Genomic DNA, 275,939 nt, shown 5'->3' with positions numbered 1-275,939 from the left:
GGTTGAACCAGGATTAAAACATTTCAGTGTGAGTAATGGTGTTCAAGTCAAGAGTTCTGTGTAGAGTTCACACATTCATGCCATCCATGACGCCGTTAAATTAATGTGATCAGAGTACTGAATGTTTGGGAGAATATCACTGAAATACAGCTCATTGTTTTCTTTGTTTTTAAGCTTATTGCTGCTACTTTTAGCATTGAATTGGCTAATTTTCAGAGCTAATGACTATAGATTTTCGTTTCGTATGCTGAGTTCTTACCTCTGAGCTGATGTGTGATATGTCAACCTCCACAAAGTGACCTGATCTGAAGGCAGGTTCACAACAAGTCAGACTACATCCACTGTAAATTGTAAATTTACACTGTAAATAGATACAAAACAAAAGCAGACAATATTACAGTATATAACATCTCAAGGAACAAAGCGCAGCACAAACCATGCATCCAGAGATACCAGTTTAAGCGCAGACACCCCAACAAATCGTCTGCGTGTCTTTCCAAACAGATTTAACTAAGCCTGTGCAGAAAGCACACTCACCCTAACATGTGTAATATGAAGTCATATTAATGTGGAACAGGTTTTCCTTCATCTGGCCTCGGAGGCCCCCCTCTGGACCCCTGCCAAACCCCCACCCTCCACTGTTCCCACATCAGACCACCTTACAAACTGGAGGTTGAGGAGGGGGGTTGGAATGTATTTTGCCCTGTGTGATGTGATTGTTTGCAGAGAAATGGGTTGACCTTGCCCTCTAATGCCACACACACACGTACACACTCGCTCTGGCCGAGCTGGAGGTGTGTGAGACAGACCTGCTGAGTGCAGGAGGTCTGGGACCCCGTCACCACTTCCTCCAGACAGAGAACAGAGGATCCAGTCAGCTGAAGCCAGGATGGGACAATAATGAGCCGTCCAGCCACCAGCGCCACCTCATTCCAGGTATTATTGAAACCTTTGCCTCTCACTTTTTTCTTCTTCTCAGGCCACTGAGGGGTAAGTCCACGTGAAGAGTTATAGACCAAAAAGCAAAACCCAGTTTGAAAATTTAATTCTTTACTCAATATTTCAAGAATTAAATGACCAAAAATGATGCTAAATTAATGTTCTCAGGTAAAAGAGACATTGACGAGCACTGTGTACGGTGTGTATAGAGCTTTAATAGTGTCATTGCTACTGAAGCTTTCAAATAGCAAATATTTCATTTTGGAAACTTTGAAAAGTCAGATTTCTGAAGAAAATGATTTCAATGTTTTACGGTTTGTATGATTTCTTAACACTGTATATAATATTTAATATATTCCAGCTGGGGTTTATATGGTAACTAAAGCTGATTAAAAAAAATAGATTAATTGCTTTCATCGTTTTTTTTTTTGTTTTTTGTTTTTTGTTTTTTGTTAGAATTAAGGAGAAGTGATTATAAAAGAGATAATAAGCAAATTATCAAACAGGTCACAATTATGATTCGAAAAGTTTTAAAGTGATGATTTTGTGTTTTTGATTGCCAGAATATAAAATGAGCGTTTATAAAAAACGAAATAATCAGTAGCCTAAATTCAGCTGTGTGGCTTTAAATCGTGAGGAAATTAGACGAATTATATTTAGACTTTTTTTTTTTTTATTGTGCAGTCTAAACCGGTAACGGGGAAAGTTTTACAGAACTTTTCGGAAACTGTGTATTCGATGAAACTGCTTCTCAGGACCGCAAACATGTTTGATTTTCACACTAAATGAACGGACTGCAGCGACTTCTGTTGTGTGACTACAGAATCACACATTTCTGCGAAGTCGTGACTTATTTGTTGAACATCTGGAGGAGCAGCACGTTCACTTCAGGTGTGGTTTCAGAATAATATTTAGTTTTTGAAAAGGAAACCCCAGAAAAGATTTTTATGTGACAGATTTGAGAAGAGTAAACAGTAACTGTCCTGCTGCAGCTCACTGATGGGTGAACGTTTGTCTGTGGACATTTAAAATGTGGAGGTTAATAATTAATATGAGACAACATGTTAGCTTATTTGGGATGTAGCAGTAAAGAAAAGTTTATTCTGAACAATATGCGATCATTAATGGCATTTAATTAAATAAAAAATAGTCTTTCTACCTAGAAAAACTATTTAGAGGTATATTTTGATTTGTTGCCCCAAATTTCTGTTTATTTCTGTTTTGTTGGAAAGTGAAATAATTGACCTCAGGGTGCTAAAAGTTGACCTCCAACGAGCAAACAAATATAATGAGTGTCATAAACATACTTCAGACTAATCCCTCTAAACTGGCAGCAACACGCTAATTCAATATTTTCAGATCGACATTAGTAAAATCAGCTGCTGTATTTTTTTCTTAATTACTTTTAAAAATGATTTAAATAGATTTTATTCTGGGTACTTAATGGTGTACTCAGAAAAAGTCGTTTAAGCAAAGTTAAGATTTGTTGCTTGTCCCTCAAATTTTCCTCTGTAAGCGACAACATACCTATAAACTTTAAATCAATAGAGGAAGAATAAATCATCTATTTTTAACTTAATCAAACTATTACTAGTTGTCAGTTTCACACGCAGAGTGTGTGTGAACTATTTGAAGACGGCACAGGCAGCGAGTCTGCGGGTGAATGACAGGATTATTGGGAGAGTATCAGAGCAGATCGGAAACTTGATGGGTCTGCGCACACACACACACACACACACACACACACACACACACACACACACACACACACACACACACACGGATCCGGTCTCTCCCAGTGGCAGCGCGCTCTCACTGCAGCACCCGCTTGTCGCGCTTTGCGGGAGCGGCTGTGCACCGAGCTGCCGGTAACCGGAGGTCTGTCACCGGGAGATCTGACATTCTATCACGGTAAGAGCTGCAGGTATGGATGCTTTTGGAAACAAAAGCTAGGCGCATCATACAGATGCGCAAAACGGGGCACATTTACGCACATGAAATCCGTAGAGGGTTAGCCTATTTAATTTAATTTTGATACAATGTTTATGTTCATATTTTATATACATGTCGTGCTTCGGTTTTTTTTGTTTATATGTATTCAATTTTAATATATCTGTAGAAGCTACAGTAGTTCCCATATCAGGCTGTTTCAGAGGCTACCTGCTGTCAATCTCGACACATGCCGTCATAATAGAGATATGGTCAACCGCACAGACCTTTCGAGTAAATTAAATAACAATAACCAGAAAATGAAGATAATGATGCATAAATCTGTCCGCAGACACTCCGGATAAGCAGGCTGTGGTCAGGGTGAATGGAGTAGAGGGGAGAGAAAGGACGCAGCTTTAGAAAATCGGTTCAAATGGGTAACGGAAGGATCCGGCATGTTGACCTCCCGGTGACCCCTTCAACTTTCAACTCTGGATGCCTCCAGTGATCAGGATCTGCAGTAATCCAGTCAAAGTGATGCGCGCTCGCGTCGACCCTCTGCTGCTGCTGCTGCTGCTGCTGCTGCTATAGGCCTGCGCCTGAGTCTATAATCCACCATGAGATGATATGCATGTGTCCCTCATGTCAGTTTAGGCCTGTGGGTTTTTTTTTTTTTTTTTTTTAATCATTTTGGAAATGCACAAAGGAAATCCACCTCACATTTGGGTGTTTTGACAGTAAAAGGCTACACTTGTGTTTTATAAGGGCACTGACATGAATCAGCAGCCTGGTACTGATTTTGTTTCGTACCCTGGGCCACAAATAAATCCTGTCATTCGTTATTAGACATCTTATCTCAGAGTGTGTGACTGGAGATTTATAATTAATTAATTATTTTTTTTTCTCCTTTTCATTTCCTTCCTAGTGTGACCCATAGTCGTCCTCCTCTCACATCAGTGCTCAAAAGGTTCAATTAATGTCATATTATGCTGCATATAATGAAGCACAATAGTCTCACTGTCTCTGACTTAAGCAGCAATAACAAGTTTTTCTGATCGATCAGGACAGTTCGATGGATAATTCAGATTTGTATTCAGGTAGAAAAGGAGTCAACAGTTATTTTGGGGGGGTGTGATGTGACCAAACAAAGGATTAATTCCCTCAGTGATGAAGAGACACTGTGAATTAATAAACGTACTTTTGAAAAATAAATCACCCTCACCGTTTGCGCGTGCGTGTGTGTAGGTCCATGCGCGTGTGGCCCTACTTGTGCGTGTGGGTGCGTGTGTGCATGTGTGTGTGTGATTGGCCTGTGTCACAGCCGTGGTTTGGGCTGCGGACACCGATGCACCGTGCAGACCTATGGGAGCGCAGGGAAGGCAGAAGGGGGAGGGCAGAGTGTCTGAGGCGGACTCCATTTGTAATGAAGGATCTGATGAGCGGGGTTCAGATCAGGGCTGCCACCGAGTCCGCGAGGGCAATAAAGAGAGAGGCGATATAAATGAGGAGGGAATTACATCCGCTTTGAACGGATCTCAATCTCCACCCGCGGTGACGGGAGGCAGCGGAGCGGACGAGCCGCGGTCTGCGCGCAGGGAGACGGACAGCGGAGCGAGAAACAACCCGATGATATTCCAGCGCCGCGCAGGGATCGTGGCGGATTTTTGAGAAAAAGACGCCGCAACATCTGGACAGTTGGATTTTTAAATATTAATTTAGCGGAAATCAAAGCAAGCTACAAAAACACACGAGCAGGCTGCAGAGCGCGCAGGAGCAGGATGAGCGTGTTTTCAGCAGGGGGAGCAGAGCAGTGCGTTTGAGGTAAAGGCCCTCGGGGAGACCATCCAATATATATATATTTACACACACACATAACACACACGGGCACATGCCAGACACAAGCTGTGGTCATCTTATTTGATGTCAGAGTATTCAAGAGCCGTTTCCATTTTTAAGCAGCGTGTTGGCTGTAGTTTAACACACCGTTCAGCTGGTAACACACTGTGGAGCTGCATGCTCCAGTTATCATCATGCATTAAGGCTGAGATAAAAAAAAATATGAATATTAATTAATTAAATATGACCACGGTAGTCATAATAAGTCTGAAATCTGGATGCTTAATATCGTGTAAACATGCAGTAGCAAGCTGTATCCTTTATCTTCATAAACAATGTGAAAGTTCAAGTTCAGGCACATTTGATCTCCTTTTGAGTGGAAGACTGTAATTAGGTTATTGGATCAGTTACAGTTTAAGTCTATGTAATGTGATGCACGTCATTATCCGTGTGCTGTTTTGCAAAGAGGGCCGTAATTGTGGTTTTTGAGAACAAGACCAAGTGCCAATAAATCACTGTATCCGCAGACAAAGACAGTTCCTCGACGAGTATCGACTGTCCAGCAGTTTGCGTCGTTTATTGGCCTTCGTGGTTTTTAGATGGAAAATTAGTGTTTTTCCTATCGATTGCAAAAATATAGAATATTTTTTTAGGAGGAGTTTAGTCTGAGACTGACTTTAATTTGCACAAAAAGAGATCCTTTAAATTCTATTCCTTGTAGATAATTAATTAAAATAAGAAATGTTCAGGGAAACCTCGCACTCAGCTCGTCATAGAACAATTTCTTATCAAATGTTTTATTTCAGTGAAAGGGTGTGTGTGTGTGTGTGTGTGTGTGTGTGTGTGTGTGTGTGTGTGAGAGAGAGAGAGAGAGAGAGAGAGAGAGAGAGAGAGAGCTGAGATTTTGGTTTATTTTTGTGCAATAAGCAGTTTACATGCAGTAAGAGAAGGTGCTCGTACATTGCAAACCATCACGCACATAGCAGATCCTCATCATTCCTGTATTCATTTCGTGTGTGTGTGTGTGTGTGTGTGTGTGTGTGTGTGTGTGTGTCAGTGGGATATGGCAAACGGAGGGGACCAGTTCGGTCTCGCAGAGCGTCCGGACTCGGACTGCATGGATTCCCCAAAAGAGTCCAAACAGGAAACTCACAGCTACACCTTAAAGTCTCCAGCTTCACCACAGACGGCGTCCAGCCAGCAGACACCGGCCTGTACCACGGATCAAAATGTAAATATTGATTAATTATTGATTAGAACAAACTACTTTTATTGACGCAAAAATATTCCCCTCACTTTTTAGTAACTGTTAGTTGAATTTACTGTGGATTAGTTTTATATAATAAACCACAAAATTAGTATTTCATATATACAAATCTCTATGTAATTACTATATGTAGATATACTGAATTAATTTCTGATATATATGTGCAGTGTGTTTCATTTGGCGGCCTGTGTTCTACAGTCTCCTCCTCAGCTGCACTGAGCACTGTTTATATTCTGCTGCAGGGGATGGAGGGAATCAAAGTTTTCCTTCATGACAGGGAACTCTGGACGAAGTTTGATGAAGTGGGAACTGAAATGATCATCACCAAGGCTGGAAGGTAGAGAGAAGAAACACTTACCTGTTGACTGACAGTTTTTGACTTTGGGTATATTTACCTTTTTATAAGGCCATGGCTTTGATAAAACGCTGTTGGGGGGTTGGATGATTTTTAAAAAATCTCAGGTCTGGCCTCATAATACTTCACGTCGCCAGAACCTCATGGGGACGTTTTGCGTGTAAGGAGCTCACAGGCTGTTCATTTTATTATGTAACCTGAGGTATTTTATCATTTAAATCCGTCTGTGTTGGAAAGTTAGCGCTGATATTTTTCCTGGCCGTGTTCCCTGCAGGAGGATGTTCCCCAGTTACAAGGTGAAGGTCACGGGACTCAACCCAAAAACCAAGTACATCCTCCTGATGGACATCGTGCCCGGGGATGATCATCGCTACAAATTCGCAGACAATAAATGGTTCGTATGTCCCAACATTTATACATTAACTTAGATTAAGCTCCAAATCTCCAGAGTGGTGGAGGCTGTAAGTATGTGCGCACAGGCCGGCTTTGTCATGATGGACACTATTGTTAATTAAAACATTTGTGGGGGAAAAAATATACATAAAAAGTCTAAATTCCTCATGTGAGCAGCCACATTTTTCCATATGAAATCTCAGGCTAAAACCTCTGTAAACAGACGTCTAAGCCTCGCTGTTGTGGGTTTACCCTCCTCTCCATCCCCGCCTGTGCGCTGTGTAAAGGTCGGGTCCTTCTTGCAGACTGGGATGGCCTAGTTCCCCGTGTCCCCCCCCCCCCCCCCCCCCCCCCGTGAGTGCCCGCCGGTTAAATCAGAATAAGAAGGGTTCACCGGGCGGACACACGGCACAGACCGGGATTAAAGTCTCCCATTCAACTGTGTGTTGTGCTGCGGGGAAAATCCGAGCAGACCGCTGACTCTGCAGTGACTTCCATCGATGCTGTTCCTCCTCTGAGAAAACGGGAAACGGGGGTCCGGAGGAGGCGCTCGGTGTTTAGAGGGATTCATGAAGCCTGAAGCTTAAAGATGGGTGTGGTTGTTTGATCCCCTCAGCAGGCTGCACTTTTACTCCAAAAATATCGCACCATTTTAGTTTTGTTTTGCTTAATTTTAATTAATTTAGGTCTTTTTTCCCTCCAATTTTTGCCAGGTCACGTCATTTGACCTTTACGCATTGCAGACTCAAAACACAGGCCAGACTTCATGCAGCTAGACAGCCGTTTTGAAACAAAACGCAGGCTGTGATCAATATATATCAAGGCCTTATTCTTCTCTCAGAGCCCGAAATGTCTGGTTATATTAATTATTTAGATTACAGCCCCCACTAGTTCTTTTTCGGTCCTAATTAGTTTTATTAGTGACGCGTAAAACGTCAGATGCGAAGCTTGAAGAGGAACTCGCCTGTAGCCTAAACCTTTAACACACTGATTAAAAATTAATGCGCAGAACGAAAATCACCACTCAAACAGGTTGGCCCTATTTTTAGTGTCTTGTCTTGTGTGTTAAAAGTGAGAAAATAGGCCATAGCTCAGAGATTAAGTGGTTATAATTGCCCCTTCTTGGTCGTTTGTGGTCCGTGTTGTTTTAGTTTTTGGTGATTGGACTTTTTCAGCAGAGGTTAACGGCCTCAGACTTCTCAACATTTCTCTGGCAGAAACTAACGAGGCTGCAACACTTCGTGAGGTGGCCGAGTTAATTTGGGTCTGTTAAGCTAAAGTCCAGATGTGGATATCTGTGTAAACTTCAGCAAAACAAGGTGCACTTTGTGTTTGTCTAATTAAAGCAGCGGATCGGCCTGCTACAGCCGGCGGCGGCGCAGGCCTCCAGCGCCGCGGGGCGCTGGGCAGAGCGGTGCGCGGCCGCTCAGACAAACCGCTGCGACCCACTGAGCGTCAACGTCTCAGTCTTTTCTGATCTGCTGCTTTTTCTTGGGCGCATAGGTCGATAACGGGAAAGGCAGAGCCAGCCATGCCCGGGAGGCTCTACGTCCACCCGGACTCTCCAGCCACCGGGGCGCACTGGAGCCGCCAGCTCGTCTCTTTCCAGAAGCTCAAACTCACCAACAACCACCTGGACCCCTTTGGACACGTGAGTCGTAACAGTAGCCTTTTTTACTAATGTGGCGTAGAACAAGAAAAATGTTGGTCTGTTTGCTTGAATGTTAAAAAATATTTTTGCCCTTGAACGTAGACTAGTTGTGTCCCTTTAAAATAACGTCATCTAGCAGACAACACACCAACGTTAAGGACACAGTTTCCCAATGAAAATGCTCTATTGGCCACATCAAATAGCCATAATATGCTTTTTCGATAATTAACCCTGAGTGATGTTTTTAGTCGAAGAAGAACGGTTAAACAAACTGCGGTCACAGCTCCAGTTAGGCAGGCGGGCACAAGCCGACATGTTTGCTCATTCTCCTGAACATAACTCAGCAGCCTTCACAACACAGCACAAATCACCGGGAGGGCAGAGCGGCCGCAGTTTAAACCTCATTCCTGCCATGTCCGGCTTTCACGGCTGCCCTGCAGCAACAGTCTGAGTCCACGCACGCTGTGATCTCGCGGCCACCGCGAGCCCCACGGCGAGCGAGCAGGTGAGCGCGTCTCGTCCTGCGCGCGCGTGGTCGAAACAAACAGGAACAATAATCTTTTCGGGCTTGTTAAATTAGACGTAATGATTTCAGTGACTCTGAAGTCCATTAGCTAATACACGTCGGGCACGTCGCCGCGATTAAACTGAGCTCCCCGGATAAACAAACGTGCTCGCGCCCGTGCACGCGCATACACAGAGAGCCATGATCCAATTAAAAAACACTTGTGGAGTGGCCTGTGTCGTGGGAAATGGTTCAGATTGTGCCCTGGACGCGCAGACTTTGTTATAGTTTTACATTACTGGCATGTCAGAGCCAAATTTACAGACTTCATAATAAATAAAAAAACGCTGGTAAGGGTTGGTCACCAGGTACACCAATCAATTAATTACTTCACTGATCTACGAAGTGACATGGAATTCTATTTAGAAATTTTATTTCCAGTATATGTGACTCTGTGGAGTCTATGGTCTTATATAACTATGTTAGTTGTGGCTGAAAGAAAATGGTCACAGATGCCATATTTGCCCATATTTGATTAATGCAATGAAATTAACAGCATGTCCCAATAATCACTTTGTTTTAAGGTGGCAGCTATCTTTGTGTCCATGCAGGATTTTTGGTAACACTGGAATGAAATTGGGACATTTAAAAAAAAAAATTAAATAGTATAGCTGTAGCTCTGCATAGTTACACAGAGCTGAATTAGACTATATATACATATGTTTATTTGTTATATTAAAGCAGGACGTGATATCAGTATTTTTGAAATCCTGGCTTTCAAAACAAAGGGTTGATTTTCCTCTTGGCTTACATCAGTTTGATCCTAGTAAAATGTAAACTGTGAATATCTGTCTTAAAGATTCATGTCATCCAAGAAATATGGGGACCTTGACATAAATTGGGTTTACCCTCCACCTGGCCTCCAGTCTAGTCCAAATCCCAGCATCTGCCGGTGAGTCTCTGGAAACATGACAGGTCTGTCAGTCTCACCTTCTCAATCTTTCCCCCCGTGCAGATAATACTCAACTCCATGCACAAATACCAGCCTCGTCTCCATATTGTCAAGGCGGACGAGAATAACGGCTTCGGCTCCAAAAACACGGCTTTCTGCACCCACGTCTTCTCTGAGACCGCCTTCATCGCTGTCACGTCCTACCAGAACCATAAGGTACGCTTTACACAAGACACACTGCACCAAAACACAGTCAGAGGTTAGGAACTAAAACGCCACTCTGTGTGTTTTAGAAAGGTGCCAGATGAATCTCTTTTATGGATGAAAAAATGAAATACAAGACAAAAAATATATTTAGATCAGGTGTTCGGATGTGAAGCGTCCCGGCCTCATAATTATTCTAACAATAACAGAAATGGATCTCAAAGTCTCGTATGGAGGTTTGCCTTTGGTCACTGGCCTCATTCAAACTTCTCTCTCTCACATGTGTTCACACACACTCTCACACACACACACACACACACACACACACACACTCACACAGACAGACAGACAGACAGACAGACAGACAGACAGTTTTGTCTTTGTTTGTATGACTGTCTGTCTTTTGTATCCAGAGAGTCAATTTGCATCTTCTTTGTTTATATGTCCTTACTCTGTATTTGTAAACATGTCCAAAAATAAATTATTTGTGTGTGTGTGTGTGTGTGTGTGTGTGTGTGTGTGTGTGTGAGCGCGTGTGAGAGAAAAGTGTGTGAGTGTTGCTCAGTAATGACCTGTTTCTTTCCCTTGATCTTGGCTGATCCAGTTTCCTCGGCCTCTACCACCATGACAGATTGCTGAAGCTTTAAGCCACTTTGCCGGTTAAGTTTTCACAAGATAGCCTCAAACTGATCACATTTCACAACACCACATAAATTACAGAAATTCATAAATCTCAGCTATAACTTTTCTACAGAGTTTTGAAATTGTTCTTTTTATGAATTTTCCACATCATATATACTGGAGGCTGACTTAGTAATAGAGGCCTAAATTAAATAAACACGTAACGGCTCAGAAAATAGATCTACAACGAGCATTTAATCCATCACGGTGCATTCATTTATTTAAAATAGCAGGTGGAGTTTTTAGCATATAAAAACAGATGATACAGTATTGTTTTATTTTTACTGAAAAGCTGAAGTATTGTGTATGAAGTCAATAATAATTGTTATAAGGGTAAATGTAATTATTATAGCTGTATATGTTATCAGAAATGAAATAGATATTTTGTATTTTAAACTTTTTCACTGATTTATATCACTGTTTTTAGTGGTAGTAGTAGAAGTAGGAGGACAAAGTGACCATTGAATTAGTTTTGAGTATTAAATAAAAAAAAAATGTGTAAATAAAATTGGTTATTGTGTAAAAATAAATCTTAAAACTTAATATTCCCATCGCATTCAGTAACAAATACTGGTATCACACCTCTATGTTGATTCCACCGCTGGAAGTATGAAGCTGGTATTTGGTGCAGGCCGTCGGTATTATCAGCACTTCAGGGTTTGTTTGAACCTGAGCTCGTGTCAGAGCTGCAGTCCACTCGCCTGCTGTGTGATGGACACACAGCACAGAGGTTTCCCTCCATGACATCACTGAGAAAAGTTTGAAGACTTAACATCAAAGCTCCAAGCTTTGGACCTCTAAAAGCTTTGGCCTGAAATCCTGAAACCTGGCGACTGTTTGGGTAAACAGTTTATTCTGTGTCAGCTGGCGAGGACACTGTCCGCTCCGTTAGAAACGTCAGCGGCTGAGGAATGTTGGCAGGGCAGAGCTTCAGCGGGCCTGCTTTTAACATCTGCAGGGCCTCTGACAAATAGTAAACTACTGACTTTCAGTCAATGAGAAGAACGGTTAAAAAAAGCAAATGTGCCTGTGTGTGTGTGTGTGTGTGTGTGTGTGTGTGTGTGTGTCTGGGCCTGCGTGTGTTTCTTTGTCCTGTGTGTGTTAAAGATGAAAGAGTTAAAGGTTTTCTGTGTTTTGTGCTCAGATTACACAGCTGAAGATCGAGAATAATCCTTTTGCAAAGGGCTTCAGAGGCAGCGACGACAATGAGCTGCACCGCATGGCCAAGCTGCAAGGGTGAGCACAGCCTCTTTGTGTGTGTGTGTGTGTGTGTGTGTGTGTGTGTGTGTGTGTGTGTGTGTGTGTGTGTGTGTGTTTGCAGTGTCTGCATGCTTGTGACCATTCATTGGAAACAAAATCTATTCTTCTCTCTGAGGCTTGTTATGATTGGGTACATATGGTCTAAGCCTTGTGTCTGTGTGTGTGTGTGTGTGTGTGTGTGTGTGTGTGTGAGTGGAGCCAAGCCGTTTAAAGAGATGTGAGCCATTGTCACCTGAAGGTTGATCTTAGCCTGAAAGTCGTCCAGACCGTGCAGCACAAACACGAGCATTGACAGGCGATATCACATCGCTGCTGGTCGATGAGGCTGTCGCTGCTGATCGGCTGATGGCCCCACATGGTGCCTGTTTGCGTGCTGAACTAATCATCATCCAAGCACTGTTGTGGCAGGCAGTTTAGAGATTTTAATAAGCCAATGGCGGAGGCTGACACAGAGGGGAGGGGGGAGAAAAGAGAAGGGAGGACGAGGAGGAGGAGGAGGAGGAGGAGGAGAAGGGTTGTATTAAATGCAGCACCCCTGTGTTATTGTGCTGCTGTGGTTGGTGGAGACGAGAGGAGGGCAGAGGAGAGGAGAGAGGAGACTCTATCTGAAGTGACACACGGACGGATGTTTATTTTTAGAGCGGCGAATTATCTCACACACAACAGCACTGACTCTGTGTGTGTGTGTGTGTGTGTGTGTGAGTGAGTGCGCGCCAGTGTGTGTCACTATCTCGGCGAGAGTCAGGGAGATGTGGCCCGCTGTCCCCTACATACCATAGAGTTCACCAAGAGGGCAGCGTGCACAGAGAGACATCAGAGCTGAAAGGATCGAGAACGGCTAAGTAGACTTGAAAGAAAAAGGAAAAACAGGAGCACAAACACTACAGGCAGGCGGGATTGAATCCAACAGAAATACCTGTAGAGAGTCAGCAGGGGCAGCTCTCTGCAGCGCACCTGAAGCCGTCACATGCAAACTGTTCCCTCTGCTGTCTTTCTGTTGCAGTAAGGACTTCCCCGTGGTCCCTCGCAGCACTGTCCGTCAGAGAGCCTGCTCCGCCGGGAGTCCGTTCAGCGGGGAGGGCCGGGGTCTGCGGGGCTCCCCCGATGCTGTCCGATCCCCTTACAGCTGTGAGAACAGCTTGAACAGCAGCAGCCCCCAGGAGCTGCTGAGCGCTGCCCCCGCACACTACATCCTGCCCCATCCTCACCTGCAGCACGGCCAACAGCCGCAGGTGTACCACTGCACCAAGAGGAAAGGTAGGAGGAAGGCTGGAAAAACAAACTCCCTGACACCTGAGTGCAGATACGACCCACGTATTTCAGCATTCATCGAATTATTGGAATACTTTTTCTAACTGTGGAAATAATAATGTATTTTTAATCACACCCTCATGTTTCCCTGATGCAAGTAAGAAAATATCACTTGAGCAGCAGAAAACTGGTAATTTGTGGCTTATCCAACATGTGTTTCAGGGCCAAAATATTCATAGTGAGCAGAAAAAAAAAACAATTTTGGGCAAATGTCATAGCAGCTTATTGTATTTTTCAGGTTAATATGTGATGGTTAATCAGGGATTTTACCCGTTTGCCTATTGACTACAAATATACACATATTATTGCAGACTGTTATCTACACTTTACACATTTCAAGATTGATTTCCTAACTTTGATGCAGCCAGAATGAAAATCAAGAGATTTGACCGTGAACAATTCATTATTATTCCTGTCAGCCAAGTCACTGCTTCCTCTTGCTAATGCCACTGCTGCAGGGACAATTTGGAAATTTAGAAATCAGAAGTGGCGCCCAAAAAGCTCTGCATTCGTTAGGTTTAAAATTGTTGATGTTTGTCAGCCAACTGCAGCGATCATGTGACTACTGTACGTAACATGTAAGAAAAAAAAAAAACACCTTTTTTCTTTCTTACCGTGAACGACCTCGAACGTCTCTTCAGGTTGTTGTTTATATCCTGCTGAAATTAATGTAAACCAATGGCTGCCTGGGAAGTAGGAAATTAACCTAAAAACCTGATTTACATTAATTTGTGCTGCGACATTCAGTTTGTGTTTGCAAACTGTGTGTAATTAGCATTAGATTTACCAAGGCAGCAGCTGAATGAATGAATAATTTATTTTCACGTCTGGTCATTTTCACATGCTTGCATGGGTTTATTCAGACATATTAATCAACAGCTAAGAGAAAATCAGCAACAGTGACTCAACTACTTCTGCACTTGGCTGAAGAAAAGACTTTCAGTGTTGCGACTTATTTTAGATCATATAAGAAAAGATAAAAAGTGTAATGAAGCTGAAAATTCTTAATAATTTGATTCCAAAACATTTTCTAAAGCTGGACCTAAACTCAAACTGTGAAAGATTGTTTAGGTGACGCTGAGCTGATCACGGTGCTTTCAGGCAACCTGTACACTTTATAGTTAACGGGGTATCATTTCAAATGTATAACTGCAATACTGATACTACTGCAAACACCTGTTTTACTGTCAAGTCCAAAAGAATATATTTTCGATACCTCACTTTGAGGAAAATAAACTTTTTCCAGCATAACCCTTTTTCTCATGTAACATAAAAAGACAATCTTCTTAAATATGAAATATTTAAGCATAATGAGCAGGTACCTGGTAGTTAAGGGGCTAAAATGTGGTCCTTTGCAGACGAACTGTGCTTGAATCCCGGCATCATATTTGTTTATAAATTAATGTCATATGTGCTCTAAAAGCAGCCGACTTTTAATACAGCTTTCCTTCATGTGTACATTTTGTTCTCGTCTCAGCTTCTTGAACTGTCAAATGTGGGAAGTTGGTAATTCTGAGCTGAAACTTCTCCGGATCTCACTTGTCATTAAGGTGAAATGGAAAATCAACTGAATATTTTCTCTCTGTCTTCCTCTGCAGTGGAGGACAACTGCTCTTCAGGAAACCGCCAGCACCCCTACAAGAAAGCCTTCACTGGCAGCTCACCGAGTGAGGGCGAGTCTTACTATCACCCCTCCTCCTACCCTCCTCCTCCACCCGGCCTCTCCAACAACCCTGCCCTGGGTCTCACTGACTCCCCCTACAGCTCAGACATGGGACAGCGTCAGGCGTGCATGTTTGCCGGCTCAGAGCCCAGACTGGATGAACTCAACTGTACATCCTGGTCATACACCTGCCCGCTCCCCTCTGCCATGACCCCTATGGAACCTTACCCACCTTATACCCCTCATCCTCCCTACAGCTCCAGCCCCCAGGGCTCTCGACTCAGCACTATAGCCCACCAGAGCTCTCCGCCGCTGGGAGAACACATCTCCCATGACCCCTATCAGAGCCAGAGCTCCGGACCTCCATCTCAGAGCTCCCAAAACATTCACAGCAGGCAGCTCAGCCCTCCTCTCAGAGAGTATCCTCGCTACACGCCAAACCTGTCTCCTCCTCTCTACCACACACTAGAGACGCACACACACATCAGGTGTGGAGTCCCAGAATGGAGTGCAGCCTCCTAACTGAACCAGAGGACAAACCCCAAAGACTGATTGGTGGACAGAGATTCCTCCTCTCGAATTCAGTGACCCTTCTTTCTGCTCTTCTGAAAGATGCTGCGCCGCCTACGGACTAAATGTGATATTACCTTTGTAAAATAATTGTGAAAAGTGTGACTTTGTGCTGTGTGAAGAGGTGTCATCTGTTATTCATGTCTCTCCCCTGTGCTGGATGGAGCAGTGGATTGTTAAAGACTGGACTTGGACATCCATGATGCTTCAGATGTTTTAAAAAAAAAAAAAAAAAAAAGTCTGAGCAGCACAATCAAAGTTGTACTTTCTCATCTTTCCAGAACCCAAAGCCTGGTGTCATTTCACTGTTTGCACTGTGAGCCCTGTGAAGGCCAGGCCGTGAACAGCGCTAGGCTGCTTTCCTCTCAATGACTCCCACCCTCTCCATTGTGAAGGATGTAAATTGTGACCCACTGGCAGACAGGCAGTAACATTTACTGACCAAAATAATCTGAGCTCTCACAGCAGAGCCTGAGGGAGGCGTTTTTTTATCTTTAGCGGAGCAAAGCACAGCTCCATGCTCAGTCTCAGTGAAGGAGAAAAGGCACGAGTTCTCTGTGTGTGCGTGTTTGTATGTAAAGCCTATGTCAGCTTAGCTCAAGGATGCCATGAGTTAATTTCCAATGAGACAGGCAGTAGTAGCTGCAGGCGCTGCACCATAGAGATAAACAGTTTGTTTAGACCACGCTACAGGCTGAAAGACCTGTAAACACTGTTTCCAATGCATTCTGGGTAAATGCATTACTCAGCGTCATGCAGCTGTCACTGCTGTCCTCTTAGTCACCCCCAGCTGACCAATCGGCTTTGCCCGTTCGCTGCGAGCCGTCCAATGAGCGCGCGCCTCTCTTTTATCCCGAGCTGACCAGTCAGAGCTGGAGTTCAGCATGTTTTATGTGTGCGTGTGTTGTCCCATTTTTGTTAGTTTCTGAATTATTCATGAGTCCAGTGTTGATCCTTGACATGCAAGGATTGCTCAGCAAACACAAAGAATCACAGTGCTGTAAATGTGATAATGTTAATGCGCCAACTTAAAATATTCTCTTTAGTCTCTTCATTTTCGATCGAAATGCTCCCTGTCACACAGCATTGCTCCATTAATTGCTGTGAGAAGACTGGGTTAAATACATTTCCCTGCAGATTTGGTTCGTATTACTCTCCTCCTTGCAGCTAAATGTAAAGAAGCGTTTGTGGCGTCTGTGCAAAATAGACGCAAGCTGAGATTTTGTTTTATTTTTGTGTCATGCAGCAGTTTTTATATTTCTGTCCAGGTGTTTTACATGCAGTAACATGTGAGAAGGTGCTCGAACATTACAAACCATCAGTATACAGAGAGCAGATCCTCATCCTTCATGTATTCATTTGATGTATTTGATTTGTGTGTGCGTGAGTGTGTGTGAGTGTGTGTGTGTGTGTGTGTGTGTGTGTGTGTGTGTGTGTGTGTGTGTGTGTGTGTGTGCGCGTGTTACAATGAGATTTTTATAACCTTTTTCCTGCTAATAGTATTTATTACTCTAGATTTGTAAAGATTAGTTTGTTGTTAACTTGTGCAACAAGACGGTATTGTTCAGAGATACTCGCTTCTCTTTGAAGGTTTGTTTCTGGTTTCACCCTCCATCTCCAAGTGGTGACAAATAGTTGTGATAAGCAAACAATATTTTCTGTTCTACGGAAATAAAGACAGATTTATATACAGAAACAGAATAAATTTTTGAGAATTTTTGCGTAAGTCAAGCGATGGTAGTGTTCTTCTTTGCGATTAGATAACTAACACAGCAGAGACAAGACATTAACATTCCCAGAGGGTTATTTAAAGTACGTTCAGCACCTTGGGAGTGGAAACTCTTTTAAGTGCGGTGCCGTTTATCAGTTTCAATGAATGTATCAATATGAAGGACCTGATGACAACAGTAGCCTGCACCTTTTCCCAAATGCATGCTCCAAAAGTGTCCAACGATGGCATTCAACAACGTAGAGAGCATTGTTTAAAGTGTAGCAGTGTGTACTCTGCTGTGTTATCACGTATGAGGGACCCCGCTGTCTCTACCTCCTGCACTCAGAGTGCTGTGGGGTGCTGTGGGGTGCTGTGCATACCTTGTCTGCCTCTTCTTATCTCTGACAGGTTGTTTGGCATCTCCAGTCTCCACCAGCTGGACCCCCTCACTGACAACCTGCTGCCCAGAGAGGGGTGGGGTCTGCCGGGATGCAGGACAAAGAAAGGTGGGGGTGTGTTGGTGGTCCCCCCCTTTCGCTGAGACCCCCCCTCCAAACAGCCACTCTCCCTCGGTCCTCTCTCATGTTTCTGTGTCTCTTGCAGCAAAGTTAACCTCTTACACCTGCTCAGAGTTTACAACACCCTTATTTTGAAAGAACAAATGGACGTAACGTGCAGAGATTTATTTGGAAAGGTTGTTAAATCATTACACTTCCAGCCCAGAGTATTTACATTTAATTGTGTAGTTATATGTCAGTTGTCAGGCCTCCCTCTCTCCCCTTCTCTTTTGCTCTTTCTTCCTTTCTCTCTCTCTTTCATACACCAGGAGGTCAGAGGTTAAGCAGGCAGCTCTTCAGAGGGTCTGTTCCTCCTTAACCCCTCGTCTCCAGACAAACCCAGGCCAGGGTGAGGGGAGGGAGGGAGGAGGGGGAGGAGGGGGAGAAAGAGTGAGGTCCCATGCGGGGGCCTCCGACTCTGAAGATGGATTGCATCGCTTCATGCTTGCTTGTACAGTAACAGAGCTCTGTGATCACCTCTGTATGGCTGGAAGTTAGCTGGGAGAATAAAGCTTTGGCTAAAGTGGTAAAGTAATATTAAACACAGAGGGTGTGTGTGTGTGTGTGTGTGTGTGTGTGTGTGTGTGTGTGTGTTTATGAAAGACCTTAATCCATCTGTGGAGAACTTTCTCAGACACACCAGTCAGACAGTAGATTGATGAACCTTTGTGATCAAAGAGCCTAAGTGGTGCTTATCGTTATTTCCCCAACGCCCCCCACCCCTCTCCAACACACACACACACACACGCACACACACACACACACACACACACACACACACACACACACACACACACACACACACACACACACCAGTAACCCCTCCGCCTGCCCTCTACATATTCTCCTTTTCTCATTCTCATCCAAACTCTCCAGTCCATGTTGGTTTCTAACAGACACAGTGCACACAGGAACACATTCACACACATCTTTTTTGTCGTGTGCACAGACGAGACACCGCTTGTTAAAACAAAAAAAGACTGACATTTTTAAATGTCACTCTTCTGGCCTGCAGACCTACTTTTCTATGGCAACTAAAGCGGGAGGGCTGCTTCGGACGGCTTATGTTCCTGCTGGATTGTATGTGAAGGTTTCTTCCCAGCTACAGAGCAATTTCTCTTGCAAAGGAAGCCTTTTTAAAAGGCATCAAAGACTTATTTAAAGCTGATTTCATTACAGTCTGAACTATTGGTTTGAATATATAAATGTGTATTTGGAGTCTCTTGCAGGAGACTGAGAGGCATTTGTGCGATGTCTTGCATTAGTGATGCCATTTTGTGAGGAATAAGTGGCCTGAGATGGAGTGTAATTGGTAAAGTTGATTATGGTTGGTCTCTGCGGGTCTGATGGTGCTCCGTCTCCGTGGCAGTAAAGGGCGACCGCGTGGCACAAGTGAAACAGCTGTTACACTGGAATGCCACAGAAAATAGAGAAAGATTGGGTTTATGCAAAAGTTTGGAAGCACATATTAGAAATTCATGGATGTGAGCCTGAAGCATTTCATTTCTTTATCTAGAAAAATCTCACCAAAGCTTCTTCAAACAAGTGTTTTTCTGCTTTTAAAGCTTCAAGGATTGGAAAGCTGAGAGGGCATTGTAGTTAAATGGGTTGATGGGTGCATAAAACCATTTTTTCTCAGCACATGTTAATACAAACCATAAGTATCTGTAATTAGAGTCAGTAAGCACTGAATAGCACTGAGAGGACAGCACAATGGCAGTACAATAATGTAAAACAATGAATGCTTGGCCATTACACATGGTGCAACAAAGTAGGCTGGTGGAGATTTATTTGAATGATACTATCCATCCTTGTTGTTATTTAAAAGCCACAAGAATGGTCTAATGCTGTTAAGCTCGGTATAGTTACAAGACTGAGACCCAAGCTAATTTCCCCCTAAATGAGAGTTTATGGCTGAAACAGCCCTGAAATCACTGAAGTAGATCTTAATATGAACATAAGAGCTGTCAAGGATAAGAGGCCAAGGAGCAGTGTGTGTGTGTGTGTGTGTGTGTGTGTGTGTGTGTGTGTGTTGGGGGGTGGGGGGGTTGTGCTTGGATTGTGATTGTCCTGTGTGTTGGTCTGAGAGACAAAGCGAGAGGTTAAGGGTCAAACTAACAGCAGACAGGCCAGTCCAGGGTCAGAGAGCTCAGACTAACCTGATCAGTGATGGTTGTTTATCTGACGGCCCTCGAACTGTCACTCCTTATCTTCCCGTCTCATCCTGGATTCTCACTTTTAGATCAGCTTCGAAGAATAGCTGATCCCACTGAAAGAAATACACATGCACGCATCATGAAAAAGCAGATGCTATTGGCCTTGTGGTCTGCATCACATGACCTGCGGCCGTCACGTCCCTGGATCCAGTCCAAATGAAGATCTTTGTGTCCCTGATTTTCCTGTCACTCTCTCCAGTGGAGGCAAGGTTTTTTAAAAAGGACCCTGTGATGTGAGCAAGAATAATTGTTTTAACTCCTAACATACCGCCAAGGTCCTAAGACCAGCAGCCAAATACACATGACAGGGTGAAAGGGATAGAGGCGCTCCCGCAGTGGGTGGTGGTGGGGGCTGTGGGACGTCATGGAGCCAATGTCCTGTCTGATTACGGCCAGAGGACTGGAGAGGCACGCTAATCCTCCACACACACACATGCACACAAACATAGATAGACAAAAAGACTCTCTTTGAGACAAAGACACACAACCAGCAAGCCAGGAAGACAGATACACACACATACTGACACACACAAACCTATTCAATCAAGAGATTACACCCCATGCCCCCTGACCGCACTCCGGTCCCCTTGTCCAGACGGGACACACAGCATAATGATATCACTACCAGCAGGACTTCACTGCACTGCCTGTTCGCTCACTGTACAGAGCGGCTGCAGCCCCTCAGTCTCTCAGCTCTGAATAGAGGAACGTTGTCAGGTGGTTATTGTGCATGTGCACAGGGCTGTAGCCAGGATTTTTAAAAATGCTCAGATCAGGACTTTTTGCAATGCATCCCCCTCTCAGAAATTTGGACCAGACGTAAGAACGAAAAACTCAAATTAAAGCACACACACACATATATATATATTCTTATTTACTAATTCATAAAAAAAATCTATTTTCAGTTTGTATGCCCCTAAAGTGCTATAATTAATATTTTTCTAGTAATGAGGTATCAAATGAAACATGTGACAGGAAAACGGTCGCTCGTAATTATAAACCTACAGAGAATTATCACCCAGATTTGAAGCTCTCCTTGGCTTTATTTCGCTTGATACTGAGTAGCAGTGGTTCACTCTCACTGCTCTCATAGTGTCGTTTTTGGCTGCAGTGGACAGTTGTTACCAGCAAAATGTTCAAAAAATGACAGATGGACACAGTTAGCGACTAGCTGGTTAACACAGTGGAGCATTTAGCAGCTAACGAGCCAGATATTTCCCTCAGGAGCGGGTAGAGACCAAAAACTGAGCCAAAACAGAGCAGATATCTGACCAGGTGACCAGAAACATGACTGATGAATGCTGCTCCATATCTGCTAGATGTGTGGAAAATCTCACTGCAGATAGAGGTAGTCCAAAAATACTAGAAAACGGCCATAAAACAGCCATCAAAATGCCCAGATTTCCAGAAAAACCAGGCTAAGAGTCCACAGATATGCTAGCGGCTACACGGGAAGTCAAGAGATGACACGTTAGGATAATCCATCCTCAGGGGGGACATGAATGTGTGCCAAACGTTATGACAAGCGATCCAATAGTTCAGTCTGGCCCGAAGTGCTGGACCGACGGACAGACCGACTTTGCCACCCCCAGAGTGGCACTGCTGGCGAAAAGCTGAGGCCGTGACCTTGATGTCTGGAACTGCTGCTGTGCTCCTATATGTGCCTTATTGTTATGCGTACCTCAACGCATGCTTTGGCCTCATCGTGTGGATGTAAGTTGTGAGCAGCTCGACCATAAACGTGATTTTCCCTCTTGGATTGTGTCGTCTGAGGGATGTTTAGTGGCCTGAAGAGTATTTTGCGGGAAAAAAGCAAAAAATTTGATAGAATCATAGAAACGGACATGATTTTGTGTGACAGATGTTTCTGGTAAACTTGACCCCAGGTTGGGAGCCACTGTCTTATTTGATTAGATGAACAGATGTCCCAGCTAGAATTATTAAAGAAAAATACTCTTGAAATCTGCGAAATATCTAATACACACAGTGGTGTTGTATTCAGAGACTGTAAATTCTACTCTTTAATTTGCCTCTTGTAGAGGTCCCGTGTGCTTCAGCGTGCCCAAGCAGGCTTCCCCCTCTCCCTGCATTTCAGCGGCCCGCGCTTCCCTGCAGGCTTGTTGCCACTCGTGTACAAGCATGTTTGCAAACAGGCCAGACAAGACCACTGCTGTGAGACAAACACAAACATCAATAAACAAACAAATCCATTCATACACTCCACTCCCTCCACACACTGCATGCACAGCAGCCTAATTCCAAAGCACTCACTCAGCCTGCTGTCAGATCCCATTGTTTGCCAGGAGCAGCATTGTTTGGTTCATGCCCAGTGCATCTCTGCGATCTTGTCTCATTATTAATAGATGGTGTCAGAGAGTTGCTGGCCCCTCTGTCTGACAAGGCATTAGCATAAACACAGACTTCCTCTCAATATCTGTTTGCACCACACTGTTGACCTTTAATTATGGATGTCTAAATGTTTGTTACCTGTCCACTCAAGTGTGGGAGGCTGCGTGTGTGTGTGCCTGCGCGCGTGTGTGTGTGTGTGAGGGTGTGTGCGAGCTACAGTGAGAGTCAATGCTTTTAGCGGTTATAGGTTTGACTGTTCAATCATGCTTTTTATTTTTGCATTTTAAGAATTTAAACAGAGGCGCACAAAACTTCATCTTTTAAAATATCATTTTTACAAGCAAATAAAATAAAATAAAAAAGCAGCATTAAAGCCACATCATCTGCATAAGGTGCTCTAAAAAGAGGAAGTATAAATTACAGCCACAGGAGGACGGTTGAGCAGGAAATGCAGTCAAACAACTTAATAAAGACATAATTAAGAGGCTTTGGGAACTCTGATGAAAGGTGAAAGTAATGTCTTGACATTCCTGGAAAAATGATGATTCTGTATGAAGTTACCCATAGATACAAGTAGCTCCTCACAGGATGCTGATTGGTCCAAACGACTGCGCTTTGACCACAAGCATTGAACGTGAAGCCTGGCGAGATGGATTCTTACACCAAGAGTGGAACCTGTCCAGAAAAATATCATCAAGTCAAAGTTGAAAAAGAGACACACTGCAGAGTTCTTCACTGCACTCTCGTACAACACATCTAAAACACACCTGTTTCACACATATGGTCTGCAGGACTCGACCTATTAAATACCCATTCTAATATACATAACGTGGTGTCGACAGCACAGACCTGAAGCCCTGATAGATGATAAAAACAAGTTCACCTCGTCTTTTTCTATAGCATTAAGAATGTGTGTGTCACAAATGTTGATCATGGTGGTGGATAAGCAGCAGATTTAGGGGAGTTTTTAGGTCTTCATTGGTTTGTATGCTTGGAAGGTCAAGGAGAAGAGGGGGTTTGCTTGTTTCTTCTCACATTATATATCTTTTATGTCCGTTTGAATGACCATGTAATATACGTTCTTCATTGTAATGTGATGTAAGAGTTGAAGATGGACGAGGAAAGAGACACTAAATGACTTCACAAACATTCAGATGTGCAGTCATGCACTGTGACTGTACAGGAACCAGAGAGGAGCTGATTAACTCTATGGTGTATAGGATTGTCTATCTAATAATCGACAGTAATACATTCAGACACTCGTGTAAACATGTGTAGCTTCGTGAACGCCTGAGTCTTGGTCCGGCATTGCTCAAAACAGATGACCGAAAAGACACTTTCTGCTCCTAATCACCAACTAAATATTCTTCACGCTGTTTTTCTTATTCCTGATGGTGATTAACATTCAGCTTCTTCAATGCTTCTTCACTCCATCACTGCATCGTTGCCATGCAGAAAAGCACAAACCCACAAACTTTGATTTCAATTTGACCAAAGATCCAGCGGTCTCCAAAAATCCCAAATGTGAACAATAAACGATGATGTAATGGTGCATTAATCAATAAAACGGATATTTGAATTCAGTATTTCACTCAAGAGAGGGTCATTTAACTTTTGTGACACACTGAAACAACACTAATCATGTGCAACTTAGAAAACTAAAGGGAAAATGGTAAACATTAGGTCATCAGGTTGATAAAAATGAGCTGTTCTCCCAGCGCTCCTCATTGTCCTCATGAGCTTTGTGCCTGCCATTATAAATTCTGACCTATTCCTCTTCTTCTCCTCGTCCTCCTCGGCTGTTAAAAGGTCTGCAGGTGTTTACACGGGTGTGATGTCTCCATCTCCTCAGCCTCACACTGTGCCCATCACCTGACACAACATGCTTTTATTATAATAGCATCGTTCCATTAGTATTAATAAAATACTGTGTGTGTGTGCAGCAAGCCATCCATTCATCAAAAATGGATACAGCCGCATCTCTGCCTGCAGCTATCTGTGTTGTTGTTTTTCCCCTTCACTGCCTTTTGGTCATGCCTTTTCTCTTCCTTTTTCTCCCATTTTCTCAGTTCGTCGTGTGTGTGTGTGTGTGTGTGTGTGTGTGTGTGTGTGTGTGTGTGTGTGTGTGTGTGTGTGTGCGTGACATACATTTAGATCAGATGCATTTTTCTGGTTCTGCTGCTTTCATTGTCAGCATCTCTCTCTTCGCCACACCAGGCAATTATTATGCAAAAATAACAGCACACAGCATTTCCATTAAGTGTTCAAATGTCACCTTCCTCTGTCAGCACGTCGCACTGTGCTCCCATTGTGAACATGTGATGTCGAATTACCATTAACTCAATCTGATATGGCTCTTACTTCAAGGTGCTAACAAGTCTTTGAAGATATTCTAGGTGAGAGCTAAGTCATAAATGTCATCGTGAATGTTACTGGAGGTGGAAGACACTAACTCCTGTCTTTTTTGACTAAACCTCAAGATCAGTTCCCAACAACTGTGTGTCTTCAGGGACTTTTACAAATCATACGGCCAGTTCATATTTTCATTTTTGTTGCCCTGAAATGGATCAAACACTGCAGTCCTGACGTGGATCTCTGCCACAATGCACCAGATAAACAAATCATAATTGAAGTGTAAAATAGAGACACATGCTCTGGGATTACATTTTAAAGCCTCTGAGAACTTAAAATTTGAAATATTTGTTTGTTAAATTAAATATTCACAACTAAAGTGGAGTTAAAAATACCATCTTTGGTTATTATTAAGAGTTTAAGAGTGTGGCACTTTTTTCTCCTCCTTCTAGCAGTGAGAGTAATTACATAAACACTGTTGACATGCAGAATATTGCAAAATACAGAGAGATTCACCTGGCAGTGATAGGCTTAATCAGCACTGTGTAAAATCTTTTGGTAGGAGCTTCAATGCATGGATGTTCATTTATATGCTAAAGTCCCACACTGCAGCTTTGACACCCAAAAACTCTGTGTGGATTGATCCCATTTGATGGACAGTGACCAAACAACCCACCAAATGTCATCACATCCAGATTCAAATTGATTGGTGCATAAAGCAGGTGACACCGCATTTTTCCATCAAAGCTCCAATCAATCAATTAATATACAGAGCCTTCAAGAAGTTGGTGGCACTTAAAACCCCTTAATGTCCAGTTTGACCATTTTGTTTCCTCTGGAGAAGCTTTAGCTTGTTAAAATGATTTATTCCAAACTAGTTAGGAAATACAATCTGTATCAGCTTGAAGCTACATGATGCTGCGCTGAGTGAAATGCACTCTTGTGGTCTAGTGCTCTACGATGTACCACATTGTGCCCTGGTTTGATTACGGCTGTGGACGTTTGTTACATGCCATGCTCCCGGTCCAAATTTCCATGGTCCCGTCAAAAAAAGAGGCAGAAATGCTGATGTTTGGCTGCATAGCAACAGTTTGTAATGACTGATCTGCTGACAGGTCAGCGGGGTTTTATTTCCAAACATGTTTCAGTATGTAAACACCTTGTCAGACTCTAATAATTCCTCTCATAAATTAAACATATTCTGTTCCGAAGTAACTTTAACAACTTCACCAACTGATCTTGTTTTGGACACAACTTACAGCAAAGTGTCTGCGTGTGGCGAGGGACACGGTGTGTAACCACGTGATGGCGTGCACTCTGCCCAGTGTCGTTCAAAGCGTCAGCAGCGGAAAGGTGTGATGCTACGTGTGATTTTTGTGCTTAAAGTGAAAAAAATCACACATCTCTCTGTGGTAACACCTGCCAGTCAAACGTCCGGAGCTCATGTTTCAGGGATCACGTCGCTGAGGGCCACACTGTGCGCAGATCTTCAGCCATACAGGCGTATGCATGGGCAAACTATGAGCGTGCAGATACAAAGGCCCCAGCAGGCAGAGCCATGTTTCTTATAGCAGTTTTGTGTTTTGAGATATGATTTGCTCACACTGGAGAAGAAGAGAGGCTGCCAAAGCTTTGATACCCATCTCTACATACATAAAAATGAAGATCATATTGATAACGGTTAGACATGTGATCAGGTCTTCCTTCTCTCCACCCCTTGACTTTTATACATGTGTACTAAAGACACTTCAAAGCCTACAGGGCAATGGACCAGTGTCTTTTTTCCTGGCACATAATGCATTCATGCTGGTTTATTGATGTGAGAGTTATTTTGATTATTGATTAATTATGCTGATCATTTTCTCAGTTAATAGCATGGTCTATAAAGCTTTGTTCAGTTACAGGCCTTCAGGACTTGTTTTAAAGCTTTTGATGTGCTTTATGATTTACATCTGAATCTCTCCTTTCTACCGATGAACAGCCTGAAAATATCACATTGACTGGGAATAAAAATCTCGTTTTGAATGTAGCTGGTTTGTCTGTTTCCCTGCTGAAAACTGCGGATTGCGCCTTTAAAAGTTCCTGCTTTGTGTTGCCATAGAAGCGAGGGGGGAGGAACGCTGGAGGCGAGGAGAAAGTTTGAAGACGACCGCAGGAGCAGCAGGAGGAGAAAGTAGAACGTGGACGATTGTGCGTCGACGAGTGTGAAAATCTCCAAAGACGTCAGAGTCATGGACGCCAGGACCGAGCGGCACTCACAGTGAGCTTCTGTGTCACACCGAGTGAAGCGCTGCCACGATCGATCCGAGCGATCGATGTTATTAACTTGGTGCCGTGCGTGTGTGTGAACAGGAGCTGGCCTGCGGGGGCGAGCGTTGAGATGGCAGGAGGCCTACGTGACAGGACGGCTGCCCTCTTCGACGTGCACAGGAGGCGCCAGGAGGAGGGAGAGCTTCGCGCGAAGAAGCGGGAGCGCGAAAAGGTGCGCAAACAGCCAACACATACCTGCAGGGAGGTGATCACGTGTTTGGTGTTATCTCAGCTGAACTTCCTGTTAAAGTTGTCAGCTTCCATGAAGGTCCTGATGCATGGAAGTCTGCCAACATGTTGTATACCAGGACCGTAATTATACGATATGTTTGGGGGGCACATCCCCCTTGCTAATCCAAGGTCTGTCTGCTGTGTGTGTTTTTTATGAAGGTGCTGGAGAGTTTGCAACAACGCAGAGACGAGCTACACCAGAAGGTTAGAGAAATAAAGGAGTTCCACGCAGGTTTTGACGTGTTCCTCAAGGTAAAGCAGGGGAACATTTCACACATGACTCCTGTATTAGACTGGATTTCAGCTCAGCGGCAGCCTAACTCAACCCCCCTGCCTCTATCTGTGTAGGATGACGATGCCAATCAAGCTGCTGAGAAAGAGAGGGTGAGGAAGGAGGGGCTTCAAAAGGAGGCAGAGAGGCTGAAGGAGGAGTACGCCGAACTGATGGAGAGGAAACGGGAGCTGCAGCATGAAGTGCAGAGACACACTGTATATCTGGACTTCATGGAGCGGGTGGTCAAGCTGACTCAGGTGCTGCAGGGATTCTTACATGGCGGAGCAACCTGTGCCTTGATCTAAATTAGTTTATCGTAGAGGAACGGTCTGTCATAAAAAGATATTTATACACTGACTAAACCGACTGTCAGCTGAAAGCCCTTTGAACCACCTAACATGCCAACTCCTGCTCCCAGACTTTTACAGATAACTCGTCTTTTTGCTGCTCTAAAAGCGGAAAATGCCCGACAGGTTTCTTCACACACCCCTTCAACGTAATGCAAGTGTCCTGTCATTGAAAACTGCACTGGCTGCACCAACAACTGAGAATTGTTGGTGACAAGCCACCCTGAATCTTGACTCATCTTATCTCTTGTCCTCTGCCTCTTTCTTCCTGCAGGTTAATGTTTTACTTCAAAAAAGTACCTGATATAAGCAGGGATGTTCTTTGTTTTAGGGCTACACCTTTAATGTGTGTGTGTGTGTGTGTGTGTGTGTGTGTGTGTGTGTGTGTGTGTGTGTGTTACAGTTTGAAAATGTGCAGCCCCTCACGGGTCATTTAGAGAGTCTTCTCCACTTCAGAGACCAGCTCTGTCAGAAGGAGAGTGAAGCGCAGGAGCAGCTCGACCAGCAGAGAAAAGCTCTGCTGACACTGGAGGACCAGCATCACTTGCTGCGGCTGCACAGGAACAACCAGCTGTCCCAACTGCAGACCGAGCTGCAGGAGATGTTCTCTGAAGCTCTCACATGGGTACCAAACATAATCCGAGAGTCAAAGTCCAGCATCAGAGCATCAGATTAAATGTTTTTCAAGTCTGAACTGCCATCTTCTGTATGAAATCCAGTTGTCCCTGTCTAAATACAGGAGGGGACGTGGAACCACATCCAGGAAACAGCAGCAAAGAAAACACTCGTACTGGGACAGATTAAGATGGCGACGCTCAACCTCTATGAAATGACTGAAGACAAGGTAGAGGGAGAGGAAGGTGTGGACATGAATGACACAGAGAAACAGCTGGATCAGGTGTGTACCCTGACTGAGCACAGATGAGACAAACAGCCTGAGCAGCTGAAAACCATCTACTTACTGTGTCCTCCTGTCTCCTCCTTAGGTCAAGATGTTCATCCAGGACCACGATAACATAGTGAAAGCGCATCGAACTCCCTCGCAGAGACACAACAATGGACAGGAAAGAAAAGAAGAGAGAAGAGACGGGGCAAAAAAGCGCATCGCAGCTTACTGTAAAAAAGATTAATTTCCAGCTTTAAACCTGAATTCACTGAACTAACATTGAATGTTGATTTTAAAGTTTGTTCATCAGTTTTTAATGTAAAACTCTGTGAGTTAACTGAACTTTAAACTTGAAGACACTCAATCTCAGAACACACTGGCTATCGTCGTTTAGGCATGAGGAGTGCTGATTGGTTAGTGTCAGGGTAAGAATATCAGGGTAAGCCAATCAGAGGCAGAGTAGGGCGGGTCATCCTTTCGCCATGGTAGAATTTGGAAATTTGATTGCGGGCCAAGACTTCCTCTTCTGTCTGCTGGTCATTGTTTGCAGCCTGGTTAGCAACTTGAGATGCAGGACAACAATTTGGTTGATCTCTGTACTCAGATATCTGCATATGAGCACAGATAGATAAATAAAAAAAAATAAATAAAAAGCTAAACTGACACCAGATGACAGTCGATGGGTTCTGAGTTTGCGGCCAATACACACTGTTTACCCGCATGCAACCAAAGCCAGCTCGAACAGGATTGGTCAGTATTGCTTGGACTACAAACATCTTCTCTTGCCTACAGATTCTGCATTCATATGCAGATATCTGTTTATAGAGATTACAGTGAAATTAAATACGTTTAAGATACTGAGTGCAACCAACAACTGATCAATCATTCTGACAAGGATTCCTATCCTGTATATTCACTCTGTCACTAATGATGAAGTATTTGGCTCGTGTGTAAAAGCAGCCACTCTTGTTCCAGAAATGGGCAATTATGGTTTGAGTTGGTTTTATTTTGATTAAAAAGAAAAAGAAAAAAAGATGACTAACCTAAGATACATGAAAGTCTCCTAAATGTACTGTAATGGAAAAGTTACTGTACTGAAACTAAAGAAGGAGTTTTTGGAGAGTTAAGGGAGAGCTGCTGATAAACTACCAGTGTTTCTGAATACATTTAATGAGCTTAGTGAGGGATCAGGAGGACATTTACAGCTCCTCATAATTATCAGGGCTTGATAATATGATCTGAAATGGGTTCAGTAGTGGTTTCATTCTAAGGTGACTTGTAGCAATATCAGGTGTTTTCTACAGCTGGCGGTTCAATCCCAGCCTCCTCCTGTTTGCCTGACTGCCAAATGAACGTGATATAATGTAGACAATTGATCATTCTGAACACAAGGTCCTGTACTGCCACCCTGTGGCCATTGAAAGAAAATAGCAACTTTTACACACAATGAATGAATCCCTGTTACCTTATTTTGGCTCATCTGACAGTTGAGTAAAGCTATGCTTGAAATTTTCTGAGGCGGCTAAAGTCCAATGTACTAACAAGGATTGTAAAAGTGTTCATCCATAACAGATGCAATAAAGTTCACAGAGTCACAGAGAGGTCAATTGGTTTGGTCTGTATGCTCAACGCAGCCACTGCACAAACACTGAGAATGGACTTTACAGTGAAGTCAGAGACATCTTGTGTCCAGCAGTTACAATAAAAAATAGTTGCATGTTCATATTGTTGAATTTTAATGAGGGAGAAGGAGTGGGTGCCATTTTACGGACTTTAATGTGGTAGTTCACAAAAATAAAACAAAAATAAACACTAGTTTAAACCAGAAAATATCAAAGAAACAAGCCATACCTGACAATCACACTGAACATGGGGTACATTGGTATTTACTGGTATATTGAACAGTGTCTGTTTTTTTCTAAAACATTCAAGTGTGTCAGTGAAGCAGCAGAATAATGAAACTGGCAGCAGGTTTACTTGGTCTTCTTGCCTTTGCCTTTTTTGGCCTTCTTGTTTTTGCCTTTGTTCTTTAAGGCCTTGCGAGTACTGTAGCCTCTCCACCAGGCTTGGGCAAAAATAGCAGCTTTGGTCTTCAACTCCAGCTCCCTCATCTTCTCCTTTCTCTTCTCTTCTGCCAGCCGACGCCTCTCCTGGATCTGGTTGCACTCCGCCTCTAGGACAGAAAAGGGTTTCTCCAGCGTCCTCAGGTCCTCCTCCACGCTTTCACCATCCATTTCACTCAGCTCCAGGTCGGCCTGAGACAGGTGGTGGTGGACAGTGATGGGTAGTGAAAAAAAGCGACAGAAAATAATGAAAATTAAATCAGACATGTGACAAAATTTAGATAGGCTCCATTGAGATTTGGTCAGCAGGATAATGCGTATACACATATCCTGAATACAGTTTGACAAAATCCTCTGCGCAGGCTCCATCAGCTGATGGAGACTCTGGAAAAATCTAGTAAATGTGCCCTGTGTTAAGATTATTTTATTAAACTTCTATATCTGAGATCAACAACTTGAATTGTCTTGTAAAACAGCCTATATATATCTCAACAAGCACATGAACTGGAATCCAGAGTACACACACTTAATAATCTTTTCCACTAACATTTGGCACTGTGTGGTTTGCCTGAGTTCGTACCTGGCTTTCTTCGATTTCATCATCAAAATTTTGGAGCAAGAATTCAATTTCTGTCTTCACCTTTTCAATTTTCTGCCAAGGGAAAAAAAACAGTAACAGATGACATTGGTTTAATGAAAACTAAATATATTACAGCCGCTAAAAGGTGACACATGTACAGTGAAAGGCTACATGTACCTCTTGGAGCACTCTCTCCGCCTGTCTGTTTTCAAGGATCAGATTGTGGAGCTTCATGTTCAGTTCAGTTTGCTGCTGCACGCTGGTCTGCTTCACCTTTGATGTTTTGATATGTGACTGGTACTGCTGATCTACAAGAGGCAACATGCCTGCTTCTTGTGTGTTTTTCTCTTGCAGAAGCCTCTGCAACTTTTTGATCTCAAGATCTTGCTCATAAATCTGTTACACCAACAAAAGGAAAGGGGAGGTGAGACAGAAGAAGGTCAAGACCAGAAGATTCATGGACTTAAGTAAGAAATCTGTTATTTTTGTCTTTTCTGGGCACATCTAATCAGATATACACATGGTAAGTCATAAAATGAATGTTTCTTTTTTTACATCCAACTTAATGCCTCACCTTTGCATCTACTTCCTTTAGGTGTGTAGCGACTTCTTCCTCCTGTGAAACCATGTGCTCCAGATTGTGGGCAGGGGATGAAGGCACCTGCTTTTGGAGAACCAGCTGCAGCTCCTCATCCAAACTGGTCAGCAACCTTTCGACCATGTGGCTGTGAAACTTCTCAAGCCCTCTAATGAGCATGTACTCACCCTCCCCTACTTCCATATCTCGCTCAGCTGTCAAACCAAACATGGCGTCAGGATGGGCTCGGACAAGCCGGAACAGATCCCTGACAGATTTCTTGATGTCCATCTCGAGCTGAGCCCTTGCTCTCTTCCTTTGTTCCCCAGCTTCTCCCTCTTCTTCCCCACCTGACTCCTGCTTGAGGCCATCTAGCATCGCTAGCCTTTTATCTAGTTTTTGATGCTCCTGAAGTGCTTTGCTCAACTCCTTGTCCACAACACTGGACACGCTGTTTAACCGGAGGACAGCAGGCAGATGAGCTGCAGTCTCAGCTTGACTGATGCAGTTTTCCAATATGCTTGAGATGTGTTGAGCCTCAAGAGAGAGCAGCCTCTTCTGTGACAGTTCATGGACCTGTAGCACATTTTCCACTCGAGTCTTCGCCTTTGTCTTTGCTGGTGCCGTGACCTTTGCGGATATACTCTGACTGGATGGCAGGGAAAAAGTAAACCATAACAGAAAAATAATGTTGTGATCTCTGTATATTTGGAAGTATGAACACACTTTTGTAGATTCATGTACATATTCACAGATACAAGTAAGCACACATGAATGAGGTACAGTTTCACACTCACTGGCACATAATGTGGTTACAGTAGTCCCCATATTGGGAACCTCTCCAGTGGTTTGGTTATGATATGTAACCTACTGTAGCCTCAAGTCATTGGCCCACAGTAACTATATTAGTATTAGTGGATAATTTAGCTACATTCCTCAACATGACTGGTGTATAGTGGCTCATTACATTTGTCGTTAGTTAGCTATCCACGCCAGTATTAGCATTGAACGTCAGGTTAACTTACATGAGTGAACATTAGCGTGTATTAAATTAACTTATTATTCTTTTTATTTTAAATAAAGTTGTTGATAAACGGTTCCTAGTGTTCTTGTGGAGGTTGACAGGCGTAACCTTTGCTGGTGTTAGTTTGTATATGGCTAAACACGAAGCTAACTAGTTACCTGTTGACATCCATACTCGTACGTTTGCCGCAGGCAGAAAACACTGTTGACATTTTTCCACTGTTGCTAGGATACATATGCGGGTTGCAGTGTAAAATCACTGGCTCATACTGCGGATAGCATAGGATGCAGAAAATAATTGTATGTACATATGAGTATTTTTTGTTTTATTTATGAATGAAAGAATAAATAAATGAATCTGATCTCTTTCATTTGGTTTGTTTTTTGCAGCACTGTCTCAGAACCATTGACTTTTATTTTGTAAATTTGGCCACGGTCACTCAGCCAGCCTGCCGTAAATTGCTTCAGTGTCGCGAATGTTTGTTGACCTAGCTGTCTTACCCACAGCATCTGTAGTGCTTTTGTAGTGTCTTCAGTGTCCGCTATCGTTGTTTGCAGAAAATCTAACCTAGATAAACAACTGTTGTACTGAGTTATCGGTGAAAAGTCATCAGAACACACGTAGCATTTGATATCCAGCGGAAAGCCCAGTGTGCGGTGAAGATGCCATGATGGACACAGACGGACTGTCCGAGCTCGTTAGCCTGAGTGACAGTGAACCAGTTGATTCGGTGACAGATGCCATCTGTGACAGGACAAAGACCAAATCTGCAACCAGCAGGCCTTGCCAGCTTCACGCAAGTTAAAAACCTGTGCTGCATATCTCACCGGAGACATTTGAACTTGCATCGTTAGTCAGCTATCATCTCAGTTAGCACAGCGTTCAAAAGTATTCGGCTTGTTAGCTAACAACTAACGGAGGCGTTAGCTGTGAGCACCCAGGATGTGCCGTCGTGTTACGCTTCGCAGGACAAACCATGCACTTATTTAACCAGCGGGTAGCTTAACGTTAGATTAACTCTAATTCAACGTGAGCAAATCAAGCCTTATCAGCTAGTATGGAGTCTGACGACGATGTGCCTCTCATCTTAACCTGGGACGAAGCGAACAGCGGTCTGCTCAACGAGGAGACTGAAAGGGGAGACGAAAGTAAGTTTTTCTCTGTCATATCTTCAACCTCAGTGGAGTTATTGGACTGTATATGCATGGCCAGGCCCGTGATCGTTGGTTTTTAGGTTGCTTTATCGTTGCATGGCACTAGATTTACAGTTAAAGAAAACATCCTTGATAGAAAGCACACGCTGTTTCCAGGTTATTTGGTGCACAAAGATAAAACCAATGCAGTCCAGTGTCCAGTGTCTTAAAACCAATCGTGCCTTCGTGAAGGTTCAGCTTTTTGAAAGCTGTTTTTTGGTCTTGATTCAGATTAATACCCAGACATCTTTGAGACTGTGGTTTGTGGTGCTGATGCTTTATTTTTCCACTGATGAGTGTGTCTGGTTTGCCCTCAGTATAAATGAGATGGATTAGATCCAACGTACGAACTACAGCTTCCAAAATGACATCCAACTGAGTCACAGCCTCTCTGAGAGAGTTTCAACTAAATTTCTTTAAGTTTGGTGCATCAGATAAACTGGCAGCTTGTACTTTTCAAGCATTTGTAATAATGTATATTGTTTTCGATGAAGGGTATTTAGTATATATTGTAAATGTAATTATAGCAGCACATTTTCTGGTGTGAAATTCATGCTCGCTTACTTACCAGATGTGCACTTGTGCAGCTCGAAGCCATTTAAAGTTGTTGCATACATGCTGCACGTCCAGGCCACACTGTTTTAATGGAGACTGTCCACCAGGCTCTGAGATCACGTGTGTATGTATGTGTGTATGTGTGTGTGTGTGTGCACACACAGTATGTATGGGTATCCATGCATCCACTCAACATAGTAATCCTGCTGCCTTTGTATTCCTCACATTTAACCTACAAAATGACCCATCGGAGGAACTGCTGCCTCAGCAGGCCATGCACCCCTCAGCCCCTCCCTGGTGCTCATGGACAGCATGTGTGTGTTGTGTGTGTGAATGTCTGCAGCCTGTGTGTAAGTGTGTCTGTGTGTGTGAGCTTGCTGGATCATTTTCTCTGGCTCTGGAGGTGCACAGGAAGAGGAGAGGAGTTTTTTCCTCAGGATATGTGGGAGTGGTGGACAAGGAGGTCGTATCATACTGTTCTTTCTGAAAGCTGTCGGAGCTTTCTGGAAAGAGAGGGAGTTTGAAGCCGGACACTGAGAAGAAGGCTGCATTATATCACCTCAGTGACAAATCACATGCTTGGATAGAAGTGTGGAGTTCAGTTTCATTGCTGGTGACCAGGACCCTTCAGAGCGCCACTAAGCTAGATTTTGTTTGTCCTGGGAGAAACTGAACCTGTTTTTTGTTTCTGTGAGCCCGACCCCACCGTGTTATTGACTGAGAGCTCCCAACATGTTATTGTTCCCAAACAAATGAGGGTCTGGAATAGCACACGGCAGACACGGGGTGTACTCCGGTCAGGATAACAGCCAGCCTGCCGCTGGACTGGAATTTGATCTTCACACTTCAGCTGAATCTGCCGCTGCCATGGTGGGAAGGAAATGTCTGTGACTGCATTTCAGAGACTCATATGGTCTCCACTACGTTTTGTTCCAAGGAGTCGTGCCTGAAGCAGAACATGTGATGTACAGTGTGTGGGAAGAGCACTCACACATGATTAAACTGTGCAGCTGCAGACAGACACATGGAGGGATCGTTTATTCAAGGAAGAAACTGTGATTTATATTTATGAGAGATCCTGCTGGAATCTGTAAATCAAGTTTATCAGAGTGCCAGTCTGGATTTCATCTTTCTCAGTTGTACTTTTGAGTTCATTTTGAAGACGGTGCCGGTTTAAGAAAGAGTACTATGTGTCATTTAAAAGTCAAATCTAAATCTGTGTGGCGTCCTACAATAGCATGCAGCTTGCTCGGTGTTATTAGACATCTAGATGTCTTCCGTCTCTTTTGAAGTTAGTTGCAGTTCCTCTGGTAGCGCAGGATTAAGTCGCCCTGTGGTTTATCCGTCTTGTGTCTGTATCCTGTCTGTGGAAGGAAGGAGGCGTAGCAGACAATGTGACATCAGTGCAAACATAGCATTTTCCCACTGACTGGTTGCACTGAGTTCAAAGTTCAAACTCTGCAGCTAAGGCAGGAGGGTAATTTCAGTGTGCAAGTGTTTCAGTCACATTTCACAGTCACTGGTGACAGTATCTCTCATCCAGGTGACGGTAGGAGGCACTTTTTCCTTAAGAAGCGACCGGTCGTTGAAGAAGTACTAAACTTCACAAGCACTGGTATTTGTTTTGAACGGTGTTCTTTCTCCAGTGTCACTTTGATTCTGCTGCTTGGCCGGGAATATTCTGGATCTGTGAGGAGGACTTGCATGCAGACGCCACTTCTGACTGTACTTCTGGACTTTGCATCAGGCCTAGTGGAATGTTTGGCCATCTGTATCTCCAGATGTGTGTGGATGCTGGAATAAGACCAGCGTACTGTGAATAACACACACACACACACACACACACACACACACACACACTTGGGCTGTGGACTTCAGGGACCTTAATACTTTGACAAATACCAACTCATCAATGGAGTGCTTATGCGGGCAGGCAGCTGGTTTCCATGCAGATCCGACGCATAACGAGAGTCCAGTCGTGATCTCCTCCTATGCCTCACAGTTAGAACTAGACTGCATTGGTAGGCAATACCCCTCTATGTACTGTGTATGTGTGTGTGTGTGTGTGTGCGTGTGTGTGTGTGTGTGTGAGACCAATATGTGGTGCTAAAGGAGAAACAAATGTGGAAATTAAAAGATAACTTCATTGGAGTTCCACTTTGTTGTTCTTTTCCTCCTAAATATGGGCTGTATCAATACACTGACACTCAAGTGTTTTCTTCCAGATGGAGGAGGAGGCAATTATGACATAGTGAACAACGCGGTGATCTCAACACCGGGGCCACAAAACCACAGAGCCCAAAATGTGTCCTTGCGGCAAAGCTGGGAGATGAACTACCAAGAGGCAGCCATCTACCTGCAGGTATTCACAAGCCGTGGTTAGTGAGTGAGTGTGCAGGGCGACTGCAACTCACGGTCTCGTGGAGTTCACGCGGTCATATGCTTTTTATAACACCCACTGTATTACTTGTTGATGGTTAAACATTGTGCTCTTCAGTGGGCTATATTTACATCCTGACCGGCTGCTACAAGCAATAAAGTTAAGATAAGAAAAGATACGAAGAAGCAGGGACGCAAACATAAAATCACACAGGCTTTCTCATTACACAGTTCATGTGTAATGATGTTCAAGGTGTGGTCAAACAAAATGTTTCACTGTCAGAGTTTCTCACCGAAATGCTTTGTGTGTATCCTCAAGGCCTGAATACATTTCCTTCCTCATGACATATTTGCAAACCTAGTTTTTAAAATATTGTAAATTTAGCGTTGTTTATATCCACATTTGCAAGCTTGCATTCTTCTTCGTCAGTGCCTGTGTTGGTGCATTACTATGCTTCTTTGCACATTACCGCTACCAACTGGCAATCAGTGGAATAGCATGAAGCTAACAGCAGAAGTGTGTTTGCGCTGTCCCATGCTTGTGTGCCTAAGTGTGCATCCTCATGTGTGCGTGATGGTAGCAAAATAGGCAGTGGAGTACTGAATATATATTCTCAAGTAAAGGCAAGAATAACCATTTGAAAAACCTGTTCAAGTCGAAGAAAAGCACCAGATTAATTCATTATTTAAAGTTACTTTCCAGTCTAGTATTTTTTCAAGTGTGCAGGTCAATGTAAAATAATGAAAAACTTGGATAAACTTGGATAAAAATGATGAAACTTACTTACCTCTACACTCGATTCTCACATTTAGAGCGAACTAGTAGTAAGGAAGGTATAAATGGCAAAAGTAGGAAATTAAATAGTAGATTATGGGCTCAAAAATATACTTGTAAAAAGTAAAAAGTGCAGTTTAAAAAGGAACATGAAAGATACATAAAAAAAACTCTTCTTTTTTTACTTGTCATGTGGAACACACTCTATGTTGCTCTATAGCGCTACTAGTGGTCAAAAACTCCACAGGGGACCTTTAAGAAAACGTACAACTTGTAGATAGATAATGATGATGTCTTTTAGGGTGAGCACGCATGGACATTGTGGAAAGGATGGTGTGTGTTTGGTAGCTTTTTTCCCTTAAATGGTTTTTGTCCAGTAGCTTGTCTCACACATTTTTTTTTTACACCAAGTTCAGAAAGGTGGTGGTTCCCAGACATTTTCTGTCACCCCCTCTTTAGTAAGACAAAATAAAAACTATGATATATTTACATTTAAATGCATTTATGCTAATGTATTGTGTTCCTCAGACCACAGATACCGCTGGGACATTAATTACATCAGCTGGAATAAAAAGGCTTACGCACTGTGGTTTGTGTGTCTGTAAATTTCACATGCAGGAGGGAGAGAACAACGATAAGTTCTTCACCCATCCTCGAAACCCAAAGGCACTGGCAGCGTACCTGTTTGCCCACAACCACCTGTTCTACATGATGGAGCTGCTGACCGGGCTGCTGCTGATGATGCTGTCGCTGTGTGAAGCTCCCGCCGTGCCCTCGCTGCGCCTGGATGTCTACGTGAGTGAACATACGCACAAACACACACACACAAACACAAGCTCATACACACACAGCTGGCTGTAAAAGCGCCCTCGTGTGTGACACCTCTGCAGGTCCATGCCACTCTGGAGCTGCTGGCTTTGGTTATGGTGGCGTTTGAGCTATGCATGAAACTTCGCTGGCTGGGCTTCCACACCTTCATACGACACAAGAGGACAATGGTGAAGGTAAAGGATGCATGATGGGTATTCCTGCTCCACACTGCTGTCTGCAGGCTGCATGTCATCGTTTGAGATTCAGCTTCTGTTATTGTGTGTTGTTCATGTTGTCTCTTCTTCTTCAGACGTGTGTGTTGCTGCTGCAGTTCGTCGAGGCCATCGTGGTTCTGATCAGACAGACGTCTCACGTGCGAGTGACCAGAGCTCTCAGACCGATTTTCCTGGTGGACTGTAGATACTGTGGTGCTGTGCGCAGGTACACAGTGACACACAGACTCAAGCTGACAGGTCAATGTCACGGCCACAAAATGGAAATATCAGCATCCTTAACTGAGACGCGTCCTTTCCCAGGCTTCAAACATAATACTTTTCTCAGGATGAGAAACGGTGATGCGGCTCGGCAAGCTCGCAAAGCCAGACCAGTTAGATTTGTGCTCCATTTGGCTTGAAAACGTTCAGTGAGATGTTTTTGACGGTGTCTGAAATGTTCCTGCGCAGGACTTTAAAACCTAAAATGACATTGACTGCTCACTGACAGTTTTAATGTCACTGCTTTGTGGTTAATGCCCTTTTTTACATGTTGTTTTCCAACTGTTAAACTGTTGAACGCAGTTGTCACTGACAGCGTTTCTTTCATCCAATCAGAAACCTGCGGCAGATCTTCCAGTCCCTCCCGCCTTTTATTGACATCCTCCTGCTGCTGCTCTTCTTCATGGTTATATTCGCTATCTTGGGTGAGAAAACATATTATTTTAAAGGATATTAAACGCTGCTGCTCCAGAGGAAACAGGCTTTTTGTTCCTCTGTGTTTGACTCTCCCGTCGCCTCCTTCCAGGTTTCTGCCTCTTCTCTCCAAACACCTCTGACCCGGTACGTTGAGTCGTCTGGCCTGCCTGGTTTGTTTGAGTTATGTAAGTTTTGGGACTTGGTTTTGTGTCTGTAACGCTCACGTTTCCCTCTCCTCTCACTGCAGTACTTCAGCACTCTGGAGAACAGCCTTGTCAGTCTGTTTGTGCTGCTGACCACAGCAAAGTAAGCAGCACCGCTCACTCATCTTTACACACACGGCATGCAAGCGGCACTTCCTACTTTTCAGCCTCATCGTGAATGTTTTGGCCTCACCAACCTGCAGGACAGCTTTTAGTTCATATCCCATGACTCTTGCATCTCACGCTTCCTTCTCTCTCGTAGTTTCCCTGATGTGATGATGCCAGCATACTCCAAGAACCGCTGGTCCTGTGTTTTCTTCATTGTTTATCTCTCCATAGAGCTCTACTTCATCATGAACCTGGTACAGACTGCCTTGTTTTCACTGCTTCTGAAATGTCTAGCCTGATGTATTTGTGCAGCAGCAGCTTGTACATGATTACTCATCAGCGTCATTTTCTCTGCACCCCCTCCAGCTCTTGGCCGTGGTGTTTGACACGTTCAACGATGTCGAGAAGATGAAGTTCAAATCTCTTTTGCTTCACAAACGCTCCGCTATTGATCACGCCTTTCAGCTGTTAGTCAGCCGGCAGGTACGACCGCACTGTTCAGTGGAGAGTAAATGAATATGTGGTACAAATGATTTGTTTACTGGAGCTCTCACAGCTGCTGTATCTGTGCTGTTTTCCCTCCAGAGGCCGATGGGCGTGTCGCTGAAACAGTTTGATGGCCTGATGCGATTTTACAGACCACGGATGTCTGCAAGAGACCGCTTCCTCACATACAAAGCTCTTAACACCTCAGGGGCTTCTATGCTCAGGTGACTGCCTGACTCACACTTTTTCAGTTAAAATCCTTCTGCATTTAATTGTATTGTTATATTTTCGTATAATGTAATTTAATGGGATTTAATTCTGCAACAGTTTACAGGACTTTTATAAGTTCTATGAGGTCACTGGCCTTAAATGGAAGGTAAGTAGCTTCACGTTTAGGTTTGAAGTCACCCTATTTTGTGTCCTTTGGCCTGTTTTTAATGCATATGTGTGTGTGTTGTTAAGGCACGACGCAGTGGAGAACATTGGTTTGATGACCTCCCTCACACGACCTTCCTCATTTTCAAGGGCAAGTTCTCTGTTTCTGCTGTTCATTTGACGAAACAACTCAGTCTCTCAGTTCCTTATTCTCAGTGCTGTCTTCTCCTTGAACAGGCATCAACCTGCTCGTGAAGTCAAAGGCCTTCCAGTATGCCATGTGTAAGTGTAATCACACTCTCACAGCTGCCCTCAGAGGTGCAGAGGCAGCCTCTCCCATCATTAACCTTTTAATCTTTTCTTTTGGCTGCAGACGTGGTGGTGGCCATCAACGGCGTGTGGATCCTCGTGGAGACGTACACGCTGAATAGTGAGATCTCTCCCCATCACGTAAACACATGTGACTGAAGTGTTTTGCTCTACAGATCTCTCACCTTCGCTCTCCGTCTGCAGGTGGATTTTCTTGGTCCAGATTTGTCCCCTGGAGTTACATTGTTTTCCTGACCAGTGAGTTCGCTGCCTGCTGTCTCCCTCTCACATAGAAAATCATGACAGTGATCCTCTGCTGTAAAGCCGATCATACAAAGTTGTTTACATGCACTTCCACTAATAGTAACTCTGCCTCTGTCCCTCCACTTTTAGTTTATGGTGTAGAGGTGTTACTGAAAATTTCAGGTTTGGGGCCGATGGCTTATTTCAGCTCTGGGTGGAATCTGTGAGTAATAACTTGAACACTGGGTTGATTGATTGACACATGAAATGAGTGCTGAATCCAAAATGTCAGACTTGAACATTTCAGTTTACGCTGAGCAACACAGCGAGTGCAAGACTGCATCAGTCCACAGACCCTGTCCCAGTCTGCACATTTGGATTCAGTTTACTAAAACCTCTGTGATTTAGTTTTTTTTTTTGAAACACAACAACGACATACGTGAACATGAGCCAAACACTGGGTCAGCGTGTCTGTGTTGGTCTCTCCAGGTTTGACTTCTCAGTGACAGTGTTCGCCTTTCTCGGGCTGATTGCTCTCGCCTTCGACATGGAGCCGTTTTATTTTATTGTCGTTCTCCGACCACTTCAGCTGCTGCGGTACACTTTGATTTCTCACCTCAAGATGAACTTGTTGCACTATTTCCTGTTGGCATTATGTTTAAATGTTGGTTTTTCATGTCTCACAGGTTGTTCAAGATAAAGCAGAGGTATCGTAATGTGTTGGACACCATGTTTGAGCTCTTCCCCAGGATGGCCAGTCTGGGGCTGACTTTAATCATCTTCTACTACTCCTTCGCCATCGTGGGGATGGAGTTCTTTGCAGATGTGGTTTACCCCAACTGCTGCAAGTGAGTCAAGCCGGCAGCTCCCAGCAATTAATTTAACACTCATTTGAGGATAAATTGTGTTTACTTCCACTCACTGTTCTTCATTCTGTCTTGTCTCTCAGCACCAGCACAGTGGCAGACTCATACAGGCAGATCAACATCACCTATGGCAACAAAACAGTGTTGGAGGAAGGCTATTATTATCTCAATAACTTCAACAACATTCTCAGCAGCTTTGGTAATTCCCCTTTTTCTTTAAGGGCAAGACTGACAGTATTCTATATTTTTGTTGCTGTCAGCAAATCTCATGAAAAGAGCAAAACCAAAAGTGTTCGTCCATCTCTCTGCATTTTCCGACTTCCCCAGCATGTTTGTGGCTCTCTACCCACAAGCCCATTGGTTCCTTCTGAAGATGCAAATCTGTCAAAACAGGTCACAAATATAGTTTCATTTAAAAAAAGAAAAGCCTGAGTAATTTCCTGAAACTGCTTGACACTTTAGTTTTTAGAATTGTTGCTCAAACAGGAGTAAATACTGCTTTTTTGGGGACTGTGAGTGTGTGTATGTGTGTGTGAATGAGGCATACGTTGTAAAGCGCTTTGAGAGGTCAACATAGACTAGAAAAGCGCCATATCAATGCAATCCATTCACCATTTTATCACCGGATTGTGTGCTTTTTGTGTCCAGCTGTGCACGTGTTCGTGTTATTAATTCATTTGTTTTTTTCTCCAGTGACTCTGTTTGAACTGACTGTGGTCAATAACTGGTACATCACCATGGTAAGATCAAGTCGTTTATCTGTGGCCGCCCGTCAGTCACCTCTGCGTGTCACTGTTTGACTGCTGCTGTGTTCACTCTCTCACAGGAAGGAGTGACGTCCATGACGAGCCACTGGAGCCGGCTCTACTTCATGACCTTTTACATAGTTACCATGGTGAGGCCTGAGAGGCTGTTTGTGATACTTCTAGAAGAACATGCTGCTTTCTGACATGTATCAGTGCATGAATGAGTGCGTCCTGTGTGATATTTTGTCTGTCTCCAGGTGGTGATGACCATCATTGTGGCGTTCATTCTGGATGCATTCGTGTTCCGCATGAACTACAGCCGCAAGAACCGGGAACCACTGGAGAACCCAGAGGGTGAGACCTTGTATGACTCATGTCGTGGGGACTTACCGTGAATCTGTTTACAAAATTATATTGTGGGGACTCCCCTTCCTTTTGGGGAGAAAATGCAAGTCCCTATGATGTAAATCATTAAACTTTAGCTGAAGACTTGGTTTGAGGTCAGGTTCAGTCTCCAGGGACTGAACAGAAACACAGCTGTGTGTTTTGTACTTGAGAACAAAAGCCCTCATGCATTGTTGAATATCCGCAGTACTTCTCACACAGATAATCAGATAAAACACTGAACTGATTAACATTTAGCTGCTGGTTCTGTGTGAGAGGACGGTGTGGCGTGTGAGATAGCGCTCAGTGGGTCATTTTAAGGTCTGTGTGTGTGTGCACTTCAGATGAGAACGGGATAGTGTTTGAAGTAGAGGTGAGTCGTGATGAAGCTCTGGCCACTCTGGAGCTGTACAAACAGACCTGCCCAGGCCTGTCCTCCCTCAGCTCTCTACAGGGAGTCCTACAAGCCATGGACAGGGGTGGGGTAAGAACACACACACACAAATAAACAAACTCTTTGTCCTCTGCTCTTCATATGAAGTCCCACTAACTGGCTCCCCCTCCTGCTTTGGTGCGTGCAGCACTTGTCTCTGGTGTATCTGGGTCGTAGGTCGAGAACAAAGAGCGACCTCAGCATGAAAATGTACGAGGAGGAGATACAGGTGAGAAACTGAAGAAATGATCCTGCGTCAAACGACGGTAGCTCGGTCTGCGCTAACCTGCTAACCTTCTCTACGCCTTGTTTCTCCAGGAGTGGTATGCAGAGTATTCAAGGGAAAACCTGCCACAGCCAGACCAAAGCCTGGAGCGGGATCCGGACAGTCCCGTCTCTGAACCGTCTTCCTTCCCTCAGCCTCAGCTCAACTCACAGACTGAAGCTCATAGCATTAACTAACGCACAGTTTGCAAGCTGCACGCACTGTACTCGCCTCCATCTCAGCGTTTTAAAATGCTAAGGAACCCCATCACTCCAGGTCTTCTCCAGTTCCCTCCGCTCCCCTTGGCCACAGTGGGAAACTAGTCCGGGGCCTTTTGGACAGACTGAGACGAGTTAATGGTGACTCCTTCCTGGAGCCGTCACTGCAGACAGAAAGACAGCAGTACAGGTCTGTCCCTCCACCAGTGAATCGGGAAGCAGCAAATATTACCAGAGAGCCTGTACTACTACAGAATGTTGTGTACTGTATGTATACTACTGTAGGCCTTTTGTGACCTCTTGTGAATCATGTAGTACTTAAACCTGATGCCTTAGTTCAATGGCTCCTATGATCAGTATTAACAGACACCACTTCTACTAAGCTCTCTACAGACCAAAAGTGTAAACAGTAACACTCCTGTTAGCTCAACCCAACAAGTTACAGTGTATCTCCCAACTAACGTCTCAACAGACCCAAACAATTTTACTTTTATATAACTTCTTATTCTGTAATGTATAGTTAATAAGGGATTTTATTAAACTGTTCAAATTGTCATTGATGTATTTTTGCTGTATCATATTGCTGTTAACTGCTTATTATAATAATTTAACACAGAGAGTGAGGTGAGACTTCTGTATCACAGAACAAATACCAAACCAAAATGATTTAATTCCCCAAAAGCAGCTTTGTACAGGGTCATTTTAACATTTTGATTTACAGTACATTTAACCCTTGACCACACCTAAACCGATATTTTTTTAAAACTGATATTTTTCCCCTTTGGAAAAAAAATAAAAAAATAAATTAAAAAAAATAAATCTGTCCACAAGACCTTTGTTTTACAAAATCTGTCTCCACACGGGAACATGAAAACAATTCCAAACATGAATCATGCTTGGCCAGTAGGGGGCGATAGAGTCTACATCAACGACGCGTCAGCTAGAACATTCTGAGTAAGTGTAGTGATCTATTTTCCTTTGGCAGAACTTAAAAACACAAACAATAGTAGCTAATTATTTCTGTATTTGTACTTATTGAACACCTTTCTGACACGCGGCCTGGCACTGCTAACCAAACGTAAACTCCCCGGTAGTTCGCCATCATCACAGTTCCAAATGCACAAAAGGACAACGGGCAAGTGCAAAGGTGAGGTGATGACACACCAATACATGTTAAAAAAAAAAAAAAAAAAAAACTGAGCTAAAGCACCGTATGTGTGCGAACAAGAGGCCCATCCGCAGAGGGAAATGTTCGTTTTGCAAAATATCTGTAATATGTGTGGTCAAGGCCTTACTTCATTCACAATGTTTCAAAGTACAAATTTCTACAACTTGACTTGTGTTTTCCCCTCTGGACTCACAAAGTGCCGCCAGTCAGCACAAACAAGAAGTTGAATAAAGGCGCAGTGTGATGATTAGTATCAGCTCTCCCTGAGCAGAGAAGTCTTAGTTTGTCATCAACATATGAATATATAAATACCTGCTTGGTTTCACAAACCGACCACAGAATGGCTCGGGACAGCAGGCAAGTGCACAAAGTGTAGATTCTTCTATAAATAGTGCATTAATATGTGTAGAAGAGGACGTCATTCGTCTGCAGCCTCTGTTCCAGTGTGTCGTTTTGCATACCGGGAGGACGTCCCCCGTTTCAGACTGACCTCAGGGTCACATCTATACACTGTGGATCTTGCCAAACTCTGTGAGCAGCGCGATGACAAGGAAGACGACGTAGAAGAAGAGGAGAAAGATCCCGTAGGCCCGACTCAAGTGGAACCGGCACAGTGGAATGATGACGAAAGACAGGACCAACGACAAACCCAGAGCTCCTGCAAGAACCCACGTCAGCAAACCCTCCATTTCAAACTGAGGAAGAGAGAGAGACAGAAGATGCATCACGATCCAAAACGGTCTGACCACAATGATAAACTGCCGATCTGTGTGTTTGAGTCGATTACCTGCACATAGGTGTGTGTTTGAAGCACCTGTACCAGGCATCCTAAACCCACTCCAAAGAGCATGTCTGGAGAAAATACAGTCAAGGGTGCAGTCTTTAACAGCCGCTGTTATACATGTAAGTTATGTTTTTATACTGACACACATGGTCTCAAACGAAAATAAGGATACTGAAGATGATGCCTCCAAAACATGCAGATATGGCCATGCGTGGGTAACCCTGCCGGGCGATGGTGATGTCAGAAAAGCAGTCTGAAAAAGAGATAATATTTTAAGCACGAGCATATATTTGTATATGTTTTGAGAAAAACAATTAGATTGACAAAGATCACCTCCTATGCTGTTGCCCCAGGCCAGCAGAGTCAGACCCAGCACAGTGTTGCTGAGACTCAGCACCACACCGAGCATGTGCAGAAGACTGACCACTTCAGAGGCCGCTGCGCTGATCAACACCGCACTCACCACGAAGCCCAACAGAGCAAACAGCTGCAGAGGGAAAGAGAAACACGTGCACACGAGCAACAGAACATGTTTCATCATCACAGAGTGAATAAAACATCACATCACACACCCCCAAAACGGGTTTACAACCTGTATATTTTAGACAATATCTGTTCCTTTTTAATCTTCACATATACTTACTGGGTGATATTTGGGAGGACAGTCATTAGCGGTGGTGCAGAAGACAATAGCAGACAGGAAAAGTCCCAGCAGAAGAGTCAGCAGCCAGACAGGAAACTGCCCTTGGATCATATAATCTCCATCTAGACATTAGTTAAGGGAAGAAAACAGATTATGGCTGCTGCAATATGTCATGCTGCCTTGATCAGGAGAGGTGATGCACTTACATATTCCCGACTGGAAGACGAGCACACACACCAGGGGAGCGGTGATGAGATGAAGGCAGTTCAGTGGACGTCTCCAGTTCCTGTCTTCTTTATCAGGGTCGACTACGGGGATGCAGAGCAGCAGCAGGACCTCCATCGGTGTCTGATGGGTGCAGGACACAAGTGCCAGATCATTTAGATTACAAGAACAACTTCAAATTTTCACAGTTCCAGCTGTTTACACACACACACACACACACACACACACACACCTACCTTCAGTACTTTGAGGACCCTCCACCTCCATGATTTCCTCCTCCACTTCCTGTTGTCCACTGGATTCAGAGAGTTCAGCAGGATCTGACTCGTGGACTCTGAGTAAGGCAGAAGTGGCCTGTACTCGGACTCTGAAACACCCACACCCACACACGCGCGCGTGCATATTATGATCCTGATCATGCAGATAAATCTTGGTGTCCATTAACTTATACTGTGGTTGATAAAAAGGTGCTGTGCTTCCTACCATATTCTTGGCTGGTCCTGTTGGTCAGGCAGGGAATTTCATCATCAGACGAGTCGGATGAGTGAAACTCTGCTGCAGAGACAAAAAATATCATCACTGGTAATTACAGAAGCATATTCCTTTCATCTGCCTGCGTGTATATGTATTTGTGTTTCTAACCTGAGATATGTGCGACGCTCCGGACACTTGAGTTAATTGAATGTTTCTGCCGGTTGTAGATGTACGCACTGATGATAACGGTCAAAACATACACCACATAGAGGCTCAGGTATCCTAGAGGAAGGAAACGAAGCAAAGTGAAGCTCAGAATGTCACAGTGTGTCTGAAAATACTGAGCGCTTGGAGCAAAACTGCTCCAGAAACTCGATATAATGGCTCCATTCACAGTATATACAGTCTCCTGTTTGTGTGGACATCTAAGAAGAGGATATGGTGGGACAATGATGATGACTGTAAGTGGCAGCTTCCCCCGTCCCATGTGCCACCAGTAGGCAAGTAGCTGATTCATAGCAAATTATGGCCGAATGACTCTTTGAAATGCATTCTGGGATTGTTTTCAGACAGGAAATAGCTGAGATTGCAGCCTGACGCTGTAGATGTTGGCAGCAGAACAAGAAAGCACTTAAGAGACACACCACCTCCCTGCTAGGCTGCAAAATCTTCTACATTTTTAAATATATTAAAGAGACGATACGCCTGGCAAGAAAGGATCACTTTTCCAAGATAAGAGAATGCTGGGAACTCTAAAATATTATTCTCCACTACTGAGCAGCTGCTCAGCACCACCCCCACCTGTCCAAGAATGTTCTTCAAAATCAAAATAAGCTCAGTCAGAGCCAGCAAGGCTGCTGATGTGAGCACAGATGACCTCAGCACACCCTGTAAAAAGATGTAATCATAGGAAAATTCACCTGTATTATATTAACTGAGCTCTGCAGGACTGTCAGTCTAACCCGTCCACCTCCTGTGCTGACTCTGAACCTGCAGCATTTTTAAAGCAGGTGTGATAGTGTCTCAAGTCATGTGCTGAAGACTGTAAACACATCTCAGTAAACAGGCATCTTCCCCGAAACTCGACCTAGATCTTAATGCACTCACTAACGACAGGCTGACATCCAACCTTCCATTCATGAGCAAGACACTGGAAAAGATCGTTTCAGTGCAAATTAACGCCTTTCTTAAAGAAAACAACATTCTGGAGGAATTTCAGTCCGGCTTCAGAACAAACCACAGCTCTGAAACTCAAATCTGCGACCTCAGACTAAACTCAGATGAAAATAAGGTCTCAGTTCTTGTTGTTTTAGATGTAAGTGCTGCGTTTGATACGACTGACCATGAAATCTTAATCAATGGTCTTGAACAGCTGGTTGGTTTTTCTGACTGTGTGTTAAACTGGTTTCAAACAAACATCAAAGGCATCACTCTAGGAAATCACGTTTCTGAGAAACGTGACATCTGTTTTGGGGTTGCACGGCGCTGCCTCGGTCCATTACTGTTCTCATTACACGTGCTGCCACTTGGACACCATTACAGAGCACTAATGTATGAGGACGACAAACAACTGAACATCTGTGCTGAACCAAGTGATGCTGCAGCTGCAGACTCCATTACTAACAGTCTTTTGGCAATAAATAATTGGATGAGCACTAATTTCTTGAAGTTAAATGAGAAATGCTATTTAATAATCCGGGGAGATTAAATCTGAGGTTACAAATCTTGGTGTTATTCTAGATTCAAGATCCAAGCATCAAGTCCACATCAACAAGGTGACGAACACCTTAGAAACGGCTAAAGTACGACTATTTATGAACCAAAAAGAAGCTGAAAAATTGATTCGTGGCCTTATTTCAAGCCGACTCAATTACTGTAATGCATTAATTACTGGTCTCTTAAAACCTTTTCTGTTTAGTCTTGAACTAAGTGTGACTTCCTGTGACTTATGTCCGTTCTAACTAACAATCAGATCAAGCTGGCAAAAGATACTGTAGTGTCCAACCATTTGTCTCTGTGTGTGTGTGTGTTTACCAAATGTTTCTGTCAGTGACATGGTTCCTCTGAACAACATGAAGAAAGTCCAAAACACCGCCGCCATGTAGAAGATGACATCACGCAGAAACGGGCGGGAGGCCACAGTGAAAGGCTTGACCAGCGCCACGCTGCCTGCGACGACTGTGGTGACGAACACTCCAGCTCCTGTGGAGGGAGGGAGGAGAACAAGCATGATGAGGCCAATCTCATATTAAAAACCTTGACCTGTTTATTTATCTGTGTGTGTGTATGTGTGACACCGCGCCTACCAAACAAAGCTCCGACAGCCAGCCCAGCAGTGTGTGGGCGGGAGAAGGCTGCAATGGCACTGAAGATGTCTGGAGCTCCGTTACCAAGAGCCAGAAACGTCACCCCCTCAACGCAAACACCAGTCAAGGAAAACATTCCTCACAGAAATATATACATATATTTAGCAACACTGACGGAAATCTAACAAGTAGGAAGCGAAAACCGTGTGAGTGCTTTGCACGTGAGAACCAGAGCAAAGTGAGAACTTGTGAGGGATGCAGAGTTGATGCTGATAAAGGATACAGCCACGTTATGAGTGAGGTGCAGACTGGTGGAGATGGCTGACAGGTTGGGGCAGAAACTGAGGACAAACAGGGGAAATATGTTCACTTCTCAAATTCAAAACATCTTTTGTTAAACGTACAGCAGCTTCTGGACCATTCAGCGACCTGAACGCACTCGTGTTCAGTGTGTGAACTGAGAGCGGGTGGGCCGGAAAAGCAGAATAGACTGTACTTCCTTTGAGGAAATCTCACAATGACAAAAAAAACCTCTCTACAGTCGATAAACATGACCGCACCAAGGGCACGAGTGTGTGTGCGTGTGTGTGTGTAGTCTGTATGTGTGTAAATATGGCAAACAGGTCACAGTTCCCACAGCTAAAGTTAATCAATGAAAATGAATGATTTATGCTGCCCTGACACACATACTGACACTGGAGAGATACTTACAACTTAGATGCTGTGAGGCCAAGAAAGAAGAACAAAAAGAACAACCATATAATCTGTGGAGAAGCAGAACAAGGTAAAGGTCTGGTTGACTGGCAGCAGTTTACTTAACACACACTCAGAGAAAGACATAAGTGCTGCTTGAGTCTGTCGTACTCGAACAAACACAAGAAAGCTGACCCTGATTCATGTGTCCTTGCTGATCCTGCCGTTCCTAATCTTACAGCCCTGCCATTCAGTTTCTGCACAGACAGATCGAAGCCATTCTCAGTGTGGCCGTTTGATTCGTTATGTTGTAAGAAGGGGAGTCCCTCAAGTTCACACATTCTTGTGAAAATCCATGATTTAGCAAAGACAGAAAGGTCAGAGTCCCTTAAATCAGATGTTTGATCATTTCTGGTTCCTCTGCAGCAGAGCCAACTTCCTCAAAAGATCGGCTGGTGCTGAGACCAAGAGTTTCAAGATGCTCTCTCTCTCTCTCTCTCACACACACACACACACACAACCAGGTCTTACACAGAAAGTGATGGTGAGAGGTGTGAGGTTGGGAGGAAGCAGACAGAAGGCCGTATGAAGGTAGTTGATGAAGCCGTCCTCCATGCTGCAGTCTGGTGTGTTCTTCACAAATGCACAGCGGTCTGCAGCACTGAGGTTCATCACACGGTCACACTGAGCACACACACAGAGAAAGAGATCAGTCTTCCTGCAACACACACTGTGACAGCTTAGTAATATTTTGACCCAAAGAAACAATGCAGGGTTTTAATATGCTGGAAATTCATTTGTTGCAATTTGATCAGTCATCAGAGTATTGAGGGATATGCTGCATGTAAGATAGTATCAATCCAGAGTGGGCGCTAAAGATAAAACCCTCTACTACTACTACTACTACTCTATACTGAAGAACTGCTTTCACATTGACAAATTCATACTGTCTCACTATACATACACTCAGTGGCCACTTTATTAGGTACACCCGTAAACTATAATGCAATCCAACACAACAGCTCAGCCGGAAATTCTCCTAATAATTTGCACTGGGCTGCATTATATTGAGAGGTGTTTCTAAGGCTTACACCACACATGACAGAATATCAGAAACGAATTTAAAATTAATAAAGCCCAGAACAACACCACACTATGACCTGAATGAACATGTTACCACCATGTGAACGCCCACATGTCACAGTATAAACACGGCGGTCAAGCTTCATTCACGCCTGGGGTCTCCTACTGATCATGTGACAGCTGGAAAAACCTGCTGACAACCTGACAGCTTCAGATCAAACTGCGCACAAATATCAAGGCAGTAAACAGGCGGCGAAAACACACCTGGTGGGTACATTTCACAACCGAGCACAGTTACAAATCTCACCGACCTCATCGTTGGTGCTGTGAAACATCATGGCTCGTGTGGTGTTTAAGGACCAGCCGGCTAGTCCCACAACGGGTGGGTTCCTGAGGACATGTGAGCCCGAGGCGACCCGCTGGTGACACGATAGCGTCAGAAGAAGTGAGAGGAAAACGGCGAAAGACATGACTGACTTTATCCCGGAGCCGCGTCCATTCTGGTGGTTTACAGGACTGTGGTGGGTTGTTTTAGTCCATCAACCCGGACATGTCGGCCTAAATTAAACCGAGAATAGCGGAGGATAAGTCTGAAAACGCGTGTCTTTCCAGCCGTAGCTTCTCTAGAACATCTAAGATTTGTTTCTTCAAGCACTCTATTGCTGTTTGGTCTGATTCAACGTCCGTGTACTTTGTGTACACCTTCGCCCGAAACCCCACCTACTGTTTTTCCAAGACATGTGCCTCCTTCAAGGACTTCTCGTAAACTCAGGTTTTCAAAGATGCAAAACAAACAAACAAAAAAGGATACTAAGATGTGGCTATAAAAATCTACAGAGAAGTGGACAACATAAACAGATTTATATTTTATATATATATATTTTTTTATTAATTTGCAAAGCCAAAAAAAACCCCCATCACTTAACATTGTTAATGTTTCTCCCTCATTTCGTTTAAAATATGGATTGGCACAATAAAACGCAGTAATACCTTAAACATACAAGATAATTAATCCAGGTACAGATACTCAGGTGTTGGATAAACTGTGCAAACTGTTTTCATTTTTGGAGCTCACGCATGGGCTTTTTCCAACACAACATGAACGCAGCATGTAAGTGAATCTCAGTCTTCGTCAGTCAGGGCTCTTCTTGCCTCTGAACCTGGTCTGCTGATCTTTGTTTACACCAAGTCTAATAACTGTGGGAGAGCTCTGTCAATGTGATAAGCTTGGGGCTGTGTTTTATCCATTCACTTCACACTTTTTAAGCTGTAAAATTCATCTGTATACTGAGAATATATTGCTGATATTCTACAGAACAAGTAAATATCACAACCATAAATAATGCACACAGACTGAACTACATTATATTAAAAACTCCATTTTAGTTCCATTGCTGTGCTTGTAGTGGTTTTTATTCTTTTTCTAAAACATGGTCTCATTCATCTACAAAATTAAATTAAAAATGTGGGATGCAGTAACTAGATCTACCACAGAATTAAAGCGAGGCACAGCGATGGCAGATCAAGTGACAGTTTCATCCGCTATCAGTGAACATTCAGTCTCCGATCGGCTGGTCGTACACCAGTGCAGCATCGAGTGGTGGAGTGCTGGGATCGTAACAGCCTGTCGCCTGTTTAGTCGCCACAGGACACAAGTCGCGCTCACACCACCTGATAAAGAAAGATACAAACATATTTCATAACTGCGTGCAAAATCTGTGTTGTATTGTTTTTTTTAACCTGAAAGAACAGTATTTCTTTTATTTTGTTGTTTCTTTTTTTACCTGAGAGCTGCATAGGTGTCAGATGGAGAGGCTCCTTTCCAACATGCATGGTCAATGAGGAGGGCAGCTGTTAAAATACAGATATTTAAAGGGGAACTCCACCATTTTTACCACATCAAAGTCTGTTTGTTTAAAAAAGTTTGAATCCTTTTCCGTCTCCAGACGTTGATGTGAACAGTCTGGTTAACTGCCTCAAGTGACGTCTTATCAGACCGCTGCTACCCGCTCTCTGCTTTAGCCTAGCAACTCGAGGCTACATGAGCTGCTACTAGAATAACACAGAAATCTCAGTCGGTCGGATTTGTACGTGTTGTTTCTTCATATTGTGAAGCTGCTCGCAAGTGGGAAAAGTTTGCCTTCGGGGCTTTCTGCCAGACCAAACAGACATAACCACAAACCTCTGACTGGACTGTTGGTGGTCGAGTTGCTATAGGCACCAGGTTTAGACAAGCATTGATTGTTTTTTTCTTTTTTTTATGTTTTGGAGTACTCTTTCACAGGAAACGAGTGTACCTACCTGTGTAGATGCGAGCCAGGCTGTACGCCAGGTCTCTGGCTGCTAGCTCCAGGTAGCCGGGTGTTCTGGTAGCCGCTACCTGAACAAAGTCCTCCAGTTCAGAGAGAGCACCATCCACTGCTTTCACTGCTGGAGCCAATGAAGAAACACTTGATGCACTTGCAAGCAGGGACTACGAGAACAACAAAACAAGTACACGTCACATTCCTGTTCAACTCTGTCGTAGAATAGTTACTGAACTTGTTTGGCGGGCCCAATACCTTGACATGGGTGAAGTAAGCATGAAGAACCATTCCTGAGCTACGAGCCACACAGCGCAGCACATCCAGAGACAGGACATTAGTGGTTCCTTCCCAAATACTCAACACCTGAGAGGCAAAGTGACAGGTGAGCTTGAAAATCGCAAAAACTGTAAAATACCATTGATTTTTGTGAATTGGTCTCACCTGTGCATCGCGAAGTAGCCCAGGTAACCCGGTATCCTCGATGTAGCCCTGTCCGCCGAAGCTTTCCAAACCCTCTGACACCACAGCCATCGCCTGAGACAAAACAAAACAGGGATGTTAAAGGTCGGTGTCAAAACATCCGGATGACAGTTTATCACAGTGCGAGCTGAGCACCTGCTTCCCAGTGTACAGCTTGACCACAGGAGTGAGCAGACGCAGCAGGTTTGTATCGAGCTGGGTCGCCATGCCGCTTTCCTCTCGACCCAACAGACGACACACATCCATCACAAGAAGGAAGGCGCCGCGAGTCTCCACCTGTCAATGTCAGAGGGAAGCCTGATTGCGGCATGATGGGAAACACTGTTTGTGTTTGTGGAGTTTGTTCACCCCCTGCCAGTTTACCTCCATCCTAGCGAGAGTCTGTACGTGCAGTGGGTGGTCTTTAAGGAGCTTTCCAAAGGCAGTGCGGCGTGTGGCATAGTCACGAGCTAACTGGACCACCCTGTCAACGCACATGAACACACACAGTATTAATCAGCTTATCTGTAATATGGTTTCAGTAGTGAGTGCAGGATGCAGTGCAGTAGTACGAGTCATATCCTGCCTTCTCATTGCAGCTGCGGCAGATATACTGTTGTGGATCCGGGTTATAGTTAGCATGTTAGCTATGGAGGCCACACCTCTCCCTTCCTCCGAGAGCTGTGAATGTAAAGACGGAATACAGATGAGACAAAAAGTGACAAAATGAATTATACTCAAACCAGACAGTCTACATACTACATGGGGATAATTTTTTGAGTTTGATGTCGATGGATACAAATTTCCCACAATGCAATGCACAAAGACAGGAAATTAGCAATAGAGACCAGAACTGTTTTTGTGTCCGGCAGTGAACGTCTTTATTTCTGCTGTAAAGTTGGGTATGAATATGGGGGTCTATGGGGAGTGACTCGCTTTTGAAGCCAGCCTCAAGTGGCCACTGAAGGAACTGCAGTTTTTTTGGGGGGATTTCCGTGTTGGCTTGATTTTCACTTCAGGTTTGTATTTAGTCATTTCGAGTTAGCATAAAATGGTCAAGTACACTGACTTTGTATACTAACTGCAAAAATATTTAATTGTAACGAGTAGTACGTTTGCTGTATAGAAATAGTATGTAAGATGGATTTGGGGCACATTGATGGAGTATGCGAAGAATAAATAGAACAAAAAAAAATGCAGCTCTCAAGAACTTTCTGCTCATTGTTTTGGTTTGCTGGTCAGTCTGGCTCTCACTGACTCCTCCATACAAAGTCATTGGCAGCCACTCACAACTCATATCCTCAGTTGACAGTATGCTACCTGCCCAGCTGCTAAATGCAGTGAGGCAAAGGGAGCCAAACAATTTCTCAACAGTTGGTGGGTAAAAATAGACATGCTACACAAGTCGCTTTGTGTATTTGCTAACAAATCCACAATGAGAATCTAAAGATGACAGAAAACCAAGGTTTGGTCTTGGTCTACTTCAGCTTTTTGTTTTAGAGGATTGGCAAACAAGATCATTGTGAATGTTCCTTTTGGTGGAATAACACCAGAAATGTTCTGCTTACTCCCACAGCACAAAGCTTTAGTACAGACAAAACGAGCTGTGCCTGACCCAGTGTAGCTTTGCTGTAACACAGACATAAACCAGAGGAGGAATCTGCTGTTCATCATTACTGTAATAACCGATGACGTGTAACTGACCCTGTGTGCCGGCAGGCCGTCCAGCAGCAACTCAGCGGTCGGCATCTGTCTTGTGCCCAGCTTGTCCTTCAGTCTCTGAACCTCTATTCCCTTCAGCCGACCATCCTCATCTCTGCTCACCTCTGCGTAGAACAAAGACAAACCCCTGCTACCCTGTGGGACAGACACAAGCACAAGTAAAGTGCAATGAAATCACTTTGTAGACGAGTGATGGCTGATGTTAGAGGAGCGTGACAAGTCAGCAGTACCGGTGTGGTTGCTCCCGTCCTGTCCTGCACTCTGGCCAGTGTGAGAGTCATGTCTGCGTCTGTAGCGGAGGTGAACCACTTGAAGCCGTGTAGTTTGTAGGAACCGTCCGTCTGGGAAACAGCCACTGTCTCTGTGCCACTGGCTGAGGAAATGCAAGACGGGGAGAAGCAACTCATGATGCATTACAATAGTCTTGTTCTGCACAACAAACCAAAAAACAGCAAGCATGTGAGTATTTAAACACATTTCCTTTACAGATAACTCAAGTAACAACAATTAAGTATCACTGGGACATATGTGGATAGAATAACAGGTAGCAGCATTTTCTATATAATAATAGTTTTTCTGGTTCATGGAAGATGGCTGGAAGCGTCAGTACTGACCCACGTCAGATCCTCCCTGTCGCTCCGTCATCCACTGTCCAGACGTCCAGAAACGTTCAGGCTGACGGGTGGTTAAACGACTGTAGGCGTCATCTACAGGCCATGAAACACCTACAGACTTCAAGCACACAGCCAGAAAATCAGCAGCCGGCTGCTGTTACATGCCATATATCTAAACTGAAGCTGGGATTTTAAATTTGTGAGTGAATTTTAAATACAGCTACAAAGAAGGATCTTTCTCTTCATCCTGGTGCACTGTTACCATGTTACTGCCTCTGTCACACGTGTGTGCACGAAGGAAAAAACACAAAAAACAGCCTTCTTGTTTACATTGCTTGCAAGACATACAGGTTACTGCAGAAAACCAACAACAGTCAGATACGTTGCTCTTCTGACAAACCTGTATGACTTTAGCAGCTCCATCCGTCATAGCCAGAGGACAGGTGTAGAGACCAGAGGAGGGGGAGAAGATGTACAACTTGCTCATTTGGTACACACGACTGGAACACACACACACACACACACACACACACACACACACACACACACACACACGTCTCTTAATTTGTCATTTAGAACAACTTTTATCATTAGAAACTGCCAAAAAATGTGAAGCATGACCTTAACTGAAAAAGGACGTGCAACAGTCTCCTAACCTCCACTCCCCAAGTGGCCTCTCATAGCCAATGGCCACCAGTCCTTCCTGTGCTGACAGGTCTTTCATACGCTTCCAGGCCGGGGAGGTGACGATGTGGTCCGCTCTGCGACCCCAGGGGTCAAAGTGCACCAACCGTGGAGGAGTGACCTCACACTCTCTGCCCCACCCGTCCACCTCACTGGCCACGCGCTCTCCAAATGCACACAAGTCTGAGAAAGCAGCCTGTAAACAAGTACATACACATACATCCACCTGATCTTATTTGCCTGACAATGCGATGCTTTTGATTTAGAAAATGAGCCCTTTGATGATGCAGCAGCTGAAGGCTCCCTCCTCACCTCCTGGGGCAGGTGTCTCCTCAGGTATCCTCTGAGCAAGGCATCCTCTAGAAATGGGTTCTTCAGCACTGGCCTTTCCTGGAAGAAAGGTCCAATCTTGGCTCTGGAGAACGGCAGGAAGCCCGCTGCCTCCCAGAGTTGCTCTTCATCAGATCTTGCGCCCGGCTCAGCTACACTGGCTGACCTGGTGTGGACGAGCTGTCGAGGGACACCGCACAACAGTCTGCAGCTGCTTCCAGCTACGCGGCGGCTCAGGAGGGCTGAACACACCGACATGGCTCAACACCTGCAGTGTGAGGTGAGAAAGGAGAGTGAGCGGTCTGAGACGGAGCGTCCAACTCTGTGAAATCTGCTTTACTCTCAAATTAGACTTATCACAAACACACTGTACCACATTACAGTGAATCCAGGCAGATGAGAATCACAAACCATTTCAGCCATCACTCACAGATGATGCTTTAAGATAAGACTTTATCAATACACCCTAGGGGATATTAGAGTGTTACAGGCAGCAGCAATAGTATCAGGAATACAAAAGGAGACATAGAAGGAAATAAAATACAAAATAGAAAATGTGGGGGGGTTGATTGATGAGCGGCTCGACATTAATATTTACATTTATTAGCTCAACATGATAGTTTATAATGATTTACTATGAGCTCCAACTCTCACTCTCGTTTCACACTTTAACTTTTCAACCTTTTCGACAGCATTTAGTGTATTCAAACCAGGAGTGCTAAAATTCCCACATGAGACATCTTTCAGTGTGTAGGTGTCAAACCAAACCACATTGAGTTTTCTCGATAATTTAGCTAATTCTACCTGGTTCTCTGTATAACTTAAAACATACGAAAGACAGCAGAAAACGAATAATTTGATTTCTTTTGCATTGCAATTAACTGCTTTAAGTGATATGTAGCTATCAAATGAAAGCACATTTTCTCTAATTAATCAACAGTTTGTAAACGTCCAGCCACAGTAAACTGCGGTGACCCTGTAAGCTAACGTTAACGTCCAGACTCATGCGAACCAAAGCGGGCCAAAGTTCATTCCATGTCGACGTCCTGTTTGTGTAGATATTATCGTCCCTTTTGGCTCGGCAACGTTTTACTTGATTTAATTATTGTTTAATGGTTAATACAGGCAACAAGTTGGCACCCTGTTAGCCTAGCCCCCCTCCATCAAACTGTGCTTTACTGTTCACTCTGGGTCTGAAGCGACCTGAGCTCAGTTAGCGAGCTCTCAGTTCAAAGGCTTTTATTTTCTTTGAAATCACTTTAAGCCAGTTTATACTGAAAACTGCTTTGATAACACTGACTCCTCTGCATGTCAAACTTATACATTTCATGGATGGAGGAGAAAAAACAGGAGTCTTACCTGGCGTTTAGCCCAGCAGTGTTTACGTTGACCACAGCCGACGACCCCTCGCCTTCAAAGTAAAAGCACCTTGTTGAGGATCCGTCTCAGGAAACATGTGAGCCAAGTGCCATGAAGACAGTTTTGACTCAGATCTCTCAGATCGTAAGAGATCTCTTTCTCGCAGCACTGGAGCTTTACATACGAAATTAACATTTCTTTCAAGAAATAGTTGCTGTTGCTTTGAATAATCAATTCAACAGACGGCTCTCATAAAAACACAGTGCTGTTCAGTTTTCAATGCTTTCAGAACAAAATTCTGTTTGCCTTCATTTTTTAAATTGATGGCAGAAATCTCAGAAACCCTAAAACTGAACCACTGCAGGAAAATGTGAAAATTAGTTCTTAATGTAGGTGAATTTACCCTTCAAAAGCTGTATTTACTGTGCCTAGATTGATTTTAACTTTTACTTAGGATACTATCTAAAATGTAAATTTCTCCCTAACCAAGATTTCCTTATTTAGCATTTACAAATGCAGACATACATTCATCGAACGTGTTGCTGAACCTGTTTTATTGTTCTAAGGAAAGATTTGTCCAAAATACAGAACAAAAAGACAGAAAGCATGCACCGTTTAATAAAACATTTCCATGATATCTTAAAAACCTTTCGAAAAGGGAGAACCCAGGGACTGAATAATTATGAACACACAACTTTCGCAATTAAATGAGATTTTTTTTCTTCCTTTCAAAAATAAACACAGGAACAGTTATAGCTTAACTTCAGGAGGGATATACGGGAATAATCATACTGATAAAACCCAGTAAGTAGTCTCTGTTTGTAGGTGTGATGCACCACCCAACCGTAAAATATCAACCTGGTTTGCTCTCAGACCAGAATGGAAGAAGGTAATGGGCAACACTGATGTGTTTTTAGTGTAGAAAAATAAAAGTTAAATACAGGTTGCAGTGCTGAGTGCCGCCAACAAATGTAGTCTGCACTTTGTCACAGCATTAGTTGACTATATAAAGGGAGCGTAAATTGTATTAAACCTACACAGGCTAATTGAGAGGTCAATCAGGACAGGATGGCTTAAACACAGATTAACATATATATAAGCAAGTATATAAAAAGGACTAAAGAGAAAACCACAAACCAGAGGGCTACCAACAACGTAGAAACACCAGAGAACCTGCCCAAACTCAAAGAACGCACTGGTGCTGACTAAATGCTGGAACAATCAAAATTAAAGATCAAACTTAAGAGACTCTGATTTAACAAGTGGAGGGATCAACAATGAAAATACCCCCAAATATTCACAGCCAACTCTTCACATCTTCACGAGTCCTTGGGGAGCCGCCAGCACGTTAACGGCTGCAAACTGCCTGACTGTTTCTGTTCATGTCCTCTTCTCTCTTTTGTATTTCTCTCTCTTGTCTTTTTCAGTCACCCTTGGTTAGGAGGTCTTCTATGTAGGCGTCAAGCTCGTCATCTGTGTTTATGTCAATGTCCTAAAAACGTAAAAAAGCAATTTTACCTACTGCACAATTTTTACATGCCAAAGACTCCACGTGGCAGGCAGGTAAGAGGCAGAGCTGTATTTTGAATGACCAATAACTTCAGACGAAGCAGTGAGTCTTACCTCTTGTACTTTCTGCAAGAGTGCCACAATGTTTGTTCGTAGTTTCTGTAACTTCTCGTCCGCCTCCTTCAGTTTGACCTCAGTGCTGTTGCTCTTCTCTTCCACAGCTTTGGCCCGGGCATCAGCTCTGTTCTGGTACGAGTTACACAACGACTGGAGACCTGATTCATACTGCTGGAAATACTCTTTCTAAATAGAGGGGGGAAACACATTAACACTGAGTACTCTGGACAAGATACCACAATAGTGAGAGCAAGTAAAGTAGTATTATTTCAAGGTGTTTCAGTGGAAAACTACATGTTTCTTAGGTTCAATTCCAGTCGAAGGATAGATCTATTAGATCATCTATTATCAATCTTACCAGAGGAAAGGCCACCAACTCTTCAGCCGTCATGCTGTTAACATCGTCCTTTGGAATCCGAAAAGCAGGAGGGAAGAAGTATCGCAGCATTGTCCTGGAAACACGAACACCACAGTGAACACACCATAGCGCTGAGACTTCGAACGATCCTGAAGAACGTGCCCTGGCCGTCATCATTTACAAAGCGCGTGGTAACAACACTAGTTCACTGTAATCAGCTCACCTCAACATGGTGACCAGACTGTCAGTCACCTCTCGGCTGGTTCCTGGTTGAGTAGTGTCTGGCTCCATGGGTGCCGGCCCCTTCTCGGTCTCCTGTTGGGTGTCAGGTGTCTGAGAGATTGGAGACGGTGGCCGCATCAACCGGACTTCATCACTACCCTTGAACACCCTTCGCAGACACACATAGAAGTATAGGATATTCATCATCTGGCATTTTAACGAATGATACCCTGAATGCATCAACACAGACACACTATCTTACCATCTGTCTTTAGGTGTGGATCTCGGTACATAGTCAAACTTCACCTTCCAGCGAACAGTCTGTTTATTCGCCTCCACAGCAATGACTTTCCCCGTGTACCACTCCTTGTTGACACGTACTTCAACCAGCAGACCCTTATCTGTAGAAAATAAATACAAACATAAACAGAAGCAGACATTCCTCCTCGCTTTCAGAGCTTTGGTTTCCCAGTTCTGTGTGTTACATGTTCATAGAGAACAGTCTGTCATCTCACCTTTCTGAGCATTTTTAGTGTCATTCTCTGGTTCCTGCTGTGGGGGCTTCTCTGATGCCTGCGAAAACAAAACAATTACCATCACCGCAGTCAGAGAGACACTGTTTAGTGAAAAGACATTTAAAGGAAATGATGTGCATTCCTGTTAATGTAAGGAGTGAAAGTCCCACAAAGACCTCAGGCGTTGGGTGAGAATGGCATGCTTGACTGCAGAGAGTTAGAGAATAATATGACAACTTCAGTTTCAGAGGACTGTTAGACAAGAGAATGATGATCTGACAATACACCCAGAAAGATTGAAAGTTGTCAAGACTGCTAGAAGCCGTGAGAGCAGATGCAGCTCAGCTTTATTTGAGGGTAGTAGAGAGAAGGGCCGTGTAAAGCTACCTTTGCTTTAGCTCCATGCGGTTGCATGGAAATGGATTTTGGGACAGAGGTTGGTGTGGTTGTTGTCTGCCGTGTAGGAGTAGAAACCTCCTTCTTCTCAGGCTGTGAATGTGTGTTAACCTGCAAAGTCAACAGCAGAGGGGCTCTGATTGGAGGCTCAGTAACCTGCTCAGCCATCCAGGAAAGCCTGCATTTCCTTCTTTTCTTCTCTACATGAGGCCTTTCAGTGTCATCAGCTCACTGTAGGAGGCTAATTAGGCGGCGCCTGCTGAAGTTTACCTCAAAGTCTCCTGATGAATACACTTGTCCAAGGAAACAAGAGTATGTAATCAGAAAACACTTCAGCGACATGGGAAATAAATAAAAATATAAAAAATACAAAAGGCAAAGGGTAGTTACAGCCTATAGATGTACACATGGGGTAGCATGTGCCTTTTATCACTGCACTTTAGGCCAGAATCTGAATGACCTTTTCCTCTGATCAACTGTTAGAGTTAAGTTTTAATGGACACTTCAACAATCAAAAGACACTCCTGTCTCCTCTTGTTCACTTTTGTTCCTTTCATAGAAATTAATCACTCGTGGGAAACAAGTGGTAATGATGGAGGAAAGGCAACAAGCAGCAGAAGAGACAGCAGCACACACCATCACAGGACAGTCCTCACAGCACGTTACACCACAAAACCCCACTGAGACGCAGGCTGATTCACACGACTGAGCTGAACACTTTGGTTTATGCAGCACTGCTAATGCTGCCATTTTGTTCTCTTTGTGTATATTTTGCAGTACTGACATATTACAAGTTGTAGAATTAAAAATTTGAGCCTCTACGTCTCTGACCAGATGCCAGAGAAAGTGCGTTTACCTCGTCTAACTTGCTACGTTTGGGAGGTGTGGCCTTCTCTATCACTTTGCCACGGCTACCGACTGCTGCGGCCATCTTGGATTTCTTCGTCTGTGGCTTTTCCTCTTCACTCTCCTCCTCGCTGTCCTCTTCTTCCTCCTCCTCCTCTTCCTCCTCCTCCTCACTGTCCTCCTGCTCTATGATCCTCTTGCGTTGTGCAGCAGCTGCTGGTTTGGCTGGCGATGCTTTGGCAGGTGTCTGTGTAAGAAGACAGATCACCATATTTAGCTTAAACACTTATACCAACAAACCTTTCACTGGCACTTTGTGGTTTTAGTGGTATACTTTCTAAAACATGTAACGCACCCGTGAGCTGCGGCCAGGTGGGGGTGTTTTGGCAGTAGCTTTGGATACAGGCTTTGCTGCAGGTGGAGGAGGCTTTGCTGCAGCTCTGGACCTGGACGGTTCGACTCTGGGTGGTGGAGGGGCAGGTGTTCGGGTGGGACGCTGAGAAGCTGCGCGGGATGACGGGGCACTCTGGGCATTTTTGAGGTGAGCTGGGAGCGGTGGTGAGCGGGGGCGTGCTGTGGACCTTTCAGAGGACCTAGTTGCCTGAACCGACAGTATGTGAAAAGGAGACAACAAACAAACATTTCAGTGAGATGAAGAATGAAAAACAAAGCAGACACCAACAAGCACAGAATAAAATAAACACATTAAAAGGTGTTGAGTGAATATAAGTAAAATTGGAGCTTCAAAGTTAATCGAACTACAAGAAGCACAGTTTGTACCTGAGAGGGGCTCTCTGTTGGTTTCATGCTGACCTCCAGAGGCAGCTTCTTCACATCTGCTGCAGATTTGACGGTGCTGGTTTTCTGATAGGAATGATAAATGTGATTTATTGCGTCTCGATGTACACAAACCAGCGAGTGACTGAAGGAGAGATAAGGACGACGTACCTGCAAGGCCTCAAGTTTCTCCTGCTGCTGTTTGATTTTCTCTGCCAGCTCTTTCTGTTTGTCTTCAGCTGTCTGCTTGTCTTTCTTCAGAACACCACATGGCAAATTCTGTTTCTGCTCAGGAGCGTCACACCTGAAATATGCAATATATAGGATGTTGAAACAGCACAGACAAAGTGACAGAACTGGTACACAGTAACTATGTCTCTGTGGGTACCTGTCCTGGCTGCTGTCGGGGTTCATGAGACACACCCAACTGTCTGGGTAGCGCTTATCCACAGCGTCCATCTGGAATGGCAGCGTCCTCCACTTTAAACATTTATCTGAAAATAAACCGCAAAATCAGATTCAGTTTGTTGAGACACAGTATGTGTGTAACTGTGTGTGCATGAATGTGTAACTTACCACACTGAATAGTAAGTGGTATCTCCATGGCGCGACGTCGCTTATATCTCGACTCTGATGACGGAGGTGCAGACCAGCTGGCAGACAGATATCCAAACTCATCCCAGAACTTCACTATGCCTTTCTGAGCTGCATAACACACACACACACACACACACATAGACACAGACACAGACACAACATTATTTTATTGTATCTTTGCTGGTATGTTTATGAGAAAACTGCTCAGCTTGAAACCTTTTCTAGCAACAGGTACAAAGTGATTTGAATCCCGTGACACTGACATGTAAGGCTTGTAAGGAAACTCACCAATATTAGAGTCCTTCCAGTACTGAGCTAAATGTTCTCCCATGGATTTCAGTAAGTGCCGATACTCCTTAGCGTCAGCAAAGTCCTGTTTGTTGTGAGTAGGCTCTAGAACTAAATATGGGACATCCACTACTCCAACCACACCTCCACAGGCCCTAAAACACACAAATCCCATAACTAGAGCACTTTTTCTTGATCATTCAAGCACTGTGACTTTTACATCTCCATGTGCATATTACTCACATGCCACCCTCCAGCTGGGGCCCTGTCTTCTCGTACATCTTGATGAGACGAGAGCAGTTGTACACAAACATCCCATCCAGGTCCCTCTGTTCAATGTTTACTCCAAATATAAAATTCAACTCCTTGGGCTCCTTTAATGCTCTGAGGAACAACAAAGTGTTGGAGACTGATATTAAGCATTCTGTCGGGCAGTCTTTTTGAGTTAGTCTTCTCAGCACAGAACATATCACTCGCCTTTTTGGTCAGTAAAAGATCTAATATTAAAAGGTACATTTCATTGAATCACCAAACTATGGGGTGAAACAAAAATTTCATTTTAACTGTAACTAGGAGGAAAGGTTTCCATATTTTGTCTATCATACTTCTGCTTAGCTTCAAGAATCCTTTTCTTCATTTCTGCATCCCGTTGAAGCATCATGGCTGCATCTTGAACCTTTCTCAGGATTGCCTTGAGGAGGAGAGGGCAAAGGGAGACCGCAGTTTAGACGGCAAAGGACACCCGACAAAGCAGAAATCCAGCTTGACTCTAATCTGAGTTGTGTGGCTTAAAAATCGGGTCAGAAATGGGATCAAATCGCAGTGTATGGCCACCTTTAGATTAAACTGTGTGCTAGTTTCAGTTTAAAAGCTTGTTTACATGACAAATTAACCAAAACATCCTCTGTGCTCACCCGTGAATCTTTTGACAGGTCATCTCCTAACCTGGCCTCCAAAGCTATGCGCTTACTGTCTGCCTCTCGGGCTTTCTCTTCCGCTGAAACAAATAACGCCGTTGATAACAGATGAGATCCAGGGAGTCACAACAAAAAGCAAACGGTTCATGAAATCACTCATTTCACCACTGACTCACCAATCTTAGCAAGGTGATCTGCTTTCTTCACTTCTTGCTCGGCACGAGTTTTGAAACGAGTCGACGAGTATTTATAAACTCTATGAACAAAACAAGAAAGCAAATTAAAGACTTGTTCCAGGAATACAGTATTGCAGACACAGTTTAAGTGTGCAATCATATTACCTTGGTTTATACAAACAGCAGGACAGTCTCTTGGTCCTGACTTTATGTCCCTGGATAAAAATCCTCATGCGCGGGTCAATGTACAAAACAGCCGCGTACGCCCTGAACGACCTCTTCTCTGGCTTCCTGAGAGCACATATATGAATAAATTCAATAAACTAAACTAATAAACAAATGACATTAATGTACAAAATAGAATTTCTTTCTCCATGGGTTAGTCATTGCACAGTTAAATGGAGCAGGCTACACTGACGACACAGTACTCACACTCCTTCAGCAAGCGTCCCAGCCATCAGTATGTCCTGGTGATCTGTCTCTACATCCAGCTCTGGTTCTCTGTTGTCCATCAGCTTCAGATTATAAATGATCACAAGAGTACCTTTCAACAAAACACAACACAAACATTAGCATCCCAATCAACAAACCACTGAATTCCCCAACACTAATCTTACTGAAAAGAAGGAGACTCCTTACAGAGATCATTCACATGCTTACCACTGCTACTTTCTATTTTGTTGAACTGCTCCATCAGCTGCTGTTCATTTTTAAAAGGTGAGTATTTGAAGATCAGCTCCGTCTCTATGGCGTATTTTTCTGGGTCAGCGGTCAGCGGCTCCTTGGTCTTCAGATCCCAGGAGGGGAGGGGGACTATCACCTGGAGAGAGAGGACCAACATCCTAATGTAAACAAGTCAAATAAATAAAATGCATAACCAACTACACCTCATCAGCAGCAACCTTCTTCATATATATTTAAGATTTCACCAATAAGTAATGGCATAACATACTTGTTGACAGACTGAGTAACTGCATGGGGAAGAAAATCTAGTTTAACACCTTCTCGGCTGTGTGGCACAGAACATGTATGATGATATAACAATGAACATTAACTTGCAGTCTTTTGCAATAAAGTCTCTCAACGATAATAAACAAGAAAACTCACCCTGCTTGTAAAAACTGCAACAGGTAATTATCTCTTACAGCCAGCACAGGTTAAGTAATACACAACACTAAACCACACAGGTTAAGCAGCAGCCTCATAACTCATCAAATGAAATGACCCACTGACTGAAAGTTTCTGGGGTATCGGTTTGATCTCATTTGGTTAAACATTACCCAGTCCACATCTTCTAGAGACAGTCAAATGTGCGGTCTGTATGAAATACATACAGAGTCATGCTGAACTCGCCACCTGTGTTAGCAATGCAACAGTGTGAAATGCTGCCTTGGTGCTGATATTCATAGGGTGTGTAGCACATCCTGTGCATCATTTGCTCGCGTGCATTCACAATACATATCTATCAACTATTCAAAAAGTCTGATCTGAAAAAAGTGAACCATCAGTTAGGCACAATTAGTCATCAAGTTACTTGTTCCCATCTCTAAAAACAATGGCACCCAGCATCGGACTCTGACCTCATCCAGTCCCTCCTCTTCGTGGAAAGTTCTTGACAGGAAAAGACAAGTCAGCGTGTTGTCCTTTTTTGTGAACAAGATGAAGTCCTTCCCAATACGCATAGATCCGCTGTGAAAACACAGACATTTATATGTAAAATTATTCTAACACTAGTGGACCAAATGTAGAATGTCATAATCACAACAAATCGGTGAAGGTCTTACGATTTCAGTCCGTTTCCATACTGTCCGATCTGAGTGGACTCAGGGGACCGTTTGCTTGACTTTCCGAACTGAATCACATGGGTTGCCTCATCTAGCACAAGAAATTAGTTCAGCAGATCACAACAAAATCTCACAATGGACGCACACACAGCACCTTTAATGATGAAATAAAAGCTAGCTAGGGGAGATCTCTCTGGTAATGAAGTTGCACTTACTAGGGTCCATTCCAATACCGTCATCCAGAAAACAGAGCATGTAGCCGCCCCGCAGCTCTGGCCTTTTCTCTGTTGGCGAAGCAGGAAGATGAGAGAGTCATGTCAGGTGTCAGGAACAATGAAAGAACGTGTCTGTTTCAGTGTTTGGAGTTATTCTGAAGTGTACCTGTGTAGATGTCTATTCGTGTGGCATTGGCATCTCTGTGAAAAAACAAAACAAAAAAAAAAAAAGATATATTAATACGACTTTTACTGAGTCTAAGACAGATATCAGGCTGCATAATTTGTCAACAATTATAGGCTGTATTGAAAGTCATTATGGGTACCTTGAATTGTCCACAAGCTCCGCCAAGGCTCCAAATAAGAACTCATGGGTTGTCCTGAAAACAGAGCACAACTTTCTTTAATTTGAGACACCTGATAATTAAAAGGGATGCGTATAAGAGATACTTGGTGACAGGATCCATATCAATACTCTGCATGGGGTTGTTACAACCTGGATTTCCACAGACTGGTCTGTACCGGCCCTTGTTCATAGTATTCTGAATTATGTTATAATTATTTTTTTTCCAGCACATGGTTAATCATTTACTCCATCAAGCTCCACCGAGCAAATGCCCACCACAAGCCACTTGGTACATGGCTAAAAGAAGCACTAATTAATTTAGTCCTACTCTCGTGGTTAACCTGTGCATAATCCCTTAGCAGTGCATTTGGAAATGAGCCCGGGCGGTGATCACCTGTTTCTAAATGTGTTGAAACACCACTAGCAACCACTGAACACTTACAGGACTCAATCATGTCTGAAAGTCAAATATACCACCGACACACACAAAACCATACTGCAAAATTTAATGCACTCCGACATCAGCTGTACTGGCTGGCAGAATTCTCATGTCCAGCTCTTTCACTGAATTCAATTAAGCATCCAACTCCCCAGTATTTCTCAAACTGTTAGTCTTTAACAATGATGTGGTGCCATTGTGTCAAAAATGATAAAACGCATTGTTTTTCTAATGTTTTTCCCTTTCCCTTTGCTGCTGAAGGCCTGAGGAGAGTAAGAGTGCTACATTTCTTATTCATGATGAGCTGGATGGAAGCACTATGGAAATGTTGTGTTTTCCTGTTTGGATACATGGTGGCACTATTGCCTCACTGTTACTATGACCAAATACAGACACAAAAAAAGTTTGCAGCACCTGCATGTCAGGTTTAATGCAGAGCAGCAGATTTGTTGATTTTGGAGTGGTCTGATATCAATAACTCCAGAAGTGAAGACACACCTGAAGCTACAGATGATGATGAATTAGCTATTGTGCTATTCATGAATCAGATTATTCAAAAGCAGAACTGGAGCACTGAGAATTACAAAGTTAGCTCAGACAGCATGAGCTCTGAAAGGGACAACAGGTAAGGTATCATCTAAGTAGTGGTCTCAAGAGAAGTTAGGACTGATGAGGGAACCTCATCGTTACCTTAACTGCCTCAACCTTGCTGACAACAACACACAACTGGGTTTCCTGGTCCACTTCAGGAGCCATAACATGTGACAAACGACACACTTTCCTGGGGTACATCCCGAGTCTCTTAAATTGCATCCACTTTTCCCTCACTTGCATATTTTCCTTTCGTCTTAGTCTTTCTGACCGAGGATGTATGCAGAAACACGAGGAAACCATGCCAGAAGAAACAAGGAAACATGTTTTTAGAGAAAGGAGACTGGAGTTTAATCTATTATCTGTCTTCACTCTTTTATGAAACTCCAGTGATGTTATGATTTGTCAGATCAGTCCAATCAGCTGCAGCATCCAATCAATGACTGACATCCAACAAGGGGGCTGGTAAAACACTTCCATGAAGGCTGCTCTCCTGTATCCTCGCTCGTGGCTCATCAGAGATCTCTCCTCAGAGCAGAAATAAGAACTTTAGGATGGGGTACAAGAATGTGGATTAGAATGACTTCAAGTCTGAGTGAGGAGCAAGGAAATATCAAGTAACAGATTTGGGATGTAAACCTGGAAATCTATGATGATTGTAAAAATGTCATCAATTTAAAAAAAAAAACAAAAAAAACTACCATGCACTTCAGGTTCAAATCTGCAGGAGTTACTGATGTTTCCCATTCAACACATATTACACACTTACAAAGAAGAGTGTAGTAAATGAATCTATGTTACAAGTCTAGTGTAACAAAAAAATAAATGACTTAATTCTGATTTTAGAGACTATTTTTGATGGAAGGCAAAGTTGTGTTAAATGCACACTTACACACAATGAAATGAGAGCGTATTCTCATCTTCTTGGAACTGATGATCAGGATGAACAGGTTTAAACCCGATCACCTGTTCATAGAACCCTTCAGATTGGCTCAGGTATATCTGTACAAACATTAATGTTGGGGCGTTGATCTGTTGTGATTTTTCCAGCCATTTCTGGGCCTTGCAGAAACCTTTATATGGATGAGCTGGTGTAGTATGTTGAATGTATGTATATTTGGTGGTCTTACATATTGGTTATCCTAATTATGTGTAGCATCAAGTTCATAAGCACATAATGACCAGTAAATTGGTACTTACGAATTTGTGTGCAGGTACTCAAAGGTAAGCTGAGCTCTGCTCAGGTTGCTATAGTTGGAGTAGGCCATGACCACACGCAATTATTTCCTGTTTCTTTCCTGGTCAGCTGTTTGTCTTGGTCCTGGTCAGTCGAGCTCTACAACGCCTTCATCCTAAAAGAGGGAAGAAATACTTGGTCACTTGTTCTTGTACAACGTTCCTGACCTGTGAAGTTCTTTACTCCCTGAACTGTCACCATGGTCATGATCTGACATCAACTGATGTTGACGTTTTACGACAAGCTACAGGGGACAAGGCAACACCCACGTCTTACTGAAAAGCCTCCCCCCATATGAAGGGTACCACGTGGGAGGCCTGTTTGGGATTAAAAGCAAAGTGCGCTTTTCGGCAGGGTGTTAGCAAGAAGACATTAACATTTATGCATTCATGCAGAAGTCAGGCATTCGTCTAGCCAGGGTTCTGTGAAGTAAGGCCATTACCTATTTAGTCAAGAGCGTGAGATAGGAGCATTTCAGCCGTTACGCAGCAACAGTTACTAACGTTTCATGATAGGCTAACATTTGCAGCTAGCGGATATTAGCGTCTTCTACAGTGTTTATAATGCAGCATTAACGGTAGCTAGCTAGCTTCACACTGAAAACATGTAGCTGACGTCAGCTGCATCAAGTGATTTTCACCGACTTTGCAGACCTTTTCATGAGACGGCGACTTGGTAGTGGCTTCGTGCTAGTGTAACAATCCGTCCAAGGAGGAATTAGTACTTTCGTTGCCTTTTCCCTTACATAAAACAGTCCGCCAGGCCGCGAAGAATCCAGCCACTTCGACGTTGCTTGTTTCCCTCTGGTCTGCAGAAATCCCACCTCTATTTTTTTATACTCAGCCAATAGGAAACCACCATGTAAAGACTCTTAACGATGATTGGAGGAGAAAGTTATGCGTGCACGAGGTCACATACCGGTGCATCACATAATTGAAATACATGGATTTGTAAAATTGAAAACATGACTTACAGATGGAAAAAATGTTTATTGTGTTTTTCAACTGAAATCTATTGACAATACAGGGCTGTTTGACTACTTATGATGCCCACAGTGTCAGAAAACATCTGTATCATAAACTTTGACTAATTTTTAATCCTTTGTTTAAAACTTTGGTGGCCAGTGCTCTCTTTTCTTTATTTCTACACAATAAGGCAATTTTAAACAATGATGAACAATGCATAATGTTCACTGTAAGAGATTTCAAGGAAATTTCAAATCTCTGCAAGTTGATTTTCATACTGCACTAAAATAACTGGCACCAATGTCTTCAAAGAAATTAATTACTTTGAAATGCTCAACAGTAGGGTATGGTATATCTGAATACTTCTGGTCTCTGATATAAAACCATTAAAGTTCTATATCAAAATGAAGATTTACAAAGTGTTGTAGACAAGTCTGTAATTTTCTCCATCTTGCTGAAGAACATTGGTCACTGTCAGTTGTCAGTCATAACTAGAAAATTTTATTATTTCCAGTGCTGTGTGTGTGTGTGTGTGTGTGTGTGTGTGTGTGTGTGTGTGTGTGTGTGCATCAAGTCAAGATTAAAGAGTTAAATTCAAAGTTTCCCTTCACTTGGTAGAACCCCAAATGAAACCAGAACAACAGCACTTGTGAAAAGAGGAAAAAGGAGGAAACCAAATGTTAAGTTCCTCAACTCTCTAGATTCACAATAGAAACATAGTATTTATATTTTTCCATAAAAATATAAAACTAGGAAAAGTGTTTGAAAACAGGATGTCAGTTATTTGTTTCTGAGAAGTTAGTGCAAAAACAAATCCTGGACAGACTCACAAGAGGACATGTAGGTTCATAATAGTGCCAATTTCCATGAACACACTTCACTGTGCTTATGTCCTGTTAACTCATTGTTACTAAACAAATATCAGAAATTCCCTGTAACATAGCAGCTTTTTTCAGATGTTACACCCCTTTTCTTTTTCTAACTTCAACTTCTAAGCAACAGATAGTGCTTATTAAGAAGCAAGAGATATGTCAGTGTTTTCTTTACCCTCACTTCTTGAAGTCTCTACTGCTGTGTCAGTGATACAACATGTGGTTGGCAATGTAGATGCGAGGATGCTTCAGTTGTGGATCTGTACATCTGGCATCTTGATTCAATAAGCTTTCAATGTCAGATATGTAAACCAGAAGTAGCAAAACAGACAAACTAGCCTAGTATGTCCAAAGACATTTGGTCCAGTAAAATTTAGATGACATCACCTGGGTTCATTTCTTAGCCTGTAGAAAGCCCTCTCCAAAGCCACACAACACATTCTACCACTGTTTTCACAGGCTGAGTCACACTCTCCATGACATGTAAACTGGTTTCTTTTGTAAAATCGAAGCAATGCCCCTTTAAACGTGGTGATGCGTAATTGCTCTTCTCTCTCAACCACTTTCTTCAGGATGAAAAATGTTCAGGTGTCAATCAAGGGCTCCTGCAAATAAAATAAAGCAGTTATGGTGAGATTAAAACACTATATGCACATTTCACACCATATGCAGAGGCTAAGATGTCAAGATGTTGCGCATAAAAATATTCATTAATAAAAGTGACCACAAACGTTCTCAAAATCATACAACCTGTACATCACATTTCCTGCAAACTGTGGTATTTAAGTCTGTTTCTACCTATATAATCCTCTAGTTCACACATACACTAAATCATTCTATATTTACACAGTCAGAGACACAAAAACAAAGTGCTATTGTAATATAAGAAATGAGTTACATTTTGTAGGTCCAGTCCATTCCACTGGGAGCGTCGAATGAGTGGACGTGTCAGACTAACAGCTAAACAGAGTATCAAACACACTCCTAGCAGACACACACTGGCTTCCAATAGATGTCGCACCGCCACACTCTGCTCCCCCTAAAGAATAAAAGCACACAATGGTTGACAGGATGACAAAAGGGTATCTGACTTTATTATGGCTGAGCAAGTTGTTCATGTGTGTCACATTTGTACCTGTGTTAACATGACTGTGAGTGCAGGGTCACTCTTGGAGTGTAGACTGTAACAGGTTGGGGACGCTGTAGGCGGCTGGTTGCTTGCTTCCACGTGGACGGGTGAAAAGTTTTTCTCAGATGCAGGGCACTTGGACGGAGGTCTTCGTTAAAGTATACAAACAAAAATGACTCGACAGCCATTCTTTTAAGTACCTGATTTGCTGATTTGAGTTAAGGAAACTTAGAAATACACACATTAGAGCATGAATTAACTTACAGGCTCATGGGTAGGAGGTGTTTTGGGGCACTTATGGTGAGGCAGCTGTAGGTTTCATTTCCAGACCAAACTGCTAGAGTCACATTAACAAGCTCATTGTCTGGGGAGTAAAACAATCCATCATGGGTGAGAATTTATGGTTGTATGCATACTTCTACTTGGTTTCACAACAAAACCAATCAAGCGCAATACAAACCTCCCAGATGTAGTTGCCTGGCTCTCAAGGTGGTGTGTAGACCAAAGTCTTTCAGAGAGCCACTGTTTGAGTTGGTAGTCACAGTCACAGGAACCTTGAGATGCAAAGTGGTGACAGAAGGAGTCTTTGTAGAGTTAACTGAAGTGTCTGAAAGTGGCTCGTCAGTGGAGAGGGGGGCTGGTGAGGTAAGCTCTGATGAACTTGCATTGGCTTTCACACACAGCTGGAGCTGTGATAGGGAGGACAGGAGATGGTTCCAGTCCTAAGAGAAGAATAAAGTCTCAGTCTGGCGCTTAATGTTAATCTATCTGACAGGAGGCACTTGTATTGTTTTTGTGAGTAAATATAACTTATTGTGTTATCTGGGCATGATATCATCTCATATTGATTGCAGGCCATTTTAGTGAATTGAAATTGTAATGTGACAGACTTTAATATCAGCAAGTATTGTTGTCCAAAGAATCAATATAATGTTATATCATGTGGAAACTTGATTCACACACCTTCTACCAGACACACACAAAAAGCATGGCTGACCCTTTGGTAGTTTGGATAAGAGAGTGCTTACCTTTGTAATGTCAGGGTTAGGCAGAGTGTGAGTGTTGCTGTAAGAGCTGAGGCAGATGAAGGAGATGGCCAGAGTCAACAGACACAGGAAAAATGTCACCCATGGAGGATTCTGGGATACATATTCTCTAAGGTTGGTCATCGGCTGCAAGAAACCCATCATCAGAGTGCATGAACACCTGGGATGTGACAGGCTGTAAACAGAGAAGAGTCCTTTCAGTTACTTAAGTTGTGACAGCTTCTGTTCCACAGTACCCTTGGCCGTGCTGGTGGGACAGTTTCATGAAGACACTGATCATTTGTAACTCAGAGGGACTGAATGATTCCCTTTCAGACATATCTTTGGGTGAATTAACCTTTTTCAGCATAATGACATTCATAAAAGTTTAAACACACTGCCGTCTTTGGACTTAAGTTAGCATATGTGACTTTAGATAGATATCCAACAACAAAGCACTATCGGTAATGTTTGAAAATTAAAAACAACTAATGTTTGCAGTAGGATGACATATATCTAACTAATCCATTTAGTTAACGTTAATCCAGAGTACACAGCAATAGGAGACGTGTAACTTAGTTATCATATCAGTCAACCGGCTCCATTGCTAACTTAAGGTAACGTTACTTTAAGTGCAATGTTGCTAACTAGCTAACTAGCTGAACGATAACTTCATACCTTGAATTTGAGCCGTCTTCTCTGATCACGTTCACAGTTTTCGTAAAATACGGTGATATCTAACTTTCCTGATGATAACTAAACCGGTGTTCGACATTTAAGACGTTTAGAGTTTCGTTAAAGCGGCACAAATAAAACACGACAGCTCTGTCCATTTACGATAGTGCGCTGCTATGACTACGACGACGACGACGTATGTCACGTGACCGTGCCCAGGAAGCCAACATACAGCATGATCAATAAGCAGGTGGACTCACTGCCCACCTGGTTTTATATTATTAACAACGTACGGTGTGGTTGAAGTTCCTCAAGTGACGTACTCTGAATGTAGCGATGGTTAATGAGGCATTCACTGTGTCTACCTGTGTTTTATTAGTTATACTGTTTATTAACTACATAAATATACAGCACATTCACAAGGACCGTTTTGGTTAGACATCTAATAAATAATTTCAAGTTCTTTGAAAGCCTCTACACAGGCTTAGCCCACCTTGAACAGTGTTTTCATTTATGTTGTCTCATTAGACCTTTGGGAGTGTACAGCCTGTGATGGACTGACATGCCCCCCATCCTCCTTTGTATCACTTGAGTTCACGTACATTAAATTGGGTCAGTAATCCAAAACAATATTTTAAAAAGGCAATGATCAGGGCACTTTTATTTAGAAAACATTTCAAAAATAATTCACACAATGCATCATGTAAGGATTCCTCACAAATGATCTAACTTGTGATCAAGACATTTGTCTTCATTGAGACAGAAAATCTGCATCTGCATCAATAACCTTACTTGGTGATTTCTCAAAGTAAAAGAGGAAATATTTTATGACTCCAGTAACTCAAAAAGCCAAAACAAAACATGAAGATCAGATATAATCTCATGCAGGAGCTTACAACAGATAGATGGTGAAGTGTTCATGATCATACTGGCTCACATTCAAAGCTCTCCTTAACTTCCTCTGCTTTAATTATGAAGACAATACTGTAATACTTGCGGAATATTATTGCTACTCTCCTTAGAATCCATGAGTACTACGTTCATAAAAGTCATGTCCCACTGAATTAAAGTACCATTTCCCTTTGTCAAAACTTTAAGCAGCACAGCTGGCAGTATTTCCATTTATCATGCCACTTGTATACACACTATAATTGCACTTATGGAGTCCAAGTGACTTTTATAGGCTTGAATGTCCAAGCGTCAGGGTGACCCATGTGCATCAGGTCTTTGTATGGGGAAGTGCTCCACTTGAAGGGCGGCACCTGGTCCCATGTTGGCCCATTTACTGCCATCATAGCATAGTCAGAAAACATCCTGTAGGACGTCATCTGCACAGGAACAAACACAATGCATCACATTTAGCAAACATCTCCTTCACCTGCCACACTCACAGAGAACACACAAAAAAAGATTTGGGGGCATTATGGGTAAAAGTCTGGGCACAGAGATGTGTGACGGAAAGATATTAAATCAGAAAAATGAAAACCTTCATGTCCGTTCCTCCATGTTGTCTCTGCCTTAAGGCGCCAAACGGATATGTTCCATTAGCTGGGTTCAGGTCTGAACGGGCTGAGATAGCATTCTCTCCATTCGCAGGCGGATCACAGCCTTTACACTTTGACAGTGGGTCTTCTTTGAAGTTATTGTACCTGAAGAGAGACACATGCATTTCACAAATGAAATTACAGTTAGTTTAAAATCTAAAATAGAGCATTAAATTTTGTATTATGCCCATCCAACCAGCCTATGATGGAAATGTCCACCACCAAACCTGTGCAACACCTCACCTCATGAGGCGGATCATTGAGTCCTCATCTGTGACAAACGTCTGGTTTCTCTTGAATATCTGAGCCCGAGGATTCTGGTCTAGAGAGAACCATGGGCCAAACTTCTCAACCAGCTCATTGCAGCCGCTGGCATTGAATATTTTCTCATAGTACCTGAATACAAGCACATATGAACAAAAGACACATAACACAATTAGACAACAATAAGAACAAATGTAATCTAGAGTATATGTTAACATTCAGTTCAGACTGGAGACTTACGGTATGTTGTAACTTGCCCAGTACCCTTTCTTCATCAGTTCCTGAGTTTTATCAGAGAAAACAATGAGTCCCCTGCAGAGTTAAAACATAAGAAAAGCTTAGTTTAGGTGGCATGTTTAGAAATCATACTTAGAATTAGTGGACTAATCTTTGTTTTAAGATTGGATGTAAAGGCTTACGGAATCTGCTCCAGCACAACAAGGAGCTTCTCTTTAATATCAGTCTTCCCTGGAGTGAAGTGGTTATAGTCTACAATCATCCACTGGTTGTTATACCTAAAAACACAAACATGCACAAACAATCCACACTGAGCACACAACCTTTAACCTTCTAGTGTTTTCTGATTTTCATTTTTTCATTTATTCCCTGAACTGAAGTAGCTTCATAACCACATTACAGCTATATCACCCAACTGACTTTCCATGTCACTCTTGATTATGCAGTAAATGGCCTTTTTTCTGCTTCCTTCACGGCTATCAGTCCACATGACGGTCTAAGGTCACGCTTAATCTTAGCTAGCTTGTCATCAACGGGAATTGTGACCACAGGTCAAAAAGCAGCAGCTGCTCAGGAGATTACATCGGGACGAAGCGGTGATAATGTTGGCTAAAAAGTCTGACAGCCAGGTTCGCCGTGGCGTGTAAAACTCACGTTCCACTGTTGTACTTGCTGAATATCTCGGCCCACTCTTGGCCAGAAGCAGCCAGTCGATTAGCCACAATGTTCCTCAGCCATTCCAGGACGGTTCCTGTGGGCTGCACAAACTTCCAGAGAGCATCGTTACTGTTGCCGATGGTGGTTTCCAAAGTAACCTGGAGACACAATGTAGAGTAAGAACAAAGAGCTGCATCATCTAAAATACTGCAGTTTATTCTTAACACCCAGCTGGATTGTGCCAAGTACAAGGAGTTCATCTCACCAAGCCACTACTTAGGATATAAAAGTCATCTCCAGAGAAGATGGACCCAGGATAAGATGAGAATGCCTGCGTTCCTCCAGGAAGAGGATCATTGTCTGAAAAATAGTAAGTGCATAAAAATCTGTATTCACATCATAGACGGCCCAAAAGAAGTCAAGAGTTTGGTTCTTTTGGAAAGAGCCAAACAAGCTGTATCCCCCTGTTTCCAGTCTTTATGCTAAGATAAGACAAGCAACTGCTGGCTGTAGCTTCATACTTACCCTGCAGAATCAGGAGTGGTATTGATCTTCTCATCTAAGTCTCATCAAGTAAGCAAATAAGCATATTTCCACAAAGAATATGTCTTTAATGTGAATACTGAGGGACTCCAGAATGGGAGCAGTGATGAGCAGGACACACAACTGATCAATAAACTACCTGAAGGAGAAACTTTGAAGGCAAAGATGTATTTCTTCATGATGCGCAGCATGGACTGGTAGGTGTTCCAGGTGTCATGTGACACCAGCAGGTCCCTATTGTCTGGCAACAGCTTAATGAGAGCGGAACAGGATCCGGATCCAAGAGGTTGAGTTTGGCTGGACTTATTCAGAGCTGATTCCAAATCCTCCAGATCTCCGCCCAGTTGGAAAAGTCTAGTTGGACAGAGCAGCAGTGGGGAATGTGAGAACAGCCAGAAGCAAAGGTTATGGTCTCAGGCACTTTGAATAAACATGTTTGATTAATACAAGATGCGGAAAACCACTTACAAGAAGCCAAATGGGTTGAAGGAGAATGACCCTACTGGGAACGACAGCTCATCATTGTAGCTGTCCTCCAGACCTTTCAGCTGCAGCAGTACCAGACGCACCTGACGAGCAGAAACAGAGAGTGAACACCTCATTTCTGACAACTAAACATTTTTGCATCCATGCAAGGAATTTTATTCATCCTACAAACGCTCTTCAGGCACCTGATACCAGTAAGGTGAACTTGGCTGCTTCTGAATTTGCTCCTGAACCCACTGCAGATTAGTTGTGATGAAAGCCTTAAGGCGCTCGCAGTAGCCAGTTTCAGACGTGAAGGGCCCACAGTAACCCATCAGAGTGTTCATCCAGTGCTTATAGATGAGCTATAACAAACATACACAAAGGCTTAACCTTAAATTAAATGTCAAGTAAGTGAATAAAGGATTCTGATCCTTCGGTAAGTCCAGCGCAAACTGACCTGAGACGTGAGCGCAGCCTCCACTGCACCGGCAGCATAAGCCTGGATACTGTCATTGTACCGACTGTTGGTAGTGACCTCCAAGAAAGACCAGCTGAAAAGAGAGGACATGTGAATAGTGTCTCATCTGAGGACCATTCTCAGTCTTTGGATCCCAGTTTGTTACATATTCTTCAGCTTCCTCCTTGTCAAATCAGACATGTTCAGTACTCCCTGAGATATCCTGGTGCACAGATACAGAATGATGCTTACTTACCCTTGGCTCTCATTTATCACATTACTCTTATGCCATGAATTCATATGCATTTATTTGATCTACTGATGCATTTACTAGTGTTTTTTTTTTTTTTTTTTTTTTACCATTCTTCTGGCTATTTCCACCTCTCCTGTCACGTGGTTCTATGCTATGTGTAGAGATGCAAAATACAGATTAGACGATACAGCTGAAACGTTTGGGTCAATTAGTTAAAAAGCAGAGAAATTCATCAGCAACAATTTTGTTAATCATTAAATTAAGATGGTTTGGCTAATCAAGCAATCAAAACGGCAATCACTTCCTGGTTGCAGCTTGTAAAGTGAGATGATTGGTGCTTTTACTCAGTATTATAACATTGTAACTTACATACGTTTGGGCTGCTCGGACACTTTATCAACGGAGTCAACTGATATGTTCAGTGTTATATTTAAGAATAATAAATTAATTATTAGATATAATGAAAACAATCGTTAGCCGAAAACTTAACTTCAATCATTTTGTTACCAAATCTTTTCGCCTGCCTCATTAAACGGCACAGCCGGCAGAGGTAACCATGCAGGCCATGAAGAAAGATTTTTTTTATGTTTTGACCTGCAACAAAGCCACAAGCTAGAGTCCCTCCTGTTAAAACCTGCACTCAGCTCACCCAGACGTTGTAATGTCATCAGTGAAGTTCGCCCAAGCTACGAAATCTTCTCGGTATCCCTCGAGCACAGAAAGCTTTCCGGTTTGTTTGTCAATAACAGCGGTTCGTATTTCAGCTCGAACAGACGCACACATAAAACATAAAGTGGATAACACTGCTAAAACATTGAAAATCGTTGAAAAAGCAACGCCGAACGCCCTGCTCGGTCTGTACGCCATGTTTACATGAACAAGTCACATGATACTGCGGCGACAGGTCACTTGACACGGATGGTACTTTCAAAATAAAAGTCTAAATTCGTTTCTTGAATTCTTTAGTTGAGTCACTTAGAAAAACATTCAAAACACGACACATCAAACATACAGCTTTTAAACAATGACACCAAATTTTATATAAAAACCAGTCATCTTTCTTTGATCTTCCATTCTATACAAAATGTGTAATGTAAGAAATCCAGAGGTTCTCAAAGTTCCGCAAAATTCCTTCTTCACACAGGTCATCATTTTGTTCACAGTTCTATTCATACTGAAAACCCAGGAGCACTGATCAGAGACACCAGCGTTTAAGGAGCTCAGTCTTCAACAACCCCATCAGTTTCCATCGTGTCCAGAATTCCCTCCAACACCTCGGACTTTCGCTGCTTCTTGGCGGCCACTGACATGGAGAATAAATAACACATTAATAAACGGCGCAGTTGTTATCATTTGTGCACATTTCTTCAAACAAACGATCGTGGATTTACCATGAAAGTGCTCCGCTGTTTTCCGTCTCAGTGTCTCTACTGTTTCTTCAGCATCAGCCCACTCCAGCACGAGGCGCCTCCCGTACAGATGGGTGCTGTGACACAGTGCAGCAAATGCTTTCTATAGAGGGAACAGGGGCATAGTGTTTATGATCATCATCGTGTACACTTTAATGTTGCACTAACAGACAGTGAATGTCACAAACACACAAACCTTAGCATCCTGTTTGGTGAGGAAGTCAATAAAGCCAAATCCCCTATGATTCCCTGAACCAGCAGCTTTCTTTGGGAGACGGACTGTTTTCAGCTCTCCAAATGTACTGAAAGGACAGAGGGAAGAAACCATAATATTAAATTATGTCGCTCGCTAACTTGTGAATAAAAACAGTCATGTGTGTGCGTGTGTGTGTGTGTGTGTGTGACTGCTACCAGAAGAGTTCCCGAATTTCTCTAACAGTGGCCTGGAAGGGGATGTTGCGCACAAGGATTTTGGATCCTGTCTGTTTCTTCTCAGCTTGCTTCTTCTTGCGTGACACCTCAGTAGTCCTGATCACAGAGGACAAGCACTGAATTAATAATGGCAACACAAACAAATCAAATTTCTGTCTCAGAAACCCTCACAGTCTTTTACCAGTAAGTGATATTTTCATGGGCATTTCAGCCGAGTTAACATGTTATACTGTAACTGTGACCCATGCTGCTCACACATGACTGAAACCATTATGTCCTAGTTTACTACTAAACACTTTACCTTTAATACACTTGTAATTTCACTATATTAATAAAGATGACAGGCACTTCTTTGTAAAATGAATTAATGAGCCACCATCTTCTGAGGCACGTCTTACCTTGTCGCTCTCTCAGAAATCTTCAGCTCTAACTTGTGATCATCCACAGTACAGTGCTGGTGGAGGGTTGAGATGAAGAACACACATTAGTCAAGAAGCAGAGAAAAGCTGGGAGAGGTTCAGAGAGGAAAAAGGGACGATACCTGGAGCTGCCTCAGGGCTTTCTGCGCCGCCTCTGCTGTCTGATAGTGGACGAAACCGTAGCCCATCGACAACAGCTTGCCTGGAAATCAAACCAACATTGTAAAGTGGCTGTTTACTGATTCAGAGATAAAAAATAAATATATAAATCCAGCTTTTGCAAGGCCTGAGAAACCAAAAGGACAATACAGATATTCCCCTCTGACAGAAAATGTGTTCAAATGCACGATATGTGACTTTGGTACAGGTAAATTCTGTATTGTTTTCCAAACTGAAGCATACACAGCTGGTGAATGTAACACTTATGGATGTAAAAGATGCTCATTTTAATGTTTAGTACCTGTTTTATCTTTCTTCTTGGAGATGGAGCAGGACTTGACCTTCCCATATTTGGAGAATGTCTGTAACCAATAAAGAAAACATAGTTGAACATCACCTTCTGATTAAAGACTCATTCAATATTAATGCATAACTGAGGCTTGTTTTCACGACTTGAACTACCTCCTGTAGTTGCTCCTCTGTCGTGCTGAAATTAAGGTTCTTAATGAAAAGTGTGGAACCAGATTCCTCCTCTTCCTCCTCCTCTTCTTCTTCTTCCACTTCCTCTTTCTTCTCCTCTTTCACTGCTTCCTTCTTTTCTAATACTTGGTTAGACAGAACCAAACAATATTCTGATTATTCAAAGAACTCTTTCATGTCTAAAAAAACTACCGAACTTGAAAAAGATTGTTAAGTTGATGCATTTGAGGGATATTTTACCTGGTTCTGGTTTGGCTGCCACAAACACGCCCACAGGTGCCCACTCCAAATACAGAGGGACGTGTTGAAACTAGAGTGTTCAGAGACAAGAAGAAGTCTTTAAAGCCCGTCTCCTCAAACAAACGCCGCATGTGCAGGTTTTGCTGGTAAGAAGCTGTACACACCTTGCTGTACGCCAGCCGAGTGAAGGCTCGCTTTGCCTCGGTTGGTTCAAGGAACTCGATGATGGCGGTGAGTCCTGAGGGCGGCAGCAGCACTCGGCCCAAAGAGCCATAAGGTGAGAAGAGCTCCTCCAGCTCTGACACCGTCACTCCAGCTGGAAGGTTTTTCACCAGGATCACAGTCGTGCTCCTCGCTGCTGCCGCCTGTAAACCAGAGGGAAACAGCAAATACGGTTAACAACTTTAGCCAAAGTTTACATGATTACAAGCATGGTAAATCATTTATAGTCCATTTAACAAGGAGCAAGAAGGAGTTTGTTTTAATCACACCTGACTGAAGGAGTCCAGACTGACAGCGTTGTCGAGTAGAAACTGTCGAGTCTCCTGAACGATCTGTGTCTCACCCAGAGCCATCCTCACTGCAACGCTTCCCTTCGACTCCTGCAGAGAAGTTTAAAGAAACTTCAAAAGCCCAAACAAATGGCTCAGTGGGCTTAATGCATTCACATGCTGACGTGGCTGCAGCATTTTAAAAAGGACGCATTAAGACAGAAACCCTCTTCTTCATTTGCTGTGTGGGCTCGGTGTGGGTGCCAAAGCAGAGAGCCACGGCAAAAAGTGTTACTCACGTGGTCCAGGACTTGGCTTTTTGTGGTGTTGTATTTTTCAGCAATGGCATCTGCCACTGCACTCGTGCCCACAAACAGGGTGTTCCAGTTGTGGGAGCTAAAACACAGTGAATGAGAGGGATGAGGGGAGGGTCGTGTAATTGAACACAAAAATAAAGCTATTCATCAATTCGGTCTTCCTCGTTAGCACATTCGAAGGAACCACAAAGAAGCGGAGGGTGAACGTGATCATACACACCTGGAGCTCGAAGCTTTACTTTTAGCATCTTTTTGCCGTTTGTAAGACGAAGAGCCGGGACCACCAGCATCTGAGGAGTCGCTCTTTTCCTTCTTCACTGTGGAGGGAAGCAGGTGAAGCATCCTGCCCTGAAAGCACGAGAGAACGATTGTTTGTAACCAGCCTCTGAAAATCAATCTGCACGACTAAATCCTGAACCAATCAGCTCCTGTTTGTGTGCTGTAGAGAGACGGAGATCCAGTACCTGAAATATATGCCCGTCCAGCTGAGCCAGAGCTGTCACAGCATTCTCTGGTATCATGTAGGTAATGAAAGCGAATCCTTTAGGTTTCTTGGTCAGACTGTCAATAGGGAAGTGAACCTCAGACAAAGGACCTGCAAAGATTGTAAAATTATTCTAAACTCCAAACAGGAGCTAATATATTTTTTGCAGGAGCAGTTTTCTTTATTCACCATGTTCAGAAAAAAGCTCTTTGATCTCTTCCTCGGTGCAGGTGTAAGGAAGGTTCCTGATGAAGAGTCGACCTGACTCTGCAATATCTTCCTCCTCCTCGTCCTCCTTGAGCTTCCTGATGAAGTTTCTGTCAATTTCTTTGTCCTGTCTGTCTCTCTTGCTCTTACCCCCAGAGGCATCCACGCGGAAGACCTCGATGTAACGCCCACCTGAAAACACAGGTGGTCAGCGTTAGCCAGGAGACCCGATCACACACGTCGAGGTGGGTGATTAAGACAAGATGTAAAACATGTCAAATAAAATGTAACTAAAGAGAAGGCAAAAGAGTCCAAGGTGAAAGGTCTTCATTTGTCTCATCAACAGTCCAAAAACATTCAGTTTATTAAAATGTAACACCAAGAGAAGACAAATTTTCACATTTGGGAACCTGGAACAAGCAAATGTTTTGAATTTCTGCTTGACATTACATTTAAACAATATCAAAACAGTTGCAGATTAGTTTTCTGTCGATCAATCACTGCAGCAGTGTAAGATCATTTTACCACTACACCTGGTCACACACCTAACATGCACAAAAAGTAAGGACGAGATATAATATTTCTCACCGATGTAGTCTTTATTCTTCTTCAAGGCCTTTTCCACCTGTTCCTCAGAGTGCAAGTCCACATATACGTAACCTGAAACACACACAAAAGACACCTGTGCTGACAGACGAGCCTGTATACAGACAACACACACACAGACACACACACACAGACAGCTGTCTACCGGCCACACGGATGTTATACAGTATAATAAACCTATAAAATATTGTCTGCATATGTTACACAGAGAAAAACATCTGATCTACATTAAAACACCTTCAATAACAGAATAACAGACCTGTTCTGTTTCCGCTTTCGTTCTTTCCAATCCTGATGGCTGCAGGCTTCAGCGGGGTCATGAACTCCCGAATTTGTTGCTATTGGTGTCACACATAAAACAAATGTTGGCGTCACAGACGCATGAAACACACAGAATGCTTTTAAAGTGGAACATCTTACTGCGCCTCTGGACTCTTGTGCACTCACCTCTTTCACACTGAACGGGGCGCCTCGCAGCTTCACCGTGAACTCTGTCGCCGGCTCCATCTGCAACAAACACACGTGGGTGTAAACCTGTGCAAGCTGAAAACAAACCGAACAGTAATGTTTGACGTGCAGATTCGCTTGGACAGTCACCTCTTGTTTGGCAGTTTTCTTCGCTTTGCTCGGCTTCTTGCCCTCAGAGGAAACTGAGGTTTTGGTCTTTGAGGTGTTTTCTCTGTCACCGCTCTCATAGGCGCTGTCTGTGTGCTGCACAGGGCCACGGCCCTCATCATCACCCCCCTCACCATCCTCCTCCTCCTCACTGTCCTCCATGGTGTCCTCTGTCTTTGCCACCTTTGAGCGAAGGTACTCCATGTCTGATAAGCCAGACGTCAGTGCTTCTTTAGTGGCACCTGAAAGCAACAACACGATACTTAAACCAGCCAATCACGCACACGTCATGTATACACTGCATCTCCCTTTAACTGTTTTTTTCTAATTCTACTTTATTCAATTTAAAGGCTTCACATGTACCAAAGTTACAATCAGTAAGCCCCATTTCTTTTAATTTGTTTGCATGAATGTTTCCCATGTATACATTTATATATTCATATACACTACTTATATATGTATTTAGCATATTAAGGATCTCTGTCATTTACATATTGTGAATAAAGGTTTATTTCATGTTATAACCATCAGTTGTATCCCAGTTCAGGGGCTGCAGCCATCTGCTCCCCCTTAAATGAGACTGTGCAGTCAAATATAGTGTAAATACGAGCTGTAAACTGGGGAAAGTCTCATGACTTTGGGCATCATGAAGAAGTTAAAGAAACACATGAAGGGTAACTAACAGATGCTCTCACTGGTAAATGCTGAAGAAGTCTGAGGATTCAGCTCCTAACCTGGGACACAGTTTCTGTTTACCTTCACTAAGAGGGGACCACCACTACCAACCTTCATCATCACTGTCGTCATCTCGTTCTTCTTCCTCGTCCTCACCCTCTGACTGGTCTGAATCAAAGTTGAGGTAATCGTCTGAAGCCAGCTTCTTCTTGCTCTTGTTCTTTGCGCGTCCATCGTCGGGATCGGCCGTTTGCTGCATGCTGTCATTCGCCCACGTTGGTGCTTGGCTTCGATTCTGATGCACTGACAGAAACTCCTTGAAGCCCTGATCCTCTTCCAGCTGACAAACACAGCGAGTGGACGCACAATGAATAAAATGTCACAAAAACAAAACAGAGACAACACACAACAATTATTAGACGGTTCTGGGTCGACACAGGATGCTCAGTGATGAAGTTAGATGAAGTGCCACAAAAAAAAATAACCACTGCAGGTAAATTCATGCAGATAAGACAATGTTGAATTAAGTAAACTGTTGCTGAAGTATTCAACTAATGAATAACCAAAGAAGATGATGAATCTGATATTCCCTCAGACACAGCTCTCTCGACATTGTGCTATGTGCACATTTCGGTTTCTACCAAAAAAGTATTGAGGTTTGTATCCATGTACAGATTTTACACATTATACACATTTACTCACATTTCCAAGTGCGCTCTTGGCTTCTTTTTTCTGTTCCTTTTTCTGAAGACAGAAACGCAAAGACATATACAGAATTTTTTTAAAGAAGCGACAGTGATATAAAACTACATTATTCTAATAATATCCACTGCGTGTACTAACTGAATACACTTTGGCTACTCAGACAGAAACATAAGATAAAGTGTGGTGATGAGTTTGTCAGAATTACATTGTTAGAAGGACAAAGTTGGATATTGAGGATGTGGATGTAAAAATGCAGGGCATGTCACTGTTTCACTCTGGAGATAATAAAGACTTTCATGAAATTTCTCCCCAGGTTTCAGTGGTGGAAAAAGCATTCAGATCCTTTACTTAAGAAAAAGTAAAAAGGCCCAGGTACCTTCTTGCTGTCAGTGTCCACAGGAGCGGACGGTTTGTCCGGGCCTGAGCTCTTGGTGTGTTTGCTCCACGCTTTAGCTTTAGTGGGGTCTCCAAAGGCTTTACACATCTCCACCTGGAATAAAGGACAGCCAGGTGTTCACGCGGGGTTAAAATATCTTAATCACGCCTGTGCAGTGTTCAGTGGCGCCATACCGTCACTCTGGACGTGTCCACGAAGCTCTTGTTGAAATGTTTCAGAGCTCTGTTCGCGTCTTCCTCCGCTTTGAAACCCACAAAGCCGAACTTGCGGAACTTGCCGTCCTTGGTAAACTTCAGAGAGCAGTCCGTCACGGTGCCAAAGGCAGCAAACATCGACCTGAACCTGTCCTCCTTCATCTGCACACAACACACACACACAGTTACATTTCCAGGTGGACTCAAACGAAATGATACCGTTCCTGTCTGCTGACAGGAGGTCGGGTTACTCACCCCATTAGGGAGGTTTTTAACGATGAGTCGCGACATATTTGCAGCTGTTGTAACTCCACTAATATAGCAGAAGCTTGTTTTTTACATATATGTCAACAAACGAGCGTGGACTCTCCTCTAGGTCGCCATGTTTAATGGGAGGAGCTTCTTCTTCTACTTCTTCTTCTTCTTCTTCTTCTTCTCCTCGAGCTTTGGTTTTGCTTATCAACCGTCGTAAGTCAGTGGTGCATTACCGCCGCCTACTGGACCGGAGTGTGGAGCAATAAATAAGCAAGAAAAGAAGAAAAAACAGGTGAAGTCTGCTAAATTTATCTTAATGCAGGTCATTAAGGGAACAGAGGTTGAGATGGAGGAATCTTTCAAGTACCTGGATGGTCACCTGAATTATAACCTGGACTGGACTGACAATACAAAGGCACAATATAAGAAAATCCAGATCAGACTGTATCTACAATTACAATTACAATTACAATTATTCATTTGTTAGACACTTTTATCCAAAGGGACGCACATATGAATTCACACACCCATGGCACAGCACTGGGGGCAGTTTTGGGGTTCAGTATGTTGCCCAAGGATACTTCGGCATGTGGACTGCCGAGGCCAGGGATCCAACCACCGACCTCCTGATCGGTAGACGACCTCCCCTCTGCTGAGGGCTCAGATCATTTGGAGTGCAGGGGCCACTCCTGAGGACCCTTTTTGACCCTGTGGTGGCCTCAATTTGTGACCACTGTGCCCTCGTGGGTTAATCAGCCCTGTGTGGTCTGTGCTTCAGACTGAGTCAGCAGCTTGTTGCATAAAACTCTGTAACACATTGGTAAAAACCTGCATTGTCTGACTTTCTGTGGAGCACACAGTATTTCAATCATGGGTTAGTTTCATGGATGTCTGAACAGCATCACTGAAGAGCACACATGAGAAGACTGGAGTGGGCCACTGAAACAGTGAGGCTGTTTCAGTTTCCAGACTTTTCTTCTCAGTTCATTTTGCTCATCATAAAGAAAAACGTTTCCTTAAAACAGGGATGCTCTTCTGAGCGGCAAAGAAAAGAATTCCAGCCAAAGAAAGAAATGTATTCTGATCCCACCTCCCTAACGGCTACCGGGCCACCGGGAGTTAAGCCGATTATATGATTTGGGAATTTGAGCCAAATACTCAAGAGGAGTACTCTACTGTAACTGAGGGTTAGGGTTAGGGTTAACCCTCTGAACACATTATAAGCAATTTGACTTTCGCTGAAATAGAAATTTGATGAGATGTCACCTACTTTTTTTTTTTTTAAACTTTTTTTAACCTTTTTTTTTTTTACTTTTGGTACTTTAAGTAAATACTCATGCAAATACAAATTCTGAATGCATGACTTGTACTTGTAATGGAATATTTTTACACTGTGGCTACTTGTACAAAAGTAGAAGATCTGAGTACTTCTTCCATTACTGTTCAAATAGTTACTGTCAGGATGATCTGTAACAGTAACCATGTAACTCTTCATAAAACAACTTTACTTCATAGATACTAATGTTTTGGCTGTCTGAGTGATATCTTGATCAAGTATAAATCCGTCTAATACTCTTTCCACTCCTGTAAATACATGCACGGCGCACACTTCAATGCACCCTTTGTTCGTCAAAGTTGAAACATCAAGAAGCCTAAATGGCATAAAAAGTTCACACTGGTGAGGAAGCATTTTTCATAAATGGATCTTTATTGAAAAATGAAAAGTTGTACAAACCAAAATATTACAAATATTAAGGTCACTTCAGGTTATGTTAGCAAGTAAACTAATGAGATGTATCCATGACTACATCTCTAAATATGAAGCAAATCATCATAATTTACAGTATCATTCAATATTATGCTGGATTTTCTATAGTGTTGTGTTATGTTGTGTACTGGGACTATAACTCCTCATGACAAATACGCTTGTGACAAAGTTATTACAAAGCTTCATGTGCTCGAGCCTTGAGTCATGGCTCATATTTCACATAGAAGTTGCTAACAGTGTTGTCCCTGCTCCATCAACACGTCTGCCCTTTCCGCTGTTGGAGGAGCGGAACTCATTCTGGATTTCAAGGAAGGTTTTGTTCTTGGTCTCAGGAATGACGCGGAAAATGTACACCACCATTAAAGAGCAGATGACCAAGAACACGAGGAAACAGTACTGCTGCAGCCCGATCTGTACAGATAACATATAACACAAATAGCATTTTCATTGCAGGACTAATTTTGAGTATTTTTACTCAATTTGTACTTTTACTTAAGTATACGTTCCCAAATCATAACTCCACCAGTGGTGATGATAAAAAGTGCAGGTGAAGATTGATCATGTTCAGTCATTTTGGAGACCTACCACAATGAAAGGGAAGAGCAGGCTGATTAAGAAGAAGCTGAACCAGTTGGTCGACCCTGCGATGGTGAACGCTGCAGGACGTGTGGTCTGTGTGAAGAGTTCAGTGGTCAAGATGTTGGTCACGCCACCTTCATGGAGCAAGGAACAAGAAAAGAAATTACTGTTAGCTTGAACTGTCTGACTGAGGAAAGACTTCAAAGTTACTTGTTGAGTGTGTTACCTGGTCCTAAGCCAAAACTCAGGATAAAAGCGAAGACACACACCATGCTCAGGTATGGAACTACTGGACTGGAGGTCTGAGAGAAAGACAGGAACACACCAGCAGAAGTTATGTATGGTCAGATGTTTGAAACCGGATGAAACAATGGTTTGTATCTTTTATTTTTTTTTACATTGTCTGGGTGTAATTACCTGAAAAGTGAGCGTCAGCGTGAATAAAATGCAGCAGATGCTCATCAGTGTGTATCCGCCTGCGATGAGAGCTTTCCTCCCCAGATATTCAATGAGCAGACCCTGTGAGACACACAGCATGTCACAAGACCACAGAGACGCTCTGGACTTCCTCTGAATTCGACTCTGACCTTTCCAGGAATCAGCTTGATGCTTCAATATTTTTTAATTTATGTTTTACCATCATATGTCCTTTGAGTTATTTTATTCTTTAAAAGCAGGAAAATACTGTCTAAGGCGTCTGTTTGGTTTGACTTAAGTCAAACACTTGAAGTCTTTATTGGAAAGGTCTTGATTTTTGTTTTCCATCTCTCCTTCTTTATCTTTTTTTCTGTAGCATGAAGGAGCACAAGAATTGTAAGTACTAACACATAAAACTCATACTTACGCATGACAAAGCTGTGATGCATTCACAGACACCAGTGCCTAGAGTCGCATATGGGATTTTATCATCGGGAATACCAGATTGTCTGAACAAGTAACCTGAGTAGAAATAAATCTACAAGAAACATAAACAAGAAACAGAATTAGGAATGAAATGAAACAGTCATGTTTAGTGGTGCCACTGAGGAATACGTTCAACCTTGTGAGACACGGTAGAACAGAGAGTAATGGCAGACGACTGCAGTAACGTCAGGTACACACAGCGTTGATGCCGTTCAGCTGCTGTGCAGTGTTGAGCAGTATGATGGTGAGAAGCTGCCAGCGGAGACTGCGATCAGCAAAGAGCTCCCAGGGTTTCTTGGCCTGGAAACCTCTTGAATTACTCCTCTCCCTCTCGATGTCCCCCCATTGAGCGTCACAGTCAGCGCCGTGCAGTTGCTTCAGGGCTGCAGACAAGAAAGCACATGACACACGCCATGGTTGTAGTTTTCTCCTCACACTCCACTAAACATCTCCTCATCTCACCAGGATACATGGTCTGTTACTGAGGCTTATCAAAGAGTTTCTGTGTCAAATCAGTTTATGCTCACATACTTGTGTCCTTAACAGAGTGTGATCACATGCTCGTTCTCGCATTCACAAAGACAAATGTCTCTGCCTCTAGTGATTCCACACAATGGGAGTCTTCTTCCTTTTAAACTATGCACTCATACATGGTATCAATCTTTGCAGCCCAAAGATAAAATCACAGTTCTCAGAAATCAAGGTAACGCTGCAGCAGTCAGTGACCTTTCTTGCATCCCTCCTCATCCCCTCTGTCAATGAGCAGGTAGCGGGGACTCTCTGGGAACCAGGGCAGGATGAGGAGCTGCAGGAAGGCCGGGATACATGTGGTGGAGAGCAGGAAGGGCCAGTACTCTTCTCTGCCCAGGAGCTCTCTGTGAAACCACACAGAGATCAAAATCATGATGTCACAATCTTGAGGACACACATTCTGAAGAAAGGTTCACATTTTCCAGCATTTACTTGAGGCCAATCACTTGTCCTGACAAGATCCCAACGGTGAGGAAAACAGAAGTTCCCATTCCCACAGCACCACGGAGCGCAGTTGGAGCTATTTCTCCCAGATACTGAGGTTGAACACAAATGCCGATGCCTGTGAAAAAAGAGCATGAATAGGATGATTTCACATAGAAAACAAAGATGTGTTCAACTGGCATGTATTTATATCTACCCGCATTCATTCCAGAGAGGAGACGTCCAACGATGAGTAATTCAAAATATCCTGTGGGGTAACTCAGACCCATGAGCAGCGCAGCCATGAGTGCAAACATATTATTGGCCAGCAGTGCCCCTTTCCTGGAAAAGCAACATTACAGCTTCACAACACAGATATAATACAGAAATATGATATACATATATTTTTGTCCACACCTGCCCAGCTTCACAGACAACATCCCGCCGATCGTCGCTCCTATAAATCCTCCGATGGTGTATATCGACACGATGATGGACCAGAGCAGGGTGAGACTGTCCTCTGAAAGCTCTGTGTGGTAACGCTCCCTCCAGGTTTGGTTGATGAAATTCTGCACATACTGGAGATGAAAGAAGGAAAACACAACGTGCACCTTCAGCAGCTGAATTAAAAACGAGCGATCTAAAATGCTGAAAAGGTCTGTCTGTGCATGCAGCGTTACCAGATGAGGAGGTGTGCTGGAATATGAGTCATGTCCGCTGTGTGTTTCTAGGCTCAGTGGTGGAATGTAAGTCAGTGATTTACGCTGGAGTACTATTTGGGGTACTTGTACTTTTCTTTTCATGTCACTTCCTACTTCTGCATCTCAGAGGGAAAATCCTGCTTTTAATGTAAAGGCCATTTTTCTGCACTGAGTACTTTTACTTTCAAAACTTTAAGTACTTAAATAAAAGGAGGTGAATACTGCTTAGGCTTGTAAGATGAGTACAAAAATGTTTCCACACATACTGCTACTACTACTACATACTACTATTTATACACAGCATGTGTTGTATTGCACAAAGACTATGCAGTTGTATAGTATTATATAATTGTTATGTTGTAGAGCATCTTCTCTGTCCATCTGAAAACTTATTATTACAGCAGTGCAGTGACAGGCAGCAGGGTTATTACCATTGTAGGTGCATTGATGACAGATATGTTATATCCATACTGAAAGGTTCCTCCAATACACGCAGCACAAGCAGCCAGCAGAAGAGATTTGTTTGGAAACTGCAATGAAACAGAGATAAGAAACATTGACTTAAAGGCTTATTTGCGGACAGAAAGCTGCGTCCCACCGCTCCTACAGAGGAAACCTATTTCATTAAAATCCACTCACCTTTATCTGCTTGGCATCTTTGATCTTTTCTTTAAGAAGCAGAGGTTCTTCTTCATCTATCAACCTCTGCATTTTGTTGCTGGTGTTTTGCTCAAAGCAGCCTGTTGTCCAGGAGCCTATATTGTTTGTCAAGTATTCCTCACGTCAAGAGTTTGCTCTGACATGAGGATGACTTTTAAACTGAGGATAACACAGTTGCTCTGTTGTCATACGATAACCGTGGGTGAAGAGAATCAACCTAATTTTCAAGCTTTATCAGGATTTCACGGCATTATGAGTGAATCAAAGTGTGGATTTATTTCTCAGAGAGACAGAGGGGGGTGAAATAAGTCCAAGGCCAGAACAGCTGTTGGCCATATTGACTACAGCAAACATAAAATAGTAGAATTTTAGATACATGTTAATTCGTTGCAGGTAACGACAGGCCAGCTTTCCAAACAGCCATAAAAGAGGAGGAGAGCGAACTAAACCCTGCCAAGAGCCAAACTGACAGTGGACCAGTGCTGACTGACTGTCGCTGACACAGATGTCAGAGGTTAAAACCGTTTGAAAAGAGTTTCACACGAAATGATATTTTTAACATATTTGGAGGAATTCTTTGACACTGTCAGAAGCCATAAACCTTAAATGTCATCGTAGTGTGTAACAAGCATTTCAGATGTTTGACACAGATGTGAAAATAGTTGTATTCATACTGCTAGACACACACACGCACACACACACACACACACACACACACACACACACACACACACACATGCACACACACACTCCACCTGCTCTATATGGAAAGAAAACTTCAGTCTGATATTCTTCATTCATTATTTCTGCAGGGCGGATAATCTTTAAGTTGGAATGACTTATTGAGTCATTCATTAATGCTGTAACAGACCCATTACAGACCACTAATAAGAACAAATTTTGGGTTGCCAGGTTGTGGCTGGTGTTTATCCTCCTCCAGCAGGACACTTGGACTCCTCCAATGGACCTGCTGAGAAATATCAGCAAAACATCTGGGCAATAGAACGTGTGAGTATGTGTAGCTGAAGACATGATGGATGATTAGAATCTTAAAAGCCAATAATATTTAATTGATTACAATATTTACAACCGCATCATTGCCAAATACAAAGGATCGACACTGATCAAAGGATTTTCACCCCCAAACTTGCTCATAACAATGACATTTAATGGATGTAAAAAGCATGAAAACGATTGATTTATTATGTATGCTCTGAAATTGATTATTAACTAGTAATAAACAACCTTTAATAAAGACTTTCGCATTAATAAGTGGCACCACATGCAGTATTTAGACTGCACTGTTTACATTTCTCTTCTTCACTTTAACTTGTCGTTTTCTCATCCAACAACCATGACAGCAAATAAAAAATAAATCTCAAACCTCAAAAAAGAAACTAATTGATCTAGTTGCAGTTCTTTCTGGTAATAAACGCTGCCTTTGGATGCGTGCACAGTGAACTTATTCAAGGGGAACCGGCTAAAACGTTCAGGGCAGAGCGATGTGGAATGACACAGAAAGTACACATTTCCACTGAAGCCTTTTCATGTGTTAAATAGTTGTAAAATTAGCACAGAGGGTCCGTTTTGAACTTACCTCCTTCTTTAATGGCACAGATTCCTGATTGACGCTCATTTTGGAAGCTGCCGTAAGATGATGCTTGAATGAGCCATGTATTACAAATGCACCACTCTAGTCGAAGCTCTTACATAACGGCAGCCTATTGGAAGGTGCAGCATATGATCTCAAGTCCGGCGGGGGGGGCTCATTAACTCTTTAAAGCACATTCCTGCATGGTGCTGAGGCTTACCCTCCGGCGGGATGCCGACCCACATTCAGAAATAATATTGACCGTTTGTTGTCTAAACGAATAGAATGGGTGACTTGTGTCTGAGGGGCAGGCCCACAAAAAAAAGGAGCTCCAGCTGAAGGCAGTGGAGCACCAGAGCAGAGCGTCGTGTTAGATTTATGGTCAAAGCTCCGGCTAAGATTAAAATTGTTTTATTGTGTGACTCAGATTTAAAGTGCAACAACTGCACCTCTGTGTAGGGAGCATACGTACATACATTGATAAAGGCAGACTTATTTTCCAGCATGTGGGGCACTGCCACCTTTTCTCCATTTTAGGGCCATGGTTAGTGCACATCATCATGTTTTCTCTACTAGAGGGGGCATCCTAGACAGCAGTGCATTATGTTTTCTCCAACTGAAGTGCTGAGATAGTGCACTTAATCATGCTTTCGCCACTGGAGGGGCACCCTAGAAGGTACTGCAATAAGTTTTCTCCATTTTTTTCTTCCAATTAAGGGCAACAGTTATTGCACTGCATGCTTTCTCTGCTGGAATGGCACAATTTCATCAAGCTTTCTTCCACACTAGCTCACCATAATGGGCAAAAAATATATGAAGCTGAAGAAATCAAAATTGAGCCATAAGTCTATAAAACATGAATACATTTTTCTGTTCACCTTTTCCTGAGTCAGTCACATGAGTGATGCTGACATAGATTGAGTAACTTTATGTCTCTGGTAGAACTCAACACAAGTACATTTTCAGTATGAGTTGCTCTGGACTGCTGCCAGTATTCCAATAATAGGCCTATGAGGTTTTTCGAGGGCATGCTGCTCTGCACGCATGACCCAAACAGTTGAATAGTTTACCAGCCAAAAACTTTTAATCCCCCAAGAGCCTCTGAGAATTTCACTCGTGCCACCGTTTGAGCCTTAAAATGAAACCACATCCCAAAATACAAGAAACGCAGTTGCATTATTGTTATGCACATGTTATTTCCTAATAATGTACAGGTCAGTTTTTTTTCCTTCTTTGTGAGCAGCAGACAGGGTGATGAGGAGATCATCCTCAGAGACAGATCCTGGAGCTGCTCCACAGACAGCAGATGAAAGAAAGGCCCATGTGATGGTATTTGTAGCTCTGTTTGGAACACCGTGTGATTCACAGCTCGAAGCTCTCCGTCCAAATCAAACCCACTTGGATTATTTATCAAACAAAAAACAAACTGAGGTACCAGACTCAACCAGACTGTTTAAAATCTTAATCTGAACAGTAACAAGTAACTGTCAGGCACTATACATGTGCATCATAACAAAATGCACTAAACTACAGTGCACAGTGCGCCAAACAGGGAAAAGATTATAATCGAAAAACAAAATGTCTCAAGCTAATTGTAAAGAAATGAGAAAATAAAAAACACATAAAGGCAATGATGAATGAGACTAAAAATCATTTTGAGGAGTCAGATTTTGAAACTTCATTGGTTTTACTCTGCTGGTTTTCCTTCAGGCTGAATTATCCTTCATTAACTGCCATCCATTTTTTACCCAAATAAATAATGATGAATGAATTTTGTTTCGGCCTTGAATTCTCAGCTCTATAATTATTTGTTTATTACACTTGACAGAACATTTATTTGACAGTGTTGAACAGTGTCGAAGGAGTTCTCACAGATGTTGAGCACCTATTGGCTGCTTTTTCTTCGCTCTGCGGTCCAACTCATCCTGAACCATCTGAAGCAGCTCTCCATCACTCTCCTTCTCAGTCAAATATCTCTCACCCAGCCTGGAGGTGTTTTGGGTCACTGTTGAAAACCAATGATGATCCCAAGAAGCACAAACCAGACGGGGTGACATGTCTGTTGTGGCAGCCATGCCGGTGAGGTGTGCCTTGAATTTTGAAGAAATCACATCAGCAAACATGCTCACACCATCACTCCTCCTCCTCCACGCCTCACGGGGGGAACCACACATGCATCTGTTCACCTTCTCTGTATTTCACAAAGACACAGCACTCAGACACAACAAACTGAGATTTGGACTCATCCGACCAAAACACAGATTTCCACTGGCCTCATGTTCGTTCCTCGTGTTTCATGGCCCATGCAGTTCTCTTCCTCATGGTCTCCCCCAGCAGTTGTTTCTTTGCAGCAGTTTGAGCATGAACAGTCTCCTCCCAGCAGCTGATGTCGAGATGTGTGTGTGCTGCTTGAGCTCTGTGAAACATGCATGTTGGCTCTGATCTGAGGTGCCGTTAATTGGTGATTTCTGAGACTGGTGACTGTAATGAACTTCTCCTCTGCAGCAGAGGCTGCAGGCTCTTGCTCTTCTTTCCTGTGGAGCTCCTGATGACAGCCAGTTTCATCAGAGCTGTTCTGGTGGTTTTTGCAACTGCACTTGAAGATACACAAAGTTTAGACATTCAGTTGCATAAGAAACAGGCTGCTTCCTTTTTGCTTCAAGTTCATTTTGCTCACAATACATTTAGTGCCTTCTCGAAGGCGGGGCTTTTGTGGAGTATTTTTACACAGATTTTAAATAAATATTTAAAAATGAGCCGTGGGACCCTTGTTAGCTTGGAAATAATGCATGATTCAAATCTAAATTATCTAAGAATACGTGCAATGTGAACATCAAACCAACTAAAATATTTAAACTGGTTAAACTAGATGTTGACACAGGGTCCCTCCACCGGACAAAGTCTCAAGAGCTCATAAAAACGTGCCTGATATCAGACTGAAGTCGTGCAGATTGAATGGATTCAGAAAAACATCAGCATGGACGAGGTTTGATTTTGCGCATAGCATGAAACAAATTTGCAATGAATTGAATTGCTGCACCGGTCACCAGGGGCCTGTGGGGCCCTTGAGTGCGTGGGACCCCCGGGCTTTTTCCTGCTTTGGAAATCCAGCCGGGAATTTTTAAAGCAGGTTCAAAGGTCAAGTGTAATTCATTAATAAGTAGAACAAAAACCCTGCAGGCTCAGACATGCACATGAACCGCGGCGAGTCCGTCCCTGGTGTCGCGTTAGCCTTTGACCGCAGGGGGGCGCTTCATCCGCACAGCAGAGCCTCTGTGCAACACTGAAACTCTTCCCCCGCAGCTTTAGGAAACAGCAGAGAGGCGGCTGACGTTCACAATGTCGGGTAGGAAGCCCCGGTCTGTGGCAAACCCTCTGGAGTCTGCGATCACCACACCGAGTGAGAGGATCCTGAAAGAATGCCACAGTCTGTATGTCGACAGCGAGAACGGTAAATCATCAATAACCCGGATGATCGATCAGAGTCTGAGTGAGGACCGCACAGAGCTGCTGTTATGTAACTTATCGGTTTGGCAGGACTCGGTGTGAAGTTTGCGGGAAGTGCAAAGTGAAATGCTGCTGGTTGGATGTGTGGGGGTCGGTGGGGGTCTGCAGCAGCTGTCCGTCAGTGTCAAGCTCGTGACGTTGAGCTCGTCTGCAGGGCAGCGGCTGATCTGACCGTCAGCGTCCCTCCGCACAGCTCCACACACGCAAACAGCCGCTTTGCTTTGGAGGGCAGGCGCAGCGCTCACACCAGCACCTTGTCCTCTTGGATTTTATGGATTTTCAAGCATTTAAGTGTTTGGAGACTTGTGGTGTCCTCAGTGATACTCGTGTGTTTGTGTGTGTGTGTGTGTGTGTGCGCGCGCGCACGTGCAGACTTTGCTCTTCAAGGAGAGCCCTGACTGTGTTTCCTGACTGCATTATTACAGGATGTGAGCTGACTGTGGTGAAGCAGTGGAGCAGCTTCACCTCAGCATCACTCAGCTGTGAGGGATTGTGCGTCTCCTGAGCTCCACGTGATGCTTTTTTAGATTTTTCACCAGTTTCCTGGAAGGAGCTGAGTCACTTTTAATTAAGGGTTAAACAGTCATTTGTTTTGGGGCTGCACCTGTTTCATTATTGATAGATGTGCAGATTTTTTTTTATGTAGAATCAACTGGTTGATTCTATGAAAAGTCCATATATTATATATACAGAATATTTGGAAATTTCTCACAGTCAGAATGTTTGAAATGATAAATCATCATCAGAATGGTTGGAAGTTATTTTTCTGTCAGTCAACGAATCAGTTAATCAGTCAGGAGTTTCTGTCCTCAGCTAACCTGCTCTGACTACCAGACTCTGAAGGTCACAAGAGAAATGAATTGAAGTTAATTAATTTGAAATGAACCAACTGAACGCTGTCGCCTGCGAATATGAAAATATGAAATGAAAAATCAGTTTTTCAGTTCTTTCTGCGACTTTGTTTTTGTATTTCTGTTTTACTTCAGAGCTGATTTTAAGATTTGCATTTCGATGTCGCCACTTTAACTGATATCTGCTTTGTGTGTGTGTGTGTGTGTGTGTGTGTGTGTGTGTGTTTTCAGGCCTGGTGAAGATTGCCAGCAGCCTCGGAGTCCGGCTCCTGCCTCCCAGAAAGAAGATCGTTGTGATGTTAATGGGTAACCACTCTGCAGGGAAGAGCTCCTTCATCAACTGGTAATTCATCACATAACCCGTCACGCTCAGCTGTTACGAGCTGCCTGACCGTAACATGTGTGGATGAGAGAATATCACCTTCACACATGACTCTATAAAGTGCTTTGTGGTTTGGGGAAAGTGCAGCAGTTTTCCCACGAGGGACGTTTCTTTGTGGGATTTACGGAGCTGACAGGGAACACAAACAGGTCCAGTTTGTTATTTTTCGTGACAGTTCAGTAGAAAATTGTTTCGTATTCAACAACGCTGGTGTTGAGTTTGAGGGCTCGTAAAACTCTGTACAGTTGAAATGTTCCTCTAACCTGTTCAGGAATGTGTTCTGAACCGCCTCCGCAAGGAGCTCAGCTGTCAATCATGCCAACAGGAACTGATCTCACATATTTCAGAGGGGTGGTGGCTGCAGCGGGGCTGTAGGTGTTCTTATCATGAAGGTGTTGATATGCGGGTCGCGCTAAACTTAGAGTCTCTGTGCTCGTTGAAGTACCATCATGTTATTTCCAGAGTTGCTGTTTAATTGGTTCAGTCATAACTTTGACCGTTTTTTGTGTTGCAGCGTATGTTGGCGGGAAAATGTTTGGGATTCTCCCTGAGAGGAAGCACCGCACTGGTTTTCACCGTGCTGATTATCATCATTTGCATGAGATAAAGCAGCCTGTTGTGCTCTCATCTCATGCAAATGTTGCAGGTGTTAATCTTGATTGTTGTCACATTCAAGAGGAGGGTTTCCACGCAGCTGTGTGGACATTTTAAAATAGTTTTAGCTCATTTGACAGTTTGTAATACTTGGGTGCAGATTCAATATGTATTGCAGTTTTTAAGTATTGTGATCCTGCAAGTTCTTTGATTTGATGTTCAGACTTTTGTTTGCTTTTTTTTTTTTAACACTTATCGGAGGAAAAAGTTGATTTCCAAAAACAATTCTCATCACTTCTCAGTTTTATTTCAGCAGCATCATTGCTATACTGCATCTGAAAGTGATAAATGAAATGCTTCTTGAGGTTTTAGCTGTTCCTGCTCATCGAGCCAGTTATGATGCCTCTTGCTTTCGTTTTAGGTATGCCGAAGAGCACATACAGAAAACAGGCGTCGCCATCGAAACGCAGGGTTTCACCTTCATCACAAGTGGCCGAAAAAGAGAATCACTGACGGTAAGAACAGCGTGAAGACAGGCAGCATTTCCGGCGCTGATACAGAAGGACTCAGTGTCTGTGAGATCTGATGAAAACACAGGAGTCGACTCGTGTTTGAAACGAGAGCCACGATGACTGCAGCCAGCTTTGTGTGGCATGCTTCATTTGAATGCTTTTTTAATTTAGTTCCAGATCGTATCAGTGATTGTTTTTCATATTCAGGCGGCACTTCTCAGTTTTTTGTGCATGAGGGATTGTTTTGAATGTTAAACTTCAGTAATGGGAACCGAAGCTGCAGCCAGTCATAAAGGTTGATGAAGCGATGCGTTCAATGTCAGCTTGTACGGAAGACACTCCCTCCATCAGTGATGATTCCTCATTCTCTATGCTGCTCCAATGAGGGGCTTTGTTGTATTCACACACACACACACACACACACACACACACACACACACACACACACACACACACACACAGACATCTTTGCAGCATACAAACAGGCTCAGGAGACACCTGTCTGTCCGTCCTCTCTCTTCCTCTTCCTTTTGCCTCTGCTCGTATCGTGCTGTGGTGAAAGTGATGAAGATGAATAATATATATGCAGTGCAGGACTGCAGAGTGGAAGGATTATCTCCTATGTACAGGAAAAGCTTAAAGTGAGCGTGCTGAGCTGCAGCAAAGCAGCTGGTGTAAGACTTGAGAGCGAAGCGCTGAGAGGAGAGGACTCGTTTGGAGCAAACTGCAGATTCATATTTGTCTCCTCAGGTTCTTTCTCACATTGTCTCTTTTAACTCTTTCACAGGGGAATGCGACGCTGCATCTCTACCCTCACTTTCGACCACTCCTCGAGTTCAAAGGTAAGCCTTTTCTCCCTGTTTTAACACCAGAAACTCATAATGGCTCTCTGAAAAGTGCACTACTCAAAGCATTTAGCATGACTGTACTGAGAGTGAAGTGATTATGAAACGTCATGCCTCTCTACTGCATCTATCCTTTACTGAAATCCATGTTTGGGTTCCCAAATTAATCTTTATGTGCAGATTTGGTGTTGGCATGCAGATTTTTCACTCTTTCTAATGTGATGCATCACATAACAGAAACAATTTAACAGTTTAACACATGCATCTCCTCGCCTTTGATACTGAAACCAGCATCAAATATTTCCTCCTTTTGTGTAAAGATAAGATCAGCGCTGCAGGCGTTGACCAACAAGCCTAAAAATTCAAACTAACATCGTCACGTTTGCAGAGCGTGCGGCAGAGAAATGCATGTGATTGTGTTTTCCTCAGCTGGCTCCATGATGAAAAACATCAAAGTGTTAAAATGTGCTGGAACAGCAGGGTGAAGCAGCATCAGGAATAGTGAACAGGAGATGAATGTAATTATGAGCTGCAGACAGAGATTGGTTCCTTTGAGGTTTAAGATGCCGTGTGGCCTGTGAATATTTCCTCCTGGAGGCTGTGAACATGTTACATCCTTAAGTTCCAGTTAAGAAGTTGGGTTTTGCTCAGATTAAAAGAGCATTTCATCCGTAGCTTGGACATTAGAGGCTGTGGCTGTTTGATCCTGTGTGATATTTATATGTTCCTGCTTATCAGAGGTCAGGCTTATCTTTTGTGATTTGAGGTTGAGTTAAGGTGCTTCACCTTGATGACTCAACACTGAGTCACTGCTTTGACATATGAAGTTTTCTGTGCAAATCAAACCAGGCTCCTGTTCCCTTCTTGTTACACGTGTGCTGTTTGTTTCTGAGATGACTGTCACAAAGAGACGTAGTTAGTGGCGCGTTGGTCTCGGCTCTCCGTGCGTCAGCAGTGGTCTGAAGCTTCTGGATGTCGAGGTGGTCGTGCAGAGTCTGGGTGTGCCTGCTGTCTGAGTGGGAGCATCAGCGTGGATGGGGGGAGGGGAGGGCAGTAACGTATGCGTGTGTGCGTTGACAGTGAGTGAGAGTTCACTGGGTGCGGACCGGAGCGCTCACGGTATGGCGTGTGAGTCACACGCCCCATCGACAGCAGTGCAGTGGAGTCAGGAGGAGCTGCTGAGAAATGTCACAGCCATTAGAGACGGCACAGCCCAGACTCCAGCAGCAACAGCTCTGCAGGCCTGCAGAGCCTCGCAGCACCAACGATCTGCTGCTGGAATACGTGCAGGCTTTTTATTTGAACTCCATCGCAGCCTCTGGAAATACACTACATCAGGCATTTGTTTACCTGCCACAGCGACTGAGGATGACTCATCAGAAAAAGCACCGTATATCCTTAAGTGGGAGTAGCTGCTGATTATTCAGTTTGGTCTCGTTTGGGAAATGCTTGGAGATACTTCTGAATGTTGTTTTAGACTTATATGAAGGATATTTAACTCTGTCTGTTTGTCTTTATCGTATCAACCTGTTGTCCAGAGTTTCGACTGCATGCTGCATGAGAAATTGACTGTTTTCACCTCAAGTCAGATGACTCGTTATTAGACAACAAAAATTTTGGGTCTGTGCCGTGTTCTCGTTTTCTTCAGATGTATTTGCACTGCGTCTGGTTTGACCTGTTCAGTCCAACAAGTTCTTTTTTAGTCTTTCAGTCGATGCAGCATTATTGCAGCCTTTGCCCTTTTCCTCGTGCACAGGATCTCCAGTGTCGCCTTCTCGGTTACAGTCACTTGAGGAACTTAGCACCCATCGGCGAGTATCGCTCTCGCTTCCTTTTCACCTTTCAGGAGACTCAGAGGTCTTTCTTCAACTGGAGTGCGTGGAAATGTCTGTGTCAAGGCTGTGTGCTTCACGTCTTTTCAAATGGACTTGCGTAATTGCTATTTTTCTCTTTTTAATAATGCAAAGATGCATGCATGCAACAGCCCTGATGAAGTGAAGTACCGACCAGCAGCCTTGTAGGGAAAGAACGTGAAGCGACTCGACGAGATGTGCACATATATGATGTTTTCCTGTCACCTTTGGCGCAACGATTATAGCGAGAAAGCACTCCTGAGACGTGTGATAGGAGGCAGATGCATCGATAACGTTGCCACGCTGATGTAAGACAAACATAAGGGAATGCTAATGTGCCACAGCAGCAGCGGTCCTGCTCGCTGCAGCACAAGGATGTGATTTGTGCTGGCTGTTAACACCTGCCTCTTCCTATGAAACAGCCTCAGTGTCATCCCAGGCCTGCGTGTGTGTGTGTGTGTTAGAGGGAGGATGGGGTGGCGGGTGTGGGTGGGGTTTACTTAGCTCAGTCGTCGGGGTCTGTCTAAATAGTGATCCTGTTCTGGAGCCCAGAGTCGGGGCTTTGAGGGGGCTGGTGTGCGGTGGTTGTGTTGGACTATCGTAGCCTCACAGTGCGTTGCCTCACAGTCGTTCTTCACTGGCTAGCTTTATGTCCCACGCCTCACGCTAAAGCTGCCAGTTGAAGAGCTGTTGTGTGTAACCATGACAACCAGACCGCTCCGCAGAGGGAGCGGCGGGAAAAGCCGAGACCCTGACGAACGTTTTCGTGCATTCAAATTGAAGTTTCCTCTGTGAGGGTGTGGCCGCCGTTCGGGTTCAGCCTGAATTTGTCGCTGCGTGCTGACGTACGCGTCTGTCCGCATCATCCTCTACATTCACTGCAGTTCAGTCACAAATGCACATTTTTGGCACACGCAAGCTCGCAAGCACAAAACGTTGACAGCAGTTCTTGATCTTTGTCACCGGCCTCCCTCGGGTTTCCAAGTATCGACTGCACTGCGGCTTCCTGTAGCGCGTGATAATGTAGTCATTAGAGGTGACAGCTTCCTGCGGGGACCCCACTTTTTATTTCTAATGTTTGTTTGTGTGAATTTATCCTGAAGGAAACACATGGACACACACTGTTCGTATATTCCAGGTGTTATGGACTATGTGTCTGCTGAGATCTCCACCTCCAAGCAGAAGAAGTTCAGTCTGGTGACATTTGTGGACACGCCGGGTTTGGTGGACGGGGACATGGTCTACCCGTTTGATGTCAACAGCGCCATCACCTGGTTGGGTAGGTCTTTGCAGCAGTGAGCTTACCTGTCTCCTCTGAAGCTGTGCCGTTCCTCTAAAGGATGTCGTGTATTGTTGTGCAGGAGAACAGTCCGACCTGGTGTTTGTGTTCTTCGACCCAATGGGTCAGGCGCTCTGCAAACGCACCCTCAACATCGTGGAGAAGCTGAGCGAGAAGTGTGGAGACAAGCTGTTGTTCTACCTCAGCAAGGCCGATGAAGCTGGGAATGAAACAGACAGACAGGTACGTCCCCTCAATATCTGGCTTTTTTTACCCAAAAGATAAACCCAAAAAATACTTATATATGTGTATTTCCGCAGAGGGTGATGATGCAGATCGTCCAGGAACTGTGTCGCCGCCCAGGTCTCAACAAATGTGGTTTTGAGATGCCGACGATCTACATCCCAAACCCCCAGAAGGTTAGACTGCTTTCTGTATGTTCCTGTGACGACCACTGAACAGGACGTAGATTTAAAATCAGAAATGAAGACGCTTTAAGTTTTAGTCACGACCAACTGAACGCAGCAGCTGATTTCTGCTCTAAATCATGCAGTGCCCCCCCCGTCACCAGATTAGAGCCGCTCGGGTCTTAAGAGTCTTCCTTTAACAGACCCCAGTCTGATGTTTAGTCTGGATTTAAAGCTGTCTGCCATCCGTGAGGTTGAACAGCCATTGATTATCCTTGAATGTAAATTTTCCACTCCATCTTTCCTGGTGGGTCTTGATGGCTGGAGCAGGATGATTCATTTTGCAATATGAAGCCTGAGAGAGTTATCCACTCAGGGGGGTGTGGGGGGGGGGGGCAGGGGTTGTAAACCATGGCCTTTGATCAGCCACCTTTGACAATGGCGGCCTCGGTCCTGAGTTATTGCTGCACCATCTTGTGATCTACAACCACAAAGCGCTACTCCGCAATGGTAGGTTTGTGCGTCCCTCCCGACCTCCAGCTTATTTTCGCTGAGCAAGTGCAGCTTCACTTCCTGCTAAGTGCACATGGCTGTCAGTCAGAACACCCTGAGGATCTGTTGTGGAAGTTTCCAGAGCGTCCCTGCTTAAGATGCACAGCTGTACGTGTTTGCACAGTTATTCCAGCGCTGATGCACTTACGAGCCTTTGTCGTGTTCAGCCGAGCCGGTGCGTGAACCAGATCGACGGGGTGTGTCAGACCATCGAGAAGACCATCAACCAGGCCGTTCAGAAGACTCTGAATCAGCTGGAGAAAGACTGTGACCTCATTTCCTCCACCATCAGCAGCAGACTGGAGAAGGACAGGTTAGCATGTGCTGCTGCGAAGCTAATTTAGCCTGATGCAAAATGACAGTGGCATCAGTGCACAAAGGCGTCTTTGAGCAAATAAAGCATATCACATGTACGCAGAGGAGATTACAGATATTACCCTCTGCAGAAAACCTCTTATCAGATTTCTTCTGTGTGCACGCAGGGCCGATGTGACCTACAACAAAAGCGTCCGCCTTCGCTCGTTCTTGTGTGGCGCTCTGGGTATTGTCCTTCCCACCCTCTTCATCCTCAGTTTCATTGTGACCACTTTCTCCAAAGAGCAGCTGGACGAGCTGTTGGGCGAAGGGCCGACTCAGTTCATCTCCGTCCTCACGGTAAGTCACACAGGTGATATTGGTACAAATGACTTTGTAGCTTTGCGGTAAAATTTAATTTCCTTCCATCTTTTACTCATTTTCCTCCGAGCGTGCTCGTCTCTCTGAGCGTCTGTCCAACGTGTGTCTCACAGGGAATAGTGATGTATTTATGGGACTGGATACCAGAAGATGGACAAGTTTTGTTTGTCATCATTTTTGGAGCTTTTTGCTACCTCCTGCTTTTCCTAGCAAAGTATTTTGCAGGGTAAGTTTCACAAATGTACAATTCAAACACACACACACACACACACACACACACACACACACACACACGTAGAGCTGAAACAATTAAGTGATTAATCAATTAGTCAATTAAAAATAAAAATTAATCTGTAACTATTCATTCATTTCGTGAAAAAAAAGCTTCTTGGTTGTGAAGACTCTCTGCTTGTCTGTGTTTTATATCAGTTTATCTGAAATAAAATGATATCTTTGGGTTTTGAACTGTTAATCAGGCAGTGTCTGCGTCCAACATATGCACTCAGATACACACAAACATACATACACACACACACACACACACACACACACACACACACACACAGAGGAAGCCATCATTGAAATACTGAGTAAACATTTCGTGATGTTCTTCATTCTCAGCCGAGGGAACAAGACTCTGACGAAGAAGGAGAAGAGGGTGATGGCAGACTACAGCGATTATATCCAGGATATCGTCAAAACTAAGAAGGTCAGATTGCTGTTTTGTGCCATTAAGCCGCGTCCAGTACAGATGTTTACAGCTGCAGTAATACTTTGTGTAATGTGCAAGGTGTCCTTAGTAGTGACGAACACACAGGGACGAGTTACTTCCTGACTCTGCAGCTCTGTGGAGCTTTTTAGTGACTTTCAGTTCATTGTTTTGGATTTTATGATCGACAGCTTTGATGCTAACTGCTAACAGCAGCTTTATAAGGTGGTGTTCTGTCAGATGAAGGGTAACGTTGCATTACATGCTGCACCGTTTCCAGTGAATCCGTCGTGCATAGGAAGGTGATTTGAATCCAACACGGGCTGGTTCATCACTCATTAGCAGTTTAAAGTACCGCACAGAGAGGTCACTGCAGGATGTGAACACTCTGAATGGCTGTTGGAGAAGTCGACCACGTGGTAATGGTCGACTTCTCTTGTGCATCAAAACCAGGGTTTGATTACATGAAAATCTGAATGATTCGAACTTCAACGCTGCTTTAAAGTCATTTCATGTGTCAGCACTGTGAATCTCACACAGGTCATTTTACTCCACAGGGGAAATTATATGAGTGGTACCTCCAGCAGTGCGCAGCAGAATATGACTTCTGACCCCGGGTAGGATGAAGACGTCACATTTATGCACACTGCTGCAAGAGTGTTGTGAAAAGCGGCTCAACGGCCACCCTGCATCATTTGGTGTTTCTAGTGGAATCGGCGGGACTTTCTAAGCCGATGATCATCCACCGAATGATCAGGTTTTTCTCTTCTCAGTCGGGCAGGTGTAACAGATCACTGCCAGCATTGATCATCTCAAGAGCTTCGTTTAAGTGCCTTCATCAGTCAGCGCAGAAGCTGTGATTGTCGTCGTTTGATGAAAGAAAATTTCGTAATGTGAATCAATATTTTGTCAACACTAGAAAGAATCGTTTACAAATGGACTTTTTCCTTATTTCCTCATGAGTGACTTGCAGCTGCTTTCAGCCAGCAAACGTATTTTTATGATGTCCTCTGTAAAGTCTGTCCTCGTGGTGCTCACGTCTCACTGCACCGTCCTGAAGTCTGCCACGTCGTCTTTATAAGGTACCAGAATGTCCTGCACTCGTGTTTGCATTCTGACTGTTTGCAATATGACAATAACCAATGCTGTGATAACACTCGGGCATTACGGTCGGACATTTCATCAAATATTTTCACACCAATAAGAGCTGCAGGCTTCCTCCTGCCTCCAAAGAGTCTCTGTCCTCCTCCTAGACATTTGTTTTGTTGTGTGATTTGTGCAGCCAGCAGATGTGTTCGTATGTAAATCATCGTCATGTGATCGTATTCAGAGAAAACGCAGTCCAGACCTGTGATTTAAGTACTTTAATACTCCAGTAAACCTGGTGAGCAGTGGAGTCTGTCACTGCACTGATGTGTGTGTCTCCTTGCTGTTGGCGAGCACTGAACCCTTCATGTTGTCTATGGAATTAGATTTATGACTATAATACCATGTACTGCCTTCACTCCAGTGTTTGTACACATATTTATTAGTCTTTGAGGTGCTTTTAACCCAAATAATGTAGAAAAACCTTTATGGGCTGTTTGCAATATTATTGTGAACCCTGTCAGTTTGTGTTTTGTGTGTTTAGATGCCTTCTCATTAGGGATTTTTTTTTTTTTGAGATATTTCGTTTATAAATTGTGTGTGAATTGATCTAATCTGTGTAATTTGTGTGTTTGTGTTTTATGAAACTGAGACTCTTGTCTAGAATTATTTTTTAGTAATCCCGACTCAAAGAATGAAACTTGTCGTAAAGCTGCAAACTATGCTCTGTCACTTCCTTGAAAATTATTAAACATTTTCTACAGTCCTTTTCTACTTATTATTCGCTGTTTTCCTGGTTAAGTCCAGGGTGCGCACATAAACAGGTGGCGTGACATGGAGACTGAAACATGTAGAGTTATTGTTGGAAGACTTTTATTTCAAAGTTTAGTTATAAAAATGTCGTCCCAGGCTTCTCTGTAGGAACAACAATGCTTTTTAAAACGCTGTGTGTCAGGGCTCAAGTATTTTGGGACCATCAGCACACCAGGATGCAATCAAGCATCTGCTTTATACCCCTCTTTACACCCATTACAAGCAGTTCTGAATGAAAATGAGAGAACTGGTGCAACTGCAATAACTTGGGGGGGAAAAAATATTAAAGCAATAACTTCACTTTTGCTTGCAAAAGGACCAGTAACCCCAGTATGACCAGGCCACAAACCTCAGTTCCCTGAGTTAGTAACAAAGAATATCCCAATGGAGGTGACAGCTATCAAAAATAACCTTAAGCTACTATAGGATTTATCTAGAGGGGTGAAATCTATTTCTTAGAAAATACATGAATCGATTGTGCAAGCACTAGTGTGTGTGATCAACGCCTGATTAGAATTTCATTTGTGCAATCTACGAGCAAGGCAACCAATACAAAGAGGTATGTTGTAATCCTAGAAATGGTCATTTATTATGCATTAAAGCTGCATGTGTGTGTTAAAGCTTCATTCAGGGTTCTGCTGCAAGTGATTACGCAGTTTGTTTTTAGCAGATTTAAGCTTTGTTTGCCGATGCGTCTAAATAGAAAACTCTCTGTTTAGGGGCTTACTTTTTGAACCTCCTATTATAGTAAAGTATACCATGCATATCTACGGCCTGTATGCAAGCATACAACCAGATCTGTTATTTAAAACTTAGAAAAATTCAGTTGAAATTGTTATATTCTTATTTTGTTACAGTGCATTCAGGATTATAGCTATATACAATGTTTTTTTTTTTTTGTACAAAAAATGCCAATGCCCATCCCTGGCTTCTTATAAACAAAGTGTACAGGTAGATACATCCTGCAGCAGCGCAGAGGCTCAATCCAATATTGCTTTGTTGTGAAACATGACAACACGGTCATAAAAGACCTGCCAGCACAGTGATTCAGTGTATTCAGATCGTGAATGGCTCCGTTTGTCACGGTAAAGTGTCTCTCAGGAACAAAAGCAAGTATCAGTGTCGTCCTCAGGGAAGCATGTCTCCAACAGTCCTCTTCCCTGTGTGTGTGTGTGTGTGTGTGTGTGTGTGTGTGTGTGTGAGGATGTGTGTCCAGACCGGGATAGCTGCTCAGTGTCTCAGCACCATAAGTGTCCATTGTGAGGTGGACTTTGGGTCTGTCCTTGTGACCTTCAGATGTGAAGTCATTGAGAGCCTTTGTCGATCAACCAGGAAATGTCTCCAGTCCTACAAACCCCAAAGAAAGAGACATGAGACACGTTCACGTGTACGAGTTCATCGGGTCGATAGCTGACGACTCCCCACACGTGGTCAATGTGAGTGAAATGGAAAATAGAAAAAAGCTCATATTTGTCCGTACTTGCCAAGCCGTGCTAACATCCTTCAAATTTTGAGTTTGCATTATTAGAAATGAAAGACATGAGAGACATGAGAGACACTCCAGTCAAAGCAGACCAAAACAGACAGAAATGCATGCGATAACAGAGAAGTAACACAGGAACTGCAGCTGGTGACGCTTCAGTTTACAGGTCCCAGAGTCTCCTGATAATAAGCAAATGTAAGAATGAATAATAATTTCTCTTTTACTGCAGCCTGAACTCTTCGATTCAGCGAACTGCAAAAAATGTATAAGAAAGGACCTTTATCTTAATGCTCCCTCCAAATTTAGCATTTATTAGCAGTAACATTGAATAAACAGTTACTAAATGCTTTCTAACACAGTAAAATATACTATAATGTAGTTGTAAGTAAATATAAGGACATTTTTAAGTGTTGATTAACATATTGGTCAAGAACTTTAACTCCTTTAAAAAAACGTCTTGACAAATACATTAATAAACAAAGTTTTTCAAAACCTGCTTATACATGCTAATGTACTTAAAAGGTGTGTTTAAGTGTTGGCAATTAATCATCGTGTCATTTTGTTGTTCGTACTTCAAAACACTAACAAATGACGGCTTGTTTCTTTATAATTTGTACTAAATACGTTTTTTCCAGGGAACATCCACAGAAATCGTTAAGGAACCTGTAAAATAAAGTGTCACCGTATTAATTCAGCAAAATAAAACAACAGCTGTTGTTATTTTTCTGTGCTCTGACGTGTAGCTTCGATAAGCCAACCAGTTTGGCTCGTGTAATACTCTGCATGTGATCAAAGTCACAAGCTGTGTTTTCTGTCTGAGTGACAATAACATTTGTCATGTTTTTCCTCACAGTAAAATCTGAGAAACCTAAAGAACATAACAGCCATTGTAACCGTGACCAGGTTTAAGTCTGGGAGGGAGACTTACTCCACATCTCGTTTCTTAATCGTCTTTCCGGATCCTAAGACCTCTGCCACTCGGGATACAATGGGATCATAGTTCATGCTGGCAACAGCCACCACCTCCTCGCTCCTATAGATGGACCAGAGGAAGAAACAGTGAGAAACTACTGTTAAATCAGACCAGGAGGCACAATTTAAGACTGGAATCAGCTTGAAAATACAGAGAAGAAAATATAAGATAAAGGGAAATATGAATCCACTTTACAATTTCTGGTTTATTTAAGGTCGTTTTGAAAATTAAACTAAGAATCAATCCATGATATAACTCACCTGGTGTAAAACGCCACAAATCTCAGTTCATCAAGATCTCCTTGTATAATGACATCATCAAATCCGTCACCATAACCTTCACAAACAAAACGATAGACATACATGTGCGTCAACAGGAGGAGGGAAAACTGCCCGATTCAGGCCCAACTCTCAGTCTTTGGTCTTGATTTTTCATTTTCACAGCTAGATGGCAGCGTAGTAACTACACTTGATCTTTCTCATACAGCATGTCTGTATCACGCTGATAAAACATCAGGCCAAGCAAACACTCTTATGCACCTACCTGCATAGCGGATGGTCTTCCCAAACATGGCCGACCAGAAGTAAGGCACAGTTTTGATCTCAGTGGCTCTGCCCATCATGCTGAGAGCTGCCACCCTTCCTGCCGGTGAGGTTGGGAAGCAAAAAGACGTTTACAGGCTCGTCTTTCGATCATCATCACAGGGAATTATAACAGCCTGAGACGATCTAAGGATCGAGCTGTAACACACTCACCGTGAACATGAGCCATCTGCCAGTGAGGGATGTTCACCTTCTTGTTGTTGCGTGGCGGGAAGGGAAAAATCACCACATCTCCTCCAGCAAAGACCCCGTCAGCATTTGTCTGCATCATCTGCATCATCATCCAAATTAAGAGGAGCGAAAGTTGGGAGGCTGAGTCAAATGTAACATCCTTTATAGAATCGTGTTCATGGGATCAGGTTGTAACAGAATGGGCTTCATTAAATACCTTGTTGACTGCGATGAAGCCCTTGGAGTCCATGTGGATGCCGCTCTGTTTCAGGAAGCCTGTTGCAGGAATGCTTCCTGCAGGAGAGGACACACATATAACACTAACCCTAACCCAACACAGGGTGGGGGTTTTGCAGTGACATGTAATCAGTGCAGATGATTAAAGGAAGGTACGTTCGGCATCACCTGCTCCGATGACGCACACGTCCGCCCGCAGGACTTTGCCACTCTTCAGCACCACCTCTTTGAGCTGTGAGACAGGAAGAACAAAAATGTCCAGGCCGGGTACCAAAGGTGCACGAAGACACACTAACAGCGCTCACACTTCTGTTTAGTCTATGAGCTCATGAAAACAACATGGAGATTTCTCTTAAAGCCCCTAAAAACACACACTTTTTTAGTTAGAGCTGTTCAGGTCATTTCACATAAGAGATTATAGAGACTAAACTGTTGAGTTTTGAGTGATTTCAAACACAACCCCCGAGTTTTAATAAACAATAAATTTGGGATGTTTCTTTTCAAACTGTGAGCTCAGTTCCTGACTTCGTCTTTCAATATTTTGGAGAAATACTTCCAGTTTTTTAGGGGCTTTAAAGTTGACACACTCCAAACAAGCTTCTTGTCTTCATCATGGGGGGCGGGGGTGGGGGTGGGGGGGGCAGTGCAGCTGAGCATCATGTCATGCTTTTTCTCTCACTTTCTGAATACCTGTCCATGATGGCCAATCATCTCTGACACCTCGTTCAGCATGTAGAACTTCACCCTGTTTGCCTCAAACAGCTGCAAAGACAAAAACACGCCACAGGCACAGTGACTGTGTGAAAACATCTGCATGTGTCCGCTGGCTAACGAGAGGACTTACTCTCTCTCGTGGTTACTGAGGTATTGACCAGAAAATCGTGGTTTGCATTTTAAGCAGTTTTTTCTCCTCCCCGTAGAGGGTCAGATGATGGTATTCTGCAGGTGCTTCGTGTTCTGAGGAGCCTGATTTCCCAGGAGCGTTCACCCACCTTCATTATGGCTTTGCCTACTTTCTCCCCGAGAGCTTTTTTAAAGGGGACTGACTCGATCCCGATGACAGAGACCGAGTGGGCCTTGTCTGTTAAAGCTGCTGCCACCTCCATGCCTGCCAACACAACACACAGCATGCCGTTAATTTGCGTGGAAGTTAAAGCAAAATGATACAGATGGTGGAAGGAAAAACCTGATTAAATGAGCGGAGATTGATAACAGATGCAGATGCTTCCACACAGGACTCGAGAGGTGAAAATGACGCGAATTCACAATCACCAGGGCTCCTTTATCAAACTGCTGAGAGTAAAATTACTGTTAAAGTAGTGAAAGTTAAAAGTAGAAATCTGTCACTTTTACTCTTATTTGTCCAACGTATTTTCATGGAAAATTACTCTTTAAATGTTAGAGAGCTCCTGAATGATCTGAGAGTTGATCCTGGATGGGTGCAGCACACAAACAGGTGAGCACACACCTTTTGTTTAGAGCAGGCATCTCCAAACTATTCCACAAAGGGCCGTGTGGCTGCAGGTTTTTCCTCCAACCAATCAAGAGCACGAAGTCTGACCAATCAGCTCTCTGAAGACTGAGATCAGCTGATGAAATGAGTCAAGCCTGGTGTGCTGCTGCTTGGTTGGAAAGAAAACCCTCAGCCACTCGGCCCTTTGTGGAATAGTTTGGAGATGCCTGGTTTAGAGTGATTGTACAATTCATTTCTCTGTACATTGTCTGCCAGCAGCAGAATTTCTTTGCTGAGCTACTTTGCACAGAACTGCAGCTAATGATTATTTTCATTATGGACTAATCTGCTGCTGATTAGTCTCTCCATTGATTGGCTGACTGTTTGCCTTGTAAAAATTGTGAAAATATTGAGAAATGTGGTCAAAATTAATCAGAGCCCAAAGCGACACATTCACAATGCTTGTTTTGGGTAAATGTAAGAGTAAATGTTTTCCACCTCTCTGGTATTTTTACCTTAATTTGTCACTTATCTTAATCAGCACATGTGTTTATAATGTGCCTTTTTCTCACCAACAAACGATGTTCCCACAATCACAGCGTTCTTGTTGTTGGCCAGCCTCGCTATGCTGTTGGCGTCCTCAGGCGTCCGGAGGTGAAACACATTCCTGACGTCCTTTCCTTTGTAGTTCATCGGTTTTGGTCTTTCAAGAAGGAAATGGAAATAATTAGATGTCAGGTTATTAATTCATCTCAGCTGTTTGATCATCTTGTTGAATAAAAGTTTTTCCTCACTTGCTTCCTGTAGCAATGAAGAGTTTCCTGTACTCCATCCTCAAGCCATCTTCAAAAGTCACAGATCGTGTTTTCACATCTACGGCCACAGCCTGAAGCAAACATGGCAGAGTCATACAGGTGCACAGACTGGATCGTTGTGGAAATAAAAAGGCAGATCTAACTAATCATTAGCTGTTATTCAATCAGTCCTGACTTCATATTCTGAGGACACCAACTCTCACCTCTTTCTCTGTGAGCAGTTCAATGTCATGGTCCTGCAGGAAGTCCATGGAGCGCAGTCTCAGCTGCTCTGCTGTGCTGTCTAAGGACTAAGGGTCGACAAGTCAGTGCATGCGAGCACATCAGTGAAAAAATGAAATCAGCAAAAATCCCTGCAAACTTTGGAGTCTGGACAACTGCAAACAGCCAATTAATGATCATGTTGTCCGAGCTTGCCGGTGGCCGAGTTATGACTCTTCACTTCAGCACAAGTCACTTTCTTTAAATCTTTGTTGCAGTGAAGTGTAGCTGCTCCCCAGAGAGCTCCTGTTTTAGCACCACTGACCAAAGCAGCACCTCTGCAGTCTGTTATGTAACCTGCTCAGTCAGTTCTGTCTCAGTTCACGTGGTCACGGTCTGTGTACAAACCTTACTCAGTTTAGGCCTGTCATATGGAGGATGTCTGTCCATGGTGCACATGACAATGCGGTCTGTGAAGCCCTCTTGCCTCAGTGTTTCTGCACACACCAGACCTGCTGGACCTGCAGAGACGTTCACCATAAAAGAGGAAAATAAGGAAGGAGGGTCTCTTAGAAATCAGTCGAATACAGATGGATCCTTGCAAACCACACTGACCTGAGCCAATGATGAGAACATGGCTGAAGCCTGTGCTGGAGTTAATGACTGCTGAGCATCGGGCCATGGGCTTTGACCTTTTCTGTGACTGAAGAGCCTGAAAACGTTTGAAAACAACAAAAAGATCTCACATCAATCAGGTGGTTCGTTAGTTCTTCTGCATAAATTCTCCACATTCTTCTTCTTACCTGCTTGTTTGCGCGAATGATCACCTTGTCCTTTTCAACTCTGACCTGGAGCAAACAGACATGAGCGATGTGTACACTTTCTGATGGTGCTTAGAGACATGATAAGGCAGGGAATGTGTTAAGAGACAGCACCGGCGGGGAAGGTCACCTGGAAGGTCGGCAGGCTGTCCAGCCCTGGGAAGTCCTCGATGTCCCCTGTTGCAATGTTGAAACAGGCGCCGTGCCAGGGACAGCGCACGTGTCCTTTTGACAGCACACCTGGAATGACAGGACATGGCAAGAATGTCAAGTGTGTGATAACACATATGAATAAAAGTCACGCCTGGAAACATATCGGTCACCTTTGACCAGCGGTGCTCCGTAGTGTGGACACTTGTGGGCCATGGCTGAGAACTCCCCGTGTTCTTTGATCAACAAAGCTCTGCCGCTCCCCAGGTCAACCTCTCGCATCCTGTCAAACACACAAAAACATGTGTGTATTCTTAACTGTTTCATGATTTACTCCTTCAAGGCAACAAACACAAAAGGCGCTTTTCATTTCCTTACTGTCCGTTTTCCAGATCTTTAACATGACAGACGGAGGCCTCCACGTAGTCCCGTGGTTTGTGGTAGAGGGGGAGCGGGGTGGAGTCGTCATCAGAGCCGTGGCCCAGGGCCCCGTTAGGTCTGCAGTCAGCAAAGGGACTCGCTTTGCCATTAGGCGACAGCCCGTCCATCTCTTTTTCTTTTTCCAGGAGAGAGAGTTCCACTTTAACTTCAACTGCACGACAGAGACATGCCTCACTTAGAAAGTGTCTGAGAATGCAGCAGTAAAATGATGCTGTGAAGGTTATTAATGCTACCAATCATCAACGGATTGCTCGATTGTTCCTTTGTTTCTGTCCTCTGTTATCTTATCACTATCCTTCTCCATTGCTGTGGAGGAGTTTTTTGCCTTTCGGCTAAGAGAGACGTCTATACCTATGGGACAAACTGGGTCTGACGTCTCCATCACTGAAACAAACGAAAGCAGGTGAAGGGAGAGCAACAACCTTGTTTACCTTCCAGTGGGCAGCATAACCACAGGCATCATTCAATCCATGCATTATACTGTTAAAAACACACCACGCTCGGGACGTGCAGAGCACCGAAGCCTTCCTCTGCAGAGCCAAACATGCTTTCAAACTGTTGTTATTCATACCACATTTACCAGTGATATAATATGGAAAATCCACACAAAAAAATGGAAAATAAATAATTAAATCACACATTCCTCTCCATACCCCTCAATCTGTCTATACCTAAATTAGCTGACTAAGCTGGAAAATATGATTTTGACAGGATAATAACGTCTTAAATAAGAGACATAAACACAAAAAATCCCATTTCAGTACAGCTGAAACTGGCTGGGTTTTGTGTACATTTTCAGCTTAACTGCTTACCCGAAGAGATAATTAAGAAAACAGATTGCAGCATATTTATGTCTTTTGGGAGACATTCAGTTTTCTTTGATGACATGTGATGCGCTGCTGCTGGCTTTATATTTCTGAACATTAAGAAACGGTTGTGTAACTCCTTTTTGCACTGCAGCAGGCTTTATCTGTTCGGCTGGAAAAATGTGCTGATCATCCGGTTCTTACACAGTAATCTGGCTGGAATTTTCTCCTGCTGAGCAAGTCTTAATTAAAATCAATGGAAAATCATAGTAGTGAGTGCAATCGCAGGAGAAAAGAAAGAGAGAGCTTTCCACAGCTGAAGAGAATCTCTGGATGTCTGCTGCTAAATCACCACACTGACGCTTCGTTTGAGGAGCACTGAAAGTTTATCTGGGTTAGAAGGAGCACTGGAGAATTTTCTGTACCGTTTTAGAGCTTTAAGACATTTTATTTTGTCGTGAGTGAGCGCAGGGTGTTTAGATCCTCCTGCATAATTTCACAATATTCGTAACCTTTCTGTTTTTCTCCACATGTTGATGCAAATGAAGATGGCAGTGTTTTTGTCCACGAGCTCCTCCAACTCCCTCCCTCGTAGATCATGCAGTGGTGCCAATTTACTCCCACTTAGACTTTAATACATAACTATATATTTAGTGTACATTCAGTGGGAGTTAGCTTCATTTATACTTCACACTTCAATTTTGGGTGTCAGAATAAGCCGCTTTTATATTTTTCATGGAAAGTTTAAAATATGAATAGCATATTCGATCAGTCTCATGCTTTCACACTACAGTTTGAACCGACTGTGTAAGTGACTTCAGGCCTGGATCCTGGACGTTTTTGTTAGAGATGTTGGAGGAGCAGTGACTCTCTCCTCAGATACCCGTCGATAGGAAAACCATCACAGCTCGTTCTGATTTCTGCATTATTTTGCTACTTTAATAATGAGGTTATTCATATTAAACGTCTTTGGCCTTTCATTCCTTTAACCTCTTATATTAAACCTATAACTTGGAATCTACCACCACTCAGCAGCCTCTCTTCAACCATTTGACAGACAGCTAGTCCCTCCTCCTCCTCGCTGCACCTCCATGAGATGCACTGAAAAGATGATTTGATCTCAGAGCTGCAAATGAGTTTCTCATGCACTGAAGCATGCCGGCTAATCTCCTAGCCATGCTAACGCTGAAATGGACACACACACACACACACACACACACACACAGAGTGTCATATTTGGATATTCAAGTCTCCGTGTGTAATCCTCTTGACCAAAGATGCCACAGAGAGCAATAAAATTCCTCCTACACGAAACACCGAAACACTGCAGCGCAATCAGAGGAGGCTGGATATGAGAGGACACGTATAACAGGATTTGGAGGCTGTAGGTAGCTTTGAAAATTATTTCAAAACTGAACAAATTGTCCCTAAATCTATTTTTTAAAGAACAAAATCAGAATTTTTCCACAAAATGATAATTGCATATGTAAATAACTGGGTCAGAAACAGTACAATATTCAAAATATGATAGATTCACTGATGCTGTAAAACTGACTGATGGACAGAATATCTTTCCTGTTGTAACAGAATCAATGAATCTTTCTATTATCACTGTATTAAATGCATATTTTTCTGTACCTCCTGTTTGCAGTTACTACACGAACCTCAGCATTCTCCATATTTAACATCAAACATTCATCAGACTGAAACTTTACATTGTTTGAATTTCCAGTTTCAGTGCCTTTTTGACTCGACTTCAGGGGAACATGTTGGTTACCTGGTTTGGGTTTGGAGAAGCATCCTCCCATGGTGGGCCCAGGATTGAGGGACACCCAGGGAGAGAGGGAGGGAGGGGGGAGAGGGAGGTGAGGGAGGTGCGGTCAGATCCTCAAGCTGGGCTGCTTGGTTGGGAGGTAACACAGAACTGTGTGTATGAGAACCTGCAGGTTCAGGCTGGCCATCGCACACATCAGCTCGTCCACATAATCTGCACGGACAGAGGGGGTGACATCGTTAACAACACACACACACACACACACACTCCTCTGTCATGACGAGACCGCCTTCCCACCCCAAAGTCCCTCTGTGAGACACATCCCCTGTGGCGGTCTAAAGACTACGCCCCCCAGAATTCAGAAAATTCAATATTGTAATAAACATGAAAGATAATGAACACATACTGATATTGAAATTGAGTCATAGATTGAACATACTAATAAAACCATCATCAGAGAAGCTTCCTAATGCCCCCCCATGCTAAATCAAATTTGACAGCGCTGCTTGACTGACTGTAAAAAACACATCATCAACATCTCGCTAACGATGTTTAACTAAATGGACACAATGGCTCAAAACCCCATCTGCACTAGCAGCACCTTCAAACACAAGTTCAGAATTATTATTATTATTAGTAAACATTATTATAACAGCCACAATTTAGTAAAATAAGACATTGAAATTGTTAAGTGTAAAATATTTCCATATTATATTATTTACCAGCTCAGGCTAATGTTACATCAGCAGAAATCAGTTCTTCTTCATGGCTCTAAAACAGTAGTTCCCACAGGCAGCACAGCACAGCTTGCTGTGTAGGCTACTGTTTTAGAGCCATGAAGAAGAACTGATTTCCAGGAAAAGATAACAGCCTTTTTGATCCGGATGAAACGACTTTAAAGCTGATGTTTTTTTCTGACATGTGCTTGACGTTACGTAAGTCGCTTGCTGTCTATGGATCTCGGCTACTTGTGCAGTAAAAAGTCTGACAGGTGTCTGCGGGCTAATAAATGCCATTTTATCAGGTAAGTGCACAGACTTGTGTTCTCACTGATAGTAGATCCAGCATCTTAGGCTGTGTCAGTGTACAGGAGGGCCCACCTGTGAAAACTCTGCCCTGTCTGGCAGCGGCACCGGTTTGATCCAATCATCCTCCACAACCCCCTCCCTGCATGGACTTTGTCTCTCTATATGCTACATCACCTGACTCTCTAAAGGCTTTCTGGGAGAAAGCTTCCTCCCAGAAAGCTTGAATCTTATATGTGTAACCCAGGATCACTGAGCAGAGAGACTAGACCTCTCTCCATTTTTCTCTCATGGATGGCCAAGGCGCCTGGTTTTGTATCTTCTTTTTCTTTGAGATTTATTGTCAGTTGGCAAAGGATTGGTTTTGTTTCTCCTTCATGACTTCTACTTCTTCTACTCTGTTAATTACAGCCACACGTAGCCTATACCGCCAACCAGCTGATGGAGACTCATCCAATTTGCATTTTCTTTTTTTTCCCCTTTATAGCAATGTCTCAAAAGTTCACTTTCATTTCGCTTGACAATTCGATGTAAACAAGGCTTATCTCTCCAGCTGCATGCTGCTCTGAAACACATTAAAATCAAGGTTAACCGGAGAGGCCATGCACATGTGGTGCTTATATAACCACATGTTGCTAATCAGTGTGTGGACACCACGGGTGATGTGTCTTAAAGAGCGTCCAAGTCAGCTGCTCACGTGGGGGTCAGTGTCCCGTACATACGGTATATGTCTCCACTCAGAGAACCTGAGTTGCACATGTAGGCGCCCGATCCTGCTGTATAAAGCCCGAAATGCTGTAGTCATGAGAAAGAGGATTTGTAAGATATACAACGTGGCTTGTTTGTTTAGATTCGGCATTTTCAAAGAATTGTTTGCTTTTAAACTGCTTCCAGTTTCAAATTTTAGCTTTTTATTTACAATTTGGCTTTCAGATTGACAAAGCATAATGTGTCCGTATAGTTTTCATGGTCCTGTGTCTGCTAATCAGTCAAAGTCACTGACTGTGTTTGTGTTACTGATGTTGCTCTGAAGTGTCTGAAAGAGTCAGGATTAGACTGCCAAGGAAAACTGGCCAGATTATTTTCTGTGTGTGTGTCTGTGTGTGTGTGTCTATATAACATGTTAGTGCTTGTAAAAAGGAAGCAATTGTGTTAATTAGGAACATTTCCACACACATTGTTACCTTTGTTCATGCATATTGCATGGAAACTGTTAAATATTAACAGCACTCCGACACCTATTAACTTTCTCGTCACACTGCGCTTTAAAGGGAAGCAGGGGCCCCTTGAGTTTCAAAATCCCCCTTGTTTTTTGTTGCCACGTTGCCCTCACATTTCTGCCAGCTCTGGTATTTCACCCACACATACAGTTACTCACAGGCTCACTGGCTGCTATGAATCTGAGCAAGCTGCGGGATGGCAGGTGTATCACCCAACGCGGTGCAATCCATCACCAAATTATCCTTTTGAGGTACAACCAAAAGGACTGCTTGATATTCTGAGCACATCTTAATGTCCCTGAACTTCAGAAAAAAAGTGTGCAGCGTTGAATGGAGCGCTGCTTAGAAAAAGTTCCTGAGGACAAATGAGAAATGGAAAGATCTCCTCTGACTGGCCACAACTCCGCAGCTGAGATAGAGCTGTTCTGTCTAAACTATGCATGTGTTTGCAGAGGGTGAAAGTACAATTACTCAAGTACAATTGTATTGTGCTTATATATTTTAAGGTGCATGTATACTTAACTTGAATATGTCAGAGGAAAACGTTAAACATTTAACTTGACTGTGTTTATTTGACAGCTTTAGATAACAATTTCTTTGCAAATAAGAAAAAAAAAAAAACACATGATGAGCTTGTACATTTTCTACAAATTTAAATCAGTGATTCCTGTCAGTTTTGACACGACACCAGCAGCTGTGACCAAAGAGCCCAAAGACAGCCCAAAGATGTAAAATGATCCAAAATTTAGCAAAAAAAAAAAAAAAAAAAGCAAAGATGATGAGAGTTTAAAAGGTGAATCCAGATTTGTGCAGCAAATCATCTCACCAGCCCTCAGATTTCTCTTGTGACCTGTTGAAGGGTCCAGAGCCCTCAGTTGAAAACCACTGGACTAAACTACCTGACTGTATGTAAAGTAGTTAAAGGAGCTCAACCTCAACCAGCCTAGACAGTAAAACGCTGCTTAGAAATTGATGCATCAATATTCAGAGTCTAATAATGTCACATGTAACACTGTATCTGTCACAGGGGCCTTTGGTGTGTATTCCTGCTCTGTGCATGTGCGCCAGACATTTACATTTTCCTCCATTCAGTCATCGGCCGTGCTAACGCAGCAGAGCCTTTGATGCTGCGTGTTTCCTTAAATACAGAGAGCAACATATCAAATCATTTCCTAAAGAGAGAGCTCATGTAGGAAGACTGTCTCACATGTTGCCCCTTTAATAATTTGTCACCACTGAAATTTTGATGAACAACAAATTGGACGGCAAAGAGCTGCCATCCTGGAGCTCCAGCAAGCCCAAGATATTTTGTGCAAAACTAAAGTAGGTTAAGCAGATTTGGTCCTCACAACATATGACGCAGATCCCACTCGCTCACTGTTGGGCCCGTCCCCAAGCAGTGCTAATAATCCTGCCTGCAAACAAGCTGTCAGTTTCACTCACTTCCCTACAAATGTAATACCTGTTACTGGAATGTTTGAGGGGAGAATTAGCAAAATGCAGCTCCTAGCTGGTGGTGTGGAGGCTGATCTATAAACTGACTGTGAGTGAAAAAAAAAAAAAAAAGCAGGAATGTTGAGCGCTAAAGTGGCTGCGCTCCGATGGTCACATCCATCATTCGAAACTTATTCTACAACAGCAAACGGTGATGCTGTTGCTCTGCAAAGACTCATCAAAAGGGACATCAGACAGAATTAACCCCTCCTCCAAGCCAGCTACAAACCTGATCCTCACCAATAAAACGCCAACAGCAGAGGAACAGATGCTCTGACTTCCATATGCAGTAAAAACTGTTAATCACACGTCACTTCACAGGGTTTATTGACCCTGGACTTGCAGCACCTGAATAACAGAGGAGCCGCTGGTTCAGTGGCTCATTCACCTGCAACAATCCTAACTGGCGGCCTCTGTTTTATTCACACACTCGCTTGACAGGTATGTTAGCCTGTGGTTAACGATTAGGGCTCTCTGATCCTCAGCTGATAAAGGACAACAGCTCACAACAAAGTGCACTCTTAATATTTGACCACACCTCTTTCCCTCACTCACAGGTTTGCACGTTCTCCTGGTTTGTGAAATAACAAGATAAGCCCGAGGAATCGTCCCCTGATTGCGTAAACCAACTGTTGAGCAAAAGCGCTCTCTCACCGGGTTCTTAGTGGTTATCTGTTTTGTTTACCGTCAGCTCGAGGACGCATTCGATGTGAGGGACAAGTGGGTGAATCTTTCATCTTTATAGTATCTTTATAGGTGAAGCAGACAAGATTCAGGCAATGTTTGATGTTAGATTTGTGCACCTTCATCAGCTGAGTGATGCAAAATGCCAAGAAGCTTTTAATTGATTTCTATTAGCTCCATTGCCTTCGTATCTTTACTATAAAAGAATAAAGTTGGATTAACTACAATCCCCAGCTCTAGTATGTGACACAGTCAGATGTTATGAGCAAGTTCAGTCACACCGTTCTTGACCAAGTTTGTACAGATTTTTTGTTTTGTTTGCTTCCAGATAAATTGTAATGGTAATTTCCATGTTTCAGGTAAGATCATAAGGTCCCAGACAGTCTCTACAGTGTGCTTACTGTGTGAATATTAAAGCTGAAAACAAGGAAAATAATGTCTAAAGTCTGACCCATGATTTTGCCATTAACAGGCGATAAAGGGCATATAGTTAAGCTTTTAATGGAATCAGAAACAAACTGTTTAATAAGCAAACTGATTAATACAAAGATGCCACGTGGCTCTAGAAAACAAAGATCACACCGTCAATCAGCATTGTAAACTCTTGCTTTACTTCATCCAGTCTTTCCTTTAAAAAGTGGACCCAAACGTTACATTCTATATCTCTTATTCTTCCATGAAGCTGAAGCGGGTTAACAAAAGCACCACCGACATCTATCAGGTCATTTTGCGGCTGCTTTGAGCGATAACCTCTCCATGATGTCATGGAAAACTAGAATTGTGGTTTACAGAGGGGTGTACACCCCCACAGAGGAGCTGTGCGTCCATACAACAATTCTGCTATTGACCAGTTTCTCAGCATGCTCACACGCAAACAAATACACACACACACACGCACACCCGCACGCACACACACACGCACACACACACACACACACACACACACATAGACATAAGGAGATATCAAAATCAATAGAAACAAATAAAATGTGAGATGTACTGTGTGACTTGCTGAACTATTAAAACCGTGCGCTGTAGATGAGTGTCTGAGCTTTATTTTACATGTTTGTAGCAGAACTGATCCATAAGTCAAAATCTATGTGCTGCAGCTCTGTGTTTCTGCTATACTTCAGTTGTATATACTGCACCACAGTACATGGTTCCCCAGGAAAGATCTGGACCAGAGAGCAAACAACTTCCACAGAAGTACTCTATGTGCCCATAGTGTCAAATACAGGCAGAATCCACTTGAAGAAATAGAGCATCACATCAGACTGGAGCTAATAAAACTGAGCTATGATTGCCTGACTGTAAAAGGAATAAATGAGCTTACCAGTGTGCATGGAGCAGGTGCACTGAGATCCTGTCAAACTCCCTGGTGCTCAGCTTCCCCTGCGGAGCACGGAAGCATATTAGCACACGAGTCTCCTCAACAGTCCTGTCCCTCTCCGGGATTGGCTCTGTCCACTGGAGTATTCCCGGTCTGTGCGTCCCTCTCTACCCTCCTCCGCTCTCCTCTTCTGCCTCTTGATGCAGCAGAGGCTCTAGAGAGTGTGTGTGAGTGTGTGTGTGCCTTGCCGCTCACAGAGCCCCCCTCCAGCGGCAGACTGAGCTGACCGGTCGTGGGAGTTGCTCTCCTCTCTTTCCCTGGCCGAGCCTGCAAATGCAGCACAGAAGACCTTTGCCAGTTTCTCAGCTGTATGCAGTATTGATGGAGTTGCTGAGGGGATGCTAACACAGCATGAATTCTCACCGTTCCCTGCTCTCGTCCTCCCACCCCTCCTCTCTCTTTCCCAAACACACACACACACACGCACACACACACACACACACACACACACACACACACACACACATGCACACACACTCTCTCCTACAGGCTGCTTGCTTTTCTATTCAGACCCTTTCAGCCTTGCCTTCAGATGTCAAAGACCTGACTTGCCAGTTAAGCCTGATCAAACACTTGCTGCCCTCCCCACTGCACTGCCTGGTCTGACTGCCCACTTATCACACTGCCTCCTTAATGTGCATGCATTGTGCTGCATGTCTGCGCTGCTGCAGGAGTATCTGCTGTTGCTAAAACTTACCTATTTATACTGACCACCAGGACACATTGGAAAAAACTACTCCTCAGATTGCTGCAAACAGCTCTTACAGTATGTGTGCGATACACTTCTTTCAGTGTGTGCAGCAGAGGGAGAAAGAGTGAAAGTGCAGTTGGTGCAGTAAATCCCAGTTTCAGTCAGGGGGGTAGGGTGGAGCAGGATTAAAAAGGTATACTGAGTCTTATAGAAATGAGCTCCCAAGATATTTCCATTTCCAGGAACTACACCTCCCCTTTAAGTAACTGCTGGGACAAGGTCATTCACCTGATAATCTCAGGTTCATTTCTATGGAAACAACGACGGCACTGACACAGGATGATGATCAGGATGCAGCATTAACAACCCTGAGACAGAAAATGAAAAATGAGACTGATCGGACAAAAGAGATTTTCACTGTTTTCCTGCAGCAGCGTGCTGACAGCTGACACGTGCACATGTGCTCCAGTGTGAGTGTGTTTGTGTTGCTCTCTGCGTGTGTTCAAGCACATGTAAAAGCTTGTTTGAGTGGAAGCCAGGGGTCGGCTGTGTGCACATGAACAACAAGATGACTGATCAGATTCCCTGGGAGTGGGCTGCGTTACATCACCAATACATCACTCAGTTTAATTGAATTACAGGAGGGTACTCTCTACTGCAGGGGCCAGAGGGAGCTGCAGCATCCAAAAACCCAGATTAAGAGAGGCGAGAAAAGTGAGTGAATCATTCATAAGCTAAAATATCAAATCATAGCCTGCCAAGATATTAATGTCAGCTGTTATTAGGGTGGATTCGACCTGATGGTTTATTAGATCTGCACAGACTGGTGCTTCAGCAAATGTTAAACACAGTCTAGACACAGTTTGATGTCACACAAACTGACCTCAAGCTCTTCTGTATTATTTTGTGATTTGTTGTGACAACCAAGAAACTAACAGAAATATCCAAATCAGTGCTAATCATCACAACAAACAGCAGCACAGCGAAGCCAAATAGTGCATAAAGGACTAAGAGGAGCCGGCGGTGCCAAGTCCCTCCCAAAACGCAGGGTAACACAGAGGAGCTGCAGCACTGGAATGCAACTATTCACTCCTGCCCTGCCAGTGGGCTCAGAGACCCTCTGCACCACGAATGTTGGACATTTTAATGCTGCTCAGGCTTCCTGTTATTAAGACACTGGCCCGTACATGGGGCTGGAGAGAAGCTATTTACTGTTCATCTTTATGTACGTCTTCTAGGGACTTTACATTTAGGTTACTGTTGATTTTGTTATATTTTACACTGAATGTACTCAGAAACTGATTTTGTCTCACATCTGTACTCATTAAATTAAAAGACCCAGCAATCAATTAGAGAGTCACTGACCTGTAAATTGGACGCTGCACCACCGTAGATGTACAAGTTCGCTAGTTTTGATTTAAAATCAAGAGGTTATTATTCTCATTCAAAGAAAAGTATAATATGCAGCATGTCCACTGGTAAATACACTTTCTCTCCTGTTTGTCCTCTGTAGACTTTAAAGGAATAAAAAGTACTGCAGCTGCTTTTTATCGGACTTTAATAGTTTGTGTCTCTCTATCAACCAGAAACTGAGATTACAGGAAAATGTTTGAAACTTTCAGTAACAATTTGACTTAGAAATTAACAAATTAACAACCATGTAGTCTTCATGTTCCTGCAGTCAGATTCATTATCTCATCACTTAAGTCCACAGGCTGACAGTCCTTCTTATGGAGAACACGAATGTGCAGGTGACACATCTGACAGTCTATAACACCTCTGTCTTCAGGTAGTGCTTTGTCCTGTGCTTCACCTGAGGGCTGTTTGGCACACTTGGTGGTCTCTGGTCGAAGTCCCCCATGCACACAGCGACAAAGAAGAGAGTCCCTCCGATGACCAGAGCCAAACCTCCGAACCATCCGGAGAACATGGCCTCTCCATACTCCCAGCGTGGCATCACATCAGGAAAACCCTCATCCCAGAATTCCACCACTGTTGTGTACGCCACAATAGAGACAGGAGCCAGAGTGGTGAGCCCCGACACCCAGGACAGCACCCCGCCGAGGATGAGGAACCGCCTCTTCAGCTCAGGCTGCCCCATGCACACCTCAACCCCCTCCAGTCCTGGGAAGACGGCCAGCAGGGCTAAACCTCCAGTGCCTATAGACACCGACATGAGCACCCTGGAGATCTGCAGGTCCATCGGCAGTCCCAGGATGGACTCGTAGGCCTTGCACTGAATCCCCACCTCTTCGGTGTAGAGGCAGGTGTGCCACAGTCCAGAGAACCAGTTCTCCACTTCGTTCAGGTCGGAGTTCATTGTCTTCCACAGCGGAAGGAAGGTGGTGATCAGAGAAGTGACCAAACCTCCAAACGTCACAAAGAGTGCAGTTCTTTGCATGATTTTAGTTGTTAGAAAAACCATATTTTCCTCTGCTGTGCTGTGATTCCTGCTCAAGTGTGAAGGTCTACGTAACAGGTCCCAGATCCAGAATGGCTCTGTAGCCCGTCCCACCTGTGGAGGTAGCGGAACCACCCGGCCCAGCCCACTCATTCAGCCTCCTTAATAAAATGCACCTGAAAAGTGAGAGATTATCCAGGACTGCGGCATGACAACAGACACACTGTGTTGTTTCAGTGTTCAATATCATCACGGTGAACAATGAACTCTGTTTTTACATGAAACCAGATATGTCCAGTGGGATTCTGGGCTGTGTGTGCGCACAAGTGGACTTAAATGAATGAAACATGAGCAAACTGGAGGTGGTTGAAACACACATGAAAGAAGTAAAAGCTAAACACACGACCATGATGTTTCTTCACGGCGGTGAAATTCACTCCATCTTTCAAAGTTTTCATTATTTCAGATTAATTGTTTTACTGATCTCACTGATGAGACTTGGGCATAATTTCAGTTAAGACATTTACACTCTCAGCAGCTCGAAAGAGGAGCTTTTGATTTGCCAAGTGTCTCAAGTATCTGGACTATGAATAGCACTTTGTGCTCACTGCAACGGTACTTACAACAGAGTCCAAACGAGTCCAGCACTTTGTGAATTCCACAGAGGGTCTTCACAGATCCTGCAGTGCAACTGGCAGCTAACAGAAAATCCAATCTAGAGCTTCAGCGTTTAGGTCAACCTTTTTTAATCAATCCCATTAACAAAATTAAGGTAGAACTTCAAAATAAAAGGCCTCAATCATTCCCAAAGCACAGCATTATCTTACAGCCTGTCCGTTTTATTCAAGTCATATTTAATATAGAGTGTTTAGGGTTGGCCTGAATGTCGTGACTACTGTAAAAGTATTTTAAAAAGAATGTATGACGTTGCAAATTACACAATTAAAAATCTTTGTGAGTCCAAATCCTCGCAGAAGCTGAAAGAGCTCACCCTCTCAAACCAAAGAGCATTGTCTGACCTTATCATCCGCAGATCTGTGGAAACTGAAACCTCTGAAGGACGTAGCTGATTTGATGAAAGGTCAAGACTTTAACCTTTTTTCAGTATTACAATGGCTTTAGTTTATGGCAGGGGTCTGCGTAGGAATTTCAGATATGTGCTGGTATTCAATATAAAAACATTTGTATAATCCAGTGTAATTATAAAGAAACAACATCAGTTCTGATTTAAAACATGTTTAAGTTACTTTGAGAAATTCAGTTTAAATCCAAGCTGTCATGACTATCAATCTGCGCTGAGCATACGCAGATGCAATGTAGCTACACAGCCAGGTGAAGCCGGCTGGATGAGTGCAGGGTTTAACGGTACGTTAGGTCAGGAACACTCAACCAACTGTTGGCACATTTTACTGTTTATGGAAAGCTGCCAAAGGATGGCTGTGCAAAAACTTTAATTCCATTATCAGATAGTTCACTTAAATAGACAGCTTAAAGGATGAGAGGGCCATAGAGACTCAGTACAACATGACTAATTTTGTATAAGATTTATTAAGGCCTTAAATACATGAAACTCATGTGGTAAATACTTAATAACAGTATACTGATGTCACTACATAGACACATTATATCGTATGGATAAAGACAGCTTGTCTATTAGTAATGGTAAGAGGTGATTAGTTAAGTGTGCCACTGACAATAACATGAAACAAAAAACAGCTTTCAGACAGACATACATTCTGATTATTTTCATATAATGATTTTGACTTCTTACAACTCTTAATCCTGGTGTGTTAACTGTCAGACATGAGAATAAGTGAGTGAGTACAGATTTATATTATGTCCATTTTATATTACGCTTTAAGTATCTGAGCAGATAACTTAAAACAACTGAGGGTCACAAGTATGAATTATTACAGTCCACTGCATATCTATTCAAAATGCAGCAGCAATACTGAGCAGAAAACAACCTGACAGACGTCTTCTTCTGTGTAATCAAAATAAATAAATGACAAAATCAACAGAAAAGGGAATTTTTGGACAATTTAGCAATGGTAGCAGAGCTAGAATCTGGTGTCCTCACAGATTTCACTCCTCACTGAGATGCAGAGTGCGAGACGAGAACAGTTTGATAGTGCCTAAAGGGGTCGAGACATGCCAGGTCCAACATAAAGAAAAGTACTGCGTGTTGGGGACGAGGGAATGACTAGAAGGAGGTGCAGCAGAGATGTATGGCTTCTGTGAGAGGAGGAAAGAGCCCGGCTCTCTGCGTCATCCTAAATGTCGGAGCCCATCTCAGCACACTGTTTGTCTGATATGTGTGTAGCTAGAGACTCAATGATGTCCAAAAGCAGCAGCTGGCTGAGGGACCGCAGGTTGGGGAGCTTGGATACCTTTGGGAGGGGAGGAGAGCAAAAAATGAAAAAAATGAGCCACAAAATGAAGACAATGAGTCAAACAGAGTAAAATGAGGAATAAGCAGCACTTGATCGCTCATGCATGAAAAATGAAGATAAACAGAAAGAAGCTTAACGGAAACACTAACAACACTCCGGTGAAGGAGGGCGAGAACTGCGTGCTTCGCTGTGTCTTTGAATAACAAACAATAATCAGAGTGGCACTTTGGCCCTCATCGTTATGTGATGAGGTGCTTGTACAGCCGGCCGGGCTGTAAACAGTCGCCTCTCTACGCAGAAGATGGAGGGCGATCCACCGGGAGGCCAAAGGTGTCAAACTCCCGCAAAGAAGACAGGCCTACAGGGTTAGCTCAGCTGCAGTGAGTGGGCAGCAAACCCCCAGGGCTCCGGACACAAGCCCACCCACCTTAATGAACTGGTGGACAATAATGTGCAGGCAGTGCTTCTTCATATCCAGAGCCTGGGTCTTATCAGCCGCCTCCAGGATCTGAAGGGAGGACATATTGAGGGAGAACCGAGTGAGGAAGTGATTCATGTGGCATAAAAAACATCTTCAAGTATGGGGTAACGCTTTCAAATTAGGTCACTTCTCCCCCCCTGGGTAAAAACATAAATACCTGCAAGACATTCTCCACAGTGACGTTCATCTCCAGGTTCTGCTTACAGTAAGCCTGCAGCCTGTTGTTTGAAAACCCGTAGTAATATGGTGCAGCAAACAGATAGCTGTTCATCACAGGTCAAGGAAGGGAAAAACTTTTCTCTCTCGGCAACATTACAGTGAGAAATTTGTGATTTTCATTTTGCTGAAAAGCAAGATCATATGTATTCTGACAACCCGCGTGGCACAGAAAACATTTGACAGACCGACAGGAAACTTCAAAACTGGACATAAATACAGCAAAAGACCATTTTAATGCTAATGAAAAAATTAAAAGCTAGATTTTCTTTCATGCAAAGCATCAAAGAAGTCCATTACAATGCAGTTACAATAACTTGATGCTGACTGTAGGTTTTTATGGGCCCAGTTTAACTCCACCACACTTCCTCTCTGTTCATCACAGTTGTATTTTCTGGCTCAACGGTTGAGAGGAGCAGAAGCCGTGTCCCACTTCAAGGATGAGGCCTCAATCCTAATTTCTTTTCATTAAAGTTGCAAATTAATATAAAAGTATGAAGTTGAGAAGGATACAGAGAATCCTCTGGAGGCATGTTCACATCACCATAGTAGATATAACGCAGCATGGACTCAAAGGCCTGCTTACTTGGAACCATTTCACCGATGGAGATATTAACCTGACCGTCCTCGGGCATGAAGGAGCGAAACATCGCCTCAAAGTAACTGAGGAGTGAAAATGTTAAAGTTAAAATGTGCCAGATGCATCACTGAGTTGAGCTGGACCAAGAACAATGACGTTTACGTATGTTTACATGCACAAAATAACCCTTTTTTGCCCTTATTCCCAAAAAGACAATATTCCTACTAAGCTGTTTATTTGGCAAATAAAAAGAAATTTTCCACTAATAAAAAAGTGGCCTGCTATCTTGCTTTAGCTGCTGTATGTGCAAAAAGCAGATCAGATGTTCTCTCTACCTGGACCGGGCTGCCAGTATGGCTTTATGAGCAGGTCGTGGGTGTCCGTCTAACAGCAGGATAATGTCGCAGAACTCCAGGCCGCCTCCCTCCAGGTAAGCCTTCATGTCCTGGACGAGGGAGGTCCCGATGTCCACAGGCTGGTCTGAGTACAGCCTGGGAGGAGGCTGCTGCTTTCGTCGCACTATCTCCACAATCAGCGGGGTGGACAGATGCTCAAACTCCTTGGTCATGATCACCTGGTTGAAGTGCGACTCCTTCACCACAAAATTAAGGCAATGTTCCTAGAGGAAGAAATAATGGTAGCATGAATGTTAAAATAAATTATTTCTCTGTTTTTAAAAAGTACCACAGAGTGCAGAGCATTATTGAAATATAACATATATTGTACCGAAGACACCCTGAACTTCAACCACTGGAGGGCAGGAAAAACGAGATTTGAAGCCGACATTAAGTTCGTCTTTAACAGTTATACAGACGTACCTTGAGCTGGTCCAGTTGAAGCTTGTTGGCATTTTCACAAACACTGAGGACGTTCTGCAGGTCCACTGATGCCTCAATGTACTGCACACACAGCTGCTCCAGGCGAGAAAGCTTAAAACTAAGGGCCAGTTTGTATACATCCATGATTAGAAGAACATCCTGGACATGACCTAAGAAGACAAGCAAGGAAAGGACAAATCATCAGCTCTTCTGGTCTCTGTTGGGGATTTCCGCTGTTACAATCTGAAGACTGGCAAACAGGAAAACCATGAGGAGAAAAGTACCTCTGCGTGGGTACTGGATCTTGTCCGTGTAGAGGAACTGCATCAAGACTTCAAAAGGCTGGGCCTCCGCTTCCCTGATGGCTACCTCTAGCAGCGGCTGTGTTCCCGATGGCCTGTTGCCTGCTGGGATATCCCTCGGTCCTCCACCTGCCCCTTCATCACTCTCCTCACTGCTCTCCTGTTTAGTCTTCTGCACACAGATTATGTAACACTTTAACATGCAACACTTTCCAGTCCAGCTGAGGTTCCTCGACGGCAGTGACCTCTTACTCTTACAACAGCTTTTTATACCATGCCAGCTGTTTCATATTCTCTTTGCAGCTTCAGTTTGCATGTAAAGTTAGTGCTGAGTCAGTTAATTGTGACACTGACTTAACCTTATCAACATGAAGGTTATTATCTTGTGGTTTGTGACACAGAGGCACAGGTGCATCCTTTCTTAATTTGAACAGTTAATTGGACTGAGCTCCTCTGTTTCTGCCAGTTCAGCCTTATGTCAGTTCATGGCTGTTTGACATTTGAATAATGACACAGCAGCTGGGAGTTATGTCAACACAACATCACTTTTGTGATATCCAAGTACAGATTTTTGTCAGAGAAAATGAATTGTACTTGCTGCATGGCTCTAACCTGTCGCTGCCGATCCCAAGCCTGCAGGATTTTCTTCCGCAGCCACTGACATCTTGCCGTCACTATGGCAATATGCCCCAAGACTCTCTCCTCCCTCTGTAAACAGCACAACAAAGAGTCAAACAGACAGAAAAATCACTTTTGTCCGATAATGTGAAAGTAACCTTGTACTTGTAATCAGCGCTTTCAAGGCTCAGCCTCCACGTACCACATACCGACCATGAAAACCCACCTCGCCCAGAATAAACTCCACGTCACAGAACTGACGATTCTCCCACAGTTTGCCATAGTCCTCATGGAGAGTACACTTTGGGTAGCAGGAGAACTGTAAGAAGGAGAAAAATAGATTTTTAGAAGCACAAAACTATTAAAACTACTCTCCAAAAAAGCTTCACAATGAATGTGTTTGACGCTAACCTGGAATCTGTACATCTCCCCACTGCGCACATTGTTGTCCACAGTTCCTCCAAAGATGTACATGGCATCTTGTATCACAGCAGCAGCATGAAAGAGTCTCCCACTGGGCATCTGAGGAGGCACAGACAGAAAAAAAATCAGTGTCTGAACATAAGTATGTGTGAGGAGATTGTCCAAAATTACTGCTGCACAATTCGTATTTAAGGATTCATTAACAGATGTGTTTAATTGCATATGCAGGATGGCAGTAAAGGAGCACTCATACTCTCGAGACCATCACTGATTCTGCTGTTAAGTATCTAAGTATCTTGTTTTGGAATTCAAAAACCAAAACACATACCTCACTGTCCAGGCTGGGGTGGATCACCTCCCAGGTCTGAGAGTCCACATCGTAGCAGTGCAGTTCGTTGGGGAGAGTGTTGTCAGCTGCACCTCCAAACACATACAGGTGGCGGTCAAAGGCAACCATAGTGTGACCATAGCGTCTCTGGGGAGGCGGAGGGGAGCCACGCAGTAAGTGTTCGGTAGGGATGCGTGTCCACCTGAGAAGATGGTGTCATGATTAGTCCCATGGATCGCAAACAAGTGCAGGATGAGTGACTGAGGTGAGTCACTGGCACAAGCAAAAAGTGGACTCACATGTGGCCCTTGAACTCAAACTGAAAGAGGTTGTTGGTGATCTTGGCTCCACTCTGACCGGAAAACACAAACATCTTGTCCCTGCATACGGCTACAGGGAAGTTGCAGCAAGATGGAGGAATCTCACCACTCTGATCGATCTGATGGACACAAAGGCAGAGACAGAGACGTTAACAAAAACATGTCAGTGTTTGTGTGTATCCTACTCTCAAAGTTCTTGTTGTTATAGTATTACGAATTGTGTATTATACTGGCCTCCTCCCAACATGCGTGTTCTCGATCTTGCAGACTGATGGTCCACATGTCATTCAGCCTGCACATGGGGAAAATATCTGTCAATAATACATATGAAAAAATAATGTGTCCATTGTGACAAAAGCATGAAAAAGTCAAATATACCTGGCATTTCCATCGTAGCCAGCAAATATCCACAGTTTATCACTGTAGACAGTGGCCCCGTGTGCAGACCTGGCCACCGGCAAGCTGAAACAAACAGCAGACATCAAGGCTTAACTCTGATAGCATCACTTTTTACAGATCTGCAGCAAAAATACCCAAACTTTTGAAAAGGAACTGGTTGGCTTAAACTGGCCCCAGACATGAAAAAGGTGGTTGTGTTTGCAGGTTCAAGAAAACACTATTCAGTGTAATATGTTGTGAATAAATTACCTCCCCTCCACTTTCCATTCAGTCCACTGCCCTGTTGCAAACTTGTACTCAAAAAGGTCATTTTTGTTTTTCAGGTTTGAGTTTGAGTATATGTCTCCAGTGTAGCCACCTGAAAAACATTAAGTCATAATTATGCAAAGTTTCAATATCACATGAGTTTAAAATGTGCAGAATGAATGAAATTTGAATTAAGTTACCAAAAACAAACATGCTGCTGCCATAGACAACAGCTGAATGGTGGTATCTGGGAGCAGGTGGAGTTCCCGTGGTGAAGGCTCTGCAGTGAATAACAAACACAGGCAATAAATCAGATTATACATCCATCTTTATGTTATTTGCTCTTTTACAGTGCATTGCTGTAATCTTACCGACACCATGAGCAGTCCTTCACGTCAAAGCGGAGCAAGTCATTCAACATGTTCTTCCTATTAGGTGAGATAAAGATATAAATGCATGTGATGTTGTGGACAATAAGCGTACAGGAAAAATGCCAGTCACTACTACTCACCCATTGTCTCCCCCAAACACGTAAATGGCATCCCTGTATGCCACAACGGTGTGCTTACTGCGCCTTAACAGAGCAAATGAAGTTCGGGGTGAATACAAGCTTGTAAACACGCAGATTATTCGGTGATGTCAAATAAGTTACGGCTGTATCTACTCATCTGTCAACATGTTACCTTGCACCAACAAACTCATCACACGGAGGGAGTCTTCTCCATCGATGAACAGTCTCAAAGGGGCCAAAGTTGAGCGTCAAATATTCCACGCTGTCGGAGCAACTGTGGTCGAAATCAACACTCGGTGCCACTTTGGTTGATTTACAAGACATTATTGCTAACTCATCCAGCTCATCGCATCATTTGTCACGGCCACTCATCAGCAGGGACGGCTACAGTTAACGCCATCGTTTATGTCAGTCCTCCAGCGTGAGAGCTAATGTTTCTAACACTGGTACTCTCTGTGTAGATAAAGCTTATCCTCTTTATTTACGTTCGAGGATTACAGTCTTCCGGGTGACAGTTAGCTACTAGCGGTGGTAAAAACTACCACTAGCCGCATAGCTAGCCTTGCCTTGCTAGCTAGCTTTGTGCCAATGCTAAGATGCGAATCAAATAACAGCTAACATTTACAGCGAATGAAAAGTTAACAAACAGCCACTAACGCCACACTAATATATCTGCTTTATACGCTAAAGCTCTTAAGCTAGTATGTATACTGAGTGAAAGAGTTCGCATCAAGAACATTAGCCAAAAAAAACTAACGTTAAACTAGCAAAACAATAGTACCGTCATTAAAGAGCAGCCACGGCCGGCCACGCCCCCGAGCGCGAGACTGGTGAGTACTTCACTTCCGGTAACGCAAGAAAAGAAAAGGGACAAACCAATTTAATCCTCATAGACTACATCTAAAATATACTATAATAATAATTAAAAGTGTTAGACATGTAAGTAAGATATTATTATTATCATTATTATTATTATTATTATTATTATTATTATTAACAAAGAGTTTTTTTTTTAAACAAGTCTGCAAATGTAAATTTTTATATGGCTTTCAACCTGGAAACACAAACATCTCTCTTATACTGCCTTGTAACTACTGTATTAAGCAATAGTCAGTGATTTATGAACCACCCACAAAGGCTTTAGTCACAACTAATAAACTCTTTGCAAGGGGTGTTTTATTAGGAAAAGGTACTGAATGTACTGCATTTGGCAATTATTCATCCAGGGACACAGTTAAAGCACACCATACAGTGTGTGTGTGTGTGTGTGTGTGTGTGTGTGTGTGTGTGTGTGTGTGTGTGTGTGTGTGAATGTTTGACATACTGCATGTCTAGATGTATGACATACGTCTTAGACATATCATATAATGTGTTCTGTCATCATCAGTGGAATCAGGAGGGGACTTTTAAACCGAGCCAGTCAAAATGTTTGTATGTCCCTGATAAGACTTCAAACATCCAAATTTTCTCTAAATTTCCTTTTTCTTTATCATTTGTTTTGTTTCCACAATCTTACTGTTATCTCGTTGATATCCGTGTATCCAGACAGTGTTAAATTGTTGTGATTATAGAGTTTTATAAGAAATACTCACCCTCATTTTTACATCTGTATCGTTGCCACCTTGGTGTATAATCTGCATCCCAAACTGATTTTAACAGGACAATCCTCCTGTATTTGTGGTCTCTGCCAAAACTGGTTTGCTTACTCAAGAATTGGTGGTTTGCCTTGGTCCATAATCTCAGTATGCAATATTTCTCAACCTATTCAAAGATGTTGGGATGTTAAACCAAGAACAACCGTACTTATCGGTACAGTACTACGGATTAAACAGTCACAGGCAGAGAGGAAGCTGCCAGTTTTATGAATCAGACAGAACATTTAATACATGTAATATTAACATGTCATTTTCACTTTATTTTAAGGATAAATAGATTATCATACATTGCCAGGAATAACGGAGATGTGTATGGAGGACAAAATCAGTAAATTACAGATAAATTAATCAATAACTGAATCCTTTACATATAAAACACAAAGAAAATACAAAATGCACAGAAATACAGAGTAAATGAATATATAGGTGAATGGACACAAGTTAAGAAATAAATGTGGGTCACAGGAAATATATTTCTCAATTTAATTCCCTTTATTTTTGCAGGCTAAGATTATGAGGCTGTGTAAACACATATAGGTGGTGTTTAACACTGTTAGTCACTGTCATAGTGCCTTTCAAGATAGGATTTACCTTACTTAGCTGACAGTGAATTTTATTTTTGGCTTACTAAGCAGCAGCGTCCCACCACATCATCAATGTGCCTGCCAAAACACCTGGCAAGTTCGAATGCCATTAGCATTAACAGGAGGAAGAGGAGAATTGGCTACGACAGCAAAGTGCCCCGGAGAGGCGAAAATGTAAGATCATATAGCAGAAAACTCAACACATAATGTACCACATGTTATAAAAAGTGACAAGGAAAGTAAACGAGTTAGGAAATTATTTTTCTTCTTGATTGCATAGTGCTGTCACTTTTTGATGTATTGCATATTACGCATTTTATTTATCAGACCTCTTTCATGACGGACATTTTGACATGTTCCTGCAGGAAAAGCAGCTACGTTTGATTTGTAGCAGTCCTGGAGTCCTGGAACAGAGCGATCATTAATTAACGTTATAAGCTGCAACTGTGCTTTTCCTGTTATGACAAGTGAAAATGTCTGCTATTACAAAGGTCTGTGTTTGTTTAAATGATGGCTGATTTTGTCCTCCATAGACTTTAATACTTACATTCACTATCTTCACATCTGTATTTGAGCCCTAAGTGAGGTTTCAGTCTTTTAGAAATTAAATGTTTTAACTTTGGGGGGTAGGCATCAAAGAGTTTGACAATATTTAGGCCAAAGGAGAGTACCATTTATTCTTTCCTTGTTCAACATTAAAAATTTGGCAGGGATGGCAACATTTCTGTCTTTATTCCACGAAAAGGCTCATAAAATTAGTCCTGAACTTCATTGCTCACTCATCTACTCCATTAGCTCACATCCGAGAATAAGAACATTTACATTTTTGAAAACTGACTCACAAACATAGAGAACAATACTGAGCCTCGTCTGCATGTAGTAAACTGGTTCAGTATTTGTAGATTGTGAGGTCTACAGTATATATATATTTTTCTCAAGCACCCATCAGATACATTACAGCACACAATCACGTGAAATGCAAACAAGTCAATGTGGAGACATTTCAACAAAATGAGACAGCTCATGAGATTGAAATGTGACATAAACCTTTAACCGTTCACTCGATCAGCCGCACAGTCCTCTTCTGTCAGAGTTCAATTGGCCCCTCTTGCTCACCAGTTAATGATATCTCGGACATGGCCCCACAGCTTCGTGATCCACAGGTTAACCCCGAGGTCTGTTAAGTATTGAAGCTCTGGCATCAACATCTTACGGCACAGCTTCCGGTGTGCCTTGTCAACATTCTTCTTCAGGTTATAGCCCATGATGGACTTCTCTCCGATGGGCTGCCAGGGCTTCATGGCCGTCTCTTGGATGCTGCCGGCTTCTACGGCACGACCCCCCTCAATGCAGATGGATGCCATCTCTGCATTCCTTCTCCTGAGCTCTGCCACATCCTCAGCCATCAGCCGACGTCCATATGCATCCACTTTCCTCCAAAAAGTCTGGTTGAAATGCTGGTATAGCTTCCAGTCAATAGCGTTCCACTCAAGAGCCCTGGCCCTCAGCTCAGGGGTCAGCTTAGAGACAGTGGATCCCTTACGGGCATTGAGCTTGAAGAAGAGCAAGTCATCCATCTCCCAGCAGAGGGCATCCTTGAGCAGGATGAGTGATTCCTCAAAGTATTCCACCAACATGACCAGCTGAAAACGGTCAGTGATGAACTTGATTCCCTCTTCTACCCTCGGATCATCCAGCTCCAGAGTATTGTCCTGTCCAAAGTCAAAGAACAGCAGATTCTTGAGGTAGAAAGAGTTGAAGCCCTCTGGATCAAAGTAGTAATGGGGGTCACGTAGGAACTCAGTCAACTTCTCATCACCTGGTATCTTCCAGGTAAAAGGCGCCAGCCGGCCAAAGTAGTGGAAGGATGACTCAAAAAGCTCTGCAGGGTCTCGCAGAATAGTGATGTATGAAGTGTCCATAGGCAGCAGCTTGGCCACCTCGGGTGCATTGAAGCGCATGTGATTACAGATAACATTGAAGCACATTCCAGGTCTGTAGTCTTTAACCTGGGAGCGCTGGAAAGTAGACGGATAGAAGAAGTCATTTCTGCTGTTGGGGAAGGCGAATTTGAGCCGGTGCTTCTCTCCAAAGCGGAAAAGGATGTTGAGGAAGGTGCTGCTGGCTGTTTTGTGAGTCTTCATGAACATGATGTCCACTTTAGGAGTGCAGGTCTGGCCTGTGGTCTGTTGTGAGCTGTTTGTGGTTGGTTTTTGGTGGAGCTGGGTTGGACGGTGTGCACATGAGTAAGGCACTGGAACCCTACAGAGAGAAACAAGAAAAACAACGATGAATGTGTCGATAAGGCTGATTAAGTCTCTCAGTTTAATCTCACACAAAATAAAGAAAAGCAGCGTGTTTGAGAAGTTGCCTGTTCTGCATTTTTCCATGAAAAATGACTTAAATGATTATTTTTCTGTCAATCAGCTGATCCTTTTAGCTCTAAACTACAGTAATTGCTAAAGAAATTGCATATTGCTTCATGTTTTACATCATATTTTCTACTGACTGCATGTACAGCAGTGTGATGAGTCTTACTCAGGCAGACTGAGGTGGATCTGTGGAGTGGAGAGGCAGTAAAGCAGGATCATGCAGCTGGTCAGGAAGGTACCCAGGACCAGGCCTTTGCACATGGACCTCCACTGCCTCCCTTGCTTGCCAGTCATGGTCCAGCAGAAGCAAACCTTAAAGACACAGAACAACGTTATCATCATGGTGAGCATTGTCGACCTGCGCAGACGTTCTTTTGTTTTTCTTGAGACAGATACAAGAAAGCCTCTTTGTGTTGTGTCGTAGTGGTTTCTCTGCTGTTAAGAGGCCAGCTTGTGCACACAGTGACTCTTTAAATGATTTATTCAGACAGTCACTTGGAGATACATTAAAGCGTAAAGTGACTATCGGTTCCACAATGACGTCAACACCTATAAAATATGAAGCAGTCCAGTGCAATATCCTGAAACTTTAATAAACACACTACAACCTGATAATGTTTGATTTCTTTGAAACTGTAGCAGTGAGATGTTGATTCGGCTATAGGTGATTAAAGTATTCTGTTATTCAGAAATGGTGATATTTTTTTTAAGGCTGTTGTACCAGATTTTTATTGTGCCGACCACCTGTTAAAAATGACTGTAATGAGACTGGCAGTCTGAATTCTGTTATGCAGTGGTTCAAAAACAACAGTCTGACCGAGAGGACAGAATTAAGAGTTTTGTTTGTATGTGTTGCCGTCATTGCCCAATTATTCGGGTAAAACAACTTAAAGTGATCCACTAATGGCAGCTTCAAAAACTGTAATTTCTTGTGCAGAGTGCAGTCCTGTCATCACCTGGACCATAATTTAAGGTGCTCAAGAATATTTACCCACAGGGAGGTTCATTCTCAGTGTTTTTAGCAGTTTCACACTGAACCTCATTTCACTTGACTTCATAAACATTTTAAACACAGGGTGTCATTAAAATTGTATGGTGAGCTACAAAATGACATACTTGCGACTTGAAATGACCAACCCCGTGTTTCTCAGCTGCCCCATAAAATAAATAATGCATTACCGTGGAAAGTGATATTGCATTCCCCCCTGCAGACTCCGGTAAGACGAGCCAGCTGCTGACTCAGCTACACAAGACACAGAGTGACACTTACCACCTGGAATTTGTGACCCAATGACACCCCAGTCCAGAGCAGGGTCTGACATGGACTGTATGGACATGTAGGTCAACACCATGACATCATCATGACAAAACAAAGTGTTTATCAAGATTTATTCTTAACCAATTAGGTAAAAATCTGGCGGAAAATCAGATTTCAGTAAAAGCATTCTGATTTTTTTTATTTTTTTATGTAGAGATGGACGTGGATGAGAAAGGATGTTCCAGTGAAGTAAGAGACATCTTTTGTCCAGCAGTTAAATGTCTGAAATGAAATATACTTCAATATTCACAGAATCTGCACGTTGTAAATGACGAATAAGGAGTAGATATCATTATAACTATTTTAAGAAGATGGTTAACTTTTTTTTTTTTCAAGAAAAACTATATCGGACATGCATTATTATTCAAAGGGGTCTTTAAATAAAAATACAAACACTAAAGTGTAGAAATACTGCAAACCCCCGTAAATCCTACTTAAGTAAAAGTACAGAAATATTATGAGTCTTTGATTCATATATTATTACTGCTGTAGCTGCTGGAGGTGGAGCTAGTTGTACAAACTTTACAAAGCTGGCTAATTCAGCCAAGTGGTTCCCTCCCTGAGGGTCGGGCCCCTCCAAATCGTGAAGGAGTAGAAGGATAAAGTAGCTTAAAATGGAAAAGTTGTACTTAAGTCCAGTATTGTATCCAGATGTATTTAGTTACTTCCCATCAGTGACAGTGACAAACAGACGTTCAGACACCTTTGAAGGGTAAATCAGCTCTGCGGCACATTGAGCTCACGGCACCATTTTGCCAATAAAGGACGACACCTGTTGTCGTTAAATTGCAGCTTATGTGACGGCTTCCAAGATGCAAATGTTTGTTTACTCTGCTAACATTGTTTGCTGCATGTGAAAGACAAGTTTGTTAGTGGTCTGATACCATCACTCCAACACTAAGTCATAATATCAACACGCCATCCCTTTTCAGAGGTCCGGATCATTGAGCACAGATCAAGTAAACATCAGTATTTTAGATTTATAACGTGTTTTCCAAGCCTGCCTGCAGCCATTCGTTTCATTACAGGATGCAAGTCTTCATGCTGACCTGAAACATGGTGCAGATACTGTAGATAATCCATTACAGTGACCCCCATGTGTCATTTTGTTTTGTCAGTTGTAGTCATGTGGTAATCCAGTATAGATTTTTCAAATAAATCACTACTTCAGTTGTATTATTACATTTAACTTCAACATTATTGATTTTGTTACTATTTTAAAGACAAAAATATGAGATAAGGAATTGAAACTCATCTTATTCATCTTATGGTGTTTGTTTTCCCTCCTTTTCTGCAAGAGATAATAACTGAAGTTACTTTTGTCTGTGATGACGTTTGTCAACACACCAGCGTTTCAATGAACCCACGATGAATTGTAACTATTATAGCCTTTTGAAAATCCCAGCCTAGTCTTAAGTATGGTGTCCTTTTATTGGTGTCCAGTGTTTCATTTATTATTCATTTTCGGGTTTAGTCCAGCTTTACGTTCTGGCTTGACATCATCATCTTCAGACTTCGTGCTGGCTTGAGTTACTCTGTGTGTTTCGGTCCTCCTATGAGCTGTCGAGTTATATTTTAGGCTCAGGCTGATCATCACGGCATTATACAAACATGACTGTCCAAAAACAGCTAAAAGAGCTATTTCTGCTCTTTGTCTGGACTCATGAAGGGGCTATTATGGTGGCATGTGAGAGAGCTTTCTCTCTGCCATCAGAAGCCACTCTGTTGGGAGACATTTGAGGAGAGGGCCAGTTTAGGTGGAACAGTTCAGCCTGCAAACGTAGAGTGAATTTTAAGTGGTATTATTTTCCCTCCTACTGCCTGCAATAACCTGCAATAACCTCCAAACCTGCTTAAGTTTACCTCATATAACCTCAATGTGTGTCTCTCTCACTTATTAAACATTAGGAGTAACATTAAGGCCCACATTTAGCCTGGAAATATTTACCTGCCGGTTTATATGGTCTGCACACCAGCAATTTACTGTTGTGGTACGATAGGAACCACGTTGCTCAAGAGTGCTGCTTTAAGAATAAACAAGTTTAGAATTATGTTGTGTGATTATACAGCTGAAGGCGTTTGTAAGTATAATGCCTCAACTATCTTCTAAGACGTAATGATGAAGACCATCATCAGCCTCACAAAGCACAAATAAGATCATTTTGGACAGAAAACTTGGTTCAATGAAAAGACTGAAGGACGTCTTACCCTCATACATGAATCCAAAGAGAAACTAATGGACGTGTTTCTTATCCACCTGCATTGTCCTCTTCATTTGCATCCAGTTCCAGATAACTAATGCAAGTCATGTCCCTTCTCCTGCTGTTCTTATGTCTGATGTTGACATACACATACTGTTATAGACCCAGCACAGTCCAGAGCTCCCCTTATCACATGTCCACTGCTATGGAGCTCATTCATCTGGATGCTGTTCCTCTTCTCCTCTTTCTCTCCGCGAGCGCACCTGATGCCTCGGGCTACCTGCCACCGCCCCCGTCAACTTTCAATTCCTGCTGAAGTGATCTTGCTGAATAAAGCACTGCAAGGAGGCTCATCTAGCCACCTGTGACGTCAGATGTCTCTGTCAGGGGACGTTCATTTGTCAGTGACAGCAAAAAGAAAAAAAAAAAGAAAAAAGGAGGGGAGTGAGAAGGGGAGGGAGGAAGGAGAGAGAGGCTGTATAGTCCCTATTCTGTCTACATACAGAGGGCTATTGAGTGTAGACACTGGAGTCTGAGCTGCAAGCTGATAGGAGGGGTGGAAAACAGCATAAAAAGAACAAATGCAGAAAGCCAAAGCACAAAGGCTCTAATTGTACGACTTGATGAAGACTGCTCTGTGTCTGTAGGCTATTGTTTGAAATGCTTATTTAGCATTAGTGGCTCTACACGCTGTGGAGGATCATACACGGGACAGTTATTAAAATTAGCACACGTTGGACGATTACCTAAACAAACTGAGCCACCTGCACAACCTTGTCATGCAACACTGCTGTGCATACAGTATGCCTGGTCGTGCTTTCTCCTTTAGAAAGGATCAAACCTTTTTTTCTCAACAGCTTTCTGTAATGTATGCATTACAAACTGTCAGCACCTAGAAGTTAAGCTATGCATTAAACATACAACAATCATAAACATTATGATTGTGAACGTGCCATTTTCAACAGAATCTGTGTCTAAGACAGCACAGACATTTCAATAGTCAATGAAATGAACATTCAGCCACGAGTGACAGTCTATTTGGCTCTGCTAGCCAGGATGTAGCAATATGTGGTCATAATGCTTCATCCATTACAGTACATGTGAGACCCGTCTCTCTCCACACTGTGACCCCGATTCATGGAAGGCGCACTGGATGCGTGCTGCTCATCCCACACCCGTCATGCTCAAGCACGACACTGCCGCTTTTGTTGAGCAGGGTGTGCCTCTGGCTGCAGGCGCCCAGAGTGCCAGGCTGAGACCCGGACTGGGTGGGCATGCGTGGAATGCAGATCAGGGTGAGCGGGGGCAGGGAGTGTCACAAAGTGAATGGGGAGATTGGACAGAGCGGAACATGACTGGCCTGGCCTCCAGCCCACCGCGATCCAGGCAGCATCTTCAGGAGGGCAGAGGGACGCACGCTCCTTCGTCATCAACACCCACTGCCCACGAGTGGACAAACCCACCAGCAGGGGCAGTGACCTCAGCCTCTGCACAGATGTCGACTGCTGGTCTTCTGCGTACTTCCATGTTCTCTGCAGGAAGTGACACCTGAGAGCAGTTCATCTACTACAGAGACTAACTGCCTGTTTGAAGCATAAGAAATCCTTCTTGAGTAGCTAAGAAACCTCAACTTCATTTGATTACTGTTGCAAGATCACAAGTAATTGGCTTAATAGATGGACAGTTTTTATTTTAAAATACAGACCGTTTCAAGTACAGATTTCAATGTAGGAAGAAATATCTTGCGTAAAGTAGAATAGGTCATACAAACATGGAGGCAAACAGTCACTTTTACATTAATAATTACACAATTAGCATGTTCCACATTCTGCATTTCATCTCAAAATTATGCAGAGGTCAATGCACCCACGTCATAACTCACTCCGAGCTCTCTAATGCACTGACAGGTTTTCTATCATGTAAACCTGTAATGCACTCTGCACCATGGAGTTAAATACATAAAGTCAGTCTGAGAACACCATCGTCAGAGGAGTCATTTTTTCATCTTTCTCTTCTTTGATTTTTCAGCATCATCATGGGCCTTCCTCTTGGCAGCCAGTTTGTTAGCCTGTGGAGGAGAATGAATGCAGTTAAGGTATTTCAGAGGTCAGTGAACTTGGGGGGGTCACTGCTGGGCCTGAACGTAACTCCACACACAGCTGCTGCACAATGCTGTTAAACATTCACTGCCTGAGATAAGTTGCCCGACAGTGAAAATAAAGGATCCAGTGTTAAAAATGTAAGAATTTTATCTGCGCTGACAGTCTTATCTACACATGAATCCATATTCAATCAATCACAGAATGGAACAAACCTCTCGGACTTTTCTCTTCTTTCCAAACATGATCTTGTCGTAGAGGTACTTTTCCTTTTTCTTCATCATCATGATGGCCAGACGTTTCTCCTCGGCTTTCTCCTCCTGCTCCAAGCGTGCTGGGTTTTCTGCCTTCACTTTGCCCGGCGTCACTTTGACTGACAGAGACTGAAAGGACGAGAGATGAGTTGATAAAGGTTTGACCAGACTGTGGAAAGAGGAAGAGACACAGAGGGCAAAGAAAAGGGTTCAAAAGTCTCTCACCTTGCCCTGAGATCTTTGTTCTTCCATCTTCTTCAGATTCTTCTCTTCTGCCTCTTCATCTTCATCATCTTCCTCTTCATTGTCATCATCTTCTTCCTCTTCATCCTCACCCTCCTCATCGTCTTCCTCTTCTTCCTCTTCCTCCTGTTCATGGGCTACAATGGAAGTAAAATATGTAAATAATGTTTCCATGGTCATTACAGAGCCTATAAAAAATATTATTATATAATCTTTTACATCACTAACTCACAATTTAATAAGGGTTTTTTTTTCTTTATGAAAAACTTGAGCATTAAATTAAAAAAAAAATCAAACACAACTTAATAGATTTCACATGTCTTTATCTCCTACTATAATTTCTAATGAGCGCAGTCAATTGTTTTAGGCGACACATAATTAACTGAATAGCAAACACCTGTGTATAATCAAGGTGTGACTGCTGACTGGAGGCTACAACATCCTAATTATAATCACTGTGATTCAGTGTTGAAGAATGTACTCCCAAATGTGTGGGTTCATACCAGGTTTTTCTCCTCGTTGTAAGGCCATGATCTTTAGTTTTTCAGGAGGCACGTAGTCTCCCTCCTTCTCCTCCACGAAGGGAGAGAGGTGGGGGGGCAGAGTCACTCCAAGGAAGTAGTCCTCCACGGGCAGGATGATTTTGGCATTGACACAATCATACACCCACTGGGGATAGATGTAGTATCTAAAACAGAGGGTAGAGAAGTAAATACAACCGGATTCAAACCTCAGCAGCCGCGTTTTTGAGCGTCAGTGCTCGACAGATCGGTTTAGGAAGCAGTGAAGTTAGTCTTAAGTTGGATATTCAACAAACACTCCGGATCCAGCAGTATCTTCTTACTCGGTTTTACCCACTTTTGGCAGTAAGAAGACAGTCAGTTCACCTCACAGCCCTCGCTCTTAACCACAGGAGTTTCACTACAGGACAATCAATAAATGAATGTTTGAATGATAAAAACAATGGTATTTTCAAGACAACTGTTAATTTTAATGAAAGTTATGATTATAATACTAACTTGGTCTCGTATAGCTCACTGGCTGTCTGCTAATGTGTAATTCATTTATTTCACATAAACATTTGAATAGAAAATAATTGCAGTATTTCAATAGCTTCCATATCCCATGATCCACCTGTCGGTATCTGTTCACTGGTCACACTGAAAAAGCTTTTTTCCTTCATCGTTCTTTTCTTCACTTTTGCCATCAGGCTCTGTGCCCTTTTGTCCTTTTCTGTCCCATTTCTTTGTCTGCTCCAGTCCTACCCTCCAGTTGGTAAGCAAAAAGTGAAATGTTTTCCCTTAAGCGCACTCTGAAGGTGCAAACACAAGCTGTGTACACTGTGCATGCCACGCATGTTCTCCAGCCTGCTGCCTTTGTCACAGAAAATCCAGATATGGTGGAGAATGTTCCCTAAATTCATTCATTAGCTCAGTCGGTAGAGCATCAGACTTTTAATCTGAGGGTCCAGGGTTCAAGTCCCTGTTCGGGCGTACAGTTTTTCAGCCGTGCAAGCTACATCAAAACATGGAAATGTTTTTGGTGGCACGGTGGCATGGTGGCAACACTGTGGCCTCACAGCTAGAAGGTCCCGGGTTCGATTCTCGCTGCGGGCACCGGGGGCGTGTCCTCCACCATGCCTTTGATGCTTGCTGCTCGAGGAAAAAAGGGGCCTTTCTGTGTGGAGTTTGCATGTTCTCCCCGTGTTCACCTGGGGTATCCTCCATAAAAAAAAAAAAAAACCCCACTAAAAACATGCAAGAAGATCACCACCTGACCAATGGTGACAAAGGAAACTGGGTCCCCGGGCGCCGGTTGGATGGCAGCCCACCGCTCTTGGTCTGCCACGGAGGAACAAGGACCAAGATGGGTTAAATGCGGAAGATAAATTTCACCAATTGCATGGCGTGGTCGCATGTATGTTGTGTGACAATAAAGGGGATTGTCCCTCTGATTCTCATGTGAGGGAGTTTGCAGGCATGATGGAAGTGACGTGACCCTTTGAAAATGCAGAGGGGGATAAAGAAAGAGGATGGGGTCTGTCAAACACGACGAAGAACAAGCTTGCTTTGAGGCAAGAGAAGGGAAAGACTCTGAAAGGAGTCACTGTAGACGATGGTAATGCACGAGGAGAGAGGAGCACAATCTATCAGCAGACTTCCTGGATTCATGACTCACAAATATACGGTTCATCTAACTGGTTGTGTTGGGAAATCAAGAAAACGTTAAATATGATTAAACCGCAACATTCCTTTACCTGTTGATATACTGTTTGTCGACGCTGGGTCTGTCCACAATCTGATGTGTGATGGTCTCGTCTGTCACCTCGTATGTGCTACCAATGCAAACAGACTTGTCCCAGGACACCTCACCACCAAAACACCTGGAAGACAGCAACAAAATACAGAACATACAGAAAAGGTTTGAGGTTTTGTTTCTCCTTGTAAAAGTGACTTTCCCTGTGAGCTTCACTGCAGCGGCTCTCACTCACCTGATGACAAAAGCCAGCGACTCTCTGGGTACTTCTCTGTTGAGGAAGAACTTGAGCCCCTCAAAAAGCTTCTTCTGAGCCTCCTGCTGTTTCTGTTCCTTTTCCCTGGCCTCCATCTTTTCTATGTCCTCCTGAAGAAAAGCATTAAAGAAAAACATTTATTGATATTCTAACTAGGTTACAATCCACTTGGAACGCTGGGCCACAAGAGGACACAGCATTTAAAACTAAATATAAATTGAGAATTAAAGGCTTTCTGTCAAAGACATCACTTTTAAAAAAGGTGCCAGCAACTGCTGTTGACGAGGTCTGTGAAATATTTCCCACTTGTCGATGGATTAGGGTACCAGGCACAGGACTGGAGTCCAGAGAATAGCCTAAGTAGATGTGTCATGATAATAACAATAACAGACAAACAAAAAAACATGATTCCTAGAAAGCAAATACCTTAAATCTTTGTGTAAGGTCTAAAATGGCTGTGCAACAACAGCTCAGGAATATCTGTTGTCTACATAAACGAAGTCAGGTCCTCAGTGATGTTTATTTGTATGGCCCAAACTCACACTCAATGGGTTTTACAGGCCCACAACAACAACCCATCTGAAAGTCTCTCAAACAATGAGAAAACTCATTGACTCAAAAAGCAAATCATTATAGCAATCTTACTACTACTTAAATATGACTTTGCAAGACCTACAATAACAGCATAATTCTTTTAATAAAGGAATCCCATAAAAAAAACCATCAAAGTTATGACCTTCTCTATAACTAAAGAGTCCCTGGAGCTAAACTCAGGAACTGAAAGTCCTTTGAATGCATTCGTACTTTCATTTCCTTTATATCTGAAGAAACATGAAATCTGACCAATGACGTATCAAAAAGCCACTGTTTTGCTGAGTCACGTATTAGCCCCTTGAATTCACTGTTGCACATAGTTGCACAAAAAGAAAGAATGATGTACACATGCTGCAGCAGAGGATCAGAAGTGCAAACTCCACCCTGACGTTTCCTGGGATGTTATCAAGTCGAGTACAGATGTTGTTGCCAGCCTGAGAACCAAAACTGGAACCAGGCTCACTACGCTCCTAAAAATGATTCTGGGCCAACAGATGAGAACCTCAAAGCAGTCGGGCAAAACAAGCCTCTCACGCTGAGAAACACACCATCCTTAGCAACCAAACATGAAGCTGTAATCCCCCAGTCTCACACCTCAAAAAGCTTCAACTCCTCTGACAGGATATGTGACCTGTCACCTCTGCCCTCAGAGACCAATTAGTTTATCAACTGTTGTTTTCCTGCCTGTTTTCAAGACATCTGTCAGTATCACGACTATGATACCAATGTTGAATTCTCACTATAATTCAATTGGAGAAGACACGGTGAAATCGTATTTTGTGAACTGGTTTTCTTACCCCCTCAACAGGAAACTGGTCGAGCTCAGCCTCCTCCTCCTCTGCAGTAGAAACCACCCGCGCCAGACTGGCACTCAGAGCTGACAGTTTCTGCACAGCCAAAAATCACAGGATTAGAACAACGATCTCTCATTTCATGATTTACATGGGCACATGCACGTCATGACTGTGGAGGGTCAGATAAAGGTACTGTACCAGTTCTACATGGTTTACAGTCCAGAAGAATGTGTGGTGCTCTACATTCTAATATCGCTTCGAAACACACATCCCAGAAAACGCTGTGTTTTGGCATTCGATAAGCCTTCAAGCTCATGGATCCGTTCTTCAAACCGGCCTTCCTCGATCATACTTCATCTTCTCAGAGTGCCAAAAAGAAACGCAGCACAGACCCTTGACTTTTTCTGAAACACAGCGCTGTTTTTGGTCTGAACTGAAGGAAGCCTGGAAACTGCTTTATGCTTTATGCAAAAGACTGGGGAAGTTGTGGAATGCTCCAAAAACTAGAGAGAGTATGTGGTTTAATGGATCATTTAAAACGGTTCAGTTAAGGAGCCTCACCTCTAAGTAGCTTTCAGAATTCATGGCATAGTCATCCTCGTCTTCTTCCTTCAGCTGTGACTCTGTTTTACTGTCCAGCTGCAAAAGGAGGGATGACATTAACAGAGCACAGGTGTGCTAACAGGTGACCAAACAGCCACAAATCCTTTCTGAATCATTCAACCCATTTGAATCAATGTGATAGATGTAACATAAATATCACTACAAAACTGAAACGCAGTCCAAAATACCTTTGGTGGGTACACCAAGTTGAGGGAATGGTAGAGTTTGAAGTTGACGAAGCCCAGCAGAGTGGTGTACATCTCTGTGAATGTTGCCATTACTCTGTAGTCAACATCTGTTGGGTGCTGAAAGAGCAAAAAACAGAGTGGAACGAAGTCTCACTGGTAAAATTAACAAACATGAGTGCAAACATTGATAGTAATTTATAATCCCTAGGGTACACAAACAGCTCAGGGCAGTCAGTGAACTAACATACAGTGAACAGCGATTTAGACAAAAGAGTAACTCCATCAGTCAACACTGCCTCAAGTTGTCTTGTGCATGACAGCAACACTGTTTGCTGACTTCATGATGGGTCCACATGCTGACAAAGCTGTGTCAACCTTCAGTGTAATCCTATAATAGGGAAAAAGTGACTGCTTATTATTAGCATTCTCACTGTGGACTGCATTTCATCATTCACTTACATCATGAGAGAACTGATACGGCACCAGCCATGTAATGAGCTGTCCCATCACCTCAGCTTGGTAATATATTCCCTTGATGGAGAGGAAAACCTACCAGGAACAGACAAGCGTCATTACAGAACAGAGGTCAATGAACTCAAGACACATCAGTGTGTGCCCACATTTTATTTATATATCAAACAAATAAAGCACCCTGACAGCTGCTGTGTACTGTAAACTGGCACCTTTCTGAGAGCACGAGATGCAATCACAAAGTTCATCCACTCCACAGTGAGGCGTCGGCACAGCTGGATCGTCTGAACGTGACATTTTCCTGTTCGGGCGAAGGTGGAGAAGAGGAAGCACATGCAGAGGGAATCGTCGATATCACGGAGAGCATCGATGAAGGAGGGGTACCTGCCGCAAAGAGGAGAACCATTGAGACAACACAACTTGAGACGATTTGAAAAACATTTTTTGAAATTATACAATGACCTCATTTGTCCTTTCTAGGCTTTTTTTTCCCTTTTTCCTAAAAAGCATTTCCCACAATTTGCCAAGTGACTCAGCCACTTCTGCTGATACTCTCAAATATGATTTGACACAGAGAAAGTGAGTTAGACTCAACAATGCCCTCCAACGTCGAGTGTGGAAAATAACACCATCTCACCTTTCTTTGATGATGTGGTCCAATTTATATGTTGGCTTGTTCTCCCTCAGTCTCTCTACAGCAGACCACTCTGTTTTTCCATAAGCCTTCTTAAGTTTGCGTACAAATACCTGTTAGGATAAAACATTTGACATTAAGACACATTCTAAAACATTACTGCAGTAATATCACCAGAATGTCCTCTGACATGGAAAAAATGACATCTACCAAAGGCAAAACCAGACCATTTTCTACTCGACACAAACTGACTCTGTTTTGTTAAAAAGCATTTATTTTCTTTGTATGGGAGGAGGCTATTTATCCACAACAGGAAACCAAGTTAACTCAGTTAAATTAAGATCCTTTTCCAAATAAACAAAATCAACTCTTACTTATCAACATGATGGTGTTGATAATTAGAAAAAATGCAAAATATGACTGTGATACCTTGTAGTCTCTGAACTTGCCAACGATCGGCTCGTGCAGCAGAAAGCGGATGTCTTTGAGCAGGTAGAAGGTCCTCGCGGCTGTAGAGCCCTTGTTGACCTTCTTCTTGTGCTTGGGTTCATGAGGGTAGATGCCTTTCAGGATGCACAGTCGCCTGGAATTCAGAGATCAGGTGTTATTTATCTGTGACAGGGGTGTTTCTTGGCTGTGTTTTACCAGTCAGGTATCCTGGTGTGGAACTAATTCTCAACAATTTCATGAACTTAAGAGTAGGGTTAGGTGTTGTTATGGTATAAACATATATATATATCATTATATATATATATATATATATATACCATGCAGTGCTAAAACAATGAAAAAGAATCACTAACTATTTTGATAACTGATTAGACATTTAAATCATTAAATCCAACCACTGGCTGGTCCCAGCCTCTGAAATGTGAGGATGTGATGCTTTTTTCTAGTTTATATCATTTAAATGTAAAGAAAACTTCAAGTTTTCATCTGCTGATTTTTGAGTAAATATTTTTCTTTACCTGAGCTCTCCTGTGATACTGTATAAAGCCATTTCAGCTTTAAAATTCACAGGATTATCACAGACATTGGCATCTAGTTATTTCTAGTTATTATTTGAAACACTTCTCAGTATAAAGCAACACAATTCATCAGCATCAAACTAGAAGCCCAAAAGTAACTATGAACTTGAAGTTTCAACCAAAATTGAACATTATAACCTTCAGTGAGGTAAGATACCCTGCAGAACTGTTGCATTTGTGTTTAGTATGTGTACCTTGTAAATTGACAACTGGGTGTACATAAATTGCAAACAACATGATACAAGATTGTGTCCAAACTGCACAACCCTGTTAGAAGCAACATGCTGACATTACCTGAAATCTGGCAGGCTCAGCTGTAACTTCTTACGAGCTTTGTTTCTGGTGATGTAGTTGGTGGCAGAGCCCCTCTCAAACTGGAAAACAAGGACAGACGATCACATTAAACTCCCACCAACAACAGAACTTTAATAAATAATCAGATTAACTACATGCTTTCACCCCAAAGGCTCATCTGCGCCTAACGGATTTCACTGTTTTAGAAAAACAAGCTTCAGCTAGCTCGACTAGCTAACTAGCTAACCATGTTGCTATAGCAGTTAACGTGCCTCAGCTGACACTGACCCCCGTCAACTCTTACCTTTTTCTTTTGAAGACCTCCCATTTGCAAATGATATGTGGCACTCCACAAAAATTCAGGTAAATATAATTATCATCAAATTGAGCATTACAGGCGAACACTACAGCAACCACTACCACCAACAGCCGATGCACGTGTCGTTTGACATGCGTGGAAGGAGGCGGAGCGAGCAGCAATCAGGACCCACATGAGGGCGTCCGCCGCTTGTCTGCCTGTATAAAAAGAAAGCAAACAAATAAAAAGAGAGCTCGTTTACTGCCTGGCTGTTGCTTTTATTTTATTTTATTTTATTTTGTTAGTTTTGTTGTATATCGATGCGATCCGTTTTTAGGAAATTTCATTAGGTTTTACATGTCATAATGTATCAACATCATCCATCAAGTTACATTTAGTGGCCTGCACCAATGCCTCCAGATGAAATGTTTTTATTTTATCGTTAATTTAAAAAAACAATACAGACATTACAGAGGACAATATTATAAAACACTTTGAATCTATTCAGGAAAAAACAGAGGAAAGGATTTAAAAATGTTAATGAAATAAGTTGCAGAACTTTAAGCACTTTGTTCAGATTTTAAGATCAACCAGAAACATCATAAAGCTGTACAATCATCAGAAACTGACATAAAATAAAATGCCTGATTCAACCACATCAGAGCCCCACCCCCTTCTAGGCTCCTTTTTGTCTGGTTCCAGGGATGCTTGGGAGAGATACAGATTGGAGCTGAGCAGGAGCAGACAGTGAGACAGAAAAAAATAAACAGCTTGAAACAAAGAAACAGAATCATAGACACAGTAGATTCTTCAAGGATATCTCAGAAAATGTCTGAGGCATTACATCATTTTGTCATGGGGCTACGTGACTTTTTAAAGGAGTATTTTCTTGGTTTCTGGGACTATGAGACACCAAAAGTGATGGTGGTTAAGAACAGAACTCTTGGAGTCATATACAGAGTCGTTCAGTTTCTTGTGATCACCTATTTCATCTGGTAAGCTTCACATTTCTGTACTTGCATGTATGCGCAAAAAGGGACAATCTCTGATGTTGATTTTTCTACATATTTTGTCATGAGATGTATCATGTGCTAGTTTTAATGCTTCTTTTAGGAGTTACAGTAAAGTATTAACCTGTATTTTGTCAGCAACACGTTTTTGTGTGTGAAAGGAGATAAGGATAAAAAATGCACTGCATCTTTAAATTCTCCATCCCATAAATAGCCTTTTGTGGGGAGGAAATGCTTCTCATTTGCAATTAACTGGAAACAAGTAAACAGCATAATTGATGGGAACATAAATGATATAAAGAATTATGGTTGAGTCCATTATCAGACATGTTTTTGAACTGAGGAAAGCAGCTTTTATAGTCGTTGATTCTGCAAAGATCTTATTCTTCCATTATTCTTATTTCTTCAGATCTTTAACTATTTCTTAGAACAGATGACTTGAGTTTTCTGACTGAAGTGCGTCATTGTTTCTTCTTCTCTTGGCTTCAGCTAAGAGGGCTGAATAGATCCAAGGTAATCTGATGCCTCCTGTGTGAACTGACGTCATGACAGAAAATGTGATATTGGGTCTGTCTGTTTTATCATCCTGAAGGTATGTCTTCATAAGTCAGAAAGCCTACCAAGAGAGTGAAACTCGTCCGGAGAGCTCGGTTTACACGCTCATGAAAGGCTCAGCAGTTCATGGAGATGATATCTTGGACACTGTGGAGTACGCTCGACCATCAGAGGTGAGTCCAGAGCAAAAGCTATAATACAATCAAGAAGGTCTCACGTCTTTGTCAGCATCATTATGTCTCCAGAGGACTGAAACTCTGCTGACTAATGGCATTTTTGTGACTCTCATAGGGCGGTGATGTGATTAGTACAATACTGAGACGAGAAGTTACGTATGATCAGAGGCAAGGAACCTGCGCTGAGGTGAGAGGTCGCCTGAAGCTTTCTCAACAATAACAGAAACAGTATCCAGTTACACAGACACCTTTATCCTCTCATGACTGAGCACCTGTCTTATTTCACTTCAGCATTTCAATGTTGCCAAAGCCAACTGCACAAAAGACTCTGACTGTCTCCAGGGAGAGGTTGACTTCGATGGCCATGGTACTGTTTTTATCCCTCACAAAATCTTTTTTCAAGCTTGGTTGGTTTGTATTTGCCAGCTTTTTTATCTGTTTTAATCGCTTTCTTAAAGGCAGAAGGACCGGCAGATGTGTGCAGTACTACAACCACACCTTCAAAACCTGTGAGATACAAACCTGGTGTCCCATTGAGGAGCACGCTGTCGTACGGTAAGACAGGTGATGGATAATTTCCGCCATGTTGGTTTGTCAGGTTTATCTGAAATATGATGACTCTGATCACTGGGTGTCTTCAACAGAGAACCTGCGTTAGTGGAGGCCGTCAATTTCACAGTGTTCATCAGGAACTCGATCCACTTCCCAAAATTTAAAGTACTGAGGTAGAGTACACACACACACACACACACACACACACACACACACACACACACACACGCACTGTGCTGGGCATTCGAAGAGCTGCAGAGATTTCAGAGGTTGTCCTGTTCTGGTCTTCAGAGGAAACATCAAAGATGCTTCAAACAAGCGCGACATGCAGAAATACCTCAGCAAGTGTCATTATCACGAGGAGAACGAGCCCTACTGTCCAAACTTCCGCCTGGGCTACATCGCAGAAAAGGCGAGGGAGAATTTCAATGAGCTCTGCAGGACTGTGAGTATGAGTTCTGCACCGCAAAGTGTCCAAATGTTCTTTTCTGATTTGTCTTCTTATATATACATATATCTTATTTTGAACAATTCATGCTTTCTGTATGATATTAGAATTAACAAACTTTACTTAACCAGGTGAGTCCCAATGAGATTAATCTCTTTTTTGAGGGAGCCCTGGCAGAGATAGCAGCAATACAATGTTCCAAACATGCACAGATGGCGAATAGATGTGTTAAAAATGACCCACTTTGTGATAGCGTAGCATTGCCTCAGAGATGATTATTGCTGTTTTTGCTCAGGGAGGAGTGATCGGGGTTTTTATCAACTGGAAGTGTAACCTGGACATCGATCCCTTACACTGTAAACCCACATATTCCTTCCGTCGTCTTGACCTCCGAAAGGATCAGGCCAACTCTGGTTACTATTACAGGTGAGCTTTTTTTCTTGGTGTTTTAAACTGTGTTTGTCTCTTTGGCTTGTGGTCACTCTCCCTGCTTTTACCCGTGTGATTTCTGTGTAATTGTCCAGGTTTGCCAAATATTACAGAAAGGATGGGGTAGAGTCTCGGACACTTATCAAAGCCTATGGCATCCGTCTAGATGTCATAGTTCACGGACATGTAAGTGCACACTCCATCATCAGCACAGCTTACTTTCAGCTTACTGTGATAGCGGTCACGATATTATTTGCATTTCTTTTTCAGGCTGGTAAATTCAGTCCCATCCCAACCATCATCAGCACTGTCACGGCTATGACTTCAGTTGGGATTGTGAGTTCCTTTCTTGTCTTGAGATGCTGAAGTGGCAGCTATCGCTCTTCCACCACAAACTGTCTTTTTCTTTTCATTTCAACCCTCTAGTGCACCATTATTTGTGACTGGATCATGCTGACGTTTATCGACAAGAACGAAGTCTACAGTGAGAGGAAGTTTGATGAAGTGAGTAAAAGGCTTTTTTCATCTGTCTGGGTCTCAGGGGTCTGGGTATTCATGCATGCTGGCTCACTCACACTGTCCTGCCTGACCGGGACACTGGCTTTCAAGGCAAGTTTATTTGTATTGCACCTTTCCACAACCAGGCAATTCAAGAAGACATAAAAGACATTACAAAGCAAAACAAAAGATCATATTAAAAGACACATAAAATAGGGTCTGCCTGTCTTTGATTGTTTTTATATGCCATGCATAAAAATATTCAGGGCCTATGTTGTGAGGCTTTCTCTAAGGATATCGGTCCTCTGCAGGTTATCAAGGAGCCCACGGTGCCCATTCCCACAGAGCTCAGCTTCATCAACAGATACGGCTCAGACCATTCGGACCTGTCAGAAGGCGTGCCGCTGTAACGTCATCACCGGTGCCTCAGTCCTCGCTGGCCAAGAGTGTGGACTCTCCTCCGCCAGCAGCTCTGAGGGGTTTCCCAGCTGTCTGCAGCAGCTAAGTTATGGACTGTGGCTGCTGTGATGGTTTTATTGGGAACATAAACTGACAGAGAACCGCAGAGACAGTGAGCATCTTCTGAAAGACAGCCGGTCCTCTCAAAGTCTCTGCTTGTGCAGTGGATTCAGTTCATATATCATCTCAAACCTTGATGGACCTCAGCAATTAATTGTTTCTCTTCCACTTGACAATAAGACCTCTTAGAAAATTTGGTTTATTTTCTCAGTATGAACAGAAACTAAACCTTTTCACAGCAGAAACATGTTTGAGTACACAGGAAAAACTATGCCCATTTCTGTCACTGTTTCAGACATAAGCTTTACATGACAGGATATCACGAAACACTGACCTTTGCTCTTACAAATCTACATTATTACAAACATAAAACTGCAGACAATGCATTTAAACAACCGAAATGTTCTGTTTAATTTCATTTGTTTTTCAACCTGATGTGTTCAGCATAATTCGAGGGTACAGGAGGCAACAGTCAGGAGATGCACGAGGAGAACAATGAGCAGTAATCAAATAACACTGACATTTCCCATAAAATGGTTTCTCTAACAAGATTGTAGGGAAGTGTGAATCCATCTGGACGCCTAAGAGCAATGCAAATGTCAGTGGTGAAGAAAGCTGAAGACTCAAGTCTGACGGATCGATATCTGTCATGATGGATGGAGGAGCACAACAGCCACGTCACACGTCAGTGTGGAAAGGGTGTTTATGACATGTAAAGAGATGGAAATTTGTGTTGTCTTAAATGGTAGTGCTTATGTCAGAACATTTCACTGCCGAGCTTAAGAAGTGTTGCCTGATCTTTTCTTAAATTTTAAGAGTTTGGTCACAGGCCCTCCTAAGTGCTCCCACTCCCTCATTCGCACATGCACAAAATGTCTCAGTCAGAAGCTCTGAGGGGCCAATCTAATTGTGCCTCAGATCAGAGCCTGTAATGCGATTACTTGTCTGAGAGACACCCATCAGCAAGTAAAGTGAGGCATCTGCAGGGCAATGAGGTTAAAATGATGGAGGTGCACAGGTTAAGATCACTGTGCTCCAGAATTGCTCTAAGCACCAAATGATATTCACACATTCAGTAACAGTAAAAACAAGAAGTAACAACCAGCCTGATCTGTCCTTATTATCACTGTGGAAAATTCTCAGCTGCATTAAGACTGAGAAGATGAAGACTTGACTGTTTAGACTCCTCAAACAGAAAAATCATAACGTGTGTGACAGTTAGCGATTAATCAATTGAAATAAAGCAGCACCAGATGTGTCTAATGAGTTTCACTGCGAGATGACAGAATAAATGGAGTTCAGGTCACACAAGCCACAACAGACACATTAGCAGCCAAGTGAGGAAGAAGCTCAGACAAAGTGTGGCTGCTGATTAATGACAGTCAACAGAGTGCTTTTTCCTTCATGGCCGATCTTATTACAGCTCTGAGTAAAATAACTGAGCAGTGAAGACATTCAGGCTCACCGTTAAAAGGCTTGGAAAAATATTTATTAACAGTCAAAATCTGAAATTCACACATTCATAATTTTCTTATGACATAATCAAGACTTCAAACATATCTACAGTCCACACGTTCCTCTTCCAGCCTGCCATCAAACAGACATCGACGGGGAAAACTTCAGCATCGAGCGTTTCCCAGACTGGAAAGTAGCAGCCACAGACGCAGCCGAGGAAGTGCTGGATGTCACATTCAGTGAGCACCCTGGATGATGTTTGGGCTCATACCAAGCAACCAGTCGATGGTCTCCTCCAGGAAGCTCATGTTGTAGTGAGACGCTATGTTCCGAAACACCGTGATCTGCTCAGAGAGGCTCTTTAAATGGAGGGAGAGTAAAAAAAACAGCTGTGAGAACAATGTCGAACAGGAACCATCATGTGTTTCACCACTAAACTGGATGATGTATTCGAGAGTAGAAACCTTGGCTGGGAAAGTGAGGTCGAAGTCTCCTGCACATCTGCAGTACAGCGGCATGTTCGTTTCCTTCACTCCTTTACATTTTGTACACACCTAAAAAAAAAAATAAAATAAACCAAACAAACAGACAGTTTTTAGCTGTGAGGCGGCTTCAGGGGAACAAAACTGATGCTCAGACTGTTAATCAGCAGCATCCTCAAGTCCAAGTGAACCTGTAGAAACATAATGCCGGCACAGAGGCACACAATAAATAAAGCGACGTGTTTTCTACCCACCAGGTCCTGCAGTGTGTAGCTCATCACTTTCTTCTGCAGAGCTTCAACCAGAGCCATCTCAATGGACTCAGTCTCGTACTGTGCCTGGCAGTTGGAGCAGAACCACTGAGGCAAAACTGATCCGTCCTGAGGACATGAAAACACAATTTATGTGACTGGAGTTTGACAAGATTTAGTGACCGGGTTAAAAAAGGTATCATGATGATGCCCACTTGTGCCACAGACGGGTCCTTGCAGAGGTCGAGGTCACGGCAGAAATTGCAGTGGTGGCAGATGACCTCTGGCAGGATGTAGGAGTTGCAGGGGTCACAGAACTGGGCTTCCTCTGAAAACTCTCCCACGTCCACGAGGCGCAGGAGGTCTCTTTTCAGCTTGTTCACCTGGTTCACGATGTTGGCATCCAGTGAAAGGACCTGGCAGACATACTTGACAAACTCCAATGCTGGGTTGTTGAGTGGCAGGTGGGATCCAGGCAGGACGGGGAACATCTCTGACGGCTGGTTCACACTCCTGGTACCTGTCACCTTCTTCTGGATTTTCTGAGTGATGGTGAAAAAGTTCTGCGTCAGCTCGCTGGACACGTACTCCTGGGAGAAGGAGATCATTCCTGTGGGCGAGAGTTTTAAAAGAAAACATCACATTTGAGAGGAAATCAATCTGAATACAGTTAAAGGCTCCCGCTCATAGGTTTAAATGTAACAGACACGAGCTTGTGGCGACTGTAATGACTGTAATGTGAAGTTCCTAACATGCACGAGGGAAGTCTTTAGTAACTCAAGCAGCTTTCCAAACAGCATCTTACCAGGAAGAGCACTCAAGTCCCCCAAAGCCTGCTGGGAAGCCTGGCTGCCTCCGCGTCTCTTGACCGGCGTTGCCCCAGGAGCGTTACGTCTCAGCTCCTCTTTCATGCTGTGGTAGACCGCTGCAATGTAGGCTGGTGTAGAAAGTGTGTGTGAGAGTTGGTCAAAAGAAAAAAGCAAGATAAAAAAAAAAGGATTGTGCATTGACTATTATTTTTACCGGAGACAATCATGAGGAAGTATTTCTGACAGGAGGCAGTTTGGGGCAGATACTGCATGATGTTCCAGTTGCTTTCAATCAGCTCCTCCACCTCATCATCACCATCATCTTCCTCGACTTTGTCCTCATCTTCATCCTCGCTGCCGTCCTCATCTCCCTCCTCTCGGCTGTTTTTCTGTTTGGCTGCCTCCTAAAAAAAGGACCACAGAGGAGGCGTGTGTTCTGTGTCCTGTGACTTTAACAAATGAAAACACACCGTGAGGCAGAAGCTGCACTTTGAGGTACCTCTCCGTACAAGACGCTGGAGGGCAGCTTGCCCTTCACGCCGCCGCAGTTGGCCGGATCCATCCACAGCAGGAACTCCCAGCAGCGGGAGAAGGAGATGGACAAAGAGTGGAAGATTTCTCTGGAGTGGATGCTGGAGGAGAAACAGTTAGGAAACGTCATGTTTCAGGTTTGGGGTCCACAAAACCCCTACGGTGCTTTCAAAAGATACGTAAACAGAGGAAGATGCTCAGAGATCATCGTTAGTAATACTGACAGCTGTTTGAAGTGCTGCTGTAATCCTGCCTTGCGGGCCCGGAAAACTTGTGGTCTCAGCTGTAACAATATTACAATGACCAAAATCCCATAAGAAACTTCATTTCACGTTATAATATTGATAAATTGGTCTAACTTCACTATTTAATATTTCCTTCCATTAGTCTAATGGGCAGTTCTCCTCATTTAAGTTTGCTTCATAGAATTAATTTCCCATGATGGAGACCACAACACCATCTCTGGAAAACATCGAACTGCTCTAATGGGTGACTGCGCAGATTTTTTTCTTCAGATTTTCGTGTTCTGGCTCTTTCATCAAACCACTGAAGACAACTCGGACACACATACGGCTTTAGTGGCTCAGCAGTCAGTTCAGATACAGTTGTCTTTTCTTCCTCTTTTTTAAATACAGCTCCATTAATTTAACTGATATTTTTCTATGTAAATACATAAATATGAATTCATGTTTGTGCACAATTATGTGTTTATTATCATTTCCTATTATCATCAACAACCCCAATTCCTAAAAAGTTGGGATGCTGGTTAAAACATGAATAAAACAGAATGTGATAATTTGCTCATCCTTTTTGCCAAATAACTCAGCAACAAAAGACTGGTAAAGATGTGGACATTCCACAGGTAAACAGGTTGATTTGTAACAGGTGATAGTGTCATGATTGGGTTTGAATGGGGCATCCTGGAAAGGCTCAGTGAGGATGGAGCGAGGTTCACCACTTTGTGAACACATGACTGTATGGAGGAGATTACTACATGAGCTCAGGAAGCAAAAATGTCCATACACTCTCTCTAGTTGTGACTTGCAGAGGGTTAACGTCTGACCTGTTGGTGATGTATTCCACGTAGCCGATGGCGTCATCTATCCTCCGTTTTTTAGTGCACAAGATGATCCTGTTGAAGTTTGCGTACACTACAGTGGAGCCGAGACGTTTGAACTCTGAAACCAGCCTGACAGCAGAACGAGATAAACAAAAGAAGATGACGCCGTCACTGTTGTGCATGTTCAGGTTATTTCAAAACAAAACTTTTAAGACTAAAAATGTGGCTAAATCAATTGCTGTGCAGAGGATGACGTGGCACTCACTGTAGAAAGACCTTCTTCATCATGTTGTGCAGGGTGCGGTGCAGCGCAGGGTCATACAGCAGAGAGCTGGGGGAGCGCAGCCAGCGGTAGAAGTGCATCACCTGGTTGTCCGCATACACATTGTGGTACTGTGTGATCTCTCGGACCCATCCAACCACCATGCTCTTCAAGATCCTGCTCATACGACGCAGAACAAACAGTGAGGTGAGGCAAGCACAAAAAAAATAAAGCACGGCATGCTTCCTTAAACAAGTAAATAGCTGTGCGCTTCAGGTCTTTACACACCTGAAGGTGTTGGAGCAGAGAGCGGTCTCATCATAGCTAGCGACCGTGCTGGCTCCCTGGTTTCCTGACATCATGTCCTCCAGCGAGGCCTGTTGGATCACATCAAAACTGACGCCCAGACTAGCTCCGCCCTCCATGTCATTGACATGCTGTGATTGGAGGATGGTGTTCACCGCCAGGCTCTGCAGGTCCAACTCCACACACACTGAAAGGAAAAGAAACAGGATCGTCCATAAATACAGAGGAAGACACTTAAAAATGAACAGCAGCTTCATGATGGACGCAGATCAAATGTGTGTTTGGGCACCTGTGGAGTAGCATCCTTGAGCGTTGATCTCCACAGAGCCCCTTTCATCACTTTCCATGACCAGACGACTGTCATCAGCCTCTTTTCCCCCGAGGTCGGGCCTGGCTGTGGGCGAAAGCCACAGCAGGTGGTTGTGTTTCCGTAGATGTCTTGCCAGGAACAGGTCTGAGCCAAAGATGGACACATCCTGAGGCAAGTTCCCCACAGGTAAATGGTAATACCTGAAAGCAAGAGGCATGATATGAGCTCCAAAAGTTCAAATGCTTCTTGACAGATATAAACTACAGCAACACAGCGAGCCTGTTGGGGTTATGGCAGCCATTTTTATCTCATGCAGACAGACTGAAAGTGCCCTTCCTCCCTTAGAATGGAGCTCTAGATTTAGGCAGTCTCCTGTCGGACTGTACAAGCTCCTTCCTCCCTGGACTTATCATTTGAATGGGCATTTTATTATTATGTTTCATTAATTTTAACTTTATGTTTTTCTGCAGTTTGTACCTGGCCATGTCAAAAGCCTGTGACAGGCAGCTGTCCAGGTTGAGGTAGTGGCGGATCATGCGCCGCGCACCGTGGCGTTGCCAGTCCAGCACGTTGTAGCTGATCTCATCAACCACATGTACTGGAACGACTGGAAACTCCTCAAGCACCGGCATTCCTGCTGCCAACCGTCGCAACTCCCAGTTTGACTGCATCGCGATGAGGGTGGGCCCGCGGCGCTCCTCCTGTAAACAGCAGCAGACACGTAATTAGCAAAGTCTGTGCATGTAATCATAAAATAATTAGGTATTTTACCTTTGTGGTACTTTACCTTGTAGTTTAGCAGTATGCGCTGCAGTGCGCGGTAAATAGCCTTCACGTCGTTCTCAGCTCGGACCTCGAAGTTGTGTTTCTCTGGAGGCAGAAGCTCCTCGGTCGTCTTCTCCAGGAGAGCAGTGCGCTCAGCGGTGTAGAGGTTACTCAGGTTGGGCATCTGGTTGCTCCTGACCTTTGGAGAGCAAATACAGAGGAGCTTAAGGGTTGTTCTCTGCCAGCTGGGAGGGGGTGCATTAGGCTTTCAATAGAGCTGCCATGCACTGAGTCGACACAGAAACACGACGGCAGTGGAAGACAAAAAAAAACCCATCTGTATTGTTCTTACTGTGTCCAGGACAAAGATGCTGGCTTTGCGCTGAGAGGGGATGAAGAGGCCAAACAGAGCCTTGTGACCCTGGCTGTGATGATACAGGTACATGTGGCGAACACTCCCTGAGAAGAGGGAAACACAGCAAAGTGATGTAAAGCTTAAGTCAATTATTAAGTTAGATAGTAAATAAAATGAAACAAACAAAACAACAACCCCTATCAATTCAACATGACCAGTGTGTGAGCCGGGTCTTACCAGGTTCCAGGTAGCTGAACTGGGCCAGAGATCTCATCTCCAGATGCTCCAGGTCAAAGGTGTCAGCCTCCCTGCCGGCCAGATCCCTCACCACATGTTTATTGACCATACACACACAGCCGAGCTGCACCAGAGCACGAAACAGCAACGGGACCTGAAAGAGTTCACATTAATGCTGCATTCTGTTCACAATGAGTCAGACACACGAAGAGCATCAGGGGAGAGGCTGTGAAAACACCAGAGGTGTGTGTGTGTGTGTGTGTTTATATTACCTGTGTCTCATAGACCCCTTCAATGTCTGGGGCAGAGAGGTCTGCATTGATCTCGTTGATGTGCTCCTGGTACATGTCCTCTGGTACACTGTACTCATACAGGTAGTACACCATGTTGGAGCGAGGCAGCATGCGGTTCACCTGAGGCCAAACAACTTGTTAAAATTTTTATAACTTTTTATAACAACCCACGCCTTCAGACCATTTACAGTAACTGCAAAGCATCTTCTTCTCACATGCCTTTTTGTACGTGGCTCCCTCCTCCTGCTTTGGGACTTTCTGATTGACGTAGAAGACACGTGGGATGTTGAGCTTCATGCAGTGGAGGTCATTTCCAATCACAGCCCACAACTTGTACAGACCAGGGTGAGTAGTCTCTGCAATCTGAGAGGAGCAGGAAACAGGAAGTAACATCAGCTTGGATTTTGTTTGTTAATTGACTTGAGGATGATGATGATGAAGGCGACTTTGCCCCACCTGCACAATCTGCCACGGCATGTCCAGGATGCTGCGAGCCGTTCTGCGGAGGAAGCTTCCCAGGCCGGTGATGGGGCCGTCTCTGATCACTCCACCCCCGACAGGCTGAGCTTCGCCATCCAGCAGCCTCCTCCTCTTCTTTCTCTCCTTCCTCTGCCTCAGCTGCAGCTCCCACTTCTTCTTATGGTAACGCAGCCACACTAGACGCTCCTCCTGTTTACAGACAGCCAATAGGGATGTTTTTGAAATTGTCTCAACATGTCTGTGGCTTGAAAAGATGTGGAATCGGTAGGTAACCCTTTGTGTGTGTTGTTGTTAGCTTACCTGCGTCTTTCCCATGGGTGGGGGTGGCCCCAGGATCTCTCTCCAGGACTGAGTGAGCTCCATATCCTGAGACTCCACCTGGCTGTCCTCTCCCTGAGAAGCCCGCTTGCGCTTGGTGCTGATGAGGATGGCTGGCTGCAGAGGTCTGGCTGGCAGTCCAAAGTCCTCTATGTCTGCAGCTTGACCCGCTTCAAGAGGCTGATGGGCCACCTGAGAGAGAGGAGACCATTCAGAAAAGAGTGGTCATCCACTGATGAGGGCAGAGCGAACTTTCTGAGTAGACGGGACATTTTACTGCGAGGTGACAAACCTGTCTCTTGCCCTCACTGGTGAACAGCTCACTGATTTTCTTTTGCTTGTAGATATCGTTTTTCTCCAGGAGTTTCTTGTGAAGCCAGTCCGGATGCCTCACTCTGGGTACTGGATTCTTCACCTGATGTTGAACAGAAACAATTATTATTAAATATTTTAGCTGCATGTCAACCCAGAACAGACTGAGAGAGCGATGGACGGCGCTTCATTTTCACCTGCTGAAGAGCTGCAGGGATGGTGATGATTTTCTGGATGGCGCTACCCAACCTCTCGATGTAATAGCTCCAATCGAGGATCTGGAAATGCAACAGAGTGGTTAATCTCAGAGAGTGCACAGACAATCAAAGGCTCCCGTCCAAGCGCATAACGTTTGTCTAAAAAACTCACAGTGCGGATGTCCAGGTCATGCAGGCTGGGCATCTTCAACCACTTACGAAGGAAATGTTTCTTCACGCTGGACTCTGCCTGGAAGATGGCCAGAGGAATGGCTCTGAGGGAGAGAACCACAAACCCGTCAGTGTCAAACTCAAAGCTTTTACTTCTGGTAATAGTGCAAAGTACTTGCTCTCTGAAAACACTGAACAATGGGAGAAGCCACTCCAACATCATTTTATTTGATCCAGATAATCTGTCACATCCATCATCAAGGCACTGTGGTTTTCAATCAAGCGTTTTTTTTTTTTTTGTGGCTTTATTGAACAACTTAGAGGGTAGCTGTACATGGAAAAACCCCCACCGTGTTGGGGAAGGGGCTCTCAGGCGCTGTGTGACCATCAAACGAACACCTTTAGGTGTATACTGACACCTTTATGGGAAAAACTCCTCCTTGATCTGGCCCCTCCATTGTCCCAGAAGTACAAAGGTATATTTTCAGAGCTGTTTTCTCACCTCTCTGTGACGGGTGAACCCTCTGGTTTTCGGGAGATGACGTAACGACAGCTCAGACCAGCATCTTTCACCATCTGGTCTCCCAGGAACTCAGCCAGTCTCTTAGCTGTGCTGATGGAAGTGGACTTCTGCTCTCCGTAGTCCTCCAGCTTTCTGGACATGGAACGATTCTCTGAAATCAGCTCAAACAGCTCTGCATCTGGCATGTTGGCAGCCTGGAACACCAGTGAAATAACTGGAATTAATGTTTCAGCTTAGCTTTCTCTCACATGATATTTTAAAATACGAGATAGACAGGCCGGTTAATCCAAGTTACTCAAAACACGTGTGAAAGCTCAATGTAAATATCCGGTAATACTAGAATGCCTTTTGACCTTTACCTTGCTGTACAGAACGTCCAGCCAGTAGTCAGCCACTTTGGCCACAGAGGCGTACACCTCCTCCAGAGTGGTGCCTTTGAGGAAAGCCTCAAACACTGACGACTGAAAAATCTTAATGAGCTGGAGCTCTCCTCTCCTCTTCACTTCAAAACCCTTCAGCTCAGCCAGAGAGCCATCCTCGTTAAACACAGCGTACCTAACGTGAACGGAGAAACTTAAATCATCATCACAGCAGGCACACCACAGTAGGTTTGAATATGAACCTTGTTGGACATCCCATTCATGGATGTTGGGAACAAATCCACCCAATCTGACCAGGATCAGAAGTCTGAAGTCCACTGTTGCTTTACCTTTTCTTCAGCTTCTTTCCTTCCTCTTTAGATGCAGGAAGGATCATGGCCAGGTACGGTCCGTCCACCTCAAAGAAGATGCTGTTCTCAGACCTGATGTTGTACGTGAGGGACGCGGGGTCGACCAGCTCGTGGTACTGATCGTTTGTGAATCCCTCCTTCACCAGGATGTTAAGCATGGCTCCTGGGTAAGAGATGGTCACCTTGGGCTTCTTCTCATTACTGGTTTTCACCACAAAGTTCTCAGGGAAAGTGTTGGGGAGGACACACCAGATACCGTCAGTGTCCAACTCAAGGGGCCTCCTGAGGTGCAGAGAAGCCGGAGTGAATGCCAGTGTTTTTCATTTCACATCACATGTTAGGAATCTGCTTGATGCCTTTCATCTCCAGGACAACTGGAACTGAGTGAATAAGTAAAGGGTTGAGGATTTCAGGGTTCAGCTATGTAATTACTATTATTACTACTTATTATTACTCTGACTTGAAGCAATATCTGCTATAAAATAGATGGTGTAGAGGCAAAACTAAGTGAAATAAGATCAGTGCTGCAGAGCTGGATTCAAGCCCAAATGTTGGCAACAATCTGCTGATGAAATGTTGTTAAATGAGGCAGTGGATCCCTTCCAGCTGATCATTTCTGTAATTAGGTATAACATTATCAATATGACGCTTACCCTATTTGTTCAATGAGCTCTCTGGCCTGAGTGATGATGTTGGCTCCAGTGTAGCACACGATGCCAGCCATCTCCATGGAGTACCAGCGCGCCCTGATGGAGACACAAAGGCAGAGCAGACGACATCAGGTTGGCAGCAGAGTGCTGTTTATCACTAATTTCATGAGCTCGTGTAGCAATGCAAATAAGAGGATATTTGACAATCTGCATGATGAAAACGGTAGCTGACTCCTACCCTTTCCTCATGACGTATCCGTAGAAAGAGTTGAGAATACACTTGTGAGCCAGCTGAAGAGACTCGTACAGGATCTCCATGTTTTTGCAGCGCTTCACTTCAGCAGCGTCTCCGCTGTCCTGAGCTGCGGACAGTTTCTTCTTCCACACCTTAAGGAAAGGTTGCACGAGAAGCAAGTACTTTACAGCAAGTAACACAGCAGACAGAAAATATATAGAAATATGTTTTTAAAAATAGTGTAAAACATAAGGATTATTGTTTCTTATTCAGTACCAATACGTACCTTGTGGAGTCCTTTGAACTCATAACGCCGATCTCTGAAAGCTCTCACAGTATCGACGTAGAAGGAGTTTTCTCTCTGACAGATGGTGGTGACTCTCTCCTCCAGCCTGGTGACGTGTACCTTCTTATAGGCCTTCTTACAGTAGTCTGACACAGAGAAAAAATGGTCAAACTACGGTAACTCAGAATGCATCTAAATAAAATCCAAGCAGCCACAAAGAGAGAGTACCTGCCAGACGTTTCTTCTCATGCTTGGCCTGCTCCTCTCGGTTGAGTGTGTGGAAGGCTCGAGGTGGACCGTTGGGGAAAAACGGAGGGAACTTCTCGGACTCAAGCTGCTGCTGGATGCGGTGGAACTCGCTGCGGCTGGCGGGCACTGCAGACGGAGGGAAAAGTGGGAAAAAATTAAAATAGTAAAGAAGTAAAAGTTGGGGAGAACACACTTATACAACATTAAACTTACTGATTTCCCCTCTCCATTGCCACGCCATCCTCCTCTGACAGGTGGCACCAGGCTTGTTAAAGTCACAGGCCGCACAAGTGGCCTCATCAACCATAGCGGATGGCTGTGGATGTAGAAAATAAAGGACTGAATTCCAAGCTTTTTTATGTTTTGTCTCATGTTTTTCTTATGATTTCTCTGTCACCTGCAGGCGGTTGGTGAGGATGATATTGGGGTACATCGCCCCAACGTCCAGATGGTAGATGAGGGGGCATTCGATCCGGTTTGGAACCTCCTTCAGTGAGGTCAGCTTTGTTTTGATCTCATCGCAAACCTGAGAAAATACCACAGATAGTATCTGACTTTCAAAACAGTAACAAAAACTGGAAAGACAACAAAAAAGAAACACACCAAAGGAAAAACTGAAACGCCAACAGACCTCATTAAAGTTGGTGACTTGCTCTAAAGGGATTTTCTCCTCTTCTTCGATGGCGTGACGCATTGTTCTCTCGACTCTTTGCATCAGGAAGTCAAACGCAGCTGGATTCTGTCAACGCATCACAACGAACCTTCATGCTAAAAACATACAAAACATAACGAAGCAAAGCACCAGCGGCAGGCCGGACTGAGACGTACCATTTTGAAACGGCAGGGGATGTCACTGCGGAACACTCCCGACTCCAGTGCCTCCACGTGGCCGCCCACGTAGGTCTCAGAGTCCATGACGTGGCCGTCGTCTGTCAGCTTGTTGAAGACCTGCTCCTGCTTGTTGGGGAAGATGATGTTTGCATGGAAGGCCTGCACCATGAGCAAAGCTTCACACAGAGTCCCAGAACCTTTACGCAGCACCTGGTAACAGACGCATGACACAAGAAAAGAAATGAATAATTAGCAAAATGCATGTTATTTTATGGATTTCACTCTTGTTTCACACACGCACACGATAGACAGACCTCATCAGGCTCCATGGGGATGATGGTGCACAGGGCGAAGATGAAGGGGTGAACATACTTCATGTACAGGTAATATGTGGCCACAGCGTCTGACACAGAATAGGTGGCTAAAGTCTAAAAGCAGAGGAGAGAAAAACAAATGAAACTGCAAAAGCCCAGTCAAAACAAGTCTTTATTTTCTGAGCTGTGAAACCTGAAGTTCATTTCTGTACCTGTGGCTCCTCAGTGGCCATGCGGCACATCTCCTCCGGGTCCAGCTCCACTGGGTCGTAGCCCAGTTTAGCCTTCGCTGCCGCCTTCAGATTATGACTTCCCACCGGCAGGTAGCTGTCTCTCTTTACCCACCTGACGCAGAGGAGAAACAGGTTGGAGGGATGACTAATTAATCTTAAAATCAACTCTTACCTCAAAGCTTATGCTTATATAAACCACATTGGAATCATTTCAACAGTGTCAGAGGTGTGCAGACCTTAAGCAGTCCATGTGGATGGCTTGACTGGACTTGTACTCTCCCTGGTTATCCTTCTGGAAACCAATCTCCCTGTGCATGCTCAGCCCATGGAGGGCAGCCCGAGTCTCAACAAAAGGCCTCGAGAGAGACAGATGAAGGGTAAATAATATAGCAGGAGTTATTAATGTAATCATCCGATAGAACCAGCAGCAGCTCACCAGTCAAAGAAGTCTCCGTTGTAGGTAACAAAGATGTTTGGTTTGGTTTCCTGAACGTGATCGAACCACCTCTGAATGAGGGCCGCCTGCAGCCAAAATCAAGGTACCACAAGTTATTCCACTGATGCAACCACAGAGTACTACATTACTTTAAATACTTTTATCTGCTGATTAATCTGATTATTGTCATTAATTAACCGATTAACTATTTAATCTATAAAATGCCAAAAAATGGTGAAAACTGCTCATCAAAATTCCCCAGAGTCCAAAGCAACATCTTCAAATTGCTTCTTTTGGCCAAGCAACAGTCCAAAACCCAAAGACTCTTCATTTACCATCAGATATGACAAAGAAAAGCAGCAAATCCACACAATTAAGAAACTGGAAGCAGCTTTTTTTCTTGAAAAATGACTAAAATGGTTAATAGATTATCAAAATAGTTGGTGATTTGATTTTCTTTTGATCGACTAATCAGCTCTGCATTTATATACTCAGCAAGTTTCAAGCGCTTCAGTTTTTACTCACACTGTAGAGTAACCACTGCTGTGCAGCCACGTACCTCATCATCCTCATTGAAAACAGTGAAAGGCCCTTCATATTCAGGTTTGGGAGTGAACTCAAAATCTTCAATGTTCTCAGAGACAATCTCTCTGTTTGTGATGAGGAACCCCTTTAAAGGAAACAAACAAACAAGGGTGAGTGACGCTGACACATACCTTAGTAATAAAATACATATTACAAAAGTGTGAATACAACTCACCTGTCCATCGATCATGTAGGAGATCATCATAATCTGGTCGGTCTCTGCGTCTGGGAATTTCAGTGGCAGTTTGGTGGTCTCTATGTCGAAAGCCAAAACAACAGGGTCCTAAAAAGAACAAGAAATGACTCTTTACTAGAGCCACAAAGCAAACATGAGCCTGAATAAATGGCCGATACCATGGTGCTACATAATCAATAAAATCCTCATACTGGTCGCTCCACGAGGTCATCCCTCCGTACAATCTCTGGTGGATAAGCGCTGCCTCGGTATCGAACATTATACCAGTGAGCCTGAGGAGCAGAGACAGTCAAGATTAGAAGAGCGAGCGTTTGTTTCTTTGAGGACTTTCTAAAACATCGGGAGGACAGACATCCATCTTTACCACGTGGATCTTGAGGTCGATGGACAATCGCACATGATAGGGCACGTCATACTCCCTCATGTCCACGATGTTGTCCAACTGGTCTGAAATACTCTTTAACATCCCGTCTTCATCTGCTGCGGTCACGTTGCCACCTGACAGGGCGCTTTAAAAACCAACAAAGCGGTCATCAGATCAGTATAAAGCTAGAAATAAGCAGGTAAACCTTATCAGAAACGAATGGGATCGGTGGTACCTTGATAACATGGAGGTGTAGACGTCATTGGACTGCTCCCTCTCTCTGTTCTTGCGTACCGCCGGGGAGATCTCACGCTTGACCTTGACGAGGTCGTCCACGGTGTTGAACAACAGCTTGATGTAGCTCCTCTTCAGTCCAACCAGATGGTTCGGCTGTGGAGAGCGAGCCAGCAAAGATCAACAGGTTTAGTGTCGCTGTAGAATAAATAGCACCAGTGTGTTTTTTCTTCATCTGGTTATTGCATTAAAATCTCCAGCTTCCCTTTGGTAGCTTTTATTTTTGTTCATGCCATTAAAGATTTTAATGTGGTCAAAGGAGCTGAAAACAGAGCTCTCACCAGGTCTAAGTCCTCTTTGGGCATTATCTCCAGCTTTGCCACCTTTCCTTGGAATTTCTTCGACAAGTACGAGATAACTTCTCTCTCACAGTTCTGGAAATAAAGTTGCCTTTAAGGAACGAGTTTTTGATCATGTTTACATGACATATGAACCAAATGACAGACTTACCTTTTTAGTGGCAACATAAAAATATGGCTTAAAGGGGAGGGCCACCTACAGACAGGAGGGATGTGTTAGAGCAATGGAAACAGCTGCTTCAAATGTGTTATATATGTGCCCAGTACTGTCACACTTTTTCATCCAAAACACACCTTAAACCTGCTTCCATCCTCCTGTATGAAATAATAATCCACAGCACTGATCATCCTCTTGTCTTCATCCAGGATTTCTGTCTACAGATTGAAAAGGAGCATAGAGTGTCACATTTGTTATGACCTTTTGTCTTCAACGCATTCAGCACTGCAGCTCAAGCATGACTCACAGGATGCATGTTGATCAGCCAGCCCGTTTTCTCCCCGGGCTCCTTCATCCTGTCGAAGCCGAACCGGGCGTCCATCTCGTCGGTGAACTGGCTGCGCTCCAGCCGCTTGAGGGCGGACATAGAGGAGCCATCGTCCCTGGTTCAAACACAAGTAACAGCCACATTAAGTTCACGGCTTCCTTCTGGTTATCTACTACGCTACTTTACGGGTGTCATTTAAAGTCTATGCAGCTGACAGGAGATAATGAAAAGCCGTCAACTCACTGGTTTTCCTGATCTCCTCCAGTTTGTCCTCGTTCCGCTTTGTACCGTCCACTGTTCTGCAGAACCATCTTTTACCGTGGTCCGCCGGCTACAACACGGAGAATTAAATTGAATGTCCACTCACTTTTTACAAGCCTGTCGGTGAAGCTGCATTTGAAACGGACTTTGACGTTTTTTCTGATGTTTCTTCTCTAGTTTTCTCTGTCACCGTCAGTGATGTTTTCTTATTTTGGCGCGTTCCTGCAGTTCCCGCGAGAGCGGCGCTGACAAGAGGAAGAACAAAGATCGTTTATTAAACAAGCTGATTCCCTCAAAAACGAAGACTCTGCACAGCTTCACGGTCTGCGAGGATGGCAACAACCGCAGCACCGTCAGTCATGAAAGTGCTTTGGTCATGCGCTATAAGCACTAATAATGTGGAGTGGAGCAGAAAGTACAGATTTTAAGTTCAAGTAACTCAAATGTGTGCACAACATGATACTTGAGTAAATGTACACCTGAAAACTATGCATGATTTTATTAATTTGAATTTCTTAATATACTTTTAACTTGTAAGTGATAGAAATATTCACCCCTGTGCAGTTGTCATGAAAGGGGAAATCAACTATAGAGACTAAAAGTGTTTTTTGTACCGGCATGTAAACATGTTTATTTCTGATGTGAAGTCAGCCTTTTATCATGGGGTTACTTTGGGCACTTCCGCGCTGCCTTCATTGTTCAGCCTTGGAAGATGCCGAGTGGTTTAAGCACACACTGAAACATCTTCTTCATACACGATCTTCGGATGCGTTCCTCCTTCCTGGGAGGAGCTGGAAATCCCCCCACCCCCGTTACAAATGTTTACTATCCCAGCGAAGAGGAGGTGTTGGACGACCGTGGGGGGCTGAGAGAGACTGGACTGGTGGTAGGTGGATTTGACATTTGCTGCAGCTGACATGAAAATGATTAAAATAAAGCATTAACAGCGATGCTGTTCACTTTGGGCCGAGTTTGAAGTCTCCGTGGAGATAAAGAGAGAGTGAAGGCAGCCGTTTGTCATGAGAGCCGTTATGAGAAGTCATCATTGCTTTGGCTGGCAGCTAGCTCGTTAGCCTGCTGTGAGCTGCAGCAACAACAACTGCTGAGCAGAGCTGTCCGATATCTGTAGCGGTGAGTGTAAATTCCCAGTTTTTACACTTTAATACCGCTTTTACAAGTTTTGTTTAACCATTTAACCCTCAGGTTTGTCTGACACAAGTGGACTTCACGTGTGATCTTAAAAGCAGGCTAATTTGCCTGTTGGCTAAAAAAAGATTCAGGTGAATTTGCCAGGTTTCTGTCAGTCGACTTGTTTTTGGACGTCCTGCTCTTCATAAACTTCTTCTGGTCCTTTTTCTGTCACTTAAGTTGATATTTTTTGTGAGAAAACAGCAGCACATCGGCATGTGTGAAGTTCAGTTTGTAGTCGATAAGACACGTTCAGTTAGTGACTTGTTGTGTATATTTGCCTGTCGGTTGAGGTCAACGTGGAGCTAAAATTAACACGCTTATTTAGTGCAGCGCTAAACTTTTAATGTAACATTTCAGTACTGGAAGCACCAATGACCCCGAAATAATGCCTGTAAAAACATGACAAATGAAATGAAAAACATTCCGAAACTTTTTTTGTTAAGAAATTTTCTGATGTATGGTATTTCATGTGAAAAATGACGAGTCAGGCTTTCCTTTGTTTCTGTCAAAGTCAAAGTGGCTCCAGAGGACACATGCTCCTTGTCTCTGTACTGATTACCTCTTTCACGTGGACTGAACACCAACACATCCTGCATTTTTATATGAGATACAGACTTTGGCTGACACGGGGAACCCATATTTGTTTCACATAGATTACGTATCAACGTGTCCTTCATGTGTCTATCTTTATTTTGGGGCCTTCAGATGCTCATGCATGCTGTTTGTGTCTCCTCCTCCTCCTCCTCCTCCTCCTCACCACCCTTCATTCCCTCAGTGTTGACCTTTAGCCCAAATGAAGCAGCCACACTTGGCTCTCATGTCAGCTGTCACGGACAACCTGTTCAGTGGACGCTGGCTGGGAAACGCAGCCTGTTGGGACCTGCTGGCATAGTGAACTACATAAATGTCCTGATCTGCTGATTTATAGGACTCAAAGTCAATAAGAGTTTGAACATGACTGTGCAAATTTTATAATGACAATAAAGGCATTCTATTCTATTAATGAATGCTCATGGCATGATTTTAATTGATTTGCAGATCTGCAGATTTACAGAGTCCAGCTTTGCTCTGGTATGAAAATAAGCCTTTCTACCTGTTTTCTCTCGTGTTTTTTGAAGTTGAGCCTACTGGTCTTATCTCAAATTACCCAGCATGCACTGTCCTGAGAAGGCTTCTGACCTCTGATCAGCTCAGGAGAAATGTCTTCAGACAAGAATAGTTCACAGACGGCAATGTAACGCAGCATTAAGTTGTCTTCATCTCCATTTTGACCGAGGACGAAAAGTCTTGCAATTATAATCCAGCCAATGAATTTTTGAGGCCGATATCAATGAATAACATTTTTAAAGAATCTGCTTATATATTGGCAGATAGTCAATGTTTTACATCCACATAAAGGTTCCGTGTATAGGATTTAGTGGCATCTAGGGGTGAGGTTGCAGATTGCAACCAGCTGAATACTCCTCACCTCACCCTCCCCTATCAGGGCCATTAAAGATAAAAGTCCAGTGTTTGGTTTGTCCATTCTGGGCTTCTGTAGAAACATGGCAGTGCAACATGGCGGTCTTTGTGGAAGAGCGCTGTCTCTGTAGACATAAAGAGCTCAATCTAAGGTAAAGACAACACTATGATTCTTATTTTCAGGTGATTATACACAAACTTATAAATATTAGGTTCCATTTCAGCCAATAGATCCCCCAAAATCCAACACACTGGACCTTTAAGGTAAACACACATTTTTTTTTTTTAAGGATCCGTGAAATTTGGTGTTAAGGAATATAATATAATATGTATTAGAATTATCAATAATCAATTCTTAACTTAAATGCCACACAAACTGTTATTGTGGGGTGCAGGAGATGCCCCATGATGATCTTTTGCTGACTTACGATGCCTGTCTTATGTGAATGATAATGTATTTTGTTGTTGCAGTCTCAGGAGGATGTCTGTCAATGCTCCCATTTGCAGTTTTGGGATTAATCCTATGGATATTGTTGCTACTGTGGAGGATTAATACCAAGACAGCAGCGATGCCCGTGAAAGGAGAGGAATCTCCATCTGGCTGTGGTCCACCTGCAGCCGAGGAGGACGTGCCTGCTACACAAGCCCCTGATCCAGGCGAACGTTGCCTGTCAACAGCCCCTACTACCTCAGCACACAATGGGGATTACAGTCCTCAGGCCAGCAGTGCCTCTGCCGCTCTTGATGTCACAACAGTGGACACTGAGACTCTGCAGGCGTCCTCTGGGGTAAATTCAGAAAAGCCGTCGTTGTTGCCGACCACCCAGAAACCATCCAAATCCAATGCGCCGATGCTCAGCTCAGGGCCTGAGGCGAGGGAACGCCTCAAGTTCATTCTCGGAGCATCGGAGGATAACTCTTCAGACGAGGAACCTCTGGTCACCAAACCTCCAAGCGGTGCGTCTCAGCCGCTGACCTCCACCAGCAAAGCTTCTCCCCAGCGGGACTCCTCTGTGGTGCAAAAACCCAGCTCCTCAGGCATCAAGTAAGACCTTGTTTGTCTTTAAGTGAATTTAATGACAATTATCGAGGGTCAGGCATGTTTTCATCACGTGACATCATGTGACTACGCATTGGTGAAAAACCTGGTCTGGAGGTTGTAACTCTGACATTTGACACGTCACACATGCCAAATATCAGTCTGAATATAAGCTGAGCTGTTATGTGTGGTCATGCTGGCGATATGTGCGATATGTTCTGCTCCTGCTTGCCCTGTCTCCACAAGCTGTGCGTTATCACCTGACTGCATCGAGTTGACCTGTGTTATTGTCGCATGCCAAACAGCCCGGCTCTATTATTGGAACAAGAGCATGAACCAAATGACTTTGAGAACTGTGGAGTCACTCTAGGTCGCAACACAGCAAACAAAAGCACTTTTGAATCCTCCATCGATTTATATTTTTTACCTTTTTATTTACGCTCTGCATGGTGGGGAGTTATTTTTATATCCAGCGATGTTATATGATATGATCGTGGGTCAGAGGGGTTGTTTGGTGCACCCAGCTATATGTTCAACCTGACATGTTTAGACTGACTCATCAAAATGCATCAAGCTGTGTGTGCTAGCAGGACTTGTGGGAAACATTATGAAGGGGAGAAAGGTAAGAAAATTCCTTTCCCTGAATGTCAGTTTTAGAAGCATCTGCCTTCAGTTAGGTGAATAGTTTTGTCAGCAGAAGAAAATGCACTTTTGAAAAACGTTGTTGTGCGTACATGAAGGTTTCAGTCTTGGCTACACATGCTGCCTGGATACTAGTTGCTTTCTTTTAGAAATGAAGTAGAATGAGCACTTTTGTCCGGCTGTTGGCCATGCCTCTGTGCATGTCTGGAACAAACAGGCTGTGATCTGTCACAGGGGATCTGTAGATTATTTTGCTGCTAATGTGGGAGGGGAGAGAAGAGGAAGCGCCCGAGAGGGGCATTTTGGAGACGGTGCTTTGTTTTGGTGTTAGATTTTGAAATCTGCTTCACTGCTAACGCACGTTGGACAGTTAAGTCGGCCATAAAATGGAGGGAAGCGGCTTGTTCCCATATCTCCTTAGGTAAGGGCCATTAAAAGTTGGATGCCGTTCTCTGTAACTTGATACTTTTGCTGCAGTGTTGATTGTGTGCACAGTTATCACATGCTTGCAGCAGCAGAAAGAATGGAAACACGCAGAATGATAACTTTGTACCAAAGTAGCAGAGATAATGGTGCGACTTCTGCAGACATGTTTATGAACAGGAAGGTTCGCTCATGTGGCCATACTGTGGTTATGTAACTGAACAGAGCATGTCTTGGCACAGGCAAGTTTGAGGAAATTAAAAAAACACTCCGACAGTGTGTAGTCTGCGGAGCAGGGAAGTGTTAAACAGACCAGAATAACTTTGCCCTTATGAAGCAGTACAGTAATGAGCTAGCGTGTTTTCACAAAAGTTCGACTCCTTTTAGTCTGTAAGTCATGTTTAAGCATAGATACTCAGTGTTTGTTCAGTAAAGTTCATGTCAGTTAAAGTAAACTCTGCACTGTCATGCCTCATGTCCCGGAAAACAATCAGAAAGTGGATCAGGAGTGCATGACACTACGAAAGGTTATCAAAAACTAGCTCAATAACAGAGCGCAATCTGTATTTCCTGAGCGAACAGCACTTTAGAGGAGTTAAGTTTAAAGTTCATATCTGCTCAGACAGAATTGCACTCTAACTTCACCGTAGAGCTGCTGGTGTCGCACAGCTGGCTCTCAGTGTCATCTTAACATGGGACGGAGGGTCTGTGAAGTGGGTTGTGGTGCAGTTGTGACAAGACTTTGGAATTAACGCAGTATGAGCCAGCTGATAGTCATGGTATGTGAAATTATCTACACGTATTGCAGTATTTGTTGAAATTGAGTCTCGCAAAACACGGAAAAGTTGCCTTGAGTGTGTTGTCTTAATGTAAACAGTGTTCGTATACTGGTGGAAGTCAGATTATAAAGGATCTCAAACAGACCGTAAAGTTCAGCTGTGAATTAAGCTTAACTACCCTTTTTAATCTTTTAAGAGTCTGTAATCAAACTGTAAACCAGGTGAGATGATGCACTTTTATAAGAAAAATATGGAGCTTGTGATTCTAAAACCAAGCTTGTTCTGTTGTGCGGTTACATGATTACATTGACTTTGACAGTCAGATAGCAAAGTGGCACATTTCACTGCTCGTGAAGCTAATTGTTGATTGTTAGAGTGAGGAAAGACTCATAGACTCCATTATTGATCTTTATGATGATAAAGATGACCAACTTTCCTGATGACCAACCGCCGGTTCCCTGTTGGATCATATCAAGCCTGTTGCGATGAATGTGGCGTTTGGTTTGACGGAGATTTAAGTTTTGAGCAGCACACCACAGAGACTGTGCAGTCGTGTTCGTATCGTTGTTTTCAAAGACAGACACCTTTTAGTACGCCTCCATCTCATCACAGCTAGGTTACTGTGACAGCCGTTTTATTCTCCTGAACCAAAAATCCATCGATCGATTTACTTTCAGGGCTCTTCATGGCCACTCTTCCTGCTGTATCTCTAATTTCTTAGTCCGGTATGCGTCGGTGCGTACCTTTAGATCCTCGGGCAGAGGTCTTTTGTGTGTTCCACAGGCCCGTCTGAAATCAGAAGGGGACAGAGCGTTTTACAGTCGTATTTTCTTTTAAAACTTAATGATTTAATGGCTTATCTGTCTGTTTTGCTGTGTCCGTGAAGTAACATTGATGTTGAAAAGTGCTCTATAAATAAATCTTTACTATGTAGCGTAACCTCACAGCACTACATGAATATCCTGATCTGTTATAATCACAGGAAGCATGAAGGATGTAGGTCAAATCCAATTAATCCCACGTCATTGAAAATAACCTCGAATTAAAGATAATGAAATCTTGAACTTCACAGTGTAAATCACAAGTACTCAGACATTTAAACACCAAAGTAATGAAAAGTGTGGATTGTTGCCTGTTTTATTGGTCACACTTTATATTAAGTTACACATATTCACCATTAATTAGTGGCTCATTAGCATGTATAGTAGTGGCATACTGGCTCTTTGTTAGTCATTATAGAGCACTTACCGACGCCTTATCCTTTGGTTTAGGGGTTCAGGGTATTAAGGGGACGACTTAGGTTATTGAAATTGGAATTTATGTACAGCAACTTCCTTAGTATCAATAAGTATTGATTAGGAAGTTATTTAGGGAACCCTCTAAGTTGTAAGATATGCTCATGCAGAATAAGGCATTAACAAGTGCTTTATAATAACTAATAATGGGCTAATGTGCTTCTAATATACCTTCCAATTACTAGTTAGTAGTGTGTGTACCTTAACATAAAGTGTTACTGTTTTATCAGTTATTACTATTGTAAATGTTGGACAGCCCTTTTGCCCGATTGGGTGACAGCACGATCTGTCTGAATGATGACACATTCACCGTTTATTGTCTGCTGTGCCGAGCACCCGATAAAAAAGCACACGGAGAGTGATAACAAAGAGCTAATTTCTGTGATTTGTTGCCCTTCTCTGTCAACTGTTTTCTGTGAAGAGCAGCAGTACGTGCAGTTTTGAAGATAAGGTCAGGAGTAACTGGGCTGGTCTGGTCCACAGTCTGTCTTCACCTGTTGGAGAGAGACTGAACTTTGACTTGAGTTTTTGATTTTCTGCGCTGTTGTTCTCTTGTTGTCAGTCCAGCAGTTCGTGACTCACACTGATGTGTAGCTTTTTACCACTCTGACTGTACAGAAGCACTGCGGCCTGTAGCTCTTACACCTGCTCGGGTCGTGGCGCTTTGGGGGATGATAGGCAGCCTGCAGTCTCCTGGATTATTTAATTGGTGTTGCAGCTAATATACAGAACAGAATACACCCGAGTAATTGTGTTTTGCTGTGTTATTGTGCGAGACAGCTAACCCTGAGCTTTCCACTGCAGGTCTAGCATGTCTGGTCTTCACTTGGTAAAAAAAGGACGCGAACACAGAAAGATGGATCTACAGAGGGACTTCACTGTGGCCTCTCCTGCTGAGTTTGTCACCCGGTTTGGTGGCAACCGCGTCATTGAAAAAGTAAGAATCAAAGTCCCTTCCTCTACTTTCGAATCTTTTTTTTTTTGATTGCTTAATGACATTGCAGCATTTTCCAATTCCTGTTTCTGCTACAGGTGCTTATAGCGAACAACGGGATAGCTGCAGTCAAATGTATGCGTTCTATCCGTCGCTGGTCCTACGAAATGTTTCGCAATGAAAGGACCATCCGCTTTGTGGTCATGGTAACGCCTGAAGACTTGAAAGCTAATGCAGGTCAGTACCATTGTGAGCTTGATACTGATAATGATACATTTCATGATGTAGCACATTTTCAGTGAATTCAAAGTGATTCCCTGAAAGATTGCACAGAGGAGGTTGTTATATGTTCCTCTTTTTTCCCTTGTAGAATACATTAAAATGGCAGACCATTATGTTCCTGTGCCCGGTGGTCCCAACAATAACAACTACGCCAACGTAGAGCTGATAGTGGACATTGCTAAAAGAATCCCAGTGCAGGTACTCTTCCCCATTTATCTAAATAACCGTGCTCTTTCTGTTAATTACAAGAACATCTTTGTTCAATGATCACGTCTGTGTGAATCACTGTTAACAGGCTGTGTGGGCTGGATGGGGTCATGCCTCAGAAAATCCCAAACTGCCTGAGCTGTTGAACAAAGCAGGAATAACATTCTTAGGTAAAGTCCAGTCTGAAGCTGCAGAACCTTCACTTTATTTAGATTTGATTTATTGGTAGGTAGCTGTCAGGTCTCGTTTTTAACCGCCTGCTCTTCTCTCAGGGCCGTCCAGTAAGGCCATGTGGGCTCTCGGGGATAAGGTGGCGTCCTCTATTGTGGCTCAGAGTGCTGACATTCCCACACTACCGTGGAGCGGATCAGGTGATGCTGTACTTCCCACACTGTCTCAGTTCACAGAATGTATAGTTACACAATCTGTACTGTAGCTGTGATGTGGGTAGTCTTAAAGTTCAGGTTTGTGCAGCTGTATGGAGTGAATACAGCGTTCTCCTGTTTTAACGTTGTGTGTCTCGGTGCTCCAGGTCTGAGAGTGGACTGGCTAGAGGAGGACCAAAGATTGGGCAATGTAATCAGCGTTCCTCCAGAGGTCTACACAAAGGGCTGTGTTCAGGATGTAGATGATGGGCTGGCTGTAAGCTTATTTAATTATTTCCACATCTTTGCTTCTTTTTTCCCCAAATTGTTCCCTTCAAGCAACTGTCTTTTGCTAATTTTTGTTTTATGTGGTGTTTCTTTGCAGGGGGCTGAGAGAATTGGCTATCCGGTTGTTATCAAGGCCTCTGAGGGTGGAGGTGGAAAGGGCATCCGTAAAGTAGAAAGTTCAGAGGATTTCCCAAGTTTCTTTAGACAGGTTTGTGTCATCACATTTTACAGTTTCTGATGCTTTGCTTATTTGTAATTTGGACCTCACCTCACTTTTTTGCAGTTGAATTGAATGATGTAAGTCTTAACAGCTGACATGTTTTGTGTGTTGTTTGAGTGCAGGTTCAGACAGAGGTGCCCGGCTCGCCTATTTTCATCATGCAGCTCGCTCAGCACGCGAGACACCTCGAGGTTCAGATACTGGCTGATGAGTATGGAAACGCCATCTCTCTGTTTGGACGAGACTGCTCCATCCAGAGGAGGCACCAGAAGATCATAGAGGAGGCGCCTGCCACCATAGCCGCTCTCTCCACATTCGAACAAATGGAACGGGTCAGTTTACGTCACTGCATGCACTCGTTTTCCCACTCTAATGAACTCGGGTTGACATTCTCCTCTTTCTGGCCAGTATGCTGTGCGACTGGCCAAGATGGTGGGCTACGTGAGTGCAGGTACTGTGGAATATCTCTTCTCTGAAGACGGAAGTTTCCATTTCCTGGAGCTGAATCCTCGCCTGCAGGTGGAACATCCCTGCACAGAGATGATCGGAGATGTAAACCTGCCAGCTGCCCAGCTTCAGGTAAGCCTCTGTCAGCGGACACAAAGAGGAATAATTACACCGCAGCCAACTATAGCCAGAGATCCAACCCCTTCATTTTAACTCAGTGTTTCATCTTCGATAGATTGCGATGGGCATCCCCCTTCATAGAATTAAGGACATCCGCTTGCTTTATGGAGAATCTCCGTGGGGTGACACCATCATTAACTTCGAAAATCCAGAGTGCACGCCAAGTCCAAGAGGGCACGTCATAGCTGTTCGGATCACCAGTGAAAACCCTGATGAGGTACAGCTCGAATTTATCACAACTGAAAACACGGTTTTGTAAAGTGCTGTTAATGTGCCCCTCTGACTTATCGTCCTCGCTCACAGGGGTTCAAGCCCAGTTCAGGCACCGTGCAGGAGCTGAACTTCCGCAGCAGTAAAAATGTCTGGGGTTATTTCAGCGTGGGGGCAACTGGTGGCCTGCATGAGTTTGCAGATTCCCAGTTTGGACACTGTTTCTCCTGGGGCGAGAACCGTGAAGAAGCCATTTCGTAAGCCTCTTTCTTTGTTCTAATGATATCAGATCTTTAGCAATTATAACTTTCGGGTATCGACTCTGAGGCAACAGCCAATCAACACGATATCTGCTCTAATGTTGTAACAGCGCATGATGTAATAAATGACCTGCCAGTGATATAATAAAATCTTAAAAGACAAATATGCAGTGTACTTTTGCAACTAATGCAAGTACTCTGTACTTGATATGTAATTGTTTATGTAATGTAGGTTGAATTGTGAAATAATGTAGAATTTATAATGTAATAACATGAAGTTAAAACATAGGATAATGTGTTTATCAGGTGTCATGTTTTCCATGTGCTTCAGGAACATGGTGGTGGCTATGAAGGAGCTTTCCATCAGAGGTGACTTCAGGACCACAGTTGAATACCTCATTAAGCTTCTGGAGACAGAAAGCTTCAGAAACAATGACATCGACACTGGCTGGCTGGATCATCTCATTGCAGAGAAAGTGCAGGTAGATTATGCCATAAATCCTGACACTTCCAGGTACTTTGTCACTGATTCAGTGTGTCGTTTCTTTGTTTCATGAAGCCACATGCTCTTCCTACAGGCTGAGAGACCGGAAACCATGCTGGGAATTGTTTGTGGGGCTTTGCATGTTGCTGATGCAAGCTTTCGAAAGAGCATGTCCAACTTCCTGCATTCACTGGAAAGGTCAGGAGACAAAGTCCCTTCTCACTGAAGTCTGACTGCATTTCTTGATGTATGTTTATATGATTGACTCATAAAAAAATCATCTTCTGCATCTGTAGAGGCCAAGTTCTGCCTGCAGCCAGTCTCCTGAACTCTGTCAACGTAGACCTCATATATGAAGGAGTCAAGTACTGCCTCAAGGTATCAACTATGTTCCCTTCACACACTTTGCTGGCTTGACTCAACTTCTTGCCTTTTTTAATCAATACATTATTACTACTGCTGCCTGCAGGTGGCTCGACAATCCCCAACAACTTATGTCATCATCATGAATGGCTCCAACATTGAGATAGATGTCCACCGGCTGAGCGATGGTGGCCTCCTGCTGTCCTATGACGGCAGCAGCCACACCACCTACATGAAGGAGGAAGTGGACAGGTAAGACCTTTTAAATCTGTGCATGTGGATACATCTGTTTGTTTTACTCCTTTTTTACTCCTCCGTGCAGGTGACAGCCATGGCTGGGGGCATTATGTTTTCATCCATCCACATGTTTCAATTTCATCCACACAGCTACCGCATCACTGTGGGCAACAAGACTTGTGTATTTGAGAAGGAGAAGGATCCCACGGTGCTGAGGTCACCCTCTGCTGGTAAACTGCTGCAGTACATAATTGAGGATGGAGGTCACGTCTGTGCAGGAGAGACCTACGCAGAGATTGAGGTGAATGGGGTAACGTGGATTTCTTGAGGTGTCCGTCGTGCTGTGTCTTTTTGTGTTTTGTTGACTGGCTGTTTGTGCTGTGATTTCAGGTGATGAAGATGGTGATGACACTGACTGTGCAGCAGTCTGGTTGTATCTACTTTGTCAAAAGACCTGGAGCAGTTCTGGTGCCTGGCTGTGTGATGGCACATATGGACCTGGATGACCCCAGCAGTATACATCCAGTACGTGAATGAACAATCACAGCATAAAGTGCATAAATTGTTCTCTTAAAGTACTATATGTAAGAATGTGAAGCAACTTCCGTGTATTAATTGCTTTGTATTGCCAATGTGTGAATGGAACTTAAAAAATAAGACCTTCTCCGAGTTCACAGCCTGCAAACTGATTTCTGTGTAAATGACCCAGCATGTCTTTTCCGAGAAAGTCCAAAGGACGTGACATTACGCATGTGTCTGATAGCCTTGCCTCTCCTTGGAATCTGTTTTCCTTCTCCTCTGGTTGTAGGTGGAGCTCAACACGGCCATACTGCCACCCCAGCAACCACTGCCCATTGTTGGGGAAAAGCTTCACCAGGTGTTTCACAGTGTGCTGGAAAACTTGGGTAAAGTCATGGATGGCTACTGCCTTGAAGAGCCCTACTTCAGCAGCAAGGTACATAGCAGGACTTCTGCCACTACAGATTCTTAAATATCATGAATTTTATTAATTATATGTGCACGTTCATGTCTGCAGCTGAAACAGTGGGTGGCTACGCTGATGAAGACTTTAAGGGACCCCTCGCTGCCACTGCTGGAACTCCAGGAGATCATGACAAGTGTGGCCGGTCGCATTCCTTCCAGTGTGGAGAAAGATATCCGTAAAGTCATGGCCCAGTACGCAAGCAACATCACCTCAGTCCTCTGCCAGTTCCCCAGTCAAAGGGTGAGAGACGTATTGTGACATACTGCTGGCTGAAGTTCTTTAAACACAAATAATCTCTGTTGTCATTATCATATGATGATGTTTCCCTTCATTTATTCTAGATTGCAAATGTTCTAGACAGCCATGCAGCAACCCTGCAGAGGAAGGCTGACCGAGAGGTGTTCTTCATGAACACTCAGAGTATCGTTCAGCTGGTGCAGAGGTTAGTTTTTCTTTTTCTACAGCAGTGCATAACTTACATATTGATATTGATATTGCATTTATTGACTCGTGTTTGAATACGTCTGGTCCAGGTACCGCAGTGGAATTCGTGGTTATATGAAGTCTGTGGTTCTCGATCTGCTGAAGCGATACCTGCAAGTAGAGATGCAGTTTCAGCAAGGTGACATTAATACACTCTACTTTAAATGGAAACTCCAGATCTCCAGGTCTGTTCATCACAGTTAACTGCATTTTACTCTTGTTGTCACAAACAGCTCACTATGATAAGTGTGTTATCAACCTGAGAGAGCAGCACAAACCTGACATGAGTCCTGTGCTCGAGTACATCTTCTCTCATGCCCAGGTCTCCAAGAAGAACATCCTCGTCACAATGCTCATAGTAAGGTGTTCATCAACCTCAACACTGCCATGGATTAATTAAAGAATCGCCCAAGTCTTGGGGTTTAATGAAAGACACGTTGTGTGCTGTGTAGGATCAGCTGTGTGGAAGGGATCCCACGCTGGCAGACGAGCTGATGGCCATTCTGAACGAGCTCACGCAGCTCAGCAAGATGGAGAACTCAAAGGTGGCCTTAAGAGCCAGACAGGTAACGTCTCAGACTGCCCACATCTCAGCTAAATACTGTTCTGTCTGATGTGAATATATTGTTTAATCAAAGCTTACAGGGTGCCTCTAGGTCAAGTCTGTATAGACTTGATAATATAGATTTTTTTTAACTTGTCATAGGTCTTGATTGCCTCCCATTTACCATCATACGAACTGAGGCACAACCAGGTGGAGTCCATCTTCCTGTCAGCCATCGACATGTACGGCCACCAGTTTTGTCCAGAAAACTTGAAGGTTAGGCTCGTGTGGAGAAAATATCATTGCAATCATCAATTTTCAGCAGCTGGAATATCAAATGAATGTTTTTTTTCCTTTGGCACAGAAACTCATTCTCTCTGAAACCTCCATTTTTGATGTTTTGCCAAATTTCTTCTATCACTCCAATCAAGTCGTCTGCATGGCTGCCTTGGAGGTACGGTCAGTGGATTCACGCTTAGGACGCTCTTCTGCATGCTTATCTTCACTGATAATGACTTGTACTGTCTTGACTCTCAGGTGTACGTGCGCAGAGCTTACATCGCCTACGAGCTCAATAGCATCCAGCATCACCAGCTGCATGATGGAACGTGCGCTGTGGACTTCCAGTTCATGCTGCCATCATCGCATCCAAACAGGTAACAGGTTTTCCTCACTAAGATACCCCGCACAGACTCAGGTGAGCAACACATGGTTGCCTAATTCTTGAATAAGTGGTGAATCACTACCACCTCCAAAATTGGACGGATATTCCCTCAACACTGACTTGATAGAGTAATAAGGATGAATCGATAAAATAGTTACCCTGCACCCAGTGGTGCAGGTGGGGAGCGGCCTATAAACTGCTTCTGTAACTGTGCTTTTGGCTAACTTTGAATGCAGAATGGTTTTACCCTCTTGACATTAATGTGAATGTGCATAGCTTCTTGAGAAGTGCTTTGACCTAATCACAATTCCCTGAGGTAGAGGTACGTTTTGAGCATCCATTGCTGATATTCACCTGTCAATCATCTTATTTCAGAGGGAGCAGCCCTACTCTGAACAGGTAGAGTAAAGCTCCTCCCAAACCAGCCAAACCAGCTGACTGTGTGTACGTCTCACAGTGATGCATGTCTAATGCACTGTGTTGCTTTTTTCCTTCTGTCCTGTGAAACCAGAAAGATTTGCATAAGGACTCTTCTAACAAGTCCTTCTTAATTCACTTTTTTACCTGAGCCTCTCCATGTTTTATGGGTTTTTTTTTTTTGCTTCTTTCAAATTGTAAAGCAATAATGAGCTTTTTGAGAGGTAGATCTTTTATTTATTCAACATTCCTCTTAAAAACTTCATGCCTGCGACTTTGCTGACTGCTGCCAAATGGGGAGCCTGTCTTCTCCAGCATTAAATTTTCATTCTTGAATTGCATCTCAATCAGATCCAGTAACACTTGCTCTTGAAAACAATTGGTAATTTCCTTCACATAAATTGACTGTATGTAATTGTAATTGGAAATGAGGGTGGTCTTTTTTTGTGAAATAGTAGAGAACATCGAGACTGGCTTTAATTGCTCTCTGTATGAATATCTGTACTTTTGGCTGTTCAGTGTTTTTTTGCAAAAGCAAACCTCTCCATGTGATCACTCAGTGGTCCAGTCTTTGCTGTCACTGACTGCTTGTGTCTCTCATTTTCAGGGTTCCTGTGCCAGTCAATGGATCAGGCCAGTTTAAAATGAGGCGGCAGAGCAGTGAGCTCTTCCTGGAGGGATCCTTTTCTCCACCCTGCCAGCGCATGGGCGCCATGGTGGCTTTTCAATGCTTTGACGACTTCAAAAGGTCAATTTAAAGTAAAAGTTATGCAGATCGAGACAAAAGTCAGTTATTGCCTGTTATTGATATGTTTCCTTTTCTTTTGCAGGAATTTTGATGAAGTTCTCTCCAGCTTTGCAGAACCACTCTTGGAGAATACTCCATTCTCAGAGGCCTGCTCCGGTATCTACGAGGAGGAGACCTGCAAGGTGAGCGCTGTGGGTGTGTGAAGGTCACTGGCTTATCAATAAAAAAACTGTTTTCATCTGTGTCTCCGCGGCCACTGATTACTCCTTCATCCCCCGCAGAATACGAGGGAGAACCCAATCCATATCATTAATGTGTCCATAAAGACAGCAGACACTGAAGATGACGATGTCTTGGTTACAGCCTTCACTGCCTTTGCCCAGTCAAAGGTTAGCTTCCTCACCTACAACCCCACTCTCAAAAAAGTTGGGACGCTGTGTAACACGTAGATATAACCAGAGTGCTATTATTTCCAAACGAGCTGTGTGTTTTTATGTTTCGCACAGCGTCCCAACTTTCTTTAGAATCAGGCTTGTAGTTTCTTATGACTGATTCTTGTGAGTGTGAGCTGTGGTTTCAGTTTTTTATAGTTGAATTGAAAATGGTGATTGATGTTTTTACAGAAAGCTGTCCTCTTTGAGTATGGAATCAGGAGAGTCACATTTTTGATTGCACAGAAGGTAATTCAACAACAAGTACACTGTTTTCATTAGTCCCACTGTGTCAGTGGCCATAGATGGTTCTCACTCTTCAATGTTTTTCACCAAAGTTCAGCTTGTCTTTTTTTATGTGCAGCAGATCACAGATGCAAAAAGATCTATATATGGTGCTATGTCGATTGCAGTTGTTATCTGATTATTTTTATTCTGACTTCATTTCAACAGAGAGAATTTCCCAAGTTCTTCACTTTCAGAGCAAGAGATGGGGTAAGTTTTTTTCAGCACAACTTAATGTGTCATCACGTGCTGCCGTCTGAGGAGATGATGACAAATCTGCACCTCTCCTCAGTTCCAGGAAGATCGTATTTACCGTAATCTGGAGCCGGCTTTAGCGTTTCAGCTGGAGCTCAACCGCATGAGGAACTTTGACCTGACAGCTGTTCCCTGTGCCAACCACAAGATGCACCTCTACCTCGGTGCTGCTCGTGTGCAGGAGGGGGCAGAAGTCACAGATTACCGCTTCTTCATACGAGCTATTATCCGCCACTCAGATCTCATTACAAAGGTCAGCAGAGCAACTGTAAAGTACAACTCATCGAGTCATAAAAAATACACTGTTTATAGACTGTTTCCTCATAGTGATAGGCTTATGATTGCGTGATTAAAGGGAATGTTGTTAATAGTTGGTTAGTGCTAATGTTTTTTTGGTGATGAAATCTTTTTTTATACACAACCAGGAAGCCTCCTTTGAATACCTTCAGAATGAGGGAGAACGTCTTCTGCTGGAGGCCATGGATGAGTTGGAGGTGGCCTTCAGTAACACCAGTGTCCGCACAGACTGCAACCACATCTTCCTCAACTTCGTCCCCACTGTCATTATGGACCCCTCTAAAGTCAGTGTCCAGCACATTATGTCTGAAATCCACATTCATTGAACTGACAGTACAAACAGGCTTCTATTCAGACATCTGCAAGTATATCCAGATTTATTTCTCAGTGTCTTTTAAACATCTTTTTCCTCCTCTTGGGACCCTCAGATCGAGGAGTCTGTTCGCTCCATGGTGATGCGCTACGGCAGCCGTCTTTGGAAACTGAGGGTCCTGCAGGCTGAGCTGAAGATCAACATCCGTCTCACACCGACTGGGAATGCCATTCCTGTCCGCCTGTTTCTCACTAATGAGTCTGGCTATTACTTGGATATCAGCCTGTACAAGGAGGTCACTGACCCAAGTTCTGGACAGGTGAGGACAGGCGACTGAAGTAGCCTCCTTTAAGCATTTCATGAACTCAAAGTGAACCAAAAGATGTGATATGTGGCAGGAGATTTGTTCTGTGTGGTTGTTTTATGGTTGCATTTTCATAGTCAAATGAATCACTGCTTCAGCTCATCATCTTTCCCTTTTCAGATCATGTTCCAGTCATATGGAGATAAGCAGGGTCCTCTGCATGGCATGCTGATCAACACTCCATATGTGACCAAAGACCTGCTGCAGGCCAAGCGCTTCCAGGCTCAAACTCTGGGGACTACATATGTTTATGACTTCCCTGAGATGTTTAGACAGGTCCTGCTGATGCACTGAATTAGATTTATTTCATTTTTTTATGGTCTTAAAGATGTCTGACTCAAACTTAAAATCTTCCTGTAGGCACTCTTTAAGCTGTGGGGTCCAAGTGACAAACACCCTAAAGACGTGCTGATGTGCACCGAACTGGTTCTGGACCCTCAAGGCCGACTCGTGCAGATGAACCGCCTGCCTGGAGACAATGATGTAGGACAGTTTTTAGAGCATTTAGGTCACTGTGCTTTCTCAGTGTGATGATACTAATAACCATTCTTCACCAGGTGGGAATGGTTGCATTCAGGATGAAGATGAAGACTCCAGAGTACCCAGAGGGCAGAGACATCATCGTCATCTGTAATGATATCACTCACATGATTGGCTCATTTGGCCCTCAAGAGGATGAGCTGTTCCTCAAAGCGTCTGAGCTGGCTCGGGCTGAGGGCATCCCCCGCATTTACATCGCAGCCAACAGTGGAGCGCGCATCGGCCTCGCTGAAGAGATCAAACACATGTTCCAGGTGGCCTGGATTGACCCCAATGACCCCTACAAGGTGACCTTTGCAATGTGTTTCTCCTAATATTTGCATTATACACTAATTGAGGAAATGACCACAGGGAATATTGCAGCAATATGTGTGATTCTTATTGTACGTTATTTCCATTTGCCTGTAGGGTTTCAAGTACCTTTACCTGACGCCGCAGGACTACACACGTATCAGCTCCACCAATGCTGTTCACTGTCACCATGTGGAGGAAGGTGGAGAGTCCAGGTACCATAAATCACTGGTTGTCTGCTCTCGTAAAGTAGTAAATTCAGCCTGAAATATCTGGCAGCCCAAACCTGGATCTTTTGGATAATAGAGATTGTTCTTTCTTGGCCTTCATCACTGTTTCAGGTACATCATCACTGACATCATCGGGAAGGACGACGGTCTTGGGGTTGAGAACCTGCGAGGTTCTGGCACCATCGCTGGAGAATCCTCTCATGCTTATGAGGAGATTATTACAATCAGCATGGTGAGAGCGTGGATCTGATTTCTCTGAGTCAGAAGAGCTCACTGAACCTCTTTTCCTGAGTCTCTCTCTTTCTTTTCTTTAATGCTCTTGCAGGTGACATGTCGCGCCATTGGAATCGGGGCCTATCTGGTCCGTTTGGGCCAGAGAGTGATTCAGGTGGAAAACTCTCACATTATCCTGACTGGAGCAGGTGCTCTTAACAAGGTGTGTTGGTGAAAACACAATAATCATTTAAGTCATTAACATTCCTGTTTTTGCGGTCAGTTAAAAAATGTCTTTGGTCATTAAATCCCTGTTTCTGGACAGGTTTTGGGCAGAGAGGTCTACACTTCCAACAACCAGCTGGGAGGGATCCAGATCATGCACAATAATGGAGTCACACACTCCACTGTGCCAGATGACTTCGAGGGCGTCTTCACCATCCTACAGTGGCTCTCTTATATGCCAAAGGTTTGACTGAATGTGTGAAAAGTTCGTGTAGTGTGACTTTTTCAGGTCTATAAAAGTAACTGAGCAACACTTCAGATCACTAACTGTAGTTCTTGTACTCCTTCCAGAACAAACACTCCCCTGTGCCTGTTATATCAACTGCAGATCCAGTGGACAGAGAGATAGAATATATTCCTACAAAAGCACCATATGACCCCCGCTGGATGCTGGCAGGGAGAGCTCACCCCAGTAAGTGTCAAGATAATATGACCTCTGAAAGTGTTGTATTTCATAAATCAGCCTCATTGATTTCCTCTTCTCTGCGTTTGTCCTCGTCTGTAGCGGTGAGAGGCGCCTGGCAGAGTGGATTCTTCGACCACGGCTCTTTCATGGAGATCATGGGGTCTTGGGCTCAGACAGTGGTAGTGGGCAGAGCACGGTAAACTGTTAACGCTCAGTGTGCACACTCTTAAAATATGTGTGTGAGTTAAGTAAGTGCTTTTTAATTGACTGTTAACTCTGTTGACTGAAAACAGTTTAGGAGGAATTCCCCTTGGTGTCATCGCTGTGGAAACACGCACAGTTGAGCTCACAGTCCCAGCAGATCCAGCAAATCTGGATTCAGAATCAAAAGTGAGTGAATTTCACCATCATGTTCTTGATTTGAACAGATTATATCACAGTGTTTAACCTCTGCCCATGTCTGTGTGTGTCCATGTCAGGTTCTGCAGCAGGCTGGCCAGGTGTGGTTTCCAGATTCAGCCTTTAAAACTGCTCAGGCGATTTGTGACTTCAACCGAGAGGGTCTGCCTCTCATGGTGTTTGCCAACTGGAGGGGCTTCTCTGGTGGAATGAAGGGTATAGGATGACTACTAAACTTTACAGAGAGACTGCATCACATGGACCTTTGTTATTAAATTAAAAAAAATCGGTCTGTACCTGTTTTTGCTCTTAGATATGTATGACCAGGTATTGAAGTTTGGGGCCTACATCGTGGACGCCCTGCGTGGTTTCCGGCAGCCGGTACTGGTGTACATCCCACCGCACGCTGAGCTCAGAGGAGGCTCATGGGTAGTGATAGACCCCACCATCAACCCATTGTGTATGGAGCTCTATGCAGACAGGGAGAGCAGGTACATGAATCAGTCATATTTTTCATGGCTACTCTCTGGAGTTCCCAACCTAAGCAACAGGTGTGTGTATGTGTGTGAGAATAACCACTTTCTGCCGTCTTGTCCTCTCCCTTTTGCTGCTTTCTTTGTCCAGAGGTGGTGTGCTGGAGGCCGAGGGTACAGTGGAGATCAAATTCAGGAGGAAGGACCTTCTGAAGACCATGAAAAGACTTGATTCAGTCTATGCTGGTCTGGTTGAGCAGCTAGGTAAAAGCTATTTCTTTCTAAACTCACACAACCACTTGCATCTGTTTTCCTTTATAATTGCAACACAGCTGGATGTTCATAGCCTTACTGGCAAGTCTTCTGTTTTCATCAGCTTCCCTAGAGCTGTCTGACAAACAGTGCAGAGAGCTGGAGACAAAGCTCAAAGCCAGGGAGGAATTCCTGTTGCCCATCTACCACCAGGTGGCAGTGCAGTTTGTGGAGCTCCATGACACCCCGGGCAGGATGCAGGAGAAGGGTGTCATCACTGTGAGTGAGCTCTTCATAAACTCTGTTATAACCGGCAGGAAATAAACTTAATGTAGAGACTGTGTTTAGAGCTTCATTCTTTTAATTTGTGCTGCTGTGCTCTTTGACACCCCGGACAGGATATTTTGGATTGGAAGAATGTGCGGACCTTCTTCTACTGGCGTCTTCGTCGCCTCCTGTTGGAGCAGGTGGTGAAGTGTGAGATTCTGCAGGCCAACAAGGACCTGAGTGATGGGCACATGCAGTCCATGCTGCGACGCTGGTTTGTTGAAACAGAAGGAACAGTCAAGGTATGATTCTGACAGTCAGACACTGCCGTCTCTGCCCAGGAACTAAATGTAATGTAGACAATGTGAATAAACGTCTACAATAAATAAAAATGGTGCAAATGGTAAAAATGGTCCTGTTAATTGCCTTGAAAATGATCAACACTTAGTAATGATCATAACAATGTGTCTAATCAGTCCAGTTCCAGTTCTTGCCTGAACGTGCAGAAGTCATGTGGTTGCTTTAAGCTCTTCATCATTAGAACTGATCAGAGATTTAAAATTGCTCCTGTCCTCTTCTGCAGGCCTACCTCTGGGATAACAACCAGGCAGTAGTTGAATGGCTCGAGAAGCATTTGTCCACGGAAGATGGCGCTCGATCAGCCATCCGAGAGAACATCAAGTACCTGAAAAGAGAAAACACTATGAAACACATCCGCAGGTACGCAGCCACGCTCACGCAGACTTTGTGGCCGATTGGTGTGGTCTTATTTTCATTGCCATAATCTCATCAATGCCAAGAAGTCACGTGTCACATCTTCATAAATCTCACATGATAGACTGAAAGGTTGCACTCCAGCACCAGCCATCAGTTTGGTCATGTTTGTCTAAAATGGCCTAAAGAATTTAATTCTACACTGATATATTATATACTATATATTCATCTCAAGAAGTTTGCACACTTTCTGTCGAGTCCGTTTGATAACTGAATCCTCTCTGAGTTGCATGCTGGGCCTGTAATTCAGTCATGTCATGATATCATGATGGCGGTATGCGACCACAAGCGACAATGCAGCCAACTGAAAGTCCTGTTTTGCAAACCAACTTAGACCAGTTTATTCCAGCATGTTCACAGCTAAGCTTGTGTAATAATTTTCCTCTTGTGCTCTAGCCTGGTGCAGGCCAACCCTGACGTAGCCATGGACTGCATCATCCACATGAGCCACAATATCACTCCATCCCAGAGGGCCAAGCTCTCACATCTGCTCGCAACTATGGACGGCACCAGCACCAGTTAAGCTGAGGGCTTTATCAGGTTATATTATTAAAACGAACAAAAAGCCCTGTTTTTGTTGATTGTACTGTATAGTGAAGAGGGGGAAATGCTTAAGGAGAAAAACACACATGCACAAAGTGACTTATTCCTCAGTGCTTGCACTACAGTGAGCAATCCGTTCCACTGTTGACTGACCGGCAGACAGTTTGTCATTTCAGCTGCTCAGTCCAGGAACTTTCTGGTTCACAAACTCTGAGTGTCACGCACATCTCACCTGGCTTTATTTGTACATAATGGTGTATCAGTGTTAAATTAGCCTTGACAGGCTCTGCACAGTCAGTAGAGGCCAGAGTTCTACAAGCTTCATGAAGTTTGAGACTTCATATCTAGGTGCTGGTTTTCATGTTCAGTTGAAAGTATTAAATATAGACTTTGTGTTCATCTTTGAATGTCGCTCAGACAACTGATCAATTCTTTGATCATTTTACAAAGCAAAAGAAGAATTTTGAGCCATAAAATCATGAAATCAATCAATTCTATATCATTTCTGCATTGGCTGAAATCTTGACATTTTTACCAGTATTGTAATGCAGAATTACAAATCAAGAAGCAGATGAAGTTTTTTCTAATAAGCAGTATCATGAGTGCAGTTATGTGTGTCTGTGCTGCAGGGTTTTTTTTTTGTGATAAGACAATGTTATGAATGAGCAGAGACACTGGATGCAATACTTCTGAGTAATTTTTGTTCATTTTTGTAGGTATATCTCTGATATAATGCAGTAATTTTTAAGACTCAGGTAAAACAATAATTGCCAAAGTGGACCCCCAGCTGATGGCTTAATCTGCCTTACCTCTGATCAAACTGTCAGCGTTTCGTTTGAATGTATAGAAACTCTTTCCTGTGTTCCACCATGTTTGTTAATAAATGTCATTGAGATATTTTTTGGCAAAAGAAACTTCTTTTATTTACCCATTTGATTTTTATTATGATCAAGTTAATGAACATAATACACATCTGACTTTGAGACACGTTAATCACAGTGTGTAAAAGAATAATGTTGTAAAATCTGGATTACTCAGTGTTGGCACACGTCCGCATTTTGGAATGGAGTGGGTAAATACAGTCGAAAGAAAGCTTTTCTGTGGCGATAGCAATTTGAAACATTCAAATATATATACAGCAAAAGATTGATAGAGTCATCACCTTCTCCAGCTGCCTTTTATAAATATAAATAAAACATCACAGCAATAATGTCTAGCACAATACAACAGACAATAGACAGGGAGCTACAGTGTGGTGGGGCTTTAAAACGCAGAGTGAACAGTAGAAAAAACTGGCGGATGCTAACTTACACATACATCTCCACACAGAGTCTTTGTACTCGTACAGACTTTGAGTCTTTGCTTGGCAAAGCTAGATATTTTAAGTCTTACATACTTTTTCTTACAGCCATCTCTTTATTTATCAGCAGTTTTAGTTCTTAATGAGCAGTTTTCTTGTGGATTGAATGTGAAATGATTTTAAAACCCTCTCCCAGTAGTTCCCAGCAGACTGAAGGAAAGCAGTGTGATATGCACTGGAAATTCAGACTGTGACCTCACGCGGCGTCCACAGATATCCACACACAGTTGAATAAATCAGGTTGACTCTGTTAGAGACAGTTCAGCTGCTTTATAACAGGGCGATGGGCTTGCTGTTGGCTGGTGTGACCATGTACTGGGAAGACAGGGGATCCTGGGTGGCGTAGGAGGTGTAGAGGCCGGTCACTTGCACATCTGACAGCGGCAGGTTCGCTCCGGTGGAAACTGGAGGGAGGTTGGCCGTTCCCAAGTCACAGTCTGATAGTCGGAGGGGCGAGTTACTGAAGGTACCCAAAGCATCCAGGTTAAAGCTGTCGTCCTTCATTTCCTCCCACAGGTTACCTAAGCAGATAGATTAAGAGGTTAGTGTACAGGTGCAACAACACTTCAGTTATCCAGCAAACAAAAACAGGGCTGACGCTTAAATACATGTGTTTACCTTGAAGGGCAAAGTCCATGATGCTAGGGTCCAGTGCATCCACCTCTGTGTGTGTGTCACCGTGCACGCTGTAGAAATCATCTGATGGCTTGCCGGACTGCTGGGTGAGCGGACTGTGGGAAAGGTCAGGGACCGTGTGGAGGGGAGGTGTCTGAGCCGGGGCAGGGGACATGGGGGCCAGGCGGGCCTGAGCCTGGAGCTGGGCCTGCAGCTGGTGGTGCTGGTGCATGGGTAAACAGGGCAGGGACAGCGTGACTATAGGCTGAGGCTGCATCTGGGAGGGGACGGGCAGCGGGAGGCCAGTGGGACAGCCGGGCAGCCGGGTCATGCCGGGCTCTGAAGCCTTACGTCTGCAGTTCTCCGGGCGGTCTGTGATCAGTTTGTCTAACTCATCTGCAGGGAAAAGGACAGATTATCAGACTAACGACACTGGTAGCTGTTGATGACTCATTGCCTGGTCGGGCAGTAGACCTTTTACATTTAACAAAATGAAGTTCTGACCAGGGTTAGCCATGCTGCGGCGGATGGCTGGAAGGTCCTTGCGTTTCCACTTCTGCATCTCTTCCTCCATCTTGTCAATTTTGGCAGGGTTCAGTGCCCACAGACAGCCCTTACGGGACGAGCTGCTCGTCTTGTTCTCCACTTTCTCAAAGCATTTGTTTAAGGACAGGTTGTGCCTGACTGAGTTCTTCCATCCATCAGGTGCAGTCTGCAGGGAGGCAAGCAGTGTTTGATCAGTCCCATTCTTTATCTGCATGAACCTTCTCTTCCATTCCTTTTCTTTAGTGTTATTATCATACCTTGAAATAAGGAAAGTGTTCCTTCATAAAGCTATAGATCTCGCTGACTGGGAGGCTGCCAGTTTTGCTGTTCTTCAGAGCCATGGCAATCAAACAGCTAAAAAAAACCACCAGAAAACAATCATTTGAATGTAGTTCAGAGGAAATTCACGAGATGTGATGGATATTATTTAAATAAGTGACGTCTGACCTGTAGGAGTAGATTGGCTTGGGGAAAGACTTGGGCTGCAGCTCCTGGTCTTGTGGAGCCAGGCGAGGTTGTGTGAATAGACTTTGGTTGTTGAAAGAGACATTGCTATAAAGTCCACCAGCTGAACACTACAGGAACAAGGAGAGACTAATGAGGAGCTATAACACGGACAGATTCACTGTTTTTATCAAGTATAATGGTCCATGTAGGAGGCCCAGACAGGAAGCCAAAGAAAACCAACAAATCAGCAACAAAGAGTCCAGGCCCAGGAATGAAGATGCAATGATGAAAGAGAGATAAAACAAAATATAAAAGAACACCATTGTGGTTATCAGTATGGTACCTGTTGTCCAGTCTGGGTTAGAGAGTACACCTGCTGGGGTGTGGGCTGGTAGACTGAGGTAGGGCACTGGTATCCCGGAGAGGGCAGCCCATTCATGGAGAATGGAGACATCTGGGAAGCACATACAGGAATTTTTGAGCAACCTTATAAGCGTCATAACACACACGGATCTTTCTTCCTGCTATGCTTTTAAAACTCACACTTCCGCTGTGGGTGTTGATGATGCTGATTCCCAGAGGGCTGTGCTGCATGTTGCTCTGCAGGTGGAGCATGGAGCCTTGACCCGCTGTCATCGTCATGTTGCTCAGCTGAGCTGTGAGAAGAAAGTTCACCCAAAGACTTCATTAGATCTCACCTGAAGTCTCTGTTTTTTACTTTCTATTCATAGATATGGCGTGACTTCTGAGGTTTAGAGATAAATCAGTAGTATGGTGGTTGGTTTCTGATGCTCATATGCTCATATGATATGACCAGTTACAACCATTTACAGACTTTAAAGCTTCTTTATTCTGCACAGTGACAGTTAAACTATTCAGTATAAGGCCTGTGGGTTTGTCTGTTTGGAAACGTAAGCTACTGTCGAGTTTTCTCAAGTATAAAATCGTTATAATATTAATGTGGGCAGAAGCTCATAGCTCAAACTTCAGCAAAACCTACCAAAGCTGTGCATCTGGATTGATCTTTGGGGTTAAATGTCCCCATGAATTTAGTGTCAAACAGATCCCAATGGCAAAAACAGTGTTCTTGTATTCTCATTGGTCTTTATCTTTCAGGATCATCTCATAAAACTGCGTTCCTGTCCGCTAAGGGAAGAAATCCAGAAGAGTCCAGCAGCCCCGATCTAGCCAATCAGAGAGATGATGCTGTTTTTGAATGTTGCACCGTCCCCTCCCTGTCACCTCACCTGTCTGTTGCTCCAACAGGCTGCCCTGGGAGGGCCCGTTACTGTGGCCTCGGCTATCAGCCATCTGCTGTAGTCGGGGCACATCCACAGAGGTGAGCCATGACAGAGACTGCAGGTCCCCGGGGAGGTCCTCCTCCCTCAGCTGGGAGGGGTCCGTGGTCAGAAGCCTTCGAGGGAGAAAGAGGAGGAGGGGGGAGGTCGGGAGGGGCAACACGGCTGTCAGCTCAGACACATGAAGACCAGAAGTGAATTTAAATCTAAACACTTGATAGACGATTCTGTCCGTCAAAGTCAAAATCAGTGTAATGAGTCTGAATGTGTGGAAACAGATGAAAGCTGCTCAGTGAAGCCGCCGCCATCCAGGATTTACCAGAAGGAGATTAACTCCAAGTGTTATTTAGCAGAGGCAGTTTTAATCAACAATGAGCGAGTTAAACAAGCTTTCCATTCAGAGTAAATCATCAGCTGAGTTTTTTTTTTTTTTTCTGGGAGTGATCTGCTTTTTTGATGATGACGAATGCAAGTTTGAAAAGCAACATACATCCAGATTTTTATTTCACGTCTTGGGCTTTTCACCTTCTTCAACCCATAACTCCACAAGATGCTTTGCAATAAACTGGATTATGAGTAGGATTTCGGTTTAACCGCTGCACTGCCGGCGCCAATCAGCTTTCAGTCATTACGTCTTTTATGTGGCGAGCCTCGCAGAGAAAGAAAGAAAAGAGAGGAATCCTCTTGAATCCTCTCCAGTCTTCTCTGCACACACACACACACACACACACACACACACACACACACTTTCTGTGCAAGGGTTTAGTAATTGGGGTCGCTATGACAACACATGCTATTCAGTTGCTTTGTGTGTGGACAGTGTTGGAGAAACCCCCCCATACACACACACACACACACACACACACACACACACACACACCAAATCTCCTAATAAAAAAATCAACCCTGTGTCAGGTGACCACGCTCTCGCCTTAACCATTGGCTGAATCATAAGTAAACAACGCATGAGATCGTTTGAAACATGGGACAGCAGCACATGTTGCCTGCAACAGTTGGCCTTGTCTATTGAAAAATGATCACCTATTGTGTCCCAAACGACAAATCTGCCCAGTGGCACGTGGCTCTATTGTCTTCTCCAGACCCTTCCTTGATTGTCTCTGTCGTTTCTTTTCTTCACCCGACCCTTGCATTAATCTGCTGGAATGACAGCCCTCACATAAGAGGGACAAATAGGATGCCATCTGCTTCCCTGTCCCTTTCCAGCCTCTATCCTCCTCACTGCCGCCCCTAACCCCCCCTCCTCCTGCCCTCACCATCGACCCCCTCCCGTCCTCCCCAAATGGGGAAATCAACGGAGCCTCAGGCAGAAGGGGGTGAAAATGTAGTTTGAGGTCAGGGCTCTGTGTCTGCCGTCTGAGCGGGTGCCATCGCTGCAGCCAGGAATCAGCAGCACACGTCCACAAACACCTCTGCATGTAAATGATGTGGAGGGCTCGTCCCTTTTGAAGCAGGTGGCGCTGTGAAGTTTAACACCCTGCAAAGTATCTCAGCGGGGGCTTTGAAGTTTAGTGTACCTCTTCTTTGTCTTCTTCTCTGCCTGCCTGCTGTGAGCTTTCTTTCACTTCTGACAAAATGAAGAAATAAACGTTCAAGGGGAATCTGAAGCTCTATGACAGACTGAATGTTGGACGGAGGGACGACAGAGGTGCAGCTTCAGGGGCTTTTTTTCCTTTTGTTTTTACATTAAAAGCTCAAAAGTAGGTGTGCGCACACCAAGTGAATCAAAGCTACAGCATGTACAATATTTGCTGTTGCTGATTTTTGACACGTTTGCCTCACAGATACACTGAAATGATCCATTATAGATGCCCAGTACATAGAATAGATGATACATTAAAGGGCTTTCATTCCCACCTCCCCTTCTCTCTCTACCAGCAGCATAGAAATTGCTCACTGATGCAAAACATGTTGAGCTGGTGTCTCCATGTATCATCCAAGCCTTCCCAGAGGTTCAACAACACAAAATATTGCACCTCCTCCCTCCCTCCCGCCCCCCCCTCCTTTTCTAATTGGGAGCCACTTGTGCATACTGGTGACCCAGAGCGCCCCGTCTCCCCCTGAGCCGGCAGGCCAAGAGGCTCAGGCTCTCCGTGTGCCGACAGCGGGAGTGTAAACAGAGCTGATGGTTTCTGACAGATCCATTCAGACTGAAAATCATTTATTCTTCAGGATTTTTTTCTCTCTCCTTTTTCATGAAACCCCCCATGCACAAAAAGAGCTGTCCATCTACCTCTAGATTAAACAAAGTGGGGTTAGACAGTTTGTTCCATGACCATTTGGGAAACACCTTTAAAGGGTTTGATTAATAGAAAATATGCCTTTTATCTATTGAGGCGTCTCAGATTTGATCCTGAGTGTTTTTGACAAGATGCGACACCAAAAAAAAGAAAAAGAAAAAGTTGTTTAGTGCCAGAGGATTCTGTAACTGTTTGTCCTGATCTACATGTTAAATCATAAGTCTCACCTGTAGTCCTGTGGAGACGGATGATGCCCAGCATTCTCAATTATTCCTGACATCCTGGATGTAATTCCACCTTCTATCATTTCCTGGGATATGTGGCACCTCTGCAAACAGAAAACTGAAATTAACACACTTTTGCACCCCCAGTGAGGCTTAAATAAGGCTGAAATAAACAAGCTATGCAGGAGAATTCATTAAAATATTAACAACATTGCTTCAAATAGAGTCTTCTTCATTAGATAAATATGGTGGAGCAGCATGTGCTATTTCTGAAAATATGAAGTTCTCCATAAAAAGCAGCCATTTAAAACTGAAGTTTACTGTTCAGCGAACATTTGTATAACATGGTATATATTATTTTAATGAACACAGCAATGAGCAAATTCAGAAATGAATTGATGAGTTGATAAAATGTCTGTTTGCTTCAGAATGCCTTTGTTGTGGCTGAAGCTCATTTTACTGTTCGAATGCTTTTTGTTCCCCTGAACTCTCCCTGATTTCATTTAATGAAAACACACAGAATAAATAGAATAACGTAGCTTGCATTCAGTAAGAATCCAGCTCAAATGTTTACATAGCAGCTTGGTCACATTAACTCAGCCCTGATTTAAATGGCTTATCATTGCAGAGAAACTGTGGTTAAAGGCTAAAAATCATTAAAATGCCAACGTTGTCACAAAGAGCAACAATCCTGCAAAGATTATGATGCTGAAAGAGAGAAATCATTAAAAAAAACCCACCTGTTTTGGATGATCTGAAGAATGTGTGAGCCCCTGTACTGTATTTCACTGTGTTGCACTTGATGCTCCAAAAACCGTTTTTAAATTTCCCTCTCTGGAGCTGTCCAGCGCTCTGACATGCGCAGTGGAGACTTCAGCGGCGCTCCCAGGCGCCCGCAGGGCAGGAGGGTCCCATGAGTTTGACAGCTGCTGTTAATGCAGTGCCTGTTAACAGTCCCGACAACATCCACACTCCCCACAAGAAGAGCAGGAGCTGCGATGTTGAGGTTTTATTTTTCTCTCAGTTTTTTGGGGGGGACTTTGCGTCACAGTGCGCTCCTCCACTGCATCCAAACAGCAGCCAAACACGAGGTGGTTGCAATGAAAGTCAGGCCATACTCCACCCAGACACTGTAGTCCTCTTATTGGGTGATTATGACAGAGATGAGATGAGATATTTAGCGGAAGTTCCCTGCTTGTCTTGCACTATCCTGTGCGCTCGTTTCTCCAGTGAAGGTGTGCGCCTCAAAAAAACGCAAAACGCACGAGTTCAGGCCTGAATCCCGTTAAGGTTAGTGAGATTAGAAAGGCAAAAGAACTGCTGGGTAGTTTAAAATAGCTGAACCAGACTGAAGAGACGGAATAAAAGCAACAGAAAAAACACCTGAGTTAAACAAACAAACAAAAAAAAAGTAAGAATGAATCTTAAATATCCATTTTGCTACACTGGGCTATATCCTCCTGTCAGGTTATTCCCAGTAAGCTCCCTCCATCAGGTCTAAGACGGTGTGAGTCGCTACTTGTGGTGGCATCTGTGTATGTGAGTGTGAACTTTTTTTTTTTTTTTAGGGAAGTGCTTGTAGATAATTTGCTTCCCGCCGCTGTGGCCGCGTCCTGCTCCTCTCAGCAGTGGGAAAAAGAGCCGGGGAGGCGCGTAGGGAGGGCAGGGGGCCGGGTGGGCTGCAGCAGGAGGCGGCAAAGGCTCACACACATGGCTGGAGAGCAGGTTCACTCCAAGCAAAAAAAAAAAAAAAAAAAAAAAAGAGAGAGAGAGCGAAAGAAAGAAAACTCACCAATCCAGAAAATAAGAAATTACTGTGTCACCGCCTCCTTACTCAGGCTGCATTGTGGAAAAGAAAACACTTCCTGCCGATTTTCATTATAAATACACATTTCACTGAGTTTTAGGCACAATGGAAAATAATTCACATAACAATCAGTATCCTGATATGTCGAGGAAATACGTGTCGGTGCTTCAAGTTTATGAAAAAGGACGAATAGTTTGCGAAAGCTGTTGTTTGTTTAATGACTTTCCCCACAATTTCTAAGAAAAATGAAGTATTTCTAATCTAAAGGATTCTTTGAACTCCCACATTTCACTGTTATCTAACTGCAGGGATGATATCTCTCACTTTAAAAGGCTTAACATCTCCATGGATCACCCTGGAGTGGGTGATAGGAGTGAAAACGCCTGCGCTGGGTGAGATAACGCAAGCAGGTGTGGTGGTCTTCTAACAGCAGACTTCAATGGGAAACCTGCAGGAGATTAAAATTTGCGGCCGGAAATTAAAGGGGAATTCCTTCAAGTCTGCAGGGAGACTGCAGTGACAGCAGCATCAGCCCCATGGGACCCTACAGATGGTAAATCGGCCTGTCACAATAGGCACAATCAATGATTACATGCATGAACGTAACGGACAAAAACAAGACCGTCCTCAGAGAGCGCATCCTGGAGGTCCTAAAGCCCGCGGGGTTACGAGCTGGAACCGGGGGAGGCGCTGCGGGCAGGCTGGGCTCATACTGAGTGAGCTACTGTAGGTCAGCAGTGGTGATGATGATGATGATGATGGTTTCATCTGAGGAGCAGGATGACCGCTGCACGTAAATGCCACTGGTTCACATCGGCCGAAGTGTCCGTGAACGGTTCCTTCAAGAAATCAGTCTGGATAAGTGTCAGCTGCAGGGGCTGGACAAAAAAACAGGAACATCTTCCTGGAGAAAAACAATCTGCAACTATTTTAATGATCGATAGGTAATTTTTGTGTGTAAACATTCCTGCATATTTACTAAAGAACTGTACTTCACACGAGTATTTCCATTTTATGTTCTACTTCATACTTCTGGACCACTTCAGAGAGAAATATTGTCCTCTTCAGTTCACTGCCTTTATTAAAGAGCTGTCATTGCTAGGACACTTTTCAAATTAAGATTTAACATTTTACAAAAACATATGATCAGTTCATATGCACAGCTGGTGGGACACAGTAACAGCTTACAATAAAATAATATAGCAGTTTGCAGAGGTGTATAAAGAGAGAAAAGTTTAAATCAGGTCAGTGGTCATTTCAGTGGTTACAGTTTCAGATGATAGCGAGTAAATATCCAGTGAGGGGTCTTGCAGTTGGATGAGGACGTACTGCACGTGTCTCAGCTGCTTCTCTTTGCCAGTGAAGTTTTCTTGTGTTTGTCCCTTTGCTGTATTATTACATAATTTGTTATGCAATGGAAAAACAACATTATGAGCTTCTGAAAACTGGTATCTAGTCTGTTGTAAGGTGTTTTTATTGTGCACCTGTGCATGCTTTTAGTAAATATCAGCATTATAATGATGTTAAAGGGTAAATGGCTGCAGTTATATTGTGCTTTTATCCAAAGTGCCTTCTCATTCATGCACCCGCTCACTCACACACTTATGGACTGACCATCAGGACCTATTTGTGGCTCAGTGTCTTGCTCAAGGACACTTTGACATGTGGAAAGGAGGAGCTAGGGATCAGACCACCAACCCTGCGATTAGTGGACAACCTGCTGCTGTGCCACAGCTGCTCCTTGTACACATTAGGTAAAATATTCATTTTTGGCCAGGTAGTGCCATGTTTAGTGTCAAGTTAATGGCAATGACCTGTGGGCAGCTCGGAGAGCTTGACCTGGCCGTGTGTGATGCATTCAGGGGAGAGCACGAGGACTCCCTGCAGCTCAGGAGCACAGAGTGACGGCTCTCCCCTCTCATGCCTGTTCAGGAGTAATGGGGAAACAATGGGATCACCGCCTGAGGGTTGGCCTGTGTTTGTAGCCTGTGTTTTTGTCTTGCACCAAGTGTTTACTCAAAACACATGAGCCCCTCTGAGAACGAGGTCAGCTCACCCCTCTAATCTCCTCTGCAGGCAGAGACACAGTGTCCCCCAGAACAACACGTCACCCAAAGTGACCCTCTGGCCACACAGAGGAAGCTGCTGTCAGCCATGCTTAGCCAAGGCGCAGCATCCGTGTCCTGCCAAAGACTTTGTTTTCTCACTGAGGCTTCAACGTGGACGGAGCAGAGTGTCCAGACTGTCAGGCCTCAGGTTGCCCTGTCAAAGGTCAGTCAGTCAGAGACGTCTGACAACAGGTTTCAGTGTAGTTACACCTTCACAGAGCGAAGACGCGACAAAGCAGCGATTCAGTTTCACAACATCAGCGGTAAGCTGTTCATGTAACATTCGCTGTCTGCTCATTTATGTGTCTCCTTCACATCTTTATAGCCAATAGGACATTCTTCTGTACAATAATATAATAGCGGGCTAACAGAGATGGAAGAGTTAAACCTTCAAGTGCAGCTCAACACTGCTGATCTTATGATATAATAAACTTGTGTGTTGCATAATGACTTCCAGGCAGTTGTAATTAAGGGTCAGTTCTCTCGAATCACAGATAAAAAGCTAAACAAACAAAAATAATACATCATCTCCAGCAGCACTTAGCCAAATAGACAGTTTTACTTTCATTTGGAGAGATTTTTACCACTGAATGCAATGCAGTTCACTGCTACTCAGTCGAGTGGAGGAGAACATGTGGTGCCCGGTGCATTAAAAATTACATTTTCCAAAGTCAGGAGCAACATTAGAAAAAACTCATGGCTAATGCTGTGAGCAGCTTTCACAGAGAACTCTGAAAACTAGAGTTTAATTTTCATGGCAAACAATGTGACAGAGAGCCAGCATGCACAATACCAGGACCCTGAAACTGAAGCAGCTAAATGGAATTCAGCCATCAGTAATTTTCCTATTTACGCCTGGGTTTTCTTAGTGTGACAAAATGTCCTCTGTGAAAACAGGCCAAAGTCTCAGAGGTGGAGATTTCCAAACCAAAAATCACAAATAAAACCAAAAGGAACAGGATGGCTGGAGGGACGAATGTGAAAATGTGTTTTTGTGATCTGGTGAACTGACCCTTTAACAAGAATGAGCTCAGACTGCTGACTTATCACTGCATCATTTTCAGTCCAAGTTTGAGATACTTGAGTATTTCCATTTAATGCTACTTTGTACTTTTTGCTCCACGACATGTAAACTGAAAGCTTTAGTTAGTAGATACTTTTACAGATTAAGATTTTATCATACCAAATGTGTATACACGCAGAATGTGTAAAAATATAACAGTTACAGGAGCCATTTCTCTGCATTATGGATACTTTTGATATTTTATGTACATTTTGCCTTCACTGAGTTTTCACCATCAGCCATCAGTTTCCATCAAACCTCGGCGCTGATGTTTTAAGCCCTGACAGAGTATTGGTCAGTATCGGTCAAGCAAAAATGCCCCCGCAGGTCCCATCACGCCATTGTCTCTTCTCCACGGCAGACGACTTCTCCGGACAGACCGCCGGACTTCACAATCCTCTTGTCCTTAGGGATCACAGAAAACCCTCTCATGAGGGTTTAGAGAGGTCAATGGTGTTGACCTTCGAGTGACCTGTGTCAACACCAAAGCCTCTGCTCTGAGGCGAGGTCAGTCCTTTTCAGTGCCCTAAAGGGTAAAGATGGAGCAAAAGTCCTCTTCTTTTTCACAGCCGATTGAGTGTAAAAGAGCCTCATTTCCAGGAGAGCTCTCAGTAACTTTTTTATGTGTCACAGCAGGCACATGGTGTCCCCTAAGGATGGCACTCAGACACCCCTAAGTCAAGTTGTCTGAATTACTGTGCATTTAGTTTTTGCAGTGACCTTTCAGAGGTTATCCAAGCTGACAAATGTTCTATTCCTGGGGTGTAAGTGGATAATGTGGAAAGAAAATAGTCAAATCAAGTGTAATGCATTGCAATATTTGAAGATACAGTGCAGAAAAAAATGGGACATAATAAGAAAAAGAGTCATAATGATGTTATATATACCTCTCATCTCTTAAGCAGGACAGAAATGATATGTAATTGAAAAAATGTCCAATGTGGGGTATGAAGTAACCTCACTGACCCAGCATTTTGGTACTGAAATGATGACGGGGCCCAGGCTTCGTTACGCTGCTCTGGAAAATTAGAATAATGGACTATGAAAGAAGGAGAGATCCAAAGAAAGGGACAGGGGAAGAAAGAGGGTCTTTGGGAAAAGAGGAATTAGATAGGAAGAGAGGGAGACATAAAGGGAGGGAAACAGTGAAATGGAGACAAAATAAGTAGGAGAGAAGAGAGAGGGGGCAGTAGTGGTGTGATGTGAGTGTTATCATCAGCTCTCATTCTCAGCATGGAATCTATAATGGGAAAATCAACCTCTCTGACTCCTGTGTAATTGGATTTGCCGGGTCTCGTGCTGAATCAGAGCCCAGTGGGTAGCACAAAGCTTGTTAAGATTGGACAAGCATTGCTGGGCCGCTGGGCCGGGGGAGAGGTGGGGCGACGGCAGAGGTAACCTTGACAACTTTTCTGGAGTGGAGAGTGAATAATTCAAATATGTTCAACACACAAGTGGTCACCCATCAGAGAAAACTGACTGAAAGCTTTCAGATATTAATCACTCCATTAAATGGGTGAAACCTGATATTTTCACACCTTTAGGTCACCAGAGCAGAGAAAATGGACACCTGTGTTACCCTGGAGGGTGTGTGTTTTCGAGCAGCGGTTACCAGGTTACAGAAGTAAACACGTCTTTATTCCCACACAGTCTGTCCCAACAAGGTGCAGCTACTTCAAGGCAAAATTGGCTCATTCACAAGAAATTATAATTCCTGTACCAAATCCACCAGTTTAATAGCAGCTTATTCATTCATATTATTGTTAGTGGATTTGAGTCAGTGAGTGATTAAGCATCTAGTTAAAAGCAATGCGTTTAAGCAAAATACTGAGACTCTTGTCCCTTTTGCACAGTTGTACCGACTTTATTTTTAGCCGAGCTGGCAACGCGGCTCCAGGGGTGACAGTGCAGCTCGGTTGGTCGGTCGGTCTCAGCAACTTCTGTCCAGACATTCATGATCCCCAGAGGGTGGATCACAATCACTTAGGTGAACCTTTTTCTGTTCCTTGTTCTTAGCTGTTCTCTGTATATCTGTGTCATTACATTGAGAGCAGTGAAAAAAAATCCTTGTACTTGAACACATCCTCAGCTCATTTAGATTCTGATGTTTTACATAACTTGCATATGCTTTGTGTTTTTTTATGTGGAAGTCTGTGTGTGTTCTGTAATTGGTTGCAAGGCAAATTTTCTCTCAGGTACAATAAAGTCCAGTTGAAATTTGACGTAGATAGCCAATAATAGACTGTGTGTGTGATCTGTGGGGCTCTATTGGCAGAAATGTAATATAATATTCATAGTTATGTTTTCATTAGTGTTTAATCAAGTGAAAATAAGAATATTTGTTATTTTGTCGTTACCTTAGCATGAGCTCTTTATGTCTACAGTCCTCCTCCATGTTGCACAGCCACTTCTGACATTTGAATGCTATCATAGGAGGGTTATCTGATAATCGTTTTCACCCAAGCAAAAAATGAGGTAATTGCATTTGGGCATGAACCCAGTAGCATTTTACTCAAGCACTGAGCATTGGCAGCTCAGACGGCTGCTCAAAACAATGGTGCCCCCCTGACAAACATTGTTAGATTGAGTAATAAAGCAGTTGGTGATGAGCCTGTAATGTATCCATCTAATCAAAGATCAGTAACCAGACCTAGACTATGCCAGCAGGGAAACTGGGGGCTTTTTAGCTCTTGGTGGTGATGTAATGGAGCTTAGAGAGAGAGGAGAAACAGAGAAGGAGAGGGAAAGGGGGATGGTTGGATTGGTGTGGTTTGGATCTTGTTTCTGCACCGTTATGTTACACTCAGTAGAGCAGTAGATACCCAGGTAAGCACTGAATAAGATCTCTGTCCCTCCACCTCCCACGGCATGAATGATTAAGCACCCGACCCACAGTGCCCCGAGCCTGGGTCAGGATGATGTGGAGGAGCATATGTGCACACAGGCCTCCACGCAGCATCACCAACACTACTGCCACTACAGCATAGTGCATGAATGACAAACCAGGGGAGAGGACAGTAAACGTGTTTTTTTTTTTTTATTAGTATTTCACAAGCTGGACTTTTGCCAACTAACTGTCAACCATCCAGTGTTTACAGGTTCACTGATTGTCTCCATGCAGGCAGACACAGGAGGACACGCTCTACTTGTCTAACTTCTCTGGAGGGAAGAGATTTTTTTCCCACTTTGGATCCTCAGTGAGATTCTGCATCTGACAGCCGAATAACACAACTTCAGAAATGCAGGTTTGAGTTTTATTGCAAGTTGCAGAAGAATATAATGTAATATGCTCTTTTTTCACATATATACTACGTAAATACTATCCTGTGGCTGCTGTCAAAGAGTTGCAAAGGTGATACAGGAAGCTTGACAGATCAGTGTGTATGTTTGCTCGGTGAGTTTTTCAAAAGGCATCTAAAGGTAAAGATGATCTTAGTCTCACTGCAGCACTAAGACGACTGATCATTACGTCAGAAAGAAACAGTTTGGCAAAGAGTTAGATGAGAAAGTCGATATCCCTGTTATATCCAGTTAAATATGGAAATAAAGTCAGCAGCTGGTTAGCTTAGCTCAGCATAAAGACTGGAAACAGGGGGAAACAGCTAGCCTGGACTGGTTTGAGAGTGACAAGATTTGCATACCAGCAACTCTAACAGTCATTAATTAACATGTTTTATCTCGTTTGTTTAATCTGCACACAAGAGAGGGTAAAAATTACAATTTGCCAGCTGTTGCTCTATTTTCAGTCTTTGTGCTAAGCTAAGCTACCTGACTGCAGCTTCACATTTAATGGACAAATATGAGATCCATTTTTCTGCCATTCTGCCAGAATTTTCCATTTTTCAGTGAATAAGCCTATTTCCCATAACGTTGAACTACTCGCTTCAAGATGCTTTGGGCAACAGGTGTCTGGTCAGTGTAACCTGAGCTGAACCAAACGTGAAAACAGTGTTGCAGTGTCTTGCAAGGACCTTTCGATTTAAGATGTGATACGACCATAAATAAATAAAATTTCCTGTTTCTTGGTAGGTGAATTGCTGCGTCTTAGCAGCAGCTTCCCCCTCCCTCCCTCTCTGAAGCTACCTCCACTCCTCACACAGATGAGGTCACTCTGTCTCAGGCAACACTGACACTCTAGACCAAGACGAGGGACCATCTCTTAATTAAAATACAATTGCTTGTGCTCTGAGGTAGCAGGGCAATTCACCTGATCTGACGATGGCTTAGCGGACTCACGATATAATCATTCTTTCCTCTGTGCATCAGATTGGGCTGTTTAATTATAACTATAGAATTACAATCACTTGCTTTGTATTGTATAAAGCTAAAGGTAACAAATGCTTGAGGGGAAGTTTTTTTTATATATATATGGTCAGGGGCTTTCTTCAACTCAGACTTTCTTGTCGTCCTGCACTGAGAACGCCCATCCAGTGTTCAGCTTTTGGAGCACAGTGTCTCCAAAGACAGCTTTCTTAAAAAGAAATACCTGCAGGACACCAAAGGAGACCTGAATAGAAAACAACAAACCTTTAGATTTTGTCAGCGCACTGAATGGAAGCCTAAGACATTAGCATTATTATCACCCCTGAATTCATTAATCCTCCTCTTGACAGGAGCTTATCTGTTCATGTTATTACTTGTAATACTGTATGGCAGATCCCTAAGTCACGCTGTCCCAGCATATTGTCTGTTTGTGCTGCCCTGAGAGAAGTTTGTTCCCATGAAGAAAGGGGGTGTCACAGATACCCCACACCAGCACCACTACCATCGCACTGCCAGATTGATTCTGACGTCCAAAAAAGGGTTCCTTCAATGATATTGTTCACCTGTCTCATTGGCTTAAAGTGGGTGGCTGGGAGGGGGGGGCGGCTGTGGGAAGGGGGTCGGGTGAGGGTTATTGGTGGGGACACGGGGTGAAGGGTATTGTTGAGGAGAGGGGTGAGAGCATTGGGGGTGAGGGGCTGACAGGTGGAAAAAAACACTCTCATCTGACTAGCCTCCTCTATCCATCCATGGGGCCCCGTGTGAGCAAAGTAATGAAGTCCAAATTACAGCACAGGATTGCTAAGAACAAGCCTCTATTGTTCGCCCTCGGGGCACACTAAATGAGTGTCACAGCGAGCAGCGGGGCACAGACCGTTACTGCACTATTTAGTCTGTCCCGTTGTCTCAAGACGGCCCCGTTTCAGAGGTTCTCAGATCAGACAAATACTGCTCCCCTCCTCCCCGTCCTTCGCCTTCACCCTTCCTCTGTACAGCCAACCCCTCCCCAACTCCTCACCCCAAAATAGGCCAAATCTCCTCCATTGTGTTTCGACTGCCTAGTGTGAAATTCACTGTGACGTTAAATGTTTTCTAATGAATAATTACTGAATGGATATGCAGGGGGAATTTGTGTAATGGATTGTAGACTGCATTTTAAAGACGTCTTTTTTGTCTCTGCTCCGTGGTATTTACAGGACAAAAACACTTGGCCTTTCTCAGAAGAAATGAGGGCCATAGGCGGAGGACAGAGGCATGGGAGGAGGGGGGACGGAGGGCTTTGTGTCAATTAGATCCAATGGATTATCTTTTTTAATGTTTTTACAGAGAGAGTTGAGAATCAAAGGACTTCTGCTTCCAAAGGAGAGAGAGAGAAAAATACAAAACCAACAAAAGCTGTGAAAACCTTTGGTCTAAGTGTTGGTACTGAGAATGCAAAACAGACTGGTGGAATTTTTCCCACTATGCCTCTTAAATGTGCCGCTGTTTTGGGCTCCCCGAGTCCATTTGCACAGTGTGTTGTGTTTGGTTGGTGCGTCAGCTCTAGTGAACTACGGGCCGGCAGCCAAGGTCCCTGTGTGCTGTGTAGCGATCATTAGCTTCTGTCTGTTCGTCTGTACAATCACAGAGCTTTGCTTCAAAGACACATAGGACCTCCAGACCTCTTATTTCAATAGAACTAACAGGGACCATGTTTGTGCTTTTTCTGGTGCTTTTTTCAGCTCCATCCTCCCCCATGGAGCCATTTATTCAAACATTCATTCATCCAGCCGCATTTGTCAAAATACAGGCTGAGAATTTTGAATGTCATTGTTATGCACGTAAAATGTGTTATTGTTGCTTTGGCAGTTTGCTTCCTCTAAAGTTTACAATTAATCAAACTGATAAAAATACTGATTTATAAAAACAAACTCAAATTTCTGAAATATTGCTTACTGAATATGAGATGTGTTTTGAAGTAGAGGAATCTTCAGATTATGATGCTATAAATCAGGAATTTGGACTCTTAGGTTGTGCATTTAGCAGCCTTATGGTTGATACAGCATGTTGCACAGGGTCAGCTGGACATGGAGGGCGCCCTGACAGCCAGGGACCGGGTTGGAATCCAGGATTTTGTCCTGCTGGATGAAACCACAGAAGTAGCCTTCCTCAGCAACCTCAAGAAACGCTTCAGCAACGACCTCATCTATGTGAGTCTGGGAAAGGACTTTTTAAACCTTGCTGTTAACAAGTCCATATTAACAATTAATTTGACCATCTAATCCACTCCTTTAGACCTACATTGGCACATTGCTTGTGTCTGTCAATCCCTACAAAGAGCTGGACATCTACAATAAGAAACAGATGGAGCTCTACATGGGCATCAACTTTTTTGAGCTTCCACCACACATGTGAGTGTATAATCTGAATGAAAACTCAATAATCTACAAACCCAAAAGCTCTTGATAGTAACTTCACCTACTAAAGATTATGATTGCTCTGCATCCTCACAGCTACGCCCTGGCAGACAACGCCTACCAAACCATGCTGACAGAGTTCAACAATCACTTCATCCTCATCTCTGGTGAGAGCGGAGCCGGGAAGACGGAGGCCTCCAAGAAGATTCTGCAGTATTACGCTGTCAGCTGTCCCAGCACCACTCTACTCAACACCGTCAGGGACAAAATGCTCATGTCCAACCCTGTCCTCGAGGTCTGGTGGTTATTCGTGTTTTGTCACTGTAATGACATACCAAAAAGCAGGTCATGCTAATGTTAATGAGTCTGTATAATGTGGTGTTTTCCCACAGGCTTTCGGCAATGCCAAAACACTGAAAAATGACAACTCAAGTCGGTTTGGGAAGTATATGGACATTCAGTTTGACAGCCAGGTGAGAATCAAGGGACAGATTCATAGAAACATCCAAAAAATATATCAATAAATTATGAGGTCTCCTGTTTTAAAATCTCAGCATTAGTCTCCTTCAGACTGCACTGAGGTTTTTACAAATGTGAGTAAAACAATAATTTAACCTCTTCAGCTGCAACCCAAAAACTACATTCACAGTGTCTGTGTTAACTTGTGGGTTGAGGAAATATGTGAAAAATAAAATAAATAAATAAATTAAATAAAAGCTGAGTTTAACAATAAAATGTTTTGTTTAAATGCACAGTTTAATTTCAAAAATAATAATACAGAAGCCTTGAAAGGACAATAACAGAATTTGTACAAAAACATGAAAAAAAGCCATTTCAGCAGAATTCTAGATGGAGTGAAAAATTAGCTTTCCAGAGGAAGATATTTGATCCTAAGAAGATTATCTAAATCCATCCATTGGACCATAGGCTGTGTTTTTTCTGCGAGTCGTAGAGCTGCTGTTTCAGGATCATGATTCTCGTAGGGGGATGCTGTCGGAGGCCATATCCTCAACTACCTGCTGGAGAAGTCGAGGGTCGTGCACCAGAATCACGGGGAGAGAAACTTCCACATCTTCTACCAGATAGTGGAGGGAGGAGAGGAGAACTTGCTGCACCAGCTGGGCCTGGAGAGAGACGTCCAGCATTACAACTATCTAACCCAAGTAACTAGGTGACCGTATTTTAATAAAATAGTTTTATGAGACAATGGGAAACTTTGACAACCTGAAGCTCTGTTTGCTGTTTCCGGCAGGGAGAATGTGCCATTGTGTCTTCCATTAATGACAGAAATGACTGGAAAACAGTCAAAAATGCTCTGCAAATCATCAACATTGATGAGATCAACACAAATGTAAGTTGGATGCTGCTGCTGATGCTCTGATTTCAACCACTCACTCTCCCCTGCTGTTTTGCATCGCCTCACACAGTTTCTTTCTGCGCAGCACTTGTTTAGGATCGTTGCGAGTGTTCTCCACTTGGGGAATGTTCAGTTTGCCTCGGACAGTAAAGGCCATGCCCTCTTGAACAACAACGCAGAGCTGCGCTGGGTCTCAAATGTAAGAAAATAGGAATTAAAAAGTCTTTATACATCCAGGATTGTTATAAAAAAGCCAAAGAAAGAACTCACCTACTGTTATTTTCCCCTGCAGCTACTAGGAGTTGATGCTCACGGTCTCCAAGAGGGACTGACATACAGGAAGATTGAAGCCAGAAAAGATCAGGTGAATGCGTGTTGAGTTTATTTATGATAAGGTTGAGTTTCAATATTCATGTGATGTTTGACATTTTGTCTCTGTGTAAAGATCCTCAGCCCGTTCACGATCGATCACGCCATCTATGCCAGAGATGCTCTGGCCAAAGCCATCTATGGGCAGACCTTCACCTGGCTGGTCAGCAGGATCAACGAGTCCATGGAGAACAAGGTGAGGAGGAGAGTGTGAGACAAATGACAAATCCCAGGTGCTAAACATTTACTGACTTTACACTGTCATCAGGACCCTTCCAGGAAGACGGTAATAGGGCTTTTGGACATATATGGATTTGAGGTGTTTTATGTAAACAGGTAAGCAGGAATTTTTCTTACATCGTGTCACTGCTTTGTGTTGACAAAGGCTGTTTTATAGCCTTTTCATACGCTTCACGAAGCACATTTGGAAAAGGGCAAATTTATCATTAATTCTGTGATGATGTTTTTTTCTGGGCTTGACCCGTTTGTCCTGACCCGTCTCCTCAGTTTTGAGCAGTTCTGTATAAACTACTGCAATGAGAAGCTGCAGCAGCTGTTCATCCAGCTGACACTGAAGGCTGAGCAGGACGAATATGAAGCAGAGGACATTGAGGTAATCTTGCAAACCCAAAATAAAAGCTTAATGAACCACTGACTGCCATAGGACATGTTTACATTACCTGGTCCATTCACATTCTGCTTTATTATTCTTCCTCAGTGGGAGCCGGTTCAGTTCTTCAACAACAAGATCATCTGTGACCTGGTGGAGGAGAAACACAGAGGAATCATATCGATACTGGTGTGTATTTATAGGACTATACTGGCATTTAATACAATGAGGCTGAAATTGATTGTGTGTTAATGATAAACCTGCAGGATGAGGAGTGTCTGAGGCCAGGAGACGCCACAGATCTCACCTTCCTGGAGAGACTGGAAGAAAAGATGGGAAACCACCCTCACTTTGTCACGTGAGTGAAAAGCTGAACACACCTGCAGAACATTTCATGAGGAGGAAGCTGTGTTGAAGCTCACTTTGTTGAAAAGATATTTAGTTGTAGCTTTTAAGAATTATGAAAGCTGCAAATTTGCCTATTGGACTCTAATCACATCTGCCTCATAAAATCATTTTCAGTTGCACATTTGGTAATTAACAATTTGTTTTAATTAAATACAACCTCCAGCTAAACGATATTATGTAATTCAAAGCTTCTCCTCAACACTGAAGTCCATTCATCACCGCTCTGCTGGCTGGTGTCTTGTGAGCGAGCCGATAGAGACAGAGGATTAGGATTGGTCTGTAAAGCCTCTCACTCTTCTGTCCTCTGTCTCTCTCCACCTCTTTGACTGCAGGCACAAACTGGCTGACAAAATGACTCGTAAGACTCTGGAGAGGGGAGATTTCCGTCTCTTGCATTATGCCGGGGAGGTCACCTACTGTGTTGTGGGTAAAAGAAGCCACAATGTCGGGCCCTGTTACTCAAACATCTGAACCTTTTTATTATTATTATTATTATTCTCAACTGACTAACAGCCTTTTTTGGGGACATTTTAGGTTTCCTGGACAAAAACAATGACCTGTTATACAGAAACATAAAAGATGTAAGTCTGCAAATGAACATTTTGTGTTATGTGAAGCAAGGATTGCATTATTGTTAGTTGTTCCAGAGTGAATCATGTTCGCAGATCTTTTTCACAACAGATACATTAATGATGACTTCCATCAATTAACAGTGTCACACCTGCTAAATTGGTTTGTTGTGATCTATGTGTGTTATCCCACCTTCTCATAGCTGATTTCTCAGTCTAAAAACGCCATAGTCAGAGAGTGCTTCTCCACAGTGGAATCAGACAGCAGGCGCAGGCCGGAAACAGTGAGTACCCAACATGTTTTACCCTCCATATCCTTTAACTGTGTCACTAACAAAACTATTATGGAAAAGGAGACATTTTGACCCACGTTGTACAACGATTTTCATCATGTGAACCAAGAGCAGGATTATATGGATCACATAACAGAACCCAGCACTGATTATCCCCAAACAATTTACTTTGCACATTTAAAGCACATTATATTTTCAAAGAGAAAAAGTCTGCATAATGTGGAGATTAAAATGGGGAGGAACAAAGCGGTCCACATAGAGTGACCATGGAGACAAAGAGCAGTCATTTTTTCTCTGTCAGTGGCAGCCTGACTGTGTCATCATTAAGCCATATGCACCTGACAGATGAACTGTTGGGGATTATGACCCTCATGTTGTCTCTGTAGGTGGCGACCCAGTTTAAGAGCAGCCTGCTGAAGCTGACAGAGATCCTCATGGCTAAGGAGGCCTGGTACATACGCTGTCTGAAGTCGAATGAGTCCAAGCAGCCAGGTACTGAAACTGATAGAAAGCACATGCAGCTATTTTGATAACAGGTTGAAGATCTGATCACCTCTCACTCAAACACAGGTCAATTTGACGAAGCACTGATCAGACACCAGGTGAAGTACCTGGGCCTGATGGAGCACCTCAGAGTCAGACGAGCTGGCTTTGCATACAGGCGCAAATATGAGGTCTTCTTAAAGAGGTATGAAGGACCACAGAGCCTGGACCTTGTGCTTGGTTTTTAAATGAAAAACCTCAGTTTAAGTAGTTCCTCTCCAGTGCCGTTAAAACATGCTGAGTGGGTTGTTTGCCGCATCTCACAGATATAAACCCCTGTGCCCAGCCACCTGGCCTCACTGGAGAGGAGTGCCTGCTGATGGAGTGGAAGTACTGGTTCAACATCTGGGCTACTTGCCAAATGAGTACAAAATGGGACGGTGAGTGCAGTGCTTCCTAAATACAACACAGCAAACACACATTAAGCCAGGAGTAACCACAAACACTTTCATTTCTCCCTTTTATTAGCACTAAAATCTTCATCCGTCATCCCAGGACACTTTACGCCACAGAGGATGCTTTTGAGAAATGTAAACATGAGCTGGGTGAGTTCCAATCAGCTGCTTATTGTTCATTTTCAGGCATTAGTAGTCGCACAGTCATTTAACATCCTGCTCTGAATTTGCAGCAACAAGGCTCCAGGCCAAATACAAAGGATACAGAGCAAAGGGTGAATTCAAAAAACAGAAAGAAGCTGGTAAATCTCACAACACACGATGCGGACACTGCTTTCTTATGTGCGTAAAGGACAATTACGCACAATCTATTATATTTTTCCATTCTCAGCCACCAAGATTGAAACTTGTTGGAGAGGCGTGCAGGCCCGGAAGGAGAGAGAGAGGAGAGCCTGGGCTGTGAAAGTCATCAAGAAGTAAGAAAGAGGATGAAAGTGTCATTACACAGCTCTCCTCAGGGTGACTGCCACTGTCTCACTGATACAATATTTACCAATCAATTTTAGATTCATCAAAGGCTACATGGAGAGAGGGCAAGCGAAAAGCACCGACAACTCCGAGTACCTGGCCTTTGTGAGACAGAGTTACCTGAACAGGCTGAAAGCCAATCTGCCAAAGAGCGTTTTGGACAAAACAACCTGGTTATCTCCACCTGTCGTGCTCACGGAGGTACAGCGATTGCTCAGCCTCATTATAAACCAGTTTAAACTCAAGTTAATATTTTATTTTGACTCTATGCTTATTTTTGCTCTTGCCAGACATCAGAGATACTGCGTAAGCTTCATTACCGCCTCATGGTGCGCAAGTATGTGAGAGGAATCACACCCCAGAAAAAAGCACAGGTAACACACACGTAAATACATCCCACACGCCTGGACCATCATTCGTTCATTTGTTGTGATCGCCTTCACATTTTTCATCCCTTCAGCTTCAACTGAAGCTCATCACCAGCTCCATCTTCAAGGGCAAAAAGGACAGCTATCCCCAGAGTGTCGCTCAACCTTTTGTGGACACCAGAATCAGTTAAGCGTCAGACACATTCGCACAATTTCATTTTCCTTTGAACAATCACGTTTTACATCGTTTAATATCTGCAGGCGAACAGGACATAAACATGAGGGTCCTCCAGATGATCCGCAACGAGCACATTAAGGTAATAAAATGTCATTCAGAGGAAATACAGCATCACATCAGGCACCGCTCACTGTGCTGTGTTCTGTGTGTCTGCAGTACAGCGTCCCAGTCATTAAATATGACAGGAATGGCTTCAAACCAAGGCCACGACAGCTCATCCTCACCCAGACAGCTGCCTACGTGATAGAGGAAGCCAAGATCAAAGAGAGGGTGCTGTACACCTCCCTCAAAGGTCGGCACAACGTGATTCTGTAGAATTCACCTGCCGTCAGAGTTGTTTCCACACTGGGCTAAAAGAGCGTCTGTAATCTCCTCATTGCAGGTATTTCGGTCAGTAACTTGACTGATGGCATCGTTGTATTCCACATGACATGTGAGGACCCTAAACAGAAGGTATGTGGATCTGTGATGGGGAGCAGATATTTGGGCTTGTCAGAACTGCCTCTTTTTCAATATGGCACAGAGGAAGTTTATTCATCGTGTACACGTGAATGATCAGACGCAGAAGGATTATAAATGTATCTGATGTTCTGCTTCTAGTACAAATTAACAGAGATACAGACAGAGCTTTCTTCAGTGTTAAACAGCTTTTTCCTACTGAACATTACTGAAAGGAAGCTTACAAAAGAAAATGTTGAATCATGCAATCTTCAAAGATTTCCAAGTAGAATTCAATGACATTTTGTAATCTAGGTTGTATATAATTTTGTGGTTTCAGGGGGACCTTGTGATGCAGTGTGACCACTTGTTTGAGTTTTTGACCAAACTCTCTGTCATTGCTAACAAACAGAATGCAATCAAAGTGGTTCAGGGCAGGTGAGTCTGTGTTTAACAAACAATTGAACAGGTTGGATTTGATATGTGCTTCGATTTAAAACACTTTTGGACTGTCTGCATCAACTCTCAGCATCAAGATTGAAATCCAGGCAGGCAAAGAGAGCGCGGTGGACTTCAGCACTGGACAGGAAGCGATGGTGTACAAAGCCAAGAACGGACACCTCATGGTGGTGAGATGAGTGTTGTTATGATGAAGAGCGCGCTCACTGCTCTGCTCTAAAATGAATCAGCACACATGAATCAAGCTGTTTGTCACTGCAGGTCGCCACTCGGGCTAGGACACGGTAACACGTGCAGGCCTGAGAAGGCACACAAGAGGCCCCTGCATATTTCATCAGGAGACCCCCAAGGGGAGATCAACATGTCTACAGGAAACACACCTGAGAAGAAACAGCAGCACTTAGAAACTCTGAGTTTGTTTTGTTGTACAGCAACACACTTATCATCTGCAAACTAATCAATAGATTTTCACTTTTCCACCCAAAATATTCAAGGTTATAAGGTTAAAGTTTTATCATCAGTCTGCATTTAGTAAAAGCTCACACTGGACTATAACCCAAACATTTAAATCTACAAAACATTCAACATTACTCGCACTGCTTCAAAGAATGTGAAATCTGATTTCTGAAAATGAAGCCATATCATAATTTTCTATGTTCACTGATTTTGTGAATATGCAAATTAAAACAGCACAACAGAATGTTTGTAGAAATTTATTTGTGATAAAGTATGTATAAATATAAAACATACATATATGTTCACTTCTGTACAACAGACCTACAAGTACTGTGATTGTTAGACATATCTCAACTCAAACCTATTGTGTGCAAACAGGACATTCTCTGATGAATGTGGTGATGAAGGACAGGTCTAATTTCTCTCCCTGTTAAAAGCTTGTAGACAGGATTCCCTTCCTGCCAGAGGGACGTCTCTTGTTACACCCATTCACTTCAACCTCGGCATCCATCATTCAATCACCCCAGTACATTTAACACCTCAGGTCACAGCTCAAGTTCCCTCCACTGAAAATAATGATCATTTAGTGGAGTGAAGGGAAAATGCATAAATGTTAAAACTACATGTGGCAGAAGCACTACAGTGAAATGTTGCATCCACCTGTGATATCTTAACTGTATCAAAAATTATTAAATTTTTAAAAAGGCTTAATTGCTATTATCTGCAGGCTACAAAATAGCCTTGGTAACATCTAAGAGTAAAACAGTGCCACCATGTGGCCACATCGTGTACAACATCTGATTATTCCACTGATGACCTTACAGTGGACCCGTCAGAACCGTGGTAAGGAGAAGCAAAAATTATGTACACTGATTTTTAGCTGCTTGCATCATATAATTTCTGTTCTCCTGAATTTAATGTGTGTAAGACCTCAAATAACACAATTTATACCAACAATACTATATTCTTTTTCCCCCACACACTCAGGTAAAACTGTGGTCACCTGCAGTGTTGAATGCAAACCCCCACGTCGATGGGCTTCTGCACGTGAGCAGAAAACAGTGATAGAAGTTATCATGACCAACAAACGGAAAACAAAACACTACAGCCTGTCAGACCACACAAAAGAGACGACGAGTGGACACACAAACACTCACAAAATCACTTCACCACTACACACTGTTGTATGACAGTCATGTCATCGTAGTCTCCTGGAGAAAAAGCTGGTAAAAGAAGAGTACAAGGGAGACAGAGAGGCGCTGGGTGATGTAAGGCACAAGCGTGGTGCAAAGACTGTCCAGGGTCAGAGACACAGGCTGACGGGTTGAGGGAGAAAGGTCACTGGTGGTGGTGTGTGCGGTCATCGGGTCGCTTGATATGAATCCTACGAACTCGCTCGATTCGTTCTCGCTCCTCATCCTCATCCAGATGATGAGATCGTCCTGCAGCGCCCCCTGTGGCCTCCAGCAGGGCATTGTCTGGACCCCTCCCATCGTGGGACTCATACAGGAGGATGTTGAGGGTCTCTTCATAGATTCGAGCCTCTGGGAACTCCACCTAGGAGAGATATTTAAACGATTTGTTGTAGCTCTACACTCAGAAAGAGGAAAAGAACTCTTCAGAGAGGGCATGTTATACGTATACATCTACCTTTGTCTGCTTCTTTTCTGTGGCATAAACAATGGAGGTGCAGCATACTTCAGCAATCTTACGGCCCTGGCCATAAAATGACCAACAACAGATCTCATCCCCGATCACATCTTTGATGAAGAGGACCCGACCGTTGAACCGTAACGACAGCTTGTCAAACAGCTCAATATTTTTCAGCATGTTGTCATCAGAATTGCTGGGGGGGAAGGAAAAAGAGTTACAGGATGATCATAAACCTGTTCCTTCTTTGCTTAATTAGACATGCTAACTCCTGATATGAGCTGAAGAGGACTCACCTGGTATATGAATATTTGTTGTTGCTTCTGTTATACAGCAGTTTGACAGTAGGCTGTAAGACAAAGAAGGTTGTATTTTCAAAGAAAAACACGGACAATACATTTCTCTTGAACACAATAAATCCAAAACAATATGAAAAAAAAAAACCACAACAAAATAACCTACCTTATTTGATGTTGCAATAAGCTTCTGCTCTTCCTTAGATGATGTCATCAGAGGCACTTTACAAAGGGGTTCATAGGTTTCTTTGTTCTGGAGGGGAAAAGAAGAAACATTGCTTTTCCATTAAAAAAGTTCCACCTGTTAAACTACAAGATACAAGAGGATAGATGCCACCTGGTGGAACAGAGTAGCAGAGCAGGTGAAGGACTACTAACAGTTCTGTGGAGCTAGTTCAACAAAAAGTCTGACAATATGATGATAGATTAAGTAAGTATTAATATATTGCCCTTCCTAAATGACCCTCTGTAGTGCTGCTACCTGCAGGGCAGCTGTACATTCATCAGCCAGGCCTTGGACAAGGTAATACTTGGCCTCAGCGAGCAGTTCCTCAGTTTCCCGTCGACTGTCTGGGAGCGGCACTGCACCATCTCTAAGGTAGTTAAGGATTGTTCCAAAATGTTTCCCACAGCGATCAATCAAGATCCAACCTATAGATGTTAAATGGAGAAACGTTGGTGACAGATCATGGCCGGTGCAGGAATGACATGAACCATGCATGTAATTTAAACATTTTCATCAACAGCTCACCTTCACTGTCTGTGAGAACCTCCATCCTGCCACTGAACATGGCCTTGAGCATTGTGTCCTGTTTGGTTAGTGTCTGCATTGTAGTGTAGTACAGGGCTCCACCCACATTCAACTTAACATACTTAGAGCTGGGGCTGGAGCCCTTAAAGGATGTAGTCCGGGTTGTAGCTGCCGGCACTGCCGAGCTCACCACACTCTCTCCTGACATCTCTTCCTGGGAGAAAACAAGATAAAAAGTGACACCTAGATCAGGGCTGGTACAGCGTTGAGATTAACTTGGTGCGGAGCATGAAATCAGAAAGTCAGATGATTAACATTGGAGGTCGATGGTTCAGATGAAGAAGCAGTAGTAGGCTTTAGTTAGTTAGTCAGATCAATACATTGTTGGTATTATTATGAGACAACAAAAAAAAAGGAGAATATCACCATTTTAATCCTTTAATCTGCTAAATAAGTCATAAAGGGTGAGGCAAATGTCTCATTATAATACGGGTTTTCTGGCAAAATGTTAAATAATTACACACATACCCAACGGCTATTACAAAACGTACGATCGTTTAACCATAGATGTGTATTGGCAATGTCACTGGAAAAATAAACAAATAAACAAAAACGCTGCCAACTTGAGAATTTTTTCAGGTTCAGGGTGCCACGATGAAGCTATGACAAAAGCTGAACAGGGCAGGGACCATTCAGTCAGCACTACTGACTTGCTATTCGGCTGTTTTCCTTTGTCGATGGGTTAATATCAAGCGTTACTACGTCTCTAAGAGTATCCACGGCTATTCACCTGCTTTATAAAAGTAAAACACCGAACCACATGCCACAATCCAGAATCTAAGTTGACGTTTAACAATAATTTAATTTTAACCAACACGGCTAATAAGTTAGCTGGCTAGCTAGCATTAACTAAAGTTGCCTATCTTCTAAAAAATCTAGCAAAACATACACGTATTTTTACACTGAATATTGAGCAACTTTCTCTAACTAACGTTACCAGCGTGTTTTTAATCGGCTTTTGATAAATCATAAGAATATTTACCATAGAACCCGCAGCAGACTTATTAATTGTAGCTTGCTAACGTCAGTCAGCTAACACCCACTTCCTTCCGGTCCAACAGTGCGCAGTTATAAAAATGACGTCACCTTCCAATACTCCGTTTAAAGGGACAGATGACATTATTTTGTTTAACGTTGCAGAGTGTTATATAGTTTTCAAGATGTGGTCAAAGGGGACATAAGTAACAATGCAGCACCCCACCTCAGCCCACTTTCTTTCCGACCGCTCTAAATTCACATATTAAAGAAAATAGCTTTAATTACATTAGCCTTAGCATGCACATTTCCGCTATTGAAGGAGTAACAGTGATAACAGTCCCCACACAACCCACCCAACGCAGGGGACGAAAGCTACATCCACCACAAGAAATAAAGTTGCTGTTGTTCCAACACGAACAAAGATAGTTTGGCATATGCCAGACCTTCTACCGATAAATACTTTCATATAATGATTTTTACATGTAGACAAACACTACCCGGAATCATTTAATGCGACACAGTCGGGGATTAATGGCTGCAGTCAATGTACGGATCTCCTCTCATTGTTTACATTTGGAAACGGTATGTTCCTTGTGTGTTTTGAGACTGTCATTGATACAGTATCAAACCTAATCCCGCAATAATGATGAGTATCGCCGAATTAATGTGAGCAGATTCTCCCTGAGACAGTACTAAGCCGGCAAGCGGCGAACTAGCCCTGTGTGCTAACTATCCCAGCTCCATCTTTACTGTATCGCCTGCTCCTCCAGAGATGGCAAGTTAGTTTTCATCTTTCGTTTGGATTTCCTCTCGCTTGGATCTCAAGGACAACCAAATGACTGTGGGGGTATAGCGCCAGGAGAGGCTACAGGCCAGACAACATCTTCATTTGAGGAATATCGCAGGTAATTTCACTAATATGCTAACTCAAAACAGTGTGATGATGTGCAGTTGTTAGGATGCAGTGTGTTTTTTCAAAAGCGCATGTATGTGCTCTGAAGCCACTGTGCGGATGATCAGCGTATAGATGTGTAATGCAGCGGGTTAAATTCTTCTTTTCCAGGGTGCACAATGTTTAGTGTACCTCAAACCTCCAAGTCCCAGTTCCTGGACAAAGCCAGGCAGGCCAGGGAGGAAAGGAGAGGACAGAAGGACAAGGAGAAAGCAGCAACCCACATCCAAGCCCTGGTCAGGAGATTCCTCTGCCGCTGCAGACTCCAGAAGCAAATAAGGTAGTTTCCAATTTGATGTAATGCAAATTTACTGTGTTATTTAAAGAGCTTTAGTTCAGCATGTTAGCCATGAATCTCATGAGAGGAGGAACAAATATTTGGTGGAAATTAAACCGTTCATGTAATTTCCTGAATACTTTATTCTGTGTCTCATCAGGAAAGAGGTCGATGACTATTTTCAAGCTTCAGAAACTGGGACAACAAAAAGAAATGCACTGTCAATTTTCAAAATTGCTCGGAAATTACTCTTCATATATCGCCAAGAAGATAAGATGGTGAGTACGAGCAGTACAAGTTAATTGACTTTCATAACAGTGTTGGTTCTGTGCCTTGTTAGTTGTTTCCTTTGTGGAGACCTGTCAGAGGCTGTTGTAAAAAGCAGACTTGTCTTTGGCTGTGTGACTCACATGACTGTATTTTTGCACATCACAGAGGTTCGAGAAGCTCTGTCGTGCTATTCTTGCCAGCATGGAGGTTGAAAATGAACCTAAAGTGAGTGTGCGTATGTTTATACGCTCCACAGACCAAACATTTTAGAATGTGGTTTTCGTCTCAGTGACTGTTCTCACATTTGGCCCTCAGGTCTGGTATGTTTCCTTGGCTCTCTCCAAAGATCTCACCATTCCCTGGCTCAAACAGATAAAAGATGTGTTGTGGACCTGCTGCCAGCGGCTGAAAAGTTTAAAGGTTAGTCTTGATTTGAAGCTGGAATATGTTTTTTTATGTTCATTTAGTGACTTTAATAGTACATGTCACTGGCGTGTTTTGTGCTTTGCAGCCTGACATACTTCAGGACAATAAACTGGTGACGCTGTACCTCACCATGCTGGTGACCTTCACGGACACTTCGACCTGGCGGATTGTCAGAGGGAAGGGTGAGTCTCCAGTCAAGCTGAGGTTGTTATCATGAGCATATCTTTTGCGAGTGCAGGACTGTCTGCAAAGACAGAACATAATATTTCCCCTGCATTCTCTAGGAGAAGCTCTCAGACCCGCTTTGATGAGGATTTGTGAAAATATCATGGGCCATCTCAACCAAAAGGGATTCTATTCAATGCTGCAGGTTCAGTATTACAGCTCACACTTTTCCAGTGTTATCGAGAGATTCAGTGAAGTCATATTACACCTATCTTCTGTCATTTTAATAAAAATGCTCACTGTATGTCATCTTAACTCTTCTTGTTTAGATCTTGCTGACCAATGGCTTGGCTCGCTCTAAACCGTCTCTCTCCAAAGGCACTTTGACAGCTATCTTCACTTTGTCCTTAAGGTGAGCTGGGGGCTGGTAATTTGATAAATAAAATAATAATAATCGAAAATGTTTTATATATGAAGTTGAGGAGACTTGTTATATGTGATTCTGTTATATTCACTCTTTTTTATGGTTTTATTTGCAGGCTGTCCTTTTAACTAAATCCTATATTTTTCAGGCCGGTCATTGCTGCTCACTTCTCTGATAACCTGCTAAGATCATTCCTCATTCACATCATGTCAGTTCCAGCTGTCGTTTCCCACCTCAACGTACTCACTCCAGAGGTAAGAGCATCGTCACTATCACATATTGTTATTGCATAGTTGCAGTGTGGGTAGTGATCTGAACTAGGTTTTAATTTCTGCTCTCTCTCTACAGTGTATGGCGTCCATCCAGACACACGACCTGCTGCGTAAATTCATTCTGTTTCTCAGCCGGGAAGAGCAGTGTTTGGACATCTGTGTGTGTCTCGAGGGGAGCCACACACTCTGCTTACTTGGTACACTTTCTTGAATGATGCAGACTTTCACTTTTGTCAGTGCGATCTAGTTTTGTATGGATGAGGGAATCACCGTGTGTCCTGTTGAGTTTACAGTTGTGACTGCATCTTTCTCATGTTCAACAGGCAACCTGATTCACTTGGGCTACCTTAATGAGAAAGTCCTTGAGGAGGAGGCCAACCATTTTGTGAAGGACCTGACCGACATGCTGTCCTACTGTCAGAGATATGTCTCCCAAAAGAAGTCCAACCTTACCCACTGGCACCCTGTCCTGGGCTGGTTCTCCCAAACTGTAGACTACGGGTCAGTGAAATACTCATCGACTTCATATTCACCAGAAAATTGCATAGAAACAGGTTCCTAGAACGTCCAAAATATCCAAACAGGGAAAGTTTCCTTTCCACACGAAAGGAAACATTTCAATTTCTTTGATAGCACAAAAATCAATAGTGCCTTAAAGACAAAGAGCACACAGATGGTTTGATTGACTTACTCAGGCTGCCTGGTTGTTGTTTGCCATTAAAGTTTAATTATATTTGAGAACTTCATATCAGATGTGTGTACTTGACTCCGTCTCTCGTGTCTCCTCTGTCTCTTGTGCTCTGCAGTCTCAATGAGTCAATGCCACTAGTCACTAAACAGCTTCAGTACCTGTGGGGTGTTTCTGTCATCCGGACGCTCTTCAGCGACGTCCTCTCTAAAAAGCTGGAGAGTCAGGAGCCCACTCCCCCACCCCCACAACCCAGCACATCACAAAACAATCTACCCGTTAAAAGTGAGTCATAACCCAAAACTGTTCTAATGTATTAAAATAAGTACAATCTGTTGAGTTACATAAAAAAGGTTTGGAGGCTCTTGAACGTCCTCTGCGTCCCTGCCGTGTCTGTGTGTTGACAGACCTCTTCAAGCGAGCGTTTCAGAAGTCGGCTTCTGTGCGGAACATCCTGAAACCAGTCGGAGGGAAGCGAGTCGACTCAGCTGAGGTGCAGAAGGTGTGCAGCATCTGTGTGCTGTACCAGACTGCTCTGTCTACACTAACGCAAATACGTCTCCAGATACTCACCGGTGAGTACTAGAATCTCACATTTTTTAATAACATACAAACATAAGGTATTATATCACTGCATATTCTCTTTTCTGCAGGCCTGACACATCTAGATGACCTTTTGCCCAAACTCTGGGCCTTCATCTGTGAGCTGGGTCCTCAGGGAGGCCTCAAACTCTTCATGGAGTGTCTGAACAATGACACTGAAGAGTCCAAGCAGCTCCTGGCTATGCTCATGCTCTTCTGCGACTGCTCACGGCATCTCATCACGTAATTTCACAGATTTTTTACTGTGTTGTGCGTCAGACGCCCCATGTAGCTGCGACACTTTATGACTCGCTGTTCCTGTGTTACAGAATTCTGGATGACATTGAAGTCTACGAAGAACAAACCTCTTTCAAGATAGAGGAACTCATCACGATCTCCTCGTTTCTCAACACGTTTGTGTACAAGATGATATGGGATGGCATCTTAGGTGAGCGTGTGGCCTCAGAGTCCTTAGAGTTGTGATGATGATGATGATGATGATGATGATGATGATGATGATGATACCTAATTGAAATGTTCTGATTTGCCTTGTGTGTTGTTTTTAACAGAAAATGCAAAGGGAGAGAAACTGGAGTTGTTCCACAGTGTTCATGGCTGGTTGATGGTGCTTTATGAGCGGGACTGCAGGCGACGATTCAGCCCTGATGACCACTGGCTGCGCAAGTAAATACAAGCACTGAATGGCTGTTGCTGTCCTAAAGACACTGACCCTCTGTTTCTGGATAGACTGTAACATCTTTGTGTTGCATTCAGGGACCTGAAGCCCAGTCTATTGTTCCAAGAGCTGGAGAAAGGCAAGAAAAGAGCCCAGCTATTATTGCAGTACATCCCACATGTCATTCCACATAAAAACGTGAGTAAACAGGATCCTTTCATTTCATTCCTTTTCATTGTCAGTTGTGTAATCACTCTCACTCTCATTTCAGAGGGTGCTGCTGTTCAGGAACATCGTCACCAAGGAAAAAGAAAATTTAGGATTGATAGAGACGAGCTCTGCTTCGCCACATGTGACCCATATTACCATCCGTCGCTCACGGATGTTAGAGGTATGGAGTGAACGGACCAGATGGATTCGTGCCGTACTGCTTCATGTCAGTTGTTCCATAATAGCACTTATTTTTCCCTGTCCTAAGGATGGATATGACCAGCTCCGCAGACTACCAGCGAATTCTATAAAGGGCGTCATTCGTGTGAAGTTTGTCAATGATCTGGGCGTGGACGAGGCTGGCATCGATCAGGATGGCGTGTTCAAAGAGTTTCTCGAGGAGATCATTAAGAAAGTGTTCAATCCTGCTCTCAACCTGTTCAAGGCAAGTCAGGCAGAGAGAAAGCTGTTTTTAAACCATCAGTCTTGTGATGCTGACATTGATTTGACTGTTTTGTATGTCTGATATCTCTTTTCCATAGACTACAAGTGGAAATGAAAGGCTGTATCCTTCACCTACATCATACATCCACGAGAACCATTTGCAGCTATTTGAGTTTGTGGGGAAGATGCTCGGGAAAGCTGTGTATGAGGTACGATTGTGCTTTCAGGGGAAATGTCGTCATTTGTAGCTCTCTGCTCTGAACACCAGTGTTTTCGGTCATCCTCCATGAATGTGTAACTGTAACTTCTTTATTCTCAGGGCATTGTTGTGGACGTCCCTTTCGCCTCCTTCTTCCTCAGTCAAGTCTTGGGTCACCACCACAGCACTTTCTACAGCTCCATCGATGAGCTGCCATCGCTGGACTCTGAGTTTTACAAGAATCTCACTTCCATCAAGGTCAGCTAGAATTACACAGTTTTCACAGTTTTCTTACTTGCTGAATTTTTTCTTACTTGTATGCTGAATTTTCATCTCTATCTCACATCTTCCATTTTATTTGTTTTTTGGGGTTTTTTTTTCAGCGCTATGATGGAGATGTAGGGGATCTAGGACTGACGTTATCCTATGATGAAGATGTCATGGGACAGGTAATAGTTGGAAATGTGGTTAAATAGAAGTTAAATACGTGCAATTCACAAGTTGAAAACTCCTTTGTATGTTCCTTTACAGCTTGTCTGCCATGAGTTGATACCTGGAGGGAAAACTATGCCAGTCACCAATGAAAACAAGTACGTAAATTCATATCACATTAAAAATATAATGGGGCACTGACCCATTTTAGTTGTAATAGGTTCTCCTTTTGCTGATTGTTGTGTGCCACTTCCTGCAGGATCAGCTACATCCACCTCATGGCTCACTTCCGGATGCACACGCAGATTAAGGAGCAGACGGCAGCTTTCATTCGGGGCTTCCGCAGCATCATTAACCCGGAGTGGCTGCACATGTTTTCCACGCCTGAGGTCCAGCGTCTCGTCTCGGGAGACAATGCTGAGATTGATCTAGATGACCTCAAGTGCGTGACGTTTCAGACGTCTTCAATGAGGACTAAATGTCTTTTTTGTGCCTCCATAACAGTTGGACGTTTCCTCAGTAAATGTGTCCAGACATTTTCCCTCATCTGTGCTTCCTGTGCGCAGAGACGCTCATCTTGTTCTCTTCCTCTTTCTCAGGAAACACACTGTCTACTATGGCGGCTTTCACAGCAGCCATCGAGTCATCATCTGGCTGTGGGACATCCTGTCCAGTGACTTCAACGCTGAAGAGAGGGCTATGTTCCTTAAAGTAAGTTGTCTCTTTGTAAGTGTCACAGCCAGCAGCTTTTCACTTCTTCCACCAGGTGATTCATCGTTTCTTGTCTTTGAAATGTGTTTATAGTTTGTTACCAGCTGCTCAAGGCCACCACTTCTAGGTTTCGCCTACCTCAAACCACCTTTCTCCATCCGTTGTGTGGAAGTTTCAGATGATCAGGTGAGAATAAAAAAGGAGGAAAATGATGCTGCCTGCTGGTTATGATTGTATTTCTAGCTTCCATGTGCTCATACGTCTGTACTAACAGTGCTTCCTGTGTGTAGGACACTGGAGACACACTTGGCAGTGTTCTTAGGGGCTTTTTCACTATCCGCAAGAAGGAGCCAGGTGGTCGACTTCCCACTTCATCAACGTGCTTCAACCTGCTCAAGTTGCCCAACTACAGCAAGAAGAGCATCTTACGCGACAAGCTGCGCTACGCTATCAGTATGAACACAGGCTTTGAGCTCTCTTAACTCAGCTGCATCAGGACAATCTTCACAGGAGGGTCGCGTTAAATGAAGCGCCTGAATGAAGCACAAGGCTCGGCTTACCTGGACTGGAGCCTGTCACATCAAAGGGGCATCACCTAAACAAAAGGGGAATGATGGAGGACCTACAAACCCTCCTTTTGTCTCTTTTTAAACTGGATGAGCTCTGCTCTACTTCAGCCCACTCCCTCACATCAAAGGGGATGCTGTTTCTGCAGCACAATCCAATTTTTTTGCATCTTCCTTTGCCACTCCCAAAATTCAATACGTTGTGTATTTAACTTGATGGAATACGGATGTACAGTGGCTAGATCGGTTTCTCAGGCTTAACAGAATCATTCTCGGATTTAACACTCCAATTTTAAGCGAACTGGAAAGCAATATAGATGCAATGCAAGCCATTAGACACGTGGTCGGCTCACTCGAGTGAAACCAAGCAATGCATTGTTAATATACTTACAAGCTTGGGCTCCATTATCCGAGCGACTTTTAGCCAATATTGGATGAGTCTTAAAATGTTTTGCTGAACATAATGCGTCTTTTATAAATGGAAGACAAATCAATGTCTTGTGTTCAACCTCCATGAAGGAGGAGTGACTCACAACAGTGATCCTGTGTTCATTACATTATGTCCCATTTGGAGGAAAATCATTTTGACCTCGCTCCATTTCTCCCCACTTAAAGACGCTGCAGTCGCCCGAGAGAGACGTCGGCCCTCTGGTTTTCATGTTCTCACTACATTTGGAAATCTAACGCCTGCCTCAGTTCTGGCGAAGCAGCAGAGTTTCTTGACAAAGAATCTGATCCCGCTGTTGTTTGATTCAGAAAAGATGTCCTTTGCTGTAGCATTTTGACTTTTGAGTAAACAAAAACTGGAAATGTTTCGTCACGTATTTGTATCTGTCCAGGAAAGCAGACACAGCTGTTCATTGTCACACATCTGTGCTTGACCTCCACTCCGAAAAAAAAAAAAGAAAAGAAGAGCAAAGTTAATGATGTTAGCCTTTGAACTTAATACTAGTAAAACTGAAGATTTCTCACTACGCCCTTGAATAACGCTGAGTGCCTCATAACGCCATTCCCCCCCGCCCCAGCTGTCACATGTCAGACTGCAACCAATAACCACGTATATCGGAAACAAGCCATAGAAATGAGGGCTGTGTACCTGGACTTATTCTCTGCTCTGACTAACAAAGATGTGCAGAAACCCGATCACTCGACTACCACTACAACAACAACAACAACAACAAAAACAACAGCAGCAGCAGCCGACGAGGGTTTTACTACGATGCCCTCTGATCTCTGTGGACTTCTTAAGCCATGCGGAAAAGAATTTGAGGTTCAGAAACCTCTCAACATGATGTCATGGACTAGTTCGTCAACCAAATGTGACTGTTTGATTTGAAGTTCCCGTGGACGGAAAGGCTGCACAGCTCTGTGCTGTTGGGAAAACAGACATGAGGGTGAATGTTACCTTATAAGCCTAAATACTACTTTACACAGGGTTCAGTAACGACGTGAAGCTGAGGAAGAGACGTTTTATTCATGAACCAGAGACTGTAAAAGAAAGGGTTAAAAGAAAATATCATCCTTACCAAGTTCTTTATTATGCAAAAAAAATGTTCTCTGTCATGAACGAGTATGGATACTTTTCTAAATAATAACACAAGCTATAGAACATACTGGAGGTCATTATTGCCATGTTTCTAACTAGTAATATCATGGCCACTAACTTGTGTGAAAACAACAAAAAACTGATTATAATTCAAGTGCAACCATTATATATATATATATAAATATATATACAGTATAAATAACACTGGTTGTATTGAATGAACCTGCAGTCTACTAATGAGATTAAACTATTTTCAGACAAATCAGTCAGGAGGCGCTTGCTCCAGCCCTCCTCCGTTTTTAATCTATTCAAGTAAGAAGTGGAAACACCGCGGACGGATTTACGCGAGTGTGTGTTCATGTGCAAGAGGGATGAAAGATACCTCAAAGCTCGTCTGTCTCGTGTGATGAGGTCACTCATCTGTTTTAAAAATGATGTCAAGAGTAGGCTATAGGCTTTAAATGTACCAGTGGTCTGTTGATGCTGACTTTGAATATCCACCCTTTTAGTACAAAAAAATAATAAAAATGATCCTGGAAATGTTCCCACCCTTCATGTGAAAGTTTGCATCTCTTTTTAAAGTGTCTTTTGAATTGCCTGTTGGAAAAAAAGGAGTTTCCCATGTAAGATTTGTCCATGTGTACGATACTTTCCCCTTGTAATGTTATCATGTACACCAGTATTATATAAATAAGTTACTTTAAATCTTTTACAACAAAATGAGTATTTTTTGCCCTTTCAAAGCTCTGGCTGACTCTATTCTTAACGTTTAATCAATGAGTTTATTCCAAACAGCTGCTGGCTGTGGATGGACGCCTGCAGCACTGCGGAGCTGCGCCTGGACTGAAGTATATTGTTGCTCTATTGACAGCAAACACCTTTAAAACATGAGCAGGATCCTGCGGGATTGAGAATGTCTGATTCACACCACATTTTCTGGTTTTCCTGAATAAACTGCATGGCGGATTATGGTGTAAATGCGCAAGTCTGACTCGTGTTGCGCGTTGTGCGCGGGTGCCTGCAACGCGAGACGTTTCATGAGAGGTGATCGACGCTGTTGTGAGGATTTCCATCACACCAGCTGCAGTAATCTCAGCTGTTTACCTGAACCTGCAGAACAGCCATGAGCAGTCCGCCGAGCCCTTCTCCAGCCCGATGGTTCAAAGCTCTGCGCAGGTAATGTCAAACAGACCAGCCACACTTGAGGTGCACAGCGCGGGTACGAGGCGTTTGGGGCTCTGATGGAGGCCACAAGCCGAAATGCGCTGGTTTCACTCTAAAGTTGTTTTAATAAGTGTTGCTGAGTTTTAAGGTCTTCAGATTTTATCTTTATTCATGCGTCACGGAAGCAGGTGCAGCCTACACTGCTTTTTAAGGGAGTATTAAAAAACATTTAGTTTGTACAGATGTACTTTTTTTTTTTTTTGTCAAGGTGGTACTCAGAACTGTAACTTAAATGCAGTGTAATTTTGCTGTCCTTAGTTCACTACATGACGCCTTGGAGTCACTGGGTTTAAGATTATCACAGTCCAGCTCTGTTCCTTTATGTGCATCACCTGATTGGCTGGAGTTGTTAGGATTTTCACTATCCTCCCTGCCAGTGGGGCTTTTGCTTAACTGGTGCATAGGCTTAACGCACACTAACTCCATTGAGAAAGGCAGCAGTGGAGGATTCTTGACTGGAATAAACATGAGTGGAAAAGTGAGGGCGTGCAATGCTTGTCAGAGGAACGGCCGGCTAACGTGTAGAAGGTACAGTGATGAGCTGTGGATTGTGGATGTGTTTTTGTTGCCCTGTGGTGTTCATAAAACCGCTGAGGTGGCTGCTGTTTCAGGACCAGGCTGGGGGAGCCGTGTTTGAAGACATACCCTCTGGAGTGTGTGGATCTGCTGAAGAGGGCAAGAGTTGCCTTTCAGGCTGGACGCACCCTCAAGGAGGCCTTCAGACTGGCTCAGCTGGAGGCTGTGGTGCGGCTGCTGGAGGAACATGACTGCGACTTTGTGGATGCTCTTGGAAGGGACCTTCATAAGGTCAGTGGTTTGTATTAAAAGCAAGAGACCACGCCAGTATAAGTTGACATAATGGTCCAAAGTTAGCATTGGCATTTTTGTCTTCGTCCTTTGTTTTTGTTTTGTTGTGTGTTTTTTTTTTTTTAACCAGCCACGGTTTGAGACGGTTGTGTCGGAACTGATTCTTGTCAAGAATGAGGCACTTCATGCCATCAGCAACCTCAAGAAGTGGATGCAGCCGCTGCATGTGGAAAGAAACCTGGTGCGTCTGTGTGTTTGTGAAACCCAATTTAATCCCAAAGACACCTTTATGATATTATTGGGATTATTCATGACTTGCACAACCTTTTTGGAGAGAACATTCCGTCTCGCTGCGACAAAGAAATGTATTGTGCGGCCAAAGCAGATTAAAACTTAAGTTGCTGTGCCCTTTTTGAAGAATGATTTTTTTTCTCTGTTAGTCATCATGTGCTCTGATGCCTACTTTCACTCATGAGAGTTCTGTTTCACTTGTAACCTAATTTTGAGCTTGTCCGTCTGGTCCAGTCCACCTCGTTGGACGACTGCCTGGTGGTCAGTGAGCCGCTGGGGGTGGTGTTTATCATGGGGGCCTGGTGTAGTCCTGTCCAGATGTGCCTGGTGCCGCTGGTAGGGGCCATCGCAGCAGGTGCAGAGACTCAAGAGCCTCATGTAATCAGTTTAATTCAAGTATTATTTTTCCTCACAGAGGCTAATTGATTTTACTAAATTGTGTAGGAAACTGTGCAATCATCAGCCCCTCAGAGTGCACCACTCACACAGCAGAGCTTCTTCACCGTCTCATCCCCTTCTACTTGGACAATGTGAGTAATTACATGGCAGGGAGGATGGATTGGGTTGTTTTCATTTAATAAGTTACAGCAGGCCTGTTTTTTGTACTTTTGAGGGGGGTTTTGCACAAACATCAAGTGGCCGTGTAGACAGCCCTGGATATTTATTCCACTAATTTGAATTGTGGGAGGATGGAAACCTTTTGTCATCCAAAAGTTGACTCTCAAACTGATTTTTTTGCAGTTGTATTCTGTGTATTGATTGACAGTAAGAACTTACAGTGCTACAGCCAAACGTAATGATCTGATGTGAAATTCTTCTCCTCCTCAAGGAATGCTTCCATGTGATTCTTGCAGGCACAAATGACTTGCCTGAAGTTGTGGAACTTAAATTTGACCACGTCTTCTTTACAGGTAATTATAAACTTAGCTGTATAATCATTCTGTGATTATTTATTGAATTGTTTTTAAGTTATTACGGATGTCTGTCAATCCTAAGGGAGCATGGAGGAGGGCAGCAGAATTGCTCAGGCTGCAGCTCGCACACTCACACCTGTCACCCTGATTTTGGGTGGCAAGAACCCGTGTTATGTGGACGAACACTGTGAGATTGCCACCACCGCTCAGCGCATCGCCTGGGCACGCTTTCACAATGCTGGACAGAGCTTGGTGGCTCCTGACTACATCCTGTGCCACGCGGATGTCAAAGCACGGCTGGTGCAGGCCCTGAAGTGCTGCCTGATGCAGTTCTACGGTTCTGATCCCAGAGAGTCCCGCAGTTATGGCCGCATGGTCAATCCAGAGATTTTCAACCGTACGAGAGACGTGCTGTGGAGATCTGGCAAGGTGGCTGTGGGCGGGCAAGTGATAGAAGCTGAGAAATATATTGGTAAGTGTCCTCTGTGTGGAATTCTCTAGAACAAACTACATTGTGTGCATTACATTTAACTGTTTAAGCCTGTTTTCTTTTCTCTCTGAAGCCCCAACGATTCTGACAGAGGTAACAGAACTAGATCCCATCATGAAACAGGACATTTTTGGCCCAGTTCTTCCTGTTCTGACTGTAAACAATATGGATGAGGCAATTACCTTCATTAATAAGCAAGAGAAACCCCTCTGTGTGTACGCATATTCCAGCAACAGCAAGGTACATGAGAGATTGAAGCCAAGACCTTCTATATTGATTGTACAAGCCTGATGCAGCCCATGTGTATTCTGATCATTGCTTTTCGGGCTACGCAGGTCATCTCAAGGCTAATGAGTGAGACGTCGAGTGGAAGCTTTTGCTCCAATGACAGCGTCCTGCAGAGTCTGATGGTGGCTCTGCCTTTCGGTGGAGTTGGTAAGTCGGTGGCAGCAGAGTACAGATTATTCCAAACACAGTGGTGGAATAATACAACCTGCATTATATCAACTCTCCTTCCACTTTTTTGACAGGTGCCAGTGGAATGGGTTCCTACCATGGCCGCCACAGCTTTGACACCTTTTCTCACAGGAAATCATGCCTGCTGAGAAGCACACGGTTTGAGTGTGTAACCTATCTGCGTTATCCGCCCTATGAGGACCGCAATCTGTCTCTAATGACATGGGCCAGCACCTTGTCCCAGAAGAGCCAGGGCTGGTGCCAGATCCTGTGACTGTGTGGGAGGGTGATATCAAAGCCATGTTGGAAGAAAGCCGAATGCCCCATAAGTCCTGAACAGTCCTGACATGCAAGTGTATTGTTGATGCATTAAAAATAGATGAGAACAAAACCTACTGGGGTGCAGTCACATCTAACAGAACAAGAGCAGTATGCATGGTAGATGATCAATCTCTGGGTGACTGAGAGTAAGAGTTAAAGTTTCTCTGCTGCAGCGCCATAACTGTGCTTACACTCAAATGGGTGTTTGTGTTTCATGAGACGTTACCAGTGCAAAATTAAATGACCAGGGGGTGCATGTGTTGGCTGAATGGTTTTACACTTAACCACAGCTAGCTTTATTACTGCCTATATTCTCACTTTATGTTAACGCAGTTGCATAAAAATAAAACTATTTTGGATCTTTTCATTTTTATTAATATATTTACAATGAAAATTAAATACCTGTATCACCATCTACCCTCCCCCCATAAAGCAAATTAGGCATTTGTCTTTTTCCTCATTCAGGCCTCCTGTAGATTGTCTCCTCCTTGCCTTCTTTCATGGCTGTATATCTGGCCAGGGTGAACAGGTAGTCGCTCAATCTGAGTGAAAATATTGGGAAATTTATGAGATGTGTGACAGATGTGTGATGTGCTCTCATGCAAATTTCAAAGCACTGGACTCACCTGTTCAAAAACTTGGCAACTTCTTGATCTGCCTCCCCTGACCGCACAATCGGAGCAACACTATGACAACGACAAAGATCTGTCAGAAGCAACTGTGTGGGAAAAGCGAGACAAACGGGTAATTTTATATTGTTCAAGGCAAGGAACATGCAACTGACCTGCGCTCTGCTCTTCGACACACGGTCCGAGCTAAGTGCAAAGCTGCGCTGCTCTTCCCTCCAGACTGTGACACACAAACCAAAAGTGTTAATGGAAAAACCTGGACTCATAAGAACTCAGAGTCCTACAGATGCAAAAAAAAAGGCTTACAGGTAAAATGAAGTTGGTCAGTGGAGGGAGCTCTTCTGTAAATTTATCAATCCAGGTTTCCAGGTCTGCAATTGGCTGAGCAGTAAATTGTGTTCTCTCTTAACAAAAACAGAACAGAAAAAAAGTCCAAGATATCTTCAAGCATTCAGGACACATCATTTTATTGCATTAGACTAACCAGCAAATGCATACTTATGTGACTTTCTCTTGCAGATGACCGAGGGGTGGCGATATTGGAGCCCACGTCTTGTAAAATGCACTGTATCTGCAACGAAAAGCAAAATGTCAGAAATCTTACATCTGGCTGGTGTGAAATGCAGTGATGGAAGTTAATAAATGCAACATGAAAATCAAACCTTGTCCAGCTGATAGGTGAATGTGTGTCCTTTGTCGAGGCAAAACTCTCTGGCCAAGCTGTAATGTGCAATTCAACACGGTCACTTCAGGTGAGGCAGAAAGACAACAAGTGAACGGTAACACTTGAAAAGAAGATTTAAAACAAAATGTTACCCTATAGCTGATGACAGCTCATCTGTATTTCCCAAAGCTTCAAATACAAGGTCTTCCTTTGGCCTCCTTTCTCCTGTAAATGTGCTGGAGAAACCTTTAAGGGGTACAACAAGACATGATTCAGCTTTAGTAAGAACTGTGCACTGCAACAATACTGTGACATGTAGTGTTCTCCTAGTTGAAAACTTCAAAAGCAACCTTTGTCTCCAGTTTTGGTGTATATTTTGGGTATCCTGTTGTCTCCTTCAGTGGCATAACTGTTGGAAAAAAGGAGGGGAAAACAGAAAGGTAGAAGATAAGGACATGTATTGATACCGACAAATAACACAACTGACATATGTACACTGTATAATGATGCATTATTTGTTTCAGTTTCAAACAACGCTCCACCTCCATTGAGAGGATTTAGCTCTTGTGCAAATAATTGGTATTAATTATACAGTATTTGTTATTGTAGCATCCTAGCTAGCACATTGCTAATATAAAGTACATAGACATTTATATGAATGACGTGAACGTGACATTGATGTAGAACTACCTTCTGACAGACCACAATGTTTTCCTTGTTCGGTGCTCGCTAACGAGCCTGCCTGTCCTTACAACACAGCGGAGGTGAGCAGGTTTGATAATAAACGAAGCCATGTCAGAGCTCAAGGCTAGCAAATAGCACACAAGTGAACGATAGTAGATAACACGTTTTGTACCTCCGAGGTGTCCGTACTTTATGGGCGTTTCATTTTCATCGCACGATTGGTCATTTCTCCGTATGGTGGGACAGTGCGGGACGCTGATTGGGCAAAATAATATATGTTCAACAATCCACGACGCTGATTGGATACTCGAAGCCTAGCCTATGTTCGTCCCTCCTCCTGTGGGTCAGCTGTGTTTTTAACATGGCTTAATCACGGCGAGTAGTAAGAGAGTGTGCTCAGAGCAGCTTCGTGTACTTCGACTAAAAATGCTGTGTTAAACCCCTTATATTCCTCAAGTCTTCGCGGAAAGGACAGAGCTGTGCGGCAGAGTTGTCGATTGCTCGTTGCTTCTTCAGAGGATTAACTGTCGCTAAATGTGGCTAAGCTAGCTTAATAGTAATATTACTGTCAAGTTGAACAGGTGGGCTCAAGCCGCCCAGCTTTGGACACGTTTTTGTACTCTGCACGCTGTTACAGAAATGCAAGTGAAGGACTGCTACGTGTCTGCTCCAGGGAAGGCGATCCTCCACGGAGAGCATGCAGTTGTACACGGAAAGGTAAGTTGAAAGTACACACATGTGCGGTAAATGTGCTAAAACTTGAAGAAGTGTGTCTAGTTAATCACCCTGTGCTTTGGTTCATTACAGGTGGCTCTTGCTGTGAGTTTGAACCTGAGAACATATTTACGGCTGAAAGTCACCACTAGTGGCAGAGTCTGCATCAACCTCCCAAATATCGGCACATTCCTCTGCTGGGACCTCTTTGAACTGAAGCAGCTTATTCCTCATTTGTGTGGTAAGGGATGATGCAGCACTGTAATGCATACTGTTGCATCTGCACCATGCATCCCATAGTCCAGTCCATACGGGGACATTTTGCACATCTTATCATGTTTAGATTACTACATTTTTGCAGAATTTCTCATTATATACTCTGTGTCTTTTTCTTACAACTGTAGATCAAAGTGTGTGTAGTTGTGAAACTCTTGTGATTTTGATGGCTGTCATTCATTTTAACAGGTAAGAGGGAGGAGATGAAATGTCTGGATGCTGAACTGGTGAGGAGACTGCGTGAATTTGTCGGTATACCTGATGGAAACTTGGATACTTGCAGCATGGCCACCTTATCCTTCCTCTACATGTACCTCTCACTGTTTGGATCAGGGTGAGACAGTACTACTGTTCTTCTGAGCATTTGTTCATTTTACTGTTGCAGGTAGTTGGTTCAGATGGCTAGGCCCAGCAGCAGAGCTGTAGTGCCTGAGTGTCAGATTCAGTCCAGGTTAGGGCACCTTTAGTGGGATAAGTGAGAGCAGCAACAGCTAAAAAACTTTCTTTTTTTAATTTGACATTTTTGTCTGCTGGAGACTTTTTTGCTGAATACTGGACTGTGTTCCCTCTGTTCATGTCACCATGAGTCCACTGCTCTCGAGGACTGGCCTACTCTGTGCTTTGGGGAGAGAAGGGGGAGGGGGGTCCTCACTAGATCTGAGACTCACTTGTCTGATGGTTAGCTCTCAGAAAAAGGAAAAATTCTTGATAACCAAAGGCCGGTTTTACAGGCAGAATCAGAGGGGATGGCACTATATAATGATGTCTCATCTCTATTAATAATTTTGTTGTAGCTAAGAGGTGGTACAAGTGTTAAATGTCAAATCTCAAAGACACACATTCAAAATATATGTTAAGTTGTAAAAAATGCCCAAAAAATGCAACTGTGACACTCATTGCCTGAAGGTGGCGCAACTGTTCAAATGCAGTAGGTATTACTATCCGTGCCTGGAGTTGGCACACACAGAAATCCAAATATTAATAGCATCACACTTCTGTCTTCTAGGAAATCTGCAGCCTGACAGACTTAAATTTGTGTGTGAACTACAAACCAGATCAAGTTAAATGAAATCAATCCGTGTTATTTATTACGTGTGGCATGCTGCACTGTCACGTGTACTGTAGTGTATCATGCTGGGGCTAATTTGCTTCTTGCACTTATTGCACTGTGACTTCACTGCTCCTCCATTGAGATGTCATTATTGATGTAGATGTGCTCACGGAGCTGGGGGCCATTTTCACTGCATCTGGAAACCAAATCACTCCACCTTGAAATGAAGATGGTACAGAGAGACAGACAGAAAGGCAGAATGTTAGTTGAAGCGACTCCGGCAGCTGTGAACAGGGAAAATGCTCAGGAACATTAGAGCTGCAGGTTGTCGGGAGGTTTAATCCGCGCTGACACGGTGCTGCCGTGTCTGAGAGAGGTGATGGGTTCTGACAGGATGGCCACTAATGAGAGTCTGGCACTGGGCCACACTGCAGCCTTTAACAAGTCTGGATGTGTTTTTCCCTTGAGAGAAGAGCTGGACAATTAGTTTAGAGTATTCTCCTGCCTGCCCAAAAGCAGCTTCCCTGACAGATGTTGACAGCAATGTCAAGCACGTTTCTGTTGCCTATAGAAGTGTATGGATTACTATTGATTACGCACTCCTTGTATCACCCTCCTTATATTTACACACTATAACTGTACCAGTTAAAGTAAGTATAAAGAAGGAGATATGATACATTATTTACTCAATACTTGATGTTTTTTTTACATAAAAGATCACAAGTGATTGTAAATGAGCAATAACTGTAAATATTTTAAGTCATCTGTAATAAGTCATAGATGCATGGATAGTGTTTACATACAAACCGAAGCTCAGCTTTCGTGTTCTTTTCTCAGTGAGCTGCCCAGCCTGACGGTGTCTGTGTGGTCGGAGCTGCCAACCGGAGCAGGACTGGGGTCAAGTGCTGCCTACTCTGTGTGTTTAGCTGCAGCTCTGCTCTGTGCAAGTGGAGCCATCCCAGCTCCTCTCAAAGAGTGGGATCACACCGCAAGGTAACGATGTTTTATCAGCGGAAGGTCTCTTTCGTGAGCCGTGGTTGCAGCTTGTTGTGCATAGACAGAATTAATCGGCCTGATCAATAAAAGGGTTCATAGATGATTTTACTCCTCTCACAGCAGAGATTGAAAGACCTTGAATCACAACATCATGCTTCTAAAATAGAAAAACTGGTACACGGTTTGAGGTCAAAACTGTAGTATGTAATGTGATCCAGAGGAGCAGCATGCAAAGCAGTAAATGCCATCTTGAGGAGATTATGATGTCGCATATGATGTCTGATGGCTCTAACAATGGCTTTGATGGCCCTGCAATTTACAAAACAACATGCAGAGAAATGAGAAGAATAAAGAAAAGAGGAGAAAACATAAAATCTTTCTCAGAAATATTCAGTATTTTTATTTCCCATCTCAATCCTTTGGCTATTTCATTTTAATGTTACATATATGAGTCACTTGAATTGATTCAGAAGTTTTTTGGAAAATCAAAGACACACATGGATGTTCAGATGTATTACCAGTGGGATGTTGTCGTACTGTGTCGCGCTACAAACCTTGTGGTGATGCTTCATCACAAACGGCATCTGTATAATCATTTATTGAACATGCAACTGTACGTCCCTCCCATCTACTAGTGTTTGCTGAGGAGATGAAGAGGTGCTTAGAGGTTATGTCTGAGAGGGTCTGCAGTGCTACAAAACTCTGCTTTAATTTATGAATAATTACAGATGGTGTCAGGAGGACCTGGAGCTGATCAACAGCTGGGCTTTCCGAGGGGAGATGATCATCCACGGCAATCCTTCAGGAGTAGACAACGCGGTCGGAACATGGGGTGAGGCCTGAAATAATCTGGCATACGGGGCGGTACATATGGTGTTATACCCTCCCTTTGTCTCAGTGGACACAGAGCGCTCTTTTAATTGCATCACTGAAGTGTTGTACCAGCACTGTTCATTATCATTTGATGATTATCTATTTAATGATTTAGATTTCCCTGTCTGTAGGTGGCATGCTGAGATTCTTGGCCGGGAAGATAATACCACTGAGCAGGTATTGACACTGATTAACAATTTTTAATTTGATTTAAAAATAGAACACGGTGAAGTCAAAAATACACCATGGTTTTCATAAAGCTCCAGAATAATAGGTCGGTATGAACTCTCTGATCTGTCTGCTTTACTTCCAGGGTGCCGCTATTAAGGATCCTCCTCACTAACACCAAAGTACCACGTAGCACCAAGGTGCTTGTTGCCAGGGTGAAGGACAAGATTAACAAGGTACTAAATGGTTTCTTCCTCCCCCGTGTGTTACTTGCCGACACTGTAATTAATATAATAGGCGGTGCTTTTGCATGGCAGATACTCCAGAGCCTGGCGTTGAGTGCCTTCATAAAATATTGAAATTAAACTCTTAGCCAGCACCCCTGTGTGCTGTTGCCTTGGTGACACCAGCAGGTGTGCAGATTTGTGCCTCCGTCAGGCAGCAGCCAGGCCTGGATGGTGTTGTGATCAGGCTGGAGCGCAACCAAAGTCAAACCTGCAATTTTACAAGCCGTATTTGTACACAGCTTATCCATCATGAAACTGATCAGAGTTTTTACACATATGCACAAAGAGGCTTGTTTTCCAAATAATCTGCACTTGAATGAATTTCCACACTGACTTTGTGTAGAAATGCTGAGCACGAGGGTTTTTTTTGTCTGTTTCCGCCTCCTGTAGTTTCCCTCGATCATGACTCCAGTACTGGATTCAGTTGATGCAGTTTCCTGCACTTGTGAGAAAGTCCTGTCAGAGATGACCAGTGAGCCCATCACAGGAGAGCACTACAATATTCTGGAGGTGTGAAACATGAATAAATTGTGTAAAACATGCTGCATTGTAACTGTGTCATTCTGTGTCATTGAGACTCTAGTGTCGAATGTCTTCTCTCTGATTGTCTGCCAGTAGCAACAGGTATTAGCAGCAGATGTGTCATGTCCTTTACAGGAGCTCATTGACATTAACCAGCACCATCTGAATGTGATGGGGGTGGGACACCCAGTCCTGGACACACTGTGCCGGGTCACATTGGCCAGGGGGCTCCACAGCAAGCTAACCGGTGCAGGAGGAGGCGGCTGCGGCATCACCCTTCTGAGACCAGGTACTGCTCCACTGTGTGCCATGACACTGTGCATTTTGGATGTTATTTGGCAGCCACAGTTTTGGCTCCAGAAGGCTGAAATTTGGCATATAGATCAAGTGTTTGTGAGGTTGTGTGTGTGGATGCATGAGCGTACGTTGCAGCTATTGCAAATTTGTGCTTATTTTTCAAATTAATGTGCTTTATCTGCTCAAAAAGAACAAAATCAGGTGTCACACCATCAACGCAAACAATGCCTGTATGGATTTACACTTATTTCAAATAGTTGCTGCCACATTGCAGACCTAGGCCTTTCTCAGAGCACGGACAGTGTTAACAGCAAACCAATTATATACCAGAAAATCAAGCCAATGACCCAATATAACACAGTTTTACAGCAGACCACACCCCAAACGGGCGGAAACATGGGGCGGAAACAGAGAGTGTTTCAGGACCTTCAAAGCAACAAGGACATCATAATCAAGCCTGCTGACAAACGAGGCGACTCATTGTCTCAGATAAAGACAGTATAACAGAGCCACTGTCAGAATTTGTGGTCAACAAGCAGCCATCTTTTCCTAAAGGTACCAGAAACCTTTTGCACCAGTCGTCACGTAAAGACAAGCGCTCTGTTGGCTCGCTCGGATGTGGAGAGCCGGTGCACTTTTACTCCACCTGCACGGGGATTAGAGGCAACATCCAGAGCAAACACAGACTCCAACAGACACAGATGTGACTGTTTTTACGGGAGAAGGCAACACAATTCACACTTTTATTTATCATAAACCAACTGACCATGATGCTCTTCTTTATGCAACCAGTAATCATCTGAAACACACAAACAGCAGGCCAGTTTCTGAGGTTACATTTACGTCAAACTCAAAGCATATGTGTGAACAGTCTCGAAATAGAGGATTCCCTTCAAAGGAGTTTGGTGCAGCTTTTCAGCTTTAACTGAAAGAGAAGATTTACTGTCCCAAAACAAAATGAATCGCAGCATCATGTTTTATCAGTGACGTTTATCACTGCCCTGCAGAAATCTGAGACACCATCACAGAAACATCAGCACATCCTGCGCCCTCTTCCCTGAACGGTAACTTTAGACGTGGACATTGTGCGCCGTGTAATAATACTTATTCTAAGAGCTTCAAACATCCATTCGTTAGTAAAGTTTTCTGTTGGCCAGTTTAGAAACTGTAGCTCTACAAATGTCGTCTACATGTCCTGCCTTTGCAGAAAGGCCTGCAGAGGACAAACTAAAAGAGGTCTGAAAGCATTTCTGAGCAGAGAACAGCCGTCAGAGGAAGAAATCTGGACCTGTAATAACCAGGCATTACACAGAGCCCAAACATGGCCCACCATCCTCTCTTGAAAAAGTAAGTCTCATTAGAAGAGGCGCTATTCCAAAATATCTTGCCCAGGAGAGGTTTTTGGCTCAACGCGACAGTCTCCACAGGCCTTAATGAGGGCTTTACTTTTAAGTCTTTCCTGTAGTGTTTGGATGTTGATGCGCGATGAGCAGCTGTATTCTTATATTCCTGTTCTCTGTATTGACTCTATCGTTCGAGTTGCTCAGTTGCTCTGTTTCTGTCCCTTTCTGTCCTGTAATGAATTCAGTTTGATGAGGGAAGCTTGATGAGCCAAACTGTCAAGACTCCTGCTGACAACAAATGTTGTGTTTTTCCTCAAACGCTCCCTCGCTCTTCCTCTCTGAAACCACGGTTTGAGTGGCAGGAAATGATGAGAGCGCTTTGGTGTGCAGGTACTACTGTGCTATCGGTTATAAGGAAACTTTTTATCATCCTTTCTTTAACAAAACAAACAAGCAAAGAACCTGCTAGTTCACTCTTTGTTTATGCCTGCAGCCTGTAGCAGACTGAATTTTAATAAGTTCAAAATCCTCTAAATAGATTTCCAAATGCTCTTTATTTGTTTTCAGAGCGTTTCCATCTGTGTGAATTGCAGCTCTAGTATCTGTCTTCTCTGATGTTCTCAGATGTTTTGGGGGACACACAGATTGCAGAGCGACTTATTGACTTCAGTGACGAGGTTTTGTGTGGCTTCAGTGTCGTCCCGTTTGCTTCATGTACAACCCTGATTCCAAAGAAGTTGAGACGTCCTGCAAAACAAAAAAAAGGAATACGATCATTTGCTTTTCCTTTTTGACATTTACTCAACTGAAAACAGTACAAAGACAAAATATTTAACACTTCACCTCATCAGCTTCATTGATTTTTGTAAATATCTGCTCATTCTGAATCTGATGCAGCAACATGTTGCAAACACGTTGGGACAGGAGCAGCTAAAGACTGGGAAAGTTCTGGAACGCTCCAAAAACACCTGTTTGGAACATTCCACAGGTAAACAGGTTGATTGGTAACAGGTGATAGTATCATGATTGGATATGAAAGGAGCATCCTGGAAAGGCTCAGTCGCTCACAAGCGAGGATGGAGCGAGGTTCACCACTTTGTGAACACATGACTGGATAAGTGATGTTATTACATGAGCTCAGGAACACTTTGTAAACTATAAACACAGTTCGTTTGCAAATGATTGAATCTGTTTTTATTTACATAATGTCGCAACCTTTTGGACTCGGGGTTGTAACAGCAGCCCTCCCTGACATGACTTCACTATGACTTGTTTGTTTTGTAGAGACCGACTCCTCCGTCGTCCAGGCTACAGCGCAGGACTTGAAAGACTGCGGCTTTGACTGCTGGGAAACGAGTATTGGCGGTCCAGGTGTCCAGCAGCACTCTCCTCTCTCGGTTAAAGAGGAAGTTCTGGAGATTTTGAACCGTTACTGAGACCCACATGTGACTGTGGCTGAACGGGAGGACAGACGGCGTCTTTTCGTTGTGTTGATGCTCAACTAACGACGTGAGGGGACTAAGGACAATTTGATCTGGAGCAGAGCTGGACTTGTGTGATTATAGATTTTACTGACTGACAAGCACATCTCTTTGAAACTAACAAGTGTTTCTAACAAATAACTGGGAAGATGAAGAGGATTTAATTTTTTAGGTGAAGCATCCTATGGAATGTGGTACAATTATATGTACTGAGCTCTTTGTCCACTAGATGGCATCAGAGTTGCACAAACGCTCTCCATGAACTGGGCTGGTGAGGACAGTAAGAGGCTCTGATAAATTGATTGTGTGAGTGAAGCAGTGGCAGAATTAATTCATAGTTTCATCCAAATGTTTAAAGCAGGAGGGCCGACCTTTCTTAATGGATTAAATGATCGTCATTAATTGCTCACTCCTGGCATTGTAACATGCAATATTGGTGGGTAACTGCTAGAATGAAAGTGGTAATTTGTGGAATTAATTTTACAGGAAATGATAATGGAAGAAAAGTTTGATAAATGAGGTTTTTTTTTTGGGCTCTTTAACAAAACCCAATTTTCACACATGTTCAAAGAGGTTTATGAAAGTGGCTGTGCTTTAATATTTCTCTGAATCCTGAACAGTGTTGGTGAGAATGTGTCTGAACAAGCTGAGGCCAGGAAGCAATAATGTCATAAATATACTCTGAGGACTATTTGCATAAAACTTCACTTTCATAATTACTATCCCACAGACAGATATATGCTGCTTTGATGCCGCAACGCTCTTTTATTGTGCTCTGCTTTTAACATAAAAGCGTTTAAATGCAAAACGAAGATGGAACCAAATGATTTTCTGGGATTTCTGCATTTGAAATAAGAAAGAACAGTATACAATATCTGCTTCAGTTAAAAAAAAAAAAGTATTTAAAAATAATGTACCGCCGTGCGCTGTTAAAGACAAACTGGCTGCGTTGTTTTGCTGTAGTAGAGGACGGGGAGAGGGGGGGACAGCAGGAGTGTGCGGCCTCTCAGGAGCCTCTGGATTAGCGCCACTATAATGTGAATCAACAACAACCAGCGTCCTTCTGTGAGTCACACATTTGTGCTGACACATATGCACACACACACCAGCTTTCCCAAATTCTTCCCCACCTAATTGCTCATCCCGCTAAGCATTACAAAATATTCTGCACATGCCGCAGCTACAGAAGACGGATCTGTTTAGAATATCCCTGATTTGGGGAAAAGGTCATTGTGGGATTCGGTCGAGTCTGTATATCCATTTCATTCTCTATTTTTTAAATGTCATGAAGATTGAGTAGTACGAATCTGGCAGTGTACGTGAATAAACAACATTTGTCACCCTCCCTCCTTTTCCGCCTGGCCCCCTCTGTCCTCTTGAATTGTGTCATCTTTATGTCAGGGCAGCCCCCCGTCAGTGCGCCGCACAGTTGCCCCTAACCCCTGCTGGAATTTAATTACCACTGCGCTTTTCAATTGAAATGGCATTGACGAGGGGGGACAAGAGGGAGACAACAGAGCCTGTTTCATTTGAAGCCCCTCTCTTTCTTTTCTGTCTCATTCTCTCTCACTTCTTTTACCCCTGCAAGGCACAGATGGTATTTTTTTTTTATCAATGTCAGCGCCTGCTTCTTTCTGCTCTGATGAATAGAATCTAAAGAGGCCCTGAGATTATTTCAGATAACAGAGGGAGTGAAGAAAGGGGGTCAAGGATAGAGGGAGAATGTCAGAATCAGAGAGGTTTGGTGAAAACAGTGTGCCGTCCCAGCGGTGAGGAAGGAGACGTACAAATCGTTTAACATTTAACGTTTAGGGAGTTTTGTCCGCGTGGATCAATGTGTGAGAATCAAGGATGTATAATTCATTCTGTCCAAGCAGGAGGAAAGAAATGTTAAATGTGAATTTGCTGAGTGGTCATGCTCACTGTGGCACATTCCCTCTGGTCTCTCAGTCGACTGGTGAAATGCTTGTCAGGAGCCATTAACTTTGAATACAGAATTAGACCTGACTGACAAGATATCATGCTGCTGTTGGCCACTGGTTTTACTAACAGGGATCTAGTGTGTGACTTCCTACAGCGAGGATTTGCATTTACACATAAAGGCCTCCGGATCGCAATACGTTGTCGGTTGTTATTGTGGAGAATCACGTGTGTGTGTATTATAATTTATGTTGTGATATTTGTGTTGAACTGTCCGCAGCAGGGGAGCTTTGAGCGACCATCCTCTCCCAGCATTTCTGTCTTTACACTGACTGAGGCAACATCAGCATCATGAGCTCCTCTCAGTCATGATGGGCTGTATGGTCCTCCTGGGGGTGTTTGCCCTTTCGGTAAGTGGGGGATGGCGGACGGTATTGATAGCAGGGGTCCAATTAAGACAGCGGGGTACAAGGGTGCTGTCAAAGAACTTTGGCGATTTAGTTTTAGGCTTGAACATTGAATTATTTTAGTCCCAGCAAATGTGCAGTTGGAATACGGTTTTCATCATCCATAACCCTGATTCAGAAAAGGTCGGGACGCTGTGTAAAACGTAGATAAAAACAGACTTTACAAATGAATTGTGTTTACCAACAACAGTTTACAAAGTGCTCCTGAGCCCATGCAGTAATCTCCTTTATCATGTGTTCACAAAGTGGTGAACCTCGCTCCATCCTCGCTTATGAACGACTGAGCCTTTCCAGGATGCCCCTTTCATACCCAATCATGATGCTATCACCTGCTACCAATGAACCTGTTTACCTGTGGAATGATCCAAACAGGTGTTTTTGGAGCGTTCCAGAACTTTCCCAGTCTTTAGCTGCTCCTGTTCCAACGTGTTTGAAACATGTTGCTGCATCAAATTCAGAATGAGCAGATATTTACAAAAATCAATGAAGCTGATGAGGTGAAGTGTTAAATGTATTGTCTTTGTACTGTTTTCAATCATGTGTATATGCTTTATGCAGCATCCCAAGGTTTTTGGAATCAGAGTTGTGTCTTGTGCTGATTTAACGTCTTACTTTTGGAGTTCCCAATATTTTTGTCCATTGACGAAACAGTCTGACCCCTCATCATTTGTCATGTTTCTCAGACGTGAAGAATGATTTTTTCACTCCAAAGATGTAAAATTATACAGTAATTTGCATATTCACGACAAAACAAGACGACAGCCATGCTAGCGGCTCTGTTAGACTTGGGCGCAATGGTCCTTTGAGCTAAATGCTAATGTCAGCATGCAAACATGCTCAAAATCACAATGCTAACATGCTGATGTTTAGCACATATCGTATATATTTGTCAATTTAGCATGTTAGCATGCTAATTGGCTCTAAGGACAGCCGAGGCTGATAGGAATGTTATTTTTGCAGTTTTTTGACCTGATGATGGTGCTGCAGGAAAAGTTAAAGGACTATACAATTCATTCTTAGGAGCACATGAACGTCTATGCTAAGGCTCTTGGCAGCGCTACAAGGAAAATCAAAAGATCACCAAATTAATTCCGATCCATCCTCTGGGAACCATGAATGTATGCACGTACAGAATTCACAGTAATCCACCTGATAGTTGCTGAGATATTTCAGTCTGTTTGACGGACTGACTGACTACGTTTAGCCTTTAGCTAGCATGGCTACAAAAAGCAGTCGTTAGAGGAATGTCTGAGAAACAAAGCTGATTTTTAGTGGCAGGTTTTTCGTACTGCCTTCCTGTTCTGTTAATCCTCTCATGAACCATCAGTGTTTGTTGTGACCCTTCGTGAGGCTCCCGACCCCCCACGCTGGGAACCTCCTCTTGACTCTCACCCTTAGACAAAATATTTCACAGGAGGTTTCCACCTGGAGGATGTGTTTGGTCTAGAGCTCAGCTTGGCTCATGTTTATGAAACGGGCCCACAGTGTATAGACCTGCTTGAGCTGTATTATTGTAAACATCTGAAACACATGACGCAGAGCGACTCCCAGTCCACGTCCCATTTTCCATCATGGAATTGTATCATGTCGTCGTATCGATCCAGTAATTGATTCTGTGAAGTCGAGGGCACCAGCAACATACTCTGTCATTCCTCAGTGCCAGGGGCGCTCTTGTTTAATTGCAGGCTAAGGCGCTGCTTTTTCTTGTTGCCTTTGAAAAGCCTCATTGATTTTTATACCACCCTTCATCCTTGCTGTTCTCCGTTTTAAGAGCAAATCCCTCGTGTCGAAGTTGCCCAGAATGTAAAAGTATGAAATCTGTCAGCGCTTTTCACAAGACTTCCAGGTGCAACCCAGACACGTTAACGCCGAAGTTAAAAAAAAAGAAAAGTCAGGCTACTGTGAGTGTTTTTTTTAATGTTTAAACAGACGGAGGAAGATGAGAGGCTGTGATACACACTGCCGGCCACTGTCTCATATGGAACCAGCTGCGAGATGGTGTTGCTGCTCAGACTGGGAAGGTCAAAGGTCAAACTTTAGCTTGGCCTGTTTGGATTGTTTTTAAGCAAATGTCCAGTATTTTGGAGGTTTAGCAGTGTTTTTTTCTTTCTTTTTGTTTAGGATATGTATGCATTTACGGCTCTTGTATGAGGAACACATTACACTTTGATAATACGTTGCATTTATTAATCTGAAGCCAGTAATCCAAATGGGGATTGTGAGTTTTTTTTTTTTTCCTTTTCTTTTTCTGTCAGGCTTTACACTGCATTTTAGAAGCTTGCACAGAAATATATTCAGTACATTAGGGTCTATATAGAACAAAAATATCCTAAATGAAATTTGATTTGCATTAATTTGAGAAGCAGCTTATCTAACATTCATACTTTGAACTTGCTTTGAATTAGAAATAGAGTCTCATCATTTCCCTGGGATTGCAGCCAATTTATTGGATTCCATTTTTTTTTCTCAGAGGCTCTGGGAGGAGGATGATCTCAAACTGTTATCACATGACACCATGTGATTGATGGACCATTAAAATGTCAGCCAGATGTACTTAAAGCCACAGCTTTTAGGTTGATAAATCATGGTACAAATGGATACATAAAGCTGTTAGAAACAAATATTCCCATCTAGAGCTATCTGCAGTCAGATAGTAATGGATGTTCTATCTGCTTGTCCGTCCATCTCTCTGTATGTTTCTTCACACACACATCCCCCTCCCAGTGTATCTCTCGACCACTGCAGCCATGTAATTACAATGGAACAGGTAGGAGTGTTCATATTTCATCTGCTGCATTCACGATAACATCTAATAATCCGAAAGCGTTGCAAAATTGGTATCTCGTTTCTCATGCATTATGAATGAGTCACTGATTGCTTTTTTGCATAGATTAGCAATCATTTCACAGAAATCTTTCATATAAAAATGTGCTAGGAGGGTTCTAACTCTTTTTCTGAAGAGTTGAGGTGACACATCCCGCCGCTTTTTAAGATAAGACAGATCAGGTGATGCCACTTCTCCCCCTCTGCCCCTCTGCTCCTTCTCTTGCTCTCTGACTTATTTCTCTATGCATATCATCATGGGGGGGGGGGGGATAAGTGTAATTTTCAGCCCACTTTGCAGCTGATTGCTCACTTAGTGAATATATTCCGCATCTGCAGTGTTATTGTGTTTGGAGCCAAGTGGCTAAGTACCACTGAGATTCTTTGGCATCAAAGTAAACATTTGCAGACTCCAGAAGTGCATCGAGAGGCGCGAATCTTCTTCTTCAGAGCTCTGAGATTGTGCGCCCTACATATGGATTTCAGTGACCTCCGGTTGTCCTGACTTGTTGCCACAGACTCGCTTAACACATAAGGGGCTCATATGGTCTAGTGGTTAGGAAAATAGGCTTGTGACCAGGTCGCGGTGTAAAGTCCCAGGAGAGGTTTACATACCACTTTTGCTTCCTGTCAGGCAAATAACCTGTTTCACAGTCCCAATGATCAACATCATCCAGTGAAATGTGTAGTCAGCTTTCACAGAGGGCTCAAAGAGAGAGTCTTATAAGTTTCAGGGTCTTTATTTGTCCTGTGCTCAGAAATCACACTGAAGCGGCCGTTTTCAATGGAGTTCTAGTTCTCAGGCTGCCTTCGACAAGGCTCCTACAATATGCATAAAAAGAAAATGAGAAAGGAGAAAAATAGGATCTGAGACACGTATAAGACATAAAATTTAGAAGTTAAAGTATAGGAATAAAATGAAGTACGGAATATAATACTGTGGTAGTCTGGTGCACAGTGGTGATAAAATGAATGAACTGTAATGTTGTGCAGTGATGCAGTAAATGTACATGCTTATAAGAAGAACCAGTTACAGACAGGTAAGAACAGGTGAGCAGAGTTTCCACACATTAAAGCTTTGTTAGCACTTTTGAGCTTTTGCTTTGATGCGCGTGGACTTGAATTTCAGCTCTGCCTTGTTGCTGATTGAATAACAAAGGAAAAGCATGAGTGTGCACGAGGTGTGTGGATGTGTGGATGCCTGCGCTGGGTCTCCCATCGTAACCCCTGGCCTTTGCCCCCTCCCCCAGATGGGCATACTCTCAGCCAAGGCCCTGTGGAGGTTGGTGCCCTCTGCCTGACAGCCTGTCACTGTGCTATGGTGGTGATTTTTTTTTTTCTGCAGGAGATGGTGTCTGATTGGGAGCAGTGTGTGAATAGCCCTGTCACACTCGATAAGCCAGCAAGACGACCTGTGACGGGGACATATGGCATGTTTGACAGGGAGAGAGGGTGCGAATCGCACTGAATGATAAAATGGTGTTTTTCCCCCTTCGGCAATGTCATGCTTTCAGGCAAGCGTGTGGACCATCGCTCACTCAAGCGGCTGACTCCGGCCTCCTTGTGACATCTCCTTCAAGGTCCTGGGATTCTCTGCCTCTCGTCTGGCCAATTGTAACACTGCGAGTCTGTGCTGCTCACAGCTGCTCCGTTAGCTTGTCGATGTGGGGAAACATAATTGGATATCAGTTTAGTTTAGCGTTGCAGACTGGGAAATTCATCTTAAGAGCCTGTTCGTCAGAGCTCCTCTTAAAGCTCCCCGGCACTGCAGCCCTTCATCCTGTCTCTTTTCAGCCTGTCACACGCCTCACACTGTTGATTAATACACACACAGTCTCATCAGACGACTCTAATTGATGGGTTCAGCCTCCTCGGGACCCTGATTTATTTAAAGGGCCATGAACACTGAGGGAAGGAGAGGAGAGAGAAAAGAGGAAGGAGACAAACAGGCTTGGATTTAAGTGTGTCGGGGAAATTATTGAGTTGAACTGCACGCCTCTCATCCTTACTGTCAGCTGGGTCTTGACTTCTGGTGTTGCAGCCTCAACTCCTATCCTGTCAAGTGTCACATTGTCTGTGTTTGTGGCCGTGACAGACAGCCCAGGTGTCACACTCAGGCTTCAGTGCACCATCAGGCACCCCTGCTCGGGTCCCCAGTGGCTCACAGTCAGAGAGACAGCACAGTCCAATAACCCCTCTCAAACCCAGCATGTCTCACTCCCAGGGGACTCCCCTGTGGAGTTTACTCTCTGTCCATTGGGCCAGAACTTAGAAACTCTGCCAACGGTCACATGATCCTGCTTTCACTCTGAATGCTAATTATAACACTCCAACTGCTACACTGCTACTTCTGCCATGATTATGGCTGCTTACTATCAGAAACAAAGAAGTCTGACATGTCCCTAAATTCAGGGGACGGTGTTGCTGAGGGGTCAGAGGAAGCCTCAGCTGATCTTTGAATGAGTTGACTTGGTGATACTGAGATCGTGTTTTTAGAGCCTTTTAGCTGAAGGAGTGTAAACATTTCACATAAATTCATTCAGAGTTAGCGTGTAGAGACATCAGGCTGATTAGAGTTCATCTCATCATGTTTTCATTCTGCAGATTTCTGTTTTCCAAGTCGCCGATTCAGTGTAAAGTTTTATGAATTGTCTGTCCTCATGCAATCTATAATCTATATGATGGTAAGTAATTAAGTGTATTTACTCAATTACTGTACTTTTCTGCTACTCTGTACTTCCGCTGCACTACGTTTCATTAGTAAATATTGTACTTTTTACTCCCTTACATTAAGTTTAACAGCTGTAGTGACTCGTTTCTTTGCAGATAAACATTTTCAGATAAAACATATGATCATCTTAGAGAATATGATGCTATCAGTAAAATTACCCAACAGTTTATAAAGTACTAAAAAACGTACTTTATAAAATTGTAAAAAAAATAAAACTCTTTACTTATAGTTACTAATTACTTTTCAGGAGGATTTCATATATCAAACAAACATGATAAGCATATAAAATTCAGGATTAAACCACTGCTTCTCAACCTTTTTTCTCTGGTGTGTCTGCAGTTTCCCCTTTAAACTTCTTGCATGGTTTCAATTAAATCTGAGGCTGGAAGAAGTGAAACTCCTAACTAGCTAACTGTGTATAAAGTATTTTTAAAACTAGGTCCACCTCGACCAGCTGCAGCAGTAAATGCTGCTTACACACGTCAGTTTTAACAATTATATTCTGTATGATAATGTCAGTAAAGGGTCAATTCTTCGCAACGAGTACTTGGAACTTTCACTGATGATAGTTCTGTACTTTTTATTTATGTGCACTACACAGAGCTTTTAATGTGATGAAACAGTCTCAACTTAAGACTGATGCCTCTATATGACCTTTATGAGCACAAGACCATCAGCGAGAAGATTGACTGTTTCTATTTAGTTCTTCTTAATGCCTGTCCCCCGGTCCGATTCCTGGCAAAACAGTACCGCGTTTGTCCACAGGGGCCGCCAAAATCGACCCAAAATGAAAGTGCCATGTAGTCTCTTTAAGACCGTTTGTGAATGCACAACTTTTACTTGTAATGGAGTATTTTTTGAACATGGTGCTGCTATTTTTACTGAAGTAAAGGATCTGAGTGCTTCCTCCACCATTGACTGTGGAATATGCTTTATTTCATTGAATCAGATATTACACATGTGATATTGCATACATTTCCCATATTGTGATAGACATTTATTGGAAAATGTCTTTATTCATATTATGGTAATGGTTTCAACTATTTTTCTCAGCACTAAAGTCATCCAATAGAAATGAAATGAACGTTGTCGGGGCTGATAGTATTATGATTGGGTATGAAAGGGACATCCTTGAAAGGCTCAGTGGCTCGCATGCAAGGAGGGGGCGAGGTTCACTTTGTGAACACATGATCGTATGAAGGATATTACTACATGGCCTCGGGAACACTTCATAAATCTATTTTTGGAATTGGGGTTGTACTTATTTCATCAAAATTATATATATATATTTTTTTTATGTAAAACATCTCTAGTCCAAAGTTAAAAGAGTGTGGCTCCTCGTGTGTTTACATATGTTTAGAGGGTGTTGCATAATTCAGTCGCAGTTTGGCCTTCACTCCTTGCATATCCATAAACTGTTTTGACATTTTCCCATTTCTCAGAGCTGCTGTCCATGCCTGTGTGAGCACTTTGTGACAGCTGCTGTTCCACTGGACACAGTTTCAAGCTGAGCAGAGATAGGCCAAGACCTTCACTCATTGACCCCGCATCAGGTTTTTTTGTTCTGGATTCCATCAATGAGGCTTGAGTGGCAGGCTATCGTCTCATGCAGCCGCTGTGTCGAATGCTAACGCGGACTCTGACTTGCCGCAAGAGATGACATCGGCGTTATGGTCGTCCTGCTGCAGTGCCATCGAGGGCCAGGAAGAGGTCTTCATCATCCATTGCATCCATTAGCGCTGTACCCTCTCTATGTGTGAAGATTGTTTATCAGCTGTTAGGGTCCTTGGTTGTCAGAGAAACCTTAGTCAAGTAGCCATTTTTAGAATTTTGTCATGTTTTATTTCCTGCATTTTCCTCGAAGATTATAGGGGTAGCTGGCACTACAACAATATTCATAAATATGCATTGGGCTTTGTTAAACACTAGAAACACAAAAGTGGCCATTTTGCATGATTGCGTTCACTTACAGGAGGATAATACTGTGGAGGAAGCAATTTCAAAGAATTGTGAAATAAATCAGCCCTTTGATTAGACAACAAAATCTGTGACTGTTATGAAAGAAAGGATTTTTTAAGGACAAATGAAATCAAACAAGACACTTTCTCATGCAGCAAACACAGCAGCGCAACTGAGGGAGGATGATAATCAGTGTGGCGGATTGCTGTAATATAGTGTGTTCGGATTATAGAGGACAGATTACATACAAATAATGATGTGATTATAAAATGCTAATGCAATGGCAGAAGTTAAAAAGTCTGATTGCAGATTATTTTCAAAATAACTTATCACAGTTGTTCTTACAGCAAGTCAGCAGTTTGACTGTTATCATATTGAATATCTTCCAAAATTTCAGTACATTTGATATATTATCATATTTTATTCATTATCTTCTTTTAGAATGGACTCAATTTGAGTGCCACGTTTGATCTTTTACTCAGTTTGTTTCATTGCGATGTATTTCGCCGTTAAATGTGTTCATTTTTAAGGGAGTGATAATGAATTCAAATCACTTTAACAGTTCAAGAGATGATTACTGATTTCTGTTTTAAGACGAAAATGATTCAACACTTGCTGAACACATTTTAAAGTATCCTGTCCCTCCCAATCACGCACTACATCCATATCAGGAATCCAGTGATTACTTTTCTCTGCCTGGACTGCTTTTCATGTACTCGTGATCTTTTCCATTAGATGCGTAGCAAGAAGATGAAAAAAAAACTCACAACCACTGAGGATGAACACTGAAGTATTTAGTCCTCATCTGTAGTCATGAGGGCATCGGCGCTGATGAGCATGGTCAGGGTCACAGCACTTAACTCTCAAAAGGAGGACCAGTGCTTGTAATCACATAATATGTATGATCTCTCATTCAAGTGGAGCTGACATTCGGCAAATGCAAATGGTTTCATGGACCGTGCAGCTGTGAGGGTTTGGCTCTGTGCATGCTTGGTATGATGTATATACCCATTATGTAAAGCATGCCAAATGTAGGCTGTAATGCTCAGGTTGGAAGAGTGATTGGCATAATACTGACTATTATTTTTAGCACAGCGTGTGGACTCTTATGCTGCAGTAGATGTTCAATTTGCCTGTGTTCTGCAGTTGAGAAATTGAACCCGAGGGGATCATGCAGGAGCTGCAGCCCCTCTCTGTGCTGTCTCTCCCCCTCTGTAATTAAGAACAACATTTTGTGTTAGATTATAGGGGCACCCATCGTGCCATTGAACTGGTCTGCCTGATTAATAAAAGGCAGCTAATTTCAGTGGAGGAAGGCAGCGCTCCAAAATGGCTCCTAATTACACATTAGGAGTGTGAAAGGCTCCTGCCGCTCCGGCCTCAATCCTCCACCCAACCCGCAACCCCTCCCCAGCCGGGGTGCATGTGCTGGCCCACCAGCACATTAACGCTGCTCCCAGGAGTGGCTAATTCCAGCCAACCCGTCGGCACAATCAGTGGCAGATGTCAGGAATCGAATATGATGAATTATGAATATCCCGGAGATGTGGATAGGATACCAGCGTTAGGGGAAAAAAAGATTCCCTTTTTTTTTTTTCTGTGCCATTTTGGGCAGCCAAATAAGCAGACAGATTCAGGAGGAGTGTGCAGTGGTTTGGAGTGATTGATTTCTATTCGTCATTATAAACGGGGTCCGACTGAAATTGGATGTTTTAGTGAAGTCGTCAAGGACTTTATGAGTTGGAGGGGCTGTCTGGCAGTGTAGGGACTGTGCCTGACTGTGATAGCAGTAATGACTTCCTCTTTTCCCTCCCCTGGGTGGTCAACTCAAGGGCTCAGGCAGCTGGGAATGATGTCCCGGAGAGGGCAACACGAACCTCTCAGTGCACAGCATTTGCATGGCTACATGATTACAGCTGAAATGGAGGAGGTGTGGTGAGGGTCGGGCAGGGGGTGGAAGGTGGTGACAGTAACAGCTGCAGAGCAGAGGACAGGAAGTGGAGAGCTGTTGTTTTGGTTGCCATTGATCCACATCCAAGGAGGCATGATGGGAATGTTTTGATGAAGAAGAATTGATACCTGTGCACCAGTGTGTGATGAAACTGTGCTCCATGTAATCACATTTCCAGAAGTTCAAGCCTTTTTTCCTCATTAAGATTCAGTTTTCATAGAGATTGAGTTGCACTGAGCTTAATTTTAATAGATTGTTATCTAGCATAAGATCAAATGTCCTGCTTTTAAGCCACCGGCAGGTGCAGGAGCTTAAACTACGCCTGACCTTTAAACATCTCCTTTTCATATGAACGGAGGAGAAGCGGTGGACACTATCTGCCGTATCCTGGGACCCTGAGACATGCTGATGGAATCGGATTCCTTGTCAAAACAGATGTCAGACTGATGCTGTGGCCTTACTGACCGACCAGCCGACTGATGAGCTGGCTGCCGATATGTGAACGTGCACCTGGACATCTGTGGGGGGTCACAGCCACGGTGAGGTTCGAGCCTGGGGCAGGCTGCCAGGCCAGACTTCACCTTGCCACTTCCAATGAGCCCACAGCACATTTCCTCAGCCTTCCTGCCATTCATCACCACACCATGACAGGCAAATTCATCTGAGCAGGAAAGAGGAGCTAATCCTCTATATCTGAGACAGTGATAGACTTGCTGCTCCACAGGACCAATGAAATTAGGCTAAAACTGCTGTGGGGGTTCACAGGAAATTGGCCTTGCCAATCATTCGCAGCAACCCAGTGTTGTACCACAAGCCTCAAATTTAATGTCAATCTAGCCGGCATATGTTCATTTACTGCCCTATTTTCAGAATGCAGATGTATCCATCTCTGACTTTGATTGCCCCCTCACTGAAAAGTTGTCGCTTTCTCGAACGTGATGTCGAGATTAATGCCAAAATGTTTTGAATCCATAATTCGGGACATTAGAGGTAAACAGCAGCCCTGTGTCCATAGCAGAGGATCAAGTATATATTATTTTAGATCTCTCCAACTCTCTATGTGGCTGTATTGATGTAATTTCAACCCATTTTCCTGATGAGTGCCTCAGTTCTGACGCCCACACAGCTTCTCATAATCGCAGCGGTCAGCATAAGTGGGCTCTCCACCAGCAACTCAGCAATATTGAAAAGTGAAAATCTATTCATCAACATGTTTTCCCGTTAACTACATCTGAATGCAGAGTGGAAGTCCCAACAGGGTTGAGTCATTACTTTCAGTGAAATAACTCCATTAAATAAGAGCGAACACAAAGCTGTCCCCCACACGCAGCCTCTACTTTTCCCTCGAGCTGCGGTCCCTCCTGCTGTCTCCCAGAGCTCTGGGTTCAGAAACACTAATACTGTCTGCCAGTTCAGTTCTACATAGATTTGTGAGGAGACCAGGGGTGATCATTTCTTCCCCCCTTTTCTCCCCTTCCCCTCAGGTGACACTGAAATATATTTTGTGTGCCCTTTCACTTCAGACGAGCTCAGTGTGGAGGAAGCCCAGAGGAGACTAATGAGAGAGCGCAGGGGTATGGCTCCGTCTGCCTCCATGCCTCATTTTTCTTGATTTCAGCCGCTCCAGTGTCGGCATGGGCTCCTGCTGGTCAGGTGATGGCGGTGCCAGCTGGTGCATCCAGCTCGGACGGACAGCGATTCATTTCCCCCAGCTGGTGATTTATGGCACGGCAAAGCAGGGAGAAGCTGGTGTGCATGGCACCAGGCCGCCTGAGTTAGTGCACTGTCCGGCCCCGTCATGCTTTACCACACAGCGGGCTGGACTGCCTAATTTACGCTGGCAGACAGTCACATATATCACACCCCGTCTGGCCAATGAAGATTGGTGGTGTTTGAAAGGGTCTGTATACACAGTCGATTTTACCCACGTGTTACTCCCAGCCCAGCATTGCACCAAGGAATATTGTTTTTCTTTTCCTCTCCTTCTTTGTCTATTTGATCTTTCATGCTTCATTTCTGCACCTCTTTTCGTTCTCCCTCATCTCTATCTTTCTCTGTCGCCCCCTCTCTCAGTGTGTGGACGTAATGTGAAGTGACTGTGGCCCTCTCTCACTGGACCGGCTCCTGAGGACTGTGCCCTTCTGTTCAGGGAAACTGGGGGAGGTCACAGTAGGTAGCTCCCTCGAGCCATGGCGTATTAATGCCTGGGCTGACCTCGGTGATAAGAAGGAAGCTTCAGGCGCATGTTTGATTCATGAGTCCATCCTCAGTGGGCCCTGGGGGGCTTTTTCCACTGCTGTCCTTTTACTGGCAGGGTGGAGGGTTGCTGCAGGGGAGATCAGTCCTGTCTGTCACAGAGAGGTTGGGGTGTGATAAAGGCACAGTGGCTGGGAGTGGGCCAGAGCACACAGATCGGCCCCTGTGTCGGGCACAAGCGATGACTTAATGGTGGGTGGTGATGCGACAGCCAAGTGTTGAGGGATATTAGAACGGATATCAGCGATGGGGCCTGACATCATGAGCACCCCACCTGCCTGGAGGAGGGTTTGTTCAGGAGCGGGATGAGAAAGTGAGTTGAAGGGCACTTGGCAGCTCCACTTTTTTTTTTTTTTTTTGTCCGTATTTTACATTTTCCACCATTTCAAAATATTGGACATGTCTGACGGCTGGCAAAAAGGAGTTAGATGGCTCAGATGGGGTAGAAGATGGGGTTTGTGGGAGTAAGCCGACACAGTTTCAGTTCCAGCACATATCTCCAAATTACATCCTCTGGAGTTTGGTTAGGGATTACTCCTGTCTAATCCTGACAAATGCTGCAGAGTGAGACACATCTCTGACAACAGAGCAACTACACAGCCTGCGATGACCATGGTGATCGGTTTAAATAAGTGCAGGGTACAGGACGTACTCTCATGCACTCTCATGACAAAAAGCTGCATGTGACGTGCTGCAAATTTGGATATCTTCATTAACAAAATGGCCCAAAGGAGAACCACAAAGTTGAACTTTGGACAAATTTAGAGGATTTTTCTGCTCACTGAAGGGTCAGTGAAACATTTTGGTTGTACAGAATGTGAAGATTCTGGTCATGGTCGCATGCCTTCATAAGAAATGGTTTTCTAAAAGCCCAGATCTGGGTAATTACAGTGCACACAGAGAGAGAGAGGGAGGCACATCCTTGAACAACAGTATCTTGCCAGACACTTCAGAGCTCCTAATGCCAGCTGTTTGAATGTGGCTATGTAATACATAATCCTGATTTGTGTTCCTTTCAGTCACCAGAAGATCTGTACATGCCTCAAAGAAACTTGTCAAGGCTTTTCAGCACACATTGCCTTCTCACAATCAAGTCGATGCTTGTCAACGCTACTGCTATCAAAATAGTCACAGTAGGGAGGGGCAATCCACTTTTCACATATCCCATTGCTGTCACCTCCTTCTGCCCGTCACTAATCTTTAAAAGCTATTTGCAGTTTTAATATAGATCTCAAATCCCGTTTCCCTTTCTCTCTTCCACTTGTACACACACAGGCACATGCACACGCACACACACACACACACTCACACACGCACACACACACTTATTGTTCTTCTTTTGTGGTTTGCTGGAGAGCTGGGTTTGGTGGGTAGAGCGAGCCTTCTCATTCCTCCATGCGTTCCCATGGTCGTGCTTTTGTTTTAGCTAAGCTGGTGCCCCCGGATTAAAGTGGAAATAATCCTTCTTTCATTGTTGTTTTTGTTCTGAAAACCTGCTGAAAAGCGATCTGTTGATTTTTCTCTCATCTTTCACAGATTAAGTTTAAATTGAACGCTGAAAGGAGAATTTGCCGGTAATGTCTGTTTATGTTCGTACGTGCTAAGGCAGAGGTAACATTGACTTTGTTTTTTCTGGTGATTTCGTCTGAGCACGGTTGAGTGAAGGAGGCTCTACAACCTTTTCCAATTTTACAATGTGTAATGCACATTTGCTGTGAAATGTACTGTATGTTTAATTCATCCAATCTCTGATTCATATCCACTTGAATTATTGTCTGGCCCTGCAGCCAAGCTACCCATTTGTGTCAGATGGCAGACTAATGGTGATATTAATGAAGTCATTGCTTTAGTCAGAAAATCAATAGTCACTCGAAACAGTCAATGCAGGCGAGTAGGCTTGAATGGTGACCTAGTTCCCATGTAATGACAGCTCCTAACCCATTCTGTCTTGTTTGATGCTCACAACATCTGCTGCCATACCATCATATTTATGCGACATAACAAAGTAGAATACAATGCACAGCAGCACGCGGTATATTAGGAGAAAATTGGGGCAGCTGTAATGTCTTTGTTTGTATGTGGCAATCAACACTGCCAGGCAAAAATGAATTTGCTGATGCTTCACACGACTAGTAATACCAATATTATTCCACATCATTGCCCGTGAACAAATAGCTCTGAGAAACATCAACCCAGTCTTCTCTTGGCCACAGAAGGCAGGGGCCAAGTGGGGCCAGGAGGTTAACCTGGGTTTGGCATTAAACAGCCTGGCTGTTATTGTTGGGTCTTCTGAGTCTGTAAAAGGCCCAGCAGCGTTCGAGTTGGAGTGGGGCCACGCAGAGGTCAGCAGGCCTCGGTGGTCAGCTGAGCAATGAGGAGAAGGTGAGGGGGGCCCTGTGTACCAGCTCCGGTTCCTGCTTACAGAAGCAGCCCTGCACTGACATCAGTCAGAACTCATGACTGTGTTATTACTGTGTTCTGTCGTGCGCTCGGAGATGAATAGGCTCTGCATTCAGTGTAACAAAGAGCCTTGGCATGCATACAGGAGCAGGAAGTGGGAATTCTAATACTGCTTTATCATGGGCAGTAAAAGAAGACAATACGAGCTGTCCCCTCTGAACTGGTTTAGTGAATGCTCAAATCCCTATCTTCCGTAGAGAGACGAGTCATTTCACAGAGAGGACATTTTTATTTATTTATTTATTTTCCCAAAATGGCTTACAATGGCATGAGTGCATACTTGTTTCAATGCTGCTCATTCCAGTGGGAATCAGTCACCGCAGCTGTACCAGTGTAAAGTCTTATGTTATCCCTGGAGTTGCCGTACAACAAGCACACTTTTCTTAACAAGGCTATCATCTCTCTGCACTCACATAACAATAACATAGTTTATGATATGTTTTGGTCTAAATGCCAACTTTGATTACATTAATTCTTTCCCTTTGCATGTATGCATAGCAGTAGAATTACATTTATCCATTAAGTCTGAAGGGCTCGCCTGTCACTAATCAACTTATCCAGTATAATCAACATCCCTTGAATATAACTAAGTGGCACTTGTGGTTATGCGAGCATCCACGCATGCCATTATTTCAACAGGTATTCCCTCATGTGGTGCTTTGATGTCAGCGGTGGCGATGCTCTCTATAAGTGTAAAATCTCCCATAGGTGTTCAGCTTGGTTGAGACTTGTTGACTGCGAAGGTCAAAGCACATGATTCACATTATTTTTCTCAAGCCTTTCAGTGGATCCTCATACCCTGTATGGAAGCATCTACATCTGTTATGTTTCCTGTTTTTGACTTAGTTTCACTGGTCTGTAGGCAGTGAACAGTGTGAACATGTGTGAACTTTATCTCATACAGACACTTTAACTGATATGTGATGTATGCTGTATGTATTATATGTATTCTAAATCAGTCAGTCCTACAAAGTTGAGTACTATGATTGGACAATTTGATGCAAAATTGAGGTGATAATCAGCTCAAAATGCATTGATTTTCAACTGTAAAGCAAAGTTATAAGTGCTAACATTATTGCACTAACATAAGCACTAAGTTTGCTGTAAAACTCGGCTGACAGTTGATGGAGGTTGAGTAGATATTGACTTTAAGCCGTCTAGCTTGCAGCCTTCCTTTCAATTAAACAAAGACAAGTTGAGGCTTTTCCCTCTTGCAATGCCTCTCTGCTGTGACCTTTTATGCCACAGCACTGGCTCAGAGTACCTTTTCTTACAAATATACTGTATGCAGTGTATTTGTACTGCAGTATTGCGCTTTTATGCTTTGCCTTGCACTTATGCACTCCAGCACTTCTTTTAAAATGCTGTATTTTACTTGAGCTTATGCATGCTGTGTACTCGGTTTCTAACTTTATTATCATTATTCAGTGGGTTCTGTTCTCCATCTTGTTTTGCATTGATTGTGGCATTCTGTCCCTGTTTTTATTTATCTTTATCTTATTTCTGCTATTATTATTTAGTGGCTTTTATTTTCCATCTTATTTTTGGTTTATTTTCTATCCCTGTTTTTAATGTTCATTCTATGTCTTTTTTATGTGAAGCACTTGGTGCATGTAATGTCTTTGCTCTATTATTTTTATCACATTTTAGCAGTGTATTTATACGTGAACATAAATGTGACTTGTATATATAGCCATATTGATCATACTGGGTGAAATACAGGAAACGTTGTTGCTCAAGACTGATATTGTAATGTAAGAACACTGAGGTTAAAATGCAAAGAGCTTAATAATAATGATTGTTTGTGCACAAAAGGGCCATAATCTGTGTCTGTGGGGCGAACTGAGGAACAGCGACGCACGTCTCCTCTGTGGGCTGCAGAGCAGATGCAACTAAAATGCTGTTACCAGAGACAGCCTGGTCCTCAGGCTAAGCTCAAATACCCAAATGCCAACCCCCCCATCCCCACCCCCTCACCCCCCTTCAGCAAAACTTCCACATTTTAATCCAATAGTGTGCATAGAGCTCAGGGAAATGATATTTAGGAGACAATGAGTGCCCTGCAGAGAAAAAGAAGGGAGGGGGGATTAGAGTGTGTCTCTGAAGTGGCTTTGACTCCCCTACTGATGGAGAGTAATTAAAGCAGCCTACTGTGTTGTCGATGTAGCTAAAGGGGGATAATAATGAAACATCACAGCTCATAGAGCTTGGGCCTGCAGCACCTTTCTTTGGCCTGAAGCCCTGATTAGGAGCACTATGTAGGTTGTTCCTAGACTCAACACTTAATACTCAAACACACACCAACACGCTAAAACTGCTTTCAAATGTTAGGCCTTGTTCAGTTAGAAAGTTCAAATTAAAATCCTGGCTAATTACTTTTAAGCAAATGTAGATGAAGTGATCACAGGCTCCTGTGATGTGTTGTATCCTCGTGAAATTTACATTTTTTGATCAGATGATACATCAGGCAGAAGTACAGACTGTCTGGTTGCTCCAATTACTACTGAGCTGAGAGGACAGTAGTAAAAATGAACGCTAACTATCGCAGTTATCTGAGGTCAGTATTTCCTCACAGGCCAATTACACAAAAAACTGTGTAAAGTCTGTGACTCATCCTCGTTGCTCGACTCCTATTTTCCTCTAAGATAATCTGGCGAGCCCGAAATGCCACTGCTTGCATCTTGAAACATGTCAGTGGGCTCAACAAAGTGTATCTTTGATACAGCATGGAATAAAATGGATGACTGATTTACACATAATGTCCAGACTCTGAGCAGCGGTGTCAACCAAACACCTGCGTTCTCCTCTCTGCAGGTTACTGAGGGTCACATCAGCTGTGGGTCCTCCTACTGAGACATTACAGCCATCAGACACCTGACTGCTGAAGTGACCCTCTATGAACGTATGATCGGGGTAGTAGATATTTTATTAAGTCAGGACATATGAGCTTGTCATTTTGGGCTTGCCTCAAATCAATTTATTGGTCATTTTGGATGTAAAGTTTTGGTAAACAGACGTCAGTGCAATACTTAGTCATTTGTTCCTCAACTAATAATGAATAATGATAAAAATAAGATTTAATTTGATCATTTAGGTGACACAAAGTGCTCGAATAAGCTGAAACTGGAATGTGTTGTTCCCTTCTTCATAGAAAGGCAAATGACATGACCGTAAGGGCTATTTAACTGAAGCCATTAACATTTAATTTCATTTGAGCACAATGATATGATCCCACATAAAATGTATTCAATACATTTATTCAAATGTATTCAGTCTCAGTGGAGTTTTTTTCCATTTTGGCGGGTCACATTCCAGACGCTGATCACGTCTGTGCTTTTGAATCTCGCTTTTTTTCTCAAATTGTAAATAAATAAACAACAAACCAACACATTTTACACATCATTTGTGGTACTGAATGTATCACATAGAGAAAATTGATGTAAAATGTAAATAAAATCTGCATTTGTTTCAAGATGAAGGCAAATTCATAATCACAGGGTTATCTCTAATTAGCATGTCTAATTTTGGACATTGTTTTCCATTTGTGCCATGAGAGTATTTTTTGTAGCGTATAATTAATTCACATTAGTCTGACCCTTTCTCCCACTCTGCACCCCTGACTTGTTTATCATTCTTGAGGCTCAAGGTAGAGAGTTGAATACAACATCTGAGGGGGAGGAGACCTGTTTCCCATTACCGTTTCCTGAATCTGTACGACCCTGAGTCCAGAAAAGTTGGGATGCTGAGTGAAACGTAAATAAATACAGAATGCGATCATTTGCAAACGAACTGTGTTTATTGACAACAGTTTTATGAAGTGTTCCTGAGCTCATGTAGTAATATCCTTTATACAATCATGTGTTCACAAAGTGGTGAACCTCGCTCCATCCTCGCTTAAGCCTTTCCAGGATGCCCCTTTCATTCCCAATCATGATACTATCACCTGTTACCAATGAACCTGTTTACCTGTGGAATGTTCCAAACAGGTGTTTTTGGAGAATTCCCTAACTTTCCCAGTCTATGTACTGTTTTCAATTGAGTATATGTCAAAAAGGATTAGCAAACTAGCACTTATTTATGTTTTAGTCTGTGTCGTGTAAGAAGATGAGACCACACTTTATTGCACATACGCGGTCGTTGCCTAAAGGCATCCACTGCACACGTGTGAACGACAGATTCTGTCACTAGAGACGAACTCAGCCAGACTTTTCTCTGCACATGGCTAAAGAGTGTAAAAGAAGACTGGTGAGGAAGGTGAGAGACAATGGCAGGTTTCACCTGGTCTATTTCTGTCAAGATCAACAGTTGCCTTCTCATCATGAGTGGTTTGCTCTGGAAACAGTTCAGAGCACATTAAAGTGGGGATCACAGCTACAGAAAGAAACAGCTGGGATAGAGCTCGCTGCCCATACACATGTGGATAATGGATCATTTTCATTCCAGCTCCCAATGCGTTTGCGCAAGTTAGGGGCTATAGAGCAGGGGTGGAGGAGTCAGCAGATGTTAAATTAAGCATGGAGTGAATACATAATGAGCTATTAAGGCAGGAAAACATGTCCTAAATACGGTGGTATTTTGCACACAGATCCCAGTGGTCAAAGGGCTCCATCTCAAAGCCTCACCCCCTACGGTGGTCCTGGCAGGGGAGAGGATATGAGGGGGATGGATTTTGAGCAGGGTAATTCTGGTGCTTTTTGAATTTTGAATTTCAGCATTTAGGTCAAACTTTACCTCGGGTCTTGCAACCATCTGCTCCTGGGATGCAGGCCAAGGCCACAGGGCAGGCTTCTGGTAGCATGGAGCAGGCCGGCACCATCTCAGTCTCTATAAGGAGGCCCTGCATATCCCTGTGATGTGCCCTCTGCCTACCCTGTGTTTCAGGTGTTTTCCCTTTTTAGCTGCATCCTCCAGGGAGCCAGCTTTAAAATGGATGATTGCCTGCGACCGTCGCATTAAAAGCATTAATCCCGCTCTTATCAAGCAGGGAATGATGAATTAGGAGCGTCAGCTCTGGGCTCACCTTTGTTGTCATTTGAACAGAATCAAAGCTTTAAATCACAGGGCTGCACCTGGTAATAGGAGGGGGGATGGCGTTCTAATACTGTGTGTGACAGAGCCGCGCTGCTTCCAGCTGATTTAATAAGTCCAGAAGGAGGGGGTGGTGCTGGGCTAAATGAAAATTTGAGCAAGGTTTTAAAATATATGACTGCAGGATGAAATGGCAGTTGCCCTCATTTCTCTTTGGTTAGTGTTCCTTTTCCTTGCTGTGTAATACAAGCCACCCGAATTTGAGCTGTCATTCAGTCATTGTCAGGCCAGTTGTGATAAGGTTTGTAACAATGCAGCACTGTATGTGCTCAGAGTACGATACTTGCTTTCCTTTTTCCTGCTGGTAATTCAAGTCCTCTTTGAAAGATCAGAGTGACTTGCTGATGTTTTTGACAAGTTTCCACGGGGGAAGGCCTTGTTATAATCAAGGCTGATTTGTTTAGAGGTAGAGTGTGTGTCAGTACAGGAGCAGAGAACATTCTCTACCAGGGGTAGGACATTCACTCCCAGCAGTGCTGAGCCACTGCAACATGATTTCCAGCTCGCAACAATAGCAGATCATACTGCTCTCCTCACTCAAACTACTGATCTGATCCGAAATGTGCATGTGATGTAAATTTTACTGACTACATTTTATATTGAAGTGGGGGAGTGCAGCAATTGAACGTGACAAAACATATCAGCTCTAGCTTTTTTATGTGTATGTGTTTGCATATTTTAATGAAATTAAATTGTTTATGAGCAACATTTAAGCAGCTAACCCCTCTTGTTTATGGAGTGCTCCCGTGTATTTATGATAAAAAGAAACATGCATGGAATTAAGCAACTGCTTTAATGAGAAAAGACAAAGTAACTCTGTTATTAAAATTATTTTACCATGTTCATTTCTGTAAATTCCCACATCAAAGCAGCTCATTACATTTTGTTAATTAAACCTAGAATAATTGAACCTTACTTCAAAATGCAGGAATAGGAGAGTAGATTTCTGTTGTTCATTGAAATATGGATTGGACTTCAGTAGCCTAGTTTTCTGCAACATCTGAGGCAGCTAAAGGTGATTATCCACTTTCTAAATTATATTATTATTCTACTGTCCCTATCTTCTGTACTCTTCCTGTTTTTCCTCTTTTCTCTGGCTCTGTCATGTCTTTTCTGAACACCCACAAGGTCTGTAAAGCACTCAGCCAGCTCAATCCATACCCTTCAAGAAGCATGGAGACCACTCTCCTTTGAGTCTGTAAATGCTGCAGAGAAATATGTGAAAAGACAGTCATGTTGCAGTGAATATTAATGGCTCTTTGAGTGCTTGCTCCCTGGTAAACAGAAGGATTGAGTTGACATGTAGCCAAAGACATAATTTAAATCTGGGGAGGTCACAGGAAACATTAGCAAATTATCTACCCAATGCCTTCCAAGATCTCCCGGCAGATAATGGAAAAGCCAATCTATTTGGCTGATCGGTATCTTATCGGAATAGGCTGAGAAAAGCTCACAGTAATTTCACTTGATATGATAGAAGATTTCCCTTCACTTTGAGATTAGGTTTGCCTCGGGGGTCTGTGCTATAATTGTAAGCTTCTAACAAGGTGAAACATTGGTGGAATTCACAACTATATTTCTCATGAACCATATGAAGAGAGGGCAGCACTGTATGAGATGTGCAGGTGGGACTAAACGTGCATGTCCTGTAGTTAAGACTGAGGCAGGTCTTGGATAAAGTGCAATATTTTATTTTCAATACTGGAACTCCATGTCTGCATTTTGTAATAACATATACCTTTTGTCATTTTGCTGTTATTGATCTTAAGAATTAGACCCACAGTAAAAGCTATTGTAATGTTTCTGTAGTCATGATTATGTGCAGTAAATATAAAATTTAGAAGAAAGTAGTAGTTTACTGAAAATAAGTTTGGCTCCTTTATCAGCTATAAAAAGCTGCATAAAACAGGTCTAAGAAGCCATGTTAGCAGCTCTGTGAGACTAAATTTGGGCACATTGTGCATTGAGCTAAATGCTATATCAGCATGCTAACTTTCACAACATTCACAGTGACAATGCTAACATGCTAAGCAGCTATAACCAGAATCAGAATCAGCTTTATTGGCCAAATATGTGTGCACATACGAGGAACTGAACTGCAGTTTAAACATGAAAAAGGACATACAAGGACAAAAAGACCAAGAAAAAAAAAAAAAGCTAGATTATCACCATCTTATTTTCGTGTGTTAGCATGCTAACATTTGTTAATTTGAATTTATCACAACTCACAGCTGAGGCTGATGGGAACATCATTAATTTTGCAAATATTTAGTCATAAAACAGGTCATTTTGGCAAAGTCTCATCCTCTGGGGATCATGGATATCTGTACCAAATGCAATGGCAATCCATTTGATGTTTTTAGAGATTTTCTATGGAGAAGCAAATATGTCAACCTGTTGGTGCTAATAAATGAAAAGTTAAGGGATCACAAGGGTCCTTAGTTTTCATTGTCTGGGGACAATAAATGTGCTATCCTACATTTGTTGAGATATTTCAGTCTGGACCAAAGTGGTGGATGGACCAACCAACTGACAGGCCTACACTGCCATCCATAGAGCCACGCCAGGAGCGTATCTAAAAATGTAAAACCCAAAACAGATGGGAGGATGAATAGATGGATGGATGAATAGATGGATGGATGAGAGAAGGGATCAATCATCAGTTTAATCATAATGTTTTACTATCATTATGAGGTCATTCATAGTGATAAATGCACTTGCTGTTGGTAAATCCGTTGTCTGTGACCTTAAAGATGTGGAAATGAGCCATCAGTGAACTTGAAGCCATCTGTTGCACATCTGCAGACTGTATATCTATCCATTTCCAGAGGAAGAGCAGGGAGGAGGGAGACAGAGAGGCCGAGACAGACAGAGGGGAATCTTACCTTAATCTTCTGTCTATCCAGTCAGATTCCATCAGACTGGTTTCTGCACCATATTGCTCTGCCCTCTAAGGTTTTGTTTTAGTTAAGCCCAGCTGAGTTACCTTCTGAAATGGTGGTCCATCTTGACGGGAATGAGCTCTGACAGCTGTGGCCATAAAGTGGAAACAGATCCGAGGCCTCCTGTATGGCCTCTGGAATTCCACAGCTCTCTGGAGCCAAATCAGCTGTCCTTTACACCTATCGATCCAAGACCATTGATTCCTCCGCCGATTTAATTTGCTTTTCTGAGGTCTGATTAGTAATGATTTACAGAGCCCTTTGTTCTCCATGCAAAACCTTAAAACAGTCCCTTTGATGAATTATCTATTTTTTCTGTGCCCTTTCATGTGTGAACCTTAAAAATTCATAGGTTATGACCCCACCCATCAGAGAGGAGCGTGTTCTGCCTTCTGGTGATCAGTAGGAATTGGAGGAGCTTGTTTTCACCTCACCACAGTAAATCTAGTAGCAGAGGTCATCAACTCAAGAGACACCGTCTCGAAAAGATGGGTTGACAGGTTTCTGCTGTTGGCTCACTAAACTATTGACAACTGCAGTGGCTTACAAAGGTTTTGTAGAGAGCGATTTATAAACATCTATGCTGCCTATTCCTATTAATCTTATTTAACTGTGAACCATCAGATTGCTATTAGAGGATCTCTCTCTGCTTGTGTGATTAGAAATGGCAAGGGTGTTGTCCAGGAGTTGCTTTCTTTTATTTCTACAAAAGCGATAAACCTAGCCCTTGTGGCAATTATTAGATTTTTGACTCCTATTGATTTTTAATTTCTATATTTTTTAATCAATAGTAAGCATAAAGATCCCTTAAAACATGCAGCCATTTTAACACATCCAGTAAACGCAGGTCAACATGTGCATCCCAGTGGAGTGTTATCACCTGATGAATGTAAATCCAATATTCACTCACCTTTTAGCTCCAGTTTTGTCTCAAAACTCCTGTAAAATTAGAAACACTTCAGTGGGAGCCACTCGAGTCAACAGCAGTGAGTGGCGAACCAAACAATGAGCTAAAAGTAGCTAAAAGCTTCTAGAGCTGTATGTCGATCCTCAGTGGGATCAGCAGTGCGAGCAGCCCTTTCAATCTGATTCAGTATTTTGTTTTATGAAATTTATATAGCACTCACAATAATAAATACATCTGAAAATAGACTTTAAAATATATATATTTATATGGAAAAGGGAAAAATGCACATATATAAGGGCATATATAAAGATACCTACATATAGCATATACGTATTTAAAGTAAGTAAAGACTTTAAAAAAGAGGGGGGTGAAAGGTGGTAGCAACTTAAGTACATGTACTGGAAACACACCTGCACACATGTCATCTGATATATTGCAGTTATTTAGGTATGTAGGTAACCACTTCCATTTTTGCAAAAACATATTAGGTATATGTTGACTTGCTAGGAATGTGAACCATATTTTCTTTACACGTGTGTGAGGGGAAGCCCTATAATTTAAACTTTAATAGGTTTCAGTAATAATAGAGGATTGTATCAGTGACATTTCTGAAAAAAGTGCAGGGGCTGAGAGTTTCAACGTGCAAAAATAGCCCACATTACAGAGAGCAACCCTGCATGCCATGCTCTCCACTCGGTGTGACCTCCTCCCACCACGCGCCGCAGAACGAGCTCTGAGGTCACAGCTGCAGCGTGCGGGGGATGTCAGGGCAGGCCGGGTGGAAACCTAGACCTGAGAGGAGAGGTTTTTGTTGAAGGGAAGATTTAGAGATTCTCTCCTGCTTTCAGGACAGAGGGCAGGAGTGAAATTTGTACCATAGCTTCACAGCTGGAGACCCCCGCACCCCCCCCTCCACCACCATGACCCAGTGACTCTGTGGTGTTTACAACCCAGTGATAAAACATGAGAACACCTTGAATGAGCAGCAAAATATTGGCATGAAAACCAGGAGCACTCCTAAGAGAAGCTTGTACAATAACCATGTTAGCACCATGGCTGATAATTCAGGAACATCTTGCAAGAGTAATTTTTCAACTTATTTTTTTCTTAAATGCTGAAATGTGTATTAACATGCCACTTGATGAAGAGGTCACATGTTCTTAGACATTAGTAGATCCAGGTAAAGAAATATAGTTAGCTGAGATGATATCATGTTCACATATCAAATTGCGTGTGTGTGCATGCATTATGGAGGTGTTTGACCGAGCATGATGACTGGAAATGGGGGAAAATGGCCAACCAACATGTCCCAAATTGTGGCTCTCTGCATTTCTGTTTGTGTATGAATGAAACAAACAAGATGCCAAGCTACCTGTTTTCCCCTGCTTGTGGTCTTTATGCTAACTAAATGTCAAACTAAAGGCATAGTTCATCATTTTGGGAAATATATAGATTTTTTTGCTGAGAGGTGGGTGAGAAGATTAACACCACTGTCATGTCTGTATATTAAATATATCTTAGCTTAGCATAAAGACTAGATGCAACAGGAAACAGGCTCTGTCCAAATGTACGTATATATCAATTATCAGACTTGACGTACTTACAATTACTATGCCAGCCACTTAGCAAAGCCCTATCCCTAAATATCAACATCACCTTAACTGTAAACTCAATACAGTCTGCTAAAATTGGATTGAATATCAATATTTGATAAAAAGAGAAGGGAGAGTTTAAACCTTGACTTAAAAATCTCATTGTTTCAACTTGATAACCACTGGAGTGTAAAAAAAAATCTATATATTCATAGTTATTATAATGATATCACCAACATAGATGGAAATGAGAGCTGACAGATCTTAGTATGTAAGAGTCAGATTTCCATATGGGGTGCTCCTGATGTGAAACAAAGGAAAGGCACGTAAGTAACCTCTGGTGTGTAAATGTGGATGTTTGCCCCGAGTCATTTGCCTGCCAACAGACATGAAGACTCGGGGGAAATGAGGTGTGACACACGGGCCCACACACGCCAGGTTGTGGCAGTTGTTGCTTTGATGATCCCTGCGAGCTTATGGGTCTCCAGGTGAAACGCAGCTCCTTGTCCCAGACGTTGACTGTAAATATCCTACTGTTGTCTACACCACACAAGTAGGGGTTTGACTTTCTCTTCACGCCCTTTCATGCTATTTTGCCTGATGTGTTATTCACAGTCTTCCTGAGAACTTTCCTGATTTGTTGCATTACAAAGCAACAGCTCAGTAGATTATTATCCTTTGTTTTGTGCATTCTGGACTGTCTGCATGGAACAATGGGAGGAGATTGCTTCTGATTATTTGGAAGGTGCTGATAATTGATTATGATATTTGAGCCTCGTCTGCAGCAGTCAGGAGACTACAAGCCCTATTGGGCAACCAGCTTTGCGATAACCCCACACCTGGCCTGATGGTGAGATATAAACAAAAGGAGCCTTGATCAGCTCAAGATACCCATCTTAAAATAATCTCAAGCACAGCATTCGAACAGTTGGCAAAAGCAAACTTCTTAAAGATGAAAGCAGTCTGTGTTCTTGCATACCCAAAAATCAAAGACCACCTATGCCTCTTGGTATGTAAGATCATGTGAGGTGACATTGATAATAAAACCAATTTGTTTTCAATCAGAGAGAACATCTTGTGCTGAGATTCCTCTGTGTTTTCAGAAACAGGCCTTGATTATTGTTCTGCCCTTGCCTTCAAAGTAAGCTTCAATAACACTGCCTCTCTCGCAGGTGTCAAAAGTACAAGGCCCCGAATACACACTGTCACATTCTCTCTTTCTGTCAAATGATTCCTTTCTGTCTTTGCACTTTGTTTGCCATCAAAAAACATCAAGCAGGGGCCTGCGTGTTGTTTTCAGGCTTGCTATTTTGTGTTTTTCTATGTGAGTGTGTGAGTGCATGCATTTTATGTGCACAGTGGGTGTGCCCTCACATAGTAAGCGATGATGGCTTGTGACGGCCTGATTGA

General features: G+C 43.3%; 26 protein-coding genes across 38 annotated transcripts; 10 read left to right on the top strand and 16 right to left on the bottom strand.

The window, feature by feature from the left end:
* The first annotated feature begins 2,812 nt into the window (after positions 1–2,812).
* tbx5b (T-box transcription factor 5b) lies at positions 2,813–17,203 on the top strand. 3 transcript variants are annotated; one of them, XM_076729779.1, is made up of 9 exons: positions 2,813–2,850; positions 5,762–5,935; positions 6,214–6,308; positions 6,601–6,720; positions 8,223–8,370; positions 9,891–10,043; positions 11,857–11,948; positions 12,976–13,229; positions 14,882–17,203. In XM_076729779.1, the coding sequence occupies exons 2-9, from the start codon at positions 5,768–5,770 to the stop codon at positions 15,466–15,468; spliced, it is 1,617 nt and encodes a 538-aa protein (XP_076585894.1). In that variant the 5' UTR covers positions 2,813–2,850; positions 5,762–5,767; the 3' UTR covers positions 15,469–17,203. The 3 variants fall into 3 exon arrangements, with proteins under 3 accessions (XP_076585894.1, XP_076585892.1, XP_076585895.1); XM_076729777.1 differs by lacking the exon at positions 2,813–2,850 and adding an exon at positions 4,241–4,689; XM_076729780.1 differs by lacking the exon at positions 2,813–2,850 and having other exon boundaries at positions 5,902–5,935; positions 6,249–6,308.
* Positions 17,204–26,829: 9,626 nt separating this feature from the next.
* cfap73 (cilia and flagella associated protein 73) lies at positions 26,830–31,842 on the top strand. Its single transcript, XM_076729957.1, has 9 exons — positions 26,830–26,961; positions 27,054–27,183; positions 27,402–27,494; positions 27,591–27,773; positions 28,267–28,488; positions 28,603–28,761; positions 28,850–28,979; positions 30,888–30,998; positions 31,747–31,842. The coding sequence occupies exons 1-9, from the start codon at positions 26,933–26,935 to the stop codon at positions 31,764–31,766; spliced, it is 1,077 nt and encodes a 358-aa protein (XP_076586072.1). The 5' UTR covers positions 26,830–26,932; the 3' UTR covers positions 31,767–31,842.
* Positions 31,843–33,446: 1,604 nt separating this feature from the next.
* Positions 33,447–45,071, top strand: tpcn1 (two pore segment channel 1). The gene is made up of 26 exons (XM_076729950.1): positions 33,447–34,141; positions 36,967–37,103; positions 38,514–38,690; positions 38,786–38,899; positions 39,016–39,146; positions 39,536–39,624; positions 39,726–39,760; positions 39,864–39,922; positions 40,082–40,181; positions 40,294–40,410; positions 40,513–40,637; positions 40,741–40,789; positions 40,876–40,939; positions 41,026–41,070; positions 41,162–41,218; positions 41,302–41,355; positions 41,491–41,563; positions 41,830–41,937; positions 42,027–42,188; positions 42,290–42,405; positions 42,900–42,946; positions 43,033–43,101; positions 43,210–43,306; positions 43,681–43,820; positions 43,918–43,998; positions 44,088–45,071. Exons 1-26 carry the CDS (start codon positions 34,051–34,053, stop codon positions 44,229–44,231), a joined length of 2,481 nt encoding a protein of 826 aa, XP_076586065.1. The 5' UTR covers positions 33,447–34,050; the 3' UTR covers positions 44,232–45,071.
* slc8b1 (solute carrier family 8 member B1) lies at positions 44,905–52,336 on the bottom strand. 2 transcript variants are annotated; one of them, XM_076729956.1, is made up of 15 exons: positions 51,940–52,336; positions 51,077–51,229; positions 50,564–50,616; positions 50,136–50,193; positions 49,853–49,958; positions 49,581–49,748; positions 47,715–47,828; positions 47,556–47,627; positions 47,309–47,439; positions 47,054–47,195; positions 46,848–46,969; positions 46,538–46,691; positions 46,377–46,457; positions 46,208–46,272; positions 44,905–46,115 (listed from the first exon to the last, which is right to left on the bottom strand). In XM_076729956.1, exons 1-15 carry the CDS (start codon positions 52,096–52,098, stop codon positions 45,924–45,926), a joined length of 1,770 nt encoding a protein of 589 aa, XP_076586071.1. In that variant the 5' UTR covers positions 52,099–52,336; the 3' UTR covers positions 44,905–45,923. The 2 variants fall into 2 exon arrangements, with proteins under 2 accessions (XP_076586071.1, XP_076586070.1); XM_076729955.1 differs by having other exon boundaries at positions 45,190–46,115; positions 47,556–47,624; positions 51,940–52,233.
* A 685-nt stretch (positions 52,337–53,021) lies between these two features.
* Positions 53,022–59,163, bottom strand: LOC143320946 (acyl-CoA dehydrogenase family member 11). The gene is made up of 15 exons (XM_076731000.1): positions 59,103–59,163; positions 57,726–58,011; positions 57,386–57,609; positions 57,130–57,229; positions 56,730–56,847; positions 56,346–56,488; positions 56,098–56,250; positions 54,980–55,074; positions 54,778–54,877; positions 54,550–54,690; positions 54,376–54,468; positions 54,190–54,297; positions 53,930–54,101; positions 53,413–53,479; positions 53,022–53,299 (listed from the first exon to the last, which is right to left on the bottom strand). Exons 2-15 carry the CDS (start codon positions 57,999–58,001, stop codon positions 53,185–53,187), a joined length of 1,905 nt encoding a protein of 634 aa, XP_076587115.1. The 5' UTR covers positions 58,002–58,011; positions 59,103–59,163; the 3' UTR covers positions 53,022–53,184.
* A 1,356-nt stretch (positions 59,164–60,519) lies between these two features.
* morc2 (MORC family CW-type zinc finger 2) lies at positions 60,520–71,255 on the bottom strand. Of its 2 annotated transcripts, XM_076730960.1 has the most exons (28): positions 71,086–71,255; positions 70,396–70,547; positions 68,146–68,199; positions 67,986–68,020; positions 67,820–67,888; positions 67,605–67,695; positions 67,401–67,509; positions 66,481–66,640; positions 66,253–66,364; positions 65,986–66,111; positions 65,821–65,900; positions 65,642–65,724; positions 65,333–65,418; positions 64,971–65,111; positions 64,728–64,882; positions 64,419–64,547; positions 64,231–64,336; positions 64,014–64,146; positions 63,846–63,929; positions 63,421–63,666; positions 63,076–63,312; positions 62,211–62,330; positions 61,824–61,881; positions 61,571–61,709; positions 61,310–61,477; positions 61,087–61,180; positions 60,726–60,914; positions 60,520–60,594 (listed from the first exon to the last, which is right to left on the bottom strand). In XM_076730960.1, exons 2-28 carry the CDS (start codon positions 70,461–70,463, stop codon positions 60,526–60,528), a joined length of 3,141 nt encoding a protein of 1,046 aa, XP_076587075.1. In that variant the 5' UTR covers positions 70,464–70,547; positions 71,086–71,255; the 3' UTR covers positions 60,520–60,525. The 2 variants fall into 2 exon arrangements, with proteins under 2 accessions (XP_076587075.1, XP_076587076.1); XM_076730961.1 differs by lacking the exon at positions 62,211–62,330.
* A 146-nt stretch (positions 71,256–71,401) lies between these two features.
* Positions 71,402–75,305, bottom strand: LOC143320353 (transmembrane protein 248). The gene is made up of 7 exons (XM_076729893.1): positions 75,102–75,305; positions 74,427–74,619; positions 73,859–74,120; positions 73,663–73,762; positions 73,405–73,546; positions 73,168–73,308; positions 71,402–72,874 (listed from the first exon to the last, which is right to left on the bottom strand). Exons 2-7 carry the CDS (start codon positions 74,586–74,588, stop codon positions 72,854–72,856), a joined length of 828 nt encoding a protein of 275 aa, XP_076586008.1. The 5' UTR covers positions 74,589–74,619; positions 75,102–75,305; the 3' UTR covers positions 71,402–72,853.
* A 170-nt stretch (positions 75,306–75,475) lies between these two features.
* Positions 75,476–80,462, bottom strand: plbd2 (phospholipase B domain containing 2). The gene is made up of 12 exons (XM_076731031.1): positions 80,171–80,462; positions 79,269–79,362; positions 79,015–79,173; positions 78,812–78,912; positions 78,483–78,697; positions 78,066–78,160; positions 77,798–77,958; positions 77,326–77,421; positions 77,147–77,218; positions 76,886–77,038; positions 76,585–76,747; positions 75,476–76,426 (listed from the first exon to the last, which is right to left on the bottom strand). Exons 1-12 carry the CDS (start codon positions 80,386–80,388, stop codon positions 76,256–76,258), a joined length of 1,698 nt encoding a protein of 565 aa, XP_076587146.1. The 5' UTR covers positions 80,389–80,462; the 3' UTR covers positions 75,476–76,255.
* Positions 80,463–80,540: 78 nt separating this feature from the next.
* rbm19 (RNA binding motif protein 19) lies at positions 80,541–87,779 on the bottom strand. The gene is made up of 24 exons (XM_076731030.1): positions 87,607–87,779; positions 87,331–87,513; positions 87,137–87,250; positions 86,758–86,799; positions 86,167–86,395; positions 85,363–85,622; positions 85,213–85,272; positions 85,025–85,103; positions 84,748–84,819; positions 84,142–84,351; positions 83,933–84,063; positions 83,689–83,816; positions 83,451–83,547; positions 83,152–83,262; positions 82,825–83,025; positions 82,661–82,730; positions 82,403–82,545; positions 82,242–82,302; positions 81,904–81,983; positions 81,761–81,816; positions 81,342–81,458; positions 81,127–81,232; positions 80,913–81,033; positions 80,541–80,824 (listed from the first exon to the last, which is right to left on the bottom strand). Exons 1-24 carry the CDS (start codon positions 87,640–87,642, stop codon positions 80,742–80,744), a joined length of 2,790 nt encoding a protein of 929 aa, XP_076587145.1. The 5' UTR covers positions 87,643–87,779; the 3' UTR covers positions 80,541–80,741.
* Positions 87,780–89,293: 1,514 nt separating this feature from the next.
* On the bottom strand, positions 89,294–94,874 carry slc2a11b (solute carrier family 2 member 11b). Its single transcript, XM_076731089.1, has 12 exons — positions 94,769–94,874; positions 92,943–93,041; positions 92,228–92,388; positions 92,028–92,152; positions 91,820–91,949; positions 91,583–91,731; positions 91,055–91,239; positions 90,798–90,908; positions 90,371–90,472; positions 90,180–90,255; positions 89,960–90,087; positions 89,294–89,785 (listed from the first exon to the last, which is right to left on the bottom strand). Exons 1-12 carry the CDS (start codon positions 94,805–94,807, stop codon positions 89,591–89,593), a joined length of 1,500 nt encoding a protein of 499 aa, XP_076587204.1. The 5' UTR covers positions 94,808–94,874; the 3' UTR covers positions 89,294–89,590.
* Positions 94,875–98,058: 3,184 nt separating this feature from the next.
* Positions 98,059–108,780, top strand: LOC143321422 (uncharacterized). Its single transcript, XM_076731746.1, has 12 exons — positions 98,059–98,213; positions 99,352–99,463; positions 100,518–100,611; positions 101,396–101,450; positions 104,445–104,585; positions 104,668–104,828; positions 104,906–105,004; positions 105,712–105,857; positions 106,027–106,198; positions 106,333–106,445; positions 106,841–106,928; positions 107,486–108,780. Exons 1-12 carry the CDS (start codon positions 98,102–98,104, stop codon positions 107,537–107,539), a joined length of 1,347 nt encoding a protein of 448 aa, XP_076587861.1. The 5' UTR covers positions 98,059–98,101; the 3' UTR covers positions 107,540–108,780.
* Positions 108,781–108,871: 91 nt separating this feature from the next.
* On the bottom strand, positions 108,872–124,786 carry aifm3 (AIF family member 3). 3 transcript variants are annotated; one of them, XM_076729951.1, is made up of 21 exons: positions 124,511–124,732; positions 118,758–118,967; positions 116,112–116,325; positions 115,907–116,016; positions 115,714–115,823; positions 115,566–115,610; positions 115,378–115,474; positions 115,171–115,283; positions 114,765–114,851; positions 114,541–114,632; positions 114,319–114,449; positions 113,286–113,401; positions 112,984–113,055; positions 112,462–112,525; positions 112,274–112,350; positions 112,039–112,156; positions 111,827–111,925; positions 111,544–111,619; positions 111,239–111,343; positions 110,308–110,328; positions 108,872–110,174 (listed from the first exon to the last, which is right to left on the bottom strand). In XM_076729951.1, the coding sequence occupies exons 2-21, from the start codon at positions 118,786–118,788 to the stop codon at positions 110,132–110,134; spliced, it is 1,821 nt and encodes a 606-aa protein (XP_076586066.1). In that variant the 5' UTR covers positions 118,789–118,967; positions 124,511–124,732; the 3' UTR covers positions 108,872–110,131. The 3 variants fall into 3 exon arrangements, with proteins under 3 accessions (XP_076586066.1, XP_076586069.1, XP_076586068.1); XM_076729954.1 differs by lacking the exon at positions 124,511–124,732 and having other exon boundaries at positions 116,112–116,289; positions 118,758–118,914; XM_076729953.1 differs by lacking the exon at positions 110,308–110,328 and having other exon boundaries at positions 108,879–110,174; positions 124,511–124,786.
* Positions 124,787–127,026: 2,240 nt separating this feature from the next.
* On the bottom strand, positions 127,027–127,683 carry cldn26 (claudin 26). Its single transcript, XM_076729855.1, has one exon. The coding sequence runs from the start codon at positions 127,681–127,683 to the stop codon at positions 127,027–127,029; it is 657 nt and encodes a 218-aa protein (XP_076585970.1).
* A 1,505-nt stretch (positions 127,684–129,188) lies between these two features.
* Positions 129,189–136,126, bottom strand: lztr1 (leucine zipper like post translational regulator 1). Its single transcript, XM_076731299.1, has 19 exons — positions 135,467–136,126; positions 135,295–135,357; positions 135,155–135,211; positions 134,984–135,063; positions 134,787–134,895; positions 134,517–134,600; positions 134,373–134,430; positions 134,118–134,257; positions 133,819–134,020; positions 133,479–133,589; positions 133,294–133,386; positions 133,062–133,157; positions 132,432–132,621; positions 132,148–132,317; positions 131,665–131,948; positions 131,263–131,412; positions 130,691–130,796; positions 130,480–130,560; positions 129,189–130,049 (listed from the first exon to the last, which is right to left on the bottom strand). The coding sequence occupies exons 1-19, from the start codon at positions 135,616–135,618 to the stop codon at positions 129,933–129,935; spliced, it is 2,343 nt and encodes a 780-aa protein (XP_076587414.1). The 5' UTR covers positions 135,619–136,126; the 3' UTR covers positions 129,189–129,932.
* A 1,057-nt stretch (positions 136,127–137,183) lies between these two features.
* Positions 137,184–143,800, bottom strand: gal3st1a (galactose-3-O-sulfotransferase 1a). The gene is made up of 3 exons (XM_076729880.1): positions 143,432–143,800; positions 140,072–140,217; positions 137,184–139,795 (listed from the first exon to the last, which is right to left on the bottom strand). The coding sequence occupies exons 1-3, from the start codon at positions 143,435–143,437 to the stop codon at positions 138,646–138,648; spliced, it is 1,302 nt and encodes a 433-aa protein (XP_076585995.1). The 5' UTR covers positions 143,438–143,800; the 3' UTR covers positions 137,184–138,645.
* Positions 143,801–145,088: 1,288 nt separating this feature from the next.
* On the bottom strand, positions 145,089–153,613 carry pes (pescadillo). Its single transcript, XM_076731775.1, has 15 exons — positions 153,443–153,613; positions 153,139–153,218; positions 152,246–152,399; positions 151,820–151,929; positions 151,395–151,566; positions 151,171–151,260; positions 150,712–150,828; positions 150,482–150,559; positions 149,924–150,013; positions 148,512–148,642; positions 148,278–148,403; positions 146,524–146,708; positions 146,003–146,157; positions 145,739–145,906; positions 145,089–145,492 (listed from the first exon to the last, which is right to left on the bottom strand). The coding sequence occupies exons 1-15, from the start codon at positions 153,464–153,466 to the stop codon at positions 145,418–145,420; spliced, it is 1,755 nt and encodes a 584-aa protein (XP_076587890.1). The 5' UTR covers positions 153,467–153,613; the 3' UTR covers positions 145,089–145,417.
* A 552-nt stretch (positions 153,614–154,165) lies between these two features.
* Positions 154,166–158,760, top strand: p2rx2 (purinergic receptor P2X, ligand-gated ion channel, 2). Its single transcript, XM_076731266.1, has 12 exons — positions 154,166–154,431; positions 155,039–155,174; positions 155,293–155,364; positions 155,469–155,544; positions 155,636–155,732; positions 155,822–155,902; positions 156,021–156,174; positions 156,473–156,603; positions 156,702–156,792; positions 156,877–156,942; positions 157,033–157,110; positions 157,416–158,760. The coding sequence occupies exons 1-12, from the start codon at positions 154,265–154,267 to the stop codon at positions 157,512–157,514; spliced, it is 1,248 nt and encodes a 415-aa protein (XP_076587381.1). The 5' UTR covers positions 154,166–154,264; the 3' UTR covers positions 157,515–158,760.
* Positions 158,761–159,171: 411 nt separating this feature from the next.
* On the bottom strand, positions 159,172–173,238 carry pole (polymerase (DNA directed), epsilon). Its single transcript, XM_076731123.1, has 47 exons — positions 173,171–173,238; positions 172,907–173,042; positions 172,737–172,817; positions 172,594–172,638; positions 172,425–172,517; positions 172,085–172,239; positions 171,850–171,994; positions 171,677–171,757; positions 171,465–171,572; positions 171,264–171,374; positions 170,705–170,790; positions 170,505–170,624; positions 170,248–170,380; positions 170,036–170,149; positions 169,719–169,931; positions 169,522–169,629; positions 169,288–169,416; positions 169,104–169,206; positions 168,870–169,016; positions 168,642–168,787; positions 168,359–168,507; positions 168,124–168,216; positions 167,450–167,752; positions 167,100–167,295; positions 166,720–166,934; positions 166,219–166,321; positions 166,047–166,127; positions 165,815–165,952; positions 165,520–165,729; positions 165,196–165,408; positions 164,959–165,102; positions 164,719–164,859; positions 164,447–164,600; positions 164,207–164,313; positions 163,877–164,053; positions 163,567–163,790; positions 163,069–163,289; positions 162,762–162,966; positions 162,477–162,650; positions 162,215–162,340; positions 161,120–161,252; positions 160,835–161,009; positions 160,617–160,748; positions 160,027–160,421; positions 159,815–159,940; positions 159,543–159,632; positions 159,172–159,437 (listed from the first exon to the last, which is right to left on the bottom strand). Exons 1-47 carry the CDS (start codon positions 173,236–173,238, stop codon positions 159,315–159,317), a joined length of 6,870 nt encoding a protein of 2,289 aa, XP_076587238.1. The 3' UTR covers positions 159,172–159,314.
* An 803-nt stretch (positions 173,239–174,041) lies between these two features.
* acacb (acetyl-CoA carboxylase beta) lies at positions 174,042–195,851 on the top strand. 4 transcript variants are annotated; one of them, XM_076730221.1, is made up of 54 exons: positions 174,042–174,074; positions 176,312–176,885; positions 180,823–180,955; positions 181,051–181,189; positions 181,323–181,432; positions 181,530–181,611; positions 181,714–181,812; positions 181,974–182,083; positions 182,192–182,302; positions 182,437–182,646; positions 182,723–182,893; positions 182,997–183,158; positions 183,245–183,408; positions 183,743–183,893; positions 183,990–184,093; positions 184,192–184,273; positions 184,365–184,510; positions 184,646–184,796; positions 184,886–185,020; positions 185,304–185,450; positions 185,532–185,720; positions 185,822–185,922; positions 186,014–186,102; positions 186,197–186,321; positions 186,416–186,529; positions 186,670–186,783; positions 186,872–186,961; positions 187,045–187,163; positions 187,547–187,570; positions 188,196–188,336; positions 188,419–188,518; positions 188,618–188,725; positions 188,960–189,016; positions 189,221–189,262; positions 189,345–189,560; positions 189,733–189,888; positions 190,033–190,236; positions 190,402–190,557; positions 190,642–190,764; positions 190,839–191,108; positions 191,230–191,327; positions 191,454–191,574; positions 191,668–191,778; positions 191,881–192,024; positions 192,132–192,252; positions 192,346–192,442; positions 192,540–192,636; positions 192,726–192,861; positions 192,959–193,136; positions 193,270–193,382; positions 193,495–193,649; positions 193,769–193,939; positions 194,221–194,357; positions 194,808–195,851. In XM_076730221.1, exons 2-54 carry the CDS (start codon positions 176,332–176,334, stop codon positions 194,932–194,934), a joined length of 7,305 nt encoding a protein of 2,434 aa, XP_076586336.1. In that variant the 5' UTR covers positions 174,042–174,074; positions 176,312–176,331; the 3' UTR covers positions 194,935–195,851. The 4 variants fall into 4 exon arrangements, with proteins under 4 accessions (XP_076586336.1, XP_076586335.1, XP_076586337.1 ...); XM_076730220.1 differs by having other exon boundaries at positions 174,050–174,319; XM_076730222.1 differs by lacking the exon at positions 187,547–187,570 and having other exon boundaries at positions 174,050–174,319.
* A 6-nt stretch (positions 195,852–195,857) lies between these two features.
* foxn4 (forkhead box N4) lies at positions 195,858–203,212 on the bottom strand. Its single transcript, XM_076730224.1, has 10 exons — positions 202,443–203,212; positions 201,706–201,806; positions 199,170–199,336; positions 198,466–198,578; positions 198,266–198,376; positions 197,923–198,050; positions 197,733–197,829; positions 197,434–197,641; positions 196,933–197,325; positions 195,858–196,835 (listed from the first exon to the last, which is right to left on the bottom strand). Exons 2-10 carry the CDS (start codon positions 201,783–201,785, stop codon positions 196,585–196,587), a joined length of 1,548 nt encoding a protein of 515 aa, XP_076586339.1. The 5' UTR covers positions 201,786–201,806; positions 202,443–203,212; the 3' UTR covers positions 195,858–196,584.
* Positions 203,213–209,808: 6,596 nt separating this feature from the next.
* Positions 209,809–220,608, top strand: myo1ha (myosin IHa). The gene is made up of 32 exons (XM_076730997.1): positions 209,809–209,925; positions 212,998–213,132; positions 213,218–213,333; positions 213,436–213,634; positions 213,732–213,812; positions 214,323–214,502; positions 214,592–214,690; positions 214,782–214,895; positions 214,989–215,060; positions 215,142–215,261; positions 215,334–215,401; positions 215,573–215,678; positions 215,784–215,864; positions 215,942–216,033; positions 216,416–216,510; positions 216,618–216,664; positions 216,856–216,936; positions 217,332–217,437; positions 217,516–217,633; positions 217,755–217,868; positions 217,957–218,033; positions 218,117–218,185; positions 218,275–218,359; positions 218,450–218,612; positions 218,702–218,785; positions 218,872–218,965; positions 219,041–219,096; positions 219,174–219,309; positions 219,400–219,470; positions 219,796–219,893; positions 219,985–220,084; positions 220,176–220,608. Exons 1-32 carry the CDS (start codon positions 209,920–209,922, stop codon positions 220,200–220,202), a joined length of 3,090 nt encoding a protein of 1,029 aa, XP_076587112.1. The 5' UTR covers positions 209,809–209,919; the 3' UTR covers positions 220,203–220,608.
* Positions 220,609–220,612: 4 nt separating this feature from the next.
* On the bottom strand, positions 220,613–224,175 carry kctd10 (potassium channel tetramerization domain containing 10). Its single transcript, XM_076730998.1, has 7 exons — positions 224,110–224,175; positions 223,068–223,281; positions 222,798–222,967; positions 222,483–222,569; positions 222,317–222,369; positions 222,021–222,216; positions 220,613–221,927 (listed from the first exon to the last, which is right to left on the bottom strand). The coding sequence occupies exons 1-7, from the start codon at positions 224,110–224,112 to the stop codon at positions 221,709–221,711; spliced, it is 942 nt and encodes a 313-aa protein (XP_076587113.1). The 5' UTR covers positions 224,113–224,175; the 3' UTR covers positions 220,613–221,708.
* A 256-nt stretch (positions 224,176–224,431) lies between these two features.
* ube3b (ubiquitin protein ligase E3B) lies at positions 224,432–233,489 on the top strand. The gene is made up of 27 exons (XM_076730649.1): positions 224,432–225,010; positions 225,169–225,337; positions 225,495–225,612; positions 225,770–225,829; positions 225,920–226,024; positions 226,116–226,212; positions 226,315–226,400; positions 226,525–226,607; positions 226,768–226,873; positions 226,968–227,088; positions 227,215–227,392; positions 227,698–227,864; positions 227,987–228,154; positions 228,233–228,404; positions 228,491–228,609; positions 228,731–228,845; positions 228,936–229,035; positions 229,109–229,228; positions 229,316–229,492; positions 229,590–229,700; positions 229,811–229,948; positions 230,074–230,139; positions 230,222–230,280; positions 230,382–230,564; positions 230,722–230,833; positions 230,927–231,019; positions 231,124–233,489. Exons 2-27 carry the CDS (start codon positions 225,177–225,179, stop codon positions 231,313–231,315), a joined length of 3,207 nt encoding a protein of 1,068 aa, XP_076586764.1. The 5' UTR covers positions 224,432–225,010; positions 225,169–225,176; the 3' UTR covers positions 231,316–233,489.
* A 502-nt stretch (positions 233,490–233,991) lies between these two features.
* Positions 233,992–238,732, top strand: aldh3b4 (aldehyde dehydrogenase 3 family, member B4). 4 transcript variants are annotated; one of them, XR_013077179.1, is made up of 11 exons: positions 234,564–234,697; positions 234,781–234,976; positions 235,107–235,217; positions 235,502–235,622; positions 235,712–235,797; positions 236,097–236,178; positions 236,264–236,653; positions 236,745–236,911; positions 237,007–237,106; positions 237,202–237,476; positions 238,597–238,732. XR_013077179.1 is itself a non-coding variant. In XM_076730651.1 (10 exons), exons 1-10 carry the CDS (start codon positions 234,069–234,071, stop codon positions 237,399–237,401), a joined length of 1,506 nt encoding a protein of 501 aa, XP_076586766.1. In that variant the 5' UTR covers positions 233,992–234,068; the 3' UTR covers positions 237,402–237,709. The 4 variants fall into 4 exon arrangements, 3 of the variants coding, with proteins under 3 accessions (XP_076586766.1, XP_076586765.1, XP_076586767.1); XM_076730651.1 differs by lacking the exons at positions 234,564–234,697; positions 238,597–238,732 and adding an exon at positions 233,992–234,121 and having other exon boundaries at positions 237,202–237,709; XM_076730650.1 differs by lacking the exon at positions 238,597–238,732 and having other exon boundaries at positions 237,202–237,709.
* Positions 237,801–239,595, bottom strand: mmab (metabolism of cobalamin associated B). The gene is made up of 9 exons (XM_076730653.1): positions 239,432–239,595; positions 239,092–239,150; positions 238,894–238,987; positions 238,740–238,797; positions 238,576–238,648; positions 238,384–238,481; positions 238,233–238,297; positions 238,075–238,134; positions 237,801–237,990 (listed from the first exon to the last, which is right to left on the bottom strand). The coding sequence occupies exons 1-9, from the start codon at positions 239,533–239,535 to the stop codon at positions 237,906–237,908; spliced, it is 696 nt and encodes a 231-aa protein (XP_076586768.1). The 5' UTR covers positions 239,536–239,595; the 3' UTR covers positions 237,801–237,905.
* Positions 239,596–239,764: 169 nt separating this feature from the next.
* Positions 239,765–248,778, top strand: mvk (mevalonate kinase). The gene is made up of 10 exons (XM_076729940.1): positions 239,765–240,142; positions 240,233–240,380; positions 240,605–240,749; positions 242,304–242,459; positions 243,191–243,294; positions 243,467–243,512; positions 243,649–243,739; positions 244,181–244,300; positions 244,448–244,601; positions 247,237–248,778. The coding sequence occupies exons 1-10, from the start codon at positions 240,065–240,067 to the stop codon at positions 247,386–247,388; spliced, it is 1,194 nt and encodes a 397-aa protein (XP_076586055.1). The 5' UTR covers positions 239,765–240,064; the 3' UTR covers positions 247,389–248,778.
* The last annotated feature ends 27,161 nt before the right edge of the window (positions 248,779–275,939 follow it).

The sequence above is a fragment of the Chaetodon auriga genome, chromosome 5, assembly GCF_051107435.1.
Source record: "Chaetodon auriga isolate fChaAug3 chromosome 5, fChaAug3.hap1, whole genome shotgun sequence".
Classification (NCBI taxonomy): domain Eukaryota; kingdom Metazoa; phylum Chordata; class Actinopteri; order Chaetodontiformes; family Chaetodontidae; genus Chaetodon; species Chaetodon auriga.
This window is presented reverse-complemented; position numbering and strand designations above follow the sequence as displayed.

Excerpts from the sequence above, each read along its gene's own strand:
- tpcn1 (XM_076729950.1), top strand. The coding sequence starts at position 34,051 with ATGGAGTCTGACGACGATGTGCCTCTCATCTTAACCTGGGACGAAGCG. Across the intron at positions 41,071-41,161 it reads GGCCTTCCAGTATGCCATGT|ACGTGGTGGTGGCCATCAAC; the intron begins GTAAGTGTAATC and ends TTTTGGCTGCAG. Across the intron at positions 43,821-43,917 it reads AAGCCATGGACAGGGGTGGG|CACTTGTCTCTGGTGTATCT; the intron begins GTAAGAACACAC and ends TGGTGCGTGCAG.
- slc8b1 (XM_076729956.1), bottom strand. The coding sequence starts at position 52,098 with ATGTCTTTCGCCGTTTTCCTCTCACTTCTTCTGACGCTATCGTGTCAC. Across the intron at positions 46,970-47,053 it reads CGTCTTCCAGTCGGGAATAT|ATGGAGATTATATGATCCAA; the intron begins GTAAGTGCATCA and ends ACTAATGTCTAG. Across the intron at positions 46,273-46,376 it reads TTTTGGAGGCATCATCTTCA|ACATGCTCTTTGGAGTGGGT; the intron begins GTATCCTTATTT and ends TATTTTCTCCAG.
- foxn4 (XM_076730224.1), bottom strand. The coding sequence starts at position 201,785 with ATGATAGAAGGTGGAATTACATCCAGGATGTCAGGAATAATTGAGAAT. Across the intron at positions 198,377-198,465 it reads TCAACACCCACAGCGGAAGT|ATGTCTCCATTCTCCATGAA; the intron begins GTGAGTTTTAAA and ends TGTGCTTCCCAG. Across the intron at positions 197,326-197,433 it reads CCGCAGCATGGCTAACCCTG|ATGAGTTAGACAAACTGATC; the intron begins GTCAGAACTTCA and ends TTTTCCCTGCAG.
- plbd2 (XM_076731031.1), bottom strand. The coding sequence starts at position 80,388 with ATGGCGTACAGACCGAGCAGGGCGTTCGGCGTTGCTTTTTCAACGATT. Across the intron at positions 78,913-79,014 it reads GTTCACCTTACTGGTATCAG|GTGCGTCTGGTACTGCTGCA; the intron begins GTGCCTGAAGAG and ends TCTGCTCGTCAG. Across the intron at positions 77,422-77,797 it reads AGCAAGTACAACAGTGGAAC|GTATAACAACCAGTGGATGA; the intron begins GTGAGTTTTACA and ends TTGTGTTTTTAG.
- pes (XM_076731775.1), bottom strand. The coding sequence starts at position 153,466 with ATGGGAGGTCTTCAAAAGAAAAAG. Across the intron at positions 150,560-150,711 it reads ACTTGGTGTACCCACCAAAG|CTGGACAGTAAAACAGAGTC; the intron begins GTATTTTGGACT and ends CTCCTTTTGCAG. Across the intron at positions 146,709-148,277 it reads GACAAACAGTATATCAACAG|ATACTACATCTATCCCCAGT; the intron begins GTAAAGGAATGT and ends CCTCTGTTTTAG.
- LOC143321422 (XM_076731746.1), top strand. The coding sequence starts at position 98,102 with ATGTCGGGTAGGAAGCCCCGGTCTGTGGCAAACCCTCTGGAGTCTGCG. Across the intron at positions 104,829-104,905 it reads GGAATGAAACAGACAGACAG|AGGGTGATGATGCAGATCGT; the intron begins GTACGTCCCCTC and ends GTATTTCCGCAG. Across the intron at positions 105,858-106,026 it reads AGCAGACTGGAGAAGGACAG|GGCCGATGTGACCTACAACA; the intron begins GTTAGCATGTGC and ends GTGTGCACGCAG.
- slc2a11b (XM_076731089.1), bottom strand. The coding sequence starts at position 94,807 with ATGAGCGTCAATCAGGAATCTGTGCCATTAAAGAAGGAG. Across the intron at positions 93,042-94,768 it reads CTGTGCCATTAAAGAAGGAG|TTTCCAAACAAATCTCTTCT; the intron begins GTAAGTTCAAAA and ends GTTTCATTGCAG. Across the intron at positions 92,153-92,227 it reads TTGTCTGTGAAGCTGGGCAG|GAAAGGGGCACTGCTGGCCA; the intron begins GTGTGGACAAAA and ends TTGCTTTTCCAG.
- mvk (XM_076729940.1), top strand. The coding sequence starts at position 240,065 with ATGCAAGTGAAGGACTGCTACGTGTCTGCTCCAGGGAAGGCGATCCTC. Across the intron at positions 240,143-240,232 it reads ATGCAGTTGTACACGGAAAG|GTGGCTCTTGCTGTGAGTTT; the intron begins GTAAGTTGAAAG and ends GGTTCATTACAG. Across the intron at positions 244,301-244,447 it reads AGCACTACAATATTCTGGAG|GAGCTCATTGACATTAACCA; the intron begins GTGTGAAACATG and ends TGTCCTTTACAG.
- acacb (XM_076730221.1), top strand. The coding sequence starts at position 176,332 with ATGCTCCCATTTGCAGTTTTGGGATTAATCCTATGGATATTGTTGCTA. Across the intron at positions 184,797-184,885 it reads AGACCTACGCAGAGATTGAG|GTGATGAAGATGGTGATGAC; the intron begins GTGAATGGGGTA and ends CTGTGATTTCAG. Across the intron at positions 192,253-192,345 it reads GGCAGGGAGAGCTCACCCCA|CGGTGAGAGGCGCCTGGCAG; the intron begins GTAAGTGTCAAG and ends CCTCGTCTGTAG.
- lztr1 (XM_076731299.1), bottom strand. The coding sequence starts at position 135,618 with ATGTCTTGTAAATCAACCAAAGTGGCACCGAGTGTTGATTTCGACCAC. Across the intron at positions 132,622-133,061 it reads CTTGGGATCGGCAGCGACAG|AAGACTAAACAGGAGAGCAG; the intron begins GTTAGAGCCATG and ends ATCTGTGTGCAG. Across the intron at positions 131,413-131,664 it reads ATACTGGCAGCCCGGTCCAG|TTACTTTGAGGCGATGTTTC; the intron begins GTAGAGAGAACA and ends TTCACTCCTCAG.
- myo1ha (XM_076730997.1), top strand. Across the intron at positions 214,896-214,988 it reads AGCTGCGCTGGGTCTCAAAT|CTACTAGGAGTTGATGCTCA; the intron begins GTAAGAAAATAG and ends TTTCCCCTGCAG. Across the intron at positions 215,679-215,783 it reads ATGAAGCAGAGGACATTGAG|TGGGAGCCGGTTCAGTTCTT; the intron begins GTAATCTTGCAA and ends ATTCTTCCTCAG.
- ube3b (XM_076730649.1), top strand. The coding sequence starts at position 225,177 with ATGTTTAGTGTACCTCAAACCTCCAAGTCCCAGTTCCTGGACAAAGCC. Across the intron at positions 226,874-226,967 it reads TCAACGTACTCACTCCAGAG|TGTATGGCGTCCATCCAGAC; the intron begins GTAAGAGCATCG and ends CTCTCTCTACAG. Across the intron at positions 228,155-228,232 it reads ACGTCTCCAGATACTCACCG|GCCTGACACATCTAGATGAC; the intron begins GTGAGTACTAGA and ends TCTTTTCTGCAG.
- LOC143320946 (XM_076731000.1), bottom strand. The coding sequence starts at position 58,001 with ATGTCGGTGTGTTCAGCCCTCCTGAGCCGCCGCGTAGCTGGAAGCAGC. Across the intron at positions 57,230-57,385 it reads AGGCCACTTGGGGAGTGGAG|TCGTGTGTACCAAATGAGCA; the intron begins GTTAGGAGACTG and ends TGTGTGTTCCAG. Across the intron at positions 53,480-53,929 it reads CCTGGCTCGCATCTACACAG|CTGCCCTCCTCATTGACCAT; the intron begins GTAGGTACACTC and ends GTATTTTAACAG.
- cfap73 (XM_076729957.1), top strand. The coding sequence starts at position 26,933 with ATGGACGCCAGGACCGAGCGGCACTCACA. Across the intron at positions 27,184-27,401 it reads AGAAGCGGGAGCGCGAAAAG|GTGCTGGAGAGTTTGCAACA; the intron begins GTGCGCAAACAG and ends TTTTTTATGAAG. Across the intron at positions 30,999-31,746 it reads TCCATTTCACTCAGCTCCAG|AAGCCTCTGCAACTTTTTGA; the intron begins GTCGGCCTGAGA and ends TTTCTCTTGCAG.
- aifm3 (XM_076729951.1), bottom strand. The coding sequence starts at position 118,788 with ATGGGAGGATGCTTCTCCAAACCCAAACCAG. Across the intron at positions 115,824-115,906 it reads CGGAGCACCGCTGGTCAAAG|GTGTGCTGTCAAAAGGACAC; the intron begins GTGACCGATATG and ends CTGTCATTCCAG. Across the intron at positions 115,611-115,713 it reads ACAGCCTGCCGACCTTCCAG|GTCAGAGTTGAAAAGGACAA; the intron begins GTGACCTTCCCC and ends TGTTTGCTCCAG.
- morc2 (XM_076730960.1), bottom strand. The coding sequence starts at position 70,463 with ATGGCCTACTCCAACTATAGCAACCTGAGCAGAGCTCAGCTTACCTTT. Across the intron at positions 66,365-66,480 it reads CAAAATAGAAAGTAGCAGTG|GTACTCTTGTGATCATTTAT; the intron begins GTAAGCATGTGA and ends TTTTGTTGAAAG. Across the intron at positions 64,337-64,418 it reads ACCACTTACTATTCAGTGTG|ATAAATGTTTAAAGTGGAGG; the intron begins GTAAGTTACACA and ends GTTTATTTTCAG.
- tbx5b (XM_076729779.1), top strand. The coding sequence starts at position 5,768 with ATGGCAAACGGAGGGGACCAGTTCGGTCTCGCAGAGCGTCCGGACTCG. Across the intron at positions 6,309-6,600 it reads ATCATCACCAAGGCTGGAAG|GAGGATGTTCCCCAGTTACA; the intron begins GTAGAGAGAAGA and ends TGTTCCCTGCAG. Across the intron at positions 13,230-14,881 it reads CCACTGCACCAAGAGGAAAG|TGGAGGACAACTGCTCTTCA; the intron begins GTAGGAGGAAGG and ends CTTCCTCTGCAG.
- pole (XM_076731123.1), bottom strand. The coding sequence starts at position 173,238 with ATGGTTCTGCAGAACAGTGGACGGTACAAAGCGGAACGAGGACAAACT. Across the intron at positions 171,375-171,464 it reads CCTACATGATCGATGGACAG|GGGTTCCTCATCACAAACAG; the intron begins GTGAGTTGTATT and ends TTTCCTTTAAAG. Across the intron at positions 164,314-164,446 it reads GTTCAGCTACCTGGAACCTG|GGAGTGTTCGCCACATGTAC; the intron begins GTAAGACCCGGC and ends CCCTCTTCTCAG.
- aldh3b4 (XM_076730650.1), top strand. The coding sequence starts at position 234,636 with ATGAGTGGAAAAGTGAGGGCGTGCAATGCTTGTCAGAGGAACGGCCGG. Across the intron at positions 236,179-236,263 it reads TGACCACGTCTTCTTTACAG|GGAGCATGGAGGAGGGCAGC; the intron begins GTAATTATAAAC and ends GTCAATCCTAAG. Across the intron at positions 236,912-237,006 it reads CATATTCCAGCAACAGCAAG|GTCATCTCAAGGCTAATGAG; the intron begins GTACATGAGAGA and ends CGGGCTACGCAG.
- LOC143320353 (XM_076729893.1), bottom strand. The coding sequence starts at position 74,588 with ATGATGGGTTTCTTGCAGCCGATGACCAACCTTAGAGAATATGTATCC. Across the intron at positions 73,763-73,858 it reads CAGGCAACTACATCTGGGAG|ACAATGAGCTTGTTAATGTG; the intron begins GTTTGTATTGCG and ends TTTACTCCCCAG. Across the intron at positions 73,547-73,662 it reads CACCTCCTACCCATGAGCCT|ACCTCCGTCCAAGTGCCCTG; the intron begins GTAAGTTAATTC and ends ACTTTAACGAAG.
- mmab (XM_076730653.1), bottom strand. The coding sequence starts at position 239,535 with ATGGCTTCGTTTATTATCAAACCTGCTCACCTCCGCTGTGTTGTAAGG. Across the intron at positions 239,151-239,431 it reads ACATTGTGGTCTGTCAGAAG|TTATGCCACTGAAGGAGACA; the intron begins GTAGTTCTACAT and ends TTTTTCCAACAG. Across the intron at positions 238,988-239,091 it reads CACCAAAACTGGAGACAAAG|GTTTCTCCAGCACATTTACA; the intron begins GTTGCTTTTGAA and ends TACCCCTTAAAG.
- p2rx2 (XM_076731266.1), top strand. The coding sequence starts at position 154,265 with ATGTCTGAGGCATTACATCATTTTGTCATGGGGCTACGTGACTTTTTA. Across the intron at positions 155,365-155,468 it reads GGCAAGGAACCTGCGCTGAG|CATTTCAATGTTGCCAAAGC; the intron begins GTGAGAGGTCGC and ends ATTTCACTTCAG. Across the intron at positions 156,604-156,701 it reads AACTCTGGTTACTATTACAG|GTTTGCCAAATATTACAGAA; the intron begins GTGAGCTTTTTT and ends GTAATTGTCCAG.
- kctd10 (XM_076730998.1), bottom strand. Across the intron at positions 222,968-223,067 it reads GGTTCTCACAGACAGTGAAG|GTTGGATCTTGATTGATCGC; the intron begins GTGAGCTGTTGA and ends TAACATCTATAG. Across the intron at positions 222,570-222,797 it reads AATGTACAGCTGCCCTGCAG|AACAAAGAAACCTATGAACC; the intron begins GTAGCAGCACTA and ends TTTCCCCTCCAG.
- cldn26 (XM_076729855.1), bottom strand. The coding sequence starts at position 127,683 with ATGGTTTTTCTAACAACTAAAATCATGCAAAGAACTGCACTCTTTGTG.
- rbm19 (XM_076731030.1), bottom strand. The coding sequence starts at position 87,642 with ATGTCGCGACTCATCGTTAAAAACCTCCCTAATGGG. Across the intron at positions 84,064-84,141 it reads AGAGCTTTTTTCTGAACATG|GTCCTTTGTCTGAGGTTCAC; the intron begins GTGAATAAAGAA and ends CAATCTTTGCAG. Across the intron at positions 81,817-81,903 it reads AAGCCCTGAGGCAGCTCCAG|CACTGTACTGTGGATGATCA; the intron begins GTATCGTCCCTT and ends ACCCTCCACCAG.
- gal3st1a (XM_076729880.1), bottom strand. Across the intron at positions 139,796-140,071 it reads ATCCACCTCAGTCTGCCTGA|GGTTCCAGTGCCTTACTCAT; the intron begins GTAAGACTCATC and ends TTCTCTCTGTAG.